This window comes from Ranitomeya imitator, chromosome 8 (assembly GCF_032444005.1).
Source record: "Ranitomeya imitator isolate aRanImi1 chromosome 8, aRanImi1.pri, whole genome shotgun sequence".
Taxonomy (NCBI): domain Eukaryota; kingdom Metazoa; phylum Chordata; class Amphibia; order Anura; family Dendrobatidae; genus Ranitomeya; species Ranitomeya imitator.
The window spans coordinates 189,743,240-189,996,866 of NC_091289.1; the positions used below are offsets into that span (position 1 = coordinate 189,743,240).

At 44.7% G+C, this 253,627-nt stretch overlaps 5 protein-coding genes and 1 long non-coding RNA gene across 12 annotated transcripts; 3 read left to right on the plus strand and 3 right to left on the minus strand.

The window, feature by feature from the left end:
- Positions 1-4,295: 4,295 nt before the first annotated feature.
- LOC138648440 (uncharacterized) lies at positions 4,296-15,953 on the minus strand. The gene is made up of 3 exons (XR_011315105.1): positions 15,334-15,953; positions 9,561-9,704; positions 4,296-4,697 (listed from the first exon to the last, which is right to left on the minus strand). It is a non-coding gene; the product is annotated as an uncharacterized lncRNA (long non-coding RNA).
- Positions 15,644-122,043, plus strand: SGIP1 (SH3GL interacting endocytic adaptor 1). The gene is made up of 25 exons (XM_069738213.1): positions 15,644-15,822; positions 34,797-34,860; positions 36,216-36,240; positions 42,225-42,281; positions 42,528-42,585; positions 43,439-43,614; positions 50,675-50,686; positions 58,154-58,165; positions 59,891-59,915; positions 61,438-61,489; positions 61,682-61,749; positions 62,256-62,348; positions 62,888-62,956; positions 63,267-64,118; positions 70,067-70,188; positions 70,423-70,549; positions 81,470-81,526; positions 84,430-84,489; positions 97,786-97,897; positions 100,135-100,290; positions 101,085-101,217; positions 114,850-115,052; positions 116,519-116,583; positions 116,824-116,988; positions 118,847-122,043. The coding sequence occupies exons 1-25, from the start codon at positions 15,813-15,815 to the stop codon at positions 118,867-118,869; spliced, it is 2,796 nt and encodes a 931-aa protein (XP_069594314.1). The 5' UTR covers positions 15,644-15,812; the 3' UTR covers positions 118,870-122,043.
- Positions 122,044-123,996: 1,953 nt separating this feature from the next.
- DYNLT5 (dynein light chain Tctex-type family member 5) lies at positions 123,997-131,929 on the plus strand. Of its 4 annotated transcripts, XM_069738217.1 has the most exons (6): positions 124,751-124,802; positions 125,241-125,334; positions 126,873-127,016; positions 127,179-127,270; positions 128,397-128,521; positions 130,765-131,929. In XM_069738217.1, exons 3-6 carry the CDS (start codon positions 126,898-126,900, stop codon positions 130,966-130,968), a joined length of 540 nt encoding a protein of 179 aa, XP_069594318.1. In that variant the 5' UTR covers positions 124,751-124,802; positions 125,241-125,334; positions 126,873-126,897; the 3' UTR covers positions 130,969-131,929. The 4 variants fall into 4 exon arrangements, with proteins under 4 accessions (XP_069594315.1, XP_069594318.1, XP_069594317.1 ...); XM_069738214.1 differs by lacking the exon at positions 125,241-125,334 and having other exon boundaries at positions 123,997-124,802; XM_069738216.1 differs by lacking the exons at positions 124,751-124,802; positions 125,241-125,334 and adding an exon at positions 125,550-126,295.
- A 3,792-nt stretch (positions 131,930-135,721) lies between these two features.
- Positions 135,722-137,187, minus strand: INSL5 (insulin like 5). Its single transcript, XM_069736681.1, has 2 exons — positions 136,949-137,187; positions 135,722-136,116 (listed from the first exon to the last, which is right to left on the minus strand). The coding sequence occupies exons 1-2, from the start codon at positions 137,124-137,126 to the stop codon at positions 135,878-135,880; spliced, it is 417 nt and encodes a 138-aa protein (XP_069592782.1). The 5' UTR covers positions 137,127-137,187; the 3' UTR covers positions 135,722-135,877.
- Positions 137,188-146,578: 9,391 nt separating this feature from the next.
- Positions 146,579-216,521, minus strand: DNAI4 (dynein axonemal intermediate chain 4). The gene is made up of 17 exons (XM_069738218.1): positions 216,306-216,521; positions 193,465-193,627; positions 190,964-191,154; positions 189,461-189,570; positions 189,072-189,228; positions 188,830-188,969; positions 187,678-187,842; positions 184,052-184,246; positions 183,458-183,591; positions 183,284-183,370; positions 182,066-182,217; positions 180,349-180,503; positions 176,283-176,404; positions 176,040-176,138; positions 173,760-173,986; positions 147,633-147,786; positions 146,579-146,729 (listed from the first exon to the last, which is right to left on the minus strand). Exons 1-17 carry the CDS (start codon positions 216,350-216,352, stop codon positions 146,679-146,681), a joined length of 2,349 nt encoding a protein of 782 aa, XP_069594319.1. The 5' UTR covers positions 216,353-216,521; the 3' UTR covers positions 146,579-146,678.
- On the plus strand, positions 216,516-238,256 carry MIER1 (MIER1 transcriptional regulator). 4 transcript variants are annotated; one of them, XM_069738219.1, is made up of 13 exons: positions 216,516-216,608; positions 225,759-225,783; positions 227,820-227,965; positions 228,816-228,980; positions 229,403-229,529; positions 232,162-232,226; positions 232,500-232,572; positions 232,927-233,078; positions 234,539-234,620; positions 234,746-234,840; positions 236,173-236,300; positions 236,403-236,542; positions 237,320-238,256. In XM_069738219.1, the coding sequence occupies exons 1-13, from the start codon at positions 216,600-216,602 to the stop codon at positions 237,610-237,612; spliced, it is 1,500 nt and encodes a 499-aa protein (XP_069594320.1). In that variant the 5' UTR covers positions 216,516-216,599; the 3' UTR covers positions 237,613-238,256. The 4 variants fall into 4 exon arrangements, with proteins under 4 accessions (XP_069594320.1, XP_069594321.1, XP_069594323.1 ...); XM_069738220.1 differs by having other exon boundaries at positions 234,749-234,840; positions 237,320-238,090; XM_069738222.1 differs by lacking the exon at positions 216,516-216,608 and adding an exon at positions 216,863-216,913 and having other exon boundaries at positions 237,320-238,090.
- The last annotated feature ends 15,371 nt before the right edge of the window (positions 238,257-253,627 follow it).

The window sequence follows — 253,627 nt, forward strand, 5'->3', positions numbered from 1 at the left end:
TTGGAATGTCCTGGAGTGGACTGGATTCCTGGAAGCACATGGTGAGGCCATGGACTGATGGCCTGTGTTGGAAGTGCCTGGGACTGGACTTCCTGAATAGAGGCCTGGAGAGGCCGTATCTGCAGAGCCTGTGATGGCTACTGTGTTGGGGAAACTACTGTTCCTTCTGCAGGTCTGGACTATCTGAGGTGCCCTGGTCACAAGGATGGTGATCCCAGTAAGGCAGCTTTTCCCTGGGAACCAGGACTGACAGGAGTCAGTATGTGGAACAGGAGCTCCTGTAAGGTAACTCCAGATAAAGGGGGTTATGGGCAGACGAGTATCTGCCATTGGAACAGACTGTTGGTGCTTGTTGTGCTCCGTGGACGTTACTGAACTGTTCGCGAGTTAAAGCCGTTCACTATAAAGTGCTATGAACTATGTGTAGGCCTATGATGTGCAACATGGGTTGCGGTGCGGTTTATGACGTTTAAATAAACCAAATAGACTGTTTTTGTGAGAAACCATGCCTGAGTGCTATAATCTCGTTGCCAAGCGAGTGTCCCCCAACACACTCAGGTAGCGCTATCTCACATCCTCATTAGTGTTGAGAGCAAGTGCTCGCTACTCGAGTTTGCATCGGGTGCTCAGGTATGCACCGAGTGTCGTGGGTGCTCGAGTCCCCACCCCGCATGCTTTGCGGCTGTTAGACACCCCTAAAGAAACTTGTGGTGATCTGCGATACTCTGTGCATACCCGAGCCCCCAATGCAAACTCGAGTAGCGAGCACTTGCAATCAACACTAGCTGTCATATCGTCATTTTTTTTCTTTTACTTTTGAAAAAACCCAACCCGAACCCTAACACAACACAACTGTACTATGGTATTTTTTATGTTATTTCTTGTCAGTTTCTCCTTGTTTTTAATTTTTCAATATTGTAATTAATAAAATTATTCTAAGTTTCCAAATTTTGGATTCTTTTTAATATTCACTTTGTGAGTAGGTTTTGTATTTGACTTTAGAGAATATTCTTTTATTTGTTTATTTTGTGAGTTTTTCTCACTCCGTTGCTGGTCTGAATAAAAAAAAAAAAAAAAAAAAAGTGATTAACCTGATCGCTAAACGGCATAGTGAGAAAAAAAGTAAAAACGCCAGAATTACGTTTTTTTGGTCGCCGCGACACTGCATTAAAGTGCAATAAAGGGCGATCAAAAGATCGTATCTGCACCAAAATGGTATTACTAAAAACATCAGCTCGGCACGCAAAAAATAAGCCCTCACCCAACCTAAGATCATGAAAAATGGAGACGTTATGGGTGTCGGAAAATGGCGCAATTTTATTATTTTTATTTTTTTAACACTTTAACTTTGGATTTTTTTTCACCACTTAAAAAAGAAGCTAGACATGTTTGGTGTCTATGAACTTGTAATGACCTGGAGAATCATAATGGCAGGTCAGTTTTAGCATTTGGTGAACATGGTAAAAAAAAATCCCCAAAAACTTTGTGTAATTGCACTTTTTTTGCTATTTCAGCGCACGTGGAATTTTTTCCCCTGTTTTTGAGTACACAATATGGTAAAACCAATAGTGAAGCTCAAAAGTACAACTTGTCCTGCAAAAAACAAGCCATCACATGGCCAAATTGACAGAAAAATAAAAAAGTTATGGCTCTGAGAAGAAGGGGAGCGAAAAAGAGAAACGCAAAAATGAAAAAGGACAGGGTCTTTAAGAGGTTAAAGGGTTTATAACTTCTACAGGTAGCGCTTTTTCCTTTTTTTCCTCCCTTTCTTCCAAAGCCATAGCTTTTTTATTTTTATGTCCACATAGCCATATGAGGGCTTGTTCTTTGAGGAATAAGGTATAGTTTTAATAACATTTACTTTACCATTCAATGTGCCGAGTGTGCTGAAATTGGCAAAAAAAACTAAATTCTGTAATTGTTTTTTGGGTTTTGTTTTTATAGCATTCATTGTGCTGTAAAAATAATATGGCAGAATGATTCCCCAGGTCACTACAACTATGGTGATATCAAAGGTGTACAGTAGGTACGGAAAGTATTCAGACCCCTTTAAATTTTTCACTCTTTGTTTCATTGCAGCCATTTGGTAAATTCAAAAAAGGTCATTTTTTTCATTAATGTACACTCTGCACCCCATCTTGACTGAAAAAAATAGAAATGTAGAAATTTTTGCAAATTTAATAAAAAAGAAAAACTGAAATACCACATGGTCTTAAATATTCAGTGAATACCCATTTCTCTTTAGCAGCGGGCACAGGAGAAAGGCTATGTGCACACGTTGCGGATTGGTGTGCAGATTATTCCGCACTGTTTTTGCAAAATCCGCAGGTGAACCGCACTGCAGATTACCCGCGGTTTTTGTGCGGATTCCACCTGTGGTTTTACACCTCAGGATTCCTTTTGAAGAGCAGGTGTAAACCGCTGCGGAATCCGCGCAAAGAACTGACATACTGAGAAAAAAACAACGCTGCGATACTGCGCGTTTTTTTCCGCAGCATGTGCACTGCGGATTTTGTTTTGCATATACAGTATTTACATGGTACTGTACAACGCATGGAAAACAGCTGCAGATCCACAGCGTGAAATCCGCTGCGGGTTTGCAGCATAAATCGCAATGTGTGTACATAGCCTTAACCGCAGCTGCCAGCTCCAGCCTCCTGTGACCCGCTGCGCCGCCGATGCTGCTCCCCCACCTACCCACCACAGCCAGAGCTGGCCAGTATATCTGGACTATAAGACACACCCCCCCCCCCCATTTTCCTCCACATTTTTGGAGGAAAAAAAGTGTATTTTATAGTCAGAAAAATACGATATATGAATGACTGATGATGTAATAAAGAGATATCTGCTTTGGTGCTCAAAGTATCAGCGTAGCTCTTCCGTGCACGTATTTAAATTTTACAATTTAATTTGGAGCAGACACAACACAATGTCCCAGAACGTCGCACATTATGTGGCTACGACACCTTCAAGTCCGAAGCCCTGGAAAAAAGAATTTGGGTGTATGTGCTGACAAAGGTGTTGAATGTAATGCATGTAAAGTCACATTCTTGGCCATAGCTGGATACAGCCGAAAATCATATCCGACACAGTATAATGACTCTGTCTGCATCATTACAGTCAATGGCCCCGTTTGCGGATACGCCCGAATTCCGTTTTCCAGGGCTTCAGATGTTAGCGCCGACAGAGCCACTATCACTACACACAGCCCAGACCAAAATAAAGTGCACTGATAAAGACTAATAAAAAAGTATGTATTTACTTGTGCCTGAAAACAGGTCGGAAATAAAAATATAGTAATATATTCCCCTGGGAATTTTCCTTAAAAACTGTTTGCCAACCTCTAATAGACTCGGTGCAGTTAATGCAATCTGCTGAGAATTAACATTATTAATAATTGTGATGTGTTAGCACAGGGTGGCGTTTTCATTTCATGCTCTGAAGATAGTGGGAAGTCAAATTTGGCATGTATAGATGACATCAGTTCTATTTTCAGATACAGAAAAAACTTTAGCCAAAAAAAAAGATGGAAAAAACCTAGCGTGATAAAAATGACATCTGGATTGAGGGAATGAATCATCAAATGAGGATCACGATGCAAGTTCTCCCAGTAATGACTATGCAATGTGAAGAGAATCTACAGCATGATGTACAATTACTAATCCTTCAAATACACACTGTATACAATATATTTAATACACACGGCTTAGCTCATTTAGTCTTTTTTTAGTACAGTTATTAGTAGAGCTGGTGTACTGGGACACCGAGGAAAACAAAGCACTTTTTTTAGTGTAAATGTAGCACTCCACATTGACATGCTGCGGAAAAAACAACGCTGCGTTTCCACGTGGTTTTTTCCGCAGCATGTGCACTGCGGATTTGGTTTTCCATAGGTTTACATGGTATTGTAAACCGCATGGGAAACTGCTGCAGATCCGCAGCGTCAAAAACGCCGCGGATCCGCGGTAAAACCCGCAACGTGTGAACATAGCCTTAGGCCTCCCTCCCTAGAGGTGTTTGAGTAGCTGCGGTACATGCACAGGCAGCACGTCCTGACTGGCAACAATCGTTTGACCATTTTTATTACCTATTTACTAAGATGTTGTAGTGTTGTGTGACTATTGCACTGCGCTATTTGCCCTATCTTGCAAATGGTGTTCAAGGAAAAGGTCACATATAGAAAGAAAGGAAAATCTTGCTGCAGATTTGCAGTGAATTTCCTCTACTTCATTTGCAAAGAGTGAAACTTGCAAACAATAAGAACGCTTTGCAGCTTTCCATATGAGGTTACCTTATATTCAGGAATAGATAACCTGTCATTAAGCTTGGACTGCCCAGAGCAGCAGGATTAGGCTGCGGGAAACAGCGATGAAATAGTAGAATCCAGCGTTACAATTGTAGATAAAACTTTAGTTTATTGTTCCATCATAAAAGCATCACAGTGTATGGGCAGCACGGTGGCTCAGTGGTTAGCACAGCAGCCTTGCAGCGCTGGGGTCCTGGGTTCTAATCCCACCCATGACAACATCTGCAAAGAGTTTGTATGTTCTCTCAGTGTTTGCGTGGGTTTCCTCCGGGCACTCCGGTTTCCTCCCACATTTCAAAGACATACTGATAGGGATTCTAGATTGTGAGCCCCATCGGGGACAGTGATGATAATGTGTGCAACCTGTAAAGTGCTGCGGAATATGTTAGCGCTATATAAAAATAAAGATTATTATTATTATTATTATTATTAAGACAGCACACAGACAAGTACAATTTCTGACACAATTCATGTAGAGTCATACACATTATATTCAGGAGTGTGACACGTGCGCTCTGATGACAACTTTAGGCTGGGGCTTCTGGAAAAAACACTAGCCTGTGAGATCTAGACATACTGTAAACATTGAGCAGGAAAAGACCAGCACTGTTGCCAAAAGCCAGAGGCTACAGTAGGAGGATCAGTGACTATGCTCCTTATATTAGCAGTCATGCAGAACATGTCACCCAGGCTTTAGAAGCATACTCCACGAGGATAAAGGTCATCCCACCAACACTCTTAGTGAACAGCACCCCACTAAAGATGTCACACAGCCACAAGAGAAGGGAAACTGTGATGTCACCAGCAGCAAGAGTACAAGTTTACAGAAACTGATTTACAAGTTGTTTGCATGCAGAACTTATTAAAATTAGCTTCCTCTGGTGGTCAAGATAGGAAATATGAATGAATCTATTGACATCATATCAATGTTATAAATTATCTATAAGGGCAAAGCAAGATACATAGATTACATGTTCCTTACTCCCCTAAAAAAATACAGATAGTGAAATGCAAAAATAAAAATGTATTTTAACGTAAAGTTAAAGGGAACCTGTCACCAGAGAAGGTATGTTACTCTCTACAAGGAGAAACCTTAGACCTCAGTCCAGAGCCTGTCACCTAACCAAATCAGTTCTCATGCTTCGCACTGACGAGGGCCGACAGCCCGAAACACCGTGTCTGTGGACAGAGATACTGATTTGGTGTTTATCCTAAGTCATATTGCAAGACTTGTTAAGGCTATGTGCACAAGTAAGAAAAGAAGTGCAGAATTTTCTGCACAAAAACAAAATCCGCAGCTCCTGGCAGAATCTGCAGCCGCTGATTTACCGCGGATTTTGTGCGCTTTTTATGCGGAATTGCTGCGGATTTTGTGTGGATTTTCTGCGGTTTTTGTCACTGTGGAATTTTAACATGGAGGGGTGCAGAAACGCTGCAGATCCGCACAAAAGTGACATGCACTTCTTTGAAATCCGCCGCAATTCCGCACTGATTTTTCCGCACCATGTGCACAGCTTTTTTTTTTTCCCATTAACTAACATTGTACTGTACATCACAGTGCGGATCTGCAGCGTTTCTGCGCGGCAAAATCCGCTGTGGATTCGCAGCAAATCCGCATCGTGTGCACGTATCCTTAAGGGTCGATTGTGACTTGTAGGATTACTACTTCCAACAGGTGGCGCTATATGTATGTCACTCTCCAAAAGGAGAAACTTTACCCCTTAGACCTCAGTCCAGAGCCTCTCACCTAGCCAAATCAGTTCTCATGCATCGCACTGACGAGGGACAACAGCCCGAAACACCGTGTCTGCGAACTGAGATACTGATTTAGCTTTTATCCTAAGTCATATTGCAAGACTCGTTAAAGGGTTGATTGTGACTTGCAGGATCGCCACTTCCAACAGGTGGCGCTATAGAGTTCAACTCCTCTTTTTCTCTGAAGAGGCAATTTGCATAGTCCAATGTGTAGGCATCATGTTATAGAGCAGGGTGAGCTGAGCAGATTGATACATAGTTTTGTGAGAAAAAAAAAAATCAGTGTAACCTGAGTTTTAGACATTTAGAATTTGGCTCTTTCTGGGAATATTGTGTCTGGTGGGCGGTCCTATTAGTGATTGAAAGCCTTCCTTGTATAAGTGAGCATTACAATATAGCTAATAATCACTGATAGAACTGCCCGCTGGATCGAAAATCCCAGAAAGAGCAGAGGATTACATTATTAAAACAAGGATTATCCTGAATCTTTTCTCACAATAATATGTATCACTCTGCACACAGCTCCTCTCCCGCTCCATAACATGCTGCCTGCAGGTTGGACTGCATTTTCATGGCGACAGGTTCTCTTTAAAGAACACATCTCTCCATACCCATATGTACCAGTATTAGACTTCCCAAGTGACACAAACACATTTTACATGGGTATCAGGTTCTCATATATTATTAAATATATTTCACACAAAAATCTAACCAAATGTTAATTAAAGGGAATCTGTCACCCCATTTTTGGCCTATAAGCTGCGGCCACCACCAAAAGGGGCTTATCTACATCATTCTGTAAAGGGTGACAGATTCCCTTTAATTACACAACAAATCTACATTGGAAGATGTATCTATGTTTTATGGCTCTCCTGGATCCAGTAAGCGATGGGTCAGGGTGAGCAGACAGGACTGGAGGCATTGATGCAATTTGAATGTGGAGTAAATAGAAACTCAAGGCAAGGGATACATTTTTTAAAATGCCTAATGCTATTGTAAAAATAAATATCAAGGTAGAGTGTACAGTGCACAATACGAATTGGCATATATAATTATATGTATCCCATAATGGACATAATAGAGGACAAATCGGAAAAATATACAAAGGAAAAAAGAACACAAACTGAACTAATGCCCAAACTGTAATGCAAATAATTTTATTTATAAATAAATACACTAATGATAGGGGGGAAAGAAAACCAAAAAAAAGGCACAATACCAGGAAGACGGAGCAATTAATAGTCCTGCTGTAGAAAAAATAATAATACTAAAGTGGTACAAGATGGATAAATAATTATATGTACATATATATATATATATACACACACATATGTGACACCACAGAACTGAAAAGCTATAAATACACACAGAAATATGTAAAATTAAATAAATGCACAAAAAATGGGAAAAAGTGCAATATATGGCGGTACACTTAAAAGAGCCAAAGGTACTGACGAAGGCTGACGCCGAAACGCGCGTCGGGGAGTGGCACATCCAGGAGACGGCAGCATTTCAGGTAACACCTGCTCCAGGCTCACTACCATAGGATACTTGTTATTTATGATTTATTATTTGTGAAATCATGACATATGCCCGGATTTAGGCAGCAGGCACCTGCATCCATATTCCTCTTACCAGTGTAATTATTATTATTTTTGGTCGCACACCTGCACCTTATTCATTTGCACCTTGGCTTCACGTTTTTGCACTGGTTGCACTTTATATTAGTGTATCCATATATACACATAGTTCATGGCATTTGGTATATTCCTAGGTGCACTTTAGCCTATTAAGTACCTTTGGCTCTTTTAAGTGTACCGCCATATATTGCACTTTTTCCCATTTTTTGTGTATTTATTTAATTTTACATATTTCTGTGTGTATTTATAGCTTTTCAGTTCTGTGGTGTCACATATGTGTGTATATATATATATATGTACATATAATTATTTATCCATCTTGTACCACTTTAGTATTATTATTTTTTCTACAGCAGGACTATTAATTGCTCCGTCTTCCTGGTATTGTGCCTTTTTTTTTTTTTTTTTTTTTGGGGGGTTTTTTTTGGTTTTCTTTCCCCCCTATCATTAGTGTATTTATTTATAAATAAAATTATTTGCATTACAGTTTGGGCATTAGTTCGGTTTGTGTTCTTATTTCCTTTGAATGTGGAGTAGCAGAGTTGGATATCTTGGACACTTTTGACTAGTAGAGCCGGGTGTGTGCAAAGAGCGCCTAGAGTGTCACTGCAAACTACGTTGTTAGATATCTTGATTCAGATGAGCAAAGTGTGCTGATAGCACTTAAGGTACCGTCACACATAACGATATTGTTAACGATATCGTTGCAACGTCACGCTTTAGGTGACGTAGCAATGATCCCGCTAACGATCTCGTTATGTGTGACAGCGACCAACGATCAGGCCCCTGCTGAGAGATCGTTGGTCGTTGGGGAATGATCAGGACCATTTTTTGGTCGCTGATCACCAGCTGTCATCGCTGGATCGGCGTGTGTGACGCCGATCCAGCGATGTGTTCACTTGTAACCAGGGTAAATATCGGGTTACTAAGCGCGGCCCTGCACTTAGTAACCCGATGTTTACCCTGGTTACCCGGGTGCTGCAGGGGGACTTCGGCATCGTTGAAGACAGTTTCAACGATGCCGAAGTCGTTCCCCTGATCGTTGGTCGCTGGAGAGAGCTGTCTGTGTGACAGCTCCCCAGGGACCACACAACGACTTACCAACGATCACGGCCAGGTCGTATCGCTGGTCGTGATCGCTGGTAAGTCGTTTAGTGTAAAGGTACCTTTAGAGTGATACAGCAAAGAAGACAGTCAGGCACCTTGGTATAGGAGAGACGAATGCGCAGACAGCACCTCAGAGTAGAAAAGCTGAGATGGCAGTAGATACCTTTGAGTAGCAGAGCTCAACAATAACAGAGCTGGATTTCTAATTTGGCTAGGTAAGTTATATGTGTTAGTAGTGTGCAATCACTACCTTAATACTCAGGCAGTGAGAAGCTGCCTAAAAGGGCTTTAAGAGGCTGGGGAGATGATGTCAGCGGTGCACACAGAGATACCATAGCATCCTGATGCGCACCAAAGCAGAGAGAGAAGGAAGGTGCAGAAGACAACTGAGGGAAGATGGGCTGGAGCCAAAACAAGTGAGTAAGATTAAGTTTACTTGTCAAAGAGCTGCAAATTCTCTGCTTTTAGGTCACAGTTAAAATTAAATTCTCAAGTTGGTACTAGTGGGAGTTCAGCGCTCACTGAAGACAGATTTGTCATTGAGATTAATGGATAAATTGCATACAGTGAGCTCCCTCTAGTGGTGGCTACAAGCAGCCAGAATGTTATAATTCATCTCTATGTGTATGCAGGAGATATGGAGCAGTGCATCTTTATTTGGAATTGTTTCTTAAAAATACAGTTCCGACTGTAATAAAAACTAAACATTTAGAAGCAGTGATAAAATGTGAAAGCAAAAACAAATCACTCACCTGAATTACCAAACATCGATGGTTTATCTATTAGTCAGTAAATGTTTTCATCTCAAAGAGGAATTTTTGTTTGTAGACAGTAAAGTTCACTGTGCTTATCCATGTTCATTCCATATTTTCAATACTAATTTTGGTAAAAAGCTCCTAAAACAAGAACAAATGCAACAATGAAGAACCTTACAAAATGATGCAAAAATAGACTTTTGGGATAATTAAAGGGTTGTGCCTGCGATAGCATTTATCATCTATCCACCTGCTATATGCTAAATGGGACCATATTGATCGACAGACATCAGTCCCTCGTTTCTCCCAGTTGCACGGCCAGGGTACAGAGTGGCCTCTGACCTCACTGCCATCTTGTGGGCGGAGGTCATGGAGGCCCAAACCCCTCTGTTTTGGTGATTATAAGGATCTCCACTGATCTAGCATTATTCACATATTGCTTTTGGGAATAAAATGTAAAAATATTTTCAAAATACAGAACCGCATATAAACTTTCCAAGAAAACGTGCACTTAAGGATGAGGCACTTATTGGGGGCACCTAGAAATGTTGGAGGGACATACAGAGGTATATATGGCAAAGGGAACATTAGGCAGAGTCAAGAGGCATTATAGCAGGCACTAAAGGGGGCGCTTTTGCCTTATGGGGTACCCTATGGCAGGGGGTATTTATGAATAAAGGTCAATACAGGTTCTCAGATAAGCACTAGAGAGGGGCATCACTGAAAAACGGTCATTGGGGTATGTACAGCGTCATAGCAGGCACTATAGGGTACACCGAGGAGTGATGCCCTGTGCAGGCAGCTATGAAAAGCACCTATCAGATATTACTTTATATATCAGTTTATACAGTGGGGGAAATAAGTATTTGATACCTCGCTGGTTTTGTAAGATTGCCCTCCGACAAAGACATAAACAGTCTATAATTTTAAGGGTAGGTTAATTTTAACATTGAGAGATAGAATATCAAAAATAAAATCCAGAAAATCACATTGTATAAATTATATAAATGTATTTGCATTTGATAAATATTGGCTATTTCCCTATATATGGGATATTACCTCATATATCAGATATTACCTCATATGTTGGCTATTCCCCCACATATTATTATTATTATTATTATTATTTATTGTTATAGCGCCATTTATTCCATGGCGCTTTACATGTGAGGAGGGGTATACATAAAAACAAGTACAATAATCTTTAACAATACAATTCATAACTGGTACAGGAGTAGAGAGGACCCTGCCCGCGAGGGCTCACAATCTACAAGCATATCTATTTATATAATCGTCTAAGGTCCATTTCCGTCTGTTACGGAAATCCCACGTCGCTGATTGGTCATGCCCAGCCGGCCGTGACCAATCAGCGATATTGGGGCGGGATTTAAACACCGCTTCACTTTTTACTATTAATGCTGCCTATGCAGCATCAATAGTAAAAAGATATAATGTTAAAAATAATAAAAAGAAAAAAAAATCGTGATATTCTCACCTTCTGGTGTCCCCGGCAGCTTTTCCCGCTACTCGCGATGCTCCGGTCCCAGTAATGCTTTGCGGTAATGACCCCAGATGACGCAGCAGTCTCGCGAAACCGCTACATCATCACAGGTTATTGCAGCAAAGCATCACTGGGAACGGACCTGGCGGGAGCATCACTAAAGGCCTGGGCTGGATCCGGGGACCGCCAGAAGGTGAGTATATAACTATTTTTTATTTTAATTATTTTTTAACAGGGATATGGTGCCCACACTGCTATATACTACTTGGCTGTGTTATATAATACATGGGCTGTGTTATATACTGCGTGGACTGTGCTATATACTACGTGGGCTGTTATATACTGCGTGGGCTGTGCTATATACTACGTGGGCTGTGCTATATAATAGGTGGGCTGTTATATACTGCATGGGCTGTGCTATATACTACGTGGCTGTTATATACTACGTGGGCTGTGTTATATACTACGTGGCTGTGTTATATACTAAGTGGCTGTGTTATATGCTACATGGCTGTGCTATATGCTACGTGGGCTGTTATATGCTACGTGGGCTGTGCAATATACTACGTGGCTGTGTTATATGCTACATGGCTGTGCTATATGCTACGTGGGCTGTGTTATATGCTATGTGGGCTGTTATATACTACGTGGGCTGTGTTATATGCTACGTGGCTGTGTTATATACTACGTGGCTGTGTTATATACTACGTGGCTGTGTTATATGCTACGTGGGCTGTGCAATATACTACTTGGCTGTTATATGCTACGTGGGCTGTTATATACTATGTGGGCTGTGTTATATGCTACGTGGCTGTGCTATATTTCTCTGCTGTATCTGTGCATCATGAATCGTGGTATGTGTTAAAGAGGGGGGCCCACTAAGACTCTTTCGCCCGGGGCCCTCAAAAACCTGGAGCCGGCCCTGGCTTCATTGATTGGTCGCACCCGGCCGGCTGCGAACAATCAGCGACAGGCACAGTCCGGCCACGAATTGGCACGGGATTTGAACCACGCTTCGCTGATTAGTCGCGCCCGGCCGGCCGAATCCTGTGTATTCATTGCATTATTCTTAAATCTTCATAAATAAACTACATACATATTCTAGAATATCCGATGAGTTAGGCCACATTCACACGTTGCTTTTTATTCTGCGGGTTCTCCCGCAGCAGATTTGATAAATCTGCAGGGCAAACCCGCTGCGGTTATCCCTGCAGATTTATCGCGGTTTGTCCTGCGGCTTCCGCTGCGGGATTTACCCCTACTATTGATGCTGCATATGCAGCAATATGCAGCATCAATAGTAGTGTTAAAAATAATAAAATCATGATATACTCACCCTCTGACGTCCCGATCTCCTGGGCGCTGCAGGCGGCAGTCCGGTTCCAAAGATGCTGTGCGACCAGGACCTTCGGTGACGTCACGGTCATGTGACCGCGACGTCACCGAAGGTCCTGGTCGCATAGCAAACCTGAGACCGGACGGCCGCATGCAGCGCTGAGACTTCCGAGGGTGAGTATACATGATTTTTTATTTTTATTCTTTTTTTTTTAATACAAATATGGTTCCCGGGGCCTGGAGGAGAGTCTCCTCCACCCCGGGTATAACCCGCACAGCCCCATGCGGGAAGTAAGCGGATCAATGCACTTCTATGGGTGCAGAATCGCTGCGATTCTGCACAAAGAAGTGACATGGTCCTTCTTTTTTTCCACAGCAATTCTGCGCGGTTTTTTGGGGGTTTTTCCGCATCATGTGCACTGCGGTTTCTGTTTTCCATAGGGTAACATTGTACTGTACCCTGCATGGAAAACAGCTGCGGGCCCGCAGCGGCAAAATCGCCGCGGTTCCGCAGTAAAAACCGCATAGTGTGAACATGGCCTTAGAATCGGGCCACCATTTAGTGGAATTATATTACCTCATGTATGGGATCTCACATCATATATCAGATTATATTCCCTCATCTATTGGCCATTTCCTCATATATGAGATTATATTACCTCATATATGGGGTAATATTGTATATACAGTGAGGGCCAGAAATATTTGGACAGTGACACAAGTTTTGTTATTTTAGCTGTTTACAAAAACATGTCCAGAAATAAAATTATATATGTAATATGGGCTGAAAGTGCACACTCCCAGCTGCAATATGATAGTTTCCACATCCAAATCGGAGAAAGGGTTTAGGAATCATAGCTCTGTAATGCATAGCGTCCTCTTTTTCAAGGGACCAAAAGTAATTGGACAATGGACTCTAAGGGCTGCAATTAACTCTGAAGGCGTCTCCCTCGTTAACCTGTAATCAATGAAGTAGTTAAAAGGTCAGGGGTGGATTCCAAGTGTGTGGTTTTGCATTTGGAAGCTGTTGCTGTGAGCAGACAACATGCGGTCAAAGGAACTCTCAATTGAGGTGAAGCAGAACATCCTGAGGCTGAAAAAAAAGAAAAAATCCATCAGAGAGATAGCAGACATGCTTGGAGTAGCAAAATCAACAGTTGGGTACATTGTGAGAAAAAAGGAATTGACTGGTGAGCTTGGGAACTCAAAAAGGCCTGGGCGTCCACGGATGACAACAGTGGTGGATGATCGCCGCATACTTAATTTGGTGAAGAAGAACCCGTTCACAACATCAACTGAAGTCCAGAACACTCTCAGTGAAGTAGGTGTATCTGTCTCTAAGTCAACAGTAAAGAGAAAACTCCATGACAGTAAATACAAAGGGTTCACATCTAGATGCAAACCATTCATCAATACCAAAAATAGACAGGCCAGAGTTAAATTTGCAGAAAAACACCTCAAGAAGCCAGCTCAGTTCTGGAAAAGTATTCTATGGACAGATGAGACAAAGATCAACCTGTACCAGAATGATGGCAAGAAAAAAGTTTGGAGAAGAAAGGGAACGGCACATGATCCAAGGCACACCACATCCTCTGTAAAACATGGTGGAGGCAACGTGATGGCATGGGCATGCATGGCTTTCAATGGCACTGGGTCACTTGTGTTTATTGATGACATAAGAGCAGACAAGAGTAGCCGGATGAATTCTGAAGTGTACCGGGATATACTTTCAGCCCAGATTCAGCCAAATGCTGCAAAGTTGATTGGACGGCGCTTCATAGTACAGATGGACAATGACCCCAAGCATACAGCCAAAGCTACCCAGGAGTTCATGAGTGTAAAAAGTGGAACATTCTGCAATGGCCAAGTCAATCTCCAGATCTAAACCCAATTGAGCATGCATTTCACTTGCTCAAATCCAGACTTAAGACGGAAAGACCCACAAACAAGCAAGACCTGAAGGCTGCGGCTGTAAAGGCCTGGCACAGCATTAAGAAGGAGGAAACCCAGCGTTTGGTGATGTCCATGGGTTCCAGACTTAAGGCAGTGATTGCCTCCAAAGGATTTGCAACAAAATATTGAAAATAAAAATATTTTGTTTGGGTTATGTTTATTTGTCCAATTACTTTTGACCTCCTAAAATGTGGAGTGTTTGTAAAGAAATGTGTACAATTCCTACATTTTCTATCAGATATTTTTGTTCAACCCTTCAAATTAAACGTTACAATCTGCACTTGAATTCTGTTGTAGAGGTTTCATTTCAAATCCAATGTGGTGGCATGCAGAGCCCAACTCGCGAAAATTGTGTCACTGTCCAAATATTTCTGGCCCTAACTGTATATCGCAGATCTCACCTCATATCAGATTATATTGCCTCATATATTGGCTATTTCCTCATATATTTGATTATATCATCTCATAGATGGGATAATACCTCATATATCAGATTATACTACCTCATAGATTGGCTATTTCCTCATATAGGAGATTTTATTTCCTCATATACGTGGTAATAGCGTGTTTATATATCTGGAGTAATATTGTATATATAATATATATATCGTATATCAGATCGCACGTCATGTATCAGATTATATCACCTCATAGATTGGCTAGTTCCTCATAGATGAGATTATATTACCTCATGTACGTGGTAATGGCGTGTATATATATATATATATATATATATATATATCAGATATCACGTCATGTATCAGATTATATCACCTCATAGATTGGCTAGTTCCTCATAGATGAGATTATATTACCTCATGTACGTGGTAATGGCGTGTGTGTGTATATATATATATATATATCTATATCAGATTATATCACCTCATATATGGGATTATGGTCCCTCATATAACAGATAGTCGCTAACACATTGGTTTATAGGATCTCATATCGGATTATGTCACTCACATCAGACATTACCTCATCTATACGATGCTATTACTTCATCTACGGGATAATATCACCCACATAGCGGATTATACCGCACTGTTGGGTAAATATGCAACATTGATTAAAATGTTAAGCCAGGATTACAGAGTCCGTTTCCCTCCGAGTCATAGAGCATGATCTCAGACTGTCGCGGGTGCCTGTGTCCGCCGTGGTGACCGGGGCCGGTACCGGGCAGTGTGTGCGGGAAGTGCGTCAGCAGCCGCGCTCGGTGTGTGTATTGTGTGAGGAGCTGGCGTCACGTGACGCTGGCGGAGGGCGGGGATTGGCCGGCTCCGGGCAGCGGGGTGATTCTCCCGTCTCTCCTCACAGCAGCATCCTCCTGCGCCTCCGCCACCATCACCAGCCCCGGGGCCTTCAGAACGCCGGGCCCTCAGTGCACCGGGCTCCTCACAGCTACACACTGCCCCTCTTCAGCCTCCTGGGAGATTAAGGAATGAGATTGTGCCACCATGATGGAAGGTAGGTGTCTTCGCCTCCTCTGCACCATGCAGTGGTCCTCACCCCCTCTTCTGCCGCCTCTGCTCCGTCCTCTGGGCCACACACCCGCTCTCCCCGGGCTCCTGAATGTCAGGTCACCCTCCCCTGTCTCCTTCATTCATCATTGCCCCCCTTGTCATGCATTAATGAGGTCAGTCATTATTGGGGTGCACCTGGTGTAGGATGTCATCGCAGGACCCCCCATTACAGGCAGGTTTTGTTACATTTCTGCAAAATCTCTGCTAGGAAATCAAAGTATTGGAAATGTCACATTAGTCCTGGTAAAGTCCCTCTATATCTGGGCCTTGTATGTGCAAAATTCCCCACCCCACACAGGGTGCACTCACTTTTGCAATTGGTCTAGACCTCATTTTGTTCTTGCAATCATCTGCTGCTCATACGTCTAATCAACCTGATATCCAAGATGCTGAAGGGGTTAAAGAGCCCCCGGGTGTATATATCTCCCCCGAGGTCCGGCGTACCCACCGATGCCCAAGTGTATATTCAGATGGAGCGTTTTTTGGTTCTTTTTGCAATTAAATCTGTGTATACCCTAGGATCGTTTGCAAGTCTCGCCGTGGATCATGCGATAATCCATCCCATTTGACCAATTGTTAGTTAATTTGCGCATCTGTCACCGCAAATCATTCATTTGATTGGACCTGTGTGCGTTTTTTTTCTTGCTTGTCAGATCTTGTCACTGTTGTAGCATTTAGAGACTTTACGATTGGGCACTTCTGCCAGTTTTGCTATCCATGGATTGATTTTGCAGAAATCCTTGCATGTATATATTTGAAAAAAAAATAAAATTTTTTTTATAAATCCTGGAGGTGTCGCTTTTTCAAGTGTAACGTAAAATGACCCCTTTAAGTCTTAAGATATAAGCCTAATCCGGGGCTTGAACTTTTGTGCAATCTTTTTGCTTTGCATTAGAGGCACCTTAATGTTTCTTATTTGCAAAACATCAGTTTTTCCTTCTCTTTTTTGGGGGGGATTCCATGGCTGCAGGGTTAAAAGGGCTGGGTATATGCTCGGGTAATGAATGACCTCCCGTTGAGGTCTGTTCCAGGCTAAAATCTTAGCATTGATTCCAAAAGGATTATTTCTCCCGAGATCTCTTACAAGTCTGCCCTTAGGATGTGGGTAGATGCTTTATTTATTAACCCATCGTGAGCACAGCTCAATGTCAGGTGGAAGACGGCGCCCTCGTAAGCAGCAGATTTTATATCTTTTGCTTTTTATCTGTGCTTGTGATGCATAATTGTGATTTTCTTGATCTCCACGTAGCGGGGGGGTTGTTTCCTGCATCCGCTATAGCTTCATTGACTTGGTACTGCCAGTCTCGGCCTATAGCACTGAATGAATTCCCAGCCTTTGGCGTCTTGCTCGCTCTGCAAGTCAGCGGGAGCTTAATTCACGTTAGGTATGTTTTATACCAGGATTAAACAGCAGCCTTTATTGGCCAGGCTGGCAATGAATGAATCACACATGATGTCAGCGGGAGGACCCTATGCTTTCTATCAGTGTGTGTGCAAATGTGTCTGGTGCACAATGAAAGATCCGTCTTGATCAAAGCAGAAGCATCATGATCATTGCACATTACTGGCACATCTATAGAACGTCCTCCTCTTCGGATCTTCTTTTTTGTCTGAATATGGACAGTAGTTAACCACTCGCTTAGATTTTTTTTTCTTTCAAGTTCACACTTTTCATATTTGGTACCTTTGTTTTTTCCGCAGCGAATTTTGCGTGGATTTGGATTTCTATTGAAAAACGACAAATTTGTTTTGAAACCGTACAAAAAAAAAAAAAAAAAATCATGTGCTGCACATTTAATAATCCACCCTACAGGTCAATTGTTTTGTAGACGAAATTTGCTGATACTGTATTACTATGGATTTTCTGTATTCAAATCTGCACCAAATATTCAACATGTGAAATTAGCTTAAAAAAATTGAATATTTCCTTATTGCCTCATTAGTAAAAAAAAAAAAAAAAAATAGTTTGGCTCATTGATTGAGTTAACTATTACAGCCCACCTAAAATTGCATTAAAACTGTTTTCGAACTGGGGTGGTCAACATAACAAAGAGATCTGTCCAATGTTTATTTTTCATTATTATTGATATTGTATTGGTTTGTGATGACAACAATAATATTAAGCAAATATTTGGCTTTGACTATATTTATGGGTTGACGCAAGTCAACCAGTTTATATGGCGTGTAATGATTGCTAAACGCCTAGATGAAAATACTCTTCCCAAGACACATTCGCAGGGGCCGGGGAAGCTGAGATATGAAGAATTTTGTTATGGTCCTCACATTGAAGAATTGATGGTCACAAGTGTTTTTTTTTTTTCCACATTATGATGGCTGCTATACTATTTAATTGGACTGAGAAAGAAAGTAATCGCTGACCATCAGCTGTGAAAACAGAATTTGCGCATACTCACCTGCACATCATTCAAGACGAGGCTTTGCGGAGCCTCATTCTGAAAATCTGTATGTGTCCCAGCTATCGGACCCCCAGTGATCAGGAATTTACTCCCTATCCTATGGATATTAAGATATCCTCTGTCTTGGGAATGACCCATTCAGTGCCAGCCAGCAGCAGGAGAGGAGTGTTTTGATCTTGTGTGACACAGTGACTTCTCAACTAATAAAAATTATTAAACTGATCGATTGCTATTAATTTTTTATTGGTGTGGGTCCAACCAATGGAATCCCCTCTGACCTTAAGAATGAAGGGGACACAGGCTTGATTTAGCTCTGTATCCCCTTTACCGTTTTTTGCCCCAGATATGAACTGTACAGGAGCTGCTGTCAGCCCCATGCAAGTGAACAGGGTTGACTGCAGTGTCCTGCACAGTCAGGTGGCCGGGGAGTGGAGCTGTGCACAAAAAACTTTATAGAAGCAGCACTAAACACCAACGGGCGCATGGAAAGGGAGCAATCTGATTTTTAATTTGTAGCATAAATTGAGTACCTATGATAAAACTGGCAGCCGGGTGGCTCAGTCTGCATTTATAGTCAGTGCACGTAACACATTCACCCACACAAACCTAAACATTATGACTGTTTACTTCTTCATGTCAGTGAGGCCTAATAACAATACTCTCCTGTTTCAGCTGTTCTTATATGCGATTAGGTATCGTGGCAGAATTTATCATCATGTGGGTTTTATATGTATTTAGAAATGAGCAAATGTATTTTCAGGACTCTGGTCCAGCAGCTAGGCGAGTACTCCATGGCCACTGGATGGGAGCCTTATCCAGCAACCTCATACCTGCCTGCAAGTTTGGATCCTCTTTTGATTGGTCGACCTAGCACAACATCATTGTTCCCATGTGGCGCACAGATGGGGTTGTGCCAGGCCGGATAATCAACAGAGGAGTTAGGGAATGTCAACAGAGGTCCATAAAGCGGCCATGGAATACTGACCTGGCTTTTATTCACGCTATGTATTACGTAATTTTTTTTACAGCTCTTTAGGGCGCAGCCAGACGGCCGTATAAATAGGACCGCAATGCACTGACTCGCGGGCAGCTCTCCTGACTCAAGTGTGACATCCAGGGCTGTGGAGTCGGTAAGCCAAACCACTGACTCCTCAATTTCTCTGACTTCCGACTTTGACTCCACGACTCCAACTCCACAGCACTGCCTCACTATTGAGCATGTCAACTAAATGCCTAGATCCTTAGACCAGGAATAGAACAGACATTTTATAACTTTCTCAAATGATGAAAACATTTACAGCACTGAACTACTGTACCCAATTTATTATGTATTTTAGGAGTCTGTTCATTTTATACCGACTCCAACAAAATTGATAAATTTCTATGCAGACGTCACTCTCTGCTTGGTAGAGTCGCAGCCATTCCGGGCATTGCAGTCCGGGCTTTATATGACTGTCTGACTACGCCCTTAGAGGGGCTGCCCACCCTCCTGATATGCCTGCCATAGTAATTAATTGCATGAAATACCATTGCAGACAGAATTTATATTTGTGTTATCTTGCTATTTTTCCTCCTGGAAGTATGTGCATAAATTTGCAACCGGTTTAATTCTACACTGGGTAATCACTACTGACCGTAATAAACTATGTCCAGCTTATTGACAGGGTCTTGCTAACTCCCAGTTTACATATTAGTTTTGCATTTCTAGGTGGAATAACCGAGTAATGATACAACATCGAGTTCTAAGAAAAGCTGTCACAGACATCTTTCATGGGCAGTATATGTTTTCCCACTCCCCCAATTTTTTTTTGTTTGCAAAGAGCTGAGCTGCAAGCTAAAAGTGTCGATTACACAAAACTTGGAAGGGGCAATTAATCATTAATTATTATAGTCACTCAGCTGAAATGCATCATTTCCTCGGGTGCATTTTCAATCTTTCATTATGTAATTTGTAATATTCACGTGCATCGTACTGGCACTAAGTAATCTTTTACGAGGATCAGAGGCAAAAATAAACGCCAGAGAGACCCCGCTGTTCCTGGACTCTTTTTTTTTTTTTTTTTTTTTTCACTTGTCATTGCTGTAAGTTGGAATTTGCTTTTTGCTCTGTGATGACAGAAAGCCAGAGGGTATCGCTGTGAGAGCCGGAGAGACACAGAACAGAGGGAAGCATAAAAACCCGGGCTTTACCAGGAACTCACAATCTCTACATCAAGGCAAAGATTAGTAGAGCTGGTCTGAAAGCCATTATTGATGCCGCTAGTGTTCACGAGAGGCGTTTGATCCCTGATCACCATTTGGGGAATTGTTGGATTTAGGTTACACAGATGCAAGATGGGCACATATGAAAAAGGAAAATTATATATCTTATCCTGGTGCCTTTACCTGGATTAGGGCAGAGGATTACTGTAATGCCAGAAATTATAAAGCAAAACACATTACCTGTTGCGTTGGTCTATTGGTAAACAGGAATATAGGTCCAGTACCTGCAATTACGGTAGCTTTCTTGGTGAAGATCAGCACCATGGCCAGCACCTGAGCACTCAAGTGTCTTCCTCATACATTTGTCTGCATTCATCAGTAGCCTAATGTTGCAGTTTGTGGCATTTCTAAATAATATTCATATTTCCACACAGCCCCAACATAGTTTGTTTTTATATACGGTACTTGGATAGGTCATTGAGATCCTTTTGTAACAGCCCTTCCGTCGTATCTCAGAGACACCACCAATCTCCTGAATAAATTGGAAGGAATAGCTATTGACGAAGGTACTATACTGGCCTCCATTGATGTGGAGGCACTTTATAGTAGCATCTACCACACCGCAGGTCTTGCAGCAGTTAATGCATGTACATCTAATACCTCATAACATATTTCTCCCAGAATTACTTGAGTTTGTTCTTCATCATAACTATTTCCTCTTTAACGGCAAATATTACCACCAGCTCGGGGGCACGGCGATGGGGAGCTCTTGCGCTCCCCATATATGCCAACCTGCTCCTGGGCTGGTGGGAAGACGCTCTGGTCTTCAGGGATGCGAATGTGGTCTGGTGCCCCAAGATTATTTTCTGAAGCCGCTATATTGACGACATCCTCGTCCTGTGGGCAGGTGACTGTGGGTCATTGAAAAGTTTTATAGAATATCTGGATACCAACAGTCTGGGCATGCCCTTCACACATGAAGTAGGGAGTGATGAGATTGCTTTTTTTGGATTTTTTTTATATAAGGGGCCTGATGGCTTTCTCAGGACTTCTGTATTTTTATAAGCCCACGGCAACTAACAGCTTCCTAAACTGGGAGAGCCATCACCCTACTCCTTTAAAGAGGGCAATTCCAAGGAGCAATTTTTGACGTTTAGAAGGCATTGCTCCTCCTTGGCTGAATGTAAAAGACAGTCATCAGACCTGAAAAGATGATTTATGGACGGGATATCTTGAGGATTGAATAGGCATATAGACATGCATTAGGTATTAGTAGACCATCCCTATTAATTCATAACCCAAGAGAAGAGTTAGACTGTTACACAACTAATTGGAACAAATGACAATGACAGTCCAATAAGGTTATGAACATATTGAAAAGGCATTAGCAAATTTTGAGAGCTGACCCGGATATTAATGTATTTTTTTTTTTTCTGTGGGACAGTCTGTCACCTTTTAGGAAAGGGAAGTCTATCCGGGAAAGGATTGTACATAGTCACTTTGTCCCACCAAAAAAGGAAAAGAACTGTTGAATAAAAGGTTGGTGGGTACTTTTAGATGCTGTCACTGTAGCGTTTGCTGACATATATCCCCCTCAGGTTTATTCAGGATTTCTTTAACAAACAGATTGTGGGTTCACACTGCGTTAGTGTGACCCGTTTAACGGACTACGTTACACCACGGCATAACGCGTTGTAACGTAGTCCGTTAACGCCGCCATTACTTTCAATGGCGGACGCATCGCTAGCGCACGCCCATAATGGGCGTGCGCTAGCGATGTGCCGTCATTGAGTGGAGGACCCGAGACGCGGGCTGCAGCGTTTCCGGGTCCGTCACTGCTAGCGCAGATGGAGCTAGCAGATGCTCCATCTGCGCTAGCGCAGTGCAAACGTCGGCACTTGCGCTAGTGCAGTCCTTTTAACGGATGTGTTGAACGGACTGCACAACGCAAGTGTGAACTTAACTGCAGGACCTCGGGTGTCGTGGTGCTATGCCCATCATGTACATGTCCTATGGATTAAGTGGGGAAAACCAAACGCAAACTTTGCATATGCATCAGTGAGCATCTAGTCGATGTGAGGAACAGCAGGGATACCCCACTGGCTCGTCATGGGAATTTGATGCATGGAGGAGATATAGGATCCATTTTTTTTTTCCAGGCAAGGAGATAGGGACAAAGAAATAATAATTCAGCGCAAGACAAGACTGATCTATTGGATGGCATCCATTAGCCGTGGAAGACTCAATGAGCAGTTTAACTCCACTAGTTTCATTTGAATTTTGAGATTTCCGTCAGTCTGAAACCAAGCATTTTAAATAACGTTCCTAATGGCAATTGTACATATATCTGCCATTCGTGTGATGGTTTTCTTAATTATGTCTTGCTCTCAATTTTGGTGGAATAATATTTTATATATCACTACTAATACTTTGATTAGATGTGTAAATTCTAGTTTCCCACTATGCACATGAGAAATTGCTTGTACTACCTGGTCTCTGTGTCCACAATGTTTCTAGACATTATGTAAGGAGTTGGGTGTGATAAACATCACGCTCACCTGATTCCTATTTGAGTAATGTTCGTTTATTGAAAATGATGTGTGTATCATTGACAAAGAGTCCTGATGTAGTCTTGATAAAGGATTGGGGCATACTGTCCGGTCCCTTAATAGAGGGGTTTATAATCCGGATAATATAACCCTATTCAAATAGTGGAACACGTTTGCATTCCACCTGCGGTTATTCTCCTTTTCATTGAAGAGGGATATGGCTATTGGACGTAATAATGTCTTCAGGGATGGAATTTCCTTTCCATTTGTGACAGCTTCCGGCCTGAAAGCGAGGCTGTTAAGGTGATGGATCACAATGTGCGTCCCACGCCTCACAATGAATCTGGAAGTGATGTTGCTATACTGGAAATTAGGTGATACGCAGGTTTAAAGCAGCGACACCCACAGCTGGGAATCACACATTATTTTTTGTGACCATAAGACAATGCTGCATTGATGGCACCCTACTATATCCCCTGATTAACCCCCAATCTTTCTTTATGGGGGGAAACGCATCGGTATTTTAGATCTGAACTCTGATTAGGGATTCTCGATATATATCTGATGAATTTGGCTATAAGCGACGTACTGTATATTTTTGTTTGTTAAGGATAGTGTCTGTTCTTGCCTTACCCTATCTTTCCACTGATTCTTAGTGATCTAGATTAATTGTGTCGCTGCATATGGGAACCAAGGGTCTGTGCAGAAATACGGTGATTTATTCTGATTACTGGATGGGAGAAATTTTTAGGCGATAGCATTTCACATTAGGGTGCCAACCTCCACTGACAGGCAGAGACTCCTTTAGGAAATACTAGGGTGTGTTAGTTTTGCACATTATATCCTGACCATTAATGATTTTTTTTTTAAAAAGTATGTATTTTCCCTTACTAGATAATGCGTATATGGGTTTTAGATGTTATTTGAGAGTATATGTACGTTTTTAAACTTTATTATTAAAAGTTATATTTTAGGAGTCTTTTTGTTCTCTCTTCTGGTCCTTAAATTAAGTGAAGCCATTGTTAAAAGGGTTGTCTATTAATGGTTTGTTCATAAAATAAAATGCTTGGTACTTGCCTCCTGGAGAGGGGGCGTTTCCAGCGATATTTTTTTTTTTTTGGGTCATCATGTGGTAGTTGCAGCCTTCACAATTTCGGCAGAGCATGCGCCCGTTCTGACGGAATACTGAGGTGCTGCAGCTGATCCATGGCCTTGGATTGGCTGCAGCAGCCATGTGACATAAGGTCCCGTGATTGCTGGGAATCTCAGGACAACATTGCTGGTATATTCCTGCCCCGGGAGGTAAGTATCAAGCATTTTTAGTTTATGATGGGCACTGGAGCGATTAAGTTGGGGTTATGCAGTAGATTGGTGCACATGTGAAGCATACTGCAGGCTTTTTCCGTGTAGCTTGTCCATTTGTGACTAATGGCTGAGCTCTAGACAGATCTCATTACTCAGAGATATTACTCATTCAGCATTCTTTGCATTAAAATCCCAGAGCGATAACCAACGGAGCAGCCAATGATTTACTCAAGAAGTAAAATGATGTGTGGTCGTCAGAGAAGGACCCTCATAGTACTGGACATTCATATATAATTTCTATTTAAGGCGACCACATCACCACTGGCTACCTGCCAACTGAGCAGGAAAACATTCCTTATTCAATGTGAAATTAAATTCACTTTCTTAATTAGTGACTGCAGCTCTAATTAGCAGTGCTACACTTTCCATCAGTGAAGCCCTATTATTGAAGCTGTTTGCAGAATACATTACCTTTTGGCGATACACATGTTATTCATTCCTTTTTTTTTTTTTCATTATTGGATGATTTTTAGTTCTTTTCCTTTAAAGCCTTCTTGTTTAGATCCCTCATTGCGCACCAGTTGTTTCATCTGCGGGCTCTATCACTAATTTTCAGTTGCTTCTGAGCTAGTGTATGGAGACTGGCTGCTTTGATGTCTCCTATACATGACACACAAACATAAGAAATTAATGCCTTCCTGTCTTGTGTATAAAATGTTCAGAATCTGCAGCAGTACTGAGCAGTGTAGCTGTGAATACAGCAGTGGGATGAGAGAGACTTACTAAAAAGCAGAAGCACAGTTCTGTTTGTCCTTTACCTACTTGTTTGTATGGGTGTGCAAAAAAAAAAAAGGATCCTATTTGTATCAACAGTATAGCATCTGATTTTTACGGATACATTGCCATTATTAACGTAGGCAACCGGTTTTGGTCTTGTAAGTTTTACTCACTGTTAATGTATAAAAATGAATGCTATACGGATGCAATCTGTATTGCATATGAACAACAATACAGATAAAAAATCGTCCATTTTTTTCCTGGATGAAAATTGGGCAATTTTATACTCTCGTGTAAACTTAGCCACATTCTGCTCCAGCTCCCCCCTGGGTTATCCATAGATTTCATTAGGCAGCTATTATCTGATCCTTCAGTGAGCTACAGCTCATCTTATTGTGACTTAGAAGTTTTGACCAAACAGCAAGTGAATGATGAGTTCTGGAGGTAGGGGGAGGGGAAGAAATGGCTCGTAAGTGGAGAAATAGGCATACTTCTCTGATCCGCTTTATTACAGACCTTCTTATATTTGCTTACACTATTGATTTATGCAAGTTTTTTTTTTTAATCAATGGTGATTATTGAGGCAAAGCAATGATCAGTGTTCCAAGATTAACTATTTGTATTAGTGTTGAAGAAACACTCAACTTAGAAATTAATTATACAATTAAACAGTTTGCAGCATTTTCTGTTCATGTTCCTGAAACAGTCTTGCAATAATTCAGCTGCAGCCGGGGCATGGAGGGAGGCTCCTGCTGCAGCCGGGGCATGGAGGGAGGCTCCTGCTGCAGCCGGGGCATGGAGGGAGGCTCCTGCTGCAGCCGGGGCATGGAGGGAGGCTCCTGCTGCAGCCGGGACATGGAGGGAGGCTCCTGCTGCAGCCGGGGCATGGAGGGAGGCTCCTGCTGCAGCCGGGGCATGGAGGGAGGCTCCTGCTGCAGCCGGGGCATGGGGGGAGGTTCCTGCTGCAGCCGGGGCATGGGGGGAGGTTCCTGCTGCAGCCGGGGCATGGGGGGAGGCTCCTGCTGCAGCCGGGGCATGGGGGGAGGCTCCTGCTGCAGCCGGGGCATGGGGGGAGGCTCCTGCTGCAGCCGGGGCATGGGGGGAGGCTCCTGCTGCAGCCGGGGCATGGGGGGAGGCTCCTGCTGCAGCCGGGGCATGGGGGGAGGCTCCTGCTGCAGCCGGGGCATGGGGGGAGGCTCCTGCTGCAGCCGGGGCATGGGGGGAGGCTCCTGCTGCAGCCGGGGCATGGGGGGAGGCTCCTGCTGCAGCCGGGGCATGGGGGGAGGCTCCTGCTGCAGCCGGGGTATTGAAGGGAGACTCCTGCTGCAGCCGGGGCATTGAAGGGAGACTACTGCTGCAGCCGGGGCATAGAAGGAGGCTCCTGCTGCAGCCGGGGCATGGGGGAGGCTCCTGCTGCAGCCGGGGCATGGGGGGAGGCTTCTGCTGCAGCCGGGGCATGAGGGGAGGCTCCTGCTGCAGCCGGGGCATGGGGGGAGGCTCCTGCTGCAGCCGGGGCATGGGGGGAGGCTCCTGCTGCAGCCGGGGTATTGAAGGGAGACTCCTGCTGCAGCCGGGGCATGGGGGAGGCTCCTGCTGCAGCTGGGGCATGGAGGGAAACTCCTGCTGCAGCCGGGGCATGGGGGAGGCTCCTGCTGCAGCCGGGGCATGGGGGGAGGCTTCTGCTGCAGCCGGGGCATGAGGGGAGGCTCCTGCTGCAGCCGGGGCATGGGGGGAGGCTCCTGCTGCAGCCGGGGTATTGAAGGGAGACTCCTGCTTCAGCCGGGGCATGGGGGAGGCTCCTGCTGCAGCTGGGGCATGGAGGGAAACTCCTGCTGCAGCCGGGGCATGGAGGGAGGCTCCTGCTGCAGCTGGGGCTTGGGGGGGGAGGCTCCTGATGCAATCAGGGCATGGAGGAAAGCTCCTGTGGAGGTTCCTGCTGCTGCCAGGGCATGGAAGGACGCTCCTGCTGTAACAACGGCATGGGGGGAGGCTCCTGCTGCAGCCAGAGCATGGAGGGAAGCTCCTACGGAGGCTCCTGCTGCACCCAGGGCATGGAGGGAGGCTCCTGCTGCACCCAGGGCATGGAGGGAGGCTCCTGCTGCACCCAGGGCATGGAGGGAGGCTCCTGCTGCACCCAGGGCATGGAGGGAGGCTCCTGCTGCACCCAGGAGGGCATGGAGGGAGGCTCCTGCTGCACCCGGGGCGTGGGGGGAGGCTCCTGCTGCAGCCGGGGCGTGGAGGGAGTCTCCTGCTGCAGCTGGGGCATGGAGGGAGGCTCCTGCTGCACCCAGGGCATGGGGGGAGGCTCCTGCTGCAGCCAGTTCTTATATACAGAAACTAGACAGTGAGGAGGAGGAGAGACATGGCTTTGCACATTTGGGAAACTGGTTAATGAAGATCAATGTGGATAAATTTAAGGTTGTGCTTTTCATGTATAAAATAATAAAACGCTGGGTAAAATTGCAACGGAAAAAGATGTAGGGATACTGGTGTACAGTAGAGACTAACAGGACCCTGGTTTAGCCGCTATGTCAGTAGTCAGTGAATGCCGGACAGGAAACTTGACGACTGCCTGCTGCAATCCCTGGCGCCAATTCTGATTTGCATGAGGTCATGTATCTGTCATGCTACAAAATAACGTCACATCAGAACTGAAAATTAGAAGAGGTAGGAAGCGGTTCCCAGGGCTCCCGTCCGGCAACCACGGACTACGGACCAGGGTCCTGCGAAACGATTTGCTTATCTCTACTGAACTAAGGTCATCTTTAGCAGCCAGTGCCAGGCTGCTGCTGCCAAGGCCAGTGACATGCATCCGAAGAGGAATAGATGCTCATGACAAGAAGATTTTGCTGATGGGACGTCAGTTCGGGGATTATTCCAATATTTAGAGTCAGGAACAGTTTTCCTTCTTTTCCATCTGGTGACCCAAAAACCGGTTCTACAAACTTCACTTTTCTTGGAGAGGCACTGTGAAAACGCCATGGCCACTGTGGTCACAAGATTCCTGTAATTCGTAAATCTGCCCTGAACAAGCGAGTAATTATAAACCGCAGAGATTGTTATCGGAGTGTATACGTTATCGGAAATACGTCTTTGCCATTGTGTTCTTTTTTTTTTTTTTTTCATCCCGAGCGTTCCTGGTTACCATGACGATAAGTCAAGGTCTTCGTACATGTTGTACCTGACTGGAGGACGTGCTGCTATGTACCGGAATTGTTGCCTGTAATGGACCGATAGATTGTATTCATCAGGAACGCCGCTCCTCCCCGTATTTACCGTATTGTGAGAAAAGAATAATCTGACACAAGTATCTGAACAATGTTTGCTTTCACTGCACAGCGGACGGTTGTGTAATGCTTTGTCTCTCAGAATTAATGATGAAGTACCGTAGTTGTTTTATTTTGAGTGTTCATTATTGTATACGTGTGACCTCTTTCATTTACTTACAAAGTCAGAAGTCTGCAAACAATCGGTTTTTTAGTCTACACGTTATTTTTTGCAGATTTTACATTTTTAGCACCTCATAATAAAAACTGCATATATCAGTAAATAAATGTCTTGTGCTTGATGAGGCTGGTGGGCTTATCATGAAAATCCTTATCAATTTGACTGTATAATGCTATTTTTATTTGCCACCTCTTCCCCCTCATATTAAAATAAAAGATTTTTTCAGTAAAGTGAGATATTCAGATTATACACCCATTCTGAAATGGCTTTTCAAAGTGTGTATACCAGCCTCATCAGGACTAAGTGTCGTACTAAATTATATATGCAATATGTGAAATCTGATGACAGATCCACGTTAACTGCATACAGTGTATTAATGATTTCTGCTAAGTTGGAAACCATCAGTAAGCTGCTGCTGGATAATAGATTTACTAGTGATGAGAGAATAGATACAGAGGACCCTTGTCCAGTGGCCATGCCGGTGGTCCGTCGCCTCTGGATGGGGGCCTTGCAAGCTGCTTTCTACCGGCCTCCATCCCTGGCACCTCTTCTGATTAATTGACCCGGTGTAACCTCATGTATGTTTCGCCCCGGATTGATGGCGTCACACTTCGACTACAAATTAGGAAAAGCGCCGGATATAGATCCCCGGGCTCTGGTACACATTTCGTGTATTGCATTTATCCACTGACGACTTTGAGAAATCTTTTGTGTGTAGAAGAAATGTGGCAGCATGCACAATGGTGTTCAACATGCCTGCTCCTCACTACAGAACTTGGTGCATTGTATCCCTCCAAATTCTGATGCTGCCAGGCAAAATCATTACAAAGGCTACGTTCACATTTGCGTTGCGTCGGGCGCAACCGCGGCGACGCATGCGTCATGCGCCCCTATATTTAACATGGGGGGGCGCATGGACATGCGTTGTGCTGCGTTTTGCGACGCATGCGTTTTTTCTGCCGCAAGCGTAGGGCGCAGAGGATGCAGCAAGTTGCATTTTTTTTGCGTCCAATATTCGGCAAAAAAGGACCCATGCGTCGCAAAACGCTGCGTTTTAGCGTGCGTTTTGTTGCGTTTTTGTTTGCGTTGTGCGTTGCGTCTCCGACGCAACATCGCACAACGCAAATGTGAACGTAGCCAGTGTAATGACTGGCACAAGATGGAGGCATCGGTGAAGCGGCTGGACAGAAATATGACCCTGGCTGCCGAATTCAAGATGGATTGGAGAGGAGAAAGTTTGGTAAGAGGGAGACCGATCAGGAGAGAGTTGCAGTAGTCCAGACGGGAATGAATAAGAGCGACAGTAAGAGTCTTAGCAGTTTCAAAGGTGAGAAAAGGTCGGATTCTGGAGATGTTTTTAAGATGCAGGTGACAGGAGCGAGTGAGTGATTGGATATAGGGAGTAAAGGAAAGTTCAGTGTCGAATATGACCCCAAGACAGCGGGCATGCTGCTTGGGAGTTATGGTTGAACCCTCCAGGGTAATTTCGATGTTGGGTAGAGTGAGGTTAGTAGAAGGGAGAAACACATGTAGTTCAGTTTTGGAGAGATTTAGTTTCAGATAGAGGGAGGACATGATGTTGGGGACAGCAGACAGACAATCCTTGGTATTTTTAATTAGGGAAGGGGTGATGTATGTCACTTTCATTTTTAATGGACGCATACTGAACTGCAATTTTGCCGCATAACTGGCGCGGCCATTAACAATGAAGTGCTTTTAGCTGCCGTCATTGCATTCCTCTCGTACTTGCATGTCTCCACATAGTAGCCGCAGTGTGTGAGCGAGGCCTAAAGATAGATTTTTCTTCCCTTGTGTTCTAGGCTGAGTGAGATGGTGCAATCAGTTGTTCCTTCATATGAAGTGCAGAACTCACACATTCATCTTCTGCGCAGAACCAGCTCACATCAACATTTAACTCTACCATGGAACATCAAGTCCGTTATACCCGCAGATTAATCCAGATAAATTATTGATGAAGGGATTGTGTTTGCTTTTCTTGCAAGTCCACTGGAACAGCTCGTGTTACCTGCTGTGGTGCACAGCAGAATTCCTCCACTTTCCCTGCTGCAGTGTGGAAAACACTGGAGAGCAAGTAGAGAATAAATCCTCCGATCTACACTCACTCCATCTTTTGTCTAGACTGAGCTGTAATGTACATGTTAGGCCGGGTGCCCACGATCTGGACGAAGCGTATGTTCACTGCTTCCAAAGTGCTGCCTTCTATTCAACGCAAGTACCGTATATCCGCATGTGTTCACTGAGCCATGTGGATTTATCGCACTCAATACAATTCTATTGATGTCATTTCTGTTGCAGAGACTATCGTCTCCGCAAGAGAAATTGAAATGCTGCGGTCTTGAGAGACGCACCGCATGTCAGTCTCCACGGGTGTTCCGCAGGCGACTCTGCATGCATAGTGGACATGGGATTTCTAGCTAGCTACTGCATAAATACGCAGCGTCAAACCCGTAGCAACTAATGATCGTGGGCACATACCCTCAGAGTGCCCACTGCCGTTTGTTTAATCCTCTCTCACGATGCCTCCTTGATGTGCCCATTGCCGGTGTGTTTGGTCCTCTGATTCTTATTTGTTAACCTTTTCGATAGCAGAAGTTAAGTCTCATTTACACTGGTCGATAATCTGTCAGATTCTAACACTACCGACCCATTGTTCACGATAATTGTGTAATGTGAATGGGTTAAAAGATTAAATGATGTGTCCAAAAACTCTTGTTCATCGTGCATAAAATCGTTTAGGCAAGAGAAAAAATTATGGTTCAGTTTTTGATAATTGTGTAATGTAAATGGAGATTGTTCATTTCCTGAAGCATCTTCTTGAAATACTGGGCGTTTTTCTTGTGCAATGCTGGCTGCAGAATCCATTAGAGGACCTGTTACCAGGCCAAAATATTCCTGAGATATGGGCTTTTTTATTCATTGCTAAATTTTATGACAGAGGAGTGCAGCTTGGAAACATGCCCCCATGCTAAACACCATAAAAGTCAACACTAGTAAAAAAAAATCCCATATCTCTGGAACTGTATGCTGGATTAAAAATGTTCCCAATAAGAGCACAAATTGACCAATTCTGATCTGGTGATATCTCCTCTCTTAAAAGGTTATTTCCAAATCACAAGTTATTCCCTTTTTTTGGGATAAGGGATAACTTACTGATCGTTGGGGGTCCATCTTTTGGAACCCACACCCATCTCAAGAACAAAGCTGTGCCGTTTAAACTTGAGTGGCGCAGATATCCAAAAACTTGGCCCGTGCTCCATTCTATTTCTGGCAGCCCCATTGACATTGAGTAGAGCGGAGGCTGAGCGAGATCACCTCTGCTCCTGACAAAGCCTTGGGTGAAACGTGCGTTGGGGCTGGGGGGCCAGCACATGTACACTCTACCCCGGTACATTCACATACCATCTTTGATGTAAGTATTCGACTTTGAACTATCTTTTAGCTAAAAATTTGTTTAGCAATATTCATTGTTTCCCTTTTTCTTTGACTAGGGGTATTTGGTTAGAGGCCATAATGTTGATGGGCCCTGCTGTAAATATACATATGAAATAATTCTCTGCTAAGTTTATTTACAAGCATGCTGGCACCACTTTTTTCAGGAGCGCTCTGTTTGTGTCTTATTTATGTTTGTTCAGTCGTATTATTCTTTTATAAATATTGAAATAAAATGTTATTTTCGGTTTTCTCATGTTGGTCTGCTGATTCACTGTAGAGTGTGCCTCTTGCAAAGAGGTTGTTGTAGTTGCTCCTTTTTTGATGGTATTTATTTTTTCAAGCGAACCTGACGAAAATCTCAATATGCACCTACCCTAAATCCTGCTAACCTTTCACAGTAACTTGCCATCTGTTGAGCGATGTGTTGCATCATCATGGAGGTCGGACGCCATTGAATCACCCAGTGGAGTTCGCTCAGCTGTGCAAGAGTCTCATTCAATTGGGAAGGGGACATATAGTAACGTAAAGAAAATATTTGCCTAGTTATAACCAATAGAAGGGAAAGGACGGCACTAGAGCAAATACGAAATCCGACAGGCAGGACTGATGGCAGACAAATGAAAATCAGGCTTCACGAGTGCTTGTGGGCTATGGTGCCCTGCATACTCAAAGTAGAACTGAAAGTCCAAAATGGCCAAAACGGAGAAAATATGCGGCACTCACCCCAATGTAGCAGTGGAAATCGTGAATTTTATTGGAGAAAATGAAAGAAATGCATCCGTCAGGACATCAGGTACACAGGAGGGTGCGGTGTTGGAGTGTGGACGACGGCGGTTTCGCACACAATTCCATCAGGTGTCCATCAGGACATCAGGTACACAGGAGGGTGCGGTGTTGGAGTGTGGACGATGGCCGTTTCGCACACAATGGAATTGTGTGCGAAACGGCCGTCGTCCACACTCCAACACCGCACCCTCCTGTGTACCTGATGTCCTGATGGACATCTGATGGACACCTGATGGAATTGTGTGCGAAACCGCCGTCGTCCACACTCCAACACCGCACCCTCCTGTGTACCTGATGTCCTGACGGATGCATTTCTTTCATTTTCTCCAATAAAATTCACGATTTCCACTGCTACATTGGGGTGAGTGCCGCATATTTTCTCCGTTTTGGCGAAAATATTTGCCTTCCTTGCGAGGCTAAGACCCCTTTCACACATCAGTTTTTTGCCATCAGTCGCATTTTGTAAAAAAACGGATCCAGCGACTGATGCCGCTGGATCAGTTTTTTTTTTCTCATAGACTTGTATTAGCGACGGATGGCCTCACGTTTCATCTGTCGTTCGCCGGATCCATCGAAAATTGTCCGGCGGCTGGATACAACGGACAAAGTAACGTTTTTTGTGTACGTCGAAAAAGCAGACAGCGATGGATTCGTCGCCATCCATCGTTTGCTAGCATGGAAGCCTATGGTGCCGGATCCATCAAATGATGGAATCCGTCGCCGGATTCCGTTTTTTTTTTAACTGAGCATGCTCCAATCCAATTAGCCAGATCCGCTAGTCTGATCCATCCAAAAAAGGATCCGTCGCATCAGTTTTTCACAATCTGCGACGGGTCCGTCGAGCTAACAGATTGTGACTGACGGCAAAAAACTGATGGGGCCCTTAATGTCTGTCCCGTGGGTCAGGGCCGCTGATGAGCTTTCCTTTTATCCATGGAGCGAGTAAACCGTAGCTGCGCAGCTGAGCTCAGTGTCCCGGGTTGCTCTGCTACAAGGTGCTGAGTGATTACCGTATGCAAATGTTGTGCAGGTACCTGACTGTATCCCAGAGGGGGGTTCTGCACTTGTCAGGAACTTGTGACATATCCGATCGATATTCTATAAATCTATAACATGAAAATATCTTATTACTATAACGACAAGTGCACTTGTAGTCTTAAAAATTTAAGGCGTTGTCTTGCATTACAAAAACATGGCTGCCTTCTTGCAAACCGTGTCAGACCTATCCATAGATTGTGTCTGAAATTGAAGCTCGGCACCACTCAAATGAATGGGACTAAGCTGCAATAACAAATGCAATGGTGCTTTTTTGGGGAGAAAGAAAGGCAAGTTTATTTAATCATCACACATGTAAACTATAATCAGTGATTCCAGGACAAGTCTCTGTCCCCTATGCTTCATACTGCAGTTATGTTTTGTTTGTTTTTCACATTAACTGCTGTGTATAATGCAAAAAGTAGCTTTGAAATGAGATCTAAACACTTTCCTAATAAATGAACTTTAATATTGCAGAAGAGAATATGATGCAGTGTTAAATAAAGCAGCCGAAAAGCTTACTGGAAGCCAGCAGAATTCTGATTACAGCTCTGGATGTACATAAATAGTATCTATAATCCTGTAAAAGTCAGTCATTGCAATTTGAATAGCGCAAACATAGTGTATAATTGCTGAGCTTTACATGGCTGATGGTACGGTACAGGTGGTGTCTCTTCCAACCATAAAGCTAATTTCAGTCATGTTTGGGTCTATTGAGCCAAGTGACTGACATCCTGATCTCGCTAGTCTGTCCGCAGATGTGCGACAAGAACCAGCAATTATCCTATTGATATTTTGACCACATCTGCAGTTTCTGGGATATTGCAATGCATGCCATTAATATCGGATGAGCAGAGGGCCGGATGGTGTGACTCCACACCCATCGCTTGATAAAAACAGAAGGAAAAATGTTAACGTCACTTGGTTTTTTTATTTTTTTTATTTAGGATTGAAAAAACGTACCAGGAAGGCGTTTGGTATACGGAAGAAAGAGAAGGACACTGATTCTACGTGAGTATATATTCCGCAGTTGGCAGCATCTTCATGTGTGTGTGTGTGCCAGTATGGTGCACAGAGTGAAGGTCATAATGGATTGGGGTCCCATAGACCTCCATTCACTGGATTTTCACAGCTGCAGTTTTGATGCATATTTTGAGGCACATAATACTGCCCAACGTCCGAAGTCCTCATGTACTTTTACAGCTGGGCAGAACTTCCTCAAGAAATGCCACATCAGTTAGGAGCTGGTGCACATTTCTGGCATAATTGACCACCGTATTTGTTTTGGTGATGCTGGTTGGGACTAATTTTTGTGCAGCGTTGAATTGTGAAAAAAATTTCACTACATTTCAAAGAGATTTAAGACCCCCCAAAATGGCGAAAACTCCTTGATGAATTAGGACTTATGTGATGGGGAGTAAAATGGCAATTCACGCTGCAAATTTTTGCCTAAACTCACCCTTTGTTTTGAAGCCTACATTAGGGCTCGTTCAGATGACTATAATGTGCACCCATGGAGAGCACACGGACCCGTTTTAGCCAGTGTGCCAGCTCACATGGATGATTTTCCACACGGACCGATGATCTGCATGTAAAAAGTCGCAGCATGCACTACTTTGGTCCATTTCACAAACCAAAGTAATGCTTGCAATGAAGGCATCTCTGACACCCGTTGGCAATGCATATGGGCACACGGAACCAGTCACATCTGTAATTTGTGTTCGCGACTGGCCCGATTTTCAGTACGCCCATCTGAACTTCACCTTAGACTTTAGTTCTGTTATTTACACCTACTGTAAATACAAAGCGCAGCTTATTGCACCATTTTTTCCCCCTTATTAGGACACCCTAATGGAAACCAGACCGCTCCAATGAGTTCTTTTTTTCACAGTATCTATCAGTCATGGAGCCGATCTGTTTCCAATAAGGCAACTTAAAAATGGAATAATAATGTGAATCTGACCTTATCTGTGGATTTACCCAGGTAGAATCCACCGTGGAATCAATAGAATGATTTTACAGACCCCATTCACATGCTAGTGACACATTGCACACAGTAATACGAACATTATGCACACTTTTTAAGCAGATTTTGACGTTTGGTAGGGGCGCAATCAGCTATAAATCTGTAGCACAGATGTATTTTGTATTTTGCTGCAGATTTGCCCCAAGGTTCTCAGTGAAATTACTCCACCGCATGTTAGCTTCCCCAATCTGAAGCCCCTTTATTCCCAGCATTAGAAGGGATTCCAGGGAGTTTGCAGGCCGTCTTACACTGTGACAGGAGCTTTTGTATTAATTGTGTCTTCCTCATTTGCAGAAATTACTGCTCTTTTATAATGAACTCATTTCTTTCCTTCCTGCAGGGGATCGCCAGACAGGGACGGCTCCGTAAGTCATCCGCATTGATCTTTATTTTGCTTTTGTCTGTCTAGTTCTTGAATAGCTACCAAATAAATTTTACCCTTTCATTACAGAACAAAAAAACAACTACAGTGATCAATATTGTAAAAAAAAAGTTAACAAACTTCTACATAGGGGAAAAAATGCATATAGCAACTAGTGGTGAGCGAACAGTTTGTTAGGCAATCCCTGCATGTGTTGTGGCTGTCGAACAGCCATGAGACATACAGGTGCGGGGACTCGAACATGTTATTTGAGGACGCCGAAGTAACTGGGTTAGCACCCGAGCATGCTCAGATAACACCTTATCAAAGCACGTTCGCTCATCACTAACAGCAACCAATCGTATTGCAGCCCCTTCTATATGGAAGCTCCAGAGTGATTGCTGGTTTGGGGAAACTTCTCAACTTTTGGTTTGCAGCAGTCTTTATGAATCATGTCCTATGTGTCAACCCTTGGGTTCCGGAAGAAAAAATTAGCTCTGTATAGTTACCAATGGCTAAAATATTCTGTATCTGCTTTTCGGTAGTTGATTTGTGTAAAGTTGGGTGGACTTTTTCTTTATTCACTCTTAGTTGAATATTGTCCATTCTTGATTGATAGAATGAAATTTTAATATACAATCTGTAAACTTTAAAGAAGCACTTGTTTTTCTTTTTTTTGCATATACAGTACAGATCAAAAGTTTGGACACACCTTCTCATTTAACCCCTTTACCCCCAAGGGTGGTTTGCACGTCAATGACCAGGCCAATTTTTACAATTCTGACCACTGTCCCTTTATGAGGTTATAACTCTGGAACGCTTCAACGGATCCTGGTGATTCTGACATTGTTTTCTCGTGACATATTGTACTTCATGACAGTGGTAAAATTTCTTTGATAGTATCTGCGTTTATTTGTGAAAAAAACGGAAATTTGGCGAAAATTTTGAAAATTTCGCAATTTTCAAACTTTGAATTTTTATGCAATTAAATCACAGAGATATGTCACCCAAAATACTTAATAAGTAACATTTCCCACATGTCTCCTTTACATCAGCATAATTTTGGAACCAAATTTTTTTTTGTTAGGGAGTTAAAAGGGTTAAAAGTTGACCAGCAATTTCTCATTTTTACAACACCATTTTTTTTTTAGGGACCACATCTCATTTGAAGTCATTTTGAGGGGTCTATATGATAGAAAATACCCAAGTGTGACACCATTCTAAAAACTGCACCCCTCAAGGTGCTCAAATCCACATTCAAGAAGTTTATTAACCCTTCAGGTGTTTAATAGGAATTTTTGGAATGTTTAAATAAAAATGAACATTTAACTTTTTTTCACAAAAAATTTACTTCAGCTCCAATTTGTTTTATTTTACTAAGGGTAACAGGAGAAAATGGACCCCAAAAGTTGTTGTCCAATTTGTCCTGAGTATGCTGATACCCCATATGTGTCAGTAAACCACTGTTTGGGTGCATGGGAGAGCTCGGAAGGGAAGGAGCGCCGTTTGACTTTTCAATGCAAAATTGACAGTAATTGAGATGGGACGCCATGTTGCGTTTGGAGAGCCACTGATGTGCCTAAACATTGAAACCCCCCACAAGTGACACCATTTTGGAAAGTAGACCCCCTAAGGAACTTATCTAGATGTGTGGTGAGCACGTTGACCCACCAAGGGCTTCACAGAAGTTTATAATGCAGAGCCATAAAAATAAAACAAAATTTTTTTCCCACAAAAATTATTTTTTAGCCCCCAGTTTTGTATTTTCCCAAGGGTAACAGGAGAAATTGGACCCCAAAAGTTATTGTCCAATTTGTCCTGAGTACGCTGATACCCCATATGTGGGGGGGGGGAACCACCGTTTGGGCGCATTGGAGGGCTCGGAAGGGAAGGAGCATCATTTGGAATGCAGACTTAGATGGATTGGTCTGCAGGCGTCACATTGCGTTTGCAGAGCCCCTATTGTACCTAAACAGTAGAAACCCCCCACAAGTGACCCCATATTGGAAACTAGACCCCTCAATGAACTTATCTAGATGTGTTGTGAGAACTTTGAACCCCCAAGTGTTTCACTACAGTTTATAACGCAGAGCCGTGAAAATAAAAAATCTTTTTGTTTTCCCACAAAAATTATTTTTTAGCCCCCAGTTTTGTATTTTCCCAAGGGTAACAGGAGAAATTGGACCACAAAAGTTGTTGTCCTATTTGTCCTGAGTACGCTGATACCCGATATGTTGGGGTAAACCCCTGTTTGGGCACACGGGAGAGCTCGGAAGGGAAGGAGCACTGTTTTACTTTTTCAACGCAGAATTGGCTGGAATTGAGATCGGACGCCATGTCGTGTTTGGAGAGCCCCTGATGTGCCTAAACAGTGGAAACCCCCCAATTATAACTGAAACCCTAATCCAAACACACCCCTAACCCTAATTCCAATGGTAACCCTAACCACACCTCTAACCCTGACACACCCCTAACCCTAATCCCAACCCTATTCCCAACTGTAAATGTAATCTAAACCCTAACCCAAACTTTAGCCCCAACCCTAACCCTAACCCTAACCCTAGCCCTAACCCTAGCCCTAACCCTAATCCTAGCCCTAACTCTAGCCCTAATCCTAACCCTAGCCCTAATGGGAAAATGGAAATAAATACATTTTTTTTTATTTTTCCCTAACTAAGGGGGTGATGAAGGGGGGTTTGATTTACTTTTATAGCGGGTTTTTTAGCGGATTTTTATGATTGGCAGCCGTCACACACTGAAAGACGCTTTTTATTGCAAAAAATATTTTTTGCAATACCACATTTTGAGAGCTATAATTTTTCCATATTTTGGTCCACAGAGTCATGTGAGGTCTTGTTTTTTGCGGGACGAGTTGACGTTTTTATTGGTAACCTTTTCGGGCACGTGACATTTTTTGATCGCTTTTTATTCCGATTTTTGTGAGGAAGAATGACCAAAAACCAGCTATTCATGAATTTCTATTGGGGGAGGCGTTTATACCGTTCCGCGTTTGGTAAAATTGATAAAGCAGTTTTATTCTTCGGGTCAGTACGATTACAGCGATACCTCATTTATATAATTTTTTTATGTTTTGGCGCTTTTATACGATAAAAACTATTTTACAGAAAAAATAATTATTTTGGCATCGCTTTATTCTCAGGACTATAACTTTTTTATTTTTTTGCTGATGATGCTGTATGGCGGCTCGTTTTTTGCGGGACAAGATGACGTTTTCATCGGTACCATGGTTATTTATATCTGTCTTTTTGATCGCGTGTTATTCCACTTTTTGTTCGGCGGTATGATAATAAAGCGTTATTTTTTGCCTCGTTTTTTTTTTTCTTCTTCTTACGGTGTTTACTGAAGGGGTTAACTAGTGGGCCAGTTTTATAGGTCGGGTCGTTACGGACGCGGCGATACTAAATATGTGTACTTTTATTGTTTTTTTTTTTTTATTTAGATGAAGAAATGTATTTATGGGAATAATATTTTTTTTTTTTTCATTATATTGGAATATTTTTTTTTTTATTTTTTTTTACAGATTTGGAATTTTTTTTTAACTTTTTTATTTTGTCCCAGGGGGGACATCACAGATCAGTGATCTGACAGTTTGCACAGCACTCTGTCAGATCACTGATCTGATAGCAGTGCAGGCTGCTTCACAGTGCCTGCTCTGAGCAGGCTCTGTGAAGCCACCTCCCTCCCTGCAGGACCCGGATCTGCGGCCATCTTGGATCCGGGGCTGGAGGATGCAGGGAGGGGGCTCCCTGCGGGGGGCTCAGGGAAGCCCGCAGGGAGCCCCCTCCCTGCGCGGTGCTTCCCTGCACCGCCGGCACATCGCGATCATGTTTGATCGCGGTGTGCCAGGGGTTAATGTGCCGGGGGCGGTCCGTGACCGCTCCTGGCACATAGTGCCGGATGTCAGCTGCGATAAGCAGCTGACACCCGGCCGCGATCGGCGGCGCTCCCCCCGTGAGCGCTGCCGATCGCTATGACGTACTATCCCGTCCAGGGTCAGATAAGCCCAGGGCACCTCGACGGGATAGTACGTCTAAGGTCACAGAGGGGTTAAAGATTTTTCTGTATTTTCAGGACTATGATAATTTTAAATTCACACTGAAGGCATCAAAACTATGAATTAACACATGTGGAATTATATACTTAACAAAAAAGTGTGAAACAACTGAAAATATGTCTTATATTCTAGGTTGTACAAAGTAGCCACCTTTTGCTTTGATGACTGCTTTGCACACTCTTGGCATTCTCTTGATGAGCTTCAAGAGGTAGTCACCGGGAATGGTTTTCACTTCACAGGTGTGCCCTGTCAGGTTTAATAAGTGGGATTTCTTGCCTTATAAATGGGGTTGGGACCATCAGTTGTGTTGTACAGAAGTCTGGTGGATACGCAGCTGATAGTCCTACGGAATAGACTGTTAGAATTTGTATAATGGCAAGAAAAACGAGTGGCCATCATTACTTTAAGAAATGAAGGTCAGTCAGTCTGAAAAATTGGGAAAACTTTGCAAGTGTCCCCAAGTGCAGTTGCAAAAACCATCAAGCGCTACAAAGAAACTGGCTTTCATGAGGACCGCCCCAGGAAAGGAAGACCAAGAGTCACCTCTGCTTCTGAGGATAAGTTTATCCGAGTCACCAGCCTCAGAAATCACAGGTTAACTGCAGCTCAGATTAGAGACCAGGTCAATGCCACACAGAGCTCTAGCAGCAGACACATCTCTACAACAACAGTTAAGAGGAGACTTTGTGCAGCAGGCCTTCATGGTAAAATAGCTGCTAGGAAACCACTGCTAATGACAGGCAACAAGCAGAAGAGACTTGTTTGGGCTAAAGAACACAAGGAATGGACATTAGACCAGTGGAAATCTGTGCTTTGGTCTGAGGAGTCCAAATTTGAGATCTTTGGTTCCAACCACCGTGTCTTTGTGCGACGCAGAAAAGGTGAACGGATGGACTCTACATGCCTGGTTCCCACCGTGAAGCATGGAGGAGGAGGTGTGATGGTGTGGGGGTGCTTTGCTGGTGACACTGTTGGGAATTTATTCAAAATTGAAGGCATACTGAACCAGCATGGCTACCACAGCATCTTGCAGCGGCATGCTATTCCATCCGGTTTGCATTTAGTTGGACCATCATTTATTTTTCAACAGGACAATGACCCCAAACACACCTCCAGGCGGTGTAAGGGATATTTGACCAAGAAGGAGAGTGATGGGGGGCTACTCCAGATGACCTGGCCTCCACAGTCACCAGACCTGACCCCAATCGAGATGGTTTGGGGTGAGCTGGACCGCAGAGTGAAGGCAAAAGGGCCAACAAGTGCTAAGCATCTCTGGGAACTGCTTCAAGATTGTTGGAAGATCATTCCCGGTGACTACCTCTTGAAGCTCATCAAGAGAATGCCAAGAGTGTGCAAAGCAGTCATCAAAGCAAAAGGTGGCTACTTTGAAGAACCTAGAATATAAGACATATTTTCAGTTGTTTCACACTTTTTTGTTAAGTATATAATTCCACATGTGTTAATTCATAGTTTTGATGCCTTCAGTGTAAATGTACAATTTTCATAGTTATGAAAATACAGAAAAATCTTTAAATGAGAAGGTGTGTCCAAACTTTTGATCTGAACTGTATGTAATCTTACTTACAGTAGGGAAAATAAGTATTCGATACTCTGCCAATTTTGCAAGTTTTTCCACCTACAAGGAATGGGAGAGGTCTGTAATTTTTACCATAGGTACATTTCACCTGTGAGAGACAGAATCTAAAACGGAAAATTACATTGTAGAATTTTTAATTAATTAAATTGCATTTTATTATGTGGATGACCCCACTTAACTAAAAATCTCAGTACTGTGCTCATAACGTCTCCTCAATCTCATGTGGTGATATCGGACCTCCAATATTGACGTCCCACCTAAAAGGAATATATTATGTTCTGTCTAATTGTAATTTTTTTTCTTTTCTTATTTAAAGAAAAAAGCAAATGGAGCACCAAATGGATTCTATGCAGAGATTGACTGGGAGCGATATGTAAGTTGGCCAACAAATACTGTATATACTCCTGTTTGCAGGGCTTTGATTTCCTCATATGATCAGGGAAAAAAGCAGTAATCGGGGAAGTGGGGGGAATAAAGTAAAAATGTCATGCAATTTTTTGAGTGTACATCACTGTAGGGGTGCGACCTGTGAGATCCCTACGATGGACAAATGATTTGGGTACAAGGAGACTCGTTGTCATTATTAGTCATTGAACATGTATTGCATTTTATTTTTCAGACTTGTCCGGAGGTGGATGAAGAGGGCTACAGCATCAGACCCGATATGGAACCTGGCTATATCCTTTTATTGCATTTATTTATTTATTTTATTTATCTTACTTGCTTATATAACTCCATTACTTCCAGCAATTTACAGAAATCATCATCACAGTCCCCATTGGGGCTCACAATCTAAATAATTATGTCTTTAGTGTGAGGGAGGAAATCGGAGTAAACTGACGCAAACATGAAGAGAATATACAAACCCCTTGCACATGTTGTCGTTGGTGGGTTTTGAACCAAAGACCCCAGCGCTATGAGGCTACTGTGCTAACCACTGAGCCACCATGCTGCCCTCAATTCTCTGTTTTCCTTGCTGGGCCAGTTTCTGCAGTGGATTTCCTTTCTGAGAGGTTAACACTTATTTGATTATCTCTGCTAAAAATGTGTCTGATAACAAACTTGTTGACCGTTTCCAATAACTTTTATGCTATGTTCACATGTCCAATAGGCCCTAGTCGTCTAATAACAAATCCACTCCCATTCTAACGACTGGGATTGGTGATCCGATTTTGACCATTTAAAGGGGTTGTCCACTACAAATAATTAGATTAAAAATAGGCCCAGCAATAACATATACTCGCCTACTAGCACTACTCTGCTCCACCCCAATCCACTGAGTACTTTTATTTTTATGGGAGTCACAAAGTGGGTGATTGCCATACCCAGTCAGCATCAGCCATGACGATCTGTCGCTGGAAGAGTGCAAGGCTGCATTTAATCAATTGCAGTTTTTGTTTACTGCAATGTTCTGGATACGAAAATGTAGAGGAAAAGAAAATGAAACGCCTCATTAAAGCCCAGAAGGTATATTTCGGTGACTTTATTGTTGTCTTTTCCCAACACGTGTGACCCTTAACTGTGATTCACCTACCAAAGGAAAACACTTCTATTCATCAAGTGAGTCTGAGGAAGAACAAGAGTCTCGGAAGAAGTTCAATATCAGGATAAAACCACTACAGGCCAAGGATAGTCTGAAGAGCGCCGCAACCGTGGACGAGCTGAAAGCTTCTATAGGAAACATTGCACTTTCCCCATCGCCAGTGGTGAGTGTCTGAACTGAACAGAACGACCATACATTAATAATGATATAAATTCTCTCTGCTGGTTAAACCTGACATCATATGAATAGTTTAAAGGGTTATTCCTGTCTCAGTCTTTCATGGCTGTGATGAGAATAATCCCGTCCTGGCTCTGACCACTCGTGCCAGAGCTTCGGTGTTCGGCAGTTTTTACATTAATTTCTATAGTTCATCGTAGTTCAGCAATTCTCGGAGTGGTCGAAGCCCAGATGGAGTCATTCACATCATAGCTATAAAAGGCAGAGATGGGGAATAACCCTTTAAAATATTAGTACTACTCGCACTTGGGCCTCCTGGTTGGACTTCAGGGACGGGACTCTGAGCGGTTTCTCGCTGACTTTAAAGAGGTTGTCCATACAGTCATGCTATGTTCTATATTTTAAAAGGATGTCCTTTTGGTCTGCACCGTTTTGCTTGGAAATTCTCTACAACTATGGTATACCATCATTTTATGATTACTAGGGGTCATCTAGGACCGCCACCGATCCTATAAATGAAACTACGGGAGTCCAGTAGAGAATGAATGGAGTGGTAGTCGTTATTGTTGTTCTATTCCAACAGTGAACAAAAGTGCCCCCAGCTGACTAGTGCTGGTGGTCTTGGTGGTCACAGACACAAGGGTCTAAGAAATTATCACCTTCCCTGTTGGGAGTTATTAACTTATTGTAGCTGCATCACTCCCTTTAATGCATCGAACATCCATCACATAAACAGGACTGATTTTTATCCACTTAAAGTAAACCTAGGTGATTCCAATTGAGCGGCAGCAAACGGAGGTCTTGAAGTTTGGAAAGTGCTGCGGAATATGTTGGCGCTATAGAAATTAAACGCATTATTAAGAATTGATGCAAAAACAGCAGTTCTGCCTTTTCTCGCTACTTTTACAGAAATGTCATCCTGATATTGTTTTTTTCAGTCTGGCTATTTATAACAATTAAAGTATTTTATGTCACAGTTTTTTCATACAACTTTTTTATCGCTTTTCCGGGAGGAAGGATCAGCATAAAAACAGCAATTCCGCCATTGTACCTTGATTTATTTTTGAAGCAAAATTGGGTTTTTTATTTCTTTTTTACAAAATTCTTTTTGTAAATTTTTTTTTTTATTTTACTGCTATCTATTTATATAATTGCTTTAAATTGTCTGTCATCCACTTCCGTCAGGACGTCCTCGAATCCCACAATCCACCGCGCCGAACCGGAAGTACGCCGACCGCCATATTGGAATACCCAAGTGATGGGTATTCCAATATGGCACCCGCTGGTGGTACCAAAGCCCTTGCGCAGTACCTCCAGCGGGTCATTGCCGGACCTTCCGGGTCGTCAGGGGAGGAGAGCGGCAGCTGTACATCATACTCGCCTGCTCCCAGTGCGTCTCTGCATGTCCCTTCTTCTCCGGTGCCGGCAGCTTCTTCCTGTGTTCAGCGGTACGATGAGACCGCTGAACATAGGAAGAAGCTGCCGGCTACCGGAGACCATCTGTCAGTGAGAAGCAGGGACCGTGCCAGGAGCAGGTGAGTATAACGGGGGAGGGTGAGCATTGCGCGATATTCACCTGTTCCCCTCCCACCGCGCCGCGCCGTCTTCTACGTCCTCTGCCTTTTGACGTTCAGGTCAGAGGGCGCGATGACGTGTTTAGTGTGCGCACCGCCCTCTGCCTGAACAGTCACTGCAGAGGAAGCTGAAGATGGAGCGGCGCCCGGCGGTGGCACGGGGACAGTTGAATATCGCAAGTGTCGGTCGCTTGCTCAGGATAAGACCTGAATATGCCATTTTTTTTTTTATCACAGCAGCAGCATATGGGGCACATGTTTCTATGGAGCATCTTATGGGGCCATAATCAACCTTTATGCAGCAGTATATGGAGCATCTTATGGAGCCATAATCAATTATGCAGCAATATATGGGGCACATTTTCTATGCAGCATTTTATGGGGCCATAATGAACCTTTATGCAGCATTATATGGGGCACATTTTCTATGGAGCATCTTATGGGGCCATAATCAACCATTATGCAGCATTATATGTGGCTTGGGGACGAGAGAATCTCAGTGCTGTAAGCCTGCCCCCATCGGGACGTCACCACCCTCCCGATGCGATAGCATCGGGCCTCATCTAGTTGTTTAATAATTTCTGTAATACACTGAACTACTTCTGTATTGCAGTGTGTTATGTCTGTCAATGACGGTGACCTATTAAGACCCCAGTGTTGCGAGGCCACCATTAATAAGACTGATTGGTGCAGCTTGTGGTCAGTTACGTGGCAAGTGAATATACGTCTGCGGTGTGCCCCCATTTGTTAAGAGATACAAGTTTCTATGGCAACTTCCTTGACAAATGCTGTTGCTATGGTTACGTCAAATCTGTCATTTGGATGATAAGATGATGTGTATAGCCAGAAGTTAATGCCAAAGATGTGTGAGATGTAAAAAAAAAAAAATGTTTGCACATGATTTTAAGCAGGGCTGTGGAGTCGGTAAGCCAAACCTCCGACTTGTACTCCTCAATTTCCCTGGCTATGACTCCCTCACACGTGCTTCACTACTGAGCATGGACATAAAGTGCAGCACAGATTCATCTCAGCTAAAAACAGAGACCCTCCGATCAGGAATAGAAAATACATTTATAGGACATTTCATAACTTTTTTTCAAATTATGAAAAAATATTTAGCACATCCTGCATTGTACTACTGCACCCAATTTATTATATATTTTAGGAGTCTTTTCCATTTTATACCGACACAGACTTCACAGCCCTGTGTCTAACCTGCAAGAAAAAACAAAAGTGCAATACCGCCAGCCACCCATAGTGTACAAAGTGGTTTTTTTTTATATACAGTAGATGCAGTATAGCCTAAAATGAAGGCCATTTTTACTGCACGTATTGAATATATGCATGTATGTTAGGCTAAAATTATTTTTTTGTAATTGGGTTTCATTAAACATTTTGCACCATTTGCCTTCTATAGCTTCTGTGTTGCACTGTTTATTTCTGGATGTCGAATGGGTTAACTGAAAATCTGTCAGTGAGCTTATTCTAACAGCCCAATAGTTGAGTTTCTAACTCTTTTATCTGTCTTTTCCTGAGTTCCTCTCAGCTGATTTATGGCTATAGACAACATCATAATTACATGTTCAGGGCAGCAAAGAGCCTGTAAACGTCACATGGTGCAAAATTTGTAATGAAACCCGTTTATAAAAATTAATCGTGGTCCCAAATACATTGTTTAAGTAAAAAAAATATATGTACCCAGAGGTGGATAATCTCTTTAAATCCTCCTCGCTACTATCTATCATCTTTCAACTGCATGAACCTTCCTTCAGAACTGTTTATTAGGAAATGTACAGAACTTTGCAGCAACTGAGAAACGGTAGATAATTTCCAAGACAATACTGTGTAGTAATGTAGATATTGCAGATAAGATAAAAGCTGTATTCTTCATCGTTGCAACATTTACCTTCCATACATTGAGTGCAAAATGCTACGGTATGCCTTCCATTGTTAGAATGATAGGTTGCAGCAATTCTTTCAAGATGAGGCGTGTACAACAAATATTTATAGGAATTTACCAGTTAGAAAAAGCTACCGGTATATACGGTTGGTTACTGGGGATATCTATGGGTCATACTGTAGCTCCATATAGGCCCAATTCATTGAACAGTTTTTGCCACAAATCTGGTGTAAAACTGTTCAAAATGTTACCAAATTTTTGCATCATTACACCAGCTCTGACAACTTTTTTTGAAAGGTGATTGTCGTTCATCACGGAAGGGACCACGACCAATCACGGCTGACAAATTCATCATAATTCACACCACAAATGTGGCATAAGTTATGACAGATATGTACTCCAATCTCTGACTGATCTCTAGTGGGAACATTTTTTTTTTCTTGCGGAACAAGCACCCACACCCTCCATATGGAAAAATATACTGACAGGTTCCTTAACATTTGGTCCCAGGCGGTCAGCACTGCTGTAACTTACTATTATACATCAAGGCCTTGTATTGGAGCCGTTTGTTGTAAGCGGAAGCTCGTGTTGTCTTATTACAGAGGAAGCTGTTCAACAGGATTACAGGATTTTCTTGTCCTCAAGAACATCTTATCTCCTCTCAACAAGACTGAATGGACACGGCTGAACTCAGTGACTTTGTAGATTATTCTGTTTTTCAAATGCATGAATGTTCTGTGTATTATAGAAAATGTGAAGTCACATTTTCTGCTAGAAAAAAAAACAACTCCTAAATTTAAGGGGACCCCACTGGATTTGCCATACATTTAGGGTATGTGCACACGTTGCTGATTCGTTAGCGGATTTTTCCGCTCAGATTCTGCAGAATCCGCAAGTAAAATGACCTGCGTTTTACCTGTGGATTTTGTGCGGATTTCGCCTTCGTTTTTACACCTGCGGATTGCTATAAAGGAATAGGTGTAAAACGCTGCGGATTCCGTGCAAAGAATTGACATGCTGCGGAAAATAATCCGCTGCGATTCTGCATGGAATTATCCCCAGCATGTGCACAGCGGACTTGGTTTTCCATAGTTTTTCATGGTACTGGTCACCGCGTGGAAAACTGCTGCGAAGCCGCAGCGACAAATCCGCGACGTGTTCACTTACCATTATGATGGATGAAGAGTCCCACTACTTTGACTCCCTTCTTTGGTTCTCTAAGAATGGAGAAGTGGGTCGTGCACACGTGGCTTTCCACATTCACTTGTATGGAAATGTGCAAAAATTGCAGCGCTAGCACGCTTGGCGTTTTTCAGTATTCACATACCAATGAATTGAGAAGGCTGTGACCATCGACCTACTGACAGCGAAAGGGCAATGATCGGAAAGATAGTTCGCAGTATCTATTCCATTGGACATTTATATAATTCCCTGCCATATGTGTCTTAGTTATTAATACCTCTTTAAAGAAGACTTTTCACCATTGTTTTCATGTTAAACTGGTTATCTCATGATGATAAAGGGGCTGAAAAGCTGAAAAAAACATGCGGTACATTTCATTTGTTTTTTATTTCTTCTCTAAGTTGCTGCGATATTGGCTTCTAAAGATTACAATTGGACTATGTCCTCCACCACTGAAAAAAAGTAAAAGTTCGAAGAGAAGAATGACTTTCCCTTGGTTGAAGGGGGAATTAGCACATTAGGCGCCCTAAACTTTAGAAGCAATGCAAAGTAAAAATGTAAAAAAAAAAAAGAAAAATAGTTGAATTACTTCGGCATCAAGCAGTTTAAAAAGCAAAAAGTTGTGAAAGATCCTCCTTTAAAGTTGATCCTTTAAAGTAGATTTCCCATGATCACCTATACTCTGCTACCTCCAGCAGTGAATCTAGCAGTGGTCACAGCGAGGCAGGATGTAGGCGGAAGCTGCAATGAAAGGTGGGCTTATATACATGGGCTTAGGCCGGTTTCACATTAGCGTTTTGAGGAGCTGTGGACGGCTGCGGACTTCCTCCGTGAAGCCCTCGGCCGCACCTCCGCCGCTAACTTCGCCTACTTCTGCATGCGGCCTGCGTACCTATCTTTAACATTAGGTACGCAGGTCGTGACGCTATATGCGGATGCTTCTGCATGCGTCCTTTTGACTATGCGGCGACCAGCGTAGGACGCAGCTTGTAGCAATTTTTTTTTTCTCCGCATAGTCAAAACGACGCATGCGGAAGCATCCGCATACAACGGCACGACCTGCGTACCTAATGTTAAAGATAGGTACGCAGGCCGCATGCAGAAGTAGGTGGAGCTAGCGGCCGAGGGCGGGGCTTCACAGAGGAGGTCTGCAGCCCTCCGCAGCTCCTCAAAACGCTAGTGTGAAACTAGCCTTATACAGTCACCCATAAAAGATGGCGTACAGTCTTGCATAGAATCATAGAATGTAAGCTTTGGAAGGGTCCTCCGGGGTCATCGTTTCCAACCCCCTGCTCAATGCAGGGTTCACTAAACCATCTGTGATTGTGACAGATGTCTATCCAGCCTCTGTTTGAAGACTTCCATTGAAGGAGAGCTCACCACCTCTCATGGCCGCCTGTTCCACTCGTTGATCACCCTCACCTTCAAAAAAACGTTTTTTCTAATATCTAATCTGTAGCTTCTCCCTTTGTTTCATTCCATTGCTACACTCAGAGACCAAGGACTGGCAGAGGAGCCTCAAATTAAGCCACATATGTATGTGTATGTCGACAGGTGTTTTTATGATATTGTATTACGTAGTTAAGTCAAGCAAGTACCACTAATATATATATATATATATATATACATATACATATATACATATATATATATATATATATATATATATATATATATATATATATATATATATATATATATATATATATTACGTAATACAATATCATAAATCGTAAAAACACCTGTCTACTAATAATGGAAATAATAATACAAATAAGATGGCTACTGATCCTGCCCTTTAATGATAATGAAAAGACTTTGCCAACCCTTCCCTTTAATGATAAGATGATTCTGCTGACCCTGCCATCTAGTGATGAGAGGACCCTATCCTCCGATGAGATGGAGATTGCTTCTAATTCTGTCCCAGTCTGCACAGAGGAGTTATGAGCCTCAGTCCCAGTGTGAAAACTAATATAATTTTAGACTTGTTTTATATGGATAGTAATGATATCTCATTTTCCATGGATACGTTGCCTTTATAAAGTTTAAAAACATGTTCTAAATGTATGGCGACTGTTTGGTTAATACACAATGCAGCGGCTTCCATTTTCACATTGGTCATTGAGAAATTCTTCCGCCGCCGGTGAATCTGCAGTTATCGCGTACGTGTACTATTATTTAGACGAAGCGCATTTACTATTATTTAGACGAAGCGCATTTTACCTGCAGAGCATCTTACTTCATTGCAAAGCAGAAATGAGGAGTGCTGCACAACCCAAACTTTATACATGTTATTTTGATTTAGTCTTGTCTGTAGGTGAGGTTCACTATTAATGGTGTATGTCTAATTTTTGTGTTTATTTTTTATTTTAATATGCTTCATTTTGTAGAGGAAAAGTCCGGTAAGCGATATGTTTGTTTTTCCCTTTATTTTTATGATTTTGCTTTCTTAAAAAAATTGTAACTTAATTGTGAGAAAACACTTAAAGGAACTTTCTGGGAAAATCTTGAACCCTGTGATATGCCCAGTACAGGTCCTGGGGTGGAACATGGCACAGGGATTCTTCTTTTGGATCCTAGGCATACCACCGTTTTGGTCCCTTAATCTATGGGTTAATTTCAGTCTTATGTACCATGTTGCTGAGTAAGCACCTTATTTAGAGTTGATCCACCAACAAAAAGAAAACAATGATGTGGATTTTATGTGACGTATTTTTGCATTGGCAAAATTCTATACAGTGACATGTCAAAGTTTGGGCACCCCTGATATACTGTTATTGTGAACAGTTAAGCAAGTTGAAGATGAAATGATCTCTAAAAGACCTAAAGTTAAAGATGACACATTTCCTTTGTATTTTAGGCAGAAAATATCTATATTTGTCCAATGCAAAAGATTGGGTACCAATGAAGATTTGTGTGCTCTGATAACTTTGACCAAGGTTTCAGACCTTAATTAGCCTTAATTAGCAGTCTCTGGAGTTGTGGTACATTGTTCTATTGTTCAGAGACTCCTGCACAAATATGGTCTTCATGGAAGGGTCATCAGAAGAAAACATCTCCTGCATCCTCACCATAAACTTCAGCGTCAGAAGTATGAAAAAAAAAAATTTAAACAAGCAATTTAGAAACAGGTCCTGTGGACCGATGAGGGTAAAATAGAACTCTTTGGCCACAATGATCAAAGGTACGTATGGAGAAAAATGGGCACAGAATTTCTGGAAAAAAACATCTCGCCAACCATTAAGCGTGGTGGTGGCTCAATCATGCTTTGGGGTTGTGTTGTAGCCAATGGCACGGGGAACATTTCATGATTAGAGGGAAGAATGGATTCAATGAAATTTCAACAATTTCTTGATTCAAACATGACACCATCTGTAAAAAAAAACTGAAGTTGAAAAGAGGATGACTTCTACAAATAGATAAAGACCCTAAATACACGTCAATATCCACAATAGATGACTTCAAAAGGCGCAAGCTGAAGGATTTACATTGGTCCTCATTGTTCCCTGATCTGAACAGCATTGAAAATCTGTGGCTAGTCCTCAGAATAACAGAGGATGCAAGATAACCAGGAATCTCACAGAACTGGTGGAATTCTCCAAGGAAGAATGGCTGAAAATCCCTTAAACAAGAATTGAAAGACTCTTGTCTGGCTACAAAAAGCGTTTACAAGTTGTGATCCTTTCAAAAGAGGGTTCAACTAGGTACCAACCTTGTAATTTTTAAAGTGTAAAAGATGAAAATACATATTATTTTTTTGCCTAAAATGCTAAGGAAATGGGAAATGTGTCATCTTTAATTTTAGAGATCATTTCATCTTCAGCTTGTTTAACTGTTCACAATAACAGTAATTTTGACCAGGGGTGCGCACACTTTTACATGCCACTGTGCATACATATTTGTATTGATGGTGCAGGGGTGTTGGTTTTGTTCCCCCTCAACTCTAAAATTATCCTTGGTGTTCATATGGAGTTTACATTTTAAAGTATCTGCAAAAGTCTGGTGTTTTGCTTTCGGTGTTACATAAGTGGCAGAATAATTCTCAGAACAGAGGACTTGCAGAAGTTAGCAGACATATTTGCTTTACCAGACCAAAAAGTGGCTGCTTCAAGGAAAACGTCTGAACGTTTGCAGTTTTTTGTCTTGGGTGTGGGGATTTTGTAAATACTTTTTTTTTATTTTTTTTCTAATTCTTAATTATTTACTCTCCATTCCGGCAGATAGCTGCATTAAGAATTCTGTTGTCAGAGAGAAGTGCAATCTCAATGCCTCTCATAAGGCATAAGTTGCAACGCAGCAGCTTGACATTGCCATCTTGGGGTTGCGCTGGAAATTTGCCTTGAAGCCCTTGCGCTAAGCCGTCTCTAAAGTTCAGATGAACAATAAGAAACCAGCAGAATTTTTTACCTCCGAATCACAAAAGAAAAAAGTTTTGCAAAGTTTCTCTAGTTAATATATAACGGTGTCCCATAAACATTGTTTATCTCCTCTCCATAGGATGATAAATGTATAATTGCTGGGGGGCACATTTGTGGAGAGCACACTGATCCCAAGAACGGGGGGCCAACGTCCCCTCTTTAATTAAAGTGGTGAGCATGTGCGACCATCGCACCTTTTATAACTTGAATGGAGAAATGGTTTAACGTGATCACTACTTCTTCCATCACACAGGCGACTTGTGATCGATGGGTCCTATCCTATGGATAAGCGATCGTGCATTTATCATCTATCCCGTGCATAGGTGTTATCTTGTTGGATGGACCTCCGCACAAGAACTTTTCACAACTTTTTATTTACTTATATACAACTAAACAGTAAACCATACAGTTTGATATGGTCTACATCAGTGATTTCCAACTTGTGGATTTTCTGCAACTCCCATTCCCATCCCTCTTTTGCTCAATGCTGCTAAAACTTACAGAAAATCAGGCAATTCTGGATTAGAAGATTCTTGTGTATTTGTTATTGAATTGCAGGATGCCAGACTTAGAGCATTTATTGTTAACTAGATGGTGGCCCGATTCTAACGCATCGGGTATTCTAGAATATGCATATCCACGTAGTATATTGCCCAGCCACGTAGTATATTGCCCAGCCACGTAGTATATTGCCCAGCCACGTAGTATATTGCCCAGCCACGTAGTATATTGCCCAGCCACGTAGTATATTGCCCAGTGATGTAGAATATTGCCCAGTGACGTAGTAAATTGCCCAGCCACGTAATATATTGCCCAGTGACGTAGTATATTGCCCAGCCACGTAGTATATTGCCCAGCCACGTAGTATATTGCCCAGCCACGTAGTATATTGCCCAGCCACGTAGTATATTGCCCAGCCACGTAGTATATTGCCCAGCCACGTAGTATATTGCCCAGCCATGTAGTATATTGCCCAGCCACGTAGTATATTGCCCAGTGATGTAGAATATTGCCCAGCGACGTAGTAAATTGCCCAGCCACGTAATATATTGCCCAGTGACGTAGTATATTGCCCAGTGACGTAGTATATTGCCCAATGACGTAGTATATTGCCCAGTGACGTAGTATATTGCCCAGCCACGTAGTATATTGCCCAGCCATGTTGCCCAGCCACGTAGTATATTGCCTAGTCACGTACTATATTATTACTATATAATATAGCACAGCCCATGTAGTATATTTCCCAGCCCACATAGTATATAGCAATGTGGGCATCATATCCCTGTTAAAAAAAGAATTAAAATAAAAAATAGTTATATACTCCCCTTTCCGGAGCCCCTGGATCCAAGCGAAGCGGTTACTGACGCTCGTCGCGTGCTCAGGTCTCGAGTGCATTGCGGTCTCGCGAGATAATGACGTAACGGTCTCGCGAGACCGCTACGTCATCATCTCGGGAGATCGCAGCATGGACCGGTTACTGGAGCGTCGTGAGCGGGAAAGGCCTGTTGTGGATCCGAGGGGCCGACGGACGGTGAGTATATAACTATTTTTATTTTTTTTAAATTATGTTTAACATTAGATCTTTTTACTATTGATGCCGCATAGGCAGCATCAATAGTAAAACGTTGGTCACATAGGGTTAATAGCAGCGTTAACCGAGTGCGTTACACCGCGGCATAGCGCAGTCGGTTAACGCTGCCATTAACCCTGTGTGAGCGCGGACTGGAGGGGAGTACGGAGCGAGCACTGACTGCGGGGAGGAAGGAGCGGCCATGTTGCCGCCGGACTGCGCCCGTCGCTGATTGGTCGTGGCAATGGTCGTGGGCGTTTTGCCACGACCAGTCAGCGACTTGGATTCCATGAGAGACAGAGGCCGCGACCACTGAATATCCGGGACAGACAGAAAGACGGAAGTGACCCTTATAGACAATTATATAGTAGATACTCAGATGAGTCAACAATATAAAATATATGAATAGATTAAATATTTTTTTTATATTCGTTGCACGTTATCTTTTGTAATTTGTGTAAATAAAGGATATTCTCATGGAATAGTTAAATGAAAGACATATTCACATAGGTGGCAATGGTGGGGAGACCCATCCTATTAATGCAGGAACAGCTGGTAGAAACTATGTGCATCAGACTTCTTCCCAACAGGGAAAGCTAGCACTTATTCACAGGATAGATGATAACTTTGTGATTGATGTGTGCACGTGCAGCCCCTGCTCCATCTAAACGTGACATTTCAGAGTTCCTGTCTCATGATGGATGGGGGTCCCAGCGGTCGGACCTCACCAGTCAGAAAATTGCTGCTGTGTTACCAGTACCAAGAACTGCACTTACAGTATCACTGTGCTTCACTTCAGCTGCACCATTTCTACATTTTGTGAATGTGCTTGAAGACGGTTGTAATAAACAAATGTTTTCCCTCCTGATTTGAAATAATTTGTCAATTCCAAATTTACAGTATATGTATAAGCTTTTGTCAAATTTATGCAAATACCGGTCATGATTTCTATTTGCTTATGTGCTCTCTTCCTAAAGAGCAGTTTCACTAAAACAGAAATTCCCACTGAAAATATGCGACACTAATATCATACCATCTACCCCCATGCCAGTCACTGACTGGTTTCAAAATGAGGGGGGGAGGGAAGATGGCACAAAAAAGGAATAGCATCTATGTGCACCATAATTTTCACCATATAAATGGGACTCAAAAATACTAGAATTCGGCATCCTAATACTTTCACTGCACCACATTGAGGTGACTTTTTTTTTTAATACACATGCACTTAAATGGAAATGTACTTTAGGATTAGATAATGTGCTAAATCTGAAAAACAAACTATTCGCATAGCAGGTAATACCGTAATACAGTTAGGTCCATATATATTTTGACATAGACGACATTTTTCTAATTTTGGTTATAAACATTAACACAATGAATTTAAAAAAAAACCAATTCAGATGCAGTTGAAGTTCAGACTTTCAGCTTTCATTTGAGGGTATCCACATTAAAACTCGATGAAGGGTTTGGGAGTTTCAGCTCCTTAACATGTGCCACCCTGTTTTTAAAGGGACCAAAAGTAATTGGACAGTTGACTCCAAGGCTATTTCATGGACAGGTGTGGGCAATCCCTTCATTATGTCATTCTCAATTAAGCAGATAAAAGGCCTGGAGTTGATTTGAGGTGTGGTGCTGCATTTGGAAGGTTTTGCAGTGAAGTAAACATGCGGTCAAAGGAGCTCTCCATGCAGGTGAAACAAGCCATCCTTAAGCTGCGAAAACAGAAAAAAAACCATCCAAGAAATTGCTACAATATTAGGTGTGACAAAATCTACAGTTTGGTACATCCTGAGAAAGAAAGAAAGCACTGGTGAACTCATCAATGCAAAAAGACCTGGGCCCCCACGGAAGACAACAGTGGTGGATGGTCGCAGAATAATCTCCATGGTGAAGAGAAACCCCTTCACAACAGCCGACCAAGTGACCAACACTCTCCAGGAGGTCGGCGTATCAATATCCAAATCCACCATAAAGAGAAGACTGCAGAAAAGTAAATACAGAGGGTTCACTGCACGTGCAAGCCACTCATAAGCATCAAGAATAAAAAGGCTAGACTGGACTTTGCTAAAAACATCTAAAAAAGCCAGCACAGTTCTGGAAGAACATTCTTTGGACAGAAGAAACCAATATCAACCTCTACCAGAATGATGGAAAGAGAAAAGTATGGCGAAGGCGCGGTACAGCTCATGATCCAAAGCATACCACATCATCTGTAAACCCGGCGGAGGCAGTGTGAGGCTTGGGCATGCATGGCTGCCAGTGGCACTGGGTCACTAGTGTTTATTGATGATGTGACACAGGACAGAAGCAGCCGAATGAATTCTGAGGTATTCAGAGCCGCCATACTGTGTGCTCAGATCCAGCCAAATGCAGCAAAACTGATTGGTCGTCGTTTCATACTACAGATGGACAATGACCCAAAACATAAAGCCAAAGCAACCCAGGAGTTTATTAAAGCAAAGAAGTGGAATATTATTGAATGGCCAAGTCAGTCACCTGATCTCAACCCAATTGAGCAGCATTTCACTTGTTAAAGACTAAACTTCAGACACTAAGACCCACAAACAAACAGCAACTGAAAACCACGGCAGTGAAGGCCTGGCAGAGCATCAAAAAGGAGGAAACACAGCGTCTGGTGATGTCCATGAGTTCAAGACTTCAGGCAGTCATTGCCAACAAAGGATTTTCAACCAAGTGCTAGAAATCAACATTTTTAAAAAAATTGTAGAATCAGTCCAATTACTTTTGGTCCATTTAAAAACAGGGTGGCACATGTTAAGGAGCTGAAACTCCTAAACCCTTAATCCAATTTTAATGTGGATACCATCAAATAAAAGCTGAAAGTCTGAACTTCAACTGCATCTGAAATGCTTTGTTTAAAATTTATTGTGGTAATGTCTATAACCAAAATTAGAAAAATGTTGTCTCTGTCCAAATATATATGGACCTAACTGTACCTACAGAGAGTAAATCAGCAGAACTGATTGTGGGACGTATATACTCAGTAATGTACTTTTCTGCTGCTTGATCTGCTAGAAGGGAGCCGGCACTTAATGTTTACTTTGAATCCTTACAATAATGTTATTCTGCGGCTTTTATTAAATGGGAAATATGTCAGTAAAGGAAGATTTTAAGCCTCGTCAGACAGAATTATATACAATGCGCTGAAGTTAGTTGTACCTGCACCCATTAAATTACACCCAAGGGCATGTGCACACTTTGAGTGTTTTCTTGCAGAAATGTCTTCGTCTTTTGGCAGGAAAAATGCTGTAGAAAATCCACAGAGTTTTTGGTGCCTTTTTGCAGCGTTTTGTCTTGTGCATTCACTGCGTGAAAAACGCAAAAAACATTGACATACTGCGGATTTAAATGCACAGCAAATCCTGAAAGGAAAAATACTGATCATGTGCACAGCACTTGAGGATTATCATAGACTTTGCTGGTATAAGGATTCCCTAGCGTTTTTTGGCCAATTCTACTTGAAAAAAATGCCACAAAAATGCACCATGTGCGCACAGCCTTATACTACTGATTCACATGGGGATCTCGAGTCGCTGGGAGGCTATTTATTGGGTCCTAATGTACCCTGTAACCTTTTTAAAGCATTTTGTAAGAAGTTTCTGTGGACAGCCTCTTACAGTATTTGCACATCCTATACAGTCCATTATCATCGGTGTTTCTCCAGTCACATCCAGAGCTGCATTTATGAAAAGTATGTGCTGTGCATCTCTGGATGAGATTATAAAGCATAGGTGATGGTGAACTTTTATATTAACGTTGTGATATTGATGGTAGAGACACAGTAGTTGGTGTGTTAGTGATCACTGATGTATCACTCTTTGACTAGGTGTGTCTTCTCTCTTCCCTTGTGCTGGCCGCAGAGACGTAGCCCGGTAAGATAAGCGTTGCTGCATATCTGATACGTTTTATTTATTTTGTTTGTTTTTCTTATCATTTTAAAATGTTTGGACAAAAGTTTTACTTTAAGTATGAAAAATCTGTTTGGTTTTCTTTCTTTGCAGTATCAGAAGTGCAACAAGTTGTATTTCAGAAGTTTTATACATCGTTTACAAGTTATAGCTTTTAGGAGGCAGTTATGTCTTCTGATATTCTGACAACAAGCCATTGTTTTGCAAAACCTACTGCTAAATATCTCTCCTCTCACTCTTCTCTCTCAATCTTCTCTCCTCTCGCGCTCTTCTCTCCTCTCGCTCGCTCTTCTCTCCTCTCGCTCGCTCTTCTCTCCTCTCGCTCACTCTTCTCTCCTCTCGCTCGCTCTTCTCTCTCGCTCGCTCTTCTCTCCTCTCGCTCGCTCTTCTCTCCTCTCGCTCGCTCTTCTCTCCTCTCGCTCGCTCTTCTCTCCTCTCGCTCGCTCTTCTCTCCTCTCGCTCGCTCTTCTCTCCTCTCGCTCGCTCTTCTCTCCTCTCGCTCGCTCTTCTCTCCTCTCGCTCGCTCTTCTCTCCTCTCGCTCGCTCTTCTCTCCTCTCGCTCGCTCTTCTCTCCTCTCGCTCGCTCTTCTCTCCTCTCGCTCGCTCTTCTCTCCTCTCGCTCGCTCTTCTCTCCTCTCGCTCGCTCTTCTCTCCGCTCGCTCTTCTCTCCTCTCCTCTCGCTCGCTCTTCTCTCCTCTCCGCTCGCTCGCTCTTCTCTCCTTCCTCCTCGCTCGCTCTCCTTCCTCCTCGCTCGCTCTTCTCTCCTTCCTCCTCGCTCGCTCGCTCTTCTCTCCTTCCTCCTCGCTCGCTCGCTCTTCTCTCCTTCCCCCTCGCTCGCTCGCTCTTCTCTCCTTCCCCCTCGCTCGCTCGCTCTTCTCTCCTTCCTCCTCTCTCGCTCGCTCTTCTCTCCTCTCCGCTCGCTTGCTCTTCTCTCCTCTCCGCTCGCTCGCTCTTCTCTCCTCTCGCTCGCTCGCTCTTCTCTCCGCTCGCTCTTCTCTCCTCTCGCTCGCTCTTCTCTCCTCGCTCGCTCGCTCGCTCTTCTCTCCTCTCCTTCCTCCTCTCTCGCTCTTCTGTCCTTCTTCCTCTCGCTCGCTCTTCTCTCTCCGGTGCTAGTTATGATGCTTTTTTTGCATCGGGTACTGGATGCAGGTTCCACAGATTCCAGCTGAAGGTCTAAGAACCTGTGCAGACAATTTCATAGCTGTCTGTTCAGTGGTCTGGCTGAGACTTGCACCTATAGTACAGGCACATTAAGCTTGTCTGGAACTGACCTGAGAACTTTCCATTGCCTGTTGACGGGGTTACCAAAAACCCCATATGCATGTATGGTATGCAAATTCTCTCTGTCTTTTAAACTGATTTCCGCGCTGATTCATGTAAGCGTACCTTTTAACCTTCTCATCTTGCAAATAATTTGCTTTTAAGAGTCTACTAACACACACAAGCTATTATCTTCTAGTTTTTGTATGGTTTTATGACATTGAGAATCATTGTGTGTCCTATAACCTTCCTCTTCTGCTTCCATGAACTAAATAACCAGCGGGTGTTACTAAAACGTGGCGTTTGAATTACCGTAATTGTTGTACGACTATAACTTAACGACTATGATAGTAATGTGTGTCTGCTGAGTGCATGATAACCAGTGCATGCTGCACGCTTTAATAAGTGTTTGTTTTTATTTATTAATAGGGAACAATTAAGAGACGCTTGTCAAGTAAGTAGAAGGATCTAGTTTAGTTTATTCACAGACGTGTATCGATGAGTGTACTATCATAGTATATAATGTGTACAGAACATTAAGGACTCCATCACTGAACAGGCAACAATTGTGAAAATAAAAAATAGTTTTGTGCTGCCATTTATCTTTAGTCTATGGACCTGTAGGAGGACATATTTATTTTTGTGCCAAGCTAGAGTTTTTAGGTGTAATATTTTGGAGTACATAAATTCTCAATCACTTTCAATTGCAGTTTTTTTTTTTTTTACAATTTTAGATTTTTTTTTTCTTCTTTATTTCAACTCTTTCCATATAGGATAAATAATTGTACATTTTTATAGATGAGACTTTATTGAAGTAGTTGAACAAATATGCATATTTTCTAAAAAAATTTAAACTTTTTTGTAACCGAGTGTTAATAAAAAAAAAAAAAAAATATATATATATAGATATAGATATAGATATAGATATAGATATACATATATATATACATATATATAGATAGATAGATAGATAGATAGATAGATAGATAGATAGATAGATATAAACTTTCTTTAATTCACTTTTTTGTTTTATACTATACCTTTTAGTTTCTGTTGCTGCAGTACAACACAGTCGGCACTTACCCTGTGATGAGCGCGCTCAGCTCCATACACATACACCCACATTTCTAATAATTGCATTCTTCAGAAAACAATTTCACACCATATTATTATTATTATTATTATTATTATTTTTACTTTGCGTTTTGTTATTTCTCTTTTATTCTCCTTGGAAATGTATGAATGCCTTGACAACTGGGTGTTACTATTTTAATATTTTTTTAAAGAATGCAAGAACAGTATTTACTAAAATAGATATATCAGCAATGGTAATGGTCTTCTGTAAAAAAAAAAAAAGACCAATCATTATTCAGACAGCCGAGAAGCCACATTTGCCTAGTAAGTCTGTTTTGGGAAACTGACAACCCTAATGTTTTGTACATGGAGTAGACCGCATTGTGTTTTCCTTCTCGATACTAAAATTAAAGTTGTTTCATATCTGTATTTCATGTAACAACGGCCGCTAACTTCGTACATTCAGTTGTATAGGACCACTCCTCAGCGGGTGGTCGGGGAGCTTTATGCAGGGGAAAAAAAATAAAATCAAACGCTAGATCAAGACTTGCTCTTCATTCTCCGGATTCACGGGGAGCCCAGAAGTCAGGCTGCCACCGATGAGGAATTGAAGGCATATCCCAGCGATGATGCCAAAATGGGACTAACCCAATAAGTTGCTTCATTTTCACTTTTGCTCTGTTCTTTATTTAAAAACAGACTTTGAATCTGAATGATGAAATGATGCACAATATATAGGAAATGATCCTTATATTATAGCTTTTAAAAAAATAAAAAAAAAACGTTGGGTAAAATTAGTTTTATGTGTAGGCATATTGGGTAATACATTAATATATAGTTTCTGCAAACCGGCTGAGAGGAACGTTTCCCACATTTATCAAAACTTTGTTTTATTTCTTTAGGTGAAGAGATAGCAAGGCCACGGCGTTCTACTCCTACAGCTGAACTTGCCAGGTTAGTGATCAATGTGAAGAATATGTGCAAACCAAAGTGTGCAGAAATGCTCATTATTGGCAACTGGGGTCTTCCAGAAAAATTGTAAACATTTGCAATTTTTTTTTTTTTTTTTGCTTTTGCAACCTTTCCAAAGAGTAAAAAAAAAATATGCTTTGACTTTTTTTTTTTTTTTCCCGTTATAAACTTTAGTAGGAAAGCGCCTGCAGAATTGTTTGGTCCTCCCCTGGAGTCTGCCTTTCAAGGTCCAAAGTCTGAAGGTAAAAATATATTTTTTTTATGCCAGCCGCCTCTTTACATTTTGTTCATTTATGGCATATCTAAAGAATAAGCTATAAATGTATGAAAGATGCAGGTCTCCCCTCTCTATCGAGGATAAGGCCCCCATTGTTCGCCTTTGTAGGTTGAGAGGAGGCTGCACATGCAGGGTTCTCTACATCTGTGTGAACAGTAGCACAGTGTGGTTTGCCAGCAATAGAGCAAAACAAATATTTTGCGCCACATTAAAATTTACACCATTTGTGCTCCCAGAGTCCCTTCCGTAGTCCCCAAGCACATGTATTGTTAAAAAAAGTACTGATGGAATTAAAGTCTAAGTTCACATTTCCGATTTCTCCTGGAGAAAAGTACTGCAATGCCGCTTCCTCGGAGTGAACCCCAAGGAGGAGCTGTGTAATATGTATGCTGGCCTTTATGTAATAGTTACTGAGATGTTCTTTCTTTGTAGCTAAACATACTTGTATATAGACATGTAAATCTCTTCTAGTTCCACTAGACCAGTCTGAAATATGGGGAGCCTCTCAAACAAGCAGTGCACCTTCAGAATCTCCAAAGTTGTCACGACCATTCCCGACTGGAAGTGAGTAGACTGTCCATGCTACTTTATAAAAGTGGTAGTAAAGGGAAATTATTACGCTCTTCAGACTCCATAATGCATAGGTAGTGCAACAATAAGTCAATCACCGCCCTTGCCAATATTAGAAGTACTAATTAGTGATTAAAAGTAAGTATCAAAAGTAATTTTTTTTTATTAATAAAATTTTAAAGCGTATTAGTATTTACTTACGTTCTATTGTAGTATTCTAGTATTAAAGGGCTTGTTTAGGCATCTAATATTCAGGTCATCAATATCTGTTGAATTGGGTCCGTCACCAGGCCTCCCCTACTGATCAGCTCCATTTCCTGCCGAAAACTGCACATCCCCTTCTGTTCAAGAGAATAGGAGCTGGAAAAAGACACAATGAACGGAGATGTGCTGTTCACCTCCATTCAGTTGTACTTGGACTGTGAATATCGGATGTGTGAAGTCGGATTTATGTACAGAAACAAATACCAATAAATTGATCGGTGATATAACGTCTAGCCTAAATGGTTTCTTCAATTTTTTTTCTGTTTTAGCACCCCCACCCATTCCACCCAAAAATATTCCTGCCACGCCACCCAGAACTGCTTCACCAGCTGTAGTAGGTGAGTACTGCTACTTCTCTTCTCAATTTATTGTATTCAAGTGCTAAACCTTGGGGAAAAAAACCTCTGTGTTCATGTAATAGCTGCAGTTTGTGGTTTTCGTAATGAAAGTCGGCACCCAATCCCAGATGGCTCGATCCTTATTCAATCATAGAAAAAAAAACATAAATTTCATAGATTCATTTTTGTAAATACAGTTTTACTAGACTGAAAGCTAAAAAAAATTATAAAGATTGTACGTTTTTACTAACTTCTGCATTTTCTGTTTTGTATTGGATATTTTATAGAATCTATATTTTATCATTTTTAGATCAAGGAACTGCTGCAGAAGAGCAGAAAGAAACGGCCACCACAGATGAACGACCCGCTTCTATGAGTGATGTAGACAGTATTTTCGGCCCAGTTTTATCTCCCAAATCTGTGGCTATCAACACTGAAGACAAGTGGATCAGATTTCATGACCAGTCCCCTGAAAAAATGTGTTCACCACCTCTTCCTTCTTCTCCACGTCCCCCTCGTTCTCCTCTTCCTCCTCCTCGCTCTCCTCCTCCTCGTTCTCCTCTTCCTCCTTGTTCTCCACCTCCCCGTTGTTCTCCTCCTCCTCCTCGTTCTCCTCCTCCTCCTCGTTCACCCCCTCCTCCTCGTTCACCCCCTCCTCCTCGTTCTTCTCCTCCCCCTCGTTCTCCTATTCCCCCTTGTTCTCCTCCACCCCCTCGTTCTCCTCCTCCACCACATTCACCTCCACCCCCTCTTTCTCCTCCACCCCCTCGTTCACCTCCGCCTCCTCTTTCTTCCCCTCCTCCACTTTCTCCCATGCCCCCTGCTTCTCTATCACCTCCTTCATCCCCACCTCCAGCTCCTTCTCCACCCTCCCCTCTGTCCACAACATTGGTTGAATCTCCACCTCCTGAAGCATCAAACAGCCCCTGCGAACCGCTGCCTCCTACAGAAACTTGTCGAAGTATACCGTCACCTCTCAACCTGGAAGAAGTCCACAAAAAAATTGCCGAAAAGTCACTTCTTACAGATGATATCCCGGAGACTGTTGCTTCTCCTAAAGATTTTAGCCTTGGTCAAAGAGCTACACCTCCCCCACCGCCACCACCTACGTACAGAGCTGTTGTGTCATCTCCAGGACCTAGTGGTACAGGAAGTGCAAGTGGTATGTTTTATGATAGATCACTAACAATGATTAACCCCTTTCTGACATTAGACGTACTATCCCGTCGAGGTGGTATGGGCCCGTATGACCACTGACTGGATAGTACGTCTAACGCGATCAGCCGCACTCACGGGGGGAGCGCAGCCGATCGCGGCCAGGTATCAGCTGCTGATGACGGTTTAACCGTTGAAACGCGTTGTGGTTCAACACTAAAATCCTTGTTTTGGTCTCATTCCCAGCGCTCCTAGGACCGTTATTACTATTTACTGCAGGTATCAGCTGACTATCACAGCTGACATCCAGCACTATGTGCCAGGAGTAGTCACAGACCGCTCCTGGCACATTAACCCCCGGAACACTGCGATCAAACATGATCGCAGCGTTCCGGCGGCATAGGGAAGCATTGCGCAGGGAGGGGGCTCCCTGCGTGCTTCCCTGAGACCCTGAGCATCTCCTCCGTCCTCCTTCCTGCAGGCCCCGGATCCAAGATGGCCGCGGGGCTCCTTCCGGGTCCTGAAGGGAGGTGGCTTGCAACCGCCTGCTGAGGGCAGGCGCCGGCAAGCCTCCTGCAGTGCCTGTCAGATTGCTGATCTGACACAGTGAATTGCAAAGTGTCAGATCAGCGATCTAACACTTTACCATGATGCCCCACACTGGGACAAAGTAAAAAGGTAAAAAAAAAGTATTTACGTGTGTTAAAAAAAAAAAAAAAATCCTAAATAAATAAAAATAATATTGTTCCAATAAATACACTTCTTTATGTAAATAAAAAAAACAATAAAAGTACACATTTAGTATCGCCGCGTCCGTAACGACCCGACCTATAAAACTGTCCCAGTAGTTAACCCCGTCAGTGAACACCGTAAAAAAAAAAAAACTGGGCAAAAAACAATTCTTTATCATCATACTGCCGAACAAAAAGTGGAATAACACGCGATCAAAAAGATGGATATAAATAAACATTATACCGCCAAAAATGTCAGCATCTTTCTTTCAATGTTCTTTTTATTGCAAATTATTAAGATTTACAAACATTTTGAGAGAGTAATATAGAAACATAGTTAGTAAGGCCGAAAAAAGACATTTGTCCATCCAGTTCAGCCTATATTCCATCATAATAAATAGATCTACGTCCTTCTACAGAACCTAATAATTGTATGATACATTATTGTTCTGCTCCAGGAAGACATCCAGGCCTCTCTTGAACCCCTCGACTGAGTTCGCCATCACCACCTCCTCAGGCAAGCAATTCCAGATTCTCACTGCCCTAACAGTAAAGAATCCTCTTCTATGTTGGTGGAAAAACCTTCTCTCCTCCAGACGCAAAGAATGCCCCCTTGTGCCCGTCACCTTCCTTGGTATAAACAGATCCTCAGCGAGATATTTGTATTGTCCCCTTATATACTTATACATGGTTATTAGATCGCCCCTCAGTCGTCTTTTTTCTAGACTAAATAATCCTAATTTCGCTAATCTGTCTGGGTATTGTAGTTCTCCCATCCCCTTTATTAATTTTGTTGCCCTCCTTTGTACTCTCTCTAGTTCCATTATATCCTTCCTGAGCACCGGTGCCCAAAACTGGACACAGTACTCCATGTGCGGTCTAACTAGGGATTTGTACAGAGGCAGTATAATGCTCTCATCATGTGTATCCAGACCTCTTTTAATGCACCCCATGATCCTGTTTGCCTTGGCAGCTGCTGCCTGGCACTGGCTGCTCCAGGTAAGTTTATCATTAACTAGGATCCCCAAGTCCTTCTCCCTGTCAGATTTACCCAGTGGTAAATATAAGTGAAATAATGAACAAAAACGCAATCAAGAGATCATCAGGTTTTTACAAAGAAACAGCTCTAAAAGGTATTGTTGTAAATCTCTCAAAGGTGATCAAAACCGTAACATTTGACAAATGGCAAGCGGATACCCTCTTATAAAGAGAAGTAGTATTAGTCAATTGTCAATACAAAAAGGAGATAAAGATGAGAAAGAGAATCAAGTAGGTGGGACTAAGAGAAGAAAAAAAGAGAAAAGGGAGTGAGGGAGGGTAGAGAGAGGGGGGGGGGGAAGAGGGGGACACACTGGGATGAGTACTCTTATTTAATAGTTATATCGCAGAGTGGAATACATTCTGAGTCCTGAATCGGGCCCAAGGGTTCCAGATATTTTGAAATTTTGTGAACGAGTGGTTAGTTTTGGCTGCAAGTTCCTCTATGCGGTACAGTTGGTCTATTTTGAGATAAATTTGCTTAATTGAGGGTGTAATTTTAGTGTTCCAATTTGAAGGAATCAAGGATTTACTCGCAGCCAAAATGAATTGTGCTAATTTTGAAGCCTTCTCGTCTCCTGGCCACAGTGGTAGGTTCAGGAAGACGTTTTCCGGTTTTAAAGGAGTGCTTTCCTCCAGTACATCTTGGATGATTGAGGCCAACGCCTTCCATAGGGGGGAAAGGGATTGGCATGACCACCACATGTGCAAATAGTTGCCAACCTCTGCCCCACATCTCCAACAGTCAGAGTTAGATGAGCGATACCATTTCTTGATTTGACTGGGAGTTAAGTACCATCTGGAAATAATTTTAAATTAATTTTCTTGGATGCGCACACAGGCAGAGGGACCATGTGAATTTCCATATATATATTTGATTTGAGACTCGAAGGAAATAGCTAGATCTTTCTCCCATCTAGCTAGGTATGCCCTTTTCATTGAGGTGTCTAATTGAAGTAGGGATTGGTATATTGTCGATAGAGACTTAGTGGGTATTTTTGATCTGGCACATAGTGTTTCATAAGGGGTTAGTGATCTACTAAGGTCAATAGATTGGCGGTGGTGGCGAATGATATGAGAAAGTTTACCATATTGTAGAAATGTTAGACCTGAGAGTCCCGGGATTTGAAGTAAATCCTGTAGAGGAAGAAGAGTCCCATCTACAATCAATTGCTCAAGTGGAATATGGGCTGCACAACTGGGTAGCGAGTCTACGATGTCAGTGACCATAGTTAGTGGTGAGATAGGGGGTGCTAGCGATGGGCCAACTTTCTTCCATATTTTAAAAGTAGCAGAAGTGAATATATTTTGTAATTTAGGTGGGGTCATATCTTTAGCATGACCTAATAACATGGAGTGCAGAGGTATAGGGGACAATGCTTCTTCAATGTTTAACCATTGTTTATCTACTGATTTCCTGATCCAGTGGATCGTTCTTGTAATATGGGCTGCTTGATAGTATTTTAAAATATCTGGAGCTCCAATCCCACCTAAATCTTTTGGAAGGGAAAGCGTTTTGGCGTTAATGCGTGATTTACCCTTTTGCCAGATATAGCCCAAAAATAAAGAATGCACTTTAGCCAAATAGGAGCACGGTAATTGTATTGGGAGCATGTTGAGGATATAGATAAACTTTGGAAGAATTATGCTTTTTAGAATATTTTTCCTGCCTACCCAAGATAGATAAGTGTCTTTCCAGGAGCGAATGAGTGTGGTAGTGTTTTCCAATAGTCTGGAACATAACTGTATGCCTAGATATGTTAGACTTTTCGGTCTCCAAGGGAAGGGGAATGACGATTTAAGGCTATTGACTATATTATTAGGTAGTCCAAGGTTTAGAAGCTCAGACTTAGATTCATTTATTTTGAAATTGGATAGTATGCTGTACCTCTCCAAAGTGTTCATAATGGCTGGAATGCTGCTCAATGGTTTTGAGATAATTAATAATAGGTCATCCGCGAAGGCCGCCACCTTAGGGTATGTAAACAGGAACACATGGGCTACTTGCACAGTGAACAAGTCTGTATGATCATGTTCACACACCACCAAGAAACCTGAAGACACAAAAGAGAATAGTAAAACCAAAAACACTCAGTTTGAAACTCAGGTTTTTAAATACATCAGATAGGGATTGCATACATTAGTTAGGACTGCTCTGATATGGGTATACCGTGAAGATTGGTAGAGCAGCTTAGTATACATTTTTTGCAAAAAACGTATCAACCAAATACCCTGTTATTTACATCTTTTACTAGCACTTGCGGATTACTGCAACATTTTTTCAAACTGAGTGTTTTTGGTTTTACTATTCTCTTTTGTGTCTTCACCTTAGGGTATGTGCACACGTCCGGATTTTTAGCGTTTTTTTTGCGGAATTTCGCGATAAAAACGCTATAATTCCTCATCAAAAACGCTAAAAATATGCATCCTATCATTTAGAATGCATTCCGGATTTTTTGTTCAGATGGATGCGTTTTTTTCCGCAAAAAAAACGCAATCCGCAAAAAGAATGGCCATGCTCATTCTTTTTGCGGATTTTTTGCGGATTTCATGCATTCAGGGAAAAAAAAAAAAAATCCGCGCAAAAAACGCGAGAAATCCGCGCGGAAAAAAACGCGATTTTCTGGCAGAATTCTCCGGATTTTGTCAGGAAAAAAACCTGACGTGTGCACATACCCTTAAAGTGGATGCCTTGAATGTGAAGTCCTTCAATATCAATGCATTGTTGTATGGCCTGTAATAGAGGCTCAATTGAAAGTACAAAGAGTAGCGGCGATAGCGGACAGCCTTGTCTTGTGCCATTGAATATCTGGAATGAGTCTGTAAGCGACCCATTGATTCTGATTCTAGCTGAGGGCGCAGAATACATTCCCATAATACAAAAACGTCATCTTGTCCCGCAAAAAAACGAGCCGCCATACAGAGTCATCAGTGAAAAAATAAAAAAGTTATAGCCCTTAGAATAAAGCGATGCAAAAATAATTGCTGTAAAATAGTTTTTATTGTATAAAAGCGCCAAAACATAAAAAAAATAATATAAATGAGGTATCGCTGCAATCGTACTGACCCGAAGAATAAAACTGCTTTATCAATTTTACCAAACGCAGAACGGTATAAACACCTCCGCCAAAAGAAATTCACAATTTGTTGGTTTTTGTTCATTCTGCCTAACAAAAATTTGAATAAAAAGCGATCAAAAAATGTCACGTGCCCGAAAATGGTACCAATAAAAATGCCAACTCGTCCCGCAAAAAACAAGCCCTCGCATGACTCTGTGGACCAAAGTATGGAAAAATTATAGCTCTCAGAATGTGGTAATGCAAAAAATATTTTTTTGCAATAAAAAGCATCGATTAGTGTGTGACAGCTGCCAATCATAAAAACCTGCTATAAATAGTAAATCAAACCCCCCATTATCACCGCCTTAGTTAGGAAAAAATAATAAAATAAAAAAATGTATTTATTTCCATTTTCCTGTTAGGGTTAGGGTTGGGGCTAAAGTTTTCACGGCTCCGCGTTATAAACTTTAGTGAAATACTTAGGTGTTCAAAGTGCTCACCACACATCTAGATAAGTTCCTTGGGGGGTCTAGTTTCCAACATGGGGGTCACTTGTGGGGGTTTCTACTGTTTAGGTGCATCAGGGGCTCTGCAAACGCAACGTGACGCCCACAGACCATTCCATCAATGTCTGCATTCCAAAACGCCACTTCTTCCCTTCCGAGCTCTGCCATGCACCCAAACAGTAGTTTTCTCGCACGTATGGGGTATCGGCGTACTTCCGACAAATTGCACAACAACTTTTGGGGTCCAATTTCTCCCGATACCCTTGGGAAAATAAAAAATTGGGGGCTAAAAGATAGTTTTTGTGGGGGAAAAAAAGATTTTTTTTTATTTTCACGGCTCTACATTATAAACTTCTGTGAAGCACTTGGGGGTTCAAGGTGCTCACCACACATCTAGATAAGTTCCTTAGGGGGTAAGTAATTAAGTGTATATGTATCTATACAGTGACTCCACCAGCAGAATAGTGAGCTCAGCTCTTTAGTATGACACATGGTTTAATTTCGGATCAGTACAGGATAAGAAATATAATTTCTCAGCTTTTTCTGTAGATTACTTTTACTGTTATTGTAATCCGTGGACAGTCACTGTAATATTTCACGCTTACTTTTTTCCTTTTTAAGGAACATCCTCTCCTGCTCGTCCTGCCACTCCTCTTGCCACCTGCAGTACAACCCCACCACCACCACCTCCTCGTCCGCCATCTCGCCCTAAAGTAGCACCCGGGAAACCTGCAGTAACAGATGTGAGTTCTTTTCCTTTGCATTTGAAGGGAACATGCCGGGAATATTGATCATCTATTTGTAGTAACTGATTTCCTTTGGCTATGGATCCTAAAATCCTGCTTTATGTACCGTACATGTTGTATAGATTTTATTGCAGCCAGTCTAACCTCTGAGACTTGTATGTTTCTGAACACAGCTGGGTGGTCTTCCGTCATGTTTGTGCATACAGGTGACCTTTACGTCTTCTTTTGCAGTCACGACCATTCAGTCCACCCGTCCATTCATCCAGCCCACCTCCCATTGCCCCCTTGGCACGAGCTGAGAGCACGTCCTCTATTTCTTCTGCAACATCCCTGAGTGCAGCCACCACACCAACAGTCGGTAAAGACTTTTCGCATTTGTCATATTTTTCAGTATGTTCCACTGTAAACATAACTACCTTATACAACACACCCATACATAATAATCCTCGGCAGGTAGGCTTTTATGGAGCAGAGGTGGTTGTATAGATTGGCAGAGGCTTCTTCCAGGATTATGTGCAGATCAGGGACCACATTGTTGTGGCATGCAATAGGCATGTCCAAATAGCGCTCTGACTCTCCATGTAGTCCGATTCTTAAAGCGGGTTCACATGTAGTGGGTGGACTCAAAAAAAAAAAAAAAATATATATATATATATATATATATATATATATATATATATATATATATTTTTATATTTATTAACAATCTACCAAGTTTTAAAAGGTTGAAGAAAGAAAATAATAAGTATAGTGCTCCCACAGGCTTCAGACTTTTTATTTTTCGTTAGTGGTAAGTTTTACAATAATGGCATTCATGTGGAGTAATGAACATACATATTATTTCCTGCTATTTGGACATTTCCTGTAAGGAAAACATTCTCAAAACCAAATATTTATGTAAATATGGCCGTAGAGGTTGCCTGATGGCATATGGATGGCGAAAGGGGTCAACCTAGGGATCCTCCTCTATGAGCCAGTACTAAGAGCTGCCTTGGCGAAGTTCAGCTTTCCACGTTTTACATCGATGACGTTATAGCTGAATGGTCACCATGTAATGCCACATTTCCATCTATGTGTTTTATGACTGACCTGTAGATAAAATTAACTTTGTCTCATACTTGCCCTCTTGCGTACAATTGCTTCTTGACACTTGAACACATTTTTCTTTCTTTAGTTATGTTTTGATATTTTTTTAATCAGTTTCTGTTTATTAAGGTGGTCCTAGTAACTTTTTCTTCAATTACTATTCCAACTGCTGAAAATATATATATATATATATATATATATATATATATATATATATATATATATATATAATATCTCCTTAGTGTTGGAGGTCGAAGCAGCCGAGCACATGCCCAGTCTTAAAGGGATTTTCTGTGATTTCACATACATCCTTAGGGCTCATTCATGATATCAGTGATTTTTCTCCTGAACAAATAACTGTCTGAGTTTCATCAGTGGTTATCACAGTTTGGTCAGTGTCAGTTTTTATCATCAGATTTTGGTCAACGTTTCATAAGTTTTTCTTGGATGAAAAAAAAAATGGATGTTGGTTTAGTCAAACAGTCCATGAACAACAGACAGCACACAGATGACATCCGAATGCTCTCCCGTTTTTATTTTTTAACAGACTCCTAGGTACTCAGATCGGTATTGTACAAGTCTCGATGCTTTTTTTTTCCGACCACTTGGAATGAAGTAAAAACGGATATGTGAACCACCCCATAGACTATCATAGGTATGAGTACTAACCGTGAAAAACACGGTACAGAACTCATACATGAAAAACTGACAGCCGTATGAGCCTTCAGGATGGATCGTCAGTGCTTGTTTAGTAAGGTTTCGAACCCTGGGATACACCACGTTGCAGCCCCTTCAGTGCACCATACCAGAAGCCGAAACACCCATAAACACGTGTTTTTGGTATTGCAGCCAAGACACAGACAAACGCGTGTGAATGTAGATGAGGGCGATTTACTAAGAAGAAGACTCCAAAATAAAATCTGCTGGTTTTCATTAATGACGTCCACCATTAAGTTTGGTTTACAAATTATTGTTGTGAAGTAAGGCAGCCAAGAGGTGGGCAAGGAAGAAAAAAGTCTTTAAGAAGTCTGTCAATGTTCATCAGGGTTCAAAACTGTGATAAATGTTGCCCAGTTTCCGCCCATCTGAAAACTGCAGTGAAGGGTCTGCAGCGGTTCTGGAAATGCATCTGCCCTTTTTTTTCTACTGATAATTGGGTATCAGACCCCCAACCAGTCATACATTGATTGTCTATGCTAAAGTGAGGTTATCTGCGTAAAATCCATTTATGCAATAGACGATTCTGACTGGTTAATTGATCCAATACGTGATGCATATCGGGGTCTCAGATGTCATCATTACACTGTTTTCATGGAAGCAGAAAATCTCCCAGATTATTCCAATCTTTATCCTAATACATACATTGTATAATATTGCGATTTTCTTGCTGCATATATCAGGAAGACCCCTCATGCCAAGGACATTATAGGCCTCAGGAAAGATCTTGAATAACGTGTTGACAGAGAGAGACAGAGTTATCATTTCTAGCCAGCGGTCATAATAATGTTATTTGTGATAAACGTTAGATAAGTCGTCTTCTGTTAGGCCATTTCATGTGTTTTACCAGTATAACTTCCTTACCATGTTATGTTATTTTTCCCTGTTGGCATGCTTTATTTTTTCTGTTCAGATAAAGCTGGAATGAAATTTCTAATATTTAAGTATATGTTCAATATTTCATAGTCGCCATAAAGAATCCGTTCATATAAAGTTGAGTCACTGTGCACATACAGTACATTACTGATCCTGTACTGATCCTGAGTTACATCCTGTATTATACCCCAGAGCTGCACTCACTATTCTGCTGGTGCAGTCACTGTGTACATTCATTACATTACTGATCCTGAGTTACATCCTGTATTATACCCCAGAGCTGCACTCACTATTCTGCTGGTGCAGTCACTGTGTACATTCATTACATTACTGATCCTGAGTTACATCCTGTATTATACCCCAGAGCTGCACTCACTATTCTGCTGGTGCAGTCACTGTGTACATACATTACATTACTGATCCTGAGTTACATCTTGTAGATCTTTTATTATAAAAATGAAAAACATAACAATAATAATAGCAGAAAACATAACAAAAATATTAGCCAGAAAATAAACAGTATGCTGAACACTGGTCCAGCCGCTCATTCTCTCCTCTCACACATATTATACAGTATATACAGAATAACTACTTTGACCTTCTGGTCCGGTCACCAAACAAAATAATAATAACAAATAAAATAAACAATGGCAAACAAAAACTATATACATGAACTTTTTTTTTTTTTTTTTTTTAGTTTTAAATAAAATAACTACAAATTACACAAATATATACAATACTAAGCTATCCTTCATTCCCAACCCCCCGCACTGACCTGAGAGCTGGTCCTGCGTCTCATGCCTCAGTCCAGGTCCAACGTCCATAGGCCAGATCAGGCAGTGCCAGTTTTCCTCCAAACAACCCAGTGTCCTATAGTCCCACAAGATAATCCCACCTCCCCCCTTTTCCCACCACCCAACCTAACACCTACACCCAATTCTATATCCCTATATACAATATATACATTATATACAGCAGCACACACCACAATAATTACAAATCACGAAGCCCAAGTTCGGCGCCTGCAGCCCTACATCACTGTATAATGATCAAACAAAACAAAAATCTACAGTGTCAGCATCAGCCCACCACCAGGAAAGGAGATGACCAGACTAGGGCACACTAAAAGAAAAGCCCCTCCAGAGGAGAGCAGCCCTCCGTGCGCCCAGTCTCCCATACTCCGGAGAGCGCACCTTCACCAGGTCACCGAGTATGGTCCTAAACACATCTTCCACTGGGAGGATTTTTCGTTGCGTCGATACTAAGCACCGTGCGTTCCACGTGTGATACCTAACCACTGCGCTAACTAGAAATAAGGTGCAGCGGTCCCGACCACCAAGGTCTCCGAATGCTCCATAGGCCCATTCCGCATAGGAGAGACCGGCCAGCCGAGACCAGCCAATGAAGGCGCCCACCCTGTTGTACACCTCTGTGTTGAAGGGACAATGAAGCAGGAAGTGGTCCATGCTTTCCAGCAAGGTACCACAATGCTCCCGAGGACAATTCCTGTCCTCAGAGCTCCTACACTTCAGATTGTCCCTCACACACAGTTTCCCATGGAAGCAGCGCCAAGCCAAGTCCCAAAACTTCGAGGGGATCCTGATAGAATTCAAAAGATGCAGACCCACCCCAAGATCCCGACTTGGGCAGTCCCTGAGCGCCAGAGGCCTCTGGAAATGGGTCAACAGAACCCTATTGTCAAGGAGTTTCCTTGGCAGAGTCCTGATCTCCCACATTCCCAGACCCCACCGACGAATTACCTTCAGAACCAAGGTAGCGTAAGCCGGAAGATGTCCATGCGGTGTGCGAAGATCCTTCACTTGCCCTCCTGTCTCCCATTCCTGGAAGAAAGGCTGAAACCATCCCCTACAGGAGAATACCCACGGAGGAGCCCTCTCTTTCCAGAGGTTTGCGATATTGATCTTAATGAAGGTATCCACAAGGAATACCACAGGGTTGACCATACCCAACCCTCCTAGTCTCCTCGTACGGTAAGTAACCTCCCTCTTGACCAGGTTCAGTCTATTCCCCCATAACAGTTGGAAGAACAAACTGTAGACCCGAGTCCAGAGAGATTCCGGCAAGATGCATACACTGCCCAGATAAATCAGTAAAGGGAGCAGGTAAGTTTTGATCAGGTTTACCCTTTCCCTTAGGGTCAAAGACCAACCCTTCCATTGGTTCACCTTCTGAGTGGCGATCTCTAGCCTGCTGTCCCAATTTTGTTTGGGGTAATCCCCCTGGCCAAATTCGATGCCAAGGACTTTTGCAGAGACTTTGGGTCCTGGAAGGGTGTCCGGGAGATCAAAACCAGGATCTCCTCCTCCCAGCCAGAGACTCTCACACTTATCCCGGTTGATCTTGGACCCGGATGCCTCCGAGTAGCGATCTACCTCTGACATCAGCCACCCTGCCTCCTCATGAGAGGAAACAAACACAGTGACATCATCAGCATACGCCACCACCCTCAGAGTGGCTTCCGGTGCTGCCTGGTCCATCCCAATCCCGGCCAACGGTCCACGCTCCACCCTCCTAAGAAGAGGGTCAATCGCAAACACGTACAGCAGCGGGCTCAAGGGACAACCCTGGCGAACACCGGACCCAACATCAATAGAGCTGCCAATCCAACCATTCACAAGCGGGAAACTCTCTGCCCCACTGTACAAGGTCTTAAGCCCATCAACAACCCCCCCCCGGCAGGCCATATCTCAGAAGGACGGACCAGAGGTATTCATGATTAACCCGATCAAACGCTTTTGCCTGGTCCAGTGACAGCATGTACCCCTTCCAGTGACCAGCCCTACCCTGCTCCACTGCCTCTCGGACACAGAGCACAGCACTAAATGTGCTGCGGCCTGGAACAGAGCAATGCTGGGCCCCCGAAAGGAGTCGGGGTGCAAATTTCACCAGCCGATTAAACAGCACCTTTGCCAGAACCTTCCTGTCTGCATTGAGAAGCGCTATGGGACGCCAGTTCTCAATGCAAGACGGGTCCTTACCCTTTGACAAGATGATCAGAGCAGACCTCCTCATTGACTTCGGCAGAGTGCCCGAGGAAAGACACTCATTGAATACCTCAGTCAAGAGGGGAACCAAAACGTCCTTAAAGGTCTTATAGAATTCAGATGTTAAGCCATCTGGACCAGGCGATTTTTTGAGGGCAAGCCCTTCAATCGCCAACTGAACTTCCTCTTCCCTGATCATTTCTGTCAAAACGTCAAGAGAGGGGTCTACCCCTGGTTCGGGGACAGCTTCAGCCAGGAAAGCCGACATCTCATCCCAATCAAGATCACTCTTCCCCAAGAGGTGCGAGTAGAAGGATCTGACAACCTCCAGGATCCCTGATCTGGATCGCCTCAGGGACCCCGTAGTGTCGACCAGTCCTGTAACCACTTTACTATTCACTGACATCTTGCAGTTTCTGTAAGGGTCGGGCGAGCGGTACTTCCCGTAATCCCTCTCAAAAACCAAAGATGCGTGTCTATCGTACTGACACCTCATAAGCAAAGATTTCACTCTGGAGATCTCCTCGCGGCTACCTCCAGTTGAGACAAGATGCTCGAGTTTCCTCCTCAGACCCTGATACAGGCGGTACCTGCTCAGACTCCTGAGGCTCGAGAGCTGGCGGAAGAATCTCGCCACCCTTTCCTTGAACATCTCCCACCACTCTGACTTACTACTACAAAGATCCAGTAATGGTACCTGGCTCTGAAGAAAATCCTCAAAGGACTGTCTTATCTCCGCTTCTTCCAAGAGAGATGAATTGAGCCTCCAAAAGCCTCTTCCCATCCGGAGGGTCTCTGTAACATTCAGAGAAAACAAAATTAAACAGTGGTCGGAGAACTCCACCTCAACAACAGACACTGCTGAAGAGACAGCTTCCTCCTTTAAATAAAACCTATCTATTCTGGACCTACAGTTACCTCTGATAGGTGAACCCCTCGTGGCCTGGGGTGTGCCGAATGTGGACATCCACCAGGCGAGCCTCACTAGCTATACTATTAAGGGCGATGCTATCATAAGTCAGCTTGTCTCTGGAACCTCCTCTATCTCGGGGCCTCGTGACAGCATTGAAGTCCCCTCCAAAGACAACCTGCCGACTTGTAAAAAGGTAGGGCTTGATCCTCATAAAGAGACACTTCCGGTCCCACTTAGATTGGGGACCATAGATGTTAATGAGCCGGAGCTCTTGTCCCTTCATGAGGACATCTAAGATCAGGCACCTCCCCATTTCTAACTCAATAACCCGTCGGCATTCCACCGGTGCGGTACAAAGGACCGCCACTCCGCTATACGGCTCGGCCGCAAGAGACCAATAGGAGGGCCCGAGTCTCCACTCCCTCTTAGCTTTAAACACATCTGCCATGTTTGGCAGCCTGGTCTCTTGCAAAAAGAAAATGTCAGCTTCAACCCGGCTGAGAAAATCAAAGGCCGCAAATCTAGCTGTATTTGACTTTATGCTGGCGACATTAATGGACGCCAGCGTCAACGGAGTGGGTACCGCCATCATTGGTGATTGAGTTAGATGGCTTTCTTTTTCCCACTCCCCTTATCCTCTGCCTCAGAGGAGGAATCCTTCCCCCTCTTTAATGACAATGAAGTATCCATTCCCACGTGTTTTTTATTTTTTTGGTCCTCGTCTCCAGACTCTGGGCCAGTCCCTCCCTCCAAGGATCTTACATTCCCAGAAGGAGGAGACTCGGCGTCCCCTGTGAGCCCCGCCGAAGCCAGAACCTCACCCTCAGCTTCCTCCTCAGAGGAAGAGATGTTTTCAAGGGCTTGGAACCGGTTAGAAAGACCAACCAGAGGGGAGTCGGTTTTTCCTTCCTTAGGTACCTTGGTCAGAGCGGGAGAAGATGTTTTATCTCCCTTCTTTCTCTTCTTTTTGGTGCCGAGCTTACGCTTGTCCTCTAGCCACTGCCTATTATCCTCATCCATACTTTCATAATGGGAGGACTCTGAGGCAGTGGCACTTTCCTCCCTGTGGATCCTCCTGACCTCCTCATCCAACTCATCATCCCTCGGGGCCTCAGCAGCAAGACTGGCATCCAGAACAGGGGCCGCCCCAGTAGTACGAGGCTCGCCTAGCTCCCTATCCTGTCTGCGCTTGTCTAGACGCCTTAGCTGGGCAGGCGTCTTTTTATTGCTTTTCTTCCTTGGCCCCTCAGCTCCTTCACCCCTGCTAGTCCCTTCCCCAGCAGAATCAGCCTCACGGCTTTCTCCCACCGGGGTCACGACTGCATTAGCGAAGGAGCGAGGACAACGGCTGAATGGGTGACCTAAGTCACCACACAGGTGACACCTAATCTCCACACAAGATGCAGCAAGATGGCCGATATCCCCACACAGTGCACACTTCTGCACAGTGCAGTTTGCGCTGAAGTGTGTGGGGTCGCCGCACTTGTGGCAGAGCTTCGGTTGCCCCTGGTAGAAGACCAGGATACGATCCCTACCCAGGAAGGCAGATGATGGTATGTGGGCAACCGTACCACCTGAACGCTTAAGTTTTACCATAAACGTCCAGGCCCCTGACCAGATACCAAACTCGTCACGGTTTTTCTTTGGCATTTCTACCACCTCTCCATACCGGCCAAGCCACGTCATGATGTCATAACAAGAAAGTGACTCGTTACAAGTCATCACGGTCACTTTCTTGACTTGGTTTTGGCGAGACACCACCTGAACGGCAAAGTCTCGCCAGCCGGGCTCATTTTTTGCCAACTCATAGTTCGACCAGAAGAGCTCCAGCCCCTCTGGCCGAACAAAGCTGACATCAAAATTAGGTGTGGAATAGGGATGTATCAAGGCATAGATGTCAATCGCACTGAAGCCCATCCTCAGCAGGAGCTCCACAACTTTAGACCTTGGAGGACACGCATCATTGCCCCTCCACTGAAGACGGACCACATTCCTACGCACACTACCCGGCCCGGCTGTTGGGAGGGACCACACTGTATCCCCCCCTCTTTGCTCTCGGAAGGCCCCGAGGCCATGCCTCTCTATCCAGAAGGATAGATCAACCTCTCGACCCTCTACCATTAGTGATCTTTCCCCCTTCTTTAGAGCCTCCAGGAGACGCCGTTGCAACATGCCGTCCCCAGAGCCCGGAGATGAGGAGGATGCCCTATTTCCCCCGGAGGTAACAGCGGCATAACTCCTGACAGGCGCTGCCACCACCGGGGGGGCAACCGGACCAGTGACCACATCCACACCAACAGCATCACTATTACCCACCTCCATAACCCCCTCACCCTCTACCAAACCAGCAACCACACCAATAGACAAAGAGTTTTCCTCATCCATACCCACCACCACATTCACTCCTGCTGGACCAGTGACAACAGGGGGTGACATTTTGACCTCCGCATCATGAGGCACAAGGGGCTGATTCTCCTCCACAGAACTGGAGGTGACCTCACCCCTGGTCTTACGTGTGCCCTCCGCATCATCAGATGATATTTTCCGCTGCTTTACTGTTACCAGGCGCCGCTGATCTTTCGCCACTGTGGGGCGCCGCTGATCCTTTATGTCAGCATCTTGTTGACCAGCAGCGCCAACACAGAACAGGACTTTGGGAGGAGGACCGGAACTCCCAGCCCCAGCAACCCCCTCACACTGCCGCCGCTCCTCAACTAAGTGATCAGCGGCAACAGCATTCAAGGGCACCGAGGCTACCGGAGCTGCCCCCGACACTGGGCCGCTCCCCCCTCCCACTGAGGAGCGCACCACAGCATCGTGGCCTGATCGTTTGCCCGCCGCCGGGCCGCCCTCACTGTCCAGCCTCTTGGCTGATGCACCTGCTGCTACATCCCCGCTACTACAAGCAGAGACGGAGCTCTGCGCCTCATTACCGTGCTCTGTAATCTCCCCGCGCCTTTGTACCGGATCCACAGCAGAACCCGGGCTGGGCTGGGAAACGGGGCTTATACAGCGAGCTGACCCTGCAGCCGACTCAGGGGGTACAGGGAGGGGGGCATATACATAGCTTACCGCTTCCTGCAGCTTAGGTTTGATCTTCTTTACCTTTTTCTTCTGGCCCCCAGGTGCCTCCTCTGGTAAATCATCACCAAGATGGAAGTTCTGAAGGCACACTGGGGACTCCAGCAGCTTGATCTCTGCCATTAGCGCCCCTCCCTGGCCGATGTCACTGTCCTCCCCAGAGCCAGCAAAACTGCGACGAGATGTCATCGTCGCCTGTCCAGCAGGGAGCTCGCTGCACGTGGCCTCTGAGTGACTAAGAGGGCTGCCAGGTGGAGCTTTCTGCTGGTCATCCTCCTCCTCATCATCATCATCATCATCCACCTGGCACTCAGGCTGCAGCCCCATCTGCCTTTGCTCTCTGTTATCAGCCATTTCCCTGAATCGATCTTCATTAATAAGTTTTTCCTTAAACGGTCCACTTTTTTCTCTTATGAAAGCTTTTCTGACTTCAAGCTCATTGATGTCCACTTTCAGTCTCCTTACCTCCGCCTGGAGCTGATTCTTCCTCGGTTTGGAGGAACTTGCAGCTTTGTTGCTTGTGCAGCGCAGCTCCTCCCGGAGTCTCATCAGTCTCTTGCTAGCATCTTCATACTCACGGAGGTGGCTCATGACCCGGGAGGCATAGGTGGTCACAGACTCCTGGGGACCCTGCAGCGCCCAACCCTCCTCGGTGAGGTCGGCCTCACCTCCGTGAGCACTCAGCTTTCCTCCAGAAGGGCCGCCATCTTGCATACTAGCAGGCTTCTCCTCCATGGAAGCCTTGCGGCTTCTCTGGGTCTCTGCAGACCTGGGGGGAGTAGGAGCCACATTGCTGCGACTCCTGGTGGAGCGTCTCACCCCCGAATCCTCTGATGTGCAGGCTGGTTGCTGGTTCCTTCTGCCGCCCGCCAGCCTGGTCCGGGAAGCAGAAGCCTGGGACTTGGCTCCCTCACTCATCCCAGGAAACCCACTCCCTCCCTGGGTAAGAGAGAGAGCAGGTCCCCAGGTGGAGAGATGGTGGTTCTCTGGAGCTCAGGAGCACACTGCAGGTTCAGCAGCGACCGCACCCACAATTAGCACAATGAGCAGCAGCTGAGCAGAGCTGTACCCACTATTCTGCTGGCGCAGTCACTGTGGACATACATTACTGATACTTTATTGAACCTAAGTTACCTCCTGTATTATCCTCTAGAGCTGCACTCACTTTTCTGCTAATGCAATCACTATGTACATACATTACTTTTCTTGTGCTGACCCTAAATTACATCTTGCATTATTCTCAGGAGCGGCATTATAATTTTGCCTGGGGTTTTGCTGTCAATACTTTAGTTGACCTTCTCCAGTGAGAAGCAGCAAAATTGCAAATGCAGTCATTCAGCACATAACAGACTGTAACCTTCGTACAGATTATATTTCATATCTCATACTTGTAAGTTACTCAACTTTATTATGTAGCTGTGTGGATATAAATGTATCGACCTTTTCTGATACTTTAGGACATAATATACAGTTGAGCTAATGTTCAGTGTCGCTGCCATCCGCTCACGTGACTGTTCACACTATGTTAGCACTTTTCTGCATGGCTTGGCTTTTACTCTGTGTTTTTACTTATCCCTCGTTCTTTTGATCGTGATATCAGAAGGCGATGCATTTGCTGACAAACGGCCCCTGTTTGACAGACGAGAGACACCTGCAGGTACTGTACTATAGCGAGGGGGACTTGCTGCTTTCTAGCCGTGTTAGCATGTCGTGCTGTGATCTGTAGTTCTTTCATTGGTCTGTGTGACTGGATAATCCTCCATTTGTCTTACAGGAGTCAGATTAATTTGTTTGTTTTAATTTATCAGAGTAATAAGCAGTTGTCGGAGATGATATCCGATCTCATTAGCTGTACTGATCTCTAGTCATTGCCCACGCACGCTGTACAATGTTTCAGTCCTGATGTGACGAGACCCCGGTACAGGCCTCCCCGCCAGCTCACAATACCGCAGGATATTCTTCATTGCATGACAGTTTCTCTGTTGCTTTTCAGGAATTCAGCTGTCAGTGATGCCGTTCTGTCCTGCATTGATGCCGTTCTGTCCTGCATTGATGCCGTTCTGTCCTGCATTGATGCCACTCTGTCCTGCATTGATGCCGTTCTGTCCTGCATTGATGCCGCTCTGTCCTGCATTGATGCCGTTCTGTCCTGCATTGATGCCGTTCTGTCCTGCATTGATGCCGTTCTGTCCTGCATTGATGCCGTTCTGTCCTGCATTGATGCCGTTCTGTCCTGCATTGATGCCGTTCTGTCCTGCATTGATGCCGTTCTGTCCTGCATTGATGCCGTTCTGTCCTGCATTGATGCCGCTCTGTCCTGCATTGATGCCGTTCTGTCCTGCATTGATGCCGCTCTGTCCTGCATTGATGCCGTTCTGTCCTGCATTGATGCCGTTCTGTCCTGCATTGATGCCGTTCTGTCCTGCATTGATGCCGTTCTGTCCTGCATTGATGCCGTTCTGTCCTGCATTGATGCCGTTCTGTCCTGCATTGATGCCGTTCTGTCCTGCATTGATGCCGTTCTGTCCTGCATTGATGCCGTTCTGTCCTGCATTGATGCCGTTCTGTCCTGCATTGATGCCGTTCCGTCCTGCATTGATGCCGTTCCGTCCTGCATTGATGCCGTTCCGTCCTGCATTGATGCCGTTCCGTCCTGCATTGATGCCGTTCCGTCCTGCATTGATGCCGTTCCGTCCTGCATTGATGCCGTTCTGTCCTGCATTGATGCCGTTCTGTCCTGCATTGATGCCGCTCTGTCCTGCATTGATGCCGCTCTGTCCTGCATTGATGCCGCTCTGTCCTGCATTGATGCCGCTCTGTCCTGCATTGATGCCGCTCTGTCCTGCATTGATGCCGCTCTGTCCTGCATTGATGCCGCTCTGTCCTGCATTGATGCCGTTCTGTCCTGCATTGATGCCGTTCTGTCCTGCATTGATGCCGTTCTGTCCTGCATTGATGCCGCTCTGTCCTGCATTGATGCCGTTCTGTCCTGCATTGATGCCGCTCTGTCCTGCATTGATGCCGTTCTGTCCTGCATTGATGCCGTTCTGTCCTGCATTGATGCCGTTCTGTCCTGCATTGATGCCGCTCTGTCCTGCATTGATGCCGCTCTGTCCTGCATTGATGCCGCTCTGTCCTGCATTGATGCCGCTCTGTCCTGCATTGATGCCGCTCTGTCCTGCATTGATGCCGCTCTGTCCTGCATTGATGCCGCTCTGTCCTGCATTGATGCCGTTCTGTCCTGCATTGATGCCGTTCTGTCCTGCATTGAGGCCGCTCTGTCCTGCATTGAGGCCGCTCTGTCCTGCATTGAGGCCGCTCTGTCCTGCATTGATGCCGTTCTGTCCTGCATTGATGCCGTTCTGTCCTGCATTGATGCCGTTCTGTCCTGCATTGATGCCGCTCTGTCCTGCATTGATGCCGCTCTGTCCTGCATTGATGCCGCTCTGTCCTGCATTGATGCCGCTCTGTCCTGCATTGATGCCGCTCTGTCCTGCATTGATGCCCTGACATTCTTTTCCTGACCTATGTAGTGTTTATTAAGCAATCCAAATCCCTTGGCCTTTTTAAGGCTGCATTTTATTTAAAAAAATGGTTTATGTGGCAACTAATATAAAATCCTAATAACATTTATTTATTTTGCCACTTTCGCTGTTGAACTCAATTAATATTTTACATTTTAGGTGGAAAGCTTAAATAAAGCTCTGGTGGTTGCAATAACAATCATAACTTTTGGGGTGCTGTGTGAAATGGTATACTACATGATATTATTTTTTTTCACAGTGGTGTAACTCTTAGAAGGTACGGTGTCTCCTTGCGGAGATGCAGCTAACGTGGGTAGTCTTACGTGCTATGCGCATGCAAAATGCCTCTTCTCCAGACTAAAGAAAGCTGTTTCTCCAGTGCCATCTGTAGATAGCTACCTTGTAAGTTGGGGTCCGAACCATTAAGGAGTCTTCATTCTTCTGGATGAGAGCTAATTTGACAGAGGTGAAAACTCTCCTTTGGTGCTGATAGGGATATTGCCTATTGCAGGTGAATATAGGGCAGGTTATGTTTAAAGGGAGCCTGTCGCATTGTCTGTTGGCAGCGTGTCATAATGCCGGAGAAGCTGAGCATAGAGATTTATTTCTAGTTTGTGGGAAAGTATTTCATTCATTTTAAGCGCTGCTATTTCTGTGCTTAAGAGTCCAGTGGCCATTACTATTAGTGAATAGAACCGCCCACTGGACTCCCAATGAACAAAGTCATACGCCCACTGGACTCCAAAGAACAAAAAATCAGACTATTCAGCGATTTAAATAAAAGTTATGCTAAATCTTTTCCTACCAACTTACATATCAATCTTCTCAGTTCCTTCTGCTCTGTAACTCGCTGCCTTCAGATCTAACACGGTCCTCAGGAAGCATCGGTTATTTCTCCCACCAAACATGTAGCACAAATGGCTTGCAGAACCATTTCCCTACCCATTATTGTAGTCTTATCCTGGTCTGACTGTTATGTCCTTCTCTCTCCTCTCCCAAAACCTTTTCCGACCCTCTTCCGATCCTCTCCACACAGAGAATGAACAGCCTTCCCTCATTTGGTTTGACCGAGGAAAATTTTATTTGACTTTTGAAGGTAAGTAGCACATAGCATACAAAACCAATCTGCCCCTTCCCTCCCTACCTTCTTGCCCTGGCAGTTTCCGCCTGCATTAGTGTAGATGCTGTCTAGTTAACCCTTTCGCTGCTGATGGGGCTGAAAACGGCTTTGCAATCACAGCACATGGACCACTTTGGCTAGATGATAAAGTCAAAGCTCACATTGCTGCTACACTTTCCCTCTCCCTTACAGCATCCAGTCTGCATGTCTGATCGGTCATTTCTCAGCTCCATCTGCAATGCTATGACTTCTGCTTAGTAGGCCTGTGATAAACTGGTTGAAAATAACTAGGACTAAACCCGAGTCTGATTCTGTATCATAGAAATGTTTTACCGCCAAGTTAAATAGAAACAGGTCTGGGTTCCTATTTTATTGTCAAAATGCACAAAATTAATAATAAAAAGGTGAAACAACTTTGGAAATAGTCCTGATTATGTTGTTTTATGTCTACAGCGCTTATGCAGAGCAATCTATCCCCATGGTAACAGACTACAAAACTCCCTATGTAGTCATACTCTTTTTCCATCTGCTCCACAATTCTCGCTAGTAACCCTGTTATATAACAGACAGTAACCAAAACTGTATCATGCATATACATTACAATAAACCCCACACCCAAAAAGCATGAACATGACTAAACATAATCCAAAGCATAATTACACGACCAAACATAAGCCCTAATTCAAAATATAATTGCATGGATTATGTTATGGTTGGGTTCATGCTGTTTGGTTCCAGGGTTTATGGACCTTAAGAAATGGGGGATGCATAAGATAGGAGAGAGAATGGCTGTTGGATCAGACTGCACAGAGTTGTTTGTAGTCTGTTACTATAGAAACGCATAGGTCGGCATGCAACCCCTGGCAAAAATTATGGAATCACCGGCCTTGGAGGATGTTCATTCAGTTGTTTTATTTTGTAGAACAAAAGCAGATCACAGACACGGCACAAAACTAAAGTCATTTCAAATGACAACTTTCTGGCTTTAAGAAACCCTAAAAGAAATCAAGAACAAAAAATGTGGTAGTCAGTAATGGTTACTTTTTTAACCAAGCATAAGGGAAAAATTATGGAATCACTCAATTCTGAGGAAAAGATTATGGAATCACCCTGTAAATTTTCATACCCAAAAATAACACCTGCATCAAATTAGATCTGCTCATTAATCTGCATCTAAAAAGGAGGGATCACACCTTGGAGAGCGGTTGCACCAAGTGGACTGACATGAATCATGGCTCCAACACGAGAGATGTCAATTGAAACAAAGGAGAGGATTATCAGACTCTTAAAAGAGGGTAAATCATCACGCAATGTTCTGAAAGATGTTGGTTGTTCACAGTCAGCTGTGTCTAAAATCTGCACCAAATACAAACAACATGGGAAGGTTGTTAAAGGCAAACATACTGGTAGACCGAGGAAGACATCCAAGCGTCAAGACCGGAAACTTAAAGCAATATGTCTCCAAGACAGGAAATGCACAACAAAATAAATGAAGAACGAATGGGTGGAAACTGGAGTCAACGTCTGTGACCGAACTGTAAGACACCGCCTAAAGGTAATGGGATTTACATACAGAAAAGCTAAACGAAAGCCATCATTAACACCTAAACAGAAAAAAAACAAGGTTACAATGGGCTAAGGAAAAGCAATCGTGGGCTGTGGATGACTGGATCAAAGTCATATTCAGTGATGAATCACGAATCTGCCTTGGGCAAGGTGATGATGCTAGAACTTTTGTTTGGTGCCGTTCCAGTGAGATTTATAAAGATGACTGCCTGAAGAGAACATGCAAATTTCCACAGTCATTGATGATATGGGGCTGCATGTCAGGTAAAGGCACTGGGGAGATGGGCGTCATTACATCTTCAATAAATGCACACGTTTATGTTGATATTTTGGACACTTTTCTTATCCCATCAATTGAAAGGATATTTGGGGATGATGAAATCATTTTTCAATATGATAATGCATCCTGCCATAGAGCAAACACTGTGCAAACATTCCTTGAAAAAAGACACATAAGGTCAATGTCATGACCTGCAAATAGTCCGGATCTCAATCCTATTGAAAATCTTTGGTGGAAGATAAAACAAATGGTCCATGACAAGAATCCAACCTGCAAAGCTGATCTGGCAACAGCAATCAGAAAAAGCTGGAGCCAGATTGATGAAGATTCCTGTGTGACCTTCATTAAGTCCAGGCCTCAGAGACTGCAAGCTGTAATAAAAGCCAAAGCTAGTGATGTGTTGGAGGGTTTTTATGTTTGTTTGTTTTTCATGATTCCATAATTTTTCCCCTATGCTTGGTTAAAAAAAAAGGAACCGTTACTGAATACCACATTTTTTGTTCTTGATTTTTCAGTGTTTCTTAAAGCCAGAAAGTTGCCATTTGAAATGACTTTAGTTTTGTGGCATGTCTGTGATCTGCTTTTATTTTACAAAATTAAACAACTGAATGAACATCCTCCAAGGCCGGTGATTCCATAATTTTTGCCAGGGGTTGTATGAGCTGTAGGGTAAGTTCATACAGGGCATTTTTGCTTCCTTTTTTTTCTGCAGCAAAACCTGATCTTGGCAGGAAAGAAGCTGCGTCAAAAACACAGGTTTAGGTGCGTTTTTTGTTGCGTTTTTTTTTCTCTTTGTCCGGGCTAATATCCTTGGATTTTCAGCAGCAAAAAGGCAGCAAATAATGATACCTGCGTTTTTGCTGTGTTTTTTTTCAACACCCATTCAAGTCAATGGGTGAAAAAACACAGCAAAAATGCTGAAAGAAGTGACAAGCTCTATGTCCAAAAAAAACGCAGCAAAGCACAAAATACTGATCAAACAAAAAACCAATGTGTGTGCATGAGATTTCTGAAATCTCATAGGCTTTGCTGGTATTGCAAAAAGCAGCTGAAAATTAGCATTAAAAAAGCGCAGCAAAAACGCCCTGTGTGAACTTACCCGTAGTTTTAAATTTTAATTTAAAACTATATTTAAAAAATAGCTTCATTTTTAACTTTAGGATCATTAGGTTAAGAAAAAAAATTGCAAAGACTCAGAGCCTACACTTTAGCTGGTGGAAGAGAGTGTGTTTGTGCAAGAAGGGGAAAAAGGTGCTGTCAGACTCCCATGGCAGCTGCTTATCACCACATCATCAGTTATTTTATATAAGATATAATCTGCTTTGCATCTGCTGTTGGGAAGTCATAAGACACTCATACAAATTATAGCATCGGGCGATTTCACTGCAATCCCTCTGTGAGGCCACAGTAACCACAGCAAATCGTGGGGCGGTACACCTGTCAAATCGTAACGCAGGTGTCCTAAGGCGAGCTCAAGGAGGCCAGAAACCTCCCGTGGAGCAGAAGGGCTTCCGTGATAATCCGACAATCTAATATCTAGGGGGGCTGTCAGATTACTGGCTACAGGCTGTGCTTGGGACATGACTGAATGGATTCTTCAAATCATATCCATTGGAGTCTCCTTGAAATGACAGTATTGGTTCCGCTTATCTCCCTGCTTGTTGAAGGACATAAGATAAGAACTAAGCTAAACCTATCTTTCCTGATCATCCTCCTCCCATGCACATTCAATAAGTGAGCCATCCCTATAATCCTCTGGTTGCTTGAAGTATTTTGAGAATTTAGGGTTACAAAACCAATCTGAGATGGGCCTTCAAATGCAATAAACTATAATAGTGCCTTCTCTATACAAGACTGTAAATAACAATAGACAATACTGCCCCTTATGTACAAGAAAATAACTACTACTATACTGCCCCCTATGTACAAGAATATAACTACTATAATACTGCCCCTATGTACAAGAATATAACTACTATAATACTGCCCCTATGTACAAGAATATAACTACTATAATACTGCCCCTATGTACCAGAATATAACTACTATAATACTGCCCTTATGTACAAGAATATAACTACTATAATACTGCCCCTATGTACAAGAATATACGGTAACTATTATAATACTGCCCCTATGTACAAGAATATAACTACTATAATACTGCCCCTATGTACAAGAATATATCTACTATAATACTGCTCCTATGTACAAAAATATAACTACTATAATACTGCCCCCTATGTACAAGATTATAACTATTATAATACTGCCCCAATGTACAGGAATATAACTACTATAATACTGCCCCCTATGTACAAAAATATAACTACTATAATACTGCCCCTATGTACAAGATAATAATAATTTTTATTTATATAGCGCCAACAAATTCCGCAGCACTTTACAATTAAGCGGGGACATGTACAGACAATAAATTCAGTACAAGTTAAGACAATTTAAACAGTGACATTAGGGGTGAGGTCCCTGCTCGCAAGCTTACAATCTAGGAAATGGGGGGACACAATAGGTGAAAAGTGCTTGTTATTTCAGGTCTGGCAATTATAATAAATAGGTATTTTCATATAAAGCTGCATGATCCGGTCATCAGCCCGTGTGTTTAAGTGCAATAGTCAAGTATCAAGTGCAGTTATGTGCATGGAGGGTGTGGAGACAAATGAATAGTAGGGGGCAGATTCACATGCAGATAATATTTGGAAGGAGGGAACCGGACAAAGTTAGTTTACTGAGTAGTTGATGGGGTAGGCTTGTTTGAAGAGATGGGTTTTTAAAGCGCGCTTGAATAGGTCGGGGCTAGGTATCAGTCTGATCGTCTGGGGAAGTGCATTCCAGAGAGCTGGCGCAGCACGAGAGAAGTCTTGGAGACGGAGGTGCGAGGTTCGGATTACGGGAGATGTTAGTCTTAGGTCATTTGTAGAACGGAGGGCACGTGTAGGGCGATAGAAGGAGATGAGAGAGGAGATATAAGGCGGTGCAGAACTGTGGAGAGCTTTGTGGGTGAGAGAGATGAGTTTATACTGGACCCTGTAGCGAATGGGTAGCCAGTGTAATGAATACAAGAATGGGTAGCCAGTGTAATGAATACAAGAATATGACTACTATAATACTGCCCCTATGTAGAAGAATATAACTACTAGAATACTGCCCCTAATGTACAAGAATATAACTACTATAATACTGCCCCTATGTACAAGAATATAACTATTATAATACCGCCCCTATGTACAAGAATATAACTACGATAATACTACCCACTATGTACAAGAATATAACTATAATACTGCCCCCTATGTACAAGAATATAACTATTATAATACTGCCCCCCCATATACAAGAATATAGCTACTATAATACTGCCCTATGTACAAGAATAGAACTACTATAATTCTGCCCTATGTACAAGAATATAACTACTATAATACTGCCCCATGTACAAGAATATAACTGCTATAATACTGTCCCTATGTACAAGAATATAACTACTATAATACTGCCCCTATGTACAAGAATATAGCTACTATAATACTGTCCCTATGTACAAGAATATAACTACTATAATACTGCCCCTATGTTTAAGAATATAACTACTATAATACTGCCCCATGTACAAGAATATAACTGCTATAATACTGCCCATATGTACAAGAATATAACTACTATAATACTGCTCCTATGTACAAGAATATAACTACTATAATACTGCCTCTATGTACAAGAATATAACTGCTATAATACTGCCCCTATGTACAAGAATATAACTACTATAATACTGCTCCTATGTACAAGAATATAACTACTATAATACTGTCCCTATGTACAAGAATATAACTGCTATAATACTGCCCCTATGTACAAGAATATAGCTACTATAATACTGCCCCATGTACAAGAATATAACTACTATAATACTGCCCCTATGTACAAGAATATAACTGCTATAATACTGCCCCTATGTACAAGAATATAGCTACTATAATACTGACCCCTATGTACAAGAATATAACTACTATAATACTGCTCCTATGTACAAGAATATAACTACTACAATACTGCCCCTATATACAAGAATATAACTACTATAATACTGCCCCTATATACAAGAATATAGCTACTATAATACTGACCCCTATGTACAAGAATATAACTACTATAATACTGCTCCTATGTACATGAATATAACTACTATAATACTGCTCCTATGTACAAGAATATAACTACTATAATACTGCTCCTATGTACATGAATATAACTACTATAATACTGCTCCTATGTACAAGAATATAACTACTATAATACTGTTCCCAATGTACCACACACTATGGTCAAGTATCTATTGTATAAATTATTTTTCTTGGAAAAGAAAGTTACTATAAACACAAAAAAAGATTAAAATAACACAGAATGAAACGATCAGTCTCTGTGTCTCATTTCCTGTATCCTCCGCTGTTGTTTTCATCCGTCACATACAGAGTTTATGTAGCTTTGCAGTCCAACATCTCAGGAATGATATGAATCATTTTGGGCCCCATTCCGCGTTCTGTTTTTGCAGCAGAGCTCGTGTGTTATTATCTTTTACAGGACATTCCAGAATAAAATATTGAATTATACATAACTATAACACAATGGCGACATGTTTATAGGAAGTACCGATAAATGGAATTTACCAAAGAAAAATGTAGTGGCCGCCGGTGCAAGGAGGTTTTCAGTTTTCTTTATTGAGAAACTTTATGTCCGGTTTTAGTTATAGTTTTGCATCCGTACAATGTCACATCTTACAGGGGAGATGACTCTAGCTCTGGTCTGGACATATCCTGGCTGTCTATAATCAGAATTGCCCCATTTCTAAATGGGAAGTTTATAAGTAATACATTTGTCCTGCCATTTCTTGTAAAAAAAAAAAAAACAAAGCTGTATATGTCACAAATTATGACATATAAATTATTGTGTCTGTGTGCTCACCAAAGCTGTTGCCAGGGATGACACACTTAGCTACGTGATCTATACTGGTAAGGACTGAACCTTTCTTAGCATGCCGTATGTATCCCTCTGAATGTTTGGGGCGTACACAGCATCTTACATGCATTTATTCCGTTCCATAAGCTCCCAGCCCGTGTTTAGGCCTTGTTCACACTAGTATTCTAATTTTGTATTTACTTACTATTATACAAAAAAAAAAACAACAATTTTTTTACATCAGTTTTAATAAATTGCAGTGAAATCCTTATTTTTTTTTTCTTCTTTAGTAGGTTATTGATTGGACAATTGATGGAAAAATGTGTTTTTCCCCTTTTTTTTTTTTTCTTTTTTTTTTTTTATTATAGATCATTTGCTTTACAGGGGGTTATCTGATTATTTTAGGCTGCTTTCTAATGTTAAATGAAACCCTGGAAAATTAGAATGATCAGTGGCTATCCTAATACTGCAATTAGCTATACTATACAGGGGAACGAAACCCAACAACCCCTGTTCAATTTCTGTGCAGCGCCTCTACAGGACAAAATATGCAGTACACTTTTCTGGTTAAAATCAATGGACGGCTCGTGTATTGTGTGGACTTGAGTCCGAGATCCTCTTTGGAGACGGTCTCCACTGTGACTAACAGATTAATGTCTTTAATACGGACCCCTTTTCTTTTAAGGGTTTTTTTAATGTCCAAAATAAAGAGGTTTAACATTTTCCAAAATCCTAGATTTGTTGTAAAAAAATATTTTTTAAAATTGACTCGCCTTCCCCAGGTTCTGCGCTGAGTATGCATCACTTCCCCGATCTCTATTGTCTGATGTTACACTGACAGCGCTGCAGCCAATCTGTAATTTAGCCGGCACTCCCCAAGTTCACGGTACGAGCTGCTGAGCTCCCTGGCTGCCGCGCTGCATCAGCAATAGAGTCTCTGACCTGGACCTGTGGAGGGTGAGTAAAACTCAGTTAGTTTGTAAACTTCACCTGGGGACACAAGTTTTCTGAAAAATTAGAACTCTATTAAAGGAATCTAAACAGAATCTCATAGAGAATTCTCCAGGTCAGGATACCCTTTTATGAGCTGGTCTGGCCATCATAGATAACTCTTCATATGAATGGCCTCCATGTAATATTTCATTTCCCCCACACTGGCAGCTCTGAAAAATGAGCTTTCTAACCAGATGACTGTTTAGTCTTTTAAAACCCTGCTGTTGTCTTCGGTCTGGGGAGACCGATTTTGAACTTTGGTATTTTTTGGGGTGTTCAAGATGCGGTTCTGAAACTTGTGGTTGATTGACTTTAATGAGGATGGGTCGGTCGGCCACGGGTTTCAGAGCCGCATCTTGAATATTTTAAAGAATATTGAAGTTCAAGGTCGGTCGTTTTTGACCGAAGGCAACAGCAGGGTTAAGTATAACTATATATATATATATATATATATATATATATATATATATATATATATATATATATATATATATATATATATATATATATATATATATAAAAAAGTGTAGAGGGTCTGAGACACCGACCATTTGCTACAGCAAAGGTGTAGAAGTATTCAGCCGAGCGCTGCTCTCCACCAACGCTCAATGGAAAGTCTATGGTGTCTTCAGTGTTTGAGAAGTGCAGCGCTTCTGCTCTTTTGTTATAATGATCCGTGGGGTTATCTGTGCCTAGATCTCATAAACCTGCTGACGGCTCAAAAGTTTTTTGAACGTACTTTTTTTTAGTATAAAAATCCTTATCATTTGTCCAATTCATCTTAATCCTTTGAAATAAAGAAGAAAAAAAAATCCCCCTAAAAATGTAAGTGTGAACCTAGCCTTACACTCACTTCTTCTATCTTGCTGTGCCTTGATCGGTTTATGCTGCTTAACTATATCGGTACAATATTATGATTGAAGTGACTCAGATCACACTTGCGGCTCGTTCAGACGAGCGTGCTATATGGACAGGGACCAATGGTCTGCGTGGGCGAAGTTGTAGCATGCAGTATTCTGGTGCGATTTACGGACCAGACTGGTGCAGGTAAATATTAGAAACCCTCCAGCATCCGTCTGCTATGTAGATGAGCACACAATTTGCAGAAATGACTGGTCCACAAGTTTGGCGCTCTTTTGGACTTACCCTTATGTCAACTGAAATGACTTTCAATTTCTATTTCTCAAGCATAATTAAGGGAGGCTCTCACCAATTATCAAATTGTTAAAAAAGTTTCTTATTTAGATGAAATGACATTTTAATAGAAGAGCAACAGCTTTGTATATCCTCGCCACAGCCACAGTTTCACACTACTAAGTATAGGTGTTAAGGATATTTGCATTTGAAGGACAAGTTTTGTAATAAAATCAGGCTAAAACAATTGGCACCAATAATCTTATCTTGGTATATGGAATCGTGAATGTGGAAAGGTTGGATGAGACCCCGACCTCCATGTGAAGGGCACGTACTCTTTATAAAAGGACTAGGGGTTTGGATGATATTATTATTATTAATTGTTATAGTGCCATTTATTTCATGGCGCTTTACATGTGAGGAGGGGTATACATAATAAAAACAAGTACAATAATCTTAAACAATACAAGTCATAACTGGTACAGGAGGAGTGAGGACCCTGCCCGCGAGGGCTCACAGTCTACAAGGGATGGGTGAGAATACAGTAGGCGAGGGTAGAGCTGGTCATGCAGCGGTTTGGTCGATCGGTGGTTACTGCAGGCTGTAGGCTTGCTGGAAGAGGTGGGTCTTCAGGCTCTTTTTGAAGGTTTCGATGGTAGGCGAGAGTCTGATATGTTGGGGTAGAGGGTTCCAGAGTAGGGGTGATACACGAGAGAAATCTTGTATACAATTGTGGGAAGAGGAGATAAGAGGGGAGTAGAGAAGGAGATCTTGTGAGGATCGGAGGTTGCGGGTAGGTAAGTACCGGGAGACGAGGTCACAGATGTATGGAGGAGACAGGTTGTGGATGGCTTTGTATGTCATGGTTAGGGTTTTGTACTGGAGTCTCTGGGCAATGGGGAGCCAGTGAAGGGATTGACAGAGGGGAGAGGTCGGGGAATAGCAGGGGGACAGGTGGATTAGTCGGGCAGCAGAGTTTAGAATAGATTGGAGGGGTGCGAGAGTGTTAGAGGGGAGGCCACAGAGCAGGAGGTTACAGTAGTCAAGGCGAGAGATGATGAGGGTATGCACTAGGGTTTTTGCAGATTCTTGGTTTAGGAATGTACGGATCCGTGAAATATTTTTGAGCTGAAGGTGGCAGGAAGTGGAAAGGGCTTGGATGATATAAAATCTGGCACTTATGTAAGGCTGAATACTGACCGCACAGAGTGGCAGCATCAATTTCAGATCCCATATTATGCCCGGAGATATTTTACACACTCTCTTTTACAGCATTCCTTGCTACTGCCGACCTTTCTCTGTGGTTTTAGGCAGTAGTGTTGGTTTCTCAGACCTTTCGCCTAAGGAGCCATATTGCGTTTGTGCCAGCCATAGATGGCTGCAGCCATGTGAATTTGTTTTATTTGTATTGAATTATCACATGATTGACAGGTTCTCATTGTCTGCACCGTGTGCTAGCATCGCTGGCTAGTAGCATGTTATCACTTCGCTCTGGCTGCTATGGCATTTTGCTTCTACAGTAAACCAAGAACCCCACCTCTTCCTTTCCTGCTCCTTTCTAACCCTTCCCAAATGTTCATGCCTTTTTTTTTTTCTTAGTCGGTTTCTTAAAGCAAGTGTTAACGTAATCCTAAAAGAACAGACCATACACCTGACCTGGAGTTACTGGTACTAGCTGAACCATCGTACTGCATTAATGAATCGTGACTTCAGACGTCCGTGATACATGATCCGAGTGTGGACTGTGAAGTCCGGACCAGCCGCGGGCTAAAATCCGCAGTCTTATACACTCCTATGAGGCTCAGGAGACCCATGGCTAGTCTGGAAATGTCAGCGTATATTCAGACTGTGCTTTACGGATGTCTGAAGGCGGCGAGCTTGTACCGTGCGGCTATTAGATGATTGTTGGGGATCTGTACAAGACCTGGCAAATGGAACTTTAAAAAAAAAAAACACCGACCATGATAATCATCGATAATTAATCATCGTGCCTTCACTTCATTTGGAAAAAGAAATGTCTTTTTTTGTTTGCTTTGTTTTTTATATGTCTTAATCTTTTTTTTGGAATCGTGAATAACATCCAGGTCCTGAGATGAATTTTCATCTCTGAAACAGATTTTGGCACAAATATCCATATTTTCTCTAAAGCAAAAGGAAACTGTCATGCAATTGTAATGTGACTTGCAGGCTACCGTTTGTTGTGGGTTCTTGTATTATGGAGGTCGGGCTGCCGGTAGTGCAAGTGAAATGGTTATCAAAATGTGTAAATGAACGAGACCACAATGTACATCCAGATTGTGCATGTACTACTGTCATATATTCAGGTGTAGACTTCGGTCATTAGATCACATTGGTGGGGTCCTAAAACAGAGACTGTCTCCCAGATGCCTCGAACTCTGAATTAAAGGGGTATTCCTGTCTTATAAAGTGAAGGTTATTGCGAGGATAGGCCTCACTTTATAATCAGTTGGGGTCAGACTTCTCGGACCTCCACTGTTCTTGAGAATAAAGGGTGTAGGTTTAGCATATCGTCCTCTTACTGTTTTCCCGACACCGCGGTTTCTCAGTAACCCCATTCCTCTGAACTATCCTTTCATGGTTTGACTCTTTTATAGTACACTGGGTGGCGGAAAGGTAGCTGCATCCAAAAATCAATCTATGGCTATGTTCCCACGATGAGTTTTTGGTTAATTTTTTTACTCTGCCTAACCTATTTTACTTAATGGGTGCAGAAAATCTGCAACATCAAAAACTAACCAAAAGCTCGTCATTGGAACGTAGCCTAAGGCTATGTTCACATGTTGCGTTTTTGCAGAGTTCTTTGCTGTGTGTTTTTTTTTTTTTATGCACATTTTAAGCTGCGTTTTACAATACCAGCAAATTCTGAGATTTGTAAGTGCAAAAGACAAAGGTACCCGTTTTAGCTGCATTTTTGGTGCAAAAACCTGAGGAAGTTAAATCAAAGTGTGAACATGGCCTATTTGTTCATTACAGTTTTCAGTTAACCCATGCGTGTCCTGGGGGCCTTTTTAGTACTTTATTCTTTACTCTTTCATTAAGAAATCACTTGAGTCCTTCTTTCCCCACCCAATCATAGAAAAAGCCTGTGAATCCTGCATTCCCTGCACATTCAGAGATCGATTCATTAAAGGTTTGTCCACCTTTTGGGGACACATTCATTTTATTTTTTTCAATTTAAGTATTTGGGGCTAACGTCATTTTTGCAAATTTGGTTTTATTAAAATTTGTCACTTCCTTTTACAGGCTGTTTGTTTGGATGCTATGCGTGGTCATGAATCAGCTGAGAGGAGTTATAAACTCTCCGTCAGACCGTCCTAGCAGCTGAGTGATAGATTCTCAGTTAACTTATTTTTCAACCAGCAATAAACTTTTTTTTTTTCATGAAACCCAATTTTAAACATTTATTTTTAGTTCCAAATACATGTATTTAAGTAAAATTGTCCCCAAAGGTGATCAACCCCTTTTTTAAAAAAAAAAAATTAAACCTCCTGAAAAGCTCATCTGCAACCTGTTCATGAATGCCCAGCTGCCCAAACATCTAGTAAAATACCGTTTATAATCCCCCCTCACCATTGAAACTTGCCATAGTATGGTCGCATGACCAGCATTTATCGTGCACCCGTGCTATTCGCGGCAGGAATGTGTCGATGCGTCATCATCAGCGCCGATCACCTCCAGATGCCGAAGTGAGCGGCGCCAGACAACCCCTTTAATGGTTGCACCGTTTTTCAGAATCCATGCAGCCTTTAACAGTCTCTTTGAAGTCAACAACAAACAGAACGCCATTGAATTTTTGGGTGACTAGTTGGACACCACTTGCCTTCGCTTTCTGCACAAGCATAGTTATACAACTTTTTACTGTACCTTTTCATTTCCTCAGCTTTTTATTTTCCAGGAATGGAAACATTCTTGTCTACACAGGGTCTGAAAACTTGACAGACCTTAATACTTCTCAGAGCTTGTTACAGTCGTAGATCAGACAATGCAGTTTTATCTGTCTTCATATGTAAACAAAAATGTTTCCTTTTACTGACCGCAAGCAGGGATTTCAAAGGAGCACCCAGTGCCTAGAACTGGAGGAATACCCCTTTAATTTAGAATCTTGCAAAAAATCTATTTGGATGAGAATTCCATGCAAATGTTGTTTTTCAGTTTGCGTCTGTCTTGTTGCTCTGTGGCATTTCCATCTTCTTTTACTGTTACATCCCCCATCGTGTGTGCTATATTTCCAGCACTTGTGTCTTGTTTGCAACTTTTATATTATTACACCCATAACAAGAGATCAGCTGCCCCTTGTCTTGCAGGATCTTCTCGAGGACCAAGCCCCCTAACCATGGGGGCCCAGGATACCCTCCCAGTGGCAGCCGCCTTCACAGAGACGGTCAACGCTTACTTCAAAGGGGCCGATACCAATAAGTGAGTATGGCCGTGTAACATGATGTGACCCAGTACAAGGATCGTATGACTCCCGTCTCTTGCCAAATCTGTAACCAGACCGCTACTGTTTCCTTCTTTCCATTTGGTTCAAAACGGTCAAAAGGGCAGAGAGACGTATCAATGTCTGCGGAGAAAAGCTGTGGAAGACGATAGTGCGGCTTTATCTGTGGGATTGCCACTGTTTAGATGTTCATGTCAAACTTTGCTTATTTTTTTACCCTTATGGAATCTTTTCTGGCCTTTATTAGCCACAAAAAGTAATGGAGAAGGCGACTTATGTAAAAAAAAAAAAAAAATTCCATGATCAAATAATTTAAGTTGCGATTTACATGTTCAGCGAAAGGAATGCCATATACATTAAAAACACATTTTGAAAAATCCAAGTGATTTCCCCCTTTTTCAGAAACAGCTCCACCCCTGTCTGAAGGTTGTGTCTGGTACTGCAGTTCAGCTCTATTAAAGTGCAAAGAATCTAATTGCAATACCAGATAAAGAGCTGTAAATAAACAAGTGTGGTGGTGTTTTTGCAAGAAAGCAGACAGAGAAAATTTGTGTTTTTTTTATGAAGTGTTTCAGAGAAAATATACTTTGAAAATTGGTACGGGGACCATAGCTGAAGATGGGAATAGTCGCTGCCTCTGGATGACTTTTCCCAGCATTGCTGCAGGTGGTTATTATTATTATTATTATTATTATACATTTTTATAGCGCCATTTATTCCATGGCGCTTTACATGTGAATACGGGGCAAATATAGACAAATACATTAAACATGAGCAGATAACAAGGCACACGAGTACATAAGGAGGGAGGACCCTGCCCGCGAGGGCTCACAGTCTGCAGGGGGTGGGTGAGGATACACTAGGAGAGGGAAAAGCTGGCTGTGCGGCTGTTCAGTAGGTTGAGGATCACTGCAGGCTGTAGGCTTGTCGGAAGAGATGAGTCTTCAGGTTCTTTTTGAAGGTTTCTATGGTAGGCGCAAGTCTGATGTGTTGGGGTAGAGAGTTCCAGAGTATGGGGGAAGCACGGGAGAAGTCTTGGATGCGGTTATGGGAAGAAGAGATGAGAGGGGAGTAGAGAAGGAGGTCTTGGGAGGATCGGAGGTCGCGTGTAGGTAGGTACCGGGAGACCATGTCACAGATGTATGGAGGAGACAGGTTGTGGATGGCTTTGTATGTCAGTGTGAGGGTTTTGAACTGGAGTCTCTGGGCGATAGGAAGCCAGTGAAGGGCTTGACACAGGGGAGAGGCTGGGGAATAGCGGGGGGACAGGTGGATTAGTCGGGCAGCAGAGTGTAGGATGGATTGGAGTGGTGCCAGAGTGCTAGAGGGGAGTCCAGAGAGTAGGAGGTTGCAGTAGTCGAGGCGGGAGATGATAAGGGCATGCACTAGCGTTTTTGCAGTGTTGCGGTCAAGGAAAGCACGGATCCGGGAAATATTTTTGAGTTTGAGACGACAGGAGGAGGCAAGGGCTTGGATATGTGGCTTGAAAGAGAGTGAAAGGTGGTTGACAGGACTCTTCCATAGCTAGAGACCTGTCAATCACCTGGAGAAAAGCTGACCCGGCTAGTTTAGTCTCCTGCTATGGTCCCAGGCCGAGTCTTCCAACCTTTATTTTCTCTGAAACATTCCAGCACGGCTCTGATTTGTGCTACCTGTGGTTTGAGCAACATGAATCAGCTGACTGGTTTCCTTTTAAGATGGCATCAGTGAGGAGGAGAGGGTTGTACCCAGATTTCCACATTGTAGAGAGGGGAGAAAGTGTCTATAGTCTCAGGCAGGGCAGCAAAAAACAGGCTGTAGAAAAGGAGCTAAGCACAAAACAAAGTGCAGGATAGAAGCTGTGCTGAAATGAGCTAATGAATACACAGACGTCACATCCAGCCTGTATTCATGGGAGGGACACTCCCACTAGAAAAATTAGTTTGAGACTTGGATCCATATGCAATCTGCATAGTAGGACTTAAAAAATGCAACAATTTTTTTTCCTTAGTGGTATCTATAGCCTTTAAATTTGAGCAAACTCTTTGTTTTATTAAATAAATGAATAAAATTCAGTATGTTTATGAAAGTTGATCAAATTGGTGGAGAAAGGTTGAACTTAATGGACCTTGGTCTTTTTTCAGTCTTTGTAAGTATAAATATATAACATTTTGACCGTCACTGGAAAAGTAGAATCGATGTACAATAACACTTATCTATTTTTTTGTGTTTTCAGGTTGATAGTGAAAATCACAGGAGAAATGGTCTTGTCGTTCCCAGCTGGAATCACCCGTCATTTCTCGAACAATCCAGCACCAGCCGCACTAACTTTCCGTATCACAAACTACAGCCGGTTAGAGCATGTTCTGCCAAACCCACAGCTCCTCTGCTGGTCAGTACGGGTACTGCATTACCGCTGTAAAACCAAAGAACTTCTGATGTGATGTTCCTTCATATTTTTGTTTGCAGTAAGGACAGGAGAATGTTGGAAAAATCCGTTTTCTGCTCTTTTCCAGCAGATATGTCAGAAATATGCAGATCAAATTTAGTGGCAGCTTGCACACTGTCTATACCACTATATCAAATTAGTTATCACTGGGAAATCCTGAAAGATAAATTCTTGTTGCAAGTGACTATGCTAGAAAAAAAATGTTTATATTTGTAATTAAATTGCAAAATCAAATTAGACCTCTATATAAATTCACACCCATTAATTCAGATCTCAGAACAGATACAAAAATTAATTCATAGCCTAGACCATACCTCAAACTCAGAGTCCTAATTTTTAGTGTAGATTTTGATTTAAAGGGGTGCAAACTTGCATACTATGTAGGAAAAAAAAAAGTCTGCCCCTGTTTTTTGGGTAGTTTATGATGTAGCAAACACCAGGTTTATAAAGCAAGTGTCACATCTTCTATAGTGAATTGTGTATCATACAAGAAAACATACTGCAGATGTAATATATTTATTGTTCTTGCAACATTTCGAGTTTTGATGACAAAGCTCTACATTATAGTCCTTGCACCAAATTCTCGTTCATGCGTACCCTGATTTGTGTAGGTATTGTAAATTTTGCAATATTTTTGCAGACCGAAAACGGTAGGCAAGACTAAAACTTTTATATACATGACCTAGGATTAGTTTACAGGAATAATTGTATACCTTTTACCTTTTTCTTCCTTACAGTGACAACACGCAGGCCGCTCCTAATGCAAAAGAATTCTGGGTCAACATGCCAAACCTGATGACGCATCTGAAGAAAGTCTCAGAACAAAAGCCACAAGCGACATATTATAATGTAGACATGCTGAAATATCAGGTAATGGTGGCAGCTTAACCCCTTCCCGACCTTTGACGCCACGTAGGCGTCATGAAAGTCGGTGCCAATCCGACCCATGACGCCTATGTGGCGTCATGGAAAGATCGCGTCCCTGCAGGCTGGGTGAAAGGGTTAACTCCCATTTCACCCGATCTGCAGGGACAGGGGGAGTGGTAGTTTAGCCCAGGGGGGGTGGCTTCACCCCCTTGTGGCTACGATCGCTCTGATTGGCTGTTGAAAGTGAAACTGCCAATCAGAGCGATTTGTAATATTTCACCTATTATAACGGGTGAAATATTACAATCCAGCCATGGCCGATGCTGCAATATCATCGGCCATGGCTGGAAATACTAATGTGCCCCCACCCCACCCATCGCCCCCCCAGCCCCCCGATCTGGCCGGTCCTCTGCTCCGGCTCCCCTCCGTCCAGTGCTCCGCTCCCCCCCGTGCTTTTGTCCTCTCCCCCCGTGCTCCAATCACCCCCCCGTGCTCCAATCACCCCCCCTGCACTCCGATCCACCCCCCCCCCGGTGCTCGTTCCACCCCCCAGTGCTCCATTCCAGCCCCCCCGTGCTCCGTTCCACGCCCCCCGTGCTCCGTTCTACCCCTCCCGCGCTCCGATTCCCCCCCCCCCGTGCTCCGATCCCCCCCACCGTGGTCCCCCCCCACCCCATCATACTTACCGATCCAGCCGGGGTCCCGTCCGTCTATTCCCTGGGCGCAGCCATATTCCAAAATGGCGGGCGCATGCGCAGTGCGCCCGCCGAATCTGCCGGCCGGCAGATTCGTTCCAAAGTGCATTTTGATCACTGAGATAGATTATATCTCAGTGATCAAAATAAAAAAAATAATAAATGACCCCCCCCTTTGTCACCCCCATAGGTAGGGACAATAAAAAATAAATATTTTTTTTTTTCCCACTAATGTTAGAATAGGGTTAGGGGTAGGGGTAGGGTTAGGGTTAGGGGTAGGGTTAGGGTTTCGGTATGTGCACACGTATTCTGTTCCTCTGCGGATTTTTCCGCTGCGGATTTGATAAATCCGCAGTGCTAAACCGCTGCGGATATATGGCGGATTTACCGCGTTTTTTTCTGCGCATTTCACTGCGGTTTTACAACTGCGATTTTCTATTGGAGCAGTTGTAAAACCGCTGCGGAATCCGCACAAAGAAGTGACATGCTGCGGAATGTAAACCGCTGCGTTTCCGTGCAGTTTTTCCGCAGCATGTGTACAGCGATTTTTGTTTCCCGTAGGTTTACATTGAACTGTAAACTCATGGGAAACTGCTGCGGATCCGCAGCGTTTTCCGCAGCGTGTGCACATACCTTTAGAATTAGGCCATGTGCACACGGTGCGGATTTGGCTGCGGATTGGCCGCTGCGGATTCGCAGCAGTGTTCCATCAGGTTTACAGTACCATGTAAACATATGAAAAACCAAATCCGCTGTGCCCATGGTGCGGAAAATACCGCGCGGAAACGCTGCGTTGTATTTATTCGGACTCCCATGACAGCACACGAGAGAGGGGATCCGCCCTTAAGGAACAGGAAACCTACAGATACAAAAGGGCGGCACCTCTCCCCATGCATCAGTTGGTTTCCTGTTCCTGAAGGGACTGGATGCCTATAGATACTACAGGAGTCCAGGCCGGCCGGACCGATTCTGGTGGCGAGAGGGTCTCCCACTTCGGCCGGTGCGGGTACCTGAAGTAGTCACGGTGGCCCTGGCAGGGCGGCACGGCGGTGACTAGGCAGCGAGGAGCGGTCGCCAGGGGGTGTCCGGTCTCCGGGGCCAGCGTCTGGTAAGTCGCCCTTCCCGTGGGCTGTGGGTCTCTCTGGAGCAGGGGGGAGCGCGGCGGCATCTGGGGGGCGCCGATCGGATCGTAGCTGGCCGGCCTCGGCGTTCCACGAGAGCTGCAGCGCTGACAGGAAGCGCTGTAAGCTGTGGTGACGTCGGGGGGCGGAGCCAGCGACGTCTTCCGGATCGGTAAGCTCCTGCGCATGCGCGGGGGCTCCAAGATGGCGGCGCCCACCGGAGATCATGCCGCAATCCCTCCGGAGCGATGATTGATTCCCCACAGCTGCGGGGGGGCGGGAAAATTAAACAAGCAAGCTGGGCAAGGTGCGCTGACCGAAGGAGGGGCCTTATAAGGCGGCTCCAGCAGCATGTTCCCGGGTTCTGGCTCCAATTTACTGAAAATGGATTCAGATCAGGATCAGCAGGTTGTGCTGCTGGAACAAGCATCCCAGAGACCCAAGGAGAAGGAACATGAAAAAAGGAGCGATGGTTCGGGCCGCAGAAGCTCCTCCAGACAGGGGTCTGGAGGGTCAGTCAAAAAGGATCCCCCTCGTGCTTCGGTATTTCTGGGTGTGAGCAGCCACTGGTAAGTGATCTTCGAGAAAGTTCACTTAGTGACTAGTCTCCCCTCATGTGTTTTATGCAGGGAAGGAAAAACGTCAGTAAGGCGAAGCATAGGGAATGTGCCATCTGCGGGGTTCCCTTGCCTGACTCACACCCTAAAAAACTATGTGACCCCTGTATCCAGCAGACGGTGAGGTTCTGGAAGGAGGGGAGGGGGTATAGCATGTAGATTTTACACTCTAGTCTACCTTACTTATCCCCGTAGGTAGCCGAAGAATCCTCCTCTATTACGGCCAGTCTCAAGGAGATGATTAGAATGGAGGTTAAAGAGTCCTTTAAAAACCTTTCACAGTCAGGAGGTTCTAGGCAGAGAACTGAGTGGGCATCGGATTCGTCTGTGGAAAAGGACAAGTCCGAAGAATCAGACAATTCAGCAGCATCATCCTCCTCTTCGGAAGAAGACGCTGCTCGGTTTTGCCTACCCCTAGAAAGGATAGACAAATTGGTAAAGGCGGTCAGAGGCACAATGGGTATATCGGAACCCAAGCCTCAACTATCCAAAGAACAAATGATGTTCAGTGGATTGGAGCAAAAGAAGCGCAGAGTGTTTCCTTTAAATGAGAAAATACAAGATCTTATTAATAGGGAATGGAGGAAACCTGAGAGAAAAGGCTCCTTACCACCTGCGCAAAAACGCCGATACCCTTTTGATGACCCAGCAGTAGGTAACTGGGAGAAAGCACCCAAGCTGGATGCAGCAATTGCCAAGGTAGCTAAACGATCTTCTCTCCCATTTGAAGATATGGGAACACTTAAAGACCCCCTGGATAGGAAAGTGGATACCTTCCTGAAGGGAACCTGGGAGATGGCAGCTGGCTCCTTAAGACCTGCGGTAGCTTCAACCTGCACGGCAAGGTCAATGATGGTCTGGCTGGACCAGTTGGAGACCCAATTAAAACAAGGGGCCTCTAGAGAGTCCATTCTCTCAGCATTACCTGTAATCCAGGAGGGGGCGGCTTTTTTATCAGACGCCTCAATTGACTCCGTAAAGTTGGCAGCTAGAGCAGCAGGACTTTCTAATGCTGCAAGGAGAGCCCTATGGCTGAAATGCTGGCCGGGGGATATGCAGGCAAAAGCGAAGCTCTGCGCTATCCCTTGTAAAGGCGAATATTTATTTGGGCCTACCCTGGATGAACTCCTGGAGAAAGCAGGAGATGATAAGAAAAAGTTTCCCAACCTGTTCAATCCATACCGTCGTCCCTTCAACAAAAGAAGGTTCAACCGGGGAGGAAAGCGAGCCTTTTCACCAGGGAGAGATCGTCCCAGATGGGAGGATAGGCGAAAGCGAGGTACAGGTCTCATGTTTCGCCGTAACCAGACGGAAAATAAAAAACAAGACCAATGACTGGCAATTCCAGTGGGAGGGAGACTATTGCATTTCTCGGCAGAGTGGTCGAAAATCACAAACAGCGTTTGGATAAAAGACACTGTTTCCCATGGTCTCAAGCTGGAATTTGTTCATATTCCACAGGACAAATTTAGGTTAACACCCTGGCGCTCATCTCCCACTGAACAATTCGCCCTAGAAGAGGAAGTGAGGACTCTTTGTTCCAAAAATGTTTTGGTAGAAGTGCCGTATTCTCAGGCAGGGGAAGGGTTTTACTCTCCCCTGTTCCTAATCCAGAAGCCTGATAAATCTTACAGGACCATTATAAATCTTAAGGGTCTCAATAAGTTTTTGGTGAAACATACTTTCAAAATGGAGTCCATCAATTCGGCAATAAAAATGCTTTTCAACAACTGTTTCATGGTAGTAGTGGATTTGAAAGATGCCTACTATCATGTACCCATTCATGCTGATTTCCAACGATACCTGAGGGTAGCGATACTAATGGGGGGTAGGATTCGACATTTTCAATTCAGAGCGCTCCCCTTTGGGATCACCTCGGCACCTAGGGTGTTTACTAAAATAATTGCGGAAGTTATGGCGCATTTAAGAGAGTCAAATATCCTTATAGTCCCCTACTTAGACGATTTCCTCATTGTAGGTAACTCGGTAGATCATTGTCTGTCACAATGGGAGATTGCTAAAACCAAACTAGAACGGTTGGGTTGGATCATAAACTTTGAAAAATCTAAATTACAGCCCCTAAATGTTCAAAAATTCCTGGGGTTAATGTTGAATTCAGTGACACAGCAGTGTCTCCTCCCTATAGAGAAAATGGACCAAATTCAGAGTTTTGTATTAAGAGCAATCAATACACCTTCCATGACACTTAGGCAAGCAATGTCTCTACTTGGGTCACTCACATCTTGCATCCCAGCAGTTAAGTGGGCTCAGTTCCACACCAGGTCCCTACAAAATGAAGTCCTGTTCCATGACAGAGCCTTAGGAGGCGCATTGAATGGAAAATTGACATTGAGGCCGATAACATTGAATTCCCTTAGATGGTGGCTAGATAAACAAAATTTATCAGCAGGGGTTCCCTGGATGATAGATGTCACCCACGTGATAACCACGGATGCCAGCTCTTCAGGGTGGGGAGCCTATATGGGGGACATGGTGGTCCAGGGACAGTGGGAACCCTTCACAACATTTTCATCAAATCAAAGAGAGTTGTTGGCGGTTGAACTGGCTGTTAAAAAATTCCTCGTATATCTGCAGGGCCAGCACGTCAGAATTCTGTCGGACAACAGAGTGGCGGTCGCTTACATAAACCGGCAAGGGGGAACTCGTTCCGAAACTTTAATGCAGATCACGGATCGGTTGTTCCAGGTGGCAGAGCTCAATTTTCTATCTTTGACAGCTCTTCACATCAAAGGAAAAGAAAATGTGGCAGCAGATTTCCTCAGCCGAAATGTGTTAAAACAGGGAGAGTGGTCTCTCAACGAGGACATTTTCAATCTTGTCGTCCGCAGATGGGGTCAACCAGTGGTGGATCTATTCGCCACCAGAAACAACAGAAAAGTAAAACTTTTTTGCTCCCTAAATCCCAGGGAGAATCCCCTGGCGGTAGACGCGTTTCTCATAAAATGGGATTTTCCACTAGCCTATGCTTTCCCACCACTGAACCTGATACCTCTAGTGGTGAGGAAAATCAGGGAGGATCGAGCGAAAGTCATCCTTATCGCCCCCTTTTGGCCCAGAAGAACCTGGTTTGCCTGGCTCAAGACAATGTCTGTAGCGGTCCCCTGGGTACTGCCAGAGATCCCGAACTTGCTTTCGCAGGGACCGATCTCCCATCCACAAGTGACGGGGCTCCATTTGACGGCATGGTGTTTGAACGGTCACTATTAATGGGAAAAGGCTTCTCTCCAAACTTGGTGGAGACGCTCCTAAAGAGTAGAAAGCAAATAACTACGAAAATCTACTCTAGGACTTGGAGAAAGTTCTTGTCTTGTTCAAAGTTTAATATCCAAGACGGGGTGCCAGTACAACAAATCCTAGAGTTCCTACAAAAGGGGTTCGAGTTGAAACTCTCTCCTAGTACCCTTAGGGTACAGGTCTCAGCTTTAGGTGCCCTGTTTTCCTGTAATATAGCGAATAACTACTGGATAGCGAGGTTTATGAAGGCAGTTAGTAGATCTACACCACTGCATAAAGACAGAACAGTTCCATGGGATTTAAATTTAGTTCTGTCCTCTCTAACTAAACCCCCCTTTGAACCTCTGCAGGAGGCCTCGATCAAAATGTTGACACTTAAGACAGCCTTCCTGATCGCCATAACCTCAGCTCGCAGGATAGGGGATATACAGGCACTTTCCAGAGCTCCTCCATACACTGAAATCTTGTCAGACAGAGTAGTCCTTAGACCAGACCCAGCATATCTGCCAAAGGTGGCGACACGGTTCCATAGATCACAGGAGATAGTTTTGCCGTCCTTTATTCCTAATCCCTCTAATCCTAAAGAGCAGGAGCTTCATACGTTAGACGTCAGGAGATCTCTTCTTCAGTATATTTCAGCTACTGATAATTGGAAGAAGGATGGGGCACTGCTTCTTTCCTTCCAAGGTCCAAAGAAAGGATTTAGAGTATCGAAATATTTACTGGCTAAATGGATTAGGGAAACTATCTCTCTAGCTTATACAGCAGGTGGGGGGCCAGCTCCGCAGAACCTAAAGGCACATTCCACCCGGGCCATGGCGTCATCCTGGGCAGAAAGATCTGGAGTGTCAGTGGAGCAGATATGTAAGGCGGCCACATGGTCATCCCCTTCCACTTTCTTTAAACACTATCGGTTGGATTTGGGGTCCTCCTCTGATCTTTCCTTTGGGTTAAGGGTGCTACAATCTATAGTCCCTCCCTAAGGTAGCTTACATCTCTGTAAATCTCTCGTGTGCTGTCATGGGAGTCCGAATAAAGCATTAAGCTACTTACTGGTAGCGGCATTTTTCGGAGGCCCATGACAGCACCCTTAGTTCCCTCCCTATTCACGTGGGGGTAGCACTTCCTGATATGTATATAGCGTAATATGTAAATCTCACGTATGGTGTCTTATTACAATAATGGGTTATTTTGTTTCAAATGTATATAATGTATATATTGTATATTTGTGTACCACTAACCGCGGCAGTCCTCTCAGGCTCTGAAATACAACTGATGCATGGGGAGAGGTGCCGCCCTTTTGTATCTGTAGGTTTCCTGTTCCTTAAGGGCGGATCCCCTCTCTCGTGTGCTGTCATGGGCCTCCGAAAAATGCCGCTACCAGTAAGTAGCTTAATGCTTTTCCGCAGCATGTCAATTCTTTGTGCGGATTCCGCAGCGTTTTACACCTGTTCCTCAATAGGAATCCGCAGGTGAAATCCGCACAAAAAACACTGGAAATCCGCGGAAAATCCGCAGGTAAAACGCAGTGCCTTTTACCCGCGGATTTTTCAAAAATGGTGCGGAAATATCTCACACGAATCAGCAACGTGGGCACATAGCCTTAGGGTTAGAGTTGGAATTAGGGTTGTGGTTAGGGTTGTGATTAGGGTTATGGCTACAGTTGGGATTAGGGTTAGGGGTGTGGGGGGGTTAGTGTTGGAGGTAGAATTGAGGGGTTACCACTGTTTAGGCACATCAGGGGTCTCCAAACGCAACATGGCGCCACCATTGATTCCAGCCAATCTCGTATTCAAAAAGTCAAATGGTGCTCCCTCACTTCCGAGCCCTGACGTGTGCCCAAACAGTGGTTTACCCCCACATATGGGGTATCAGTGTACTCAGGATAAACTGCGCAACAATTACTGGGGTCCAATTTCTCCTGTTACCCTTGTGAATCTAAAAAAATGCTTGCTAAAACATAATTCTTGAGGAAAGAAAAATGATTTTTTATTTTCACGGCTCTGCGTTGTAAACGTCTGTGAAGCACTTGGGGGTTCAAAGTGCTCACCACATATCTAGATAAGTTCCTTGGGGGGTCTAGTTTCTAAAATGGGGTCACTAGTGGGGGTTTCTACTGTTTAGGCACACCAGGAGCTCTGCAAACGCAACGTGACACCCGCAGACCATTCCATCAAAGTCTGCATTTCAAAAGTCACTACTTCCCTTCTGAGCCCCGACGTGTGCCCAAACAGTGGTTTACCCCCACTCATGGGGTATCAGCGTACTCAGGAGAAACTGGACAACAACTTTTGGGGTCCAATTTCTCCTGTAACCCTTAGGAAAATAAAAAATTCTGGGCTAAATAATTATTTTTGAGGAAAGAAAACGTATTTATTATTTTCACGGCTCTGCATTATAAACTTCTATGAAGCACTTGGGGGTTCAAAGTGCTCACCACACATCTAGATAAGTTCCTTTCGGGGTCTAGTTTCCAAAATGGGGTCACTTGTGGGGGGTTTCTACTGTTTAGGCACATCAGGGGCTCTGCAAACGCAACGTGACGCCCGCAGAGCATTCCATCAAAGTCTGCATTTCAAAACGTCACTACTTCAATTCCAAGCCCCGGCATGTGCCCAAACAGTAGTTTACCCCCACATATGGGGTAGTACCATACTCAGGAGAAACTGGACAACAAATATTGGGGTCAAATTTCTCCTGTTACCCTTGGGAAAATTAAAAAATTCTGGGCTAAATAATTATTTTTGAGGAAAGAAAACGTATTTATTATTTTCACGGCTCTGCATTATAAACTTCTATGAAGCGCTTGGGGGTTCAAAGTGCTCACCACACATCTAGATAAGTTCCTTTCGGGGTCTAGTTTCCAAAATGGGGTCACTTGTGGGGGGTTTCTACTGTTAAGCCACATCGAGGGCTCTGCAAACGCAACGTGACGCCCACAGAGCATTCCATCAAAGTCTGCATTTCAAAACGTCACTACTTCACTTCCGAGCCTCGGCATGTGCCCAAACAGTGGTTTACCCCCACATATGGGGTATCAGCGTACTCAGGAGAAACTGGACAACAACTTTTGGGGTCCAATTTCTTCTGTAACCCTTGGGAAAATAAAAAATTCTGGGCTAAATAATTATTTTTGAGGAAAGAAAACGTATTTATTATTTTCACGGCTCTGCATTATAAACTTCTATGAAGCACTTGGGGGTTCAAAATGCTCACCACACATCTAGATAAGTTCCTTTGGGGGTCTAGTTTCCAAAATGGGGTCACTTGTGGGGGGTTTCTACTGTTAAACCACATCAGGGGCTCTGCAAACGCAACGTGACGCCCACAGAGCATTCCATCAAAGTCTGCATTTCAAAACGTCACTACTTCACTTCCGAGCCCCGGCATGTGCCCAAACAGTGATTTACCCCCACATATGGGGTATCAGCGTACTCAGGAGAAACTGGACAACAACTTTTGGCGTCAAATTTCTCCTGTTACCCTTGGGAAAATAAAAAATTGCAGGCTAAAATATCATTTTTGAGAAAATAATTTTTTTTTTTTTCATGGCTCTGCGTTATAAACTTCTGTGAAGCACTTGGGGGTTCAAAGTCCTCACCACACATCTAGATTAGTTCCTTTGGGGGTCTAGTTTCCAAAATGGTGTCATTTCTGGGGGAGCTCCAATGTTTAGGCACACAGGGGCTCTCCAAACGTGACATGGTGTCCGCTAATGATTGGAGCTAATTTTCCATTTAAAAAGCCAAATGGCGTGCCATCCCTTCCGAGCCCTGCCGTGCGCCCAAACAGTGGTTTACCCTCACATATGGGGTATCAGCGTACTCAGGACAAACTGGACAACAATATTTGGGGTCCAATTTCTCCTATTATCCTTGGCAAAATAGGAAATTCCAGGCTAAAAAATCATTTTTGAGGAAAGAAAAATTATTTTTTATTTTCATGGCTCTGCGTTATAAACTTCTGTGAAGCACCTGGGGGTTTAAAGTGCTCAATATGCATCTAGATAAGTTCCTTGGAGGGTCTAGTTTCCAAAATGGGGTCACTTGTGGGGGAGCGCCAATGTTTAGGCACACAGGAGCTATCCAAACGCGACATGGTGTCCGCTAACGATGGAAATAATTTTTCATTCAAAAAGTCAAATGGCGCTCCTTCCCTTCCGAGCCTTACCATGTGCCCAAACAGTGGTTTACCCCCACATGTGAGGTATTGGTGTACTCAGGAGAAATTGCCCAACACATTTTAGGATCCATTTTATCCTGTTGCCCATGTGAAAATGAAAAAATTGAGGCTAAAAGAATTTTTTTGTGAAAAAAAAGTACTTTTTCATTTTTACAGATCAATTTGTGAAGCACCTGAGGGTTTAAAGTGCTCAATATGCATCTAGATAAGTTCCTTGGGGGGTCTAGTTTCCAAAATGGGGTCACTTGTGGGGGAGCGCCAATGTTTAGGCACACAGGAGCTATCCAAACGCGACATGGTGTCCGCTAACGATGGAAATAATTTTTCATTCAAAAAGTCAAATGGCGCTCCTTCCCTTCCGAGCCTTACCATGTGCCCAAACAGTGGTTTACCCCCACATGTGAGGTATTGGTGTACTCAGGAGAAATTGCCCAACACATTTTAGGTTCCATTTTATCCTGTTGCCCATGTGAAAATGAAAAAATTGAGGCTAAAATAATTTTTTTGTGAAAAAAAAGTACTTTTTCATTTTTACGGATCAATTTGTGAAGCACCTGGGGGTTCAAAGTGCTCACTATGCATCTAGATAAGTTCCTTGGGGCGTCTAGTTTCCAAAATGGGGTCACTTGTGGGGGAGCTCCAATTTTTAGGCACACGGGGGCTCTCCAAACGTGACATGGTGTCCGCTAAAGAGTGGAGCCAATTTTTGATTCAAAAAGTCAAATGGCGCTCCTTCCCTTCCAAGCCCTGCCGTGCGCCCAAACAGTGGTTTACCCCCACATATGAGGTATCAGCGTACTCAGGACAAATTGGACAACAACTTTCGTGGTTCAGTTTCTCCTTTTACCATTGGGAAAATAAAAAAATTGTTGCTAAAAGATAATTTTTGTGACTAAAAAGTTAAATGTTCATTTTTTCCTTCCATGTTACTTCTGCTGCTGTGAAGCACCTGAAGGGTTAATAAACCTCTTGAATGTGGTTTTGAGTACCTTGAGGGGTGCAGTTTTTAGAATGGTATCACTTTTGGGTATTTTCAGCCATATAGACCCCTCAAACTGACTTCAAATGTGAGGTGGTCCCTAAAAAAAATGGTTTTGTAAATTTCGTTGTAAAAATGACAAATCGCTGGTGAAATTTTAACCCTTATAACTTCCTAACAAAAAAAAATTTTGTTTCCAAAATTGTGCTGATGTAAAGTATACATGTGGGAAATGTTATTTATTAACTATTTTGTGTCACATATCTCTCTGGTTTAACAGAATAAAAATTCAAAATGTGAAAATTGCGAAATTTTCAAAATTTTCGCCAAATTTCCGTTTTTATCACAAATAAACGCAGAATTTATTGACCTAAATTTACCACTAACATGAAGCCCAATATGTCACGAAAAAATAATCTCAGAACCGCTAGGATCCGTTGAAGCGTTCCTGAGTTATTACCTCATAAAGGGACACTGGTCAGAATTGCAAAAAACGGCAAGGTCTTTAAGGTCAAAATAGGCTGGGTCATGAAGGGGTTAAGGCTGTGTGCACACGTTCCGGATTTTTTGCGTTTTTTTTTTCGCGGTTTTTCCGCTATAAAAACGCGAGAAAACCGCGAAAAAAAAAACGCATCCTATTAATAGAATGCAATCCGTAATTTTTGTGCATATGTTGCTTTTTTTTCCACGAAAGAACGCAGCATTTTCATTAATTTTGCTGATTTTTCGCAGATTTCCCGCTATTTAATGCATTGGGAAGCTCCAGAAAAAAGCGCGAAAAATCCGCACAAAAAACACATGCGGATTTCCTGCGGAAAAAGTCCGGTTTTGCTCAGGACATTTCTGCAAATAATCCTGACGTGTGCACATAGCCTAAAGAGAACCAGTCACCTGGGCAAACGTGGTCTGATTTTACTCCTTTTGAATTTTGCTCTTGTTCCATTTTTAATATCCACCATACAGATCCAGAGATATGGGCCCTTTTGTTTATTCTCTTTTTATGATCTTTAATAAGAGAGCGTGTCTCATTGATTCTCTGGGGGCATGTCTTTAGTCTACTTTGCATAATTTTTCTGTGACCACCGCCTCCTTGGAAAAGACCATAAACCTTTCCATTAGTAACAATGAACAATGCTTGAAGTGAAACCAGGTGATTGGCGCGGCGGCACTTTCCCAGGGCTTCAATGTAGTACAGACTTAGGGATCCTGGGTGCCAAACCGTGTGAAAAATACTAAGTCCATGTCCAGAAGACACGAAGAAGAGTGGCACTCACTGGCCCGTATAATTGTCCTTTTATTTGGATTTACATAAAAAAACAGAGGCAGGAGAGTTATCAGTGGAGACGCTCTGGATGACGGCGGTTTTGGGCTAACATGCGCTTCTTCGGGTCCTAGCTGGAAAGGAAGTGACGAGCCTCATATACAATATATTCCATTAGTAAAAAAGGCCCATATCTGTGGGACCATATGATGGATTTTTATAAAAGATAAAAATAGATTTCTCATGTGAGCAGAGTCAATAAATTGAGAGCAAAAACTGCCTGCTTTTGACATGGTGACAGGTCCTCTTTAAAGCCTATATACAGCGTGGTACTCCGTTTTACATTTTATTTACAGAGTTGGTTCAAACAAATTTTATACATTCCATTACATATCTTACTTATATTATCACGTGTATTATACCCCAGAGCTGCATCCTGAGTTACATCCTATATTATGCTCCAGAGCTGCACTCACTGTTCTGCTGGTGCAGTCACTGCGTACATACATTACATTACTGATCCTGAGTTACATCTTGTATTATACTCCAGAGCTGCACTCACTATTCTGCTGGTGCAGTCACTGTGTACATACATTACATTACTGATCCTGAGTTACATCCTGTATTATACCCAGAGCTGCACTCACTATTCTGCTGGTGCAGTCACTGCGTACATACATTACTGATCCTGAGTTACATCCTGTATTATACCCCAGAGCTGCACTCACTATTCTACTGGTGCAGTCACTATGTACATACATTACATTACTGATCCTGAGTTACATCCTTTATTATACTCCAGAGCTGCACTCACTATTCTGCTGGTGCAGTCACTGTGTACATACATTACATTACTGATGCTGAGTTACATCCTGTATTATACTCCAGAGCTGCACTCACTATTCTGCTGGTGCAGTCACTGTGTGCATACATTACATTACTGATCCCGTACTGATCCTGAGTTACATCCTGTATTATACCCCAGAGCTGCACTCACTATTCTGCTGGTGCAGTCACTGTGAACATACATTACATTACTGATCCTGAGTTACATCTTGTATTATCTTCCAGAGCTGCACTCACTATTCTGCTGGTGCAGTCACTGTGAACATACATTACATTACTGATCCGGAGTTATATCCTGTATTATCTTCCAGAGCTGCACTCACTATTCTGCTGGTGCAGTCACTGTGTACATACATTACATTACTGATCCTGAGTTACATCTTGTATTATACCCCAGAGCTGCACTCACTATTCTGCTGGTGCTGTCATTGTGTACATACATTACATTACTTATTATGTACTGATCCTGAGTTACATTTCCAGAGCTGCACTCACTATTTTGCTGATGGAATTACTCTATGCACAAATATTCACTGCATTGAAGTATAATTCGGGTTCAGTAAAATATAAGTACAATGTTGAGGAACTTTCTACATTGATTACATCAATATACAAACTATAAAACAGTGCTGGATCTTAGCGGTGGGGTCAGCTGTCATCCTCTCTCGTGTGTTACCAGGTATCTTCCCAGGGGCTCCAGTCTACTCCTCTGAATCTTGCAGCGAACTGGAGGTGTGACGCTACCAGCACAGATCTTCGAATAGACTACAAGTACAACCCTGAGTCCATGGCCTCCCCCGTAGCCCTGAACAACGTCCAGTTTGTCATCCCTATAGATGGTGGAGTAAATAAACTCCAGGCCGTGCTTCCAACTGCTGTATGGTAAGTTATAGTGAAAGATCCTAAGTTATCGCAAACGCTTGAGTACAGCTAAGGGCGGCCCAACCAGTTATTAGGTTTAGGAGGCAATCACTTTTCACACAGGGCCCTGTAGGTTTGGATTTGTCTTTCCCTTAATAATAAAAACCCTCATTTATAAACTGCATTTACATTTGTTTGTTGATCTGAAACATTTTTTTGACAAACATGCATAGAATAGGAAATCAAGAAGGGGGCGAACACTTTCACACAACTGTATTCCTGTATTCTTGAGAAGAAAGAGTGTTTTTAGTGAAAGGTGGATTGTAAAGTTGCTTGTTTTAACGAGCACTTTGCATTTTTACCCATTTAATAGGATAAAACCGCTTATTTAAAGAACTTGATTAAACCCATTTTAAAATGGGCTGTATGAAAGTTAATAGAGAAGCGGAACCTTATTCTGGGTCCTCATCTATCTTTAATTACTGCAAAAGGAAATGTTTCTGACATTGGAGAGCCTGAAAAATCTGTGCATTACATATACTTCTTATTGATTTTAATGGGAGCTGTGTAATGCTTTATTTCTCCTGTGGGGGAGCTGTAGGGAAGTTAAACGTCTGCTACTGGAGTTTCCAATCGCCTACAGCTCTGGTAGCAAGTTACTCTGTAATCCACCTCACAGGGGGATGGTCCAAAGCGGAAAACCTGGAAAATTAGTTCTTTACTATCCTTTTTTTTTTTTTTTTTTTTTTTGGCATTTTAGTCAGACTGACTTTAATAAGGGTTTGTGCACAAGTTGCAGAATTCCTGCAGAACTGCAGCTTTTTTTTCCGCGCAGAAACGCTGCAGATCTGCAAGTGATTTACAGTACAATGTAAATCAATGGCAAAATAAAAATGCTGTGCTAATGGTGCGGAAAATTCTGCACAGAAAGCGCAGCAGATTCAAAAAAGGACCATGTCCATTCTTTGTGCAGAACTGCTGCGTTTCTGCACCCATTCCATAATAGAAATCTGCAGGGGTAAAAAAAGGAAGAAATCTGCACAAAAATCTGCAACGTGTGCACATACCAAAAAAAGGTGCAGATTCTGACCTGCGTTTTCTGCCAAGAAATTCCGAAAATTCCACAGTCAAATCTGCAACGTGTGCACATAGCCTTAAGCTGTGCAGTCACACATTTATTTTTTATTATAGACAATATAATCAGTGTAAGGGCTCATACTCACTTGCGAGAAGCTCGGATGAGTCTCGCACGTCAATACCCGGCGCTGCTGCCGGCACTCAGGAGCGGAGCGTGCGGCTGCGTGTATGTGGCCGCACGCTCCTATCTGAGTGCCAGGTATTAACATGCGAGACTCATTTCTCGCAGGTGAGAATGCGCCCTTAATGTCACAATAATCACATTTACCGCACGCTCTGGGAATGGTTGGAGGATGGTGAAGCTGCTGTGAGATACGTCTCTTCCATTCACCGATTTTCCTCCATTTCAGGAATGCAGAACAACAGAGGATATTATGGAAAATTCCAGATATTTCCCAGAAATCTGAAAATGGAGGTAAATTCAGGGCAGATTTGCATCTGCTTTTACAAATTATTGGCTTTCTTTGTTATTGTTTTTGTCTGTTTTATGTTTTGTTCTTTTTTTTTTTTTTTAATTTCTTAATGTATTTATTATTAGCTATTGCAAAACTACGATTCCCAGCATGTCCCGACAGCCTCAGTCAGAAAACACTGCATTTGTGTTTCTTCTGTTTTTTTTTTTGCATTCTCTGTTTTTTTTGTTGTTTTTATTAAGGTGTGGGTTCTTTGCTCGCGAGGTTCCAGCTCACAGAAGGCCCCAGTAAACCAGCACCATTAGCTGTACAGTTCACGAGCGAAGGAAGCACCTTGTCTGGTTGTGACATCGAGCTTGTAGGAGGTGGATACAGGTTCTCACTTGTGAAAAAGAGGTTTGCAGCAGGTAAGCCAAGCGAACAGTGATTCCAAATTAATTTCCTGCAAGGCTTCAGCGAGTAAAGTCTCTAGAATCCACATATAAAGATTTGTGCATCTATTTTTGGAAAATCTTGCACCAATACAGCTCAAACGGGTCTGTCAGACATTTTTCTGGAATTCTTAAACAATAAATATACTTTTATGCTGTTGAAATCATAACTAGAAATAATTACTATTGAGCAACCGAAGCTGCAATAGCAGCCGTGTGGGATGGTACACCTTTTTCCAGAAAGGGAAGTAACTGAATGAGCCCCCATCATTACATGGAAAGCCCATCGCAGCAATCGTAAGAACTTCAACATGGCGCTGAAATAAAGGTCTTGTATCTCTGTGTTGAAATTCTTCTCATTTTCATGCAATGTTTCTCTCTGTAGGAAACGTGGAGGTTACGCACACATTGCAGTAATGCAGCAATTTTACTGCAACCCATGGCGACGCCATAGCCAAAAAATAATCAATTAATCAGTAGTGTAATTCATTTCTAAATCTTAGTGCATTTACATTACTATCTAGAATTATCCGATGCAGTCACATGATACGCTGTCCATTCCTATTTGCGCATGATCACGAAAAATAGATGTATTTTCACTTCATACACATATAATATTCTGGCCCCCCTTTTTTTCATATATATTGTGCATGTAAATATGGAGTTCCCTCTTTGTATGCTCATGTCGCATCTCTAGTAGTGCGCATGCGCCGCCGGAACCCTGAGATCTGGGCTGCTGCGTTCCTGTAGCCTTGGCAACGCCAGGTGCACATCCTGTGCTTCCGGTCACGTGACGCGGCTGTTCCTGATTTCCGGGTTATCCAGGCTGCGCATGCGCCGTACATACTGCAGCTGTGGCCATCGGCGTCTTACATAATTAGTGCAATATGTAAATCCTCTAGATACAGAAAACACACTTACACCCCCTGACGAATGAACTGTGCGTCCGAAACGCGCGTCGGGGTGCACCATACCTAACTGGCGGTCCATATAATAATCCCGTATAATTAAAAGTGACTTCATATTATGATTCAACTATCAGCACCTTATTGATATATGGGTTTGCACTTAATGCACCTGCATTTTTTCACTGATTGCACTTTATTTTGCTCTTTCTCTTATATGCACATTGTTGCACTTTATTATAAAGAGTCTTTAGTTCTTTAACTATATATATATATATATATATATATATATATATATATATATATATATATATATATATATATAAAATATAATTTTTTTTTTTTTTTGCATCCTTTACACTATTTTATTAAACCATAATAGGTAATTTTAAGTCCTTACGGGTGTGAACATACATAAAATATATACTATGGCAGCCAAATAGGTATGGGCACTAGTATATTTAATACATTATTAAATACATGTATATTGAATGACACTTGGTTTTTAATATTGGAATTTTTATAAATTGATCAATACCATCTAATAAATAAATATTTAATTATTCATATCCTCTGCTGTGATTGATTTCTTGGCCTTACTATGTTATGAGCACGATTCCTTTTACATTACTACAGATACAGTTGAAAACACTTCATAAGCCACATTGACACAGCCTGATCCATTTTTTTGGGATCAAAAAGGACATTTCCCCCTTTTAGAACACATTTTATTTGCTTTATAGATTGTTTTGGGTTTTTTTTTTTATTCCTGTGGGTAATTTTTGGGGAACAAAGTTCTAAAGTGTCACCATATCCCCATTTTTTTTTCCCCCTTCTGGATGAATTTAATGGACCTAATGGATAAATCTGTTTGTAAAATCTACTCCATTTACAGCTGATTTTCTTTTTTTCTCGTATTTTTCTTTTAGGAAAGTACCTGGCTGATGTGTAATGGTGGATTGTGCCCCAAGGAGCAATGTTCCTCTACAGGTTGTAATTTTAAAGCTCATGAACATGAACTCTTATTTGGAACGCGGGAAAGTTCTGCTGGAAGTTGCGTCAACTTCTGCCCGAGCATTTTCCGCAGAGACCTTCGTGTTGCCCCGTCCTGCAGTATTTATATCTAGGTGTAATATTGTTGATGGTTTTAAAACAAAAAAAAAAATTGTAATTATCGTATTTGTAAATTGTACTTAATTCAGTAAGGCTGTATTTTGGCAGTTAGACTCTCGTTTCAACATTTTACCATTGATAAATGGATGTAATTTAAGCGGTTATATATACATATAAATATATATAAAGGGAAAAAAAACAGAGTAGTAATGCCGAATGGCACACTCTGCTTATAAGGAGACTTTTGTGTAAATATAAAAGTGTGGACGGCAATCTGCGTCCCTCCAGCAGGTGTGGAACTACAACTCCCAGCGTGACAGTTTAACTCCATAGCGGCTTGAGGGCCCACAGATTGCAGCCCACCCATATATAGATTCAGATGTATAATATCAGTCGCTCTGATAGGGGGTGCCTAAGGTGTAAACAATGTCTTGAACCTTTGTCTATGCACATGACTACAACCTCCAAACATGCGAACCATTTGGACATGACATTTGCATGACCACGTCAGAAGGTTTTCCTGGGATTGGGGGAAAAAAAAAAAGATAATAAAAAATAGAAACTACACAGAACAAGGTTTGTCAAAAAAATCAATAAAGCTTTCGAATACAAAAATCAAGGGATATTACAGCCGTTGTGTTATTTTGGAACTCTGAACCGGTATTACTAATACCAGGAGCAAAGCATTGTAGGAAATCTATCTGAATTACTAAAGCTAGCTAGACATGTTTGGGTCCTGTAGCCATATTTAGGAGAGGCGGTTTCTAGTGTTACATCTGAATAATAAGGTTAAAGGGGATCTCTCAGCAAAGGTTGGAACCTCTGCGCCAATCTGCGTCCTGACCGGAAACAGATTTTGTTGGGGGGGGGGGGGGAGGGGGGGTACTAGTGAGATATTTCCCTTGCAGTGGCCGCTGCAGGAGCAATGAAATATTATATTCTGGCCATTCAGTTGATTAATGGCCATCGATGATTATCGACACTTTTGTCCCCAATTTATCCAGTCTGGAGTTTTTTAAGTTAGTCCCATTGAAGCGAGTTAATGAGTGCATCTCTTAATTAATTTGGCGCATCTTTCCTCTGCTGGGTCTCACCGAAAGAAATACAGTCACGGACTGGGTAACATTACTCTCATCATTTACACCACTTTTAAAGCTTACATAATGATGATTTGTTAATCCCGGCTCAGTTTCCAAAAAGGTTTTCAAAGATTGAGAGGACTAGCGTAGAAAAGAAAATACAAGAAAATTGCGTAACTGAGTTGCACAAACATTTTGCAACAGTTCAATATTGTTTTACGCCACAATTCTGGCAAAAACCTAATGAATTTTCTTCCCCTTTAAGTCTTACAGGTAAAAAAAGCCTATAGAGAGGGGTCCGCTCTATCAATAGACAACCCCTTTAATGAGTGCCATTGACTAACTCCGCAAATAATATACGTCAATGGTGAAAATTTGCCACAAACAAAAATTTAAAGGAGAACTGAAGTTATGAAAAAAAAAAAAACTGTCAGTGTGGATAATAAGATCCCCAATATGTGTATTCCGTGTAACAGCCAGTTGGTGCTATGTAAAATATCGCAACCTCAGCACGTCTCTCATGTTATCGAGGTGTAAGGACTGCCATGTGTTTTTACTTATAGATATTGATATTTCGATGAATGATTTCAAACCTTGAACTCCTGAAAGAAAAAGTTGCGAGACAATCGCACGTACTATTAAGTGACTCCCCATAGTCTAAGGCTTTGTGCACACGTAGAATGCGTTTTTGCTGCATATTTATCGCGGATTTACCGCGTTTTTTGCGGATTTCACTGCGGTTTTACAACTGCGGTTTTCTATTGAAGCAGGTGTAAAACCGCTGCGGAATCCGCAGAAAGAAGTGACATGCTGCGGAATGTTTCCACGCGTTTTTTTCCGCAGCATGGGCACAGCGTTTTCTGTTTCCCATAGGTTTACATTGTACTGTAAACTAATGGGAAACTGCTGTGGACCCGCAGCTGTGGAAACGCTGCGGATCCACCGCAAAATCCGCATCGTGTGCACATAGCCTAACAATTACGAGGGTGGTGACGTCACAGATCAATACCAGTCTACATACAATATAAAGGGTGGGAAGAGAAGAATCATCGTGTTTCCTGTATTTCCTTTTAAATAGCAAAATTGACAGTTTTCGCCCATACCGTCCAATCGGATCACTTTTCAGATACGAAGGCCAATGAGATCACAATGCAGATTGCGTGACGAAGCAGTCCGTAGGACCACGGGAGGCTAGAGACATTATGGAGGCAATACATGACCTTCAAAGGACAGTGTGGGCAAAACTGATATAGTGAAGGTGTAGAGTATAAGTACTGCATTCAGTCTGAACGAGCAGAGCTGAAGTGTAAAGAATGCCGGCGGTATAGAACAGTATCCTCTGGAGGTGAATTGCAGACAATGCCGGCATGACAATTATTTTGCTTATGTTATTGTTGCTTCTACCCTTTGGGCTAAACTTCAGTAAAAAAAACACCAAAAAAAACAAAATTATCTCAATTAATCTGCGTTGTTGTATTTTTTTTTTTTTCATAATTTCAGTTTGAAATTTGCAAACTATTTTGTGGCCTTTTAACTCTTCTAACACGAAGAAGAAATGTGGTGGGAGTCACTGGAAACTGAAGCATGGTGCAGGATCATGTAGGGGGAGGTTTGGTGATTTACGTAACAGTTGATTTACCCTTGAAAACATATAGAGGCTTTATAATGTGAAACATTACGTTTTATTACGGTTTTTATTTTCATGTCGCCTGGACCAAGTTTCCATTCATCGCTTCCCGGAGGCTGCGAAAAGAGACATTTGTTTCCACTTATTTCCAGGCATCAGTTTGTCACCATTTTCGGTGAATTCCCCGCTGTAACGTTTGCTGTGAGGTCTCCCTGTTCTAGTCTGCGGAGTTTCATGCTTGAGATTTTAGTTTCTGTCTATTTAATGCATCCCAGTTATTTTATTAAAAAAAAAAATTGAAAAGAAACATTCTGGTTTGCCGCATTTTCTTTATAGCTTTATAACAGCATCCAGACACTGAGGAGACCAGAACGACAAACTGGTGAGCGCTCTCTTATATCGTGCAGTCTGGCTCTATGAATTATCGTTATAACGCTGATGCTGTATCATACAGTAAGGCTACTTTCACACTTGCGTCGGTACGGGTCCGTCGCTAAGCGTCGGCGTGACGTACCGACGCACGTTGTGAAAATTTGGCACAACGCATCCGTTGCCCATTGTAAAGTCCCGGGGAGGAGGGGGTGGAGTTCCGGCCGCACATGCGCGGTATGAAATGGCGGATCCGGCGTACGAAAAAACGTTACGTTGAACGTTTTTTCGTGCCGACGGTCCGCCAAAACACGACGCATCCAGTGCACGACGGATGGCCATCCGTCACAATCCGTCGCTAATACAAGTCTATGGGAACATGCAGGATCCTGCATTCTCAAAAAACGACGGATTGTGACGCAAGCTGAAAAACGCAAGTGTGAAAGTAGCCTAACACTGTAAGGGGCTCACCTCATCTCTTACATATATCCACATACATATGCCAGAAATATATTGTACAATGTGGGACAGCTTCGTCTTTCTTTTTTTTTTCAGAACCCTCCTTTGTGTTCTCCAGATGGATAGTTACGTATAGATTGTGGTCGCCATTAGGCTTCCGTCTCGTGTATATGCCTGACCGTGGCAGTAGGCACCTAGACTTACATGTGTGGTGAGGACCCAGTCCAGTGTGAGCAGCTTCGGTCAGAAGTTTCCAACCTTTGATTGAATAGAAAAATTCTTAATTCCCACTTACAGCAGGAACGAAGACGATAAGCGACCTGCAATACAAAGTTACTTTTCTGTGGACACGGCTGCTACAATGTAGAAACACATTGTAATGGCGGCTCTACGATGTGAAGTCCCGCACCTCTGAATCCGCGTCATATACTAAAAACCCTAAAATTCCCAAGATGTTCTAAAACGGGCAGTAACTGCTGTCTGACCGACCCTGAAAAAACTACAATAAATGTCAGGAGCGCACAGCAATCTTTATGACTTACTCTGACACTTGGTCACCTCCAACCCCAATATTCTCCCGATAAATAGGGTTACTCGTGATCTAATCTGCTCAACAAATCCATCCCGGTCAAAATACTTGTACTAATCGCCTGTCCTCCATTTTCCAATCCACCAGGTCCTAAACTAAAGGAGACTGCAGCAATTAATGGTTCAGTACCTGCAGTTCTTGGTCCTCGGACACAGACGGCGGCGTCCGGCAAACCCTGGCAAGTGCCGGGACCAGCTCTGCGCAGGTCTCGCATCATGTACATGGCTGGGGGGGGGGCTGCGTGTTATAAGTGGGGTTGTGAGCGGAGTCCGCTGTTTTGGGCGCATTCAACGGACGGAGATCAGACTGCAAAAGCCTCCTTTCAGCATCATTACTGGGCGCTGATGGATTTCTCGTCTGCCATGTTTGTGCTGCTATGTAGCCTGTGGCTGGGTTATTATTATTATTTATTGGTTTAGCGCCATTTATTCCATGGCGCTTTACATGTTCAGAGGAAAGCGGTAATTATAAAAAACGCTGCGATATTACAGAATTGTACAAGTAATCGCAGGTTCAATTCCTCTAAGAGACTGATAAAAACAAAAAGACAAATATATTTCCACTACTAAAAATTAACGTCTCCCATTTCCTGGAAATGTAAAAAGATTATTTAAAAAAAACAAAAATAACTATTTTTGGTTTTGCTGCATTTTCTGCCAGAACCTATAAAATAAAATACCCAGAATATTTATCCTGAACTCTGAACACACAAAAAAGGCTGATTAAGGCTACTGTCACACATCCGTCTTTCGCCGTCAGGCTCAATCCAGCAAAACTGGATCCAGCAAAAGATGCTGCCGGATCCGTTTTTTTCCCATAGACTTGAATTTGTGCCGGATGGCCTCACGTTTCGTTCGGTTTTCGCCTGATCCGGCAAAAATGTCGTTTCCAGCGTCTGGAAAAAACATGCACAGTAACGGTTTTTGTCTCCAGTGAAAAAGCCTAGCTAGAATGGAAGCCTATGGGAGGCGGAAGGTGCTGGATCTGGAAAATGACGGATTCCGGCTTTGTAAACTGAGCATGCTCCAACTTTTTCGTAATCCAATTATCTGGATATGGTAGGTGGATCCGTCGCATCCGTTTTTCGCAATCTGCAACATCCGGTTTTTCAACATTTGACGGATTATGCCTGACGGCAAAAACCTGAAGTGTGAAAGCAGCCGAATTCACGAAGAAAAGTCGTATTGTGCGGACTCCAAAGTGCTGATTACAGAGACTACGGCTCAGAATGTGAAATAAAAAAGGCGAGGAGGAAAAGTGAAAATCGAAGAGGGCATAATAAAACTGGAGGAAATCTGCAACTTTTCTGTTGCACAAGGAGTCAATAATCATCAGCTCAATCATCAGTCAATAATCATCAGTCAACAATCATCAGTCAACAATCATCAGCTTTTAGCATGAAAATGATCTGACATAGAAAAAAAAATCGCATTGGTTTGTTAAAGAGCAGCGAAACAAGGAGGCGCTAGGACCCGGCTGCCACCTACAAGCTAAAGGATGACATCGATTACGTCACCGGAACTGCCCGTCACTTTCGTAGTGTCTGTACAGTGATTCGTCGGCAAAAAGGAAGTCCCGCCCTCTCACCGGCTGCTTAGTTGCCTGGGCAACAGAACGCTGTCCTGGTTCTGATCGCGGAGGAGCAGCAGGTAACGACCCCCGGGGCAGTGGACGATCATAGTACGATCGCTGTCGCTGCCGTCGTTCTATCGCTCAGCGGGGAGGGGGATAAACATCGCTGCGTCCGGTGATACAAGCGCTCCTCTGCTGCCATGGCAACCATTGTGTGGAGCAATCTATGGAATAATTACATTGTATCACTGGGTCATATTAACCCCTTCGTGACTGGGCTTTGTTTTTTTTTATTTACCTTTTTGCGCTTACATTTTTCTTCATCTTCTCCCTTGAGCCGTCACTTTATCTTTTTCCGTGCCTGTCGCCCGGCGAGGGCCTGATTTCTGCGGGACGAATCGTAATTTTCGATGACTCCGTTCACTTTACTGAAAAATGGGAAAAAGATCAAATGTGGTGAATTAGTGAAAAAAAAAACCGTAGTTGCGGCATTATTCTTTGGGTTTTGTTTTTAGGACACTCATTGTGCTGTGGCGGGGTCACTGGAGTGCCAAGGTGGCAGTGACCGCCCTTCTGCAGACCCCCTGCTGCGTCGGCACCAGGCACCCGGTGACCCCGTTGCATTGGGTCCATTAACACCGTGTTTTGAGGAGGGTTTGTTTTTTGTTTTGTTGGGGGGGGGGGGTTAGGATTTTGGTCACCCAGATGTTTTAGAATAATTCATCATTTGTCACTACATTTTTTGCACATTCGTATTTCAGGTCCCCTGTGGAGCACAAGATATAAATTTTTCTTTGCAAAATTGAATTGGAGTCCAACATGAGATATTGTAAAGCTTATTAAAGGCACGGTGTAACTTTTACTCTAAATATGGGGAGAAAATAACCGTTTTTGAATGTTCGTCCATTGTAAAGAATTTGTTGCTAAAAATGATTTAAAAAAAGGCAATTGATGAATTTGGGCCAAAAGATTTTATTTTGTGGGGGGTTTTCAAGCACTTCTAATAGGTTATCCCATAATCAGCATATATGATCTATCCAAGAGATACGGGATAAATGTGTAATCATTAGGGGTCTGGCTGCAGGAACCCCCAACAATTGGCAGAACAGGGGGCCCAGGGTCTTCAGCGTGAGTAGAGGGGCAGTGAGCAGGTGACGTCGTGGTTTATGGGCTTGCATGCTCCCTACAGCTCCATTACACAGGGATCCTGTTCTCAGTGGAGGTCTCAGCAGCCATCGGACCACCACCGATCATGTATTTATCTTCTGTCCTGAGCCTCGTCGATGGGACAGAAAAATTAAAGGGCTCCTGAGAAGATTGTCTCCATAGCAGCATTGTGGGTATCTAAGGAAATGACAGCTCTGGTGTCGCACTCCCCCCACACCCGGTCAGTCCGGTCTGAGCAGTGCCGGGTCTGTACAGATCTCTTTCCTGATTCTCACTGATTCGTCTGTATCCTTAATTACCCAGTCCATGAATGAGTTAACAGCTGGGACCCCCAAATTCAGGACCCTTATCTTATATCTAGGATCAAATCAGCTAATACAAGTATCTCTGGAAGACTCCACAGGTTTGTGCATTACAAGGAAAGTTTATTAATTTAATTTGAAACTGTGTAATGCTTAATTTCTCCTGTGGTGGCGCTGTAGGGAAATTGTTGCAGGTTCACCTAAGGTGATTGCTCGGCTGATCGGCAGCAGGACACTCTGTACTCGGCTTTTCAGCGCGGATCCAGGTTGAACTGTAATTATAGACGTGCAAAAATATTCGTGCTTCCCTTGTCCGGCATCCAGGTCAGTAGTCAGTGGCAGCCGGGCCGGGCAGTGCCATCTTCCTCTGCCAGCACACAACATCTCGGGAGTCTAGTAATCGCAGGAGGCACCCAGGATGCCATGGAGGACCCAAGCGGGCACCTGACCCGGGGAGAGTGAATTCTTCCACAATCTGACACTTGCCTGAAGTTATGTGCTGCGCAGCTTTGTGTGTGTGCAGAGACTTTCCCCCGATGTCCATTGTCACTTTTTCATATTGTCCCAATAATATAACAAAAAAGATGCCGCCGAGCAGAGTCCAGCTATTTATTGCGTTTGTTACTAATTTGACTGTTTTTAATGTAATTTATAAGACGTTTTTTCACCACCCTGCAGTGACCTCGCCCCAAAATTTAAAGCAATGTCTGACGCTGCAAAAGACAAGGCCGCTCGCCTCCTGAAGAAGAGAGGAAGCATTTCATCTCTGAGTAGTTATGAAATCAGACGTCGGGAAAGCCTCAAACCGCGGGAGTCCAGAGAGTATGTACATCTGATGGTTTATGGGATAGAGGCAGATACACCGCCAGTAAAGGGATTTCCACTGACACTTATATAATATGGTCATCAGTCATAGTGAAGATTTATGTGTCAGAAAAATACAGGACAATATTCTAAACCTCCTGTCACTGATTTCTCTTACAGTTCTTTAAGTACAGTGTCTTATATCGACGAACCTGGGCATCACGATGACATCAGCCGTCCAGCAGTGCAGATGGAAAACACCTATCAGTTAGGTACTAAATATCATTGGAGGGTAGATAACAAGAATATAACTACTATAATACTGCTCCCTATGTACAAGAACATAACTACTATAATACTGCCCCTATCTACAAGAATATAACTACTATAATACTGCCCCTATGTACAAGAATATAACTACTATAATACTGCTCCTATGTACAAGAATATAACTACTATAATACTGCTCCTATGTACAAGAATATAACTACTATAATACTGCTCCTATGTACAAGAATATATCTACTATAATACTGCCCCTGTGTACAAGAATATAACTACTATAATACTGCTCCTATGTACAAGAATATATCTACTATAATACTGCCCCTATGTACAAGAATATAACTACTATAATACTGCTCCTATGTACAAGAATATAACTACTATAATACTGCTCCTATGTACAAGAATATAACTACTATAATACTGCTCCTATGTACAAGAATATAACTACTATAATACTGCCCCTATGTACAAGAATATAACTACTATAATACTGCCCCTATATACAAGAATATAACTACTGTAATACTGCTCCTATGTACAAGAATATAACTACTATAATACTGCCCCTATGTACAAGAAAGTAAGTACTATAATACTGCCCCTATATACAAGAATATAACTACTATAATACTGCTTCTATGTACAAGAATATAACTACTATAATACTGCTCCTATGTACAAGAATATAACTACTATAATACTGCCCCTATGTACAAGAGTATAACTACTATAATACTGATCCTATGTACAAGAATATAACTACTATAATACTGCCCCTATGTACAAGAATATAACTATTATAATACTGCCCCTATGTACAAGAAAGTAAGTACTATAATACTGCCCCTATGTACAAGAATATAACTACTATAATACTGCCCCTATGTACAAGAATATAACTACTATAATACTGCCCCTATGTACAAGAATGTAACTACTAGAATACTGCCCCTATATATAAGAATATAACTACTATAATACTAATAAACTAATAAACAGAATAGTAAAATGAGATATGGTCTTCCATTAATTTTCGCCTTTCCTTGTCAGTAGTAGTTCACATTTTGTGGCAGGTCGTATATTGCGTACTAACGTATAATGCCGTTTTAGTTCCCGCTCGTCGTTTTCCTGTGGCCACAGTCAATAATATATTGAAGGACGTCCTAACGAGTTATCTTCAGGAGGAGAAGTACGAGGCCGAGCTCTGCAGACAAATGACCAAAACAATCTCAGAGGTGAGAGATTACTTGGATCTTCTGATACTGGAGTAATACACTGCGCCAAAAAATAAAGGGAACACTAAAATCCCACATCCTAGATATCACTGAATGAAATATTCCAGTTATAAATCTTTATTCATTGCATAGTGGAATGTGTTGAGAACAATAAAAACTAAAAATGATAAATGTAAATCACAACTAATATCTCACTGAGGTCTGGAGTTGGAATGATGCTCAAAATCAAAGTGGAAAATTAAGTTACAGGCTGATCCAACTTCAGTGGAAATGCCTCAAGACAAGGAAATGATGCTCAGTAGTGTGTGTGGCCTCCACGTACCTGTATGACCTCCCTACACTGCCTGGGTATACTCCTGATGTGTCGGCGGATGGTCTCCTGAGGGATCTCCTCCCAGACCTGGACTAAAGCATCCACCAACTCCTGGACAGTCTGTGGTGCGACGTGACGTTGGTGGATGGAGTGAGACATGATGTCCCAGATGTGCTCAATTGGATTCAGGTCTGGGGAATGGGCGGGCCAGTCCATAGCTTCAATGCCTTCATCTTGCAGGAACTGCTGACACACTCCAGCCACATGAGGTCTGGCATTGTCCTGCATTAGGAGGAACCCAGTGCCAACCGCACCAGCATATGGTCTCACAAGGGGTCTGAGGATCTCATCTCGGTACCTAATGGCAGTCAGGCTACCTCTGGCGAGCACATGGAGGGCTGTGCAGCCCTCCAAAGTAATGACACCACACACCATTACTGACCCACTGCCAAACCGGTCATGCTGAAGGATGTTGCAGGCAGCAGATCGCTCTCCACGGCGTCTCCAGACTCTGTCACGTCTGTCACATGTGCTCAGTGTGAACCTGCTTTCATCTGTGAAGAGCACAGGGCGCCAGTGGCGAATTTGCCAATCCTGGTGTTCTGTGGCAAATGCCAAGCGTTTTGCACGGTGTTGGGCTGTGAGCACAACCCCCATCTGTGGACGTCGGGCCCTCAGACCATCCTCATGGAGTCGGTTTCTAACCGTTTGTGCAGACACATGCACATTTGTGGCCTGCTGGAGGTCATTTTGCAGGGCTCTGGCAATGCTCCTCCTGTTCCTCCTTGCACAAAGGCTGAGGTAGTGGTCCTGCTGCTGAGTTGTTGCCCTCCTTCAGCCGCCTCCACGTCTCCTGGTGTTCTGGCCTGTCTCCTGGTAGCGTCTCCAGCCTCTTGACATACACAGCAAATCTTCTTGCCACAGCTCGCATTGATGTGCCATCCTGGATGAGCTGCACTACCTGAGCCACTTGTGTGGGTTGTAGAGTCTGTCTCATGCTACCACGAGTGTGAAAGCACAACCAACATTCAAAAGTGACCAAAACATCAGCCAGAAAGCATTGGTACTGAGATGTGGTCTGTGGTCCCCACCTGCAGAACCACTCCTTTATTGAGTGTGTCTTGATAATTGCCAATAATTTCCATCTGTTGTCTATTCCATTTGCACAACACACAGCATGTGAAATTGATTGTCAATCAGTGTTGCTTCCTAAGTGGACAGTTTGATTTCACAGACGTCTGGTTTACTTGGAGTTAGATTCTGTTGTTTAAATGTTCCCTTTATTTTTTGAGCAGTGTATGTCTTCTTGTTCTGTTTCTGATGCTGACGGATCGTAAGATTCAAATTACTTGCATTTTTTATGCTTCTTTATGGTCATTGCTGGGGAGGAAGCTAGGGTCTTAATAATTCAATCAGACCCTCAGCTAGTTAATAAAAGAGACTCCACAATGGGCTTTATAAAGCGTCATGATCAGAGGAGCAGATGATAATCCTAGTGACTTCCATGGAATAGACACTATAGAAATACAGGGACGCAGTTTGTGGTGCGGATCCAACGTTATATAACGATTCTATAACTTTCCGTTCTGACCATTTTCACCATCTCTGCTTGCTGTCTGTACAGTGTAACCTGTGTAATAATTCTTACCAGCGAGGGTGTTATACAATTGTATCCAGTAGACGATTCTCTGTTATTCAAACACATTACCGGCACAAGTCACACACTGGACCTGATCGTGGTTACAATGTGTCAGTGCAGGAGAAATGTATTAATGTGGAGTCCTAATTGTTTGGCTCGCAGAGGATTGTCGGAATTGATACCTCTGGTTATTGGGCTTTTCACCAATAGGAACTGAGTTTAGCATTTTAGTGGAAGATCCCTTTAATTAAAGGCGACGTTGTGATATTTTGCATCTTTTCTCGATCTCAGGTTGTGAAGGCCAGAGTCAAGGACCTGATGATCCCGAGGTATAAAATCATTGTTCTGATCTACATCGGACAGCTGAACGATCAGAACATGCGCGTGGGGAGCCGCTGTATCTGGGACCCGGCGTACGACACCTTCTCCTCCTACACATTCAAGAACAGCTCCCTCTTTGCCCTCGCCAATGTCTACGCTGTATATTACGAGTAGGTGACGGTCAGCGATCGGCAGCACATGGGAAACCATAACCTATGGCTGTCAGGGTATGCTGGGAGTTGTAGTTTCACAATAGCTTCGGGCAGCAGCTGCTTATAGCTCTGTATGTGTAACTTCTTCAGATGAGCAAAATGATTTGCAGGACCCTGATCCGGCGGCCATGTCAGTAGTCCATGACTACGAGACCCCTCCTGGCATCCCCAGCGCATCTTCCACATCACATCCCGCCAGGACTAGTAATCCTGAGAGGCGCCAGGAGGTTCACAAGGCGCTGACTGTTATGGCTCCTGGGTCAAGGTCTTGAAAATTAATTTTCTCAACTTCAGTATCTACAACCCCCCCTTCAACTAACCATCATGGTTTCCTGGTGCTTGTAGTTCATATTGGCTACAGATTTCCAAAATTTTACACTAAATCATGTTCAATTTCAAAAGAATTCTCTAATAGGAAAATCCTCAATATTTTGAGTCGCTGTTTCTAATCTGTTCCTGGGAAAGCTGGGTGATTACCAATACGATCTCCGTTACTTCTTCCCACAATTTTTCCCAAACACCTAGATTGTAAAACTGCTTAGTCGTGCAGTGATTCTCCCCCTCTCATCTGTCGCTGCACGTCTTGCATTGCCTGGCAGAGTTCTGGAAAAGCTGAGTGACAGCTTACTGGCTGTCACCCAGCTTTTCCCACAGTGAGATAAATGCAAAATATGAGTCTTTTCAGCTGAGAATACCTCCGTGGGCACTTAATTTGGGTGAGATGCACCTTAAAGAATTAGAAAACAGCCAGAACATTTGTACAGGGCAACAATCTCCAACTTGTGTGTTTTCTGGTTTCCATAGACCCATTCTATCTTCGTTTTGTAAAAAATAAATAAATAATATTTATTACGTAAATTTCTAAATGATGGGAACAAAACGATGAATTTGTATAATAATAAATAAATGAAACAAGTATGTCTTCCTGCCCTAATTCTACAAATATGTGGAAATAAAAATAACATCCAGAATTTTACAATAAAAGATACAATCATGTTAAAAAAACAATGCCTGGTGGCTCTAATACAAGTGTGTAATATGCAATAAAATGATGTACGGGCCTTTAAAGGGATTGTGCGAGATTGAGAAACAGCGCCACTCGTGTCCATGTGGCAGTATCTGGTATTGCAGCTTACCCAAGTCACGTCTAGGAGGGGCACTATTCTTTTTGATCCCATCCAATCTCTTTAAAGTGTAAAGGTACCGTCACACTAGACGATATCGCTAGCGATCCGTGACGTTGCAGCGTCCTCGCTAGCGATATCGTCCAGTGTGACAGGCAGCAGCGATCAGGCCCCTGCTGTGCTGTCGCTGGTCGGGGACGAAAGTCCAGAACTTTATTTCGTTGCTGGACTCCCCGCAGACATCGCTGAATCGGCGTGTGTGACACCGATTCAGCGATGTCTTCACTGGTAACCAGGGTAAACATCGGGTAACTAAGCGCAGGGCCGCGCTTAGTAACCCAATGTTTACCCTGGTTACCATCCTAAAAGTAAAAAAAACAAACACTACATACTTACCTACCGCTGTCTGTCCTCCAGCGCTGTGCTCTGCACTCCTCCTGTACTGACTGTGAGCGTCGGTCAGCCGGAAAGCAGAGCGGTGACGTCACCGCTCTGCTTTCCGGCCGCTGTGCTCACACAGCCAGTACAGGAGGAGTGCAGAGCACAGCGCTGGAGGACAGACGGCTGTAGGTAAGTATGTACTGTTTGTTTTTTTTACTTTTAGGATGGTAACCAGGGTAAACATCGGGTTACTAAGCGCGGCCCTGCGCTTAGTTACCCGATGTTTACCCTTGTTACCGGCATCGTTGGTCGCTGGAGAGCGGTCTGTGTGACAGCTCTCCAGCGACCAAACAGCGACGCTGCAGCGATCCGGATCATTGTCGGTATCGCTGCAGCGTCGCTAAGTGTGACGGTACCTTAAGTAAACCTTTATACGTTGTTTGCGTTATAGCCCCTTCATCTATGTGCACAAGTTTGTTTTTTTTTTTAGGAGTTTTTAGAGAAGGTCTACAAAAAAAAAAAAAAAAACATGGAAAATTGCTCAAAATACTTGACGGTTTTAATTTCTATTGTAAAATTAATTTGCTGTTCATATTTTCAGTCTTTTTGAGTTTTCTTTTTTAGCTTTAAGTTTTGAAAAACGGTTGGTGGAAAAAAAAGTGCATGCCTCTTCTTTGTTGGAAAATGCTCCAAACTAGGTTGCAAACAAAGCTGGAAAAAAACACGCAGGAAGGAAAAATATTAAGAAAAAAAAGTTTGAAAAACTCTTCAAAGCCACTTCAGGAAGCGAAAACCTCCTCCAAAAAGTTTTCCAAGAAGGAAAGTTTCCTGAAGCAGTTTCAACTATGAAAATTTTCAGCTTTTGCCTTTCTCAAAAAATAAAAACTCCATGTAGACATACCCTAAAGGCAAAGTTCACATTAGGCATTTTTGCTGCGTCTTTTTTAATACGTTCTTTTTATACCTGAGATGGCAGTTTGGATTAGATAATTTAATTACAGTATAACTAGATTAGTGATGGGTAAAAAGTAAGGGTACCGTCACACAGTGGCATTTTGATCGCTACGACGGCATGATTCGTGACGTTCCAGCGATATATCCGTGACATTCCAGCGATCTCGCTGTGTCTGACACGCTCCTGCGATCAGGGACCCCGCTGAGAATCGTACGTCGTAGCAGATCGTTTGAAACTTTCTTTCGTCGTCTAGTGTCCCGCTGTGGTGGCATGATCGCATGGTGTAACAAAGGTGTGCACGATATTGTATACGATGTGCGCATAGTAACCAACAGCTTCTACATCGCACATACGTCATGAAATTATCACTCCAGCGTCGTACATGCAAAGTGTGACAGCAGTCTACGACGCTGGAGCGATATTGTTACGATGCTGGAGCGTCACGGATCGTGCCGTCGTAGCGATCAAAATGCCACTGTGTGACGGTACCCTAAACATTGGTCAACAAAGGTGTGAGATTAAACAATGCCTGTGGCTGACCAAGGTGTGAGATTGCATAAAGGTACCTTTACACTAAACGACTTACCAATGATCACGACCAGCGATACGTCCTGGCCGTGATCGTTGGTAAGTCGTTGTGTGGTCGCTGGAGAGTTGTCACACAGACGGCTCTCCAGCGACCAACGATGCCGAAGTCCCCGGGTAACCAGGGTAAACATCAGTTTACTAAGCGCAGGGCCGCGCTTAGTAACCCGATGTTTACCCTGGTTACCATTGTAAATGTAAAAAAAAAAAAACACTACATACTTACATTCCGGTGTCTGTCGCGTCCCTTGCTGTCAGCTTCCCGCACTGACTGTGAGGGCCGGCCGTAAAGAAGAGCACAGCGGTGACGTCACCGCTGTGCTTTACGGCCGGCGCTCACAGTTACTTCGGGAAGCTGACAGCAAGGGACGCGACAGACACCGGAATGTGAGTATGTAGTGTTTTTTTTTTTTTACATTTACAATGGTAACCAGGGTAAACATCGGGTTACTAAGCGCGGCCCTGCGCGCCCCTTCCCCCCCTTGCTGTGATTAAAATACTCACCCGGCTCCCTCGCTGCTTCCTGTCCTGGCCGCACCTTGTACTGTATGAGCGGTCACGTGGGGCCGCGCATTTATAGTAATGAATATGCGGCTCCACCCCTATGGGTAGCGCTGTCTCCTGCACGGCACACGGACTGCACACGGACAACGTCCGTGTGCGGTACGTGTTTTACATGGACCCATTGACTTTAATGGGTCCGTGTAATCCGTGCGCTCCCACGAACACTGACATGTCTCCGTGTTTGGCACACGGAGACACGGTCCGCAAAAAATCAATGACATCTGCACAGATGCATTGATTTTAATGTGTGTATGTGTGTCAGTGGCTCCGGTACGTGAGGAAACTGTCACCTCACGTACCGGAGCCACTGACGTGTGAAACCGGCCTAAAAGTGCTCAGCATTTCTGCAAAGTCTCTTTAGTGAGCTACATGATGTTTCTACAACAGAAAAAGAAAATGATAAAGTTTAGCTCTACCTTAAGGCCGCCGTCACACTATCAGTATTTGGTCAGTATTTTACATCAGTATCTGTAGCCAAAACCAGGAGTAGGTGATAAATACAGAAGTGGCACATATGTTTCTATTATACTTTTCCTCTAATTGTTCCGCTCCTGGTTTTGGCCACAAATACTGATGTAAAATACTGACCAAATACTGATAGTGTGACGGCAGCCTAAGGCTATGTGCACACGTTGAGTATTTGCAGCAGATTTTTCTATAGCAGAAACCAGAGTGTTGGCAAGAAAAATGCTTCGTAAAATACATGCGTTTCTATGTGCATTTTTTATGTGTTTACTCGCTTTTTTTCTCTCCCATTCCTTTGGGTGAAAAATACTGCAAAAATGCAAAAACCCTGAAAGATGTGACATTCTGCAGATTTGAAAAAAACGCTTTGATTGTTCAAATCCGCCCCTTGCCCCCCCCCAAAAAAAAAAATCTGAGATTTCCGTCTCATTCTCATTGCTGTCTTTTTTTCTACAGCAAAAACGCAGTATGTGAACAAGCCCTAAGTGTAAGACTGAAAGAAAGGCAGCGCGGCCACAACTTTTCCTGGCAGATTAGAGCCTGAATATCATCTGTCACCTCCGACAATCCGCAGCCGCACTGATATGGGGCGATACTGGGGGCAAGCGCTGGCATGAAGTAATGACACTAATGTATCCAGCAAGTATAACCTTTATTAGTCGTCTGTACACAGCTGTAAACCGAGGTCTGAAAATGTCATTTTTAACATGTTCGTAAATCATTAGCACCGATACAATGACCCCAGATGTGTGAAGATCGGCGGGGAATGTCAATGATGGTTACGGACACACGCGGCTCTAGCAGAGGGAGCTCAGTTCTTTCTTTTTGCAGCCGGTTTTGCAGCAGGCCGTGGTCAGCAGTTCACTCAGGTCGCGTCTTTCTTGAGCCGTTTTCTTCTTCGCCCCCCAGAACTCTTCAGATGATTCCGTTTCCTGCAGATTCTCGGGGTCCTGAGAGTTTATTTTCTGCACGTGATATTCCACGGGTCCCACTGACTCTTCATCCACGGTGTGCATGGCGAAGAAGCCTTCACTGTCTGCAGACAACACAACAGTCTTCATATTCTACACAACTTCTGATCGTATCGTAGATACATTATGCAAAGTCTGAATAAGACCTGGTATGTGACGGGCCATGCACCTCAGATCTAAGCCCGATATGTGCCCATTTTCCCCTTCAGGTTGGGAAAAAATTTATAGGGGGTAAAAAACCACTGACATTGTAGTTGGCACTGAAACTTTCAACAATCCACAAGGCGTACAGATTCTCAGGAGTCACTGTCCAGTCCCTCTCCATTATAAAACAGTGAATAATTAATACTGCTATCTTCTAAAGTCCTGAAATAGCCATATGGGAGGAGTCCGGCGCCTAAGTGCCCCACTGATCCCAAGAATGAAGGGTCCAAAGCGCTAATTCATACTGCGGCTTCCTTCACTGGTTTTCGCTATTGTTTCAGGCCACCACTGTGCAGGGATCTGCAGCCGGCCCCATTCACTTCATTGGAGCTATGCTGTAGTCCCCCTGCACAAAAACTGGCTGTGCAGACCCTTCATTTTTATTATGGGTGCAGCACCTAGAGATCGGACCCCCACCAATCCTAGCAATATGGCATAATTCTATAAAATTAGATTACCCCTTTATAGTAACACGTTGACAAAGTTAACTGTGTAGTGGATGATTCAGGATTTGTCTCTGGTGTTCCCACTAATATCCGTCCTCTTAAACACCGTACAAGGTAGAACCCAGTTTTCCGCTGTCTGTATATATGAATCCTGCCCACTGTAGTCTACAAAGTACAATGTGCTGTCCTACTGCACCATCTAGTGGATGAAAGCGGTACTGCAACTCATCATAGTCAATACACATACCAGTCATGTCTTGGGGCTGTCCAGACAATAGTCTCCTCCAGCGGGATCCTCCACAGGTATATATCACGGCTCTGATGAATTCTCGGCCGCAGAGCTTCACAAATTGTCCATCTGCCGCTACTTGTTCAGCTGCTACCAGTAGAATGAGCAAAGCGCAGCAGACAGGTAGGACTCTCATGCTGGAAACTGAAGGGTGGCTGACGTGTGTCTGAATACAAGAAATGTGGAGGTGATGTACAGACTTGGAAATTCTACCCAATTTATATCCTGAACCTCACCATCCTATTGGCCGGAATGTTCTGCAGTGGTTAACGGCGCATAATAAATGCAGTAATTCCATATAATGTGACAGGTAATTTCGGATGTGTCCCAGGGTCATAGGGTCGTTAAACTGTTACTTAACACATTATACCGGCTTCAGAGATTTTAAGGTGCCATCATCGCCTGTGTGTACACAATGAGATGGGGACATTTTCTTCTTCTTCATACATATGTGCGCGGTTTATATGGAAAAACCTTTACAGGAAATGACCCTGGGACAAATGCAGAGTTTATACTGACATTACCCAGTTTGTGAGGGTCACTCATCCAGTGTGAGGTTGTCAGGCAGCACAGGTGAGCAAGTAGATATATCAATGCCACTAATATCTGTATCTATAATTTTATATTCAGGGGTTCTGAATACAGAGCGATATAGGGACAGAATAATTCTGATTCCTTTATCGCTATATTTTTCACCCTTAAAGATTATTTAGCTTTTTGTTATGCTTTAAAGGTTCTTCATTTTGTGTGGATTCATTTCTCAATATATCTTTAAGAAGGTCAAGGTACCATTTCTCTTTTAGAGCGCTGCAAATCCCCAGTATGGACATAAAAGTGACATGACAAAATCCTGGCTGCCTGCAGTCACCACTAGAGGGAGCTCACTTCATGCAATGTGTCTACTGAACTCTGTAGTAAAACAGTATGCAGTAAGCCCTTGAGCTCCCTCTAGTGGCAGCTTCAGGCACTGTAAATTTTATCAGAATTTATTCCTATGCAGGAGATTTGGAGTTCTGTATCAGAAATATGGAGCTCTGACCAATATAATGCTATATTAAGAAATGAACCAGCACAAAATGATAGATAAAAATTAAACAATGATAAGAGATGACAATTCACTTGGAACATCCGTGAACATGTATGGTATTTTGCCGTGATAGAAATTCTTCAAAGATCCATACTTACAGTGGTAGCATAAATCCTTGTGATCATAGATCTGCTTTTCTTCACATGTGCAAATTGTCTCTTCTGAGAAAAAGAGGACTTAAACTCTATAGCGCCACCTGTTGGAAGTAGCAATCCTACAAGTCACAATCAACCCTTTCACGAGTCGTGCAATATGACTTAGGATAAAAGCCAAATCAGTATCTCAATTCGCAGACACGGTGTTTCGGGCTGTTGGCCCTCGTCAGTTCGAAGCATGAGATCTGATTTGGCTAGGTGAGAGGCTCTGGACTGGGGTTTAAGGGTTAACGTACCAGCTGGCTTGTCAAGGTAACGAGGCTTATTCGCCATGCAATGCTCCTCTGGGAAATTAAATATGCAAATTGCCTCTTCTGAGAAAAAGAGGACTCTATGTGAACTCTAACTCTATGTGAAATTCATTAAAGTTGTTGTATAAGCTCTTGCTTGACAAAATCACATCGGGCTCCACCAGTTTATGCCAGTCATCAATTTGATAAACATACAGTAGTGGGTCTTCATACACATCAGATACAACTTTATGGGGTTGGCTGACCAATATGTATGGGGTCTCTCAACTGTTCCTCAACCGATTATGTCATGGGATATTGGGATTGTGGATATGGATTTTAATCACATGATCCTTTTGTTTAGCAGGAAGATAAACCACTGTCAGATGATTTTGATAGCAGCTCTCTAATAGATAACACTGGAATGGCTGAGCTGAATATTTATCTGTATGGAGGAGTCAGGGAAGATAGGTTTCTTCATATTTAGTCAAATACAATTCTACCTACCTAGTCCATATTTTTCTCATAACATGAAATATTCTTATTTAGATTATTGATGCATATTATCTGTTATTCCACATAGGAAAATGCCATGAGATGCTAGTAGAGGGGGCTGATTTCTTCTAATTCAAGGAGAGGAGCAAGAGAAAAATATGTCTAATACTACAATACCGCAGTAACAATCTATTGGAATCTGATCATAAGGACCGCTGTCTGACCCCATTACAGTACCCAAAATATTGTATGATCTGGTTTGCTGGACCATATAAGAAATAAATATTTGAATTATTATGTAAAGTTACATTTTCCTTCTCCTCACTCTTTACAAATGCCGCTCCCACTTCCATCTTTTAGTGGGTGTTATTCTTTTCTTTTAAAAAAAGGTCAGTATACAATATATACAGCTCTGTGGACCTGAAAATCTGGTCTGGATAAGGGATTTGCTTTTTGGAAAGGATTTACTATGTATTAATAATAATAATAATAATTTTATTTATATAGCGCCAACATATTCCGCAGCGCTTTACAAATTATAGAGGGGACTTGTACAGACAATACATGTAGAAAAGCCACGGAGGCACCATCATGTGTTTCTCAACGCAAGCAATAAATAGCCAGGTCTTTCACCGGGAAGGAACAACCACGGGAAGGGCAGCATCCAAAAAGGAAAACCACCTATGCCAAAACATGGTATCCATCCACAGACAGCTGTTTCGGGGTATTTGTCCCTTATCAGTGTGGAGTAGGAAACTGGCTATTAGGAGCAGTGCCTGGTAAAAGGACTATAAACATAAGGATGAATGACCTCGGGGAGCAGTGCTCTGGATCACTGCGTTGAGAAACGCGTGATGGTGTCTCCGCGGTGTTGGATGTTTTGATCTCCCCGAGGTCATTCATCCTTATGTTTATGGTCCTTTTACTAGGCACTGCTCCTAATAGCCAGTTTCCTACGCCACACTGATGAGGGGCAAATGCCCTGAAACAGCTGTTTGTGGATGGATACCATGTTTTGGCATAGGTGGTTTTCCTTTTTGGATGCTGCCCTTCCCGTGGTTGTTCCTTCCCGGTGAAAGACCTGGCTATTTATTGCTTGCATTGAGAAACACGTGATGGTGTCTCCGCGGCTTTTCTACATGCATTTGCATATTTCCCATAAGGGATGGGAGCAGTTTTCTGGATCTCTGCGTTGAAAAACACGTGATGGTGTTTCCACGGTGTTGGATGTTTTGATGTCCCCGAGGTCATTCATCCTTATGTTTATTGTACAGACAATAGACATTACAGCATAACAGAAATCACAGTTCAAAATAGATACCAAGAGGAGTGAGGTCCGCTGCTCGCAAGCTACAAACTATGAGGAAAAGGGGAGACACGAGAGGTGGATGGTAACAATTGCTTTAGTCGGACCAGCCATAGTGTAAAGGTACCGTCACACATAACGATATCGTTAACGATATCTTTGCTTTTTGTGACGTAGCAATGATATCGTTAACAAAATCGTTATGTGTGACAGCGACCAACGATCAGGCCCCTGCTGGGAGATCGTTGGTCGCTGGGGAAAGTCCAGAACTTTATTTCGTCGCTGGATCTCCCGCTGACATCGCTGAATCGGCGTGTGTGACGCCGATTCAGCGATGTCTTCACTGGTAACCAGGGTAAACATCGGGTTACTAAGTGCAGGGCCGCGCTTAGTAACCCGATGTTTACCCTGGTTACCAATGTAAAAGTAAAAAAAAAAAAAACACTACATACTTACATTCCTGTCACGTTCCTCAGCGTCAGCTTCCCTGCGTCCCCCAGTGTCAGCGCCGGCCAGCCGTAAAGCAAAGCACAGCGGTGACGTCACCGCTCTGCTTTCCGGCCAGCGCTTACACAGTGCAGGGAAGCTGAGGACGGGGGACGCGACAGGAATGTAAATATGTAGTGTTTTTTTTTTTTACTTTTACAATGGTAACCAGGGTAAACATCGGGTTACTAAGCGCGGCCCTGCGCTTAGTAACCCGATGTTTACCCTGGTTACCCGGGGACTTTGGGATCGTTGGTCGCTGGAGAGCTGTCTGTGTGACAGCTCTCCAGCGACGCTGCAGCGATCGGCATCATTGTCTAGATCGCTGCAGCGTCGCTTAATGTGATGGTACCTTAAGGCTCAGGTGTTCATGTAAAGCTGCATGAACCAGTTAACTGCCTAAGTATGTAGCAGTACAGACACAGAGGGCTATTAACTGCATAAAGTGTATGAGAACATGATGCGAGGAACCCAATTGTTTTTTTTAATGGGCCACACAGGGATAGTTCGGTTAATGCGTTGAGGCGGTAGGCCAATCTGAACAAATGAGGTTTTAGGGCACGCTTAAAACTGTGGGGATTGGGGATTAATCGTATTAACCTAGGTAGTGCATTCCAAAGAATCGGCGCAGCACGTGTAAAGTCTTGGAGGCGGGAGTGGGAGGTTCTGATTACTGAGGATGCTAACCTGAGGTCATTAGCGGAGCGGAGGGCACGGGTAGGGTGGTAGACTGACCAGAGAGGAGATGTAGGGTGGTGCTGAGCCATGGAGTGCTTTGTGGATGAGGGTAGTAGTTTTGTACTGGATTCTTGAGTGGATGGGTAACCAGTGTAATGGCTGGCACAAGGTAGGGGCATGTCTTATTATAATCCCTAAATATCAAAGTGACACTTGTGGTCACTTTTTCTGCTGTGTAAACAGGGACACTATCGCCAGTCTTCTCATTATTATCAGAGGTTAGACTTATAATAAAAGATAACACCTCTATTTTATAGCTGAAGGCAGATAACACAGGATCCACCATTAACAATTGCTATTAGTACATGCTCCTCCCTACTCCCTGCACTGTGACCTCTGCACCTGTCATTGAGCATGCCCACTACAGCCCATAGAAATCATAGGTAAACAAAAATAGTGATACTATCTTTGCCACAGGAAATGCAAAACACCCGCCTACCCTGGGGAATAGTCTGATTTTCATTACATCTCAGTTTGATGACATAAAACTGTCATTACCTGTTGTAAAAGGATTTCCCATAGATAAAGATTTCAGATAACCGATCATAACAGGAATAAAAAAATTTTGTGCAGAAAACAAACATTTTTTTCCAGATAAACATCACAGGTCAAACATTCATTATGCAATTGCTTTTTCTCATTTATTATAATATTTTGGGCCGAGATCATGACGAGGTAACCATATTGCTGTCGGGTTGTTACTGAGCTTGGTGTTTTGCATCATTTATTGGTTATGGTGCCTGCGGAGCTGCTGCCTGACATTGAGCTTACACTTCTTAGCTTCCATTACTAGGATCTGTACACATGTTGTGTTTTTGACGGGCTTTTTTTCTGCGCAGTTTTGTCACAAAACCTGAAGGATTTCTTTGTACGAGCAAAGTCAATGAGCGTTCTAAAATCTTATGGACACGTTGCTTATTTTTTTGCTCACAGATTTGCAGCAGTTTAAAGGGACTCTGTCACCTGAATTTGGAGGGAACAATTTTCAGCCATAGGGGCGGGGTTTTCGGGTGTTTGATTCACCCTTTCCTTACCCGCTGGCTGCATGCTGGCTGCAATCTTGCCTTGTGCAGGCGTGTACTATGGAGGACAGAGAATGAACTTCAATCCAATATTGCAGCCAGCATGCAGCCAGTGGGTAAGGAAAGGGTGAATCAAACACCCGAAAACCCCGCCCCTATGGCTGAAAATTGTTCCCTCCAAATTCAGGTGACAGAGTCCCTTTAAGTCTGCAGCATGTCAATTATTTTGCTGTTTTTTGCTGCACATTTCTCCCATGTTAATGAGTGGGGGGAAATCAGCAACAAAAGCGCATGTAAAAATGTGGCAAAAATTTAATTATTTTAAGCAGCATTTTTTGCTGCCATGAGATGCAGAAATGGTACAAAAATTTCTGCTGCAAATATTTAACGTGTGCACATACCCTAAAAGAAGCAAAATGTGGTCTCTACCAACTCATCACTAGACATGGGCCAGTTGGACGCCCAGAATAACCCCTTAACCCCTTCATGACCGTCCGATGTTCCATTTTTTTCTCCCTTTCTTTAAAGAGCCACCATTTTTATCTTTACATTGTCAGCCATATGAGGGTTTGTTTGTGCGTAAAGAAAGGGTTTGTGCTGTAATTTTGAATGGTTCCATTATTTTACCAAATAATATACTGAAAACGGGAATTTAATTCCAAGTGGTGCGAAATGGCAAAAAGCCTCACACGATTTTTTTTTTTCTATGGTATTTAGGCTATGTGCACACGATGCGGATTTGCTGCGGATCCGCAGCAGATTTTTCCACGCAGAAACGCTGCAGACCCGCACTGTGATGTACAGTACAATGTTATTCAATGGGATAAAAAAAAAAGCTGTGCGGAAAAATCAATACGGAATTGCTGCGGATTTCAAAGAAGTGCATGTCACTTCTTTTGTGCGGATCTGCAGCGTTTCTGCACCCCTCCATGATAAAAATCCACAGTGGCAAAAACCGCAGAAAATCTGCATCAATACCGCATAAAAAACGCACAAAATCTGCATGAAAACCGCGGCTGCGGATTCTGCCAGGAGATGCGGATTTCGTGCAGAAAATTCTGCACCTATTTTCCTACGTGTGCACATAGCCTTATTGTGTGGTGTTAGCATAATTCATCAGGTCAGTGCGATTACGGCAATACCAGACTAATAATGCTTATTTATATAGCACCTACATATTCTGTAGCACTTTACAATTCAGCTCTTACAAGTTTTTGTTTTATATTTTAATGGTGAAAAAAAAAAAGTAAAACTTTCTTAAAAAAACATTGTTAATATCACAATATCACCAATTTCTGAGACCCTTAACTAATTTTTATTTTTCCAGTGTGACGGCTTGTTTAATGGCTTATGCAGACGACCATAATAATCGGACGAGTCCTATCTGTCATTTTGACGGATAGCCCCTTATCCCCATGTTATTCTATGTGCATGGCCCATATCCGATTTTATTCTTAGATAGTATCTATTGCAGCGTGCCCAAGTTTGATCCAATTCAGATCGCACTCGGCCATATAAGTTAATGAGTCGATGGAAACCATTGGACGACACTCGGATGACGCCTGAATGTTGCCCAATTTCCATGGACTGACACAATGGAGAAGATGGAGAATTTTGTTCTCCATCTTCTTATCTGAGAGAATCAGATCAAACTATGATCACACTGTGGCACATGGAATAGCGGCTCACTGCCTCAGAATTGTTCCTGGTCACTCAGGCTACTTTCACACTTCCATCGGTACGGGGCCGTCGCAAACTGTCGGCCCGACGGACGTTGTGCTAAATTTAGCACAACGTGGGCAGCGGAAGCAGTTTTACAACCCATCTGCTGCCCATTGTGATGAGCGGGGAGGAGGGGGCAGAGTTTCGGCAGCGCATGCGCGGTCGAAAATGGCGGACACGTTGCACAAAAAAGTTACATTGAACATTTTTTTGTGCGTCGCGGCCGCCAAAACACGACGGATCCGTCGCACGACGGATGCGACGTGTGCCCATCCATCGCGATCCATCGCTAATACAAGTCTATGGGCAAAAAACGCATCCTGCAAGCACATTTGTAGGATGTGTTTTTTTGCCCATAATGACGGATTGCGACGGAGCCCAGAAGACGGAAGTGTGAAAGTAGCCTTAGTCTGCACAGGATTTTACTTGTCAGAGCTGCGGTTTGTGCTGCAGAGCTGCTCTTCCTATAAGGCCAGTCTCACACGTCCAGATAATTCCGGTACCGGAAAAATCGGTACTGGAATTATCTGTGTCCGTGTGCCCGTGCGTTTCTGTGGCACATCAGTGTGGCACACGTGTGCCGCCCGTATGCCTACTGGGTACCACACGCACCGTGCAGGAGACAGCGCTAAAGTTTAGCGCTGTCCCCTGCATCTGGTGCTGAAGCTGCGATTCATATCTTCTCTGCAGCAGCGTTTGCTGTAGAGAAGATATGAATAATCCTTTTTTTTTTTTTTTTTTTTGTTTCTCGTGTTTAAAATAAAGGTCCATGTCCTGGCCGCACCTTCTACTGTATGAGCGGTCACGTGGGGCTGCCGATTACAGTCATGAATATGCGGCTCCACCTCCCATAGGGGTGGAGCCGCATATTCATCACTGTAAATGAGCGGCCCCACGTGACCGCTCATACAGTAGAAGGTGCGGCCAGGACAGGAAGCAGCGCCAGCCAGCGAGGGAGTCGGGTGAGTATTTTAAGAACAGCGGACGGGCGCACAGGGGGTGAGGACATGGACCTTTATTTTAAACACAAGAAGCAAAAAAAAAAAAGGATTATTCATATCTTCTTTACAGCAAACACTGCTACATAGAAGATATGAATCGTGGCTTCAGCACCAGTGGGGGGGACAGCGCTTACTGTAGCGCTGTCTCCTGCATGGCACACAGACTGCACACGGACAACGACCCATTGACTTTAATGGGTCCGTGTAATCTGTGCGCTCCCACGAACACTGACATGTCTCCGTGTTTGGCACACGGAGACACGGTCCGCAAAAAATCAATGACATCTGCACAGATGCATTGATTTGAATGTGTCTACGTGTGTCAGTGGCTCCGGTACGTGAGGAAACTGTCACCTCACGTACCGGAGCCACTGACGTGTGAAACCAGCCTAAAGGTACCGTCACACTAAGCGACGCTGCAGCGATACCGACAATGATGTCGATCGCTGCAGCGTCGCTGTTTGGTTGCTGGAGAGCTGTCACACAGACAGCTCTCCAGCGACCAACGATCCCAAAGTCCCCGGGTAACCAGGGTAAACATTGGGTTACTAAGCGCAGGGCCGTGCTTAGTAACCCTATGTTTACCCTGGTTACCGTTGTAAATGTAAAAAAACAAACACTACATACTTACATTCCCGGTGTCTGGTCAAGTCCCTCGCCTTCAGCTTCCAGCACTGACATCACCGCTGTGTTCTGCTTTACGGCTGGCCGGCGCTCACCAGTCAGTGCGGGAAGCTGAAGGCGAGGGACCTGACCAGACACCGGGAATGTAAGTATGTAGGGTTTGTTTTTTTACATTTACAACGGTAACCAGGGTAAACATCGGGTTACTAAGCGCGGCCCTGCGCTTAGTAACCTGATGTTTACCCTGGTTACCAGTGACGACATCGCTGAATCGGCGTCACACAGGCCGATTCAGCGATGTCAGCGGGAGATCCAGCGACAAACTAAAGTGCTGGACTTTCCCCAGCGACCAACGATCTCCCAGCAGGGGCCTGATCGTTGGTCGCTGTCACACATAACGATTTAGTTAACGATATCGTTGCTACGTCACAAAAAGCAACAATATCGTTAACGATATCGTTATGTGTGACGGTACCCTAAGTAAGCAGAAGTAGTTACAACCAATTAGTAATAATTACTTTTTGTAGGCTTTTAGTCATCCAGCACAACTACACATACTCTCATTTCAAGATCGCTGCTTGCTGTGAGTGCGAACAATCACTTGTCTTCCAGGGGCTTTTCCATGTAAACAGAATAAGTGGTGAATGTAGGGAAAAGTAGAGAATGGACCCCCGCTATCTAACATCCAGGGGATAACATGTGAAATACTCGTCCATAATCAGACAGCACAGTCGGGCCACATTGTAAATGTACATATGTTTATTGCTCGGGGTCCATGACGTCCGCGGTTCTGTCCGTTTGGAGCCGGTTCCTGCTAACACTTCACAGCTGACTTGCCAGAGTTGCTTCAATGAGCTCACATAAAGCGTTCACCTGTAAGAGAAGACCGGGTGTCCGGGTTACAGCACGATGGGCCACGGCTAGAAGACCTGCATACAGATTAATGGCAGAAGGGCCTTTGTCATAAATCCAGACCTCCATCATAAAACTGCACTTAGAAAGAGTGAGTCACTCGGGAAAAGGAGCTTTTTTTTTTGCAGAAAGCGAGTAATTTTATGTGTGTTATAAACAATAAAAGGGCACTTTCGTGTAAAGGGTTCAAGGAGTGAGGAATTTACGAGCTCTCTCTCCTGTTTAGACAAGTCGTCTGCAGCAAAAGCTAAAATGTTGGTTTCTCCTCCAACTGATAATACAATGAGCAGAAGCATCTTGTATCAGTCAGGAACCACTGAATTCTGCCATGACCGTGTCATCCAGCTTTCCAGAAACCCTGAACATCATATATTAGTTCTGCATTATTACCCAGCATTTCATTCCACCGCCTCCTGTGCCGACTTGCTGCAAAATCTTCAAATGCCACAAGTGGAATTTATTGTTTGTACTGCAAAGGGGAAACCATGGACGAGGTTTGCCGAACAACATGCATTTGAAGATTGAGGCATTTCCTTCATCCACACTGCTTTTTGTTTTTTATTTTTTTGCTGCGTTTGAATTGAGTTTTGTAAAACCCCATTTTATTACGATTTTTTGCTGCAATTATGTTGCCCCTTTTGAGAAATCGCAGCATTAATGCACCATGGTCTCATCGTATCAATCCAGTCTGGATGTCTCAGCAGCTCTGCAATTCTACACTCAGACCAAAGAAGATCCCTCAGAGCTGAAGGAAGTCCGCAGGGTTCACCCTCCTTTTGTTGGGGTAAAAACAGAGGAAGGCAGGGAAACCCTGTAATGGGGGATATAAATCCGCCAACCTAGACCAGTAGACACATCACCCACCTGTGAGGCTTCTCCGCTGGACATGTTCCTCAGGGTGTACACGCTAACTTGTCCATCGCTGTCTCCTATCAGGACACAATCTGTATTCTTGGCAAATACCAGGGTTGTTAGCTTCACTCCCGGGTTAGCGGAGCTCACGATGATCGGATCTAAGCTGTGAGAGAAAAATAGGAGAGGTTTCCTGTCTAATGTCTGTGGTGATTGACCTCCTCAGCAGGGTCAGGATCTCTGCTATCTGTCCCTGGTTAGGAACATTATGTTACTGCATTCAGTGACAGAAAACGCGTGCAGAACCAATAGTCCTCACTAGTGTTGAGCATTCCGATACCGCAAGTATCGGGTATCGGCCGATATTTGCGGTATCGGAATTCCGATACCGAATTCCGATACTTCCCGCGTATCGGATACCGGAATCGGAAGTTCCCAGAATTCAAATTGAACGCAGCAGCCAATGAGGAATGAATGAAAGTGTGGGCACATCCTGTTTAGCATGGTGGGCATGTAAGTACTGGCAAGGCTTGGATTGGCTGCTGAAATGATGTCACTCTGCACTATAAAAAAGCGCTGCCGCCATTTTGCGCTCACTCTGCTGTGATTTCAGTTAGGGACAGGACGCTGTGTTCTAACTGAGGGCCAGTTGAGCTAGCTAATTGCTTTATTTTCCTTTCCAAAGGCTAATTTAGCAAAACGCTGTGTGTTCTTCACTGTTCACCTTGCTCTTGCCTTGCAGCGCTGTTTTAACAGCGTTCTGCAAGGTCTCTGTGTGTGTGTGTGTGTGCAGCTCACTCTGTAGTCTGTGTGCAGCCATATACCCGGTTGTATTCAGCTCAGGGGGGGTTCACACTGCCTCACACAGTTGTTCTTTTTTGCTCTTAGTGCAGCCTGCTGCACATTTTTTCTCAAATTTCCTATTAGTGTTTTTCCACCAGTCTCCAGCTCTATTGTGGAAAAACACTACATAGGATAACCTAGAGGGGGGTTTTTGGGCCTTGCAGCGCCGTTTACGGCTGTCTGCACGGTCTCCGTGTGAGCCCAGCTCGCCCTGTAGTCTGTGTGCAGCCATAGCCGGTTGGATTCAGCTCAGGGTTCGTTACTGGCTCATACCTTGAGAAAAATTTTCCTTTTTTTCAAATAGTGCAGCCTGTTTAAAATTTGAAAAAAAAAATTCCTATTAGTGTCTTTCCACTCGTATCCAGCTAAATAGTGGAAAAACACTATATAGGATAACCTAGAGGAGGGTTTTTTGGCCTTGCAGCGCCGTTTACGGCTGTCTGCACGGTCTCCGTGTGAGCCCAGCTCGCCCTGTAGTCTGTGTGCAGCCATAGCCGGTTGGATTCAGCTCAGGGTTCGTTACTGGCTCATACCTTGAGAAAAATTTTCCTTTTTTTCAAATAGTGCAGCCTGTTTAAAATTTGAAAAAAAAAATTCCTATTAGTGTCTTTCCACTCGTATCCAGCTAAATAGTGGAAAAACACTATATAGGATAACCTAGAGGAGGGTTTTTTGGCCTTGCAGCGCCGTTTACGGCTGTCTGCACGGTCTCCGTGTGAGCCCAGCTCGCCCTGTAGTCTGTGTGCAGCCATAGCCGGTTGGATTCAGCTCAGGGTTCGTTACTGGCTCATACCTTGAGAAAAATTTTCCTTTTTTTCAAATAGTGCAGCCTGTTTAAAATTTGAAAAAAAAAATTCCTATTAGTGTCTTTCCACTCGTATCCAGCTAAATAGTGGAAAAACACTATATAGGATAACCTAGAGGAGGGTTTTTTGGCCTTGCAGCGCCGTTTACGGCTGTCTGCACGGTCTCCGTGTGAGCCCAGCTCGCCCTGTAGTCTGTGTGCAGCCATAGCCGGTTGGATTCAGCTCAGGGTGCGTTACTGCCTCATACCTTGAAAAACAATTTCCTTTTTTTCAAATAGTGCAGCCAGTTTAAAATTTGAAAAAAAAAATTCCTATTAGTGTCTTTCCACTTGTATCCAGCTAAATAGTGGAAAAACACTATATAGGATAACCTAGAGGAGGGTTTCTTGGCCTTGCAGCGCCGTTTACGGCTGTCTGCACGGTCTCCGTGTGATTTAAACTAGCTCTGTAGCCCGATCTGCACCAAAAAAAAGGTTAAGTTCACCAAACACAACTTACACTTGTGTAGGCCACATTTGAAAAATAATAAAGTTTAGTCCACAATTTACAACATTAGTGTTTCTTACACCTGTTAGGAGGAGCATTACAGGAATAAGCACACTAAGGCCTTAGTACTTTTCTGCTTATCTTTATCTGTCAACCAAGATGAAGAGGGCAGGGAGTAAGGCACGTGGGCGTGGGCGCGGAGCAGGGAGAGGAGCAGGGAGAGGACGTGGTGATTCTGTGCCTGCTGCGGGCGCCGGTGACTCGTCGTCACTCAGTTTCAGCAGGGAACAGTCCTTCATGCGCAGCTTTGTCGGAGAGCGCCGTGCACCGCTGCTGCGTGAAGACCAAATTGAAGCCGTTGTCGGGTGGATGGCAGCTAACGCCTCGGCATCGACTTCAGTTAGTGCCACATCCTCTCAGGCACAGAGCACTGGAGAGCAGCCATCTGTCTCTTCACCACCTGCCAAATTGGCCAGGCAGTCAGAGAGCCCAGGACAGGAGCCGTCTCTACTTCTGTTCTCTGAATCTCTTGGCTTGGAAACAGGGGGCCAGCCAAGCAGCATTGGAGAAATGGAAGAAGAGGCAGTGTGCAGTGATGCCCAAAAGCTTTATCTCTCTGACTCTGAAGAGGCAGGTGGGCCAGTGCCTCCGGTGACCACAGCGCAGTACGCATCTGATGATGAAACTCAGGTGCCGCTTTCTCGTGCGTACTGTGCTGCTGAGACTACCCAGGAGGAGCAGTTGGTGGCAGAGGGTAGTGGAGATGATGAGGTCCTTGACCCATCGTGGCGTGAGGAACAGGAAGGTGGTGGGAGCAGCTCAGAGGAAGAGCTTCCTCTTACGGGCCAAAGAGGGAGAGGGAGGGGGAAGACTGCGGAGCCTGTAGCCTCCACTTTGGCACCCGTTAGGAGCCTGTCTCTTTCCAAAGCCAAAAAGGGCGCTCCCAAGACTTGCAGTGCCTGGTCCTTTTTTGACACAGTTGCAGATGACATTTGTTTTGTCAAATGCAAGCTGTGTCATCATAAAGTAAAAAGAGGGAAAAATGTCAGCAACCTCAATACCACAAATATGTGGAAACATGTGCGGACCAGGCACGCGGTGGAGTTACAGAAACACACTGAAGATGTAGGCCAACCAACAGCGGCAGCTACCACCTCTTCAGCTCGTGTTGCCTCTTCCTCCAGCTCACGCACAGCTGGTTTGGCTTCCTCCCAGAGACCTTGTGTAATTCCACCCACAGCACCACCTTCCCAGTCATCCTCACACTCCCAGTCTACTCTACAGCCATCGGTAGTACAGGCATGGGAGAAAAGGCGGGCATTCTCGGCCAACCACCCCCGAGCACAGGCTCTGAATGCAGGCATTGCCAAACTGTTGTCCCTGGAAATGCTCTCGTTCAGGCTGGTGGAGACTGACAGCTTCCGTGACTTGATGGCATTGGCAGTCCCACAGTACAAGGTGCCCAGCCGCTTTTACTTCAGCAGGCAGGCTGTCCCTGCCCTGCACAGGCATGTTGAGGCAAACATAAAACATGCGCTACTGAACGCCGTCAGTAGCAAGGTCCACCTCACCACCGATGCGTGGACCAGTCAGCATGGACAGGGGCGATATGTTTCCCTCACTGCCCATTGGGTTAATGTTGTTGAGCCAGGTACAGATCGTGCGAGTGGCGCAGGACGTGTCCTGCCCACTCCAAGGATTGCAGGAATCCAGTCTGTACGCATCGACTCCTCCTCTTACACCAGTTCCTCTGATTCCTCTCTGCAGGATCCGTCACAGTCCACCCCCACATGGACCCGTGAACGTTTACCTATGACCGACATGAGCACAGCCGTGGCCAAACGTCAGCAGGCCGTCTTGAAACTAGTTTCATTGGGGCATCGAAGCCACACAGCGCAGGAGCTCTGGAATGCCATAAAGCAGGAGAGCGATGTGTGGTTACTGCCAGCGAATCTCCAGCCAGGCATGGTAGTGTGTGACAATGGCCGAAATCTGGTGGCAGCTTTGGCCCTTGGCAACCTCACTCACATCCCATGTCTGGCACATGTGCTCAATTTGGTTGTGCAGAGTTTTCTGAGGGACTATCCGGATCTTGATGCCCTGCTGCACAAGGTCCGCCTAGAGTGTGCTCACTTGCGGCGTTCCAGCTTGGCCAGATCCCGCATTGCTGCTCTGCAGCGCCGATTCCGCCTTCCGGAACACCGCATCATATGTGACCTACCTACCCGGTGGAATTCCACGTTACATATGTTGGAGCGGTTGTGTGAGCAGCAGCAAGCAGTTATGGAGTACCAGCTGCATCAGGCGCAAAGAAGTCGCAGTCAGCGCCGATCAGACTTCACAACCACAGAGTGGGCCACTATGAAGGACGTCTGCCAGGTTTTGCGTCCTTTTGATTATTCCACGCGGATGGCAAGTGCAGATGATGCACTAGTCAGCATGACTGTCCCCCTTATCTGCCTGCTTCAGCAAACTTTGCAAGGGTTAAGGGATGATGTGGTGGAAGAGGTGGAGGATGAGGAGTCACCTTTTCCATCAGCTTCTGGAGAGTCAGCGCCACGTGGTTCCTCACAAAGGGGTACGCAGGGGCCAATTTGTGAGGAGGATGAGGAGGAGTCAATGGAGGAGGAAGAGCTCCGTCCAGAGGAGGGAGCGACACAATTGTCCAGTGGTCAGTGTGTACAGCGAGGGTGGGGTGATGACGAGCGGGCAGAGATCATGTCTCAAGCAGGGGACAGCGTTTCTGGGCCGGTTGGCACTCTGCAGCACATGGTGGATTTCATGCTGCAGTGCCTGAGAAACGACCGCCGCATCGACCACATTCTCAACATGCCTGATTATTGGGTGTTCACCCTCCTCGATCCTCGCTACCGGGACAACGTCCAAAACCTCATCCCTGCGTTGACCCGGGAGCGTAAATTGCGGGAGTACCACGACACACTGGTGAATTCCATCATCTTCTCCTGTCCAACTGAGAGGAGTGCTGCTAGTGCTTTACAAAGCAGCTCAGTGCGTCGAGGCAGTGGGGGAGGCTCTGCCCAAAGAGGGAGCAGAAGCAGTGCCTCTGCCCAAGGCAAGCCCAGTATGGCACAACTCTGGCACACTTTTGTGTGCCCGCCCCAAATGTCTACACCATCACCGGCGGCTCCAGTCAGCAGGAGGCAACGGTTCCGTCAGATGGTGACAGACTACATGGCTTGCCCTCTTACTGTACTCCCAGACGGCTCTTCCCCGTTCAAGTTTTGGGTCTCTAAGCTGGATACATGGCCAGAGCTAAGCCAGTATGCATTGGAGGTGCTGGCTTGCCCTGCGGCTAGTGTCTTATCGGAACGTGTCTTTAGTGCCGCAGGTGGTGTACTAACAGACCGTCGCATGCGACTATCCTCCGATAACGTTGACCGGCTTACTTTCCTGAAAATGAACCAGGCCTGGATCTCGCAGGAATTTGCCACTCCTCTGCCTGATTAAGTAATTGGGTGTCATCCAGGTCTCCTGCTGTGTTCATCTTTCTACCACCTGAACTGCTATTCCTGGGCTCCAACACCGCCAGTTGCGGCTCAGAAGTGCAGGCTGCACAGTAAAAACATACGACCCAGTGTTATTGGGTTTCAGTAACGTCAGCTGATCCCCAGCTGTGTAGCCGGCAATGTGTCCTGCGACCGCCACGCTGGCACAACAACCTAAATGTAAGGGAACCTGTCCCCCCCCCCCCCGTCGTTTGTTACTGAAAGAGCCATCTTGTGCAGCAGTAATGCTGCACAAGGAAAAGGTAGCTCTTTTTTTTTAGCTCTTTGCACACGCAGAACTTAACACTTATAAAATGTGTTCACTGATACCGTTATACCGTCCCGGAGCTGGGACTTTCCTTCGTAATGTGACGCAGCACAGCCGTCATTCCTACCCCCTTGGTGCCATGCGCTGCCTCCTCAGCGTTGTTTTAAGCTGTCACGGAGCCTGCGCTGTTCTGTTATCCCTTGGGCATGCCCTATTTGCGCTGCCTGTCTTCTGACATAATTTGGTGTCAGGCTGGCTGCGCCTGTGCGGCCGCGCTGCCCGAGATCCCGCCTCGCAGTGTCTTCTGATTGAGTCACACTGCGGGCCTGGGATCCATGGGCATGCGCAGTGCATATCTTCCCCTCGGGCTCTCGCTCATTTCCCTCCGCCTTCTTTAGACTGTGCGCCGTCAGCTGATCCCTAGCATGCCACGGCCGTGACACCGCACAGTCTGAAGAAGAGGGAAGGAGGGGAGTGAGAGTCGAGGTTATGCACTGTGCATGCCCATGGTTCCAAGGCCCGCAGTGGGATTACGTTAGATGAGACTGCGAGGTGGGATCTGGAGCAGCGTGGACGCACAGGCACTGACAGCCTGACACCAAATTATGTCAGAAGACAGGCAGCGCTAATTGGGCATGGCCAAGGGCTAACAGAACAGCGCAGGCTCCGTGGCAGCTTAAAACAACGCTGAGGAGGCAGCGCACGGCATCAAGGGGATAGGAATGACAGCTGTGCTGTGTCCCATTACGAAGGAAATTCGCACCTCCGGAACGGTTTAACGGTATAAAGGGACACATTTTTAGTGTTTACTTCGGTGTTTGCAAGGAGCATAATTAAAAGAGCAACCTTTTCCTTTTGCATCCTTAGTGCTGCACAACATGGCTCTTTCAGCTACAAACGTCTTGGGGGGGGGGGTTAAAGGTTTCCTTTCAACTTGCTCCAATCAGGCTTCGGCCTACACTCTGTTCCTCTGCTCCTCCTGCTGTCCCTGGGCTCTAACACCGCCAGTTGGTGCCTGGAAGTGCTGTGTGCACAGTCAACAGTCGCTCCTCTGTTATTGGGGTTCAGTAACGTCAGCTGATCCCCAGCTGTGTGTGCGGCAATACCTCCAATCTGCTCCTCCTGCTGTCCCTGGGCTCTAACACCGCCAGTTGGTGCCTGGAAGTGCTGTGTGCACAGTCAACAGTCGCTCCTCTGTTATTGGGGTTCAGTAACGTCAGCTGATCCCCAGCTGTGTATCCGGCAACGTGTCATGCGACCGCCACGCTGGCACAACTAAAATGTAAGGGGACCTGTCCCCCCCCCCCCCTAGGCGTTTGTTACTGAAAGAGCCACCATGTGCAGCACTAATACTGCACAAGGGAAAGGTCGCTCTTGAAATTATGCTCCTTGCAAACGCTGAACTACACACTCATGTAATGTGTCCCCTCACACCGTCCAACCGTCCCGGAGGTGGGACTTTCCTTTGTAATGTGACACAGCACAGCCGTCATTGCTACCCCCTTGGCACCGTGCGCTGCCTCCTTAGCGTTGTTTGATTCCGTCATGGACCCTGCGCTGTTATGTTATCCCTTGGCCATGCACAGTTTGCGCTGCCCGTCCTCTGACATCATTTGTTGTCGTCCTGGCTGCGCCTGTGCGTCCACGCTGCCCGAAATCACACCTCGCAGTGTCGTCTAATGTGATCCCACAGTGGGCCTGGTATCCATGGCCATGCGCAGTGCATATACTAGCCTCTCACTCCCCTTCTTCACGCTTCTTCAGACTAGGCGGCGTCAGCTGATCCCTAATAGCATGCCACGGCCGTGACGCCGCACAGTCTGAAGAAGCAGGAAGGAGGTGAGTGAGAGGCGATGATATGCACTGCGCATGCCCATGGATCCCTGGCCCGCAGTGGGACTACATTAGATGACACTGCAAGGTTGGATCTCGGGCAGCTTGGACGCACAGGCACTGCCAGCCTGACACCTACATGATGTCAGAAGACGGGCACCGCTAACTGTGCATGGCCAAGGGATAACATTACAGTGCGGGCTCCGTGACAGAACCAAACAACGTTGAGGAGGTGGTGCCTGGCACCAAGGGGGTTGGAATGACGGCTGTGCTGTGTCACATTACAAAGGAAAGTCCCACTTCCGGGATGGTTTGACGGTGTGAGGGGACACATTATATGAGTGTGTACTTCAGCGTTTGCAAGGAGCATAATTTTCGGAGCCACCATTTTCCATGTGCAGTATTACTGCTGTACAAGATGGCTCTTTCAGCAACAAATGCCTGGGGGGGGGGGTTAAAGGTTCCCTTTCAACTTGCTCCACTGCAGGCTTCGGCCTACACTCTGCTCCTCTTTGATTCCCTGGGTTTCAACACTGTCAGTTGCCACCTGGAAGTGTTGTCTACACAGAAAAAAACACTAGGTGATGTGTCAGTGGGGTTCAGCACCGCCAGCTGTTCCCCTGCTGTGTAGTCGGCAACGTGTCCAGCACAAGCCACGCTGGCACAACAGAACAAAAGCTGCCACCAGTGCAGGCTTCGGCCTACACTCTGCTCCTCTCCTCCTCCTGCTGACCCTGGGCTCAAACACCGCTAGTTTTTGCCCGGAAGTGCTAGCTGCACAGAGAAAAACACCAGCCAATGTGTTAGTGGGGTTCAGCAACGCCAGCTGTTCCCCTGCTGTGTAGCCGGCAACGTGACCTGCAAACGCCATGCAGGCACAGGAACTGAAATTAAAAGGGAACCTGGCCCCACCCCCCCAGGTGTTTCTATGTATAACAGCCACCTAGTACAGCAGTACTGCTGCATTTGTACAAGGTGGCTGACTTTTTCTCCTTGCCCACGTGGAACTCAACACGTACAAAATGTGTCTCATTGAGACCATTCCACTGTCCCTGAGGTGTGACTTTCCTTTGTAATGATACGCAGCACCCCCCTTGGTAGCGTTTCCCGTCTTTTGTCATCATGGTTAGCTGGCTGCGCCTGTGCATCCGCCCTGCTAGAAACAACGCCCCTCGTTGTCATATTTATTTTGTCAGCGAGGGTGTGGTTTATGGGCACGAGCAGTGCATATGTTCGCCTGTCTTAACTCATCTCCTTCCGCCTTCTTCAGACTGTGCGGCCTCCTGGCCGTGGTAGGCGATAAGGGATCAGCTGAGGCCGCCCAGTCTGGAGCAGGTGTAAGGACATGTGTAAGCGGCCAACCTATTTACTGCACAAGGCCACGAATCCCAGCCACGCAGTGTGATTTTTTGAAAACACACTGTGGGTCTGGGATTCATGTCCATCGCTAACCGCAACGGCCGACATGAAATGAGGTCAGAAGACAGGAAGCGCTCACAGCGCATGGCCAAGGGATCACAATAGCGCAGACTCCTGTACAGCAAATAACAACGCTCAGGAATCTGCGCCCAGTACCTAGGTGCAAATTTTTACACCTGTGCTGCGTCTCGTTAAAAAGACAAGTCACGCCTCCACAACTGTTTGACAGTATAATGGGCTAAATAGTGTACGTGTTTTAGTCAGCGTGTGCAAGGAGCAAAACAAATAGAGCAACCTTTTACTTGTGCAGCATTAATGCTGCACAAGGTGTGGCTCTTGTACCTTGCAACACCTGAGGGGGGGGTTAAAGGTAACCTTTGAAATTGGTTCAACTAGGCTTCGGCCTACACTCTGCTTCTCTACTCCTCCTGCTGACCCTGGGCTCAAACACCGCTAGTTTTTGCCCGGAAATGCTAGCTGCACAGAGAAAAACACCAGCCAATGTGTTAGTGGGGTTCAGCACCGCCAGCTGTTCCCCTGCTGTGTAGTCGGCAACGTGTCCAGCACAAGCCACGCTGGCACAACCGACCAAAAGCTGCCACCAGTGCAGGCTTCGGCCTACACTTTGCTCCTCTCCTCCTCCTGCTGACCCTGGGCTCAAACAACGCCAGTTTCTGCCCGGACATGCTAGCTGCACAGAGAAAAACACCAGCCAATGTGTTAGTGGGGTTCAGCACCGCCTGCTGTTCCCCCGCTGTGTAGCCGGCATCGTGTCCAGCACAAGCCACGCTGGCACAACCGACCAAAAGCTGCCACCAGTGCAGGCTTCGGCCTACACTTTGCTCCTCTCCTCCTCCTCCTGCTGACCCTGGGCTCTAACACCGCTAGTTTTTGCCCGGACATGCAATCTGCACAGAGAAAAACACCAGTCAATGTGTCAGTGGGGTTCAGCAACGCCAGCTGTTCCCCTGCTGTGTAGCTTGCAACGTGACCTGCAAACGCCACGCAGGCACATGAACTGAAATTGAAGGGAGCCTGCCCCCCACCCACAGGTGTTTCTATGTATATCAGCCACCTTGTACAGCAGTACTGCTGCATTTGTACGAGGTGGCTGACTGTTTCTCCTTGCCCACGTGGAACTCAACACGTACAAAATGTGTCTCATTAGAGACCATTACAATGTCCCTGAGGTGTGACTTTCCTTTGTAATGACACGCAGCACCACCCTTGTTAGCGCTGCCCGTCTTTTGACATCATTGGTTAGCTGGCTGCGCCTGTGCATCTCCCCTGCTCGAAACAACGGCCCTCGGTGTCTTATTTTTTTGGACAGCGAGGGTGTGATTGATGGGCATGTGCAGTGCATATGTTTGCCTGTGTTCACTCATCTCCTTCCGCCTTCTTCAGACTGGGTGTCCTCATGGCCGCGGCAGGCGATAAGGGATCAGATGAGGCCGCCCAGTCTGAAGCAGGTGTAAGGACATGTGTGAGCGGCAAACATATTTAGTGCACCAGGGCACGAATCCCAGCACCGCAGTGTGATTTTTTAAAAACACACTGTGGGTCTGGGATTCATGTCCATCGCTAACCGCAACGGCCGACATGAAATGAGGTCAGAAGACAGGAAGCGCTCACAGCGCATGGCCAAGGGATCACAATAGCGCAGACTCCTGTACAGCAAATAAGAACGCTCAGGAATCTGCGCCCAGTACCTAGGTGCAAATTTTGACACCTGTGCTCCGTCTCGTTAAAAAGACAAGTCACGCCTCCACAACTGTTTGACAGTATAATGGGCTAAATAGTGTACGTGTTTTAGTCAGCGTGTGCAAGGAGCAAAACAAATAGAGCAACCTTTTACTTGTGCAGCATTAATGCTGCACAAGGTGTGGCTCTTGTACCTTGCAACACCTGAGGGGGGGGTTAAAGGTAACCTTTGAAATTGGTTCAACTAGGCTTCGGCCTACACTCTGCTCCTCTACTCCTCCTGCTGACCCTGGGCTCAAACACCGCTAGTTTTTGCCCGGAAATGCTAGCTGCACAGAGAAAAACACCAGCCAATGTGTTAGTGGGGTTCAGCACCGCCAGCTGTTCCCCTGCTGTGTAGTCGGCAACGTGTCCAGCACAAGCCACGCTGGCACAACCGACCAAAAGCTGCCACCAGTGCAGGCTTCGGCCTACACTTTGCTCCTCTCCTCCTCCTGCTGACCCTGGGCTCAAACAACGCCAGTTTCTGCCCGGACATGCTAGCTGCACAGAGAAAAACACCAGCCAATGTGTTAGTGGGGTTCAGCAACGCCAGCTGTTCCCCTGCTGTGTAGCTTGCAACGTGACCTGCAAACGCCACGCAGGCACATGAACTGAAATTGAAGGGAGCCTGCCCCCCACCCACAGGTGTTTCTATGTATATCAGCCACCTTGTACAGCAGTACTGCTGCATTTGTACGAGGTGGCTGACTTTTTCTCCTTGCCCACGTGGAACTCAACACGTACAAAATGTGTCTCATTAGAGACCATTACAATGTCCCTGAGGTGTGACTTTCCTTTGTAATGACACGCAGCACCCCCATTGTTAGCGCTGCCCGTCTCCTGACATCATTGGTTGGCTGGCTGTGCCTGTGCGTCCCCCCTGCCCGACACAACGCCCCCCGTTGTCTCATATATTTTGACTGCGAGGGTGTGATTGATGGGCACGAGCAGTGCATATGTTCCCCTGTTTTCACTCCCCTCCTTCCGCCTTCTTCTGACTGTGCGGCCTCATGGCCGCGGCATGCGATAAGGGATCAGCTGAGGCCGCCCAGTCTGAAGCAGGTGTAAGGACATGTGTGAGCGGCGATCATATTTACTGCACAAGGCCACGAATCCCAGCACCGCAGTGTGACTTTAGGAAAAGCCACTGTGGGTCTGGGATTTATGGCCATCGTTAACCGCACCGGCCAACATGAAATGAGGTCATGAGACGGCCTGCACTAACAGGGTATTGCCAAGGGATAACACAAGAGCGCAGACTCCTGTACAGCAAATAACAACGCTCAGGAATCTGCGCCCAGTACCTAGGTGCAAATTTTGACACCTGTGCTGCGTCTCGTTAAAAAGACAAGTCACGCCTCCACAACTGTTTGACAGTATAATGGGCTAAATAGTGTACGTGTTTAATTCAGCGTGTGCAAGGAGCAAAATTAAATAGAGCAACCTTTGACTTGTGCATCATTAATGCTGTTCAAGGTGTGGCTCTTGTACCTTGCAACACCTGAGGGGGGGGTTAAAGGTAACCTTTGAAATTGGTTCAACTAGGCTTCGGCCTACACTCTGCTCCTCTACTCCTCCTGCTGACCCTGGGCTCAAACAACGCCAGTTTCTGCCCGGAAATGCTAGCTGCACAGAGAAAAACACCAGCCAATGTGTTAGTGGGGTTCAGCACCGCCAGCTGTTCCCCTGCTGTGTAGTCGGCAACGTGTCCAGCACAAGCCACGCTGGCACAACAGAACAAAAGCTGCCACCAGTGCAGGCTGCGGCCTACACTTTGCTCCTCTCCTCCTCCTCCTGCTGACCCTGGGCTCAAACAACGCCAGTTTCTGCCCGGACATGCTAGCTGCACAGAGAAAAACACCAGCCAATGTGTTAGTGGGGTTCAGCAACGCCAGCTGTTCCCCTGCTGTGTAGCTTGCAACGTGACCTGCAAACGCCACGCAGGCACATGAACTGAAATTGAAGGGAGCCTGCCCCCCACCCACAGGTGTTTCTATGTATATCAGCCACCTTGTACAGCAGTACTGCTGCATTTGTACGAGGTGGCTGACTTTTTCTCCTTGCCCACGTGGAACTCAACACGTACAAAATGTGTCTCATTAGAGACCATTACAATGTCCCTGAGGTGTGACTTTCCTTTGTAATGACACGCAGCACCCCCATTGTTAGCGCTGCCCGTCTCCTGACATCATTGGTTGGCTGGCTGTGCCTGTGCGTCCCCCCTGCCCGACACAACGCCCCCCGTTGTCTCATATATTTTGACTGCGAGGGTGTGATTGATGGGCACGAGCAGTGCATATGTTCCCCTGTTTTCACTCCCCTCCTTCCGCCTTCTTCTGACTGTGCGGCCTCATGGCCGCGGCATGCGATAAGGGATCAGCTGAGGCCGCCCAGTCTGAAGCAGGTGTAAGGACATGTGTGAGCGGCGATCATATTTACTGCACAAGGCCACGAATCCCAGCACCGCAGTGTGACTTTAGGAAAAGCCACTGTGGGTCTGGGATTTATGGCCATCGTTAACCGCACCGGCCAACATGAAATGAGGTCATGAGACGGCCTGCACTAACAGGGTATTGCCAAGGGATAACACAAGAGCGCAGACTCCTGTACAGCAAATAACAACGCTCAGGAATCTGCGCCCAGTACCTAGGTGCAAATTTTGACACCTGTGCTGCGTCTCGTTAAAAAGACAAGTCACGCCTCCACAACTGTTTGACAGTATAATGGGCTAAATAGTGTACGTGTTTAATTCAGCGTGTGCAAGGAGCAAAATTAAATAGAGCAACCTTTGACTTGTGCATCATTAATGCTGTTCAAGGTGTGGCTCTTGTACCTTGCAACACCTGAGGGGGGGGTTAAAGGTAACCTTTGAAATTGGTTCAACTAGGCTTCGGCCTACACTCTGCTCCTCTACTCCTCCTGCTGACCCTGGGCTCAAACAACGCCAGTTTCTGCCCGGAAATGCTAGCTGCACAGAGAAAAACACCAGCCAATGTGTTAGTGGGGTTCAGCACCGCCAGCTGTTCCCCCGCTGTGTAGTCGGCAACGTGTCCAGCACAAGCCACGCTGGCACAACAGAACAAAAGCTGCCACCAGTGCAGGCTGCGGCCTACACTTTGCTCCTCTCCTCCTCCTCCTGCTGACCCTGGGCTCTAACACCGCTAGTTTTTGCCCGGACATGCAATCTGCACAGAGAAAAACACCAGTCAATGTGTCAGTGGGGTTCAGCAACGCCAGCTGTTCCCCTGCTGTGTAGCTTGCAACGTGACCTGCAAACGCCACGCAGGCACATGAACTGAAATTGAAGGGAGCCTGCCCCCCACCCACAGGTGTTTCTATGTATAACAGCCACCTTGTACAGCAGTACTGCTGCATTTGTACAAGGTGGCTGACTTTTTCTCCTTGCACACGTGGAACTCAACAAGTACAAAATGTGTCTCATTACAGACCATTACAATGTCCCTGAGGTGTGACTTTCCTTTTTAATGACACGCAGCACCCCCATTGTTAGCGCTGCCCGTCTCCTGACATCATTGGTTGGCTGGCTGTGCCTGTGCGTCCCCCCTGTCCGACACAACGCCCCCCGTTGTCTCATATATTTTGACTGCGAGGGTGTGATTGATGGGCACGAGCAGTGCATATGTTCCCCTGTTTTCACTCCCCTCCTTCCGCCTTCTTCTGACTGTGCGGCCTCATGGCCGCGGCATGCGATAAGGGATCAGCTGAGGCCGCCCAGTCTGAAGCAGGTGTAAGGACATGTGTGAGCGGCGATCATATTTACTGCACAAGGCCACGAATCCCAGCACCGCAGTGTGACTTTAGGAAAAGCCACTGTGGGTCTGGGATTTATGGCCATCGTTAACCGCACCGGCCAACATGAAATGAGGTCATGAGACGGCCTGCACTAACAGGGTATTGCCAAGGGATAACACAAGAGCGCAGACTCCTGTACAGCAAATAACAACGCTCAGGAATCTGCGCCCAGTACCTAGGTGCAAATTTTGACACCTGTGCTGCGTCTCGTTAAAAAGACAAGTCACGCCTCCACAACTGTTTGACAGTATAATGGGCTAAATAGTGTACGTGTTTAATTCAGCGTGTGCAAGGAGCAAAATTAAATAGAGCAACCTTTGACTTGTGCATCATTAATGCTGTTCAAGGTGTGGCTCTTGTACCTTGCAACACCTGAGGGGGGGGGTTAAAGGTAACCTTTGAAATTGGTTCAACTAGGCTTCGGCCTACACTCTGCTCCTCTACTCCTCCTGCTGACCCTGGGCTCAAACAACGCTAGTTTTTGCCCGGAAATGCTAGCTGCACAGAGAAAAACACCAGCCAATGTGTTAGTGGGGTTCAGCACCGCCAGCTGTTCCCCCGCTGTGTAGCCGGCATCGTGTCCAGCACAAGCCACGCTGGCACAACCGACCAAAAGCTGCCACCAGTGCAGGCTTCGGCCTACACTTTGCTCCTCTCCTCCTCCTCCTGCTGACCCTGGGCTCTAACACCGCTAGTTTTTGCCCGGACATGCAATCTGCACAGAGAAAAACACCAGTCAATGTGTCAGTGGGGTTCAGCAACGCCAGCTGTTCCCCTGCTGTGTAGCTTGCAACGTGACCTGCAAACGCCACGCAGGCACATGAACTGAAATTGAAGGGAGCCTGCCCCCCACCCACAGGTGTTTCTATGTATAACAGCCACCTTGTACAGCAGTACTGCTGCATTTGTACGAGGTGGCTGACTTTTTCTCCTTGCCCACGTGGAACTCAACACGTACAAAATGTGTCTCATTACAGACCATTACAATGTCCCTGAGGTGTGACTTTCCTTTGTAATGACACGCAGCACCACCCTTGTTAGCGCTGCCCGTCTTTTGACATCATTGGTTAGCTGGCTGCGCCTGTGCATCTCCCCTGCTCGAAACAACGGCCCTCGGTGTCTTATTTTTTTGGACAGCGAGGGTGTGATTGATGGGCATGTGCAGTGCATATGTTTGCCTGTGTTCACTCATCTCCTTCCGCCTTCTTCAGACTGGGTGTCCTCATGGCCTCGGCAGGCGATAAGGGATCAGATGAGGCCGTCCAGTCTGAAGCAGGTGTAAGGACATGTGTGAGCGGCAAACATATTTACTGCACCAGGGCACGAATCCCAGCACCGCAGTGTGATTTTTTAAAAACACACTGTGGGTCTGGGATTCATGTCCATCGCTAACCGCAACGGCCAACATGAAATGAGGTCATAAGACAGGAAGCGCTCACAGCGCATGGCCAAAGGATCACAAGAGCGCAGACTCCTGTACAGCAACTAACAACGCTCAGGAAGCTGCGCCCATGCAAAAAGGTGTTGTTTTCGACACCTGTGCTGCTTTTCTTTAAAAAGACAAGTCACGCCTCCACTACTGTTAAACAGTATAATGGGCTAAATAGTCTACGTGTTGCATTCAGCTTGTGCAAGTAGACAAATTAATAGAGCAACCTTTTACTTGTGCAGCATTAATGCTGCAGAAGGAGTGGCTCTTGTTCTTTGTAACACCTGAGGGGGGGTTAAAGGTAACCTTTGAAATTGGTTCAACTAGGCTTCGGCCTACACTCTGCTCCTCTCCTCCTCCTGCTGACCCTGGGCTCTAACAACGCTAGTTTTTGCCCGGAAATGCTAGCTGCACAGAGAAAAACACCAGCCAATGTGTTAGTGGGGTTCAGCAACGCCAGCTGTTCCCCCGCTGTGTAGCCGGCATCGTGTCCAGCACAAGCCACGCTGGCACAACCGACCAAAAGCTGCCACCAGTGCAGGCTTCGGCCTACACTTTGCTCCTCTCCTCCTCCTCCTGCTGACCCTGGGCTCAAACACCGCTAGTTTTTGCCCGGAAATGCTAGCTGCACAGAGAAAAACACCAGCCAATGTGTTAGTGGGGTTCAGCACCGCCAGCTGTTCCCCTGCTGTGCAGCTTGCAACGTGACCTGCAAACGCCACGCAGGCACATGAACTGAAATTGAAGGGAGCCTGGCCCCCACCCCCAGGTGTTTCTATGTATAACAGCCACCTTGTACAGCAGTACTGCTGCATTTGTACAAGGTGGCTGATGTTTTCTCCTTGCCCACGTGGAACTCAACACGTACAAAATGTGTCTCTTTGAGACCATTCCACTGTCCCTGAGGTGTGACTTTCCTTTCTAATGATACGCAGCACCCCCCTTGGTAGCGCTTCCCGTCTTCTGACATCATTGGTTGGCTACTTGCGCCTGTTCGTCCGCCCTGCCTGAATAAAATGCTCCTCGTTGTCTTAATTATTTTGACTGCGAGGGTGTGATTGATGGGCACGAGCAGTGCATATCTTCGCCTGTCTTAACTCATCTCCTTCAGCCTTCTTCAGACTGTGCAGCCTCATGGCCGCGGCATGCGAGAAGGGATCAGCAGAGGCCGCCCAGTCTGAAGCAGGTGTAAGGACGTGTGTGAGCGGCCAAAATATTTACTGCTCAAGGCCACGAATCCCAGCACCGCAGTGTGGCTTTATGAAAAGACACTGTGGGTCTGGGATTTATGGCCATCGTTAACCGCACCGGCCAACATGAAATGATGTCATAAGATGGGCAGCGCTAACAGGGCATTGCCAAGGGATAACACAAGAGCGCAGACTCCTGTACAGCAAATAACAACGCTCAGGAAGCTGCTCCAAGCACCAAGGCGTTATTTTGGACACCTGTGCTGCGTCTCATCAAAAAACCAAGTCACGCATCCACTACAGTTTGACTGTAGAATGGGGTAAATTGTGTATGTCTTTCATTCAGCGTGTGCAAGTAGACAAATTAATAGAGCAACCTTTCACTTGTGCAGCATTAATACTGCACAAGGTGTGTCTCTTGTACTTTGTAACACCTGAGGGGGGGGTTAAAGGTTTCCTTTGAAATTGGTTCAACTAAGCTTCGGCCTACACTCTGCTCCTCTCCTCCTCCTCCTGCTTCAACACGGGCTCTAACATCGCTAGTTTTTGCCCGCAAGTGCTAGCTGCACAGAGAAAAACACACGCCATTGTGTTAGTGGGGTTCAGCAACGCCAGCTGTTCCCCCAGTGTGTAGCCGGCAAAGTGTCCTGCAAACGCAACGCAGACACAAAGCTGCCTCCAGTGCAGGCTTCGGCCTACACTCATCTCCCCCTGCTTACCCTTTGCTCCAACACCGCTAGTTGGGGCTCTAGGAAGACAATCTTTAATAGGCAAGGCAACGCATCCGGGTTCCAGCACCGCCAGCTGGTTCTCGGCAGTGTTCTTGTCACAGGTACTCCCTCGTGCCAAGCCTGGTTTCAGCACCGTCAGCTGTTTCCGGGTTGTGTCAACTTCACTGAGACGCCTATGCTTGCCCCGTCGTGGTGCGGTCGGGTTAGCCAACTCCAGGGTGCCTCCAGTTTAGGAGCTTCCTATGTGGGCTGCGTGAACTGGTAGTCAAGGCTGGTTCTGTAGTGCCAGTAGGCCCAGCTCCCCCTGTAGGACTGTTGGGGTTCGGTAACTGCGGCTGCCTCGCGGCCTAGCTGTTCTCTCCTCTCCTGTGGACCTTCGGGTCCACCACCTGGTTCCAGCACCGTCAGCTGGTTCCGGGCCGAGCCTTTGGCTTAGGTGCCTCCTCCTGGGTATCCGAGTTCCGCCAACGCCAGGCGGTCCTTGGTAGTGCTTTTAAGCGCGGGCACCTACAGCTTAGTAACCGGGTTCCAGCACCGTCAGCTGGTCCTCGGTCGTGCCATTGGCTCTTGCACACTGGGGCAACGCATCCGGGTTCCAGCACCGCCAGCTGGTTCTCGGCAGTGTTTTTGTCACAGGTACTCCCTCGTGCCAAGCCTGGTTTCAGCACCGTCAGCTGTTTCCGGGTTGTGTCAAGCTCACTGAGACACCTATGCTTGCCTCGTCGTGGTGCGGTCGGGTTAGCCAACTCCAGGGTGCCTCCAGTTTAGGAGCTTCCTATGTGGGCTGCGTGAACTGGTAGTCAAGGCTGGTTCTGTAGTGCCAGTAGGCCCAGCTCCCCCTGTAGGACTGTTGGGGTTCGGTAACTGCGGCTGCCTCGCGGCCTAGCTGTTCTCTCCTCTCCTGTGGACCTTCGGGTCCACCACCTGGTTCCAGCACCGTCAGCTGGTTCCGGGCCGAGCCTTTGGCTTAGGTGCCTCCTCCTGGGTATCCGAGTTCCGCCAACGCCAGGCGGTCCTTGGTAGTGCTTTTAAGCGCGGGCACCTACAGCTTAGTAACCGGGTTCCAGCACCGTCAGCTGGTCCTCGGTCGTGCCATTGGCTCTTGCACACTGGGGCAACGCATCCGGGTTCCAGCACCGCCAGCTGGTTCTCGGCAGTGTTTTTGTCACAGGTACTCCCTCGTGCCAAGCCTGGTTTCAGCACCGTCAGCTGTTTCCGGGTTGTGTCAAGCTCACTGAGACACCTATGCTTGCCTCGTCGTGGTGCGGTCGGGTTAGCCAACTCCAGGGTGCCTCCAGTTTAGGAGCTTCCTATGTGGGCTGCGTGAACTGGTAGTCAAGGCTGGTTCTGTAGTGCCAGTAGGCCCAGCTCCCCCTGTAGGACTGTTGGGGTTCGGTAACTGCGGCTGCCTCGCGGCCTAGCTGTTCTCTCCTCTCCTGTGGACCTTCGGGTCCACCACCTGGTTCCAGCACCGTCAGCTGGTTCCGGGCCGAGCCTTTGGCTTAGGTGCCTCCTCCTGGGTATCCGAGTTCCGCCAACGCCAGGCGGTCCTTGGTAGTGCTTTTAAGCGCGGGCACCTACAGCTTAGTAACCGGGTTCCAGCACCGTCAGCTGGTCCTCGGTCGTGCCATTGGCTCTTGCACACTGGGGCAACGCATCCGGGTTCCAGCACCGCCAGCTGGTTCTCGGCAGTGTTTTTGTCACAGGTACTCCCTCGTGCCAAGCCTGGTTTCAGCACCGTCAGCTGTTTCCGGGTTGTGTCAAGCTCACTGAGACACCTATGCTTGCCTCGTCGTGGTGCGGTCGGGTTAGCCAACTCCAGGGTGCCTCCAGTTTAGGAGCTTCCTATGTGGGCTGCGTGAACTGGTAGTCAAGGCTGGTTCTGTAGTGCCAGTAGGCCCAGCTCCCCCTGTAGGACTGTTGGGGTTCGGTAACTGCGGCTGCCTCGCGGCCTAGCTGTTCTCTCCTCTCCTGTGGGCCTTCGGGTCCACCACCTGGTTCCAGCACCGTCAGCTGGTTCCGGGCCGAGCCTTTGGCTTAGGTGCCTCCTCCTGGGTATCCGAGTTCCGCCAACGCCAGGCGGTCCTTGGTAGTGCTTTTAAGCGCGGGCACCTACAGCTTAGTAACCGGGTTCCAGCACCGTCAGCTGGTCCTCGGTCGTGCCATTGGCTCTTGCACACTGGGGCAACGCATCCGGGTTCCAGCACCGCCAGCTGGTTCTCGGCAGTGTTTTTGTCACAGGTACTCCCTCGTGCCAAGCCTGGTTTCAGCACCGTCAGCTGTTTCCGGGTTGTGTCAAGCTCACTGAGACACCTATGCTTGCCTCGTCGTGGTGCGGTCGGGTTAGCCAACTCCAGGGTGCCTCCAGTTTAGGAGCTTCCTATGTGGGCTGCGTGAACTGGTAGTCAAGGCTGGTTCTGTAGTGCCAGTAGGCCCAGCTCCCCCTGTAGGACTGTTGGGGTTCGGTAACTGCGGCTGCCTCGCGGCCTAGCTGTTCTCTCCTCTCCTGTGGACCTTCGGGTCCACCACCTGGTTCCAGCACCGTCAGCTGGTTCCGGGCCGAGCCTTTGGCTTAGGTGCCTCCTCCTGGGTATCCGAGTTCCGCCAACGCCAGGCGGTCCTTGGTAGTGCTTTTAAGCGCGGGCACCTACAGCTTAGTAACCGGGTTCCAGCACCGTCAGCTGGTCCTCGGTCGTGCCATTGGCTCTTGCACACTGGGGCAACGCATCCGGGTTCCAGCACCGCCAGCTGGTTCTCGGCAGTGTTTTTGTCACAGGTACTCCCTCGTGCCAAGCCTGGTTTCAGCACCGTCAGCTGTTTCCGGGTTGTGTCAAGCTCACTGAGACACCTATGCTTGCCTCGTCGTGGTGCGGTCGGGTTAGCCAACTCCAGGGTGCCTCCAGTTTAGGAGCTTCCTATGTGGGCTGCGTGAACTGGTAGTCAAGGCTGGTTCTGTAGTGCCAGTAGGCCCAGCTCCCCCTGTAGGACTGTTGGGGTTCGGTAACTGCGGCTGCCTCGCGGCCTAGCTGTTCTCTCCTCTCCTGTGGACCTTCGGGTCCACCACCTGGTTCCAGCACCGTCAGCTGGTTCCGGGCCGAGCCTTTGGCTTAGGTGCCTCCTCCTGGGTATCCGAGTTCCGCCAACGCCAGGCGGTCCTTGGTAGTGCTTTTAAGCGCGGGCACCTACAGCTTAGTAACCGGGTTCCAGCACCGTCAGCTGGTCCTCGGTCGTGCCATTGGCTCTTGCACACTGGGGCAACGCATCCGGGTTCCAGCACCGCCAGCTGGTTCTCGGCAGTGTTTTTGTCACAGGTACTCCCTCGTGCCAAGCCTGGTTTCAGCACCGTCAGCTGTTTCCGGGTTGTGTCAAGCTCACTGAGACACCTATGCTTGCCTCGTCGTGGTGCGGTCGGGTTAGCCAACTCCAGGGTGCCTCCAGTTTAGGAGCTTCCTATGTGGGCTGCGTGAACTGGTAGTCAAGGCTGGTTCTGTAGTGCCAGTAGGCCCAGCTCCCCCTGTAGGACTGTTGGGGTTCGGTAACTGCGGCTGCCTCGCGGCCTAGCTGTTCTCTCCTCTCCTGTGGACCTTCGGGTCCACCACCTGGTTCCAGCACCGTCAGCTGGTTCCGGGCCGAGCCTTTGGCTTAGGTGCCTCCTCCTGGGTATCCGAGTTCCGCCAACGCCAGGCGGTCCTTGGTAGTGCTTTTAAGCGCGGGCACCTACAGCTTAGTAACCGGGTTCCAGCACCGTCAGCTGGTCCTCGGTCGTGCCATTGGCTCTTGCACACTGGGGCAACGCATCCGGGTTCCAGCACCGCCAGCTGGTTCTCGGCAGTGTTTTTGTCACAGGTACTCCCTCGTGCCAAGCCTGGTTTCAGCACCGTCAGCTGTTTCCGGGTTGTGTCAAGCTCACTGAGACACCTATGCTTGCCTCGTCGTGGTGCGGTCGGGTTAGCCAACTCCAGGGTGCCTCCAGTTTAGGAGCTTCCTATGTGGGCTGCGTGAACTGGTAGTCAAGGCTGGTTCTGTAGTGCCAGTAGGCCCAGCTCCCCCTGTAGGACTGTTGGGGTTCGGTAACTGCGGCTGCCTCGCGGCCTAGCTGTTCTCTCCTCTCCTGTGGACCTTCGGGTCCACCACCTGGTTCCAGCACCGTCAGCTGGTTCCGGGCCGAGCCTTTGGCTTAGGTGCCTCCTCCTGGGTATCCGAGTTCCGCCAACGCCAGGCGGTCCTTGGTAGTGCTTTTAAGCGCGGGCACCTACAGCTTAGTAACCGGGTTCCAGCACCGTCAGCTGGTCCTCGGTCGTGCCATTGGCTCTTGCACACTGGGGCAACGCATCCGGGTTCCAGCACCGCCAGCTGGTTCTCGGCAGTGTTTTTGTCACAGGTACTCCCTCGTGCCAAGCCTGGTTTCAGCACCGTCAGCTGTTTCCGGGTTGTGTCAAGCTCACTGAGACACCTATGCTTGCCTCGTCGTGGTGCGGTCGGGTTAGCCAACTCCAGGGTGCCTCCAGTTTAGGAGCTTCCTATGTGGGCTGCGTGAACTGGTAGTCAAGGCTGGTTCTGTAGTGCCAGTAGGCCCAGCTCCCCCTGTAGGACTGTTGGGGTTCGGTAACTGCGGCTGCCTCGCGGCCTAGCTGTTCTCTCCTCTCCTGTGGACCTTCGGGTCCACCACCTGGTTCCAGCACCGTCAGCTGGTTCTCGGCAGTGTCTTTTGCTCTTGTACCTTCTGCTCCCCATCCTGGTTCCAGTACCGTCAGCTGGTTCCGGGCAGAGCCTTTGGCTTAGGTGCCTCCTTCTGGGTATCCAAGTTCCACCAACGTCAGGTGGTCCTTGGTAGTGCTTTCAGGCACGGGTACCTCCTGCTTAGTAACCGGGTTCCAGTAACGTCAGCTGGTCCTCGGTAGTTCCATTGGCTCTTGGACCTTCGGCTACCCATCCGGGTTCCAGTACCGTCAGCTGGTTCTCGGCAGTGTCTTTTGCTCTTGTACCTTCTGCTCCCCATCCTGGTTCCAGTAACGTCAGCTGGTTCCGGGCAGAGCCTTTGGCTTAGGTGCCTCCTTCTGGGTATCCGAGTTCCGTCAACGTCAGGCGGTCCTTGGTAGTGCTTTTTAGCACGGGTACCTCCTGCTTAGTAACCGGGTTCCAGTAACGTCAGCTGGTCCTCGGTAGTTCCATAGGCTCTTGAACCTTCGGGTAGCCATCCGAGTTCCAGTTCCATCAGCTGGTTCTTGGCATTTTCTCAGCCTTCTTGTACCTTCTGCTACATTTCCAAGTTGAAGACCCTAACGTCGACGACCCGGAAGACCACCACGATGACGACGACACGGAAGACCACCCCGATGACGACGACGACGACGGCGGAGACGACGACGGCGGAGATGACGACACTGGAGACGACGACCCTGGAGACGACAACATGGAAGACCGAGAAGCAGAAGAACAAGAGGCTGCAGAACAAAGAGCAGAAGAACATTAAGCATAAGACTTAATATCAGAGCAAAAGATATTATCTAAATTATATGCAGAAGAAGACTAAGCAGTGTATGGGGGTGAGTCCGTTCCTCCTCGTGGTGCCCCTGGATAAAGCCTGATGCTGCAGGCCAAACTGAACGCGGACAAATGTAACTTTTGTGACTGGCAGAACGGAAGGTGTAATCTTCAAACTTTTATAGATAACAACTACGGGAATGCCTGTCACAAATGAGAATATGATGAAGAAGTAGAATAGGAAGAATAATAACAGTGGAATAAAAAGAATATGTAGAATAAGAAGAATAATAATAGTTGAATAAAATGAATATGAAGAATGTAATAAAAAAAAAAAAATAGGTAGAAGATGAAGAAGAAGATGAATAAGGTGAAGAAGTTGATGTCAAAGATGCTGATGATGATGAAGATGAAAGTGTGGGAAAAGAAAAAAAAAAAGAAAAAAAAGAAGGGGAAGGGCGTGGAATAGTGAAACATCAATATCTGACAAAATAAAAAAAAAATTTACATAGTCAATATCTTTGTCACTCCGAACGTCTTAAAAAAAAACAAAAAACATGCTATTCTATTTGATTGGGATAAACCTCTATGACTTTAATGTCTCCGCCACCTCCCCAAATACATCCGGCATTATTCTTAGTTGTTTTCCTTCATGTAGAATGAACCTACAAGGAAAGAAAGGGTTTATTTTAATTCCGATATTTTGGTCCCATTGACTTGCATTGGGATCGGGTATCGGTATCGGCGATATCCGATATTTTTTGAATATCGGCCGATCCAAACCGATACCGATACTTTCCGATATCGGAAGGTATCGCTCAACACTAGTCCTCACATCACATCTAACTCCGTGCATCTCTTTCCTGTCCTCATAGTTTGCTATTATATTAGTCTGATTAGCCTCATTTTCACATCCGCAATAGTTTCAGCTCATAAACAAGAACTCTCATTCATGCTGCTCAAACAACAGGCTCCATGATTACAGCCAGGTATGTTTTACTCTGAAAGGCTCCTGTGTTTTTTCACTGACCCATTGACTGGCATTGAAGATTTTAATCTGATCCTCGGATCAAAATCAGACATGTCTCTGCGATTTTCTGCGACCTCTCACTTTGAGAAAAATCACGGATTATTATTTATTTATTGTGCGTTTCTTATATATCGCCATCATGGCAGCACGGTGGCTCAGTGGTTAGCACTGCAGTCTTGCAGCACTGAGGTCCTGGGCTCAAATCCCACCAAGGACAACATCTGCAAAGAGTTTGTATGTTCTCTCCGTGTTTGCGTGGGTTTCCTCCGGGTCCTCCGGTTTCCTCCCACATTACAAAGACTGATAGGGAATATAGATTGTGAGCCCCATCGGGGACAGCGATGATAATGTGTGCAAACTGTAAAGCGCTGCGGAATATGTTAGCGCTATATAAAAATAAAGATTATTATCATATTCCGCATCGCTTTACAGACATTTCCATCGCTGTCCCCATTGGAGCTTACAACCTACTGTAAATTCCCCATCAGTCTTTGGAGTGTGGATGGAAACTGGAGGGAAAAAACAAAAACACACAAACACGGGGAGAACATACAAACTCCTTGCAGACGTTGTTCTTGGTGGGATTTGAACGCTACAAGACTGCAGTGCTAACCACTGAACCACGGATAGCACTTATAGGAGAAAATCGGACACCAATATCAGCCCTTAAAGCAAGCAGAGGTAGTGAAAATAGCCAAGAATTTAAAGGGAACCTGTCAGTCTTGCTGTCCAGACTGTAAGCAGCATAATTCAGCGTGTGGGTGCACAACTGCAGTCAGATTCAAGTGCTTCTCAATCCTTTCCAGGCTGCGGTTATCCCGGTTGCTTGTGCACATTTTTCTACCACACTTTTTCCTTCCACTTTCCATTAATATTCTAGGATGCAACACTCTGTGAACAGTCGGCTTCTTTAGCAATGACCTATTGTGGCTTCCCCTCCTTGTGGAGTGTGTCAGTGATGCCTTCTGGAAATCTGTCATGTCAGCAGTCTTCCCCATGATTGTGGAGCTACTGAAACAGACTAAGGGACCTTTATAAACGCACAGGTGTTTGCAGGTGTTTTTTGTTAATTATTCTAATTTACTGAGATAATGACTTTTGAGTTTTCATTAGCTGTAAGCCATAATCATCAACATTAACCGAAATACACTTGGAATAGATCACTCGATTTGTAATGACGCTATATAATATACGAGATTCACTTTTTGTAATGAAGAACTGAAATAAATTTACTTTTCGATGATGTTCTAATTTTGTATGTTTTTCTCTGAAAAGGTGAAGAGCTGCACCGCTCCAGTTGATTGACAGGTCTCTCCCTTTGTACGGTATGTCCACACATTGGAGAGATTTGTCACTCACCTGTAGAGGCCGGGGGCACCGCCAGACTAGTCTCATCTCTCCCTATAGCCCCTTGTCTGCTCTGCAAACACGGGAACCTTTCAGAGTAAAGCATGTCTGGCTGTAATCATGGAGCCTCTTGTTTGGGATGCATGAATCGACTGACAGGTTCCCTTTAAATTGGAGGCATATTAGGAAGCCGCTTTCTACGGTTACTTACATACTAACGCTTAAATCCCAGATTTCCACTCGATTCTCGTTCACTGCCCCGAATACTAGCGGGGAACTCGGAGACCACATGATGTCATGGACGGCGTTGGTTGTGGCAGAAAACGTTAGGATGGGCTGTAAGATATCTTGACGCCATAAGTGTATGCACCAGTCGGCCGAACAACTCAGGAAGACGTCTGGGCAGAACGGAGACCATGCCAGCTTATACACCGGACCCTGCAATACGACAGCTAGTGAATTTAACACAACCAGAAGGAAGAAAACGCTAAATTTGTTACTTTACTGTGTTCATCCCCTTTAAATTTTATAAAATTAATGTAATTAATAAAATCTCTTGCTCCGGTGGACCAGACACATTTGTGTATTATAGGTACAGCCTAGATTTAAATTGGCACCATGCACTACTTAATTTCCCCTGCGGAGGCGCTGCAGGGTAAGTGGACACTTGTTGCAGGTTACAGTTGATGTGTAATCTGCGATCTTAGCAGCGAGATGCCACTTGTGATTGGCTAAAAATGGATTTCTACAGGCAACAACCCTTTAATACTTAATGATGCATATATTTGTCTTTTCCATTCAGGGTGTTGACTCTGTAAATCTCTAAATACGTAGATCTGACGCCAGTCCACATCTCTACTGCCACATCTTCCTATAGACACGGACTGCCTCACATGCCCACAGACATGGTTATATTACTCATCACATATACAGACGGACGTCACGTAGGCCCAGGAGGTGAATCACCAGCAGCTCTCAGCTTCAAGAAAGTCATATTTAAATTAAATCATCTTCTTCAGCGCCAGTAAATCTATTAAATGTACTTTATTAAGATGAAGAAAATCAGATTATCCAGGAACACGGCTCGGCTTTTCCCATAATTGTATCAGAGAAATCAACCGTGATATTTTAATAAAACAGCTGCACCGAGATTTAACAGAAACCATTCGGCCTGTCTCCTAACCTTAAAGGGGTCCATTTTGGGTTTTTTTTGACTATCCCTTTAGTTAAGATCCCTGAAAATAAAGCTGATCACAGGGAGTGAGGCCATCAGCGATCAGCTGTAATCTGCTGGAGAAACAGATTCCTGAACACTGATGTTTCAGTCACTACAGTCACAGTTGGTACAGTTCAGTAGAATTATTGGCTCCTTTAGTATTTGCACCTTATACTCCATATGTTTTCTGCCACTATTAAGTTGTTCTTCTTTCTTTAAGTCTCTTTTTTTTAACTTCCTCCCCAACTTTGCTTATCCATATGTCTTAAGGCAGATTCATGAAATGGGACTTTTATCAGACATCACATTTTTATGCAGCATCTTGCTTCAGTCCTCCCCTCTCCCCTTCCCTTGGAATAAAGTATCTGGAGAAGATTTTACTTTGGAACATTTTCACAACTTTTTAGAGGATTTACAATTTTTGGTGTTAAAAAAAAAAATGTAAAAACTAGTTAAAAAGAAAAAAAGAGCATTTTTTTAAAATGTCGCGGAAAATTGATAAACCGCACACGTCCCTTTTATTTCTAGACGCCTATGATACTGAAGTGGGCTGCTGACTGCCTTAGGCCGGTTTAACACGTCAGTGGCTCCGGTACGTGAGGTGACAGTTTCCTCACGTACCGGAGCCACTGACACACGTAGACACATTCAAATCAATGCATCTGTGCAGATGTTATTGATTTTTTGCGGACCGTGTCTCCGTGTGCCAAACACGGAGACATGTCAGTGTTCGTGGGAGCGCACGTGTTACACGGACCCATTAAAGTCAATGGGTCCGTGTAAAACACGTACCGCAAACGGATGCTGTCCGTGTGCCGTGCAGGAGACAGCACTACTGTAAGCGCTGTCCCCCCCACTGGTGCTGAAGCCGCGATTCATATCTTCTCTGCAGCAGCGTTTGCTGCCAAGAAAATCATTGCTATTGGCAGCACAGAGTAAACATAGGCCGATAGGATGGATCTGCGAGCGGACAGAACACTCGTATTAGTGATCGTTCTGTCCCCATCACTGCCTGTGTATAGACACGCTGGTAAATGAGATGCGAATGACCTGTGTTGTCGATCAATATTTGTTAATGGTCCATTTACAGGCTGAAATCTGCACCTCTAAATGCATCATTAGTGGAGAAAGACAGGTGACATCCGTACTGGAAGCTGTAATGGCCACGAGTAAAGTATACATAGAAAATAACAGAAGTGTGGAAAAGTTACTACAGATACAAGTTCAAGAGCAGAATTGCAACTTATCCAAGGTACAAGGGACCTGGGATCTTACCTTATGTGCTCGGTACGTATCCAGGAACTGCTCATTGTATGAACAGGAGCACTTGTGTATGTGTCCTTCTTCTGTCCCGGCAAGATAGACGTTAGAGTCCTGGAAAAGACAAAAATGTGTTAAGGGTTTACAGAAGGATTTCAAAATCTGTGCACAAGAAAAAGTTACCTAGAAGAAGTGATGAAGGCAAAGATTGAATTTATAGTACATGCATATAAACATATATTCAGCACAGGCTGTTACCGTTGGAAGAAAGTCGAAGCACATCCCGGGAGCCTGCCGGGAGATAAAAGCTTCTTTCTTTTCTTTTTCTCCGGTTGACTTCTTCAATTTGTCTTTTCCTGTGCGCTTTAACCTCATTAGATCTGCCGTAAAGACAAACTGAACTGAATGAAAAACACATCACACAACACCAAAATCACTATATAATGATAGGGGTAACAGGTGAGAAATTCAAGCCGTCCATACATAGCAGAGCGAGGCTGGCCAAAAATGATGATAGCAGGACAGACAATTTAGTGTATGGGGGGCCTCCTGACTCCCTGATAAGTGATGATGATGGCAGAAGAAAGAAGGATCAGACATTTTAAATTTCCACTCCTTATATGTATAGTGACTGCATCAGCAGAATAATGAGTGCAGCTCTGGAGTATAATACAGGATGTAACTCAGGATCAGTAATGTAATGTGTGTACACAGTGACTGCACCAGCAGAATAGTGAGTGCAGCTCTGGGGTATAATACAGGATGTAACTCAGGATCAGTAATGTGATGTATATACACAGTGACTGCACCAGCAGAATAGTGAGTTCAGCTCTGGACTATAATACAGGATGTAACTCAGGATCAGTAATGTAATGTGTGCACACAGTGACTGCACCAGCAGAATAGTGAGTGCAGCTCTGGGGTATAATACAGGATGTAACTCAGGATCAGTAATGTGATGTATATACACAGTGACTGCACCAGCAGAATAGTGAGTTCAGCTCTGGACTATAATACAGGATGTAACTCAGGATCAGTAATGTAATGTGTGTACACAGTGACTGCACCAGCAGAATAGTGAGTGCAGCTCTGGGGTATAATACAGGATGTAACTCAGGATCAGTAATGTGATGTATATACACAGTGACTGCACCAGCAGAATAGTGAGTTCAGCTCTGGACTATAATACAGGATGTAACTCAGGATCAGTAATGTGATGTATGTACACAGTGACTGCACCAGCAGAATAGTGAGTGCAGCTCTGGAGTATAATACAGGATGTAACTCAGGATCAGTAATGTAATGTATGTACACAGTGACTGCACCAGCAGAATAGTGAGTGCAGCTCTGGAGTATAATACAAGATGTAACTCAGGATCAGTAATGTAATGTATGTACATAGTGACTGCATCAGCAGAATAGTGAGTGCAGCTCTGGGGTATAATACAGGATGTAACTCATGATCAGTAATGTAATGTATGTACACAGTGACTGCACCAGCAGAATAGTGAGTGCAGCTCTAGAGTATAATACAGGATGTAACTCAGGATCAGTAATGTAATGTATGTACATAGTGACTGCATCAGCAGAATAGTGAGTGCAGCCCTGGGGTATAATACAGGATGTAACTCAGGATCAGTAATGTAATGTATGTACATAGTGACTGCACCAGCAGAATAGTGAGTGCAGCCCTGGAGTATAATACAGGATGTAACTCAGGATCAATAATGTATGTACACAGTGAGTGCACCAGCAGAATAGTGAGTGCAGCTCTGGGGTATAATACAGGATGTAACTCAGGATCAGTAATGTAATGTATGTACACAGTGACTGCACCAGCAGAATAGTGAGTGCAGCTCTGGAGTATAATACAGGATGTAACTCAGGGTCAGTAATGTAATATATGTACACAGTGACTGCACCAGAAGAATAGTGAGTGCAGCTCTGGGGTATAATACAGGATGTAACTCAGGATCAGTAATGTAATGTATGTACACAGTGACTGCACCAGCAGAATAGCGAGTGCAGCTCTGGGGTATAATACAGGATGTAACTCAGGATCAATAATGTATGTACACAGCGACTGCACCATCAGACTAGTGAGTGCAGCCCTGGAGTATAATACAGGATGTAACTCAGGATCAATAATGTAATGTATGTACACAGTGAGTGCACCAGCAGAATAGTGAGTGCAGCTCTGGAGTATAATACAGGATGTAACTCAGTATCAGTAATGTAATATATGTACACAGTGACTGCATCAGCAGAATAGTGAGTGCAGCTCTGGAGTATAATACAGGATGTAACTCAGGATCAGTAATGTAATGTATGTACACAGTGACTGCATCAGCAGAATAGTGAATGCAGCTCTGGAGTATAATACAGGATGTAACTCAGGATCAGTAATGTAATGTATGTACACAGTGACTGCATCAGCAGAATAGTGAGTGCAGCTCTGGGGTATAATACAGGATGTAACTCAGGATCAGTAATGTAATGTATGTACACAGTGACCGCACCAGCAGAATAGTGAGTGCAGCTCTGGAGATACAGTAAAGACCAAAAGTTTGGACACACCTTCTCATTTAAATATTTTTCTGTATTTCCATGACTATGAAAATTGTAAATTCACACTGAAGGCATCAAAACTATGAATTAACACATGTGGAATTATATACTTAAACAACTGAAAATATGTCTAATATTCTAGGTTCTTCAAAGTAGCCACCTATTGCTTTGATGACTGCTTTGCACACTGTTGGCATTCTCTTAATGAGCTTCAAGAGGTAGTCACTGGGAATGGTTTTCACTTCACAGGTGTGCCTCGTCAGGTTTAATAAGTGGGATTGCTTGCCTTATAAATGGGGTTGAGCAGAAGTTTGGTGGATACACAGCTGATAGTCCTACTGAATAGACTGTTAGAATTTGTGTAACGGCAAGAAAAAAGCAGCTAAGTAAAGAAAAACGAGTGGCCATCATTACTTTAAGAAATGAAAGTCAGTCAGTCCGAAAAATTGGGAAAACTTTGAAAGTGTCCCCAAGTGCACTTGCAAAAACCATCAAGCGCTACAAAGAAACTGGCTCACATGAGGACCGCCCGAGGAAAGGAAGACCAAGAGTCACCTCTGCTTCTGAGGATAAGTTTATCCGAGTCACCAGCCTCAGAAATCGCAGGGTAACAGCAGCTCAGATTAGAGACCAGGTCAATGCCACACAGGGTTCTAGCAGCAGACACATCTCTACAACAACTGTTAAGAGGAGACTTTGTGCAGCAGGCCTTCATGGTAAAATAGCTGCTAGGAAACCACTGCTGAGGACAGGCAACAAGCAGAAGAGACTTGTTTGGGCTAAAGAACACAAGGAATGGAAATCAGACCAGTGGAAATCTGTGCTTTGGTCTGATGAGTCCAAATTTGAGATTTTTGGTTCCTACCACCGTGTCTTTGTGCGACGCAGAAAAGGTGAACGGATGGACTCTACATGCCTGGTTCCTACCGTGAAGCATGGAGGAGGTGGTGTGATGGTGTGGGGGGCTTTACTGGTGACACTGTTGGGGATTTATTCAAAATTGAAGGCATACTGAACCAGCATGGCTACCACAGCATCTTGCAGCGGCATGCTATTCCATCCGATTTGCGTTTAGTTGGACCATCATTTATTTTTCAACAGGACAATGACCCCAAACACACCTCCAGGCTGTGCAAGGGCTACAAGGGCTATTTGACCAAGAAGGAGACTGATGGGTGCTGCGCCAGATGACCTGGTCTCCACAGTCACCAGACCTGAACCCAGTCGAGATGGTTTGGGGTGAGCTGGACCGCAGAGTGAAGGCAAAAGGGCCAACAAGTGCTCAGCATCTCTGGGAACTCCTTCAAGATTGTTGGAAGTCCATTCCCGATGACTACCTCTTGAAGCTCATCAAGAGAATGCCAAGAGTGTGCAAAGCAGTCATCAAAGCAAAAGGTGGCTACTTTGAAGAACCTAGAATATAAGACATAATTTCAGTTGTTTCACACTTTTCTGTTAAGTATATAATTCCACATGTGATAATTCATAGTTTTGATGCCTTCAGTGTAAATTTACAATTTTCATAGTCATGAAAATACAGAAAAATCTTTAAATGAGAAAGGTGTGTCCAAACTTTTGGTCTGTACTGTACTTGCAAAATCTTCTGAATAGTATGTTACACCCCAATACTGATGAATGATGGCATTTGTTCCACTTTGGGTTTTGGTCATGATGGTGCTCAGCATTGGTTTGGGCAGGTGCCACATCCCATCCTTAATGTTTGCTGCCCTCATGTCTCACAACCTTGACTACTCACCACTACAGTCCAGTCCTTTCCTGATGTGCCATCTTGTTATTCTGCCATCGGCACAAATGGACACCAGAATCTCCCCTTTATCATCCCCCAGGCCACTGTCTTGTTCGATCCACTTCACCTGCCAGACTGGACACGTGTGCTTGTGGAGATTGTCGCTAACAAAACATAAGAAAATTTTTTACTTACTCCTAATCCTAGAATCTAATTGAATCTGAGCCGTGGATTTTCTGCTGGTCTAAGGCCGGGTTCACATTAGCGTTTCTGTTTGCAGCGTATGATCTGCATGGGTAATGCGTACATATCTTCATATCTTTAACATTTTGTACGCAGGGACATGCTTTTGCATGCGTTCACATGAGGATGCGTACGCATGCATCGTTTTGCGGTTTCCGGCGAACGCACCATGTTGCCTTTTTTTGAGGCGTCAAATATTGCACAATCATGTGCACACTGATGATTGCATCAAAAATCGCATTACTGTCTATGGAAACGCATTGGTACGCAAGGACATGCGTACGCATGCGTTCGATACGCATGCGTACTTTAGGCTTCACATGTCCAGGAAATGTCACCAACTCCACCATGCGCATAAAAAAAGCAAATGCATACCTAAACGCATGCACACAGCGTTTTTTTTTTTTTTTGCGTCATGCGTAAGATGATGCGAAGACGTAAGCATGCGTTTTGGCATGCGTTTGCGAATGCAGATGATACGCTGCGCACAGAAACGCTAATGTAAACCTAGCCTAAAATCTCCCAAAAAGTCCAACTGCATGTGAAAACATGAGTGGGGTAGGGTGGGACCGTGAAAGTCAGAAGCTCTGTATGTATAAAAATCCTGAATATAAAAGGGGTATTCCCATCTCCAAGATCCTATCCCAATACGTAGTAGGTGTAATAATGATAATAATATTAGCAAACATCTCCAATTAGAAATGTAGTCTAGTTCTTCTGATTCGCTATGTCGCTTACCCCCTGTGCAGGGCATTGCTGTAGCTTAGGTATCCATGGTTACGACCACTAAACAACTAATTAACTGTCACTATACAAGTACTGTAGTTATAACCATTGATATCTAAGCTACTGTAATGCCGTGCATGGGGGTAAGCGACCTAGCGAATCAGAAGAACTATACTACATTTCTAATTGGAGATGTTTGCTAATATTATTATCATTATTACACCTACTACGTATTGGGATAGGATCTTGGAGATGGGAATACCCCTTTAAGTTACTGTCATCTGGGGAATCTAATTGCTCCACGTTGTCTCCCCAGAGGAAATAATGAAGCTGCAAACAACGTCATGTGCGGTTCCCATTAAAGGGGTTTTCCTCTTTATAAAAAAAAAATATCCAAATGCTCTTACATATATAAAATAAAACACAAAGCAGATACTCACCCTCCCCAGGTCCAATGCTGGGCTCTCCGCCACTGCTTTGGTGTATTGCCTGCAGCAGTGACATCATGACTCTAGCGCAAATGAGTGCTGCAGCCAATCATTGCGCTCTGCAGCTGGTGCTATCTACAGTGATTGGCTGCAGTGGTGATGTGCGCTGTAGCTGTGATTTCACTGCTGAAGTCAATATACAGAGACCAGAGCAGTGGAGGAAAGCCAGCGATGGATCCAGGGAGGGTGAGAACTGTCCAGGGAGGGTAAGAAGGATTATACTGGGGACACGATTTGTATCACACGGTGTCATACTATTCCACACATACCTGCTGTCTAGCACCGGGACATTTTCCTTGCTTTGCACATTAAATATTGCCACTGTGCCATTATACATCCCGACTGCCAGAAGGTTGGGAGACAATGCAGAGAAGTCCAGCGCTGTCACTCCACTTTCACACTTGTAAATCCTCTCTGGCCACTGAAAAAAAAAAAAAAAAAACCCAAAGCATCATGAATGCACATTTACAATTACACCCTCATGTTGCAGTATTACTCCAAAACCATGTACTTGTACCATTGTGGCTGTAGCTAAATCGCAGGTCACAAGCAAGTGGTATGATGTGCGCGACTTGTGGTCTGCCACCAACATACAATAGTTGCATTTTTGCGTCATGTTCACGGACCATGGACAATGTCGTGTAGCCCTGGCCTAAGGCTTGTGCACATTTGTGTTTGAGGATCCATCGTCAATATTAAAATAATTGCGCAGCATGTAAGATGTTGCCCAGGAGTAGCGCTGTAATAGGTGCTAAATGTAGCTGCTTTACAAGAAGCTGGATAGCGGGAGGGTTTAGCACAATGTGAGGCAGTGAGGGGAATTATATGCGAAGGACGGTATGTATCCCCCAGGATGCACATAGAAGTGTATTGAAGCCGCTGAAGTGCATTGCAGTCACAGGCTTAGCTGTGGTTGCAGTGCAGAATAAAAGTACGCTAAGTTTGGTCTTGGACAAGCTATTTGCCCAAGGCAGATTTAAGAAAACCCGGCATGGGCTTTTACTTTTGGAGTGAACTACAGGATGGTAGTGGGGTGGTTCACTCTCGACAGCCGGGTCTTCTAAATGGCCCATGGCCACAGATCTAATTTAAAAACCCTGCAGAAAAGGTTGGGTATGTCAGTATTGGTTTGCAATCTGCAGAGCAGGTGGCTCTGCAACATCCGGCTGAAGTGTGCAGTCAACACAGAGCCAAAGGAAGCGAACGCCTGGCGCCCCCTCAGAATGATACGGTGGTGCAGTCGCCCACTGAAGCATGTCTCGGATACGGACTGTCTGGACGCCCCGGCTGCGATCCGGAGGATACCGTTTGCTTTTCATTTGTTAGTTTTGGACATTAAAGACATTTTGCTTTGAACTTTACTGGGTCACTGCCTCTTTACCGTATGGTGTGAACACCGCCGCACTACAATACATAAATTTAACGTATTGCGTGGCAACCAATTCGTGATTAAGCCCTAGTTTTTGCCCACAAAAATTATTTCTTACAGTTGTGTTCTTAAGTGACCAGCAACACGCCAATCCTCCTTTCTGCTCTTTAAAGCCATACTGTCCGTAGCCGACGGCTAGAAGATCCTATGAGAGGAAAGAGGCCCATTAATTGTAGACGCTATAGCATGATTGATCAGAATTCGCTCTCCGTCCAAGTCTCGTCACACTTACTGAGTTCTTCTTGTTCCATGCAGTGCTGCTCACGTTGTGTCCTTTAGTCACCTCACAAACAAAAGACCACAATCTATCTAAACTGGGGGACGTGACGTTGGGTATGACTTCTGTATCGTCAGCAGCTTCTGGATCTGTACAGTAAGAGATTTTAGAAGGAAAAGTGTTAGAAATGTGAAAAACTGAATTTTGAAGAATCTTTGCCTAACAAATAATTGCAGCAAAATCCTTCACAAGAACAGTCACAAGAACACTGACTGACTGCAGCGGTCACCTGGATGTGTGATATGTTACTGCTGCAGCAGAGGAAATGCACTGGGGACATCGGAATTGCAGTGCAGGAGATAGAGGATTTTACAGGTAGTATGAGATATTTTTCATTAGCTATTTGCACAGAGGTAGTATATGCAGAGTATTTTCTGAATAATTTTCATGAAATCTTATCAAAGTGCTGCAGATAAAATCTGCAGCATAAATTGACTTTGGCTGTAGATGATAGCGGATTAAATAATAACATCTAATCATTATTTAAAGAATGCCCGATCGGTTTGTAAAGCAGAGCTCCAGACACAGGTGCTATAATCGAGAGGTCACCTATAAGGACGGGCAGCTGTCGATAGGCCGCAAGCTTCCCCTGGAATATGTTTTCTACCACAACCCTCTCCATGATGAAAAGGTCTTGCTGGAACTTCTCTGATTGTAGGATTTCTTTCCCGTCTGGCACCGATTCATACGGAATATGCATCACCGATAATCGGTCCAGATCGGTGCCCGTGCTGGAGAAGAAGTCTGAAATGACAAGAGTAAGGCCGGCGTCACACACAGCGTAAAACAATACGGTCCGTATATTACGGCCGTAATACGCTGAAAAGTCCCCCAAAAAATGGTCCGTTGCTCCTCCGTAGGCAGGCTGTGTCAGCGTTTTTTGCGCATGGCATCCTCCGTATGTAATCCGTATGGCATCCGTACTGCGTGGTTTTCTCGCAGGCTTGCAAAACCAACATACCGCTATAGAAGTGATCCATGTGTCCCAAAAAGAAAAGAATATATATATATATATATATATATATATATATATATATATATATGTCAGTAGACACATATATGTATATATATTAATACTTATTCCAGCGCTATACAGCTTGAAAGCCGGTAATTCAATTACCGGCTTTTTCTTTCTCCTTCATAAAACCCGACATGATTTGAGACATGGTTTACATACAGTAAACCATGTCTTCTCTCCATTTTTTTTGCAGATTCCACACTACTAATGTCAGTAGTGTGTATCTGCAAAATTTGGCCGTTCTAGCTCTTAAAATAAAGGGTTAACTTGCGGAAAAAATTGGCGTGGGCTCCCGCGCAATTTTCTCCGCCAGAGTAGTAAAGCCAGTGACTGAGGGCAGATATTAATAGCCTGGAGAGGGTCCACGGTTATTGGCCCCCCCCTGGCTAAAAATATCTGCCCCCAGCCACCCCAGAACAGGCACATCTGGAAGATGCGCCTATTCTGGCACTTGGCCACTCTCTTCCCATTCCCGTGTAGCGGTGGGATATGGGGTAATTAAGGGTTAATGCCACCTTGCTATTGTAAGGTGACATTAAGCCTAATTAATAATGGGGAGGCGTCAATTATGACACCTATCCATTATTAATCCAATTGTAGTGAAGGGTTAAATAAAACACAAACACATTCTTTAAAATTATTTTAATGAAATAAAAACAATGGTTGTTGTAGTATTTTATTCAACGCCCAATCCAGTCACTGAAGACCCTCGTTCTGTGAGTAAAGAAACATAATAAACCAACAATATACTTACCCTCCGCAGATCTGTAACGTCCAACGATGTAAATCCTTCTGAAGGGGTTAAAACATTTTGCAGCAAGGAGCTGTGCTAATGCAGGCTGCTCCTCGCTGCAAAACCCCAGGGAATGAGGCTAAAAATAGATCAATGATCTATATTTAGCATCATTTGCGGTGAGGCGCCCTCTGCTGGCTGTTCATAGATCGTGGGAAATTACCTAGAAAGCCAGGGAGCCAGGGAGCTTTCTAGGTAATTTCCCACGATCTATGAACAGCCAGCAGAGGGCGCCTCACCGCAAATGATGCTAAATATAGATCATTGATCTATTTTTAGCCTCATTCCCTGGGGTTTTGCAGCGAGGAGCAGCCTGCATTAGCACAGCTCCTTGCTGCAAAATGTTTTAACCCCTTCAGAAGGATTTACATCGTTGGACGTTACAGATCTGCGGAGGGTAAGTATATTGTTGGTTTATTATGTTTCTTTACTCACAGAACGAGGGTCTTCAGTGACTGGATTGGGCGTTGAATAAAATACTACAACAACCATTGTTTTTATTTCATTAAAATAATTTTAAAGAATGTGTTTGTGTTTTATTTAACCCTTCACTACAATTGGATTAATAATGGATAGGTGTCATAATTGACGCCTCTCCATTATTAATTAGGCTTAATGTCACCTTACAATAGCAAGGTGGCATTAACCCTTCATTACCCCATATCCCACCGCTACACGGGAATGGGAAGAGAGTGGCCAAGTGCCAGAATAGGCGCATCTTCCAGATGTGCCTTTTCTGGGGTGGCTGGGGGCAGATATTTTTAGCCAGGGGGGGCCAATAACCGTGGACCCTCTCCAGGCTATTAATATCTGCCCTCAGTCACTGGCTTTACTACTCTGGCGGAGAAAATTGCGCGGGAGCCCACGCCAATTTTTTCCGCAAGTTAACCCTTTATTTTAAGAGCTAGAACGGCCAAATTTTGCAGATACACACTACTGACATTAGTAGTGTGGAATCTGCAAAAAAAATGGAGAGAAGACATGGTTTACTGTATGTAAACCATGTCTCAAATCATGTCGGGTTTTATGAAGGAGAAAGAAAAAGCCGGTAATTGAATTACCGGCTTTCAAGCTGTCTAGCGCTGGAATAAGTATTAATATATATACATATATGTGTCTCACTGACATATATATATATATACCTATTCTATGTGTACACATTTATTATATCTATTGGACTGGAAGCTGTCAGTGTGATTTTACTGTACACCGCACTGAATTACCGGCTTTTCTCTCTAACAGCGCTGCGTATTTCTCGCAAGTCACACTGCTTGTCCGTGTGTAATCCGTATTTTTCACGCTTCCATAGACTTTCAATGGCGTATTTCTTGCGCAGTACGGTGACAAACGCAGCATGCTGCGATTTTGTACGGCCGTAGAAAGCCGTATAATACTGATCAGTAAAATACGGCAAATAGGAGCAGGGGCATAGAGAATAATTGTGCCGTATTTTTTGCGAGTTTTACGGACGTAGATTCTGCGCTCTTACGTCCGTAAAACTCGCATGTGTGACGGCGGCCTAAAAGTAGATGGAACACAGATCGCTGACATCAAGAGACATAAAGGGATGTGATGCGACATTTCCCCCCCCAAAATACGTGCATGGAATAGAAGCCACTGAATCAATCTGTTAGTCCATAGTGCACACAATGTCTTTTAAACTCAGGTGAACCCGACGAGGTTTTCAATTAAGAGATTTTTTTCCCCTGAAATGTATTTTGTGTCATCTTTACAGTTATTTCCTAAACGTTAATTTGATAGTCTGGGCTACTGAGCTTTTTTTTTTTTTAGAGTCTTCCTGTTTTTTTTTTACTGTAGTTTTCTGGTCGTTTTTTTCACTCCATTGAATAATGAAGACACCACTTGCGTTTTTTTTAAGCAAAAAAGATGGCAAAATGTTAAAAAAAAAATCGTATGGTTGTCTTCTGAGCTTTACTATTGACATGTATTGTAAAGAACAAAGCATCTTCCGAGTGGAAAACGCCCCGGAGATTAGACATCACTTCCTTAAATCACTTGGCTGTTTCAGAAACCTGGAGTGGATAAAAGATGTTCAAAACCATGCACATGTACAGAGCGAGGCTTTGCTATATATGTTTATTCTTTTGAATGTTTTTGATAGGTTTTTTTAAGTGGTAGCCATGTCAGAATCCCCTTGGGGGATGTGCACACACAAATTTTCAATGAGTACTTTGGTGCTGCAGAAAACAAAAAAAATAATAAAAAAAAAGCTTAAAAACTCTTATTCTTTTCTATTGTAAAACTATTTTGCTCTTTATATGTTCAGTCATTTGAGCAGCTTTTTTTTTCCTGCCTCAGATTATCAAAAAACGTTTGGTTGAAAAAAAATAAAGTTATAGTTACCTCCTCTATCTACTGAGGCCACGGATGTTGTTTTCCTGCTTGTGGTGGACCTGCTGCTGGCCACGCTCTCTGATCTACTGGTGGTCTCTACGACGGACACTACCACCGGAGGGGTCTCCTCAAAGTTATATGAATCATACAAATCCCAAACTGAAGCCATGATACCTACACAGATGAAAACAGACAATACATGAGGAATCCTTCCGATTTCCAGTCAGGAGAAAGGGACATTGAGGGGTAGTTCATTTATCTGAGGCTCATAAAAAAGTGCACAAATATACGGTCATTTGCAGCACCCGTCCAAGAGGAGAAGGCCCCCAACAAACCTTTCCTCATCCCTCTGGACCACAAAGCCAGCGCTAGGGTCAGGGGTAGGCAACCTCCCCTTGCTGAAGATTAGGAACAGACCCTTTCACTCCCAGATTCCACCCGTATTGCCATCCCTGTGTCCACCAAGAGCCTCAGTGTAAGGGCTCATATTCACTTGCGCGAAACTCAGATGAGTCTCGCATGTTAATACCTGGCGCTGCTGCCGGCACTCAGATCGGAGCGTGCGGCCGCATAGGAATACATGCAGCCGCACGCTCCGCTCCTGAGTATCGGGTGCAGTGCCGGGTATTAACATGAGAGACTCATCCGAGTATGAGCCCTTAGACACCTGTCCCGGCAATCCCTGGCTCCTGCTCCTTCACCTTGGTCCTCTGCCCTCTGCTGTGCTCCACATCAGGTTTTGGGCCTTGAGGACTGGAGTTAGGGAAACACTGCCCTAAACCTATTTAGGGCCCAATTAGACACACACCTATGTTTTGGGATTGAGATTATAGCCCTATGCTCAGTGTGCTCGACTATCTGTGCGTATTAGTTTTGCTTTCATCCTTGGTGGGTTCCACTTCATCCATCATGCTGCTCCTGAAATACCTGTGCGCCAAGTCCTCACTGCATCAACACCTGGGGTCTGTGTATCCACCTGGACCTAAGCCTTAGAGGATCCATTTCACCTGGTGAGTCTAACACTCAGTCTAGTCCTGAGGTTAAAAGAGGTGCAGAACAACTGAGCCGAGTACCCTCGAGTCTCAGCCCTGCACAGGAAATATCAATCTAAAAATGATCTTAGATTAATTGGTGATTGAGCATATCCTAATAAAAACTCACCGGCATCCTCCAGGAGAATCGGTTCACACTGAACCTCTTTACTCTTCGGTGCCCCATTAATCGTTTGCATCATCCTCTCGACGTAGCGATCGTTTCCGGCTCTGTTCTTGCAGAGATCTGCATATGTCTGATTCCGTAAGCTTTATGGAAAATTAATGCAATGTTATGTTCAACTATCAGACAGAATTCAATGAGATAAGTCGCCATGGTGCAACATTATGGTTTCTTGCATGTGGTCATACTTGATAGATTCTGCTTGAGGGTCATCGCTGGAGATCACAGCTGCCGGAATGTCCAGCAGCCATATTGTGTCAGTCTCGGTCAGGTATATATTGATTGGTTTATCTAGATCCTCTTCCCTTGGCGGTTCTTGTACTCCATCTTGCTTTAAGTGGAAATCTTTGGAATAGAAGTTTACTCATATTAGACATTGACTGGAGGGGGGTTAACTTTACAATATTCCCACCAACCCAATTCGCCCGCCTGCTACGTGTAAATTCTCCATTAATGTCTATGAAGATGAAAAGGGAAAGCAGCTATCAAACCCCACTGGGGGTTATCTTGGAGAGTAATAAAAAACCCTTTAAGTACAGATATCCAATTTTGCTTGATAGACCCAATAAAACAATACCAGGTAAGCTGAGCCCAACATCACGCTTGAAACTTGGCTCTTCTATATCCTCTGAAATAGATTCTGTCTCTTGGCTTGATCTTGACATACTACTCCCTCCAAATGTAGACCTGTAAGAAAGCGAATCCATAGTTATAATATTTCTGCTCTTAGAAGAACAATAAAGTATAAATGTACTGTATGTTATATCAAAGCACCATCGCATAAAGTGCCCGACTGCACCTCTACCTCAGCAATGAAAAAAAACAGAGGGAAGGTAGGGGTGGAGAGGAGGGGGATGCAGCTGCAGTATTTCAATTTGTCCCATTGAAGAAAAATTTCACTAGTGTAGTTTAAAGTCGGGTTCCTATTTTACAAAGTCGCAGCATAACACTAGAATTCACCATCACTTTATGAGAGATGTGACCCCCAATGACCCTAAATATCATGGGACTGCTTTCTCGGCACAGCGTCGCTCCTGGACAAGTGGATGCGCAGGGAACTGCAGTTTAATTACATACCATAAGGCCATACAGTGGGTGACCTGTGAAGGTGAAAACAGTGAACCACGTAATGATGCGTGTGCGGTTACAGACAAAAGTATTTATTATTCACTCCTCAATATTGAAATTGCAACACCAAGAAGAAAAAGTCGTAGAATTATGGAAATATCAGGATGGAGACATTACCGATTTGGAAATGATTAAAAAATGGAAACAAAATGTTCAAAACATCTGGATTTCTTCAATCTGGAGTATGAGCACCACGTGCAGAAATCCCGGCAGTCATTGAGGTTAATGGTCGTCTGAGGAAGGTTCTGCTGCTGAATGCACTTGGGCAAATCATCAAGATCCTCTTCTGGCAGCTCCTGTGTAACTGGTGAAATCACCAATCAATGACGTCACACATGTGTTTCATGAGAGAGAAGTCCGGAAACACTGCAATCATGGTGCCACGTTTAGGCGACGTGGGCTGCTCACAGGAGCACGAGCAACATGTGGTCTGGTGTTGAGAAACGACTCCTGGGACACTTTGGAGAAATGGCCACACCACTTATTCTACCATTGATCCATTTTGTATAAGCCAGATGTACGGCTGTACGTGTCCACTGACCTCGTGCCACCACTCTCAGGGGCTATCAAGGTGCAGAGCAAGATGGCAATGGTGGCTAAAATGAAGGTCTGCCCTCTGAAGCAAGTCCTGCTTTTGTGATGGATGCAATGATAGCTGGAGATTGGTCTGGAGACGATGAGGGCAACATCTTAAAGAGGTCTTCACAGGGGAGCATCACACAATAAGGTAGAAGATCCCTCTAGTCTTTATATCCACTGAGGCTGTAAGTGCCGGGATTTCTGCACGTGGTTCATACTTCACAGTTAATAAATCCAGATGTTTTGAAAAATTAATTTCCATTTTTTTCATTATTTGTAGATCAGTAACGTCTTCATCCTAAAATTTCCAAAATTCCCCATCTTTTCCTTCTTGGTGTGTCTATTTCAATGTTGAGGAGTGTAGTTCAATCACCTTGAAAATGGCCCGATGAAGCTGGCTGTAAGCCCGGTTTGCTGCAAGGACAGGGTTGAAAAGAAGTCGGATGCAGTTATGGTGGAGGTATCCGGCGGGGTGAATATTTTTGCCTGTTTTGAAGATGCAGCTCCTGGCTCTGCTTGAAACAATGCACAAGGGGTGACATCATTTCCTTCTTCATCAATCACCTGAGGGTATAAAAAAAATCAAGTGTTTCACTTTGCTTGCACTCCAGTTCCCATCCTGAGACTTAGGACCCCTTATGATAATATTCGGTTTCTAACTGGTGAAAGTTTTGATATTAGAACTCTTTGATCTCAAGGAACAGGAAAGTTAGTACAAGTCACCAAAATCTGCAGATATAGGCCCCGATTCATTATGAAAGTCTTATCGAAGGGAGCCCTTGTGTAAAATGTACCAAATTCATTAGAGGCACATATCTTATTAATGAACATTCTTGTACATAGGAGCAGTATTATAGTAGTTATATTCTTGTACATAGGATCAGTATTATAGTAGTTATATTCTTGTACATAGGATCAGTATTATAGTAGTTATATTCTTGTACATAGGAGCAGTATTATAGTAGTTATATTCTTGTACATAGGAGCAGTAGTATAGTAGTTATATTCTTGTACATAGGAGCAGTATTATAGTAGTTATATTCTTGTACATAGGGGCAGTATTATAGTAGTTATATTCTTGTACATAGGAGCAGTATTATAGTAGTTATATTCTTGTACATAGGAGGCAGTATTATAGTAGTTATATTCTTGTATATAGGGGCAGTATTATAGTAGTTATATTCTTGTACATAGGAGCAGTATTATAGTAGTTATATTCTTGTACATAGGAGCAGTATTATAGTAGTTATATTCTTGTACATAGGGGCAGTATTATACTAGTTATATTCTTGTACATAGGAGCAGTATTATAGTAGTTATATTCTTGTACATAGGAGCAGTATTATAGTAGTTATATTCTTGTACATAGGGGCAGTATTATACTAGTTATATTCTTGTACATAGGAGCAGTATTATAGTAGTTATATTCCTGTACATAGGGGCAGTATTATAGTTGTTATATTCTTGTACATAGGGGCAGTATTATAGTAGTTATATTCTTGTACATAGGGGCAGTATTATACTAGTTATATTCTTGTACATAGGAGCAGTATTATAGTAGTTATATTCTTGTACATAGGAGCAGTATTATAGTAGTTATATTCTTGTACATAGGGGCAGTATTATACTAGTTATATTCTTGTACATAGGAGCAGTATTATAGTAGTTATATTCCTGTACATAGGGGCAGTATTATAGTTGTTATATTCTTGTACATAGGGGCAGTATTATAGTAGTTATATTCTTGTACATAGAGGCAGTATTATATATTATCTTGCTGTGAGCCATCACAAGAAATGTTCGCCAGTTGGGAGCTGGAGTCTGTATCTTTCACAATTTACACCTTTTTTGGTCCAAATTATGATAAATTTGCCGGGCGCTCTTTACCATGACCCGTCGGAACGACTTTGCAAAAATTGTCGGACCTTGAGAGTACAGGCGAAAAACTCCAAAAGTCTTGAGTTGTGTAAAAACACTGCAACATTTCAAGCAGTTTTACTCCAGCGTTCCGGCAAAACTACTTAATGAATCGGCCTAAGCAAAAAGATGTCCAGTGTCCTCATGGTTACTCCGCAGCAGCTGGGCCCGGCCAGTGCAAACTTCCTCAGCAGGCACTCCAATGTCGGCATCCTGGGCGCCTCCTAAGATCACAAAGCCTCAGATGGTAAATACATTGATAGTTTTTTTTTTACCTAGAAATCACAATGCTGGCACCCGACTGCTGACTAAGGAAATTTGCACAACCATAATCCAGCTGCCATGGAATACCAAAGAGGACACCGGACCAGGGTCTTGCAAATTTTTTTCTCAACCTTAGGGGCATGTGCACACAGAATCTATTAGGAGCGAGAGATTTCGTAGATGTTTCAGAAGAACGCTGGAGCTGGTTTCCTGAACTGTCTTCTTTAGCCGTTTTTAGGTTGCTTTTAAAGTATCAACTAGTGTAGAAAGGATTGGTCACTTCTTTCAAACATGATCGAAAGGCGCGTTAATGTTTATTTGTTTATTATTGAGTGCTTTACCAGGCAGGTTACAAATCGTACCCATCAGAAACAGATGCCGAGTTCACATACCCCAATAGCTCCAGATATGCGTCAATTCTCCCTAAAACACGATGGGACTATGACAAACCCTACTCCCGAGATACTTGGACATGAACAGGAATTTTTTTTTATTGCTGCAAAGAGGAATATTTCCATTCACTGACAAGAGGCAGAGATCTTGAAGAAAAATGTATTACTTTACATCACAGTAAACCCTTGCAGAACGTTTCAATAGACAAATATTAATCTTCATTTATAAATCAATCGCGATCAATGTGTCCAACCTCATAAAGAGTTTCCGGTGAGTATTGAATACTTTTCTATGACTTACTGGTATTACTTGCTTCCCGCTTGACACAGAACTTTTATCCATGTTTTTGCTGTCAATGTGGAGGCTGATACTTTTTCTGCTTCCCATACTCCGGTTTCCTTTGCTTTGCGTTACAAAACCTGATACGTTGATAATTTTCTTGACGTGGGATGCCATCTTCGGTCTAAGGAGAAAGAGCATATCTTCATAATAAGCAATGGACAAACCTTACACAACAGCTGAGTATTAGGCCGGGGTCACACACAATGTATAAAAAATCTGTCCGATTTTGTCTGCTGAGAATCGCACAAATGTTCTCCGTATGGTGATCCGTATCTCCTCCGTGTGCAATGCCAGGATGTAGTTTTTTCTCAAAAAGTATCCGTGCGTCATCCATATGTCATCCGTATCATGAGATCTTCTCACACACTTGCAAAATGAGCAAATAATGGCTGAGCCTTTCCTGTCTCCTGCCTAATGCCTGAGAATTGCTCACAAGTCACACTGATGGTCCGTGTGCTGTGCGATTTTTTTCTCGCACCCATAGACTTGCATTGGCGTTTCTCAGCTGAGATACGTGGACAATTGCAGCATGCTAGGACTTTACTCGCAAGTGTAATACGGAAGAGAAAAAAAACGGATGATGGGAGCTGCCCCATAGATTAACATTGGTCCGAGTGCTATGTGATGTTTTATCGCTTGCTATTCGTCCGTATTACGCTGTAGTGTGACCCGGCCTTATAGTAGTTATAGGGTATGTGCACACGTTGCAGATTTTGCTGCGGATTCGCAGCGGTTTTGACGCTGTGGATTCGCAGCTGTTTTCCATGAGTTTACAGTACCATGTAAACCTATGGAAACCAAAATCCGCAGTGCACATGCTGCGGAAAAAAATGCGCGGTAACGCTGCATTGTTTATTCTTTGTGCGGATTCCGCAGCGGTTTACACCTGCTCCATAATCGGAATCCACAGATGTAAAACCGCAGGTAGAATCCGCACAAAAACTGCATAAAATCAGCTGTAAATCTGCAGGTAAAACGCAGTGCTTTTACATAGCGGGCAGTATTATAGTAGTTATATTCTTGTACATAGGGGCAGTATTATAGTAGTTATATTCTTGTACATAGGAGCAGTATTATAGTAGTTATATTCTTGTATATGGGGGCAGTATTATAGTAGTTATATTCTTGTACATAGGGGCAGTATTATAGTAGTTATATTCTTGTACATAGGGGCAGTATTATAGTAGTTATATTCTTGTACATAGGAGCAGTATTATAGTAGTTATATTCTTGTAAATAGGAGCAGTATTATAGTAGTTATATTCTTGTACATAGAAGCAGTATTATAGTAGTTATATTCTTGTAAATAGGAGCAGTTTTATAGTAGTTATATTCTTGTACATAGAGGCAGTATTATAGTAGTTATATTCTTGTACATAGAGGCAGTATTATAGTAGTTATATTCTTGTACATAGAGGCAGTATTATAGTAGTTATATTCTTGTAAATAGGAGCAGTATTATAGTAGTTATATTCTTCTACATAGAGGCAGTATTATAGTAGTTATATTCTTGTACATAGGGGCAGTATTATAGTAGTTATATTCTTGTACATAGGAGCAGTATTATAGTAGTTATATTCTTGTACATAGGGGCAGTATTATAGTAGTTATATTCTTGTACATAGGGGCAGTATTATAGTAGTTATATTCTTGTACATAGGAGCAGTATTATAGTAGTTATATTCTTGTACATAGGGGCAGTATTATAGTAGTTATATTCTTGTACATAGGGGCAGTATTATAGTAGTTATATTCTTGTACATAGGGGCAGTATTATAGTAGTTATATTCTTGTACATAGGAGCAGTATTATAGTAGTTATATTCTTGTAAATAGGAGCAGTATTAGGGTATGTGCACACGTCCGGATTTTTAGCGTTTTTTTTGCAGAATTTCGCTATAAAAACGCTATAATTCCGCATCAAAAACGCTAAAAATATGCATCTTATCATTTAGAATGCATTCCGGATTTTTTGTTCAGATGGATGTGTTTTTTACCGCAAAAAAAACGCATTCCGCAAAAAAAATGGACATGCTCATTCTTTTTGCGGATTTTTTGCGGATTTCTAAGCCAAAATGACTTTCAGGAAAAAAAAAAAAATCCGCAAAAATTCCACGCAAAAAACCGCGATAAATCCGCGCGGAAAAAAAACGCGATTTTCTGCCAGAATTCTCCGGATTTTGTCAGGAAAAAAACCTGACGTGTGCACATACCCTTATAGTAGTTATATTCTTGTACATAGAGGCAGTATTATAGTAGTTATATTCTTGTACATAGGGGCAGTATTATAGTAGTTATATTCTTGTATATAGGAGCAGTATTATAGTAGTTATATTCTTGTACATAGGAGCAGTATTATAGTAGTTCTATTCTTGTACATAGAAGCAGTATTATAGTAGTTATATTCTTGTACATAGGAGCAGTATTATAGTAGTTATATTCTTGTACATAGAAGCAGTATTATAGTAGTTATATTCTTGTACATAGAAGCAGTATTATAGTAGTTATATCCTTGTACATAGGGGACAGTATTATAGTAGTTATATTATTGTACATAGCGGCAGTATTATAGTAGTTACATCCTTGTACATAGGGGCAGTTACATCATCACGTGTTATTGCCGCAATGCATTCTTGGGACCGGAGCGTCGCGAGGAGCATCGCTAAACGCCTGGGCTGGATCCGGGGCCGCCAGAAGGTGAGTATATAACTATTTTTTATTTTAATTCTTTTTTTACAGGAATATGGTGCCCACATTCCTATATACTACGTGGGCTGTGTTATATACTACGTGGGCTGTGTTATTTACTGCATGGGCTGTGTTATATACTGTGTGGCCTGTGTTATATACTACGTCTCTGTGATATATACTACGTGGGCTGTGCTACCTACTACGTGGGCTGTGTTATGTACTACGTGCCTGTGCTATATACTACGTGGCTGTGTTATATACTACATCGCTGTGCTATATTCTACGTGGCTGTGCTATATACTACGTGAGCTGTGTTATATGATACGTGGCTGTGCAATATACTACGTGGCTAGGCAATATACTACGTGGCTGGGCAATATACTATGTGGCCTGTGTTATATACTATGTGGGCTGTGTTATATACTACGTGGCTGTGCTATATACTACGTGGCTATGCAATATACTACGTGGCTGGGCAATATACTACATGGCTGTGCTATATGCTCAGTGGCTGGGCAATATACTACGTGGCTGTGCTTTATACTACGTGGCCTGTGTTATATACTACGTGGCCTGTGTTATATACTACATGGCCTGTGTTATATAATATGTGGGCTGTGTTACATACTACGTGGGCTGTGTTATATACTACGTGGGCTGTGCTATATACTATTATACATATTCTAGAATACCCGATGCGTTAGAATCGGGCCACCATCTAGTAATAGTTATATTCTTGTACATAGGGGCAGTATTATACTAGTTATATTCTTGTACATAGGGGCAGTATTATAGTAGTTATATTCTTGTACATAGGAGCAGTATTATAGTAGTTATATTCTTGCACATAGGAGCAGTATTATAGTAGTTATATTCTTGTATATAGGAGGCAGTATTATAGTAGTTATATCCTTGTACATAGGGGACAGTATTATAGTAGTTATATTCTTGTACATAGAGGCAGTATTATAGTAGTTATATTCTTGTACATAGGGGTAGTATTATAGTAGTTATATTCTTGCACATAGGGCCAGTATTATAGTAGTTATATTCTTGTACATAGGAGCAGTATTATAGTAGTTATATTCTTGTACATAGGGGCAGTAATATAGTAGTTCTATCCTTGTACATAGGAGCAGTATTATAGTAGTTATATTCTTGTACATAGGGGCAGTAATATAGTAGTTCTATCCTTGTACATAGGAGCAGTATTATAGTAGTTATATTCTTGCACATAGGGCCAGTATTATAGTAGTTATATTCTTGTACATAGGAGCAGTATTATAGTAGTTATATTCTTGTACATAGGGGCAGTAATATAGTAGTTCTATCCTTGTACATAGGAGCAGTATTATAGTAGTTATATTCTTGTACATAGGAGCAGTATTATAGTAGTTATATTCTTGTACATAGGAGCAGTATTATAGTAGTTATATTCTTGCACATAGAAGCAGTATTATAGTAGTTATATTCTTGTACATAGGAGCAGTATTATAGAAGTTATATTCTTGTACATAGGAGGAGTATTATAGTAGTTATATTATTGTACATAGGGGCAGTATTATAGTAGTTATATTCTTGTACATAGGGGACAGTATTATAGTAGTTATATCCTTGTACATAGGAGCAGTATTATAGTAGTTATATTCTTGTACATAGGGGCAGTATTATAGTATTTATATTCTTGTACATAGGAGCAGTATTATAGTAGTTATATTCTTGTACACAGGAGCAGTATTATGTATTATAGTAGTTATTAGGTCGGTATCACATTTGCGGTGGTGTCCGCAGCGTTTCTGACGCATACATCCGCATGTGTCTTGATTTCATATCTTTACATTGTGGACGCAGGTGCATTCATCGTTTTACGGTGTGCGGCTGACGCACCATGTTGCAATGTTTGAAGCGGCACATTTCCGCCGCCAGGGGCGGACCTACCGCCGGTTCAACCGGTGCAGCCGCATCGGGGCCCGGAGGTGGAGGGGGGCCCTTGCAGACAGGGGCATACAGGGCCCCAGCTTTCTGCTGCCGCTGTAGATCGATGCAGGCCCGGGCCCGCACTGTATTAGCAGTGTACAAGTGCCGGCCGGCATCCCCCATTGCAGACAGCAGGCTGTGTGTCTGCTGATCTGACGTCACCTGCGCGCCTGTTTCACTCTGCCGGAGGCCTGGAGAGGAGAGAAGAAGTTGGCAGAGAGCGAGCCAGGGGGTCGGGGCAGGAGGTATGTGATGGGCTTCATCTAATTCCCGCTTTCTTATCTGCTTTCTGCAGAGGATCTATCTGTACTGTACTGAGATTTATTGCACCATCTTAAACTTACATACAGATAAGGTCCCGGCTCCAGCGTCACCCGATCTGTATGAAAGCTGAAGCTGCAGCAATGAGTTACAGCAATATACTACGTGGCTCTGCTGTATACTATGTGTCTGGGCAATATACTACGTGGCCAGGGCCGCCATCAGGGCACTACAGCCGTGACTGGCGTATGGGGCCCGGTGAGCAGAGGGGGCCCGCATCGGGCCCCCTCTTACCTGCTCACCGGGCCCCTACCGGCAGCCGCAGGCTGAACCGGGCCCTTAGCGGCGGCCGGCGCTACAGCTGTACGCTATTGACGTGCGGGCCCGCGCCCGCACGTCAATAGTTAACAGCCGCCAGCCGCAGCGTGCAGGTCGCCGGCGTCTGATGTCAGTCGCCGGCGAGTGCACAGTGCAGCTGCGTGGAGAGAGGAGTGCGGCAGGTAAGTAGAACTTTTTTGTTTTTTTGAGAGCGGCGATGCGGGGGGGGGGGGGGGGGGCAGTAAAGCTGGACACAGGGTGGGGGCCGGGGGGCAGTAAAGCTGGACACAGGGTGGGGGCCGGGGGGCAGTAAAGCTGGACACAGGGTGGGGGCCGGGGGGCAGTAAAGCTGGACACAGGGTGGGGGCCGGGGGGCAGTAAAGCTGGACACAGGGTGGGGGCCCGGGGGCAGTAAAGCTGGACACAGGGTGGGGGCCGGGGGGCACTAAAGCTGGACACAGGGTGGGGGCCGGGGGGCAGTAAAGCTGGACACAGGGTGGGGGCCGGGGGGCAGTAAAGCTGGACACAGGGTGGGGGCAGTAAAGCTGGACACAGGGTGGGGGCCGGGGGGCAGTAAAGCTGGACACAGGGTGGGGGCCGGGGGGCAGTAAAGCTGGACACAGGGTGGGGGCCGGGGGGCAGTAAAGCTGGACACAGGGTGGGGGCCCAGGGCAGTAAAGCTGGACACAGGGTGGGGGCCGGGGGGCAGTGAAGCTGGACACAGGGTGGGGGCCCAGGGCAGTAAAGCTGGACACAGGGTGGGGGCCGGGGGGCAGTAAAGCTGGACACAGGGTGGGGGCCGGGGGGCAGTAAAGCTGGACACAGGGTGGGGGCCGGGGGGCAGTAAAGCTGGACACAGGGTGGGGGCCGGGGGGCAGTAAAGCTGGACACAGGGTGGGGGCCGGGGGGCAGTAAAGCTGGACACAGGGTGGGGGCCCGGGGGGCAGTAAAGCTGGACACAGGGTGGGGGCCCGGGGGGCAGTAAAGCTGGACACAGGGTGGGGGCCGGGGGGCAGTAAAGCTGGACACAGGGTGGGGGCCGGGGGGCAGTAAAGCTGGACACAGGGTGGGGGCCCGGGGGCAGTAAAGCTGGATACAGGGTGGGGGCCGGGGGGCAGTAAAGCTGGATACAGGGTGGGGGCCGGGGGGCAGTAAAGCTGGACACAGGGTGGGGGCCGGGGGGCAGTAAAGCTGGACACAGGGTGGGGGCCGGGGGGCAGTAAAGCTGGACACAGGGTGGGGGCCGGGGGGCAGTCAAGCTGGACACAGGGTGGGGGCCGGGGGGCAGTCAAGCTGGACACAGGGTGGGGGCCGGGGGGCAGTAAAGCTGGACACAGGGTGGGGGCCGGGGGGCAGTAAAGCTGGACACAGGGTGGGGGCCGGGGGGCAGTAAAGCTGGACACAGGGTGGGGGCCGGGGGGCAGTAAAGCTGGACACAGGGTGGGGGCCGGGGGGCAGTAAAGCTGGACACAGGGTGGGGGCCGGGGGGCAGTAAAGCTGGACACGGGGGGGCAGAGTGCTGGACAGAGATGGGGCAGAGTGCTGGACAGAGATGGGGCAGAGTGCTGGACAGAGATGGGGCAGAGTGCTGGACAGAGATGGGGCAGAGTGCTGGACAGAGATGGGGCAGAGTGCTGGACAGAGATGGGGCAGAGTGCTGGACAGAGATGAGGCAGGATTGGAAACAGACGGGGCAGAGTGCTGGACACAGATGGGGCAGGATTGCACACAGACTGGGCAGAGTGCTGGACACAGATGGGGCAGGATTGGACACAGATGGGGCAGGATTGGACACAGATGGGGCAGGATTGGAAACAGATGGGGCAGGATTGGAAACAGATGGGGCAGAATGGAGACAGATGGGGCAAGATTGGAGACAGATGGGGCAGGATGGATACGATGGAGACAGATGGGGCAGGATGGGGAGATCATATGGGGCAGAATGGATACCCATGAGGGCAGGATGGGAGAACATATGGCTGGAGCCTGGAATGAGACACACGGGGGCTAGGATGGCGAATATTACCATAGGGGCTAATTAAGGGATATTATTATTGCAGTGATGTATTTATTTTATTTTTTGAGTATACTGTTTTAAATGGGGGGGAGGTCCTGTTACTGTGTAGAGTGATACTATGTTGCCTTCTTCATGTGGTGTAATGTAGAAGTTGGGAAAATTAAGTAATGTGTTCTACAAGCGGAACTCGAGATAACTGTTTTATTTCCTGCAGAGACGAGTCCTGGCTGGATGAAGTGATGGCGGTCTGTGCTGGATGAAAGATGAAGGACTTCACCTAGAGACGTCACTGGTGAGTCAGTGTTACCTATACACTGACACTATACACTGTGTACTATATACAGAGGTCCTGTGCACAATGTCACCAGTGATCACTGTATTACCTATACATTATATACAGAGCTCCTGTGTATAATGTCACCGGTGATCACTGTATTACCTGTACACAGACACTGCATACTAATTACAGATCTCCTGTGTATAATGGCACTGCTGGTGATAGTATTGTGTTTTTTTTTTTATTACTGATCAGTATTGTAGTATTCAGTCATTTGTGGTTATATGCGGTCTGGTCATGGTGTAGCGGTATTTGTTCCTTGTATTTTATATTATTCGATCACTGTGGTGGTAATATGTCATCTGGTCATAGTGCGGTGGTATTTGTTCCTTGTATGTAGTATTATAGGTCATTTTAAAAATTGAAAAATAAAAATATACCTAAATTGTATTGCATATTTTAACAAATATTTAGTAGGTTACAGTACAGTAGGGCCCGGCCAAAAGTGTCTACCGTGTTATGGTGGCGGCTTAAAAAATCTTTTGGCCAAAACAAAAGCTGCCGGTTATATGTGTGATCTGGTGATGGGAACTGTCAATGTGTGATAGGTGAGAAGTGGAGATTTTCCAAGAGAGAGCGGTGGGACTGTGGACAGTTTGAGGGGTGGAGCCTGGAGGCGGGGCTGGGGTGGAGCCTGGGCGGAGTTTCAAGGGGGCCCCGAAAATTTTGCCAGTATGGGGCCCCGAAATTTCTAGTGGCAGCCCTGTACGTGGCTCTGCTGTATAATATGTGTCTGGGCAATATACTACGTGGCTCTGCTGTATACTATGTGTCTGGGCAATATACTACGTGGGTCTGCTGTATACTATGTGTCTGGGCAATATACTACGTGGCTCTGCTGTATACTATGTGTCTGGGCAATATACTACGTGGCTCTGCTGTATACTATGTGTCTGGGCAATATACTACGTGGCTCTGCTGTATACTATGTGTCTGGGCAATATACTACGTGGCTCTGCTGTATACTATGTGTCTGGGCAATATACTACGTGGCTCTGCTGTATACTATCTGTCTGGGCAATATACTACGTGGCTCTGCTGTATACTATGTGTCTGGGCAATATACTACGTGGCTCTGCTGTATACTATGTGTCTGGGCAATATACTACGTGGCTCTGCTGTATACTATGTGTCTGGGCAATATACTACGTGGCTCTGCTGTATACTATGTGTCTGGGCAATATTCTACGTGGCTCTGCTGTATACTATGTGTCTGGGCAATATTCTACGTGGCTCTGCTGTATACTATGTGTCTGGGCAATATTCTACGTGGCTCTGCTGTATACTATGTGTCTGGGCAATATTCTACGTGGCTCTGCTGTATACTATGTGTCTGGGCAATATACTACGTGGCTCTGCTGTATACTATGTGGCTGGGCAATATACTACGTGGCTGGGCAATATACTACGTGGCTCTGCTGTATACTATGTGGCTGGGCAATATACTACGTCGCTGGGCAATATACTATGTAACTTGACAATATACTACGTCGCTGGGCAATATACTACGTCGCTAGGCAATATACTACGTAACTGGGCAATATACTACGTCGCTAGGCAATATACTATGTAACTTGACAATATACTACGTCGCTGGGCAATATACTACGTCGCTAGGCAATATACTATGTAACTGGGCAATATACTACGTCGCTGGGCAATATACTATGTAACTGGGCAATATACTATGTAACTTGACAATATACTACGTCGCTGGGCAATATACTACATCGCTAGGCAATATACTATGTAACTGGGCAATATACTACGTCGCAGTAAAGCTGGACACAGGGTGGGGGCCGGGGGGCAGTAAAGCTGGACACAGGGTGGGGGCCGGGGGGGCAGTAAAGCTGGACACAGGGTGGGGGCCGGGGGGGCAGTAAAGCTGGACACAGGGTGGGGGCCGGGGGGCAGTAAAGCTGGACACAGGGTGGGGGCCGGGGGGCAGTAAAGCTGGACACGGGGGGGGGGGGGTAGAGTGCTGGACAGAGATGGGGCAGAGTGCTGGACAGAGATGGGGCAGAGTGCTGGACAGAGATGGGGCAGAGTGCTGGACAGAGATGGGGCAGAGTGCTGGACAGAGATGGGGCAGAGTGCTGGACAGAGATGAGGCAGGATTGGACACAGATGGGGCAGGATTGCACACAGACTGGGCAGAGTGCTGGACACAGATGGGGCAGGATTGGACACAGATGGGGCAGGATTGGACACAGATGGGGCAGGATTGGAAACAGATGGGGCAGGATTGGAAACAGATGGGGCAGAATGGAGACAGATGGGGCAAGATTGGAGACAGATGGGGCAGGATGGATACGATGGAGACAGATGGGGCAGGATGGGGAGATCATATGGGGCAGAATGGATACCCATGAGGGCAGGATGGGAGAACATATGGCTGGAGCCTGGAATGAGACACACGGGGGCTAGGATGGCGAATATTACCATAGGGGCTAATTAAGGGATATTATTATTGCAGTGATGTATTTATTTTATTTTTTGAGTATACTGTTTTAAATGGGGGGGAGGTCCTGTTACTGTGTAGAGTGATACTATGTTGCCTTCTTCATGTGGTGTAATGTAGAAGTTGGGAAAATTAAGTAATGTGTTCTACAAGCGGAACTCGAGATAACTGTTTTATTTCCTGCAGAGACGAGTCCTGGCTGGATGAAGTGATGGCGGTCTGTGCTGGATGAAAGATGAAGGACTTCACCTAGAGACGTCACTGGTGAGTCAGTGTTACCTATACACTGACACTATACACTGTGTACTATATACAGAGGTCCTGTGCACAATGTCACCAGTGATCACTGTATTACCTATACATTATATACAGAGCTCCTGTGTATAATGTCACCGGTGATCACTGTATTACCTGTACACAGACACTGCATACTAATTACAGATCTCCTGTGTATAATGGCACTGCTGGTGATAGTATTGTGTTTTTTTTTTTATTACTGATCAGTATTGTAGTATTCAGTCATTTGTGGTTATATGCGGTCTGGTCATGGTGTAGCGGTATTTGTTCCTTGTATTTTATATTATTCGATCACTGTGGTGGTAATATGTCATCTGGTCATAGTGCGGTGGTATTTGTTCCTTGTATGTAGTATTATAGGTCATTTTAAAAATTGAAAAATAAATAAAAATATACCTAAATTGTATTGCATATTTTAACAAATATTTAGTAGGTTACAGTACAGTAGGGCCCGGCCAATAGTGTCTACCGTGTTATGGTGGCGGCTTAAAAAATCTTTTGGCCAAAACAAAAGCTGCCGGTTATATGTGTGATCTGGTGATGGGAACTGTCAATGTGTGATAGGTGAGAAGTGGAGATTTTCCAAGAGAGAGCGGTGGGACTGTGGACTGTGGACAGTTTGAGGGGTGGAGCCTGGAGGCGGGGCTGGGGTGGAGCCTGGGCGGAGTTTCAAGGGGGCCCCGAAAATTTTGCCAGTATGGGGCCCCGAAATTTCTAGTGGCAGCCCTGTACGTGGCTCTGCTGTATAATATGTTTCTGGGCAATATACTACGTGGCTCTGCTGTATACTATGTGTCTGGGCAATATACTACGTGGGTCTGCTGTATACTATGTGTCTGGGCAATATACTACGTGGCTCTGCTGTATACTATGTGTCTGGGCAATATACTACGTGGCTGGGCAATATACTACGTGTCTGGGCAATATACTACGTGGCTCTGCTGTATACTATGTGTCTGGGCAATATACTACGTGGCTCTGCTGTATAATATGTGTCTGGGCAATATACTACGTGGCTCTGCTGTATACTATGTGTCTGGGCAATATACTACGTGGCTCTGCTGTATACTATGTGTCTGGGCAATATACTACGTGGCTCTGCTGTATACTATGTGTCTGGGCAATATACTACGTGGCTCTGCTGTATACTATGTGTCTGGGCAATATTCTACGTGGCTCTGCTGTATACTATGTGTCTGGGCAATATTCTACGTGGCTCTGCTGTATACTATGTGTCTGGGCAATATTCTACGTGGCTCTGCTGTATACTATGTGTCTGGGCAATATTCTACGTGGCTCTGCTGTATACTATGTGTCTGGGCAATATTCTACGTGGCTCTGCTGTATACTATGTGGCTGGGCAATATACTACGTGGCTCTGCTGTATACTATGTGGCTGGGCAATATACTACGTGGCTCTGCTGTATACTATGTGGCTGGGCAATATACTACGTCGCTGGGCAATATACTACGTAACTGGGCAATATACTACGTCGCTAGGCAATATACTATGTAACTGGGCAATATACTATGTAACTTGACAATATACTACGTAACTGGGCAATATACTACGTCGCTGGGCAATATACTATGTAACTGGGCAATATACTACGTGACTGGGCAATATACTACGTCACTAGGCAATATACTACGTAACTTGACAATATACTACGTCGCTGGGCAATATACTACGTAACTGGGAAATATACTACGTGGCTGGGCAATATACTACGTGGCTGGGCAATATACTACGTGACTGGGCAATATACTACGTCGCTGGGCAATATACTATGTAACTGGGCAATATACTACGTCGCTGGGCAATATACTACGTCGCTGGGCAATATACTACGTCGCTAGGCAATATACTATGTAACTGGGCAATATACTATGTAACTTGACAATATACTACGTCGCTGGGCAATATACTACGTAACTGGGCAATATACTACGTCGCTGGGCAATATACTATGTAACTGGGCAATATACTACGTGACTGGGCAATATACTACGTCACTAGGCAATATACTACGTAACTTGACAATATACTACGTCGCTGGGCAATATACTACGTAACTGGGCAATATACTACGTGGCTGGGCAATATACTACGTGGCTGGGCAATATACTACGTGACTGGGCAATATACTACGTCGCTGGGCAATATACTATGTAACTGGGCAATATACTATGTAACTTGACAATATACTACGTCGCTGGGCAATATACTACGTCGCTAGGCAATATACTATGTAACTGGGCAATATACTATGTAACTTGACAATATACTACGTCGCTGGGCAATATACTACGTCGCTAGGCAATATACTATGTAACTGGGCAATATACTACGTCGCTGGGCAATATACTACGTAACTGGGCAATATACTACGTCGCTGGGCAATATACTATGTAACTGGGCAATATACTACGTGACTGGGCAATATACTACGTCACTAGGCAATATACTACGTAACTTGACAATATACTACGTCGCTGGGCAATATACTACGTAACTGGGCAATATACTACGTGGCTGGGCAATATACTACGTGGCTGGGCAATATACTACGTGGCTGGGCAATATACTACGTCGCTGGGCAATATACTACGTCGCTGGGCAATATACTACGTCACTAGGCAATATACTACGTAACTTGACAATATACTACGTCGCTAGGCAATATACTACGTAACTGGGCAATATACTACGTGGCTGGGCAATATACTACATCGCTGGGCAATATACTACGTCACTAGGCAATATACTACGTAACTTGACAATATACTACGTCGCTAGGCAATATACTACGTAACTGGGCAATATACTACGTCGCTGGGCAATATACTACGTCGCTAGGCAATATACTACGTAACTGGGCAATATACTACGTCGCTGGGCAATATACTATGTAACTGGGCAATATACTACGTCGCTGGGCAATATACTACGTCACTAGGCAATATACTACGTAACTTGACAATATACTACGTCGCTGGGCAATATACTACGTAACTGGGCAATATACTACGTGGCTGGGCAATATACTACGTGGCTGGGCAATATACTAGGTGACTGGGCAATATACTACGTCGCTGGGCAATATACTATGTAACTGGGCAATATACTACGTCGCTGGGCAATATACTACGTCACTAGGCAATATACTATGTAACTGGGCAATATACTACGTGGCTGGGCAATATACTACGTAACTGGGCAATATACTACGTCGCTAGGCAATATACTATGTAACTTGACAATATACTACGTCGCTGGGCAATATACTATGTAACTGGGCAATATACTACGTCGCTGGGCAATATACTACGTCACTAGGCAATATACTACGTAACTTGACAATATACTACGTCGCTGGGCAATATACTACGTAACTGGGCAATATACTACGTGGCTGGGCAATATACTACGTGGCTGGGCAATATACTACGTGGCTGGGCAATATACTATGTAACTTGACAATATACTATGTGGACATGCATATTCTAGAATACCCGATGCGTTAGAATCGGGCCACCATCTAGTATATTATAACGTGAGTTCCTGCAGCCTGGTCAGTGCTCAGTGCATGTAACACTATATATGTGCACATAGTACAGTACAGTGGTGGCGAACCTATGGCACGGGTGCTAGAGGGGGCACGCATGCCATCTCCTCAAAACTAGCTCCGCCATCACTTTTCTCAGCCCGCGTGTAATCTCCCAGACCCTCCTCACTAGCACCACAGCCACTCTGCTCCTAAGGGTAAGGTTCCACGTTCAGGATTGCCGACGCTTTGGACGGAGCGGAAAACTCACTCCGCCCAAAGCGCCGCTCCCTTCTATACGCCCGGTGATTCCGGATGTGTTCATTGCACATATCCGGAATCTCCGCACCCCATTCATAAGACCCTGTGATTTACCTTGCGGCGACGGAGCGTCGCCACAAAGTAAACAGACATGCTGCGTTCTAAAAAGACGCACCGCATGTCCGGAAACGCAGGGCCGCCGGATGCGTGTTCACACGCATAGTGGAGACGGGATTTCATAAAATCACCTCCACTATATTATAATATCTGGACGCTGCGGATTGAATGCTGCGGTTGTACGCAGCATTCAATCCGCAGCTAATCCGGTTGTAATCTGGACAGTGGACATGCACCCCAACTCTCCCATCAGGCCGCACACGGCGTTCCATCAGTCTGCGCTCTTGCTGAGGACTGGGATGGTGCGCGATCTGAGTAGAGTGACGGCGGCACTATTGCCGAGATGGTGCGCATGCCCACAGGTAGGACTGATATATGAAGAGACTAGATCAGTGTTGGAATGGACAGAGGTGAGTATTTTTTTTGTAATGCAAGGCCATTATACAGTATGGAGCAGTATATGGGGCCATTATACTGTATGTAGCATCATGTGGGGCCATTATACTGTATGCAACGTCATATGTGGCCATTATAATGTATGCAGCATCATATTTGGCCATTATACTGTATGCAGCATCGTGTGGGGCTATTATATTGTATGCATCATCATGTGGGGCCATTATATTGTATGCATCATCATGTGGGGCCATCATACTCTATGTACCATCATGTGGGGCCATTATACAGTATTAAGCATCATCATGTGGGGTCATTATACAGTATGGAGCATCATATGTGGCCATTATACTGTATGTATCATGTGGGGCCATTATAAAGTATGCATCATCATGTGGGGCCATTATACGGTATGCATCATCATGTTGGGCCATTATAAAGTATGCATCATCATGTGGGGCCATTATACAGTATTGAGCATCAACATGTGGGGCCATTTGTTGTGAAAGGTAATTCAGTACCACAATGGACATAGAGGTCAGCGCACATACAGTGACCTGGCAATAACCCAAAAAACAAGAACGAGCTCTGAGACGTGGGAACTCTGTTGACCGCAATCCCTAATCCTCTCCAACCACACTAAAGGCAGCCGTGGATTGCGCCTAACGCTCCCTATGCAACTCGGCACGGCCTGAGAAACTAGCTAGCCTGAAGATAGAAAATAAGCCTACCTTGCCTCAGAGAAATACCGCAAAGGAAAAGGCAGCCCCCACATATAATGACTGTGAGTTAAGATGAAAAGACAAACGTAGAGATGAAATAGATTTAGCAAAGTGAGGCCCAACTTTCTGAACAGAGCGAGGATAGGAAAGGTAACTTTGCGGTCAACACAAAACCCTACAAAAACCACGCAAAGGGGGCAAAAAGACCCTCCGTACCGAACTAACGGCACGGAGGTACACCCTCTGCGTCCCAGAGCTTCCAGCAAGCAGTAAAAACAAATAGACAAGCTGGACAGAAAAAAACAGCAAACAAATAGCAAAGAGGAACTTAGCTATGCAGAGCAGCAGGCCACAGGAATGATCCAGGAGGAAACAGGTCCAATACTAGAACATTGACTGGAGGCCAGGATCAAAGCACTAGGTGGAGTTAAATAGAGCAGCACCTAACGACTTCACCACATCACCTGAGGAAGGAAACTCAGAAGCCGCAGTGCCACTTTCCTCCACCAACGGAAGCTCACAGAGAGAACCAGCCGAAGTACCACTTGTGACCACAGGAGGGAGCTCTGCCACAGAATTCACAACAGTACCCCCCCTTGAGGAGGGGTCACCGAACCCTCACCAGAGCTCCCAGGACGACCAGGATGAGCCATATGAAAGGCACGAACAAGATCGGGAGCATGGACATCAGACGAAAAGACCCAGGAATTATCTTCCTGAGCATAACCCTTCCACTTAACCAGATACTGGAGTTTCCGCCTTGAAACACGAGAATCCAAAATCTTCTCCACAATATACTCCAACTCCCCCTCCACCAAAACCGGGGCAGGAGGATCAACAGATGGAACCATAGGTGCCACGTATCTCCGCAACAATGACCTATGGAATACGTTATATATGGAAAAAGAATCTGGAAGGGTCAGACGAAAAGACACAGGATTAAGAACCTCAGAAATCCTATACGGACCAATAAAACGAGGTTTAAACTTAGGAGAGGAAACCTTCATAGGAATATGACGAGAAGATAATCAAACCAAGTCCCCAACCCGAAGTCGGGGACCCACACAGCGTCTGCGATTAGCGAAACGTTGAGCCTTCTCCTGGGACAAAGTCAAATTGTCCACTACATGAGTCCAAATCTGCTGCAACCTGTCCACCACAGTATCCACACCAGGACAGTCCGAAGACTCAACCTGCCCTGAAGAGAAACGAGGATGGAACCCAGAGTTGCAGAAAAACGGTGAAACCAAGGTAGCCGAGCTGGCCCGATTATTAAGGGCGAACTCAGCCAAAGGCAAAAAGGACACCCAGTCATCCTGATCAGCAGAAACAAAGCATCTCAGATATGTTTCCAAGGTCTGGTTGGTTCGTTCGGTCTGGCCATTAGTCTGAGGATGGAAAGCCGAGGAAAAAGACAAGTCAATGCCCATCCTACCACAAAAGGCTCGCCAAAACCTCGAAACAAACTGGGAACCTCTGTCAGAAACGATATTCTCTGGAATGCCATGTAAACGAACCACATGCTGGAAAAACAATGGCACCAAATCAGAGGAGGAAGGTAATTTAGACAAGGGTACCAAATGGACCATCTTAGAGAAGCGATCACAGACCACCCAAATGACTGACATCTTTTGAGAGACGGGAAGATCTGAAATAAAATCCATAGAGATATGTGTCCAGGGCCTCTTCGGGACCGGCAAGGGCAAAAGCAACCCACTGGCACGAGAACAGCAGGGCTTAGCCCGAGCACAAATCCCACAGGACTGCACAAAAGTACGCACATCCCGCGACAGAAATGGCCACCAAAAGGATCTAGCCACTAACTCTCTGGTACCAAAGATTCCAGGATGACCAGCCAACACCGAACAATGAACCTCAGAGACAACTTTATTCGTCCACCTATCAGCGACAAACAGTTTCTCCGCTGGGCAACGATCAGGTTTATTAGCCTGAAATTTTTTCAGCACCCGCCGCAAATCAGGGGAGATGGCAGACACAATTACTCCCTCTTTGAGGATACCCGCCGACTCAGATACACCTGGAGAGTCGGGCACAAAACTCCTAGACAGAGCATCCGCCTTCACATTTTTAGAGCCCGGAAGGTACGAAACCACAAAGTCAAAACGGGAGAAAAACAGCGACCAACGAGCCTGTCTAGGATTCAACCGCTTGGCGGACTCGAGATAAGTCAAGTTCTTATGATCAGTCAAGACCACTACGCGATGCTTAGCTCCTTCAAGCCAATGACGCCACTGCTCGAATGCCCACTTCATGGCCAGCAACTCTCGATTGCCCACATCATAATTTCGCTCAGCAGGCGAAAACTTCCTGGAAAAGAAGGCGCATAGTTTCATCACCGAGCAATCAGAACTTCTCTGCGACAAAACAGCCCCTGCTCCAATCTCAGAAGCATCAACCTCGACCTGGAACGGGAGCGAAACATCTGGTTGACACAACACAGGGGCAGAAGAAAAACGACGCTTCAACTCTTGAAAAGCTTCCACCGCAGCAGAAGACCAATTGACCAAATCAGCACCTTTCTTGGTCAAATCGGTCAATGGTTTAGCAATACTAGAAAAATTGCAGATGAAGCGACGATAAAAATTAGCAAAGCCCAGGAACTTTTGCAGACTTTTCAGAGATGTCGGCTGAGTCCAATTATGGATGGCTTGGACCTTAACAGGGTCCATCTCGATAGTAGAAGGGGAAAAGATGAACCCCAAAAATGAAACCTTCTGAACACCAAAGAGACACTTTGATCCCTTCACAAACAAAGAATTAGCACGCAGGACCTGAAACACCGTTCTGACCTGCTTCACATGAGACTCCCAATCATCCGAGAAGATCAAAATGTCATCTAAGTACACAATCAGGAATTTATCCTGGTACTCTCGGGAAGATGTCATGCATAAAGGACTGAAACACTGATGGAGCATTGGCAAGTCCGAATGGCATTACTAGATACTCAAAATGGCCCTCGGGCGTATTAAATGCAGTTTTCCACTCATCGCCTCGCTTAATACGCACAAGATTATACGCACCACGAAGATCTATCTTGGTGAACCAACTAGCCCCCTTAATCCGAGCAAACAAATCAGATAACAATGGCAAGGGGTACTGAAATTTAACCGTGATCTTATTTAGAAGGCGGTAATCTATACAAGGTCTCAGTGAACCATCCTTCTTGTCTACAAAAAAGAACCCTGCTCCTAATGGCGACGATGACGGGCGAATATGCCCCTTCTCCAAAGACTCCTTCACATAACTCCGCATAGCGGCGTGCTCAGGCACAGATAAATTAAACAGTCGACCTTTTGGGAATTTACTACCAGGAATCAAATCGATAGCACAATCACAATCCCTATGCGGAGGTAGGGTATCGGATTTGGGCTCATCAAATAAATCCCGGTAATCAGACGAGAACTCAGGAACCTCAGAAGGGGTGGATGACGAAATAGTCAGAAATGGGACATCACCATGTACCCCCTGACAACCCCAGCTGGACACAGACATGGATTTCCAATCTAATACTGGATTATGGACTTGTAGCCATGGCAACCCCAACACGACCACATCATGCAGATTATGCAACACCAGAAAGCGAATAAGCTCCTGATGTGCAGGAGCCATGCACATGGTCAGCTGGGTCCAGTACTGAGGCTTATTCTTGGCCAAAGGTGTAGCATCAATTCCTCTCAATGGAATAGGACACTGCAAGGGCTCCAAGAAAAACCCACAACGCCTAGCATACTCCAAGTCCATCAAATTCAGAGCAGCGCCTGAATCCACAAATGTCATGACAGAATACGATGACAAAGAGCAGATCAAGGTAACAGACAGAAGAAATTTTGACTGTACCGTACCAATGGTGGCAGACCTAGCGAACCGCTTAGTGCGCTTAGGACAATCAGAGATAGCATGAGTGGAATCACCACAGTAGAAACACAGACCATTCAGACGTCTGTATTCCTGCCGTTCAACTCTGGTCAAAGTCCTATCGCACTGCATAGGCTCAGGTTTAAGCTCAGGTGATACCGCCAAATGGTGCACAGATTTACGCTCGCGCAAGCGTCGACCGATGTGAATGGCCAAAGACATAGACTCATTCAGACCAGCAGGCATAGGAAATCCCACCATGACATCCTTAAGGGCTTCAGAGAGACCTTTTCTGAAAATAGCTGCGAGCGCACCTTCATTCTATTGAGTGAGCACTGACCACTTTCTAAATTTCTGACAATATACCTCTATCTCATCCTGACCCTGACACAGAGCCAGCAAATTCTTCTCTGCCTGATCCACAGAATTAGGCTCATCGTACAGCAATCCGAGCGCCAGGAAAAATGCATCGATATTACTTAATGCAGGATCTCCTGACGCAAGAGAAAATGCCCAATCCTGAGGGTCGCCACGCAAAAAAGAAATAACGATCCTAACTTGTTGAACTGGGTCACCAGAGGAGCGAGGTTTCAAAGACAGAAATAGTTTACAATTATTTTTGAAACTCAGAAATTTAGTTCTATCTCCAAAAAACTAATCAGGAATAGGAATTCTCGGTTCTAACATAGAATTCTGAACCACAAAGTCTTGAATACTTTGTACTCTTGCCGTGAGCTGATCCACACATGAAGACAGACCTTTAATGTCCATTGCTACACCTGTGTCCTGAACCACCCAAATGTCTAGGGGAAAAAAAAGGCAAAACACAGTGCAGAGAAAAAAAAAATGGTCTCAGAACTTCTTTTTTCCCTCTATTGAGAATCATTAGTACTTTGGGCCTCTAGTACTGTCATGATAAGGTAATTCAGTACCACAATGAACATTGAGGTCAGAGCACATACAGTGACCTGGCAACAACCCAAAAAACAAGAACGAGCTCTGAGACGTGGGAACTCTGTTGACCGCAATCCCTAATCCTCTCCAACCACACTAAAGGCAGCCGTGGATTGCGCCTAACGCTCCCTATGCAACTCGGCACGGCCTGAGAAACTAGCTAGCCTGAAGATAGAAAATAAGCCTACCTTGCCTCAGAGAAATACCCCAAAGGAAAAGGCAGCCCCCACATATAATGACTGTGAGTTAAGATGAAAAGACAAACGTAGAGATGAAATAGATTTAGCAAAGTGAGGCCCAACTTTCTGAACAGAGCGAGGATAGGAAAGGTAACTTTGCGGTCAACACAAAACCCTACAAAAACCACGCAAAGGGGGCAAAAAGACCCTCCGTACCGAACTAACGGCACGGAGGTACACCCTCTGCGTCCCAGAGCTTCCAGCAAGCAGTAAAAACAAATAGACAAGCTGGACAGAAAAAAACAGCAAACAAATAGCAAAGAGGAACTTAGCTATGCAGAGCAGCAGGCCACAGGAACGATCCAGGAGGAAACAGGTCCAATACTAGAACATTGACTGGAGGCCAGGATCAAAACACAAGGTGGAGTTAAATAGAGCAGCACCTAACGACTTCACCACATCACCTGAGGAAGGAAACTCAGAAGCCGCAGTACCACTTTCCTCCACCAATGGAAGCTCACAGAGAGAACCAGCCGAAGTACCACTTGTGACCACAGGAGGGAGCTCTGCCACAGAATTCACAACAGCCATTATACAGTATGGAGCATCATATGTGGCCATTATACAGTATGGATCATCATGTGTGGCCATTATACAGCATGGAGCATCATGTGTGGCCATTATACAGTATGTAGTATCATGTAGGGCCATCACATACAGTGTGGAGCATCATGTGTGGCCATTATACAGTATGGAGCATCATATGTGGCCATTATACAGTACACAGCATCATGTGGGGCCATTATACAGTATGGAGCATCATGTGTGGCCATTGCACAGTAGGCAGCATCATATATGGCCATTATACAGTATGGAGCATCATGTGTGGCCATTATACAGTATGGAGCATCATATATGGTCATTATACAGTAGGCACCATCATGTGGGGCCATTATACAGTATGGAGCACTATGTGAGGCCCATTTCACTGTATGGAGGAATATGTGAATATAGTTTGACATGCCTGGCTTAATTCTCATCATGATAAAGGGTTACAATTGCAAAGAGGCTGTAAAAAACAAACAACTTGGCAATATTACTTTGGAATAAAAATCCTCTTCATTCTCAAGAACAGACCTCCACTGCAATCGGTGGCTAGTATCTTTGGCTTGGAGTGCAGTGCTTACAAGCTCTTTGCTATGGCGTGCTAATGTAGGAGATTTTCTAATCTAAAACCACAGTATTCCGGTTAAATTGCTGTGTTGGCACTTTGCAATAAATACCGTAAGTGGATTTTAGATTGCAGTTTGGGCACTCGGTCTCTAAAAGGTTCGCCATCAGCGGTATAGTACGTAACATCTAGTACACAGATTAGTATATGGCTCATATATAACAGACCTGGGTAAAATGTGGAAATCGGACCGGGCTATCTGTGATAACCAAACACCAGGGAACACTGGTCCGCAGGTCGCAATATACAGCTGACCTGCATCCAGATTTCATCGGGGACTCTGTGAGGGCACAAATTGTATATAGCTGTGTGGGGGCCCTCCCTGTAGTACGTCTTTTACATGATACTGTTGTATGGAATAATGCAGTCTACTACACGATTCCATACTTTTATTTGTAGTATACTATCAGATACCAGACATATAATGTAATACAATATATAGGTACATGGTCAGGCTCTGCCGGTTCCCACAGTAATCACATAACCAAGAGGATGCACTGCGCACACTTGCTGTCTTGTGCCAACTAGAGGGTCTGCAGTGTTCTATTCACTGACAGCGAACACTAGTTGTCACCTGACTGCAAGTCTGACTGCACTGGAACCAGCAGAACCAAATCTTATCCTTTGATAATGAGGGCAATCTGGTTTGTTGCTCGGAGCCAGATTGCTCTCATCATAAGCAGCATGCTGGGCAGGGCGGGGGGCCCAGACAAATTTCTTGCACAGGGGCCCAAAGCTGTCAGTGTCCGCCACTGTCCGCCGCCATACGCATGCGGACGCTGTGGAAGGAGAGCATCCATACAACGGTCTATGGGAACTCCTAGGAGCACAAGGACGTGCGTGCGTTCGCTTGCGTTTGTGTACGCATGTGTTTTCCCATGAGACGTCCATTCGTGGCTTGTGTCAATTAAATTCTTCTGGAAAATCTTTTTCCTATCGATCGCATGTGCATAAAAACCGCAAACTCATGCAAAAACGGACACAAATGCAGCATTTTTTTCCGTCTTCCGTAAGCTGAGGAGGATAAACGCTGCGTTTTTTCATGAGTTTGCAGTTGTGGAGAAGACGCTGCGGACACAACCAGAAATGTGAAACTAACAGATGTGATATTCTACCCGCAGCGCTGCAGACAATCCCCGCGATGTACGGACACTTACACGCTGCTCACGGACTTCCGTGCTCGGCTCCGGGTAGGACCGGACATGTTACCGGTGATTGTCGCCGCCGTTTTCCGTGAGTTCTGTCAGCAGAGGCTTCTCAATACCGCGTTGTGTGTAACCATAGTAACGGTGGGACCGCCCTTTCTCTTCGGAGGAAGCTCCACCCCCCTGTGGCTCTGCCTCCAGCTGCGTCTCCATTGGCTGCGCCCCCTGGCGGTCACTGTGCTGCCGCTTCCGTCTCCATCCGGGCTCTTGCGCTGACCCGCGATGTGACCCGTCAGTTCGGCAAATATGGCGGAGGTAAGGAGGAAACTCATCTAAATATTCTCCCCGGTGGCGCGCAATGGAATGTGTGATCTGGCGGCGGCCGTGGCTCCCGTATTCCCCCTGAGACGCGTCCCCGGCTCAGCCCCCGGGCCCGGCCTCCCGCCCTCTTCACTTGTTGCTCCTGTCGCCCAATCCCGCGCTCCGAAACTTCTTTACGAGCTCCCGGCGGCGCGGGTTCTGTCCGGTCCCCACAGCTACGGCCTAGCGCCAATACCTGGTCCTGTCAGCGCTGCCGAGGCGGGAACCGCTCCCATCACCTGCCTCCCGCCCTGCGGACCGTGAGTGAGAGGACCGCCCAGAACCGAGACCCCCAGAGCCCACCTACCTGAGCGACCCCGACATACTGAGCCCGGAGACCCCTGACCTAGCAAGCTGAGCCCAGGAGACCACCAACCCAGAGCCTACTAACCTGAGCGACCTCTGACCCCAGAGAGCCCCCTGACCTGAGTGACTCCTGACACCAGAGACCCCAGAGCCTACCTACCTGAGCGACCCCGACATACTGAGCCCGGAGACCCCTGACCTAGCAAGCTGAGCCCAGGAGACCACCAACCCAGAGCCTACTAACCTGAGCAACCTCTGACCCCAGAGAGCCCCCTGACCTGAGTGACTCCTGACACCAGAGACCCCAGAGCCCACCTACCTGAGCGACCCCGACATACTGAGCCCGGAGACCCCTGACCTAGCAAGCTGAGCCCAGGAGACCACCAACCCAGAGCCTACTAACCCGAGCGACCTCTGACCCCAGAGAGCCCCCTGACCTGAGTGACTCCTGACACCAGAGACCCCAGAGCCTACCTACCTGAGCGACCCCGACATACTGAGCCCGGAGACCCCTGACCTAGCAAGCTGAGCCCAGGAGACCACCAACCCAGAGCCTACTAACTTGAGCGACCTCTGACCCCAGAGAGCCCCCTGACCTGAGTGACTCCTGACACCAGAGACCCCAGAGCCTACCTACCTGAGCGACCCCGACATACTGAGCCCGGAGACCCCTGACCTAGCAAGCTGAGCCCAGGAGACCACCAACCCAGAGCCTACTAACCTGAGCAACCTCTGACCCCAGAGAGCCCCCTGACCTGAGTGACTCCTGACACCAGAGACCCCAGAGCCTACCTACCTGAGCGACCCCGACATACTGAGCCCGGAGACCCCTGACCTAGCAAGCTGAGCCCAGGAGACCACCAACCCCAGAGCCTACTAACCTGAGCGACCTCTGACCCCAGAGAGCCCCCTGACCTGAGTGACTCCTGACACCAGAGACCCCAGAGCCCACCTACCTGAGCGACCCCGACATACTGAGCCCGGAGACCCCTGACCTAGCAAGCTGAGCCCAGGAGACCACCAACTCCAGAGCCTACTAACCTGAGCGACCTCTGACCCCAGAGAGCCCCCTGACCTGAGTGACTCCTGACACCAGAGACCCCAACCTACTGATATGCGAGCCCCTGACCTGAGTGACTCCTGACACCAGAGACCCCAACCTACTGACCTGAGACCCCAGAGCCTACTAACCTGAGCGACCTCTGACCCCAGAGAGCCCCCTGACCTGAGTGACTCCTGACACCTGAGATCCCAGAGCCTACCTACCTGAGCGACCCCGACATACTGAGCCCGGAGACTCCTGACCTAGCAAGCTGAGCCCAGGAGACCACCAACTCCAGAGCCTACTAACCTGAGTGACTCCTGACACCAGAGACCGCAACCTACTGACCTGAGACCCCAGAGCCTACACCTACCTGAGCGACCCCCGACATACTGAGCCCAGAGACCACCAACCCACTGACTCCAAGCCCAGACCCTACTTGAGCGACCCCTACATACTGAGCCCGGAGACCCCTGTCCTAGCAAGCTGAGCCCAGGAGACCACCAACCCCAGAGCCTACTAACCTGAGCGACCTCTGACCCCAGAGAGCCCCCTGACCTGAGTGACTCCTGACACCAGAGACCCCAACCTACTGACCTGAGACCCCCAAACCCAGAGCCTACCTAGCAAGCTGAGCCCAGGAGACTACCAACCCCAGAGCCTACTAACCTGAGCAACCTCTGAGCCCAGAGAGCCCCTTGACCTGAGCAACTGCTGACCCCAACCTACTGATATGCGAGCCCCTGACCTGAGTGACTCCTGACCCTGGAGACCCCCAACCTACTGACACCAGGCCCCCAACCCAAGAGCCTACCTGAGCGACCCTGACATACTGATCCAAGAGACCCCTGACCTAGCAACCTGAGCCCAGGAGACCACCAACTCCAGAGCCTACTAACCTGAGTGTCTTCTGACCCCAGAGAGCCCAACCTACTGATATGAGAGCCCTCGACCTAGTAACTATTTACCCCAGAGACCCCAGTCTACTGACCTGAGAGCCCCCCAACCTGAGCAACTTCTGACTTACTGACCCAAGAGCCTGACGACCTGAGCGACTATCTACCCGAATCCAAGAGACCCACTACCTGAGCGACTCCTGACCTTCTCTTTCCTAGAGAGCCCTAACTTAAGAAACCCCTGACTTACTGACCTGACCCCGAGAACCTACCGATCCAAGAGCCCTGACCTGAGCGATGGTGAGCGGACCGCAAACTGTCCTACAAGGAACGGTTCATGTGGGGGCGGGGAACCTCAGGCCCCCGGCTATTTACGGCCCTCGATGACCTTTTATCCGGCCCCTGGGCTGATTCTTAGGGACCACAGTGCTTTGGCGCAGGGAGTTGTTTTTTGATTACCACCAGCTCATTAATTTCTTCTTGCTCTGTTAGGCTACTTTCACACATCAGGTTTTCTCTGTCAGGCTCAATCCGGCTAAATTAAAAAAAAAACAGATCCTGCAAATGTTGCCGCCGGATCCGTTTTTTTTCCCCATAGACTTGTATTTGCACCGGATGACATTGCGTTTCGTCCGTTTTTCGCCGTATTCGGAAAATCTGCCATTTCCGGTTTCTGGAAAAAATGTCTATAGCAACGTTTTTTTGTCTCCGGCGAAAAAGCCGGATTCGGCGCTTCGGGCTGTTTGCTAGAATGGAAGCCTATGGGAGCCGGAAGATGCCGGATCCGGAAAATGACGGATTGCGGTGCCGGATTCCGTTTTTGTTTTTTTTTTTTTTTTAAACTGAGCATGTCCCCAATTTTTTTTTATCCAATAATCTAGATATACTAGCCGGATCCATTGAGAAAAACGGATCCGTCGCATCAGTTTTTCACAACCTGCACCAGATCCGGTTTTTCCAACATTCGCCGGATTGTGCCTGATGCAAAAAGCCTGATGTGTGAAAGTAGCCTTAGCAGACACACGCAGTGCTCACTACTGAACACTGAAGGGCATGCAATGAAAGATTACGTCCTGAAACCAGGGTCAGGGTCTTCTTTGTGGGCGGAGTTTATACGGCCCCTGAAGGATGGTATAAATATCTATATGTCCCTTGGCAGAAAAGATTCCCCACCCCTGGGTTAAAGGATCTGCAGATGTTTAGCTTGGGAAAAAAAGAAGGCTGACATGAGACTAAATAGCTGAACAAATATCTGAAGGGCTGTTACAGTGTAGATGGATCATCATTATTCTCATCTGCACATGGAAAGACGAGAAGCAATGGAATGAAGCTGAAAGGGTGAAGATACAGTTTAGATATTAGAAAATTACTTCTTTCCAGTGAGGGTGATCAATGAGTAGAAAAGGCTGCCACGAGAGGTGGTGAGATCTCCGTCAATGGAAGTCTTCCAACAGCGGTTGGACAGACATCTGTCTGAGATGGTTTAGTGAATCCTGCATTGAGCGGGGGGTTGGACATGATGATCCTTTAGGTCCCTTCCAACTCTTAACATTTTATGACTCCTTATCTACTGACTCGAGAAACCCCTGACCTACCGACCTGAGCAACTCCAAAGCCGAGAGCACTCCTAACCTACTGAATTGAGTCCGAGAGCCCCTCCTGACCTGAGGGACTACCGACCTGAGAACCCAGACCTACCAAACCCCGTGACCCATGCCAGAGAACCCCATCCCAAGAACCTACCGATGTTAGCGACTGCTGACCTACTGAGCTGAGACCCCTTGCCTGCCGATCCGTTTCCGGGGGACCCCCGGTCTGCCAACCCTTGTGAGCCTGAAAGCCCTGTAGTTCAGTGCTCCCTGAACTACCAACCCCTGACTTACCAATCCAACCCTGTGTGACCTCCACCTACTGATCTGACCCTGAGTGACCTACTGACCTGTGCCTGAGCAGCTCCAGACCCTGAGAGATGCCTGAACGACCCAAATTCTCAAAACTGCAAGCTTGTAAGACCCCCCCGACCTACCAACCCCGATCTTCAAAACCCTGAGCCTGTGACCCCTGACATAATGATCCGAGCGTGTGAGATTTCCCACTTACCGATTTATTCCTGAGCGACCCCTTACTTACTGCCCGAGCCTGCATGACCCCTGACTTATCGACTTGTGTGTGAGACCCCTAAACCTAAGCGACGACCCCCCCCACCTACCGACCCGACTTAACCCTGACCTAAGCCTAAAACCTCCTAGCCTGTGAGACTCCCTGTCCTACTGATTTGAGCTGGACATTTACCTAATTATCTTTGAACACTGACAACCTTGGTGGAGGGGGGGAAATAGACAAAACCAAATTAAATTCCACTTGTTAGGGTATGTGCTCACGCTGCGGATCCGCAGTGTTTCCACAGCTGCGGATCCGCAGCGGTTTCCCATGAGTTTACAGTACCATGTTAACCTATGGGAAACAAAATCCGCAGTGCACATGCTGCGGAAAAAAACGCGTGGAAACGCAGCGGTTTATATTCCGCAGCATGTCAATTCTTTGTGCGGATTCCGCTGCGGTTTTACACCTGCTCCAATAGAAAACTGCAGGTGTAAGGCCGCAGCGGAATCCGCAGTAGAAACCGTGATAAATCCGCAGGAAAAACCGCAGCGGTTTTTCCAAATCTGCGGAAAAATCCGCAGTCCTCCAGAATACGTGTGCACATACCCTATATATATATATATATATATATATATATATATATATATATATATATATATATATATATATATATATATATATATATATATATATATATATAATTATTTTTTTTTGCCTTATTTGAGGTCTGCAAACAATGCATTATTTTTTTTGTTATTTTGACCATTTCTCATTTTCAGAAAATAAATACAAAATTTATTGCTTGGAACTTTGGAGACGTTGTCAGTAGTTTATAGAGTAAAAGAACAATTTACATTTTACTCAAAAATATACCTATAAAGAGAAAAATCAGACAAACTGAACATTTCGCAGTGGTCTCTTAATTTTTGCTATCTATATTATATTATTATTATACTGTAATTTTCTGAAAATTTACTTTGGAGTATCTGCCATGTCTGAACATGTTCTAAGGCCTTCTTGCAATTCTGAAATGTTAGAAGATTGCATGCAGAAGTGAATTCCTCAAGGGGGTCGACTTTATAGTGGCCGATATTTCAGCACCAGTGTGCCTAAAAACCTGCCGTCGTATCACATTTTTTAGAGAGGGTCCCCTAATTGTCATGTTTTATCACTTTGGGCACCCCCAAGAGAGGAGGATGATGGAAGCTTGTGGTGAAGTGGAAGAACCACTTGGTCAGGACACATGAAAGTCGCGGTTGCCAATATGCTTGTGTTTAATATGGTGGGATACTGGAGCTGGGGACTCATCGATTTCTACAGCTTTTTTTTATCAGATTTTTATTCACCACAAAGAACATTTTCACAAAATATCCAATTTTCACTGTCCAACTTCCTATCAAGAGTCCAAGTTCTCTCACCCCACACGGGTATATTCTTATTACTTTTATACCTTGACATAAGTTATAATATTCAATCCACCACCAGTCTGTCCCTGAGAAGGAAAGCTGAGGGTAAGCCCAGAATATCCATCCATAGACCCCATATTTTTTCAAATTTATACATATTTTCTTTTATATCTTCTCTAATCTGATATTTGAGTTCATTTTATTTTGGAAATCTACTATCGAGGGCGGTGAGTCTTGAATCCATCTAGAGGTGATGCATTTTCTTGCCTGGAGTAATATTCTAGATATAGCAATCTGTACTGGATAAAAATCCATTTTGTCTTCTATCATCCCTAAAATGCATACAGCGGGATTAGCGGTAAAGTTATGCTATGGGTTGTTTGAATTATATTATCCCTTTCCGAAAATTCCTCAAGGTATGGCATTCCCAAAGCATATGTAATAAATGTGCATTGTCTGCCCCACACTTTGGACATGTGTTGTCACCATTTCTCCAGTTTTTAATGGCTCAATAGAAGCGTGTATTAACATGTGTAGATCCGAGGATATGTATGAAAATTGTCATTCCTACAATCTGCCCCCAATTGTGAAGATCAGAGAGAGTAAAGGATGCGGACTCCTTCTGGGGCAATTTTCTTTTTACCTAAATGCATGTATTTTGGTCTGAAAAATATCTTTTTGCTGTTTCCCTTCTGTAGTCTGTGGGTTATGATGTCTATAGCTGCCTACAGAACAAGTTAGCGTATGTAAGAATTAATCTGAGCTCATTCAGAGGCTTGTGCAAACTACCATTTTAACCGGGCGAGTGCTATCCGTCGTTTTGACAGATGTCACTCGTACCCATGTAGTTCTATGGGACTGTGCCCATGTCCGATTTGCCTCCTAGAATCTGATGGCGCTCTCCCTTTCATGTCTATGGGTGCGTGAAAAAAATTGTATCCTGCTTGGATGACATTTTCATGGACTGACAAAATTAAAGAAAGTGGAGAAAAACTGATCCCGCTTTGATCAAATTCTGATAGTCTGATGAGTGTAAGCGGACGGAGAGGCAACCGTTGTGTGGCCCTAGCCTGCCAGGGAGTTTGTCAAGGGCCTCATACTGAATAGATAGCCGGCTGAAAGGTGGTTCGTGCAGCAGCTTTCTTTCTGGTCTCTTCAAGTCAGCTGCTGCTGGACACGTCTGGAGACAACGAAAGGTACCGTTACATTAAATGATTTACCAATGATCACGACCAGCGATACGACCTGGCCGTGATCGTTGGTAAGTCGTTGTGTGGTCGCTGAGGAGCTGTCACACAGACAGCTCTCTCCAGCAACCAACGATCAGGGGAACAACTTCGGCATCGTTGAAACTGTCTTCAACGATGCCGAAGTCCCCGGGTAACCAGGGTAAACATCGGGTTACTAAGTGCAGGGCCGCGCTTAGTAACCCGATATTTACCCTGGTTACCATTGTAAAAAAAAAAAAAAACACACACATTCTGATGTCTGTCACGTCCCCCGGCATCAGCTTCCCTGCACTGTGTAAGCGCCAGCCGTAAAGCAGAGCGGTGACGTCACTGCTGTGCTCTGCTTTACGGCCGGCCGGTGCTGACACAGTGCAGGGAAGCTGACGCCGGGGGACGTGACAGACATCGGAATGTAAGTATGTAGTTTTTTTTTTTACTTTTACAATGGTAACCAGGGTAAATATCGGGTTACTAAGCGCGGCCCTGCACTTAGTAACCCGATGTTTACCCTGGTTACATGTGAACACATCGCTGGATCGGCGTCACACATGCCGATACAGCGATGACAGCGGGTGATCAGCGACCAAAAAAAGGTCCTGATCATTCCCCAGCGACCAACGATCTCCTATCAGGGGCCTGATCGTTGGTCGCTGTCACGCATAAAGATATCGTTAGTGGGATCGTTGCTACGTCACCAAAAGCATGACGTTGCAGCGATATCCTTAACGATATCGTTATGTGTGAAGGTACCTTTATTTCACTGAGGATAAAAGGATCTGAAATCAGACATGCTGGATCCTTATCTCCCTGACATCATCTATCAGGTGAGAACCGGGCAAGCCCCCCGAGCCTGGCAGGTTCAGCCGACGTAAGTCTGTTGTGTATGTGGACCTTAACTATGTCTCTTTCTGAGTTTCTTTGACCACATTAAGGGGAACCTGTCACTAAGTTTGGCCGATAGTTACGGCCATTGCCTTTCAGGGCTTATATACAGCATTTTATAATGCTGTATATAAGCCCCCAACCCGACCTGGAAGAAAAGGAAAAACAACTTTTATTATACTCGCCTTATGGGGCAGTTTGGTCCGATGGGTGTCGCTCTTGTTGGTCCGGTGCCTCCCATCTTCTTGCGGTGCCGTCCTCCTGCTTGCTTCATGTGGATGACTTGTCCCTGCGATAAGTGACTGCATGTTATTTGACCATTAGTCATGAGTAAGACTGCTTGGTGCAGTCGAAACGCATCAACAGGGTCATGTCGATCATGTAAATTTTTCTTTTGTATGCACTATATTTTCTTTTGAAAAAGAAAAGGAAAATCCAGTCCTGTTGAGCCGGACTCCAATTTTTCCTATTTTCCTTGATGCGAGGCCAGTGTCTGAGCCCCAGGTGGATGAGCATAGAGCTTACTAGGTGAGCTGAAATCAAGTCTTTATGAAGGCCCTTCGTCCTGCCGGCATCCCTGGCTCCTCTTCAGATTAGTAGATACCCCGTGACATCATATTTGTGTTGGGTCCGGTCCTACTAATCAGAAGAGGCAGTGGAGATGTCGGCAGATAAAAGGGCATTTACAGGGCTTCTGCCTGGCGGCCGTGGACTCCCCGGCGTGATCGCTCAACCTAGGTCCTGCAATTCTATTAGTTTACAATAAATACAGAAAATAGTAATCACTTAACGCTATTTAACCTGAAGATTTGATTTAGACATTTCTGGGTAATTTTTGATAGCTACAAATGGTGAAATTAAATACAACTTTCATACACAGCTATTGTGGGGGGAAAAACGCAATAAAACAATTATGGCTGATGAATAAATGTGCCTGGTTATTATTCCCCATAGATATGCACACAGGTGATGTCGTTGGTGAGATTAGGGCTCGGGCACGTGGCGCCGGTATCGTGGCATCGCGTGTTATGGCTGTCAGAATGGATCGTGTGATGTTATTTGGGATTGGTTTCTGTGTATTTACCTTTACACCATTATTTTACTTTTTCCATTTTATACATTGTGTGTTTTCAGTTGATACATTTATTTGGACACATTTGTTACATTATGTTGCATTCTGATGGTTTCCATGTATATATCTTCCAGACTGATGAATCTCTATTTATTTTTTCCTTTTCCAGCCTTCTCTTGGGAATGCCAGCCCAGGTAATTTCTATTTATTTTCAACGAAGTTAAGATGAAAATAATATATATGTATATTTTTTTTCAATTATTGCTCACGGCGGCACATGCTGTGCTTTCTCGCTGCGGTGTATAAACGTGTGACGCGGCGGCTCCTATAGGTTGTTATTCTTAGAACAGCATTAATTGTTGTAGCTAGTATGGCGCCTGCGCTTTCTCTGGGTAATTTGTGCATAGATCGTATGTCTTCTCTTTTTCTTCTATATTTAGTAGTGACTGCGGTGTTTTCAGAGTTAACATTTACCGTATTTATCCGCTATAGTAAGAGTGACCTGCTGACTTTCTCCAATCACTTAAAGGACTTCTTATAAAAATGTTCCTTTGTGTGTGGAACGTTCTTAAAGAAATAACCATTTACTTTTTGAATCCTACAGTAAGACCCTGGTGGTCCCCGCCGATCTTGTAGTGGTTGATGGCATGTCCATCAGTCAGGTGACCGCTGCTACAAATCACTGAACTCAGCTCTTACATGCCCTATATGCAAATGGCAGAGCTGTCAGCACTGGATGATCGGTGGGGACCACCAGAGAAGCTCCACACGGGGTCTAGTAGTGTTTATTTGGGTTAGACTTCATTTTAGAACATTTCCAATACTTGGGTACATTTTTAATATACTGGAAAATTCCTTTTAAGTTCAGACACGTTTTTTTTTTTTTTTTGTTAAAGTGGTTGTTAATTGAGCTGTGGCAGAAGTAGTGCATAAATTTATAGGAAACATTACATACCTTTTTTTAATTGGTCGCCTCGCCAGTAGTAGACTTCAGAACCTAAAAATTTTGTCTGATGTGATGCTGCCTCCTTCCGTCCCAAACCTGCCCAATATTTTTTGCCGAGAGATTTGCAGCTGTTCTCTGAATTGATATAAGTACACTCGCTCAATGCTTTGGCTGGGATTGTTTTCATGGCTTTACATGTTCTCTTGTTCAGCATCTTTGCACAGATTTAAATGATTTTGCAAGTTTGATGTTGCCAGAAAAAAATGGCGATTTTTAATTAATAGGGTGTTCCATGGGTCTGTTTTTCACATCTAAATGCCATATTGATGTCAGTAGTTCAGCCTTTTTTATTCACCTATTGAGGCCTAATGGAATATTAGTGCTGCTGCTTTTTTTTCTATCTATCTTTCTATCTATCTCAATCATACTCTTGTTCCATGTGGAAAACGCTCGTCCTATCTCAACTTTCCAGACACATTGGTCAGTGTCCTATGTTTTGCATACGGACAGCACAAAAATTGAAAATTTGCCCTTCTGAATAAGTCCTCATTCACACGTTAATTTTTCACGTCCAAGTGTTTTTCATGGATAAGGCTTGTACCTGTGATAGTCTATGGGGCTATTCACATGGCCGTCATTTTCTGCCAAAGGAGCGGTCCTTGAAAAATCGCAGAGACCTGTCCAATTTTGATCTGAGGGTCAGATATAAATCGTCCAGGCTATTTAGGGGGTCTGTGAAGAAATCAGACCTCACTCGCATGACATCCGATTGCGGTCTGATTTTCATAGCGTGTTAGAAAGGTGGAGATTTTTTTTTTTCTCCATGTACAAGAAAAACTGATGACACCCAGGTCGCACTCTGGTCAGAATAATTGGTGCGGTTTTCTCATACGTGACAAAAACGGACGTCTGAATAGAGGCGTAAGGCCTTTAGATCGCTGTTCTTGCTGCTTCCATCTTTTGAGGAAATTTCTCTTGAGCCTTTCCATTGATCTACTAAATAATCAGGCAGACTGAAGCATTTTTATATTGGTGGTTTGCTGTGGAAAATTTTGAAACAAATCCTCTGCCTTTTTAGTGTTTTGTTCTAACATCTGATGATGAAATTGCAATAGGAACCCATGAGCAAGTCCAGGATTGCCAAAAGCACCACACGCTTGTTGTGGAAATGCTGTGGATTTATAGGAAATAATCTTCCTCCTTGCATCTAAACATGTATATTTTTCACATTTGAGTTGCAGTATGTTATGTTGGATAGTTTACTCTCATTATCTTGCTGACCAGGAGGCTCGGCTGCATCCGATGACCACGAGTTCGATCCGTCGGCTGACATGCTGGTCCACGAGTATGACGATGAACGGACCCTGGAGGAGGAAGAGTTAATGGAAGGGGAAGTGAATTTCACCTCTGAGATTGAGCACCTAGAAAGGGTAAAACCTGTTAATCTTGAGTGCTTTGTTTATTGCCTTTTATTTCCCCGTTTACAGCTCACTTCATTTTATAATGCAAACTATATTCCACAGAAATGTGCCATAGGTAACATGATCGCCTAGTAACCACATTGTAAGCTACAGGTGAGCAAAGTCCAACGCTCTGATTTGCGACCATTTTTCACTTACCAAATTCTTACACCGTCAGATGCTATAGCCGTGGCCGTATATAGGTCCGTGCCGAGCGGGCCCATGCTTATTGGGTTGGTTCAAGACTTGTAGGGAACTCCAAAAGTTTGGCCAAATTGAGACGGTTAATCCGTCGAGCATTGTGCACTTCTGTATCATTTATACACCTATATACCCTGTGCAGAAGAGGCCAAATTATTAGTGCAAACTCTCAATTAAGGTCACTTGAGTCATAAAGGAAAGGAATCAGATTTTATATTATGAATGATAATGCCGGATTCACATCTCTTTACTCTGCCAGGAACTTGTGTCTGATTCTCCCACCCAAAAAAAGGATTGAGGTGCATCCCGAACAAGCCATTGCCTTAGGCAAACAAAGTACGACCTTTGATACTTTGGACACGTTTTAACGAAAGCCTAATGTCGACTTTGGCCATAGTTGTCAGTGCAGTGTGCAAGTCCATAAAGAGATCTGGCCTGTTTGACGTCCCTTTTGATAATTGAATTTACTACATACAATCCATTGGGGTCTAGGTGCCACCTTTGCAGGGATGATTTTGTTACACAAATGTCCACACTATTTGCAATTAATTTATTTTTTTTTCCTGAAAATTAAAAATCCCACAAAATTCAACTTATTGTAATTTTCTTATGTTATTAGGAAAGTGAGATGCCAATTCATGAGTTACTGAGGCTTTACGGCTATGGCAGCACGGTACCTATGCCCGGAGAAGATGAAGAAGAAGAGGAGGAAGAAGAAGAGGAGGAGGAGGAGGAAGAAGAGGAAGAAAATGATGTGAACAGCGGCTTTAGTGGGGAAAATAAGGTGCGTGTGTGTTTCTGCCTTATTAACCCCTCTCTTGACCCTTCTTCCAAGTCCCGGAACGGTTTTAATTTAAGTGGTATAGAGTCTGTGGCTGAAATACACAGCTGACATCTGCTATGTACGGAGCGGGCTCAGCTCCCGAGCTCGCTCAATGCATCGGCACCTGACGGATGAAGTATATGTACATCCTTAGTTGAGAAGAGGTTAAAATAGCGAGTTTCATAGGTAAGGCAAACGGGCACTGATTTACAATACAAATCAATGTCTGCAAATCTATTTTTAAAATGTTTTGTATTTTAACTGAAAAGCTTTTAGAAACTTTCTACAAATCGGGCAATTTCAGATGAAGAATTGCTGAATCTGTAAATAGTTTGCAGAAGTGTGATCATTGTTAGAAATAATTTTCTCCCCTCTTTTCCCAGGATGAAATCATTAAAGATTCATCTGGTCAGGAAGATGAGACTCGTTCCTCTGACGACCCCATGCCATCGGTTACTCAAGACACGCAAGAAGTTATCCGTCCTCGACGCTGCAAGTATTTCGATGCAAGTAAGTGATCGGTCTTTAGCATTTCAATATAAATATGTAATTTGTTTTATTTTATTATGTATAAGAAGGCAGCATTTCATTATGATTTAAGAAAAAAAAAACATTAAATCCATGATCATAATGTGTGATGTTTCGGCTTCATCAGTGCCGCCCTGTATCTGGAGGTGGACCCAGAGGCTGGAACCTGCACTTCATTGGATTAGTGTTGCTTTACTTTTTCCAATATATAGGAATCCCTTTTGCCAGTTGACTTTGCTGTGGAAGGTTGCATTTAGCTCCAGTGATTTATTTATTTTCAGAATTGTTCAATCTTTCGCTTATTTTGTTATGGAGGATTCACACAAAGTGCAACTCTTTTAAACCAGAAATCATTTACATTTTTATTTCTTCCCCCCTCTGGTCAGGAGTGTGCAGGTGAGGCCCGACCCGAATATTTCTGCAAATCGTTTCATGTCCAGTGAAATCTTTTAAGTACCGTATATACTCGAGTATAAGCCGAGATTTTCAGCCCAAATTTTTGGGCTGAAAGTGCCCCCCTCGGCTTATACTCGAGTCACGGTAGTGGTGGGGTCGGCGGGTGAGGGGGTGAGGGCGCTGAGGTATACTTACCTAGTCCCAGCGATCCTCGCGCTGTCCCTGCCGTCCCACGGGCTTCGGCGCTGCAGTTTCTTCCTCTCTTCAGCGGTCACGTGGGACCGCTCATTACAGAAATGAATAAGCGGCTCCACCTCCCATAGGGGCGGAGCCGCTTATTCATTTCTCTAATCAGCGGTGCCGGTGACCGCTGATAGAGAAAGAAGCTGCAGCGCCGAAGACAGGAGGGGACAGCGCGAGGATCGCCAGGACTAGGTAAGTATAGCATATTCACCTGTCCACGTTCCAGCCGCCGGGCGCCGATCCATCTTCCCGGCCGGCGCCTCCATCTTCCCGGCGTCTCTGCTCTCTGACTGTTCAGGCAGAGGGCGCGATGACGCATACAGTGTGCGCGGCGCCCTCTGCCTGATCAGTCAGAGCAGAGACGCCGGGAAGATGGAGGCGCCGGAACGAGACGCCGGGAGCTGCAATCAAGGGAGGTGAGTATGTGTTTTTTTTTCTTTATTGCGGCAGCACAAATTTATGTGGAACATCTATGGGGCACAGTGAACGGTGCAGAGCACCGTATATGGCACAGCACAGCTATGGGGCACAGTGAACGGTGCAGAGCACCGTATAAGGCACAGCTAGGGGGCACAATGAACGGTGCAGAGCACCGTATATGGCACAGCACAGCTATGGGGCACAGTGAACGGTGCAGAGCACCGTATATGGCACAGCACAGCTATGCGGCACAGTGAACGGTGCAGAGCACCGTATATGGCACAGCACAGCTATGGGGCACAGTGAACGGTGCAGAGCACCGTATATGGCACAGCACATCTATGGGGCACAGTGAACGGTGCAGAGCACCGTATATGGCACAGCACAGCTATGGGGCACAGTGAACGGTGCAGAGCACCGTATATGGCACAGCACAGCTATGGGGCACAGTGAACGGTGCAGAGCACCGTATATGGCACAGCACAGCTATGGGGCACAGTGAACGGTGCAGAGCACCGTATATGGCACAGCACAGCTATGGGGCACAGTGAACGGTGCAGAGCACCGTATATGGCACAGCACAGTTATGGGGCACAGTGAACGGTGCAGAGCACCGTATATGGCACAGCACAGCTATGCGGCACAGTGAACGGTGCAGAGCACCGTATATGGCACAGCACAGCTATGGGGCACAGTGAACGGTGCAGAGCACCGTATATGGCACAGCACATCTATGGGGCACAGTGAACGGTGCAGAGCACCGTATATGGCACAGCACAGCTATGGGGCACAGTGAACGGTGCAGAGCACCGTATATGGCACAGCACAGCTATGGGGCACAGTGAACGGTGCAGAGCACCGTATATGGCACATCTATGGGGCACAATGAACGGTGCAGAGCACCGTATATGGCACAGCTAGGGGGCACAATGAACGGTGCAGAGCACTATATGGGGCACACCTATGGGGAAATATGAACGGTGCAGAACACTATATGGCACAGCTATGGGGAAATAATGATCTATTTTTATTTTTGAAATTCACCGGTAAATGCTGCATTTCCACACTAGGCTTATACTCGAGTCAATAAGTTTTCCCAGTTTTTTGTGGCAAAATTAGGGGGGTCGGCTTATACTCGGGTCGGCTTATACTCGAGTATATACGGTACATCAATGGTCAGACATTCCATCTTCCATGATGGCTTGATTAATTTAATTCCAGCTTTTCATCAGTTCGGGTCATCGATTGTAATAACGAAATAGGTGAATGAATAAACAACTTGCTTAAAATAAAATAAGTCACAGGAGCCAAGCGCAGCTTTCCAAAACAAGGTGGACTGGCGTTCCGACTTAGATGGGCACTGTGAACATTCACCTAACAGCGAAGCCCGTGCTATAAGCGTTCCATCCTCTAGAAGATGATTCCTGATGCTTTTTCGGTCTCCCCTCCTGTATATGTTATATGTAAATAAATTTACTAAATGATTTCTAGTTGACTTTAATTAATAATCCTGGACTTACAGCTACAAAGTAAAACAATTGTCTGTTTTTCACAGATAATGAAATTGAAGAAGAATCGGAAGATGATGAAGATTATATTCCATCAGAAGACTGGAAAAAAGTAAGTGATGGCCACATTTGATAGAACTGTCTGCAGGGTAGATACTGTCTGATAACTGGGAGGGCTGGACCCGAGCTGATCGGTAAAATCGGAGTCTTCCACCAGAGAGATGAGAATAGATGTAACCACCCTCGTCGCTGTCTCATAACCCTGCTTGGCTTTAGACATGTGATGATGATGATGGATGTGACCGTAATAAGGGATTGGTCTTTGTTACGGATGTACAAATGATGATATTTATGCCATATTTTGTTTTTTTATTTTTCCTCCAAGGAGATTATGGTAGGGTCTATGTTTCAAGCTGAAATTCCAATCGGTATCTCTAGATACAGAGAAACAGAAAAAGGTGAGTAACCTGACCTAGTAAATATTCTAAAAGGGCTTAAATATGTGTAGACGTGTTACTTTTTTATTGAGGGAATCCTGCCTGGTATTGTACTATTAATTTAATTTATAAGTGCTTATTTTCTGTGCCGCCTTCATGAAATCACCTAAAACAATCAAATTCTAAAGTGTGATCCGTCACCAGATCCACACAATACAACATGCATAAATTGTTGGATAAATCTGATGTTCTTATTTTGAAAATCCACAACATTTTATTTCTGCTGGAGAAAGAATGCACATCCAAAATCAGTAATGTTTGTCTTATTCGTGTTGGTAATTGTGCAGACTTTCATCTTGTTTCTTATTATTGCAGTATATGAAAATGATGACCAATTACTGTGGAATCCAGAATTTGTAGTGGAGGAAAGAGTGATTGATTTTTTAAATGAAGCCTCAAGGAGGACTGGGGAGGAGAAAGGTGTGGATGCCATTCCCGAAGGAGCACATATTAAGGACAATGAACAGGTTTTTAACATTTTTGTTCCTTTCACTTTTTATGTGGATTTGTTCAATATGCTGACATATTGCGTAACTTACTATGGTTGTCCAGGCTCACTGGAAAACATGTAAGTACCTTGTAAAAGTTTTTATAATTTATCGCTACCATGCCAACTATACAGAAAAAAATCCAGAAGTATATTTGATGTATGCAATACCAGTCAAAAGTTTGGACACACCTGAGCATGTAATGGTTTTTTTTTTCTTATTGGAATGTGTGCAGATTGTAGATTCAGACTGAAGTCAATAAAACCACAAAGGGGTAGATATGGATTGAGAGAGTACATAAACAAGTGAAACACAACAGAATATCGTTGTAAATTATAGATTCCTCACATTACTCCCCCTTCTACTTTGATGACAGAATTACACATGTCCAAACTTTTAACCGGTTATGTATGTATGTAGAGTACTGTGCGAAAGGTTTGGGCAGGTGTGGAAAAGAATACTGCAAATTTGGAGAAAAAAAAATCAAAAACAAAAGTGTAATAGTTTATTTTTATTTTTTATCAATTAATAAAATGTAAAGTGAACAAAAGCGAAATGTAAATCCCATCAGTATTTAGTTTAACCAAAGCTGAGCTCATGGCCCTATGGGTTCGTATCGTCACTTCCAGGACTCCTTATTCTTAATTATGTTGGCTGGATGTTTGGGGTTGTTATCCAGCTACAGAATTAATTTGGAGCCAATCAGATGTCTCCTGATGGTATTACATGATGAATAAATATCTGCTTGTATATCTCAGCATTGAGGACACCAATAATCTTGGCCAAATCCCCTACTCCATTTGTTGATATGCAGCCAAAAACTTGCCGGACCCGCCACCGTGCGTCACTGACCCTGCATATCCTCATTATTGACCCTCTCTCCAGAGAACAAACTGCTTCTCATACAACTGAATATTTCACATTGGAACTCATCAGTCCAGAGCACTGAGCACCTGGCATTTTTATCACACCTTAATTCCTATGTTTTCGTGCAGTGAAATCACTTGGCCATGTCTGCATGTTGAAAGTCTGGTTTTTGGCCATAGTTCTTCCATAAAGACCCCTTCTGGCCAGACTTTCAACAGCAGATGGGTGTAGCTGGTTCCTCTGGTTTCTGCCAGTTCTGAGTTGATGACACTGCTGGACATCTTTTGATTTTGATGGGAAGAAACATGATGTGTCCTTCATCTGCTGCACTAAGTTTCCGTGGCCGACCACTAGGTCTATGATCTAGGATTTATATTTCTCTTTTGTTCTTTCAGTTTGCACTTAATTAATAAAAACTGTTACATTATTTATTAGTATATGTATATACAATATATTTGCTAACCACAACTAACAGCCTTATCTGAAAGTGGCCTCCTTTCTATCTGTCTACTCGGATAGATCTGAATTCAAGTACAATTAATCATACTAAATTACCGATCTCTGTTTCTCAGGCCCTTTATGAGTTGGTGAAATGTAATTTTGACACAGAAGAAGCTTTGAGAAGATTAAGGTTTAATGTGAAAGCAGCACGTGGTAAGCAGACGTCTTGGTACTAAGACCGGCAATGGTATATGTAATAAGAAGCATTGAAGCTATGTACAATTAATTTGTGTGTTTTGTTTTGTTTTTTGTTTTGTTTTTTTACCATTTTTCCTCAGAAGAACTTTCTGTGTGGACGGAAGAAGAGTGTCGGAATTTTGAGCAAGGTCTCAAAGCCTACGGGAAAGATTTCCATTTGATACAAGCAAACAAGGTAATAACACTGCTGACGTTTTGGAGTGCCGCTTGTGCAATGGTGATCCTGTCATCACCCTTGTGATACGAGTACACTTCAATATAAAGTGGAGTGTAAAATATTGACCAATATACAAATATTCCAGACATAACAGGCAAATTACATGTGGTAATCCCACTGAAGAACACTGCAGATATTTTCTCCTTTTGAATGGCTCGTAACATAACGAACAGTATCTTTACTGTCAACATCCTAGATAAAGAGGGACTGGTGTCTAAAAGTTTTGGGGATAAAAAAAAAAAGCTTAAAAGAAAAAAATCTCAACCTCTTCATGGCTACAATACTATGTCATTTCTTAGCACAGAGTTCTTGTCCTCTGCCCTTCATGAACAGTATTCAGGCTGGTGGTTAAAAGGCAGAACATAAAATTTGTAAACTAAATCCCAAATCGCATAGAGATAAGGAAAGGAGTGAAAGGCGCAGTTGACACATTTCGGACTTGTAGCAGAAAATTGCAACAGGAAATCCACAACAAATTTGCTGCAGATTTCCCTGCTGAAAAGGGATGAGACCTCATGGTAAGAGGCTGGGTTACACACGGACTGGTGGGCAGCTACTCATGTGAACCACGTAATCCCCAAGGAAAGGGTAACATAGTATTTATCTTTTGGTTAAAAAGTATCCGTCATTTTAATTTCATAAATCAATAGTACATGTGAAAATAAGAGATGTTTGCAGTTTATCTTTATGTAGAGTAAGCCACTTTTTTCTTCTGGATCGATTATTCTAAAACATCCTTATTTCACGGGTAAAATGTGTCTTCACTGAATACAGTTTTCCCCTTTACCGAGATAGATGACAGTTGGTGCTCATAACGTTCTATGTTCCGTGATTGCCTCTAGCTCCTCCCTCCTCCATAGAATTTCAAAAGCACAAACTGTCACCTCCCAGATCCATAAATCTTTACCTTTTGAATTGAGAATTTTGAGAATGATTGATTAGTTCAGGAGAAAGAAGGGGATTTCTTACATATATATGATACATTACAAAGTTTTTTATATTCACGTGTACTATTGATTTAGGAAATAAAAATTAAAATGACTGTTAAACTTTAACTTTTGTGACGTGTTAAAACACAGAATTCAGCAATAGGAGTCCTTATTACACGCAGATATTTTCTGCAGCGTTTGGATGAGACGTCTGATAGTCTGCTGATGTTGTAAAATGCTGCATCTTTTCTGCTCACAAAATTCTGTGTGAATAATCTGCATCACGGTGATCCTGCCACTGACCAAGGTATATAAAGTGGGCTGCACAATACACAACTGAAGATGTTCACTTATTGCTTAGGTGAGAACGCGATCGGTTGGAGAATGTGTGGCTTTTTACTACATGTGGAAAAAGTCAGAGCGGTACGACTTTTTCGCCCAACAGACAAGATTCGGCAAAAAAAAATACAATCTGCACCCTGGTGTAACGTGAGTCCTGGTTAAACAGCTGATTTTTAATTTCTGTGTAAGTTCACTGTGGGAAAAGTAATGACTGTACTGATTTCTTCTTCTTCTTTTTTTTTTTTTCAGGGATTATATGGACCGGCTTCTAGATGAGAGTGAAAGTGCCGCATCTAGCCGAGCTCCGTCCCCACCACCTACTACCTCTAACGGTAGCACCAGCCAGTCTGAGAAGGATGATGGCACGGCGTCCAACACTAACCAGAATGGTAAAGACTCCATAAACTTTTTATTTACAGATGTTAAGCGTATCCCAAAATACCCTGACTTTTATAATGGGGCGTCCATCAGGCAAGAACACTGGAAGGGCAGGCGAAAATGCGAGGGAGCAAAGCCTAAGAACTCAACTAGTCTTCCACCAATGCACACCAACTTTGAGCAAATTTGGAGGCAAATTGTTGTTGCAATCGCCACAGCAAAAAATTAAAACCCTTCTCAGAACGGAGCTAGTGATGAGCGAGTGTGCTCGTTACTCGGGTTGCCTGTTTGTTAGGCATTTCCCACATGCATTCAAGCTGTCTAGCAGCCGCAAATCATGCAGCTGCATGGATATAAACGAAATCTCCGAGCACGCCAAAATACTCGGAGACCACCCGAGCATACTTGGAGAAACCCAAGTAACGAGCATACTCATTCAGAACGTGCAGGACCAATTGGTTCTGTTTAGTGATGAAGTTTCTTTCCCGCCTTGTTAAAACATTGTACGTGGAGAGGAGAAGCTCTTTACAGGTTTGTATTTGGACAGAGACACTCTTCACAGCTTTATTCTGTATTAGTAGGGATAAACACCACTAAGGCTAGAACCGCCATCTCACTTTATGGTAGTTGTAGCATCCACATGGCCTCTGTTTATGGTGTTCATGCCGTTGTTGGTAAGTTCTTGATTCAATCCCTTGACTCTGTCCTTACCATATACCATGCCCCTAAACTTACAATTTTAATTTTTGGATTAGTGTTGTCTCTAATTTTGGCTTGTGAATTCCCAGGGGTTGCTGTTAATGGTCCTTCTGAGGTCTCCACTTATAAAGATGATGGCACCGCCGGAGCCGTTCACCTAAACGGCCCAAGCACCGGAGAACCATCTTTAAACGACACAGACACCAACGGCTACAAGTGCGACACTTTATCCAGCGATTCCAAATTCAGCCACAGCCACGATAAAGAGCTGGACGACACCAATGAACGATCCACAAAGAGACGACGGATCGACAGCCCCGAAAAGGACAGTCCTGGCTCGTCAGAAATTTCTCAGGAAATATATTCACAAGGAGAGGTCTAAGGAAACGTTCCTTTCCCTCCGACCGGCAACGATTGAGACTTTTTTTTTTTTTTAAAGTATGTTTCGAGGCATCTTGAAATTTCAGGGTTCAACTAGTTATTTAACAAGTTCTATTTTAATGTATATTTTTATTTTTTATTGTTTCATAAAGCCTACCACCCCCTAAAAAAACATTTCAGCTTCAACATCTTGGGATTTTATTTTTTTTTTGAGAATGATGGAAGTACCTTCAGAATGTATTATTATACCACAACATGTGTGAATGGTTGCTGGTAATGTAGGATTTATATTTTTTGCATTTTTTTTTTTTTTTTGCTCTTTTTTTTTTTTTTATCTTGTCGGATCTGAAATTGCTAACAAAGTTGGACCCCGAATGTCGTAGGCACCAATTTTATAGGTAGAAGTTAAGAGTAAACCAAATAAGGTTTGTGTATGTAAATTATTGACATCAATGATGTCTTTTTCTATTTCTGGGCTGAAAAAAAAAAAAAAAAAAGATACATGGTGTATTTTTCCAGATTTCTTCGTAGCCTTTGAGAGATTTTTACAGTAACTATGTTTTGGATGAACTGTCCTTTCTTAAACAAAGCTTGTATAATTTTCTTAACTTGTACAGTTGATAAACTTTTATTATGAGAAATGAATATTCTGGGAAATGTATGTTTTGGTTTTCTTTTGTTTTTGCCTTTTTTTTTTTTTATTTCTTGCAAAAGAAATGTCTCCGTTTGATCATTCTCAGCATCAGTGTTTTTTGTTTTGCTGAAATGGTCATGTTGCAGGTTTATCATGAAGTCGGCTAATTTTCCCTGTGTAGTAGGATTTGTTTATCCTCCTTACACCAAATGTAAGTTGCCTTATGGAAGGCAAACCTGAAGCATTCACATGTATGTATGAAAATTTACTAAAACTTAAAAGCGTTAAAGGGGTTGTCTACTACTTCTTAATAGATGACCTATCCTGTAGATAGGACATCAATATCACTGGTGGGGGTCCGAGACCAGCATGGATGTAAATACATTGCATGGAGATTGATGTACGTCTCCATTCAATGTGTTGCTGATGGGTATTGCAGAACGGCATCTCTTCACCCCCCTACCAATCAGATATTGATGACCTATCCGATCGGTCATCAATATCTGGTGATTGGACAACCCCTTTAAAAACCCACTTCACATTCATTTGCCTCTCCAGCATCCTGTCTGCTACCTAATCCATACATACATTCCCTTTATGTGAAAAAGACAATGCCACAATTTTTATTAATATTTAAATAAAATATTATTTAAAATATAAAAATAACTGAATTTTATTTATTTTTTTATATCACATATTGGGGCTGCTATTTTTATCTGCTAATGTGTAAGTGTTGGAGCACGAAATTTACTGCAAATGTGGCAGCCCACCTCCCCCCAGAACATAGGAGACTGCGGTCAGACATCGACCATATCTGCTGTGAACCGTGCACATCCCCGACATGACTGCATCTGTCCCTCTATACAATTTAGAGGGAATATTGTTTTATTGAAAGCTGAAAAGTTCACAACTTCTGCAACTTTACATAAATACATGTGAAAGTTACAAAAACAATTTTTTTTTGTTGTGTGGCATATGGGGGCGAATTCTATAAAGTTGGTTTCAACAAAACATAAGACAATAAATTATTTTTCCCACTGAAACAACAGTCTTTCCATTTGCAGTATGAGCTGGAGGCACTAATGATCAGTGGCTTCTGCTCTGGTGGCCCCGTACTATGGTCATGTAAATTCCCTCCATGTGATTCTTAACTGTCCTGTATTTACCCTTCCACAGAACAGACATTCAGCGTGAAATGACGATACTGGGAAAGGTATGCTGTGAAACCATTTTCTAGAACACGGCCCGTGCAATGATTATGCATTGTAACTACATTTGCATGATGTTTATAGCAGAACTTCTTATAAAGTGTAGTATCTTTCACCTTTTTTTCTTCTGGAATCAAATGTTAATCTATGTAGCTTGTGTTCACACTTGTACACCATGGATCATAATTACTTTCACTGCATAATTATACGGCATCTGTTGCTCTACGACTTTCCGAATGGTTTTTCATCAGCAAATTATCATCTATAGTGCAAGGCTGGGATGTTTCTTATTTACCTTTATCCACAAAACCTTTAATAATGAAACTTTGCTTTTAGCACGTGAGTAGGTATTAATACCTGTAACTGCAGCCCACGTGTTCCCATATAGTATTTACAGACCTGTGTTTTGCAGATGTGCTGCCTATGGTCTTAGCCACACTGTTAGTTTGTAAAACATCACTTCATCTGTCAAAGGTTTGTGTTTGAGACTGTGTGAGATCAGAAAAAACAGCGCCTCTTAGGCTGCATTCACACCATCAGTATTTGTTCCACCCCCGGTTTTGGCTTGCAATCAGAGAAAAAGTGTAATAGAAACACGTTACCACTAATGCATTTTTCATCCACTTCTGGTTTTGGCTTCCAAATACGGATGTAAAATACTGAACGTGGCCTAACTGACAGCCCGAGACTAGACCTACACTGCCAAGCAGACATGAGCCATGCACAATAGTAGTACTGATTCTTGAGGTTGGGCAGACCGCTGTTAGGGTATGTTTCCAAGGTCAGTATTGGCTGCGGATTGTACGCTGCGTACAGCCGCAGCATCCAAATGTTACAGCATAGTGGATGGGATTTTATGAAATCCCATCTCCAGTATGCGTGCAGGGACGCCTCCAGCTTCCCTGCGTAACCGGACATGCGACGTGTCTTTCTAGACTGCAGCATGTCTATTTATCTTGTGGAGACACTCAGTCTCCACAAGATAAAGATCACAGTATGTATAGGATGCGGTTATCCTGCACGGTTCAATGAACACATGCGGAATCACCGAGCGTACAAAATCCGGCAGCGCTGCCAATCTGGACCGTGGAAACATACCCATATGTTTGTTTTTGTTTTTTTTCCCTTTGACATCCTAGTCTGTAAGTTGTTGTAAAGAGCAACCCTAAAAAAAAAAAAGCTAACAGTCGGTTGCCCATAGAATTGGACAGGACTACATCGCCTCGTCACTGTCGATAGTGACTGAAAAGATGAGCTATAATGCAAATTCAGTATTTCTCCTTCGCCTCATTGGGGGACACAGACCATGGGTGTATGCTGCTGCCACCAGGAGGCTGACACTAAGTAACACAAAGAAAGTCAGCTCCTCCCCTGCAGTATACACCCTCCTGCTGGCCCCCAGCTAACCAGTTCTTGCTTAGTGTCTGTAGGAGGCACACGGACGGGTCTGCTATTCAGACCCAAAGATTTTACCTTTTTACCTTTTACAACGGACGAAGGGGGCGACGGATTCTTTCATGGTCCGATCTCCCCCGAACCAACAACAGGCGAGCACGGGAGTTTTACCTCTCCGTATCCTCTCCTGCGACGTGGGAAGCCACTGCCTGAGCTGATTTTAGGGGCGACGGGCCTCTTCATGGGCACCGATCTCCCCCCTCCCTTTTCAGACGAGCACTGGAGTTTCACCTTCAGTATCCTCTTCTGCAACCAGGCCTATTGCCGGACATTCAGCCCTGTCCACCAGGTTTTACCCTCGGCTGTACAGAGGCACCTTCCAGCGTGGCGTCCGAGCAGCCCCCACTGCATCACCACTGAAAAAGCGGATGATGGAAGGAGGCAGACTGTTCCTCTCCACCCCTCTTCTGCAGGGATGGTGGATGGAGGCTCCCCACCCCTACACCGTCCTATCTTCCCGGGCACAGCTCCTACCTGTACGGGGTAAGTGCACGTTAATAATTGACTTTTTACCCTTCGCCACGACAGCACCCCACATGAGAGAGAGGGATCCGCCCATAGGAACAGGAAACCTACAGAATAAAAGGAGGCGGTCCCCTCTCCTCCTCAGTTTAGGTTTCCTGTTCCTACAGGGACCCGGCTTACCTACAGATGAAGAGGATCCCTGGGCCATGCACCCGCCTGCGCCGGTTTCTGTGGGAACGGCAGGGGCTGCGGTACCAGAAGCAGCGGCGGGGGAGCCCCTGCTTGCAGCCTCCCCCCTCGTCTGGCCAAACATCCACGGTCCGGGTCCGGTCACCGTAGGTCCGGCCGGCACTGTGAGGACGCGCGCGCTGCAGCGGCCGGCTTAATAGCCTCTGGCGGCCGCATGGTGAGTGAGAGCGGCGCGTCTAACCCGGAAGTCGCGGGAGCACTTCCGGGTTGGTCCGGGGAGGCAGGAGAATGGGCGGCAAGTTTAAAAATGCAGCGCTAGCGTCGGGCCGGTGTGTGTGAAATGGCTTCACCGGCCGACGAAGCGCACCTGCCCGCAGTGCAACAGCGCTCTCCCAGCAGGGAGAGAAGCACGAGGAGCAGCACAAAGAGTGGTGGCCGACCTCCAGAGAAGAGTTCTACCACCAAACGAATTCCGCCTCCAGAACCGGTACCTGTCAGCTTCACTGGGTGAGTTTTTGAAAGAGTCTCTTCCTATATGCTGATATATGTTCCTCCTGTATCCTTCCTCTAGACTAAGAAAAGGACACACAAATCTAAGCATAAAGAGTGTGCTTTATGTACGCAGCCCCTCCCGGATGATTATGCCAAAAAACTGCAGAGTGTATCATGCAAACTCTACGGCAGGAAAATATCATGACTCCCTCAGATGTCAGAGCTATTATCCGAGAAGAGATGCAGGGTTTGGCGCAGACAAGTAGCGCCAGTACCCGTCAGCCTAGCAGGTCCCGGTCTCCGGTTAGTTCGGAGTCAGAGGGTGTATGTATTTCTTCAGACGAAGAGGGATCTCAGCCGAGCTCATCCGAGACTGAAGGGGGACTTTGTCTTCCCAACAGTAATGTGGACAATTTAATAAAATCTGTCAGGAGCACGATGGGGTGCCCAGATGGGAAAGAAAAGAAATCAGCACAGGACATAATGTTTGCGGGGTTAGGACAGAAGAAACGTAGGTCCTTCCCCGTCATACAAACCATCAAGGATATTGTCAAAAAGGAGTGGGACAAGCAGAATAGAGGGTTTTTACCATCATCCTCTAAAAGGCGCTATCCCTTCAGCGATGAAGACCTAAACACCTGGTCAAAGGTGCCAAAAGTTGATGCTGCGGTAGCCTCCACAACCAAACAGTCGGTCCTACCAGTGGAGGATTCAGGGGTCCTGACAGACCCGCTGGACCGTAAAGCAGAAGCTTTACTAAAGAGGTCATGGGAAGTCAATACGGGGGCGTTCAGGCCCGCCATATCTAGTACCTGTACTGCAAGATCTCTACTAGTATGGACGGAGCAATTGGAGGAACAGATTAGAGGCAAAACTTCGAGGGAATCTATCCTGCTGAAATTGCCTCAAATTAAAGAAGCAGTAGCATTCCTAGCTGATGCCTCAGTGGACTCGCTACGTCTTGCAGCCAGGTCAGCCGGCCTAGTCAACACAGCCCGGCGTGCACTCTGGCTAAAGAATTGGAAGGGGGACGCACAAGCTAAAGCAAAACTTTGTGCGATTCCCTGTCAGGGTGAGTTCCTTTTTGGGAAGACGCTGGATGAACTCCTGAATAAAGCAGGTGAAAGGAAGAAAGGCTTCCCTAACCAGTATCTTCCATCCTACAGGAGAGCCTTCAGGAGACGCCCCTTTACTAGGAACAAGCCGCTTGAACAAAGAGAGCGATGGGAGTCGAAGGACCCAAAGCAAAAAGGTGCCTTTTTTAGCGGGTCCCATAATCCGAGACGTAAATACCGCTAACCAGGAAGTAGGCGGCAGATTAAAATTTTTTCTTCCCCAATGGGAACAGATAACATCCAGCCAGTGGATTCTGGACATTGTGCAATACGGCCTTAAATTAAAATTTGATCGAATCCCTTGGGATTCCTTCATAATAACATCTCCAAAAGGTCAGGACCAACAGAGGGCTCTAGAAATAGAGATCCTATCTCTTCTATCTAAGAAAGTCCTGATTGAAGTTCCCCAGGATCAAAAAGGGAAAGGGTTCTACTCCCCTTTATTCCTGATTAATAAACCAGATGGTTCATTTAGAACCATCATAAATCTTAAAAAATTAAATTCTTTCCTGCGTAATCATACCTTCAAAATGGAATCCATTAGTTCTACCATAAAACTCTTATTCCCTAGGTGTGTCATGGCCGGAATAGACTTAAAGGACGCCTATTACCATCTTCCCATACATGCCGAACATCAGCAGTACCTAAGGGTAGCAGTCACCCTGGAGGGAAAGGTTCGTCACTTTCAATATGTTGCAATGCCATTTGGGCTTTCTATGGCTCCCCGCGTCTTCACTAAGGTGATACTAGAAGTGATGGCTCATCTACGCCAACGAGATACCTTGATAATACCCTACCTAGATGACTTTCTAGTGGTAGGAAGCTCTGCACTTCAATGTAAAACTCGTTTATCTAATACGATCTCGTCCCTACAGGAGTTGGGTTGGATCGTCAACTTCGAAAAATCTCGGCTGAATCCAGAAACCGTTCAGACATTTCTAGGAATCCAGCTAGACTCCGTAAGTCAAAAATGCTTTCTTCCTCAGTCAAAGAGGTTGACTATACAATCAAAAGTATCAGACGCAATACGCAAACCCTACATGACACTAAGGAAGGCCATGTCCTTACTGGGGTCATTATCATCATGTATCCCTGCTGTACCTTGGGCACAATTCCATACCCGTCAATTGCAGTACGAAGTATTGTCGGCTCAGGGGAAAGACGGTTATCTAGAAAGTAGAATAACTCTTTCCAGTAATGTCTTAGAATCGCTATCCTGGTGGCTAGACATGGACCACCTATCACGAGGTGTGCCATGGATAATAGACCCGTCTAAAATAATTACCACCGACGCCAGCCCTATGGGGTGGGGAGCACATATGGAAGACAATCTGGCCCAAAATACTTGGGATCAGACAGAATTAATATGTTCCTCCAACTGGAAGGAGTTAAAAGCAATAGAATGTGCCTTATATCATTTTCTTCCGCAGATTCATGGAACAAATGTAAGAATTTACTCAGACAATTCCACCGCAGTGGCATACTTGAACCGTCAGGGTGGTACAAAGTCAGGAAGTCTGATGACCATAGCTGCAAACATCTTTCAGCTGGCAGAGGCTCATCTAACATCCTTAACAGCCCTGCACATCAAAGGTGTAGAGAACATCAGGGCAGACTACCTCAGCAGAAACGAGTTGCGTCAAGGAGAATGGACCTTAAACAAATCCATATTCAGAAGGATAACAGAAGCATGGGGGATACCACAAATCGACCTATTTGCCACAAGAGACAACCGGCAAGTACAAAGGTTCGCTTCCCTGAACACCAGGGATCACCCAGATATGTTGGACTCTCTCCACCATCCTTGGCGGTTCAGACTGGCATATGCCTTTCCTCCAATGTCTCTGATTCCTCTAGTGATCAGAAAGATCAGGAGGGAACAGGCAAGAGTAATCCTCATTGCACCATTCTGGCCGAAAAGACCATGGTTCTCTTGTCTCCAGACCATGTGCCTATGCGATCCTTGGATCCTCCCATCAGACAAGGAGCTGCTGTACCAAGGCCCCTTTTTCCACCCGCAAGTGAAAGGTCTTCACTTGACGGCGTGGAATTTGAGAGGCAACTATTAAGTTCCAGAGGGTTCTCAACAGAACTAGTAAACACCCTCTTATTGAGCAGGAAAAGATCTACCACCCTAATATATAGTAGGGTATGGAATAAATTTTTAGACTTCTACACGGTACCGTTCACTAAGCAAGTTCCACTCACACCTATCCTAGAGTTCTTGCAAAAAGGCCGAGAGTTAGGACTATCTGTAAATACCTTAAGAGTTCAGGTCTCGGCATTAGGAGCCCTATATGGATGCAATATAGCAGCTAATAGGTGGATCTCCAGATTCATAAAATCTTGTGAACGTAGTAAACCGGTCCATATTCCCCGTCTACCTCCGTGGGATTTAAATCTAGTATTAGAGGCCTTAACAAGCTCTCCATTTGAACCATTAGATTCAATACCTTTAAAAATCCTAACATATAAAGTAGCCTTACTAGTAGCCCTAACCTCAGCTAGACGGGTTAGTGACATCCAGGCCCTATCAGTAGACCCACCTTTCTTACTGATATTTCATGATCGGATAGTCCTGAAACCAGACCCCTCATACCTCCCTAAGGTAGCGTCCACCTACCACAGGTCACAAGAAATATTTCTCCCTTCCTTTTTTGATTCACCTGTAACTCCAGAACATCATAAGTTCCACACCTTAGATGTCAGAAGAGCCATCCTGACTTATATAGAAAGGTGTCAGACATGGAGGGAGAGTAGGGCTCTGTTTATCTCCTTTCAGGGCCACAAGAAAGGACATGGGGTCACGAGAGCTACCATATCTCGGTGGATCAGAGAGGCTATCTGCTTGGCCTATACGTCAAAAGGCGAGATTCCTCCAGTGGGTATAAAAGCGCACTCAACACGAGCCATGGCTTCCTCCTGGGCGGAACAAGCAGATGTACCGATCCATTTAATATGTAAGGCTGCAACTTGGTCTACACCTTCTACCTTCTACAACCATTATAGACTTGATCTGTCCACGTCTTCTGATCTGACCTTTGGTAGAGCTGTTCTTAATACAGTAATCCCACCCAAATAATGACTCTCTGAAAATCTCTCATGTGGGGTGCTGTCGTGGCGAAGGGTAAAAAGCCGGATTACGTACCGGTAATGCTCTTTTAATGAGTCCACGACAGCACCCATGTATTACCCTCCCTAATTTATGCACAGCTCTTTCCTTTAAGGTCACAAATAATGGTTGTATAGAGTTAAGAAATTTATGTGACTGAATAAGAATGAATACTAACACTTTTGCGGTTCCCCTTTTTATACTCTGTAACTAAACTGAGGAGGAGAGGGGACCGCCTCCTTTTATTCTGTAGGTTTCCTGTTCCTATGGGCGGATCCCTCTCTCTCATGTGGGGTGCTGTCGTGGACTCATTAAAAGAGCATTACCGGTACGTAATCCGGCTTTTTTGGCGGTCATAGGTGGGCTCCATAGCGGCAGGGTCCCCACAGAGCTTCGCGGTCCCTTTCCCTTCAGTCCGCGGGTGCGCGCCGGCCGACTCTATAAATTTAGTCCCCGGCTTCGGCCCTGTTTAGGCCGCATTCCAGGAAGCCCCGCCGGCTTCACTAGCGGCTCCGCCCCCCTATTCTGGCGCTTCTCGTGCAGGACGAGATCTCGGCGGCCATCTTCTCCCTGACCTCAGGAAGGGGCTGCAGAGTTTCCAGCCCCTAGTTCTTCTGGAAGGGGCTGCTGCCGGCGGTTTTCAGCGCTGAAGTCAGCGCTATTCCAGACGGGGGACTCAGAATCCCGGTAAGGTGAATCGCTCCCCTCCCCCGCAAATCCGCACATCCGGCAGCATAAAGGGACTAACATCACGGTTTTAAATACTTGGGACCCGCATTCTCTGGGGCTCAGGTCCCCTGGTCTTTAAGTCTCTTGCCCAGTAGCCGCTGGGCTTGTCTCATGCCCAGTAGTCGCTGGGCTTATAGGTGCATCCCCAGTTTTGTTTTTTTTTGTTTTTTTTCCATGGTTTTTCTCATAAACCCTTCACCAGATTCCCTGGTCTTAAGAGTTCCCTAGTGTAAAAGGAGCACATTACCAGCGGAGCCGGTCACTTTTCTCATAGTGCTTAATCAATTGAGCTCAGGAGCCTTCGCTGCGCCTATCCCGGCTCCTCCCAGAGTAACTAGTTCCCCTCCTGGGATTCCATCTCTGGCATTATCCTTTTAAAAGATGCCCCGGTCTTGTCCAGCATTCCTGGTCTTAAAGGAGCATGACCAGCATTCCCGGTCTTAAAGGCACACGACCACACATGACAAGTATGCCCTGGCCTTAAGGGCACGTGACCAGCATGCCCTGGTCTTAAAGGCACGTGACTAGTATGCCCTGGCCTTCAAAACACGTTACCAGTATTTCCTGGTCTTAATACTCATGACCAGTATGCCCTGGTCTTAAAGGCACGTGACCGGTACTCTTCGGTCTTAAACGCTAGTGACCAGTATGCCCTGGTCTTAATCTCCCATGACCAGTACGCTCATGACCAGTATGCTCTGGTCTTAAAGGCACATGACCAGTATGCCCTGGTCTTAAGGCGTTTGTCCAGCATGCCGTGGTTTTTAAAGGTGACCAGTACACGGGGACTTCTACTCTCCTGCTTTTAAAGGTACTCGACCAGTATGCCCTGGTCTTAGAGACACGTGACCATTATACTCTGGACTTAAAGGCACATGTCCAGTATGCTCTGGTCTTATAAACACATGACCAGTATGCCCTGGTCTTAAAGGCACATGACCAGTATGCCCTGGTCTTAAAGGCACATGTCCAGTATGCCCTGGTCTTAAACGCAAATGACCAGTAGGCCCTGGGTTTTAAGGGCTCATGACCAGTATGTCTTGGACCTAAAGGTGCATGTCAAGTACGTCCTGTTTCTTAAAGGCAAATGACCAACAGGCCTTGGTTCTTGATGGCACATGACGCACATGAACAGTATGTCCTCCTCTTAAAGGCACAGGACCAGTATTCCCTGGTCTTAAAGGCGCATGACCAGTATTGACTGGCCCTAAGAGCACATCAGCAATCCTAAACTGGTCTCCCTAACTGAACTCTGGAGCACTCAACATGCTCCCTCTTCTACATTAGGAGTCGCCGGCTAGCAGGGGCCGCAAGTATCCTTGAATAACGTACAGGTTCTACAAAATGGAAGTTTTCTTTTCCTGATCTCTCCCCCATGTTTGGTTGAGAACAATGCGAAATATGGATCGGATATTGCCTTGATTTGCCAGAGCTTCTGAGAAAGAGGGACTCTCTCTCTCTCTCTCTCTCTTTATATCATCAACAGTGGGACGGGCGATGCACTGGACAGAAGCCTCTAAGCTGGATGCCATACCGGGTCGGATTTTTATGGCAACGGGTCCTTTAAGGCAGGGGTCCCCAACTCCAGTCCTCAAGGCCCACCAACATGTCATGTTTTCAGGATTTCCTTAGTCTTGCCCAGGTAATAATTGCATCACCTGTGCAATGCAAAGGAAATCCTGAAAACATGACCTGTTGGTGGGCCTTGAGGACTGGAGTTGGGGACCCCTGCTTTAAGGGGCTCCGATTTCCGCCCACACCTTCAACAGACGAGCATATGGATTGTCGCCTCCGTGTATCCTCTTCTGCATTTAGGCCTATTGCCAGACATCTGCCCTGTCCACTCGGGGACTTCTTCTCTGAGGATGTACGGAGGCACACATTTTTGGCGTCCAAGCACCCCTCCCTTTGTATCATCACTATTTAGCGGATGATGCAAGAAAGCGGACGATTCCTCTCCACGCCCCTGTTAAGAGGACGGTGGATTGAGGGTTCCTTTTTTTCTACTCTGCACGTCGATGGCTAGAGTCCTGCTGGTCGCAGTCCCGTATTCTGTCTCTTGGCAGACTATCCGGGTTGTATTTCTTGTGGTATACCTACTGGTATTCCTGCCCGATGTATCATTTACCACAGACGGTCGGATAGCAAACCTAGCTCGTTCCGTCTTGTGGTTTCGGGTTCAGCGCTTTTCCCTTCCTTAGCCACCACACGGGTGGCTTGACCAATGGTCTCCTGGTCAGAGACCTTAGCTACTTTGTTTTCAACAGTATAGCTGGCCAATCTAATTTTCTGAGCGGGAGACTAGCAGGGATCGTATCTCCTCTACAGACCCAACCAGCAGTGGAAGCATTGTCCAGGATAGTCTAGATCTAGGGATCTTGGTTCCAAAATGGAGGGAATGTAAAGTGTCACCATTCCTGGACTTCAAACTTCTAACAACCTTTGTCAAGGTCCTCCCCTTTTTCCGATGGAGTTTCTCCGCTCAGCCATTACTTCATCAGAAAGAGGTGGATTTTTCTGGCATCCTTAGTCATTCGGGAGTCTTACCCTCACATGCCTATTTCTCCCCGCTACAACAATCTCTTCAAGGTCAGCTGATGGCTGAGTGGTTAAGCTCTTTGACTATTGAGTGGGAAACATGGGTTCTATCCCCAGTGAAAGTAAATTTCTTCCTTTCCATTTGCGAACAGCATTTTCTAGTCACAACCTTGTCCTCCGGCCTGGCTACCACACCAGTGTGGTCGCAAGGGTCATGTCGGTTGTCGTGTACTTCTTCCATCATAGAAGCATGGTCGTCCTGCTCTTTTTGGTCGACTTTGTAGCTGCTCTTCTAGGACTACGCTGAGTGGTCTATATCTCTTGCAATATCCTTTCTCTGGGCTAGCAGCTAAACTTAGACAAGTTTCTTTTCCTCTTTCCCAGTTCAGCAGATCCCTTTTTCAGGATGATCCTGCCCAGCAGGATGGTTTTTTCTCTCTCGAGTCAAGCTCGTGGTTCTTCAACAGAGAGCTTGTGCACTTCATATCTCATTCCCTCCGTTCATTCAATTTGCTAGGAGGGTTCTGAGGAAAAGGACGACAATGGAAGCAGTTTCCTTCGCTGCGCCCTTTTTTTCTGCAGATCTATCAGGCTTTCAAAGAGTATTCTCTGAGCTCCTTCCTCTCCCAGAGCCTTCTCCTGGTCCAATGGTCATTGGGGAATTCCAAGGCCAGTCGTCTTCCGATCTTTTCCCTGGAGTTCTGAACGGTACGTCTAATCCTGCAGCAGGCCCACTGACTTTAGGGGGTCTTTGGTCTACCCACAGTCAAGCGCCATGGCCCAGGCACCTCTCTCTCTGACGAGCCGAGATCTTTCATTCGGGGATCTCAACAGTACATATCCCTGGAGTAGTGCTCTGGGCAGAACACATGTTCAGCCGTCAGGGTTCCTCCTCTAGTGAGTGGGAACTTCATTCGGAAGTCTTCCATCGGATCTGCCTTCACTAGACTTCTCCAGATGTAGATCAGATGGCGTCCAAGCTGAACGCCTATGTGCTCCGGTTCTTGGTTTGGCCTTGACTTTCAAGACCATCGCAGTGCATGCTCTGCTCTTCCATGGGACCAATTTCTATAACTCCTCTTCTACTTCTTCTGAGATCTTTTCGGAAGCAGGAAGGGCTCCAGGGATCCCGGGAGTACCGCACTGACCATGTCAGGGTTTTCTCGCTTGCTGTTCTTCTAGCTTTCCGTCTTATTGCGACAAATCTGGGAAGATGGACTTTCTTGCAGGGAGCCCTAACCTGTAGTTCTTCCCTACCGCGTACCGTTAGATCCGTGGGACCCTAATGATCCTTGGCATTTTACAGTGGACTCCTTTTTTGGACCCGGACAGCCTTCACTATCAGGGAAGGTCTCTTCCATTCTTTCTTAGCGTTCTTGTACTCCTGATGAGTCTTTGGAACTCGACGTTCTGTTCTTTGTCTTTTTTCCTTATTACCTCAAGGCAGGGTTGCCCTCTGGACATCCCCTTCCCTCATTGCCAAGGTGGTATTGTATTCCCACTGTTGCAGGGGAATTGTTCTCTCATCTCTTTCGGCTCCGATCTACACACCTCGGAAGGGATCCTCTATAACCTGGAAGGAGTGAGTGCTTCGAGTGGGTACGTATCGAGAATGGCGTCCTGCCAAGGGTTGGACGCTTTACTTAGCTTTCTCGATGGTAAGTAGGCTTCCTGACAGTCGCAGGAAGGGTCTAACCGTTTCTTCGGCCAGGTTAGCCTGGTGGATTGTTTTCTCCATCCAGGAGTCCTTCCGAGCTAGATGTCAGCCTATCTCCCTGTCTAAGGGCTCTAGGTTCCAGACTTCGGCAAGCACGACCGCAAGCTTGTGAACTCCTCCAGTCCGCATACATTCTTGAAGCACTTTTATTCACATACTTCCACAGATGTGAGTCGGGGCAGGCGGACCTTGCAGGCCGCGGTGGCGCACTTGTAAGTAGCGGTTACACGGCCTGATCTGATGATGTCCCCACCCAGGGACTGCTTTGGGACGTCCCATGGTCTGTGTCCCCCAATGAGGCGAAGGAGAAATAGGGATTTTTGTGTACTCACCGTAAAATCCTTTTCTCCGAGCCATTCATTGGGGGACACAGCTCCCACCCTTAGCTTATGCTTTGTTTTTATCTTTTGATATTTTTATACTCTCTTATATAATGTGACATGCTATATGTTTATATGTTGCTATTGATCTCCTACTGCTTTTGCACCGAACTGGTTAGCTGGGGGCCAGCAGGAGGGTGTATACTGCAGGGGAGGAGCTAACTTTCTTTGTGTTACTTAGTGTCAGCCTCCTGGTGGCAGCAGCATACACCCATGGTCTGTGTCCCCCAATGAATGGCTCGGAGAAAAGGATTTTACGGTGAGTACACAAAAATCCCTATTTCTGCTTGCAGTCAAATTATTGCAAAGAGGAAAGGAATTGCTGCTCACAATTAGAAAGTTGCAGAAATCACCGTTATTTGATAAGTTACAACACAAAAGCAATTCGACAATCTACAGATCAGCTCCATTCTGTTACATGGAATCAGTAAATGGGGTTCCATGTAAATATTTTTGGCACTGATATTTTTCCAATAATTGTGTATGAGCCTTGTCTCCGTTCTGTTTAACATTAAGCAGATTTCCTTTGAGATTCTGGTAGAAAATTACATGTTTCCTTCGGCATTTACAGATGGCTCCCTCGACGTTATAGAAGGTGATATCTGCACAGGCGTATTTCAGATTTTCTCTGGGATATTCTGCAAGAAATCCACTCCATGGGAACATTTCCTTACACTGATCAGACGCATTCATTGCATACCCTGGCTGCTATACAATGCTAGATTTCTTCCTGGCAAGATCACCCAGTTTCTTGGGGTTCAGAAACTAGATTATAACAATCTGCTATTAATAATAATAATCTTTATTTTTATATAGCGCTAACATATTCCGCAGCACTTTACAGTTTGCACACATTATCATCACTGTCCCAGATGGGGCTCACAATCTAAATTTCCTATCAGTATGTCTTTGGAATGTGGGAGGAAACCGGACTTCAGACTTGGTCATATTACATAGATATATGTATAATCCCTGCGAGAGACTGCATAGCCATGAGGGACCATAATAAGTAACACTTTATTAGAATATTACTGCTTTTTTTTTTTCTTGCAGATATTATTACAAACTGTCGAGGACCATCTTGCGTACACGAGGGTGTCAGAGTTGTAAGTTAATATTGCACTTGTTTCCAAATGAGTGATATTACCAAAATATGTATCTGTTACATTTTCAGTGTACAATTTGGTTTGGAGAGGTTCTTCCCACTGGTGACAATACATTGCACATTACTTGTCTGTGTGATTGAATTGATGTTATGCAATATTGAGTGTAATAATTTTCATTGCATCTGCTGCAGAAAAAAAAAACACAACCCTGTAATTGCCTACATAGTCTTTGTTGTAATTCAGATGTAACCAACCTTATTTTTTTCTTTCATCAGCTCTAAAATAATCACAACAGTATGGGGCACAAATATTAGTTTGTGCACCCAGGCCACAATGTATCCCCATTAGTCCCTGACTATCCATCTCTGCAACAAGTAAAATGCGGCATCTTTGAAAGTAGTTTGGTTGTGGCAGCAGCGTACACCCATGGTTTCCTGTGTCCCCCAATGAAGCGATATATTTTCTCTATTTGCTGTTCATTGTTTTGAGCAGTTTTTTTCTGTGCTTATAAAAAGTGCTTATACCTTGTAGCTACTAATGGAAAAATGTTCCAATCTCCATTGGGCAATCAGGAAACCAAAAGCCCCCTTCACATGTCAGTGCTCAGTTTTTCACATATAGCAAACATGCCCATTATCATCTATGGTGCTGCACACATGTCTGTGCAAACCACACGGCAACATTTTTTCCAGCAGCACAGATGACAAGGGTCAAACACATTCAGCCACATGGATAATGTCCCGGTGCTGACTTGGTTTACATTTCAATGTATAGTAGACTCTTTGGAATCGATTTTTCCATAATGTAACCATACTGAGAAAAAAAAAAACCTGGGGACACAGATCCAAAACACTGGCACGGTCTTATTTTTCTGGT

Coding starts and splice junctions, on each gene's coding strand:
- SGIP1 (XM_069738213.1), top strand. Junction 42,586..43,438: donor ACCCGATATGGAACCTGGCT/ATATCCTTTTAT, acceptor ACTGTGATTCAC/CTACCAAAGGAAAACACTTC. Junction 116,989..118,846: donor GAAAAAGAGGTTTGCAGCAG/GTAAGCCAAGCG, acceptor TTTTTCTTTTAG/GAAAGTACCTGGCTGATGTG.
- DYNLT5 (XM_069738214.1), top strand. CDS start 126,898: ATGTCTGACGCTGCAAAAGACAAGGCCGCTCGCCTCCTGAAGAAGAGA. Junction 127,017..127,178: donor AAACCGCGGGAGTCCAGAGA/GTATGTACATCT, acceptor TTTCTCTTACAG/TTCTTTAAGTACAGTGTCTT. Junction 127,271..128,396: donor GGAAAACACCTATCAGTTAG/GTACTAAATATC, acceptor ATGCCGTTTTAG/TTCCCGCTCGTCGTTTTCCT.
- INSL5 (XM_069736681.1), bottom strand. CDS start 137,126: ATGAGAGTCCTACCTGTCTGCTGCGCTTTGCTCATTCTACTGGTAGCA. Junction 136,117..136,948: donor ACAGCCCCAAGACATGACTG/GTATGTGTATTG, acceptor TGTTGTCTGCAG/ACAGTGAAGGCTTCTTCGCC.
- DNAI4 (XM_069738218.1), bottom strand. CDS start 216,352: ATGTCCGGTCCTACCCGGAGCCGAGCACGGAAGTCCGTGAGCAGCGT. Junction 189,229..189,460: donor TGTTGGGCTCAGCTTACCTG/GTATTGTTTTAT, acceptor TCTATTCCAAAG/ATTTCCACTTAAAGCAAGAT. Junction 180,504..182,065: donor GTCCCGGTGCTAGACAGCAG/GTATGTGTGGAA, acceptor ATGTTTTGTTAG/CGACAATCTCCACAAGCACA.
- MIER1 (XM_069738219.1), top strand. Junction 228,981..229,402: donor GCTTTAGTGGGGAAAATAAG/GTGCGTGTGTGT, acceptor CTCTTTTCCCAG/GATGAAATCATTAAAGATTC. Junction 229,530..232,161: donor CTGCAAGTATTTCGATGCAA/GTAAGTGATCGG, acceptor TGTTTTTCACAG/ATAATGAAATTGAAGAAGAA.